This window comes from Theropithecus gelada, chromosome 2 (genome assembly GCF_003255815.1).
Source record: "Theropithecus gelada isolate Dixy chromosome 2, Tgel_1.0, whole genome shotgun sequence".
Taxonomy (NCBI): Eukaryota; Metazoa; Chordata; class Mammalia; order Primates; family Cercopithecidae; genus Theropithecus; species Theropithecus gelada.
This window is the reverse complement of record NC_037669.1, coordinates 182,879,393-183,167,750: the sequence shown is the minus strand read 5'-3', so window position 1 is coordinate 183,167,750 and position 288,358 is coordinate 182,879,393. Positions and strand designations below refer to the sequence as shown.

At 39.3% G+C, this 288,358-nt stretch overlaps 1 protein-coding gene across 2 annotated transcripts; it reads right to left on the bottom strand.

The window, feature by feature from the left end:
• Positions 1 to 75,113: 75,113 nt before the first annotated feature.
• Positions 75,114 to 240,002, bottom strand: STAC (SH3 and cysteine rich domain). 2 transcript variants are annotated; one of them, XM_025376325.1, is made up of 11 exons: positions 239,315 to 240,002; positions 178,018 to 178,294; positions 140,465 to 140,565; positions 138,189 to 138,270; positions 137,014 to 137,129; positions 130,140 to 130,218; positions 119,054 to 119,118; positions 117,685 to 117,773; positions 94,879 to 94,930; positions 94,632 to 94,769; positions 75,114 to 76,926 (listed from the first exon to the last, which is right to left on the bottom strand). In XM_025376325.1, the coding sequence occupies exons 1-11, from the start codon at positions 239,423 to 239,425 to the stop codon at positions 76,828 to 76,830; spliced, it is 1,209 nt and encodes a 402-aa protein (XP_025232110.1). In that variant the 5' UTR covers positions 239,426 to 240,002; the 3' UTR covers positions 75,114 to 76,827. The 2 variants fall into 2 exon arrangements, with proteins under 2 accessions (XP_025232110.1, XP_025232111.1); XM_025376326.1 differs by lacking the exons at positions 138,189 to 138,270; positions 140,465 to 140,565.
• Positions 240,003 to 288,358: the final 48,356 nt, after the last annotated feature.

Below are 288,358 nucleotides of genomic sequence, written 5' to 3'. Positions count from 1 at the left end.
CAGATATTTCTTTATAGCAATGCAAGAATGACCTAATAGAACTCTGCAAAGCCATCTATTGGGGAAATAATTTACATTCTGTAGAGAATCCCCTTCCCTTTCCAGGCCTTTTTCCAAACCTGGAGAAATTTACCTGAATCTGATACCTTTTAAGGTATGATAAGAAGCAGTCACCCATTCACCATATATTCTCTCTGAAGTTAGCTACCTGGAGGCTTCATCTATATAACAGGAACTTTGACTTCCACAACCCCCTTATGTTAACCCCAAGCATTTCTTTCTGCTGACTTCAACTCTTTAGGATGTCCTACCTTTCAAGGCCAAACCAATGTATACCTTATATGCGTTGATTTACGTCTTTGCCTGTAACTTGAGTCTCCCTAAAATGTATAAAGTCAAGATGTAACCCGATCACCTTGGGCACATGTTCTCAGGACTTCTGAGGATGTGTCATGGGTTATTGTCCTCACATTTGTCTCAGAATAAACCACTGTATCTGTATTTTACAGAGTTTGGCTTTTTTTTTTTTTTTTTTTGGTCCACAAAATCTTCTTTTTTTTGCAGAAGTAAGAGGTTGGGAACAATTCCCAAGTCAAGGTGAGAACCCAGTCTCTCACTTCACTGACATCATGGAGGTAATAACATGTGCCCTATGTATGGACTCTATACATCCTTTTATTAGCTGGCTTGTCCACAGTGCTGGAGATTCTTAGCCAGTGAGCATGGATTCAGTAATTAGAGTATGAATTGAAATAACTTTTTAGAATTCACTGCCATTTCTCCTCTGGGGGACCCTAGGGTTTATTCTTGAAGTTCTCTCTCTTTTGTTTGCTGGTGAAAGTCAATATGTTCATGTTAATTGGATTTGTCTGATTGAAACTGTTTTCTGCTATCATAATGAATGTAAAATGACAACCATTATTTACAAGAACTTCAAACAGAAACGCGCTTTTTATAAGTGAATGTAATGTTAATGTGTGGAAACAGCATAATTTTAAAACTAAAGACACAAATGTCTGTCAGCACTTTTGCCATCTGCATGAGTTTGGAGGCATAAGCGATCTAATGCATTGCCCCAAATATGCTAACTTTTCACAGATCTCTGAGCAACTCTCTGGTAAAAAGGCTGTGTCTCTTTACCTTGAGTTTTGCAGAATGAAAGTACTGACAGACCAATTTTTCAGGTCCTATGGGTCAGTGCTATTCAAAGTGTGGTGTAAAGACTGTGCCAGGCTGTCAGCTGTTTGTGAGTGGCCCAGGAGGATATGAGTACAGAAATGGAGAGGACTTTGCTAGCAATTTACCATTCCTGCTGCGTCTAAGCAACGATCGGTGACTTTGTCTTTGAATGGAATAGAGGATCAGTTCTGGCGGTGAACTTGCATGGTGAGTCACATGTGGCATGAGCTGCAAACTAGTAATGACCAGTAGGGCCACGTTACTAATAAAAGTTAATAATGAATATCTCGGATTTGTTGAAATTGCTTTAAACTCTGTTCTTCCATTTCTGTCAACATATCTCTGTGGGACTGATTTATCTACTATTAGTGCTATTAAAACAAAAATATAGAAATAATTTAGATATATAGTATTCCCTGTGAATAGTATCAATCTAATTTAAGTTAGCAAATTGTTTGTTACATCAAAACTGTTCGATGTTGACATACTGGTGTTTACTTAATATGTGCACAAAAGTGCTTAATGTGGAAAATTGCTAACTTGTAATTTTTAGTTTAGTTCTAAGTGTAAAATGACAAAAAGTTATGACTATACTAAAGATTTTCTATGTTTACGTTTGCTATGCACACTTTCAAGGTATACGATGCATGAATTTTATTCTTTTTCTGTGTCATGCTTGCTCTGATTATGTTTGATCATTTGATATATGTATTGATATGTAATCGTGTTTAATTTTAAATTTTTGTGGGTATATAGTAGGTGTATATAATTATGGGGAACATGAGATGTTTTGATACAGGCATGCAATGTGAAATAATCACATCATGAGGTAGGAGGTATCCGTCCCCTCACGCATTTATCACTCCTGTTAGAAACAATCCAATTATACCCTTTCAGTTATTTAAAAATGTACAATCAAGTCATTGGTGACTATAGTCACCCTGTTGTGCTATCAAATAGTAGGTCTTATTCATTCTTTCTATTTGTTTATACCCTTTAGGCGTCTTCACCTCCACCCATACCACCCACACTACCTTTCCCAGCATCTGATAACCATGCTTCTACTCTCTAGGTCCATGAATTCAATTGTTTTGATTTTTAGATCAATGAGAAATGTGATGTTTGTCTTTCTGTGCCTGGTTTATTTCACTTAATGTACTCCAGTTCTATCCATGTTGTTGCAAATAACTGAATCTCATTCTTTTTTATGACTGAATATTACTCCATTGTGTATATGTATCACATTTCTTTTATTTTAAATTATTATTATTTTTATCATACTTTAAGTTCTAGGGTACATATGCACAACATGCAGATTTGTTATATCGGTATACACGTGCCATGTTGGTTTGCTGCATCCATCAACTCGTCATTTGCGTGAGGTATTTCTCCTAATGCTATGCCTCCCCCAGCCCCCCAGCCCCCGACAGGCCCGAGGGTGTGATGTTCCCTGCCCTGTGTTCAAGTGATCGCACTGTTCAATTCCCACCTATAAGTGAGAACATGTGGTGTTTGATTTTCTGTCCTTGTGATTGTTTGCTCAGAATGATGGTTTCCAGCTGCATCCATGTCCCTGCAAAGAACATGAAGTCATTCTTTTTTATGGCTGCATAGTATTCCATGGTGTATATGTGCCACATTTTCTTAATGTAGTCTATCGTTGATGGACATTTGGGTTGATTCCAAGTCTTTGCTATTGTGAATAGTGCCACAATAAACATAAGTGTGCATGTGTGTTTATAGTAGCATGATTTATAATCCTTTGGGTATATGCCCAGTAATGGGATCACTGGGTCAAATGGTATTTCTAGTTCTAGATCCTTGAGGAATCGCCACACTATCTTCCACAATTGTTGAACTAGTTTACACTCCTACCAACAGTGTAAATGCGTTTCTATTCACCACATCCTTTCCAGCATCTATTGTTTCCTGACTTTTTAATGATCATCATTCTAACTGGTGTGAGATACTATCTCATTGTGGTTTTGATTTGCATTTCTCTGATGAAAAGTGATGATGAGTATTTTTTCATGTGTCTGTTGGCTGCATAAATGTCTTCTTTTAAGAACTGTCTGTTGGTATCCTTCCCCCACTTTTTGTTGGGGTTGTTTGATTTTTTCTTGTAAATTTGTTTAAGTTCTTTGTAGATTCTGGATATTAGCCCTTTGTCAGATGGGGAGATTGCAAAAATTTTCTCCCATTCTGTAGGTTGCCTGTTCACTCTGATGGTAGTTTCCTTTGCTGTGCAGAAGCTCTTTAGTTTAATTAGATCCCATTTGTCTATTTTGGCTTTTGTTGCCATTGCTTTTGGTGTTTTAATCATGAAGTCCTTGCTCATGCCTATGTCCTGAATGGTATTGCCTAGTTTTCTTCTAGGGTTTTTAGGTTTCAGTTCTAACATTTAAGTCTTTAATCCATCTTGAGCTAATTTTTGTATAAGGTGTAAGGGAGGGATCCAGTTTCAGCTTTCTACATATGGCTAGCCAGTTTTCCCAGCACCATTTACTAAATAGGGAATCCTTTCCCCATTTCTTGTTTTTGTCAGGTTTGTCAAAGATCAGATGGTTGTAGATGTGTGGTGTTGTTTCGGAGGCCTCTGTTCTGTTCCATTGGCCTATATCTCTGTTTTAGTACCAGTACCATGCTGTTTTGGTTACTATAGCCTTGTAGTATACTTTGAAGTCAGGTAGCATGATGCCTCCACCTTTTTCTTTTTGCTTAGGCTTACCTTGGCAATGTGGGCTCTTTTTTGGTTCCATATGAACTTTAAAGTAGTTTTTTCCAATTCTGTGAAGAAAGTCATTGGGAGCTTGATGGGGATGGCATTGAATCTATAAATTACCTTTGGCAGTATGGCCATTTTTGAATATTTTGATATAGATTGCATTCGATCTATATATTGCTTTAGGTAGCATGAACATTTTAACAATATTGATTAAATCCATGAACATGAAATGTTTTCCCATTTTTTGGTGTCCTTTTTGATTTGTTTCATCAGTATTTTATAGTTTTCATTATAGAGATCCTTCACTTTTTTGGTTAATTCCTAGACATTTAATTTTTTGTTACTCTTGTAGATGGGATTCCTTTTTTATTTCTTTTTCAGATTGTTCACTGTTGGCATGCAGAAATGCTACTGATTGTTGTATGTTGATTTTGTATCCTGCAACTTGACTGAATTTGTTTATTAGTTCTACATAGTTTTGTTGTGGAAACTATAGGTTTTTCTCAAGTGTGAGATCATATCATCTGCAAACAAGGATAATGGGACTTCTTTCTTTACAACTGGGATTCCCTTTATTTCTTTATCTTGTCTGATTGCTCTAGCAAGGACTTCAAGTACTATGTGGAATAGCAGTGGTGAAAATGGCCATCCTTGTTGTGTTCCAGATCTTAGAGGAAAGGGTTTCAGTTTTTACATTCAATGTGGTACTAACTGTGGGTTGGTTGTATATGGCTTTTTTCTGTTGAGGTATGTTCCTTCTACACCCAGTTTTTTGGAGGGTTTTCATCATGAAGGGATGTCAAATTTTATCAAATACCTTTTCAGCATCATATTAGTTCATTCTATTCTCACACTGCTATAAAGAACTAGCTGATACTGGGTTCTTTATGAAGAAAAGAGGTTTAATTCACTCACAGTTCCACAGGTTGCATAGGAAGCATGGTTGTGGAGCCCTCTGGAAACTTATAATCATGGCAGAAGGGCGAAGGAGAAGCAAACACCTTCTTCACATAGCAGAGCAGGAGAGAGGGTGAAGGGAGAAGTGCTACACACTTTTAAAGAACCAGATCTCATGAAAACTCAGTCATTATCACAAGAACAGCAAGGAGAACATCCACCCCGATGATAAAATCATCTCCCACTAGGTCCCTCTCCCAACATTGGGAATCATAATTTGACATGAGATTTGGGTGGGAACATAGAGCCAAACCATATCAAGCATCAGTTGAAATGATCAGATGGTTTTTGTCCTTCCTTCTGTTGATATGATATCTCACATTGATTGATTTGCATATGTTGAAACATCCTTGCATCTCAGGGATAAATCCCTCTTGTTCATGATGAATGAACTTTCTAATGTACTGCTGAATTTGGTTTGCAAGCATTTTGTTAATGATTTTTGCATCAATATTCATCAGAGATATTGGCCTACAGTTTTCTTTCTTTTTTTTTTTTAATGTATCTTTGTCTGGTTTTTGTATCAGGGTAATATTGGCCTTGTAGAATTAGTTTGGAAATATTCCCTCCTTCACTAGTTTTCAGAGTAGTTTTAGTAGGATTATTATTAGTTCTTCTTTAAATGTTGGTAGAATTCAGCAGTAAAGCCAGTGGGTCCCAGGCTTTTGTTCTGGGAGGCTATTTGTTATGGCTTTGATCTTGTTATTGTTATTGGTCTGTTCTGGATTTCTTCCTGGCTCAGTAATGGCAGGTTGTAATGTGTCTAGGTATTTGTCCATTTCTTCTATATTTTCCAATTTATTGGCAGATAGTTGCTCATCGTATCCACTAATTATCCTTTGAATTTCTGCAGTATCACTTGTAATGTCTCGTCTTCATCTCTGATTATATTTATTTGTATCTTCTTTCTTTTTTCTTAGTTTGGCTTAAGGTTTGCCAATTTTGTTTAACTTTTCAAAAAACCAACTTTTAATTTCATTGATCTATATTGTTTTCTTCATTTCAATTTCATTTATTTCAGCTCTGATCTTTATTACTTCTTTTCTTCTACCAATTTTGTGTTTGGGTTGCTCTTGCTTTTCTAGTTCTTTAAGATGCACCATTAGATTGTTTATTTGAAGTTTATTCTCTTCTTTGACATGGGACTTATAGCTGTAAAGTTTTCTCATTGTACTACTTTTGCTGTACTTCATAGGTTTTGGTATGTTGTATTTTCATTGTCATTTGTTTCAAGAACTTTTTGAAATTTTTTCTCAATTTCTTCATTGACCCACTGGTCATTCAGGTGCATATTGCTTGATTTCCATGTATTTGTATATTTTCTAAACTTTCTTTTGTTATGATTTCTAGTTTTATTACAATGTGGTCAGAGAAGATGTTTGGTATTATTTCCAATTTTTTTGAATGTCTTAGGATTTGTTTTGTGACCTAACATATGGTCTAGCCTTAAGAATGATTCATATGCTGAGAAAAAGAATGTGTATTCCACAGATTTTGGCTGAAATGTTCTATAAATATCTACTAGATCCATTTGGTCTATAGTGCAGATTAAGTCTGACATTTTCTTCTTGATTTACTGTCTGGAAGATCTGTCCAATGCTGAAAGTGGGGTGTTGAAATCTCTGACTATTATGGTATTGTGACCTCTCTCTCTCTTTAGCCCTGATAATATTTGTTTTATATATCTGGGTGCTCCAAGGTTGGCTGCATATATATTAAAAAATTTTATATTCTATTGCTGAATTGACCCTTTTTTCATTATATAATGACCTTCTTTGTTTCTTCTTAAAGGTTTTGTCTTGAAATTTATTTTTGTCTGATGTAAGTATAGCTAATCTTGCTCTTTTTTGGTTCTAATTTGCATGGAATATGTTTTTCCATTGCTTTGTTTTCAGTTTTTGTGTGTCTTTATAGGTGAAGTGTGTTTATTGTAGGCAGCAGATAAATGGTTCTTGTTCTTTCATTCATTCAGCCGCACTGTATCTTTTGGTTGGAGAGTTTAGTTCATTGACATTCAATGTTATCATTGATTAGTAAGGACTTAGTCTTACCATTTTGATATTTGTTTTCTGGTTGTTTTCTGGTCTTCTTTATTTCTTTTCTTCTTGTCTTCTTTTAGTGAAGGTGATTTTCTCTAGTGATATGAGTTAGTTTCTTGGTTTTTATTTTTTGTGTATCCACTGTATGTGTTTTGGCTTGATGTTATCATGCAGCATGCAAATGCTATCTTATGACACATTATTTTAATCTGATAACAACTTAACACTGTTTCCATAAATGAACAAAGAAACAAAAACAAAAACCAAAAACAAATTAATAAAAACTCTATGCCTTAGCTTCATTACCCTGCTTTGTAACTTTTTGTTGTTTCTATTTATATCTTATTACACTATCTGTTGAAAAATTACTGTAGTTGTTATTTTTGATTGGTTCATCATTTACTTTTTCTACTTAGTATAAGAGAGTTTACACACTACAGTCACAGTGTTATAATAGTCTGTATTTTTCTGTAAACTTACTATTACCAGTGAGTTTTGTGCCTTCACATTACTTCTTACTGCTCATTAATGTCTTTTTTTTTCTGATTGAAATACTCCCTTTAGCATTTCATATAGGACAGTTCTGATGTTGATGAAATATGTTAGCTTTTGTTTGTCTGGGAAAGTCTTTACTTCTCCTTCATGTTGGAAGGATACCTTCCCTGAATATACTATTCTAGGGTAAAAGTTTTTTTTTTTTTCTTCAACACTTTAAATATGTCATGCCGCTCTCTCTCCTGTTCTGTAGTGTTTCCACTGAGAAGTCTGCTGCCAGATGTATTGCAGCTCCATTGTATGTTATTTGTTTCTTTTCTCTTATTGCTTTTAGGGTGCTTTTTTAAATCCTTGGGCCTTTGGGAGTTTGATTATTAAATGCCTTGAGGTAGCCTTCTTTGGGTTAAATCTGCTTGGTGTTGTTCTTATACTTGGATACTGATATCTTTATCTAGGTCTGGGAAGTTCTATGTTATTATATCTTTGAATAAACTTTCTATCCCTATGTCTAACACAAAGGATAAATGCTTGAGGGTATGAAAATAAACGTCGTTGCATGCCTGTATCAAAACATCTTATATACCCCATAAATATATACAATTACTATGTACCCAAAATAATTAAAAATAACAAATTTAAAATTAAAATTTATTTTAGATTCAGGGTGTACATGTGTAGTCTTTTTTTTTTTTTTAAACAAAGGTTTATTGCATGATGCTAAGTTTTGGCTTCCATTGATCTCATCACCCATGTAGTGAACTGTGAATACAGTACCCAACAGGAAGTTCTTTAGCCCTTGCCCCGTCTCTCTGCCTCTCCACTTTGGGAAACCCCAGTGTCTATTGTTATTATTTTTATGTCCATGTGTACCCAATAGCCCCCATTTATAAGTAAGAACATATAATATTTGGTTGTCTGTTTTTTGTGTTAATTCATTTTTGTGTTAATTCATTTAGGATAGTAGCCTCTAGCTGCATCCATGTTGCTGCAAAGGACATGATTTCATTCTTTTTTTATGGCTGTTTAGTACTCCATGATATATAGTACCCCAATTTCTTTATCCAGTCCATTGTTGATGGGCACCTAGGTTGTTCCATGTGTTTGCTATTGTGAATAGTGCTGTGATAAGTGCAGGTGTCTTTTTGGTAGAAGGTTTTATTGTTCTTTGGGTATGTACCCAGTAAAGGAATTGCTGGGTGGAATAGTGTTCTATCTTTAGTTCTTTGAGAAATCTCCAAACTGCTTTCCACAGGGGCTAAACTAATTTACATCTCCACTGACAATGTGAAAGCATTCCCTTTTCTCTGCAATCTTACCACCATCTCTTATTTTTTGACTATCTAACAATAATTATCTGACTGATATGAGATGGTTTCTCATTGTGGATTTGATTTGCATTTTTCTGATGATTAGTGATGTGGAGCATCTTTTCATGTTTTTTGGCCACTTGTACGTCTTTTTTTGAGAAGTGTCTGTTCATGTCATTTGCCCACTTTCTAATGGGGTCATTTGTTTTCTTCTTGTTGGTTTCTTTAAGTTCCTTATAGATTCTGGATATTAGACTTTTGTTGTATGCATAGTTTGCACGTATTTTCTCTCATTCTGTAGGTTGTCAGTTTTCTCTGTTGAATGTTTCTTTTTTTTTTAAAATTTATTTATTATTATCATACTTTAAGTTGTAGGGTACATGTGCATAACGTGCAGGTTTGTTACATATGTATACTTGTGCCATGTTGGTCTGCTGCACCCATCAACTCATCATTTACATCAGGTATAACTCCCAGTGCAATCCCTCCCCCCTCCCCCCTCCCCATGATAGGCCCCGGTGTGTGATGTTCCCCTTCCTGAGTCCAAGTGATCTCATTGTTCAGTTCCCACCTATGAGTGAGAACATGCGGTGTTTGGTTTTCTGTTCTTGTGATAGTTTGCTAAGAATGATGGTTTCCAGCTGCATCCATGTCCCTACAAAGGACGCAAACTCATCCTTTTTTATGGCTGCATAGTATTCCATGGTGTATATGTGCCACATTTTCTTAATCCAATCTGTCACTGATGGACATTTGGGTTGATTCCAAGTCTTTGCTATTGTGAATAGTGCTGCAATAAACATACGTGTGCATGTGTCTTTATAGCAGCATAATTTATAATCCTTTGGGTATATCCCCAGTAATGGGATGGCTGGGTCATATGGTACATCTAGTTCTAGATCCTTGAGGAATCGCCATACTGTTTTCCATAATGGTTGAACTAGTTTACAATCCCACCAACAGTGTAAAAGTGTTCCTATTTCTGCACATCCTCTCCAGCACCTGTTGTTTCCTGACTTTTTAATGATCGCCATTCTAACTGGTGTGAGATGGTATCTCATTGTGGTTTTGATTTGCATTTCTCTGATGGCCAGTGATGATGAGCATTTTTTCATGTGTCTGTTGGCTGTATGAATGTCTTCTTTTGAGAAATGTCTGTTCATATCCTTTGCCCACTTTTTGATGGGGTTGTTTGTTTTTTTCTTGTAAATTTGTTTGCGTTCTTTGTAGGTTCTGGATATTAGCCCTTTGTCAGATGAGTAGATTGCAAAAATTTTCTCCCATTCTGTAGGTTGCCTGTTCACTCTGATGGTAGTTTCTTTTGCTGTGCAGAAGCTCTTTAGTTTAATGAGATCCCATTTGTCAATTTTAGCTTTTGCTGCCGTTGCTTTTGGTGTTTTAGACATGAAGTCTTTGCCCATGCCTATGTCCTGAATGGTACTACCTAGGTTTTCCTCTAGGATTTTTATGGTATTAGGTCTAACATTTAAGTCTCTAATCCATCTTGAATTAATTTTCGTATAAGGAGTAAGGAAAGGATCCAGTTTCAGCTTTCTACTTATGGCTAGCCAATTTTCCCAGCACCATTTATTAAATAGGGAATCCTTTCCCCATTTCTTGTTTCTCTCAGGTTTGTCAAAGATCAGATGGCTGTAGATGTGTGGTATTATTTCTGAGGACTCTGTTCTGTTCCATTGGTCTATATCTCTGTTTTGGTACCAGTACCATGCTGTTTTGGTTACTGTAGCCTTGTAGTATAGTTTGAAGTCAGGTAGCGTGATGCCTCCAGCTTTGTTCTTTTGACTTAGGATTGTCTTGGAGATGCAGGCTCTTTTTTGGTTCCATATGAACTTTAAAGCAGTTTTTTCCAATTCTGTGAAGAAACTCATTGGTAGCTTGATGGGGATGGCATTGAATCTATAAATTACCTTGGGCAGTATGGCCATTTTCACGATATTGATTCTTCCTATCCATGAGCATGGTATGTTCTTCCATTTGTTTGTGTCCTCTTTTATTTCACTGAGCAGTGGTTTGTAGTTCTCCTTGAAGAGGTCCTTTACATCCCTTGTAAGTTGGATTCCTAGGTATTTTATTCTCTTTGAAGCAATTGTGAATGGAAGTTCATTCATGATTTGGCTCTGTGTTTGTCTGTTATTGGTGTATAAGAATGCTTGTGATTTTTGCACATTAATTTTGTATCCTGAGACTTTGCTGAAGTTGCTTATCAGCTTAAGGAGATTTTGGGCTGAGACAATGGGGTTTTCTAAATATACAATCATGTCATCTGCAAACAGGGACAATTTGACTTCTTCTTTTCCTATCTGAATACCCCTGATTTCTTTCTCTTGCCTAATTGCCCTAGCCAGAACTTCCAACACTATGTTGAATAGGAGTGGTGAGAGAGGGCATCCCTGTCTTGTGCCAGTTTTCAAAGGGAATGCTTCCAGTTTTTGCCCATTCAGTATGATATTGGCTGTGGGTTTGCCATAAATAGCTCTTATGATTTTGAGGTACGTTCCATCAATACCGAATTTATTGAGCGTTTTTAGCATGAAGGGCTGTTGAATTTTGTCAAAAGCCTTTTCTGCATCTATTGAAATAATCATGTGGTTCTTGTCTTTGGTTCTGTTTATATGCTGGATTATGTTTATTGATTTGCGAATGTTGAACCAGCCTTGCATCCCAGGGATGAAGCCCACTTGATCATGGTGGATAAGCTTTTTGATGTGTTGCTGAATCCGGTTTGCCAGTATTTTATTGAGGATTTTTGCATCGATGTTCATCAGGGATATTGGTCTAAAATTCTCTTTTTTTGTTGTGTCTCTGCCAGGCTTTGGTATCAGGATGATGTTGGCCTCATAAAATGAGTTGGGGAGGATTCCCTCTTTTTCTATTGATTGGAATAGTTTCAGAAGGAATGGTACCAACTCCTCCTTATACCTCTGGTAGAATTCAGCTGTGAATCCATCTGGTCCTGGACTTTTTTTGGTTGGTAGGCTATTAATTATTGCCTCAATTTCAGAGCCTACTATTGGTCTATTCAGGGATTCAACTTCTTCCTGGTTTAGTCTTGGAAGAGTGTAAGTGTCCAGGAAATTATCCATTTCTTCTAGGTTTTCCAGTTTATTTGCGTAGAGGTGTTTATAGTATTCTCTGATGGTAGTTTGTATTTCTGTGGGGTCGGTGGTGATATCCCCTTTATCATTTTTAATTGCGTCGATTTGATTCTTCTCTCTTTTCTTCTTTATTAGTCTTGCTAGTGGTCTGTCAATTTTGTTGATCTTTTCAAAAAACCAACTCCTGGATTCATTGATTTTTTGGAGGGTTTTTTGTGTCTCTATCTCCTTCAGTTCTGCTCTGATCTTAGTTATTTCTTGCCTTCTGCTAGCTTTGGAATGTGTTTGCTCTTGCTTCTCTAGTTCTTTTAATTGTGATGTTAGAGTGTCAATTTTAGATCTTTCCTGCTTTCTCTTGTGGGCATTTAGTGCTATAAATTTCCCTCTACACACTGCTTTAAATGTGTCCCAGAGATTCTGGTATGTTGTATCTTTGTTCTCATTGGTTTCAAAGAACATCTTTATTTCTGCCTTCATTTCGTTATGTACCCAGTAGTCATTCAGGAGCAGGTTGTTCAGTTTCCATGTAGTTGAGCGGTTTTGATTGAGTTTCTTAGTCCTGAGTTCTAGTTTGATTGCACTGTGGTCTGAGAGACAATTTGTTATAATTTCTGTTCTTGTACATTTGCTGAGGAGTGCTTTACTTCCAATTATATGGTCAATTTTGGAGTAAGTACGATGTGGTGCTGAGAAGAATGTATATTCTGTTGATTTGGGGTGGAGAGTTCTATAGATGTCTATTAGGTCTGCTTGCTGCAGAGATGAGTTCAATTCCTGGATATCCTTGTTAACTTTCTGTCTTGTTGATCTGTCTAATGTTGACAGTGGAGTGTTGAAGTCTCCCATTATTATTGTATGGGAGTCTAAGTCTCTTTGTAAGTCTCTAAGGACTTGCTTTATGAATCTGGGTGCTCCTGTATTGGGTGCATATATATTTAGGATAGTTAGCTCTTCCTGTTGAATTGATCCCTTTACCATTATGTAATGGCCTTCTTTGTCTCTTTTGATCTTTGATGGTTTAAAGTCTGTTTTATCAGAGACTAGGATTGCAACCCCTGCTTTTTTTTGTTCTCCATTTGCTTGGGAAATCTTCCTCCATCCCTTTATTTTGAGCCTATGTATGTCTCTGTGTGTGAGATGGGTCTCCTGAATACAGCAGACTGATGGGTCTTGACTCTTTATCCAGTTTGCCAGTCTGTGTCTTTTCATTGGAGCATTTAGTCCATTTACATTTAAGGTTAAGATTGTTATGTGTGAACTTGATCCTGCCATTATGATATTAACTGGTTATTTTGCTCGTTAGTTGATGCAGTTTCTTCCTAGCCTCGATGGTCTTTACATTTTGGCATGTTTTTGCAATGGCTGGTACTGGTTGTTCCTTTCCATGTTTAGTGCTTCCTTCAGGGTCTCTTGTAAGGCAGGCCTAGTGGTGACAAAATCTCTAAGCATTTGCTTATCTGTAAAGGATTTTATTTCTCCTTCACTTATGAAACTTAGTTTGGCTGGATATGAAATTCTGGGTTTAAAATTCTTTTCTTTAAGAATGTTGAATATTGGCCCCCACTCTCTTCTGGCTTGGAGAGTTTCTGCCGAGAGATCTGCTGTGAGTCTGATGGGCTTCCCTTTGTGGGTAACCCGACCTTTCTCTCTGGCTGCCCTTAAGATTTTTTCCTTCATTTCAACTTTGGTGAATCTGGCAATTATGTGTCTTGGAGTTGCTCTTCTCGAGGAGTATCTTTGTGGCGTTCTCTGTATTTCCTGGATTTGAATGTTGGCCTGCCCTACTAGGTTGGGGAAGTTCTCCTGGATGATGTCCTGAAGAGTGTTTTCCAACTTGGTTCCATTTTCCCCCTCACTTTCAGGCACCCCAATCAGACGTAGATTTGGTCTTTTTACATAATCCCATACTTCTTGCAGGCTTTGTTCATTTCTTTTTCTTCTTTTTTCTTTTGGTTTCTCTTCTCGCTTCATTTCATTCATTTGATCCTCAATCGCTGATACTCTTTCTTCCAGTTGATCGAGTCGGTTACTGAAGCTTGTGCATTTGTCACGTATTTCTCGTGTCATGGTTTTCATCTCTTTCATTTCGTTTAGGACCTTCTCTGCATTAATTACTCTAGCCGTCAATTCTTCCACTTTTTTTTCAAGATTTTTAGTTTCTTTGCGCTGGGTACGTAATTCCTCCTTTAGCTCTGAGAAATTTGATGGACTGAAGCCTTCTTCTCTCATCTCGTCAAAGTCATTCTCCGTCCAGCTTTGATCCGTTGCTGGCGATGAGCTGCGCTCCTTTGCCGGGGGAGATGTGCTCTTATTTTTTGAATTTCCAGCTTTTCTGCCCTGCTTTTTCCCCATCTTTGTGGTTTTATCTGCCTCTGGTCTTTGATGATGGTGATGTACTGATGGGGTTTTGGTGTAGGTGTCCTTCCTGTTTGATAGTTTTCCTTCTAACAGTCAGGACCCTCAGCTGTAGGTCTGTTGGAGATTGCTTGAGGTCCACTCCAGACCCTGTTTGCCTGGGTATCAGCAGCAGAGGCTGCAGAAGATAGAATATTTCTGAACAGCGAGTGTACCTGTCTGATTCTTGCTTTGGAAGCTTCCTCTCAGGGGTGTACTCCACCCTGTGAGGTGTGGGGTGTCAGACTGCCCCTAGTGGGGGATGTCTCCCAGTTAGGCTACTCAGGGGTCAGGGACCCACTTGAGCAGGTAGTCTGTCCCCTCTCAGATCTCAACCTCCGTGTTGGGAGATCCACTGCTCTCTTCAAAGCTGTCAGACAGAGTCGTTTGCGTCTGCAGAGGTTTCTGCTGCTTTTTTGTTGTTGTTGTTGTTGTTGTGTAGCTGTGCCCTGTCCCCAGAGGTGGAGTCTACAGAGACAGGCAGGTTTCCTTGAGCTGCTGTGAGCTCCACCCAGTTGGAGCTTCCCAGCAGCTTTGTTTACCTACTTAAGCCTCAGCAATGGCGGGCGCCCCTCCCCCAGCCTTGCTGCTGCCTTGCCGGTAGATCACAGACTGCTGTGCTAGCAATGAGGGAGGCTCCGTGGGCGTGGGACCCTCCCGGCCAGGTGTGGGATATGATCTCCTGGTGTGCCTGTTTGCTTAAAGTGCAATATTGGGGTGGGAGTTACCCGATTTTCCAGGTGTTGTGTGTCTCAGTTCCCCTGGCTAGGAAAAGGGATTCCCTTCCCCCTTGCGCTTCCCAGGTGAGGCGATGCCTCGCCCTGCTTCAGCTCTCGCTGGTCGGGCTGCAGCAGCTGACCAGCACCGATCGTCCGGCACTCCCCAGTGAGATGAACCCAGTACCTCAGTTGAAAATGCAGAAATCACCGGTCTTCTGTGTTGCTCGCGCTGGGAGTTGGAGACTGGAGCTGTTCCTATTCGGCCATCTTGCTCCGCTGTTGAATGTTTCTTTTGCTGCGCAGAAGCTCTTTAGTTTAATTAGGTCCCAATTGTTGATGTTTGTTTTCAATGAATTGCTTTTGCAGACTAGGTCATAAACTCTTTGCCTAAGCTGATGTTCAGAAGAGGGTTTTCTTTTAGGATTGTTATAGCTTGACGTCTTACATTTAACTTGTTAATCCATCTCCAGTTAATTTTTGTATATTATAAAGCTCTGGGGTCCAGTTTCATTCTTCTGCATAAGGTTAGCCAATTATAACAGCACCATTTATTGAATAGGAAGTCCTTTCCCCATTGCTGATTTTTGTCAGCTTTTCCAAAGATCAGTTGGTTTTAGGTATGTAGCTTTATTTCTGGGTACTCTATTCTGTTCCATTGGTCTATGTATGTATTTTTGTACCAGTACCATGCTGTTTTGGTTGCTGTAGGCTTGTAGTATAGTTTGAAGTTGAGTAATGTGATGCCTCTAGATTTGTTCTTTTTGCTTAGGACTTTTTTTTTGCAGCAGGGTAGGGGGAGTTTCATATAAATTTTTGAATAGTATTTTCTAATTATGTGAAAACTGATGTTGGCAGTTTGATAGTAGTAGTGTTGGATCTGTAAATATCTTTGGAAAATATGGACATTTTAACAATATTGATTCTTCCAATCCGTGAGAATGGAATGTTTTCCCATTTGTTTGTGTTGTCTTTAATTTCTTTCAGCAGTGTCTTGTAGTTCTTCCATAGTTTTTCAGTCAACTTTTTGGTTTGGTGTATTCCCAGGTATTTTAGTTTTTTGTGACTATTGTAAATATAATTGTGTTCTTGATTTGGCTCTCAGCTTGAATGTTATAAGAATATAATGTGGCGTATAAAGATGCCACTGATTTTGTACATTGATTTTGTATCCTGAAACTTTACTAGAGTTGTTTAAAGTTTACTAAAGTTGTTTATCAGATCTAAGAGCCTTTTGGCAGAGTCTTAAGGTTTTCTAGGTCTAGAGTCATATTATCAGTGAAGAGAGATAATTTGACTTCCTCTTTTCCTATTTGGATGCCTTTTTTTTTTTTTTCTCTTGCCTGATTACTCTGGCTAGGACTCCTAATACTGTGTTGAACAGGAATGATAAAAGTGTGCATCTCTGTCTTGCTCTGTCTTGTTCTAGTTCTTAGGGGAAATGCTTGCAACTTTTACCCATTCAGTATGATGTTGGCTATGGGTGTGTCATAGATGGCTCTTATTATTTTGAGGTATGTTCCTTTGATGCCTAGTTTGTTGTGAGTTATTATCATGAAGGGATGTTGGATTTTATCAAATGCTTTTTCTGTGTCAATTGAGATGATCATATGATTTTTGTTTTTAATTCTGTTTATGTGGTGAATTATTGATTTGTCTATGTTGAACCAAACTTGCATCCCAGGAATAAAGCCTACTTTACTTGATCAAGGTGAATTAACTTTTTGATGTGCAGTGGATTTTGTGTGCTTGTATATCTTTTTTCTATGTAAAAATTAAAATAAGTATGTATACTTCTAAAACTACCTACAGATATTGTTATAAAAATTCTGTTAAATTTACAAATTAATTCAGAGAGATTTGACATCATTATGATGTTGAATCTTCCTATACTGTAAAATGGTATACCTTTCCATTTTTTCAAATTTTCTTTTGAGTTAGTTACTAGAATTTGAAGATTTTCTTATTGTAGTTATTGAATATTGCTTGCTAAGACTACGAGTAGTTATTTTATATTATTTCTCATGTAAATGGGCTAATTTCTTTCATTATATCTTCTTACTGTTGAGTATTTATATACCTGAAAGCCATTGATTTCTATATTTTATATTTGTTCCTTGCTAAGTTAGTAAAATTCATTGTCATAATTTTTCAGTCAGTTTATGGGGGAAGACACTCCAGGTATTAAATAAAATGATTTGTACACAGTGAAAGTGTTACATCTTTCTTTCCAATTTTAATCCTGCAGTATCTTTTGTTGTTTGATCACACTGGGCAGGACCTAGAGTATGATGTAATGCATTAGTGGTTATAGTAAATGTACTCATCTCATTCTGACTTGATGTTTCTCTATAAGCTTAAGACTGGCATGTGGGTTGAAAAGCACATCTTTAATCACATTACAGTAGTATACATTTAGACATTTGTATGGAATGTTTTTGTTATTTATTCATTTATGCACATCAAGAATGGTTGCCAAATTTTGTCAAATGCCATTTCATTGTCTACAGAGAGAATCATATGTTTTTTCTCTTTACTTATACAAGTATGGTAGAATATACTAATAGATCCTAATACTGAACCATCCTTGAACAAACCTACATGGTCAGTATGTATTGTTCCTTATGCTGCTAGATTGTCTTTCCTAATATTTTAATAACAATTTTACACTGATACACATAAGTGAGTCACTTAAGGTTTTCTGTTTTGGGCCATCTTTATGATCTGTATCAAATTTTGCTATTAATATTATAATCATATAATTTTTTTAAAAATGTGAATATTTTATTTCTTTTCCTTTTGTTTTTTATCTTTTTCATATTTTGAAACAATCCCTGTAAATGGCCTGTACTTAGGACTCTTTTCAGAGTTGGTAAATTAATTGTTTTTTTTTTTTTCTAAATTTTCTTTCAAAATCAGTCTATATAGAATTTCTTCATTTCCTGGCATCAGTTTTTATAAATTATACTCTCTTAGGAAAATATATATTTCATTCATGTTTTCATAGAGTTAAGCAATGAAGTCTAGTGTTATCCTTTAAATTTTTTCACTTTCTTTGTTTATTTACTCTTTTCTATTTCATATTTTTTTGGTAAAACTATTTTCATAATAAAAATTTTTACAAATTTTTTATAATTTTTATAAAATGTATTCTCTATCTTCAGAATATAGAGTTAGATCTATCACAGTCATGCCTATCTTGTTAACTCTGTCAGTCAGTCCTCTTTGGCTCCATTCGTATTTGGCCCAGAAGAATTTGGTGGGTGGTTCAGTAGGAGGGCCAGACCAGGGCCTTCCAAAGCCTATGGCCTAGACTAGGTTATTGTTTTGCCTGGGTCTAGGATAATACTGTTATCCACACATCAGAAGAGTTAAAATTAAAGACTGACAATATAAAGTATGGGTGATAAGGCAGGGCTTCTGGAACCCCAAACACTGCTGATAGTAAATTGGTATGTAAATTGATATAAACACTTTGGAAAACTCTTTGGCAGCATCCAATAAAGTCTGTGACAGAAATTCTACTCTAGGTATCTACCCAACAGAACTGTATACATATATGTGCTAAAAGTCAGTACAATAACATTTGTAGTGTTTTTGTTCATAGTAGTTCCAAACTGCAAATACACCAAAAGTCCATCAGCATTAGAATGAATAAATAAATTATGCAATATTCATTCATTCATTCATTCATTAAATGGAATACTATACAGAAATAAAAATGGATGAGATACATGTGACAATATGGAAAAGTCTCACAATGTTGAGCTAGAGAAATGTGACCCAAAATCATATGTTCTGTGTAATTTCATTTATATAAAACTCAAACGTAGACAAACTACTGTCTGGGGACAGAAATCAGGTTTCTTTCGAGGAGGAGGGAGAGGCTGCTAATCGGGGGCACTTGAGGGGGATTTCTGGCATGCTGGTAATGTATTTCTGAATCTGAGTGGTTGATAGATGGGTGTGCTTTTCTGTGATGAGCCATCAACCTATACGTGTTAATTTTGAACTCTTCTATACATATGCTATAGTTCAACAAAAAGATCATTTGAAAAAATCCTGGGCTCCCATATCTGCTGGATTTTCCGTGTCCTGGGAAGATCAGCCTTCTTTTGCAACTCTTTTGACTCTTACTCTCTTGTGTTTTCTTGCTTAAGGAACTGAGAAAGTGGAGGGCTCTGTGTCCACACTCTGAGATGGCTGAGTATGGATGCTGCAGCCCCATACAGATGATCTGTCACATCTTCCCTCCTGGTAGTTCTGGGAGGGCCATGTAGTTTAGGATAAGAGGACCAGACCTTGACTGGGTGGATTCATTGAAAATTAGGCAGATCTATAGAGCAGGTACAAGTTTTTGTGCAGACACAGCAACAAACTCCAAATTGGAGCGGCTGAATCAGGTATAAAGAGTGAGTACTGATCTGAACACGGGAAATGAAGCCAGCAAGGCAGGAGCCAGAACAGATGGAGCTGGGGTTGAGTACCAGGGTAAAGCATGAGGGTGAGGATTGACTGAGGCACTCACTGCTGCCTCCCTGTAGGGGCACAGACTATTTAGGGAGCAGGCTGGGAGAGGATATAGGGGATGAGCACCTGACCCATGACACCTTCCATATTTTAACCTGCAAATGGTCTTGAAACAATATATGTTCTAAGCTCAGATTTCAACATTTATAAAAACAAGTGTATGCTCATGACAGCATGCACAGTATCCATTGAATGGAACACCTGGAGGTTAGCTGTTTTCTCCAGGGAATTAAAATAAACGTTTTCTGGCAAGGTGCTTATATCAATTGCTGCCCATGGTACAGTCAGAGCTTAAAATAGCAGAAGAGCCAGGAGTGGGAGTTGTATTGAACTTTGTTTGTCTTTGAATTTTATTAGGGTTGGAGTAAAACACAAGAGAAAATGTTTTGCAAAAACCAGGAAGTCAGAAAGTATTTTTATTCCAGAACAGTTCAGTTGATGTTAAAATACCAATTAAATCAGCAGATGGTTAGCTATCCTTCTTTCTAAGGTCAATTATGTAATTTCAGAATTAAAAGGCTGACAAATCGAGCACACATCCATTCCATTTCTTCATCTAAATATATGAGACATGTCTTTAAGTTGATTCAATAAATATTTGCCACTTATCTTCCCCCCTCCTCCCCCAAACCCTCCAATATACTTGGTAATGAAATAGTCATGGAGCTAGAGCATGGGAATTACTTTATTTAGTTTGTCTTGGCCTGACTGTATTATTATCTCAGCTTTTCTACCTGATGGATGATGTTTCTTTTTTAAATGGTGTTGCAAAATGGAAGAAATGAAAACAAGAAACTTGTCCAAAGTCACTCAGATAGATATTGGCAGAACTAGAACTAGAATTCAGGCATTCTTGTTATAGCCACTGAGGATTTATTCAATGGATGGGTTTGACATGGGGTCTTGCCCAGATATACCTGTTCACTACTTAAATTGTCAAGTCACAGAAAAGCATTTAACAGTCGCATGGAAAGTCCAATCTGGACAGGACACACTAACAGAAGCCAGCATATCTTATTTATTGGTGTTTAGACCTAATCTGGAGATAGCAAGGAAGCAATAGAGGCTCTTATCTCTGACAGAAGCTGGGCAGGGCAGGTCAACAAATTGTGAGAGAGATAGAAAACAACAAGGGCTACTGGCCTCATCTGGTTCTCTTTTTATTTATTCTTGACAAATGTGATTTATGAATCCCAGATCTCTTGTCCCATTATAGGATGGAGCTATCTGCTTTGTGCCCTGACACTATAATTTTGTTCTAAGCCATTCTGTCTACTCTTGTGCATTTCCTGGCCACATTTGTACACCCACTTATCAGTTCCATAAATCATTACAGATAAGCAAATCCTTCTCTTAACCTTTGGAAAGATAACATGACCAATATTTTCTGAACACATTCTTGCCAGACTTGCTTTGGGGAGATAAATGTGGCCTGTCTTGATGGTGCATCACTACACAATGCAGTGATTTATGAAGGGGGAGTGGGGCTTATTCATTGTGGCTTACCCGGAGACTTTTCAAATGTCTTTTTTTTTTTTTTTTTGAAGAACGCTGGTGAGTTGTACGAAGACATAGTAAAGATATTCAACAAAGACCTTGTGATTGGGGTTTTTGCAGTTCTTTTTATGTATCAAAGTGGTGGTCGAATGTGAAAGTTTTATTACAGTCACTTGAATTATCCAGATGTTCTTTTTGAGGAATATGAATGTTAGTTGTATATTTTTTCTGTGTGTTTACACAGACACCACCAAAAGTAGCCTCTTTCCAGCTTCAAAAGCCACATATTTGCCATCTGCCTCTAGAATGAAGAAAACTCAACTAAGATTCAGAGGAAAAAATGAAATGTATGTGGCCCATGGGAAGAGCGCTTTACTACAACATAACCGTAATATTGCACATCAATAGAAAACCACATCCAGCATAAACTTCAGAAAAGAAAATTGTGTTATGGTGGAGACACAGGCTGTGGAACCAATAGGGGTGGGGTTTCATCCCTATTTGTCAGTGGAGTGAACTTACACAAGTACCTATCTTGAGTTCACCTTTTTCGCTCCCTAATAAAATGAGGATAATGTATATCTCGGTCTTGTGAGGATTAAAAGAGATAATATCCTGGCTTTCAATGAAGAATATTTTTTCCACCTAGGTATGGAGTATTGGAATGATCATCCCCATTCCTCAGTTTGTAGTACATTATTATCCTTATTTCCTGCAGTCCCTTCATCTCCCATACCCAATCTTGTTTCCTGTTCCCAATGGACACTCACTCTTGTGTGTCATTCCAGAGGCTCACCCAGCTTCTGATGTAAGCTCTTATAAGCAAGGGTAAATCAGAGGCACCTGCATCATGGTCTTCAAATCATCCCACCTACTGCCCTGTGCTCAAGAGCTGGGAAGCTGAGCTTCAGCTCCAGGGCTGTCTTTAATTCAGTTCAATCCAGAGAATCTATGGAATGCCAGGTGATACACTTCAGTGTTGGCAGAATGAGGTGAGGGCTTTATTAGCTTCAAGATATAAATACACACACACATACGCACTCACACACAGAGGATAGACATATATATGTACACACATAAACATATATTATAAATGTATATTCTGAAACAAATAAAGTATACATATATAAACACATACAAGTATACACACATGCATATACATATATATGCTTGTTTTCTTTTCCTTTTAAAAGGATATCATGTTTTTTTTTTTTTTCATAGCATTCATTTAGTCTTCTCATGTAGATCTGCAGGTTTTCTTTTTGTAGTGCCCCTCCCCTCCTTTTTTCCTTTTTGCTGCTGGAATAAGGAAAGCCCTTTCTGGATATGGTCTTTACCACTTGTTGGGGTGGGAACTGATTCCCTTGGTCCTGTTCTAACTCCATGCAGGTTCTGCTGGAATTTTCTCTGGAGGTGGATGAATGCGATTAAATCCCAGCCTGGTTCATTCTGGGTCCCTTGGTAGGGGAAACATGGAATCAGGGAATATTTTTTTTTTAACTTCCACTGTCTTTTTTTTTCCTTAAACAAATGGGGTTCATAACAATCTTTAGTCTGTATTATCTACTGCTATTAGAGCATACAGGGCCTCCTTTTTTGGGGACCTTTTCTCTGCAGACTGTCAGCTTCCCCTTCTCTTCCTCTAGGGTTGTTTTCTTGGAGTTGCAGGTGCAATTAGGTGTAGGAATAAAGATTCGGAGGGAGGTGGGAGTTGTGAGTGGGTGGGTACAGCACCCTGATGGCCACAAAACCAGCTACAGCAATAACAGAAGTTTTGTTTTGTAAACTTTGAGGCTATTAACAGATAAAGTTTCCCAATTTGGTTTAATTTTAATTATAATTATAGAGCCTGCTTTATAAAATGACCCTTTCATGCCTTTAATTCTGTTTAATTAGATGTTTATATTACCAACAGTTTTCTTTATTATTATTGTTTTGTCAATAGTTTAACTTTTAATCTCTTTGTGCCATTTTATTTCAGGTGTCCTTCCTTATATGTAGGATATAGTTGGGTTTACTTTTTAAAAGAATCTGAGAATTTTCCCCCTTTGATAGGGGAATTTAATACTTGCAATTTATTTTTCAAAATTATTATTTATTTTTGTAGGTACTTAGTAGGTGTATATATTTATGTGGAACATAAAATATTTTGATACAGGCATACAATGACAATAATCCCATCAGGGTAAATGGGTTGTCATCACCTCAAGTATTTATTCTTTGTGTTACAAACATTCCACTTACACTCTCTTAGTTACTTTAAAATGTACAATAAATTATTGTCGACTACAGTCACCCTGTTGTACTATCAAATTCTAGATCTTACTCATTCTATCTAACTGTATTTTTGTACCCATTAACCATTTCTACTCCCCCCACCTCAACTACCCTTCCCAGTCTCTGGTTACCATACTTCTACTCTCTATTTCCATGAGTTCAATTGTTTTAATTTCTAGCTCCCACAAGTAAGTGAGAACATGAGAAATTTATATTTCTGTGCCTGGATTATTTCTCTAGTTCCATCTATGTTGTTGCAAATGTCAGGATCTCAGTCTTTTTTATGGCTGAATAGTATTCCATTGTGTATATGTACCAAATTTTCTTTATCCATTCGTCTATTGACAGACACTTAGGTTGCTTCCAAATCTTAGCTATTGTAAACAGTGCGGCAATAAACATGAGAGTAAAGATAGCTCTTTGAATTACTGATTTCCTTTCTTTTGGGTGTATACTCAGTAGTGAGATTGCTGGGTCATATGGTAGTTCCATTTTTAGTATTTTGAGCAACCTCCAAACTGTTCTTCATAGTGGGCGTACTAATTTACACTCCCACCAACGGTGTATGAAGAATCTCTTTTCTCTACATCCTTGACAGCATTTGTTATTGCTGGATGAAAGTCATTTTGGATAAAAGTCATTTTAATTGGGATAAGATAATATCTCATTGTAGTTTTAGTCTGCACTTCACTGATGATCAATGATGTTGCATACCTTTATATGCTTGTTTGCAATTTGTATGTGTTCTTTTGAGAAATGTCTATTCAAATTGTGTACTCATTTTAAAATCAGATGATTCTTCTTTTCCCATTGAGTTGTTTGAGCTCCTTATATATTCTGATTATTAATCACTTATCAGATGGGTAGTTTGCAAATATTTTCTCCCATTCTGTGGGTTGTCTCTTCCGTTTGTTGATTTTGCTGAACAGACACTGTTTAACTTGATATGATCCCACATATACATTTTGCTTTGGTTGCCTATGCTTGTGGGGTATTACTCAAGAAATCTTTGCCTAGACCAATGTCCTGAAGAGTTTCGCCAATGTTTTCTTTTTGTAGATTCATAGTTTGAGGTCTTAGATTTAAGTCTTTAATCAAATTTTCTTTCATTTTTGTATATGGCAAGAGATAGGGGTCTAGTTTCATTCTTCTGCATATGGATATACAGCTTTCCCAGCACCACTGATTGAAGAGACTGTCCATGCCCCAGTGCATGTTCTTGGAACTTTTGTTGAAGAAGATAGCTCAGGCCATTTTTGTTCTAATTGAAGTATTTAGTCTTTTAACAGCTTTCTTATCTGCTTGTTCGTCTACATACTTTCTTTACTTTTAATTTCCCCCATCACTTGTTATGTCAGCTTTCAGTTTTGCTTTTGTAGTTCAACTTTTCTAAGACACATTAATCTCCATTTGTTCTTTAAAATTTAAGATCAATTAAATGATTATGTCTTTCCTAAGTTATTCTTAGAATTAAAATTGCGTATATTTATCTCATTTATCATACCATTTCCTGATTTTTGACACTGTAATTTGGGATTATAAATCAGACTATTAGTATTGTTTAATCACATTTTAATATTACACTGTCTATAGATTTGATCCTGTTCTTTATGAACATCAAAACAGAAATCAACTCTGACTTTGTGTTTTTGGTTCCTTGGCCTATTTTCTCACATGAAACAATGGCTTCTTCATTTTTCCAGTAAGCTTTTAATTCCAGCCCATATTTTAGCCTATTAATTTTCAAGTTGATTTTGCACTTTTAAAACAAAGTTGATACATTCTTATATTTTAAAGAAAGCACAAATCAGACTTATACAAATAGTTTTTTTTTAATGTTTTTTTATCAGCTTCTTCCATATGTTTGCTATGCTTCTGAATCATGCAGGTAATAGAGGAAAAGATGAATGAAAGATAGCTCCTAGGTATTTGGTGGGGGGAATCTGGTGGACTCTTTTGCCATTAGAACATTCCATTTTGGACATGTTAAATTCCTGGTATCTCCTAGATAATCCTCTGGTGCCATCTAACGTTTAAAGCTCATAAGAGAGTTCAAAGCTGGAGATGTAAATGTAGTTGTCACCTATATGTAGGTCCTATTAGAAACAACAATACTTGAGTTTATCGGGGAGGGTATACAGAGAGAAGTAAGGATCTGGTCCTGGGGAAGGCCAATATTTAGATTTAGGGTAGAAGGGGAAGGGTGTACAAAGAAGCAGAGAAGGAGCCAATAATGTACGAAGAAAATGAGGAGATGATATATTACAGAATCCAAGAAAGTATTCACCAAAGATTCAAGGAATCTGAAAAAAGATTCTATAATAGGTTTCTGTTAAAGGTTACTTTTATTCATTTAGGTGTACCATTAAATTAGCCATTTAGACAATATAGATTTGCCAGAGTAAGTCAAATTCACTGAGCCACATATAAAATTGAACATAAGCTTGCTGGAATAAAGTGAATAGCCGTCTAGTTAATGTTGGAATATCAGGAAAAAAATTAACCTGTCTTATCTCCAGAATTCGTTGTTCGTTCTGTGAGAACAGGCAGCATCATGTTTTTGGACTGAAGGGTAGAGCAGTTGCAATAAGGATTTAAAAGATTTTATATTGTGTCTAAACATCTTCTACTTCTTGAACAATGTATGGCTCACCCTTTTAAGCGAGTTTAGAGAAAAGAAAGTTATTGAACACGCAGAGAATCAGGCTTGGGGGATTAATAGGAAGAAAAACCAAAATGGTATTTTCTAGGACTTCTTCAGGCACATTTCTGTGATGATGGGCACATGCCCCACAGTTTTCACAGAGGACAGTGACCTACATGGCTTCGAAATCCCCCAACATTCCAGATGCTGAAAGCTTATTTTTTCTCTTCCAAGCTCCCTCTCCCTTTCCAATAAGATGGATTCAGTGCTGCATCTTTTCTTGTCTTGTTTTCTTCCTTGAAATCTGTGTCTGTTTTGCCTCCTTGTGCCCTGATTGTAAGGGAAGAGGGGGAAGCAAGTTCTCTGGTTTCTATCTTGCACAAGTGGGTCTCACAGTCTGAAGAATTACCAAAATACAGGATGGGTATTCAAAAGATTCTGGAAATCCACAAATATGACAAATACAGAAAGTAGAGTGAACCCTAATAAGGTCACCTAAAGTTTCAGCTGTGGGAAAACTGAAGATTGCTTAAGAAAATAGGTCCTGATGCAGTTTTGTAATCGTTTAGTGGTGTTTCCCATCATGAGATTTTGAAACTAGCTTCTATCTTGCTAAAAAGAAGGAAAAACATTAATTTCTAAAGTTTGATTTTTCTAGAACATGAGAATAATAAATAAGCACGAGTCTTGTTTTTTCTAACTTGCTTTATGTGTATTTGCTTCTTTTTATTTAGTTTTTTAAAATGTCACTGTCTGGAATGGACTCTGAGATGATAATTTGAATGCCAGAGGTTTTCTGGTGGTTCTCTTGGAAAGAAGAACTTTGCCACAACTTTGGGAATGGTCATTCCCTGTGGCTGAGGGCAATTCCTCTCAAGGGACGTAAATGAGCTGTCAACAGCCAACACTCCTAACAGTTGGGTTGGGAGTGGAGAATGTACCTCGGTTCTACAGGGAAGATCTTGACATGTACCACAGAATCCTCTACAGTCTATCAAAATAAATCTGCTTATACAGATTATATAAGCAATTTATAGTGCATAGTTGAAAGTATTCCATTAAGACAGGAAGGAACGTCAAAGTTCTTGTTTAATCAGAACTAAAACAATGGAGGACTTATCTGCAGTGGTGTAATCAGCAAGTTTCTCTTCTTTTTTTCTTGCTTGCTGTCACAGCAATGAGAATTGAGTAGGTCAATGTGGTAGGTAAATTTTAGCACCACCCAACAATTTAATATGTCTTACTGCTCTGTATTCAGGTGTTCGATTCATATTCTAGACTGACCAGTGGGTGGCATGATGCTTAGAGAAACTTTTTGGGACTCTTCTTTCTTTTTATAGAATTGAGGTCATGTGATCTCCACTCACATGTCACTTTCCTACTCCATTAATAACATCATCATTAGCTCAAAAACATTCCTGATTGTTGTTGTAATGTTTGGGAAGTTTTGAAATTTTAAACTTTAGGCTGAGAAGTTAGCTTTTACTTGGACCAGAATGGCTTATGTTTTTGGAAGTCCCTGTTGTTAGTTGCAGCCAAAAGGTACTTTCAAAAACTTATTATGCTTAAAAATTTTAAATTTTTTTTAGCAGCTCCACTAGAAAACAAACTCTGAAATTAGCGTTCTTCTAACAGCAGCAGTCAGAGGTATTTGTCTCATTTCCTGTGTCCAATTAGCAGCTAGTCTTCTAGGATAGTACAATTTTAGAGAAAGAAAATAACAAAATTTATTGAGCACCAATTATGTGGTAAACACAATTAGCTTGATTCTCATAAGGAGCCTGTTTTGTGTTCACCTTGCAGAATCAGAATAAATTCTCACCTGGAATTTGGTTTGAATATTGAGGCTGATGACACTGAATACCGAGAAAACTTGAGAGAAAGCTTATTGTTCAAACAGAGGACTCCTAGAGGAAACTTCAAAGGCACAAGCAGGTCTGGGCAGGCTTAGGAAAAGTAGGAGTGGATTGGACCATTATAGTGGCTAGCAGGTGGGACTGGGGAAAATGTTCTGCCAATGCTATAGGACGAGTTGCATGCAGGTGCTTTCTTACCCGCTTGACCATATGTGGGGCCAAAGGAGGAGTGAGTGAAACTTAACAGGAAGTCAGTAGTCAAACACCAAAAATGGACTCAGACTCTATTACAGAGCTTGAAATACAATTAGTGGGAGCTCCCTTTTAAAAAGGAGGTTGCTTAAGGGTCACACAGTCAGTGAATACTGGAGCAAGAAAGATTCGAAATCTGTGATATTTCCAAATCCCATCATATATATATATACACACACACACACACACATGCTCTATAAGGATTATATATATATTTATATAAAAAAGACCTATGATTATATATATTAATTATATAATATATAATTTATAGATCTATAATTATATATCTGTAATTATATAGAGCATTATATATAATGTTCTATGAGAGTTTATATATATATAATACATTGCTCTGTAAGAGTTGTATGCTTGATAGAGGAATGAGTGATGAATCGAACTATCATTTCCAAAATGTGTTAGCATTTCTTGAACTGTAAATAAGTATTCATTTATTCTTTGTAAGTATAAATAAAGGAGCTTCATTTAAATAAGATTGGAAAATGCTGGGTTAAACCCATTAAACTGTTTTTTCTTTTTAAACAGAATTCATGCATTGCAAATCTTCAAGAGGAGCCTGCAGAATGTCCCAATTTATTTGACTATCAAATGCGCTTTTTCCTAGCAATACACTTTTGGGAAATGCTGGGTTACACTAATTCCACTTGCTTTTATGTACATGGAATTAAGAGCCCTCCAGAAGCAGGATCTCAATGTGTAGATAATCCTCCATCTACTTTATTATTTACAAAATAATATAGCTTTGCTTTCATGGAAAAGCAATTCATTTTTATTTTCCAATTTGCATAAATGAAAGGGTAGTCAAAAGAACCTATAACCTTACATTTGTAGACCACCATTAACACTTTGATGCATATTCTTTCAGAAATTTAAAAAACATATATATTTATAATTACCAAAATATGAGATTATACTTTATTTTGTGCCCTGGTTTTTCACTGAATAATATATGATAGACAGATTTTTATTTCAAAATCATACACCCAGTAGATTATTTTTAATTGTTGTTTAGATGTAATTTATTTAATTCATTTCATATTGTTGAATATTTATCTGCATTCTGACTATTAAAATCTTACCAGTGTTAAAAATGGTGCTGTAATAAATGTTCCTGTTGCTAGATCTTTACATACATACTTAACAACATCTTTAGGATAAATCTTCGGGAAATTAGTTAAACTTTCTCATTCTTCAGTTTTCTCAACTGTAAAACGGGACTTTTAATAGCATCTGTCTCGGAGAGCTGATATGAAGATTAAAATAAGTATTCTGTGTGTGTGTTTAGATCCCTGCCTAGCACGTATTTATCACTCAGGAGGTGTTGGTGATTATTATTTTATTGCCACACTTAGTAACTTGTAATCCTACCTGGCTGTGCTCATTATTCTCTTGATTCACCTGGTTCTTCAGCAGCAGGTCAGCTGCAGCGGCCCTCTCTCCCACAAGGCCATCTTCTGTGCCATATTTAGCCTTGTCCTGTGTAAGTCCAAGTAAGTCCAACATCTTCAGAGGCCTGAAGAGGGAGATCTGGGGAAGTTGTGACTGTTATGGGACATACCTCAGCCTCACAAGAGTCAACAGGGACTGAGCCAACAGAACTCCCCAGTGAGTTCCCTGTCATGATTTTTCCAGTTCCCCACCCAACAACCCACAGGTTTCTGAACTGATACCCTGGGAGGATAAGTATCAGGTGGGTGCCTTGCTTGCATTAGCCTCTCTTTCTTTGTAAAAGGAGAAGTACGGTGTGTTTGTGAATACTTTTTGTCACTGCTGCAGAGTTCTCTTTTTCACCACAACTGAAAAAACATAATTGGGGTGTGGAGTGAAAGGCCATTTTACCTTTAAAGCCCAGAACACTCCTGTGTTTGTTCTGGAATCTCTTCTTGTGAAACCCCAATATCAGAGTTGGGGGGTCTGGGGTTGGGGCTCAGCAATTCTAATTGTGATCAGGCTTGCTACACTGGAAACAAATGGAGGGCTGACCCCGGGCTGGCTTTAACAAGGTGCTGTTTGGGTTGAAAAGGTCTCTTACTCACCCTCCTGGGATGACTTGCCAGAACACTGATGACGTAATCCCTCCTGTAGCGCCTCAGGTCCGCCCGGTGATCTTCTTCCCAGTGCCATCGTTTGATCAGCTTTGCTACAGCCCTTTATTTATTCTTCCTTTAGATAAAACGTCACACATGGAGGAATTTGGATAGTGCCTCAAGTTTTTGATCCAGACCATGTCTGAACTTACCTTAAACCACTTTAACACTGACCTGTTCGGCCTGGATTTGTCCCTTCAAGCTGCTGCCCTCCAGCCACAATATGACTTGTAGGAAGACCCTCCTGTCTGAACAGAGGACCTCTTGCCTTTCTGTCCACTTGTGGTCATCCTGGCCCTTCCCCTCTTAGCTGGGAACTCTGACCTAGGCATAAATGTTCAGCTATAGAAATAGAACAATCTTAACCAGGGGCTCCAGTTCCCTTGGGTCCTTCCTTTCATGCCTGCTACTTTGTGTATGATCACTTCATGCTTTTTTTCCCATGGCAGACTGGGTTAGATATCCACCTATGAGCAAATAGTTGGTGGTCAGGGAAGCTGACAGTTTCAAATATGGCAATACCTGTTGGAATCACATACGTGAGAGACGGAGGAGAAGGGGAAGTTCTGTGAAGAAGGGGGATGGTCCTTGGCAGATCATCCCTTATTGATCATTATAGTGATAAACTTTTAGATGGGCAGGAAAACAGGTGCTAGGTATTAGTTATCTTTTGCTGCAGTAACAAACAACTTAATTCTCAACAGAATAAAACCAAACACTTGTTTCTTTCTGACATTACATGAAGTCCACAAATTGGCTGTGATTGTGGAGAGCTTTCCTGGCTTCCAGGCATCTTCTCATCCCAGCACTCAGGCTAAAGGAGTAGCCTCTGTTTTTTGTACTGCTCTTGTAGAAAAAGGCAAAAATGCAATAGGCTAATCTGACTGAAAAAGCACATTTAAAGTTTCTGCTCACATGTGGCAAATCTCATGTTTGTCCACATTCCATTGTCCCACTGCAGTCATGTGGCTAACATGAGCGGAGGGGTAAGTAGTAAGTAGTACTCTACTTTACTACTGCAAGTAGAGTAAAGAAGGGTATCCTGCCAACTTGGGAGCACTCAACATCACGTGGCAAAGGTTGTTGATGAGTGATCCTCATTATTCATTATAGGAGAGGGAGCAGGAGGTGTGAGTTAATGGGAGTAAGGGCAGGATAACACATGAAGACTTTAAAATAACTTGGCACTTAAGGAAATGGAATTGTGGTAAATTGTAAGGGTGGTAGATCAAAGTGGCATATCTTTCCCCCAGTGGAGAATTTTCTGCACAGAAATGCAAGAGAAGCTACGAGAGAGAATATAATAACTTAATACTTTTAGCCTACATTCATTGAGAGATTACTCTGTGTGGCTACTTTAGATTTGTCAACAGTCTTCAAGAACTTCATGAGGCATGTCCTGTCATTATTTCTATGTTAGCAATGAGGATAATGAGGCTGATAATATATAACTTGCTTAGTCTTAGAGCGAGTGAGTGACAAAATTGGTATTTAAGTCTAGTTGATGGACTGTAAAGTCTTGATTTGTTTGTTATTTACTAGATAAAGGTGATAGAAACATCCCTTTCCCCCACTCCCACTACCCTCTGTACCTCCGATAAATCCAATAGGCATGTAGGTGGTATCTTGCATGCACTGGAGCAGAGAGTAAATGTTTGATGTCATTGATCAGTCAGCTCACAGAAACATTTGCCTCCAACCTGTGCTTTGGGTGTGCTACAAATGTTGCAATGAATACCCTGGACCTTTGGTAGGATTTTCTGCATCTTGGCTAGATGTGGCCAAAACAGCCAGAACTCCTGGCGATTGCATCCAGACGTTGCTTTTAGCTAGAAAACAAACAAAATTTACCTCGGTCTCTCTCTGGATCCAATAGAAGAAGTTTTGGGTTTCCTGTACTCCTTGGTAGATTTGCTGACACATTTCTTTTTATTTAGGGCTAAATGTTCTGAAAGCAGAGCTTGCATTGTATTTGCCAAACATGCATAAGAACACAAACAAAACTCATGTTTGCAAGCCCCAAATAAGTGACTCTTGTGCCTTAAATGCCTTTTGAAAACCATCCAGCGCCACAGTGTGTAAGCTTTTTGAACAATTCTCCATAATTGTATATGCAGAGGATGTATATTCACAATTGCATGAATGTCTTTGATTGCCCTTGATTACATGGCGCATTCTGTCCTGCCCTCTTAAAATAAGTGTTCTTTACACACCAGTGACTTCCTAAATTTGAACTAGATTCCCGTGGAGTGGAATTTTGTACAACAAAATTTCTAATTGGAGCTGGGGTGAAAGGAGAAGGAGAAAGGGAAGGGGACACCACATTCTAAACAAACAAAGAAAAATTCAAGTATAAATTGTTACATCCCACTGCTCGTCTCCTAAACAACTCTGTGGGTAGAGTAGAGTGGGCACATTGGCTAAGTTCCCTCTGGGTGGTGGACTTGTGCAGTCCTAAACAGCATCTAGTGTTTCTTGGAGTCTTGTTGTGTAAATGTAGTATTCAAATGGGCTGATCATAGGCAAGACAGAAGAACATGTGGGGGGAGTCTATTTCATACCTTCCACTCATGTCGCCATGGCCCCCATATTCATCCCTATCATCCATGATGGAGACAGGGGTGAAAAAGACTTATAAGGAACCCAGGCTATCAGATTGTGGTAGTCCACATAGAATTGTTCGGATGGGGGCTGGAGAGAATTTCCAAGATCTGACAAGTATTACTCCACACAGATGATGAAGAGTAGTGGATTGGCTGTCGGTAATTCGTGGTCCTTATCAGAAGACAATGGGAAGGATAACAACTTAGCACCATCTTGGTTTACTCAAAGCTCTTCTTTGCTGGTCATGCAAGCAATAGCTTGCTGTGGTTTGCAAATTCTCCATTTTATCCTCTCTATTCCAAAAGTTTTCTTCCTCTTCCTTTCCCCAATGCTGTGTGTCTTTTAAAACTGTCTTTTAGGCAGAGAATGTTGCCCTCTATAAGAATACAACCCCACTTTTCTGACGTGTGCTCTGATTCATGCATTTTTTGGCTAACATGTGAGTATTTATAGTTTTTTTGGGGGGGTTCTGTAGTGCATAGGCCCAATGCAGTCGTTTGGACTTGGGGGATGAAGTTCAGTGGCTGCAAGTAGGGAGCATAGATTAATTCTTAGAAATATATGCCACTGCAATAGCATGCTATTTTTTGAGCTGTGCACACAATGAGCCAAACACTGCATTAAGGGACTCTTCAAACATTTTCTCCTCCAAAAAATACGCAAGATGCATATTATTACCCCATTTTAACCAATGAGAAGATCGTGGATCTGAATGTACCAGTAAATTCCCAGGCCTGGGAATGCGATTGGATACGTCTGACTCTGGAACATGTGATCTTTCTGATAACATCAGAAGGCTAGCCTGCCTCATTATGAAATTTCCAATGTTTTTTTTTTTTCATGTCCTATTTTTCTTTTAGTTCATTTTCCCTTGTCCCCATTCAGTGATAGGCCCTATGTGATTCTCCATTATGTCAAACCCAGATCTGACCACATTTGTTTATAATGTGACATTGCTGCTGTTGTTTCTTTTTTAGACTGCATTTCTGAAATTGGGTTTTGGAGGTTAGTTCCATGTAGAGGAGCTATTCCCAAAGAGCCTCTCAAGGGTCTGGGGGTGCTGGAATAAGATTTTTCTAGCATTGGCTCTTACACAATTTTGCTAGACAAAAATGAGGCCAAGTAAGACAATACTCTGTGAAGAGACTGTGTAGTAGACACTGCAGAATCTCCCACAGTTCCCCTGTGTTGTGCACCCATCTTCTCAGCTTCTGTGAATGTCAGCTGCTCATGTTTCACAGACACCCATCTTTTCTGGAAAATTATCCTGGAATGAGGGAAACTATCTGACTTGCAAAGTTATGGCGTATCAGCTTATTTTCCTTCAGAAGGATGCCTCTGAGGTGTGGATTTCTCTCCAGACCCCTCTATTTATCAGGGCTAGACCAGACTAAGCTTGAGACCACATTCTTGCTCAGCATCTTCCTCTTGCTCTTCCTACCATCCTTCCTTCACAGGTTTCTCATGAGAGTGCTTTCCCAGAAAACCACATGTACTTGATTCTCATCTCAGGCTCTGCTTCTAGAGATGTTGACCTAAAATAGGCTGCTGATATCAGTCTGGTCTACTCTCAGCACAGAATCTTGAATTTGATAGCTGAGCAAGATCTATTTTATTTCCAACAGCTATCCCTAACTATATTCAAAGGAGTTATTTGAGAACAACCGAACTCACTTATAAAATAAAAACTATATAGACTTTTCAAGAAAGTTGTCTCAAACATAAGTAATCCAACAACTATGGATACTATGTAATGGATCCATGTACTAATTTCTGATATTTTCCCCCTTGACCAGATAGATTTTCCCCAAGGACTTATTCTCTCTTGTCATCCAGTTTGCACTTTCTTTTCTTCCATTTGTCTGTGTTCTGCTGTGAATAAATTGCTACTCTTGTTTCACACTATTTTTATTTTTTGCTGGCATGCAAGGAAAGCAGGGTTTTCATTTCAGAATGCTGGGTCTCAGTCTCTCCTTACATACTTGTTTGAGGCTTATTTTAAATATTGTTAAGTACTAAGTGCTAAATTTTTAATGTTGTGGAAATGCTTCTTTGTTTTGAGGTCTTTTGCAGTCTGCCTAGGGCCTGCATCCGTGTGCTGCAGCTCTGTTATTTTGCTCTTCATTGTACCCTGCCTTTTTCCTGAAATGATTCTGATCAGTGTCTGAGCTGAAAACAAAGCCCTTTTGGGGATGAATCAGAGCACCACGACAATTCCTCTGTAACCTCACCAAACATCCACTCTTGTTGCCGATTAGAGGCTCTAACTGTTGAGTGACTTCATGTCCAATATACTGTGAGTGAATGATTTAGTCTGACATATATTCTTTGAAGTTTATAGGTTTCGATAATGTTGCCTATAAAAGTTTTAAAGTCAGTTTTCCTTCTGAATGTATTGTTCTGAGTTTTACAAAGTGGGCCTTAAAATGCTTCAAGGAGGGGAAAAAGAGTAGATTCAGAAACTACTATTTGTTGTATCTTTTGTTTTGATATAGGAAAGCAATTACTGAGTTAGGCAATAGGTTGGGAAACTTCTTATTTGCAAGGTCTCTTCACCATGCCAAACCCACTGAACCAGTACTCACTGACATGTCTTTGCTCACACCATTCCCTCTGCTTGAATGCTTTCAGCTCTCCTTTCTACTAAGCTACATTTCATTTGTGTTTCAAGATCATGTCCCACTGTCCTTAAAAAGTCTTTTTTAACTGTACTGTCCCATTCTTACATGACCTTACTGTCTTTTGAACTCCTACAGCGTTACTTGTCATGAATGGCAAATAGATGTCATTGCATATGCATAATCTGACTCCTGGTGGCTACCAACTATATTGTGTTGAGAAGATATTAAACTCAGGCTCTATCCATGCTCACTGGGAAAAGGAAGTGCTATAAACTAAATGCTTGTGACTACCTCAAATTCGTATGTTGAAGCCTAATCCCCAGTGTGATGATGTTAGGAAGCGGGCTTTTGGGGGAGGTAATTAGACCATAAGGGATTAGAGCCCTTATAAAAAAAGAGAGGGGAGAGATGATCTCTTTCTCTCTCTTTCTTGGCCTTGTGAGGATACAGTGAGAAGGTGGATGTTTACAAGCCAGGAAGTGACCCTTCCGAGACACTAGATCTGCTGGCACTTTGATCTTGGACCTCCCAGACTCCAGAACTACAAGAAATAAATGTCTGTTGTTTAAGCTGCCCAGTCTATGGTATTTCTGATACAGCAGTCTGAACTAAGACAGAAAATATGATTCACTGGGAATGTCTCCCATAGATATCAATGGTTGGAATGGCCCTATGTTTGACATACTTGCTTTATACCATTCATATAACAATTTTTAAAGTTATTGTTTAGAAACGTAATCTATCTCTCTAGCTGGATTGCATACTCACTGATCAAGTGGACCATCTACTTCTCTACAGCCGCAGAGCTTAGCTTCTGACACAGAAGGTATTTATCATAATGAACCGTTAATGACTTGTACCACACAAATAATATCTATAGGCTCCTACAACTTCCTTGTTCTTTAGATAGATAAGAACTCCTCTCGGAGCTTCTCTTGAGTGCTTAACTTACAACCAGGCAGAAATGTACAATTCAAAGAATCACAGGCATGAAACATGGTTTCATAATTAAAATGGAAAGAAAGAAGGTGAAACTCCATTTGACTTAGAAACACTAAAAGCAAACATTCATTTGCCTGTGGGAATTTCTGTTTTTAAAAATTTCCATTGCAAACAATGATTTTCAAAAGAAAACCGCTAATTAAAGTGGACTTAAAACTTAAGTTGGATCCTTTCATGGAAAACTGATTATGAATTATATTTTTATTAAATATATATACACAAACACGCAAAACTTTCCAGATTGGGAACATATTTCCCCACTAAAACTAAATCCTAGAAGAATTTGTATCATTAAGGAAAGAAAACGAGCATATATTCAAAGTTCAAACTCATTGAACAACTTACAACAAGGGTCAATATATGAACAATCTATTTGTTTAACTTTCAAAACATTTCTGAAGTTTCTGATGTGCCATATGGATGTCAGTTTCTTTGGAGGTGAATAAATGGAATAGTTATTACCAAGTTCTGGACCTCAACACTTGGTTTATTTATAATAAAAAAAGTCAGAAAATTGTGTGACAGCAATAAGCATGTGATCACTAGTAGAAAGTACAGAAATTACCTGAGGGTAATTTTCAGACTCATTCAGCAGATTGAGAAGCCCAAGAAACCATAAAGACAAGTTTTTAGAATGACACCTTCCGGTGAAGGAGTTAACAATACAATTTTTATTGTAATCAAAAGCCAAAAAGTACACATATTAAGTGTCCAATAGGTGTCAGGCATTGTGTCACACATTGCATACTTACAAAAATGAATAGTTCCAAAGTAATTAGAAAGAGTATGGGTCTGAAACTTCATAATTACGGATTCACATCTGGCAGTATAACTAATTGTTGAAGCCTGGGGAGGTTACTGACCTTTTCTGAGCCTCAGCTTCATTATCTATAATCTAATGATGTTGACTTCAAATGCTGTTATATGAAATAGGTGAGATGAAATAGATCTAAAGACAATTAGGAGAGAAACAGAAGCTGCTTGTGTAAGACTTAGGTGGGAATCTGCCCATTGTTGGGAGATAAAAGACTACACGATGTGGGATAGAAGCCTTTCTTGATAGAGGGAGAATATATTAGTCAGAGGTTCTCCAGAGAAACCAAACCAACAGGATCTCTCTCTCTCCCTCTCTCTCTGTCTAACCAAATATATGATAGTGGTCTCATAAGATTATAATGAAGCTGAAAAATTTTCACTGCATAGCCACCTCGTAGCCCTTGTAACATCATAGAGCAACACATTACTTACATGTTTGTGGTGATGCTGGTGTAAACATACCTACCATGCTAGCAGTCATATAAACGTATGGCACACACAATTATATACAGTACATAATAACCGATAATTATAATAAATGACTATGTTACTGGTTTCTATATTTACTATACTATATATTTTATTATTATTATTGAGTGCTTTTTCTACTTACCAAAAAAAAAAAAAACAACAACAACAAAAAACAAAACAAAACTATAAAACAGCCTCAGGTAGGTCCTTCAGAAGTATTCCAGAAGAAGGCATTGTTATCCAAGGGAATGATGGCTCCATGCACGTTATTGCCGCAGAAGACCATATTTCAGGGTGAAATAAGAATGGGGGTAGAAGACAATGATATTGATAATCCTGACGCTGTGTAGGCCTAGGCTAATGTATGTGTTTATGTGTAACTTTAAAAAATATATTGTTATTTTTAAATTTTTATTTTTATGGTTACACAGTAAGTGTATGTATTTATGGGGTGCATGAGATGTTTTGATACAGGCATGTAATGTATAATAATCGCATCGTGGAAAATAGGATATCCATCCCTTTAAGCATTTATCCTTATGTCACAAACAATCCAATTGTATTCTCAGTTATTTTAAAATGTACAATTACGTTATAATGACTATTGTTATGCTGCTGTTCTATCAGATACTGGACCTTACTCATCAATTCTCTTTGTTGTACCCTTTAACCATCCCCATCTGTCCACCAACACCCCCACTACCCTTCCCCGTATCTGATAATTCCCCTTCTACTCTCTAGCTCCATGAGTTCAATTGTTTTGATTTTTAGGTCCCACAAATAAATAAGACCATGTGATGTTTGTCTTTCTGTGTCTGACCTATTTCACGTAACATAATGACCCCCAGTTCCACCCATGTTGTTGCAAATGACTGAATCTCATTCTTTTTAATGGCTGAATAGTAGTCCATTGTGTATATGTACCACATTTTCTTTATCCATTCATCTATTGATGGACACTCAGGTTGCTTCCAAAACTTAGTTATTGTGGACAGAGCTGCAACAAACATGGGAGTGCAGATATATCTTCGATACACTGATTTCCTTTCTTTTGGGTATATACCTAGAAGGGGAATTTCTGGGTCATCATATGGTAGCTCTATTTTTAGTTTTTTGAGAAACCTCCAAACTGTTCTCCCTAGTGGTTATAATTAAATTTAGATTTCCAGCAGTGTACTAGGGTTCTCTTTCCTTCACGTCCTCGTCAGCATTTGTAATCGCCTGTCTTTTGGATATAAGCCATTTTAACTGGGGCGAAATGATATCTCATTGTAGTTTTGATTTGCATTTCCGTGATGATCAATGATGTTGAGCACCTTTTCATATGTCTCTTTGCCATTGGTATGTATTCTTTTGAGAAATATCTGTTCAAATCTTTTGTCCATTGTTTAAATTGGATTATCAGATATTTTCATATAGAGTTGTTTGAGCTCATTATAGTAGTCTCGTTATTAATCCCTTGTCAGATATGCAGTTTGCGAATATTTTCTCCCTGAATGGGAGAAATGTTTTGTCTCCTTATTCTATTGATTGTTTCCTTTGCTGTGCAGGAACTTTTTAACTTGGTGTGATCACATGTGTCCATTTTTCTTTGATTGCTTGTGTTTATGGGGTATTACTCAAGAAATCTTTGCCCAGACCAATGTCCTGGTGATTTTCCCCAATGTTTTCCTGAAGTAACTTCATAGTTTGAGGTTTTATATTTAAGTCCTCAATCCATAAGGTTTGATTTTTTGTATATGGTGAGACATAGGGGTCTAGTTTCTTTCTTCTGCATATGGATATCCAGTTTTCCAAGCAACATTTATTAAAGAGACTGTCTTTTTCCCAGTGTATGTTCTTGGCACCTTTGTCAAAAATGAGTTCATTTTAGGTGTGTGGATTTGTTTCTGGGTTCCCTATTCTGTTGCATTGGTCCATGTGTCTGTTTTTATGCCAGTATCATGCTGTTTTGTTTACCATATCTTTGTAGTATAATTTGAAGTCAGGTAAAGTGATTCATCCAGTTTTATTCTTTTTGCTTGGGATAGTTTTGTCTATCCTGAGCCTTTATGGTTCTATATAAATTTCAGAATTGTATTTTTCTATTTCTGTGAAGAATGTCATTAGTATTTTGATAGGGATTTCATTGAATTTGTAGATCGCTTTGGGTAGTATGGAGATTTTAACAATATTGATTTTTCTATTCCATGATCATGGAATATTTTTCCATTTTTTGGTGTCCTCTTCATTTTTTTGTCAGTGTTTTATAGTTTTCATTATAGAGATCTTTCACTCTTTTGGTTAATTCCTAGTTTGTGGCTATTGCTTATGGTATTACTTCTTGGATTTGTTTTTCAGATTGTTCACTATCAGCATATAGAAATGCTGCTAATTTTGGTATGTTGATTTTGTATCCTGCAACTTGACTGAATTTATCAGTTCTAACAGTTTTTTTGTGTGGAGTCTTTAGGTTTTCCCAAATATAGGATTATATCATCTGCAAACAAGGATAATTTGACTTCCTCTTTCCCAATTTGGATGCTCTATCTTTATGTTTTCTGATTGCTCTAGCTAGGACTTCAAGTACTATATTGAATAACAATGGTGAAAATGGGCATCCTTGTCGTGCTCCAGATCTTAGAGGAAAGGCTTTCAGCTTTTCTCCCATTTAGTATGATACTAGCTGTGAGTAGGTCATATATAGCTTTTATTGTGTTGAGGTATATTCCTTCTGTACTCAGATTTTGAGGGTTTTATCATGAAGGGATGTTGAATATTATCAAATGTTTTCTCAGCATCAATTGAGATAATCATTTCTTTTGGTCTTTCATTCTGTTGATATAATGTATCACATTGATTGATTTGTGTATGTTGAACCATCCTTGCACCCCAGGGATAAATTTTCACTTGGTCATGATGAATGATTTTTTAAATGTATTGTTGAATTTGGTTTGTGAGTATTTTGTTGCGGATTTTTGCACCAACATTCATCAGGGGTATTGGAATGTGGTTTTCTTTTTTCAGTGGGTCTTTGTCTGGTTCTGGTAGCAGGGTAATACTGGTCTTGAAGGATAAATTTGGAAGTATTCCCTCCTCATGCTATTTTTCTGAATAGTTTGAGTAGGATTGGTTTTAGTACTTCTTTAAATGTTTTGTAGACTTCAGCAGTGAAGCCATCAGGTCCCAGGCTTTTGTTTACTGAAGGACTTTTTATTGCAGCTTTAATCTCATTATTTGTTATTGATCTGTTCGGATTTTTTATTTCTTCCTGGTTCAATCTTGTTAGGTTGTATGTTTCTAGGAGTTTGTCCATTTCCTCTAGATTTTCCAATTTATTGGCATATAGTTGCTCATTGTAGCCACTAATGATCCTTTGAATTTTTGCAGTATCAGTTGTAATGTCTCCTTTGTCATCTCTAATTTTCCTTATTTGTATCTTCTCCCTTTTTTTCTTAGTCTGGCTAAAAGTTTGTCAATTTTGTTTAACTTTTCAAAATACCAACTTTTTGTTTCATTGATCTTTTGTATTGTTTTCTTCATTTCAATTTCATTTATTTCTGCTCTGATCTTTATTATTTGTTTTCTTCAATTTTGTGTTTGGCTTGCTCTTGCTTTTCTAATTTTTTAAGATGCATTGTTAGGTTGTTTATTTGAAGTTTTCCTTCTTTTCTGATGTGGATATTTATGGCTATAAATTTGCCTCTTAGTACTGGCAAAGGAGTGTCTATCCTTGGGATAAATTTATCCCTGGGATGCAAGGATGGTTCAACATACACAAACACAGCATACCATAGGTGTTGATATGTTGTGTTTCCATTATCATTTGTTTCAAGAAATTTTTCCATTTTCTCCTTAATTTCTTTATTGAACTACTGGTCATTCAGGAGCATATTGTTAAATTTTGATTACTTGTATAGTTTCCAAAATGCATATTGTTATTTGTTTCTAGGTTTATTTCTTTGTGGTTGGAGAAGATGTTTGGTATATATTTTTTTAATACTTTAAAACTTGTTTTGCGACCTAATACATAGTCTGTCCTTGAGAATGATCCACGTGCTGAGAAAAAGAATATGTATTCTGAAGCAGCTGAATAAGATGTTCTGTAGATAGCTATTAGATCCATTTGGTCTATAGTGCAGATTAAGTTTGAGGTTTCTTTTTTGATTTACTGTCTGGAAGATCTGTTTAATGCTGAAAGTAGGGTGTTGAAGTCTCCAGTTATTACTGTATTGGGATATCTCTCTCTCTTTAGCTCTGATAATATTGCTTTACATATCTGAGTGCCATAGTATTAAGGGCATATATATTTAAAATTGTTATATCCCCTTGCTGGATTGACTCCTTTATCATTATATAGCAACCTTCTTTGTCTCTTCTTATAGTTCTTATCTTGAAATGTATTTTGTCTGATATAAATATAGCTATTCCTGCTTTTTTTTTGGTTTCAATTCCATCCCTTTATTTTCAGTCTGTGTGTATCTTTATAAATGAAGTGTGTTTTTAATAATCATTGGGTTTTTTTTATTATTTTATCCATTCAGCCACTCTATATCTTTTGATTGGTTGGAGAGTTTAGTCCATTTGACATTTAATGATACTATTGATAAGAAAGGACGTCTACCATTTTGTTATTTGTTTTCTGGTTGGTTTGTGGTCTTCTCTTCCTTATTTCTTCCCTTCCTATCTTTTTTTTTTGTGCCCAGGCTGGAGTTCAGTGGCGCGATCTTGGCTTACTGCAACCTCCATCTCCCAGGTTCAAGTGATTCTCCTGCCTCAGTCTCCCCAATAGCTGAGATTACAGATGCCCACCACCATGCCCAGCTAATTTTTGTATTTTTAGTAAAGACGGGGTTTCACCATATTGACCAGGCTGGTCTTGAACTCCTGACCTCAGGTAATCTCACCCGCCTTGGCCTCCCAAAGTGCTGAGATTACAGGCATGAGCCACTGTTCCTGGCCCCTGTCTTCTTTTTAGTGAAAGTGACTTTCTCTGGTGTTATGATTTAATTTTTTGTTACCATTTTTATGTATCCATTGTATGTTTTAAAATTTGAGGTTACCATGAGGCTTGCAAATACTATCATATAACCCATTTTTTTAAATCAATGAAGACTTAATACTCATTGTATAAATAAACAAGCAAAAAGATAACTGATAAAAATTCTACACTTTATCCCCCTTATTTTTAAATTTTATTTTTAAATTTATATCTCATTGTACTCTTTGTTTACTGATTTTTAAAGTTTTACTTTAAAATGTTAATCTATTTATATATTTATTTATTTGGAGATTGTGTTATGAGACTGGCTGATTTTTGTATTTTTGGTAGACAGGGAATTTAAAAAATTTTACTTTAAAATTTTAATGTATTTATTTTTATTTATTTGGAGATCGTGTTATGAGACTGGCTAATTTTTGTATTTTTGGTATAGACAGGGTTTCTCCATGTTGCCCAGGTTAGTCTTGAACTTCTAGGCTCACATGATCCACCTGACTCAGCCTACCAAAGTGCCAGGATTACAGGTGTGAGCCACCATGCCTAGCCACTCATTGTACTCTCTTTGTCTTAAAAAGTTGTTGTAGTCATTATTTTTCATTGGTTCATCATTTAGTCTTTCTACTTAAAATAAGAGTGGCTTATACACCACAGTCACAGTGTTATAATATTCTGTGTTTTCTGTGTACTTGCTATTACCAGTGAGTTTTGTGCCTTCACGTTATTTCTTACTACTCATTAACGTCTTTTTCTTTCCGGTTGAAGAACTCCTTCAACACTTCTTGTGTAGGATAGTTCTGGTGTTAATGAAATCCCTCAGCTTTTATTTGTCTGGGAAAGTTTTTATTTCTTCTTCATGCTTGAAGAATATTTTTGCTGGATATAGTATTCCAGTGTAAAATTTTTTTCCTTCAGCACTTTAAATATGTCATGCCACTCTCTTGGCCTGTAATGTTTCCACTGAAAGTCTGCTTCCAGATGTATTAGAGTTCCATTTTACGTTATTTGTTTTATTTCTCTTGGTGCTTTTAAGATCCCTTCTTTATCTTTAACCTTTGGGAGTTTGATCATTAAAAACCTTGAGGTAGTCTTCTTTGGGTTAAATCTGCTTGGTATTCTGTAACCTTCTTGAACTCAAATACTGATATCTGTCTCTAGGTTTAGGAAGTTCTCTTTTATTATCCCTTCGAATAAGCTTTCTACCCCTATCTCTTTCTCTGCCTCCACTTTAAGGCCAATAACTCTTAGATTTGCCCTTTTGAGGCTATTTCCCTTCAGGGGAGAACTTCCTAAACCTAGAGAAAGGCCCTATTTTTAAAGAGAAGAATTGGCATTCACATGTCCATAGGTTATGGGTTTTCCTTCTAGTTGTTGAAGTAGCAGAATAGTTGTGGGCTCCAGCGACTGAATGAGGTTGTTAGTCATCAGTGGTCCTACAGTAATAGCAGAACTTACTTAATTAGAAAATCATGGACACTTATGTAGTTTGTATTTTCTTATTGAAGAAGTTTCTTCAACAGAAATAACTTACTAAAAATTGTCCAGAACAAAGCGAGGTTCCTGGTATCCCCAATTCAATCTCACTTCCTTCAGTGAAGGACAACTTGGGAGCTAAAGTGGAACAGAAATATGACACAGATTTTTAATATGGTATCACAGGAAACCCTACCATTCCTTTAATTCTAGAAAACTACCAAACTTCAATAATGACTTGATTGTTTTACAACGTGAGATGAACTCACATATGAAACACAAAGTAAACATTCAGGACAATGCTTTTGGTGTTATGGTACATCATGAATAGGAATGAAATAGAATTTACCCATAATAAAAGGCTCTTGGTGTAGAGGGACTAAATGACAGGCATTATGCCTTTCAGACTAGGGTTCCCAGTATTGTAAACTCTCAAATGAAAGTAGAAATTTCTAGAAAACTGACTTACACTAAAAATGCAGTTTATGGGAAAATCACAACTTTTTTTCTTTTGTGGTCTTGATTGTTCTAAAGCATGCTGTGGCAAGGGTCTCAGTTTTGTATGAACCTCCTCAAGAAATAATTTAGAATCATAGACCATTAGAATGAGTTAAAAGCAACCCTAGTAAACCTTATTTATGTACAGATGCTCCTTGACTCACGATGGGATTATGTCCTTATAAACCCAATAAGTTTATAAGTTGAAAATATCATAAGCCAAAAATGTATTTAGTATACCTAACATACTGAATAGCATAGCTCAGTGCAGCCTACCTTAAATGTGCTCAGAACATTACATCCTTAGCATGGTTAACTAGGGTCAGTGGTGCTGCCTCACATTACCAGAGAATATTATACTACAGCCTGGGAAAATAGCAAACTTCCAAATTCAATGTTCAGGTTCTGCTGAATGTGTATCACTTTCATGTCATTGTAAAGTTGCATAGTTGAGTCATCATAAGTTGGGGACAGTCTGTATGGGTAAATGAGAGTCCATTTGTTAATGGTGGAACTGGAAAGAGAATTCCACCTTTTTGCCTTTTCTCCTCAGTCACCTCCTTCTTTTTCACAGCCCAGAGTGTTTTCTCTTCTAGCATGGATGTTTTATCACTTTAGTTCAAAGTTGAAGCAAAGTTAAACATGATACTAAATTTCTGTTTATAGAAATATAGAAATAGAAGTAACTTCTATTTCAAGAAGTCAGTTTGAAGGCAAATAGATACAAATGGGAACATAAGAGTGATTTCACATCTATAGAAACAGCCTTTTTGAAAGGCAAGAAGACAGAAATCATCAGTTATGACATATGAAATGTTCTTAAATTGTGTATTACAACTTTTAGGAAAGAAAACAGAAATGTGATCTGTTTACTGGGTCTCAATTTCCATATAGCTTGAAACTGTTCTGGAAAAATAAACTTCTAAAAACCAATGTTAAGTTGAAAATGTCATAAATCAAAAATGTGTTGAGAAGGCAGACCTTTCTCTGCATTTGCTACTCAGGTTATCATATAATTATGCTTTTTTTTTTTTTTTTTTGAGACGGAGTCTTGCTCTGTCGCCCAGGCTGGAGTGCCGTGGCCGGATCTCAGCTCACTGCAAGCTCCGCCTCCCAGGTTCACGCCATTCTCCCGCCTCAGCCTCCCGAGTGGCTGGGACTACAGGCGCCGCCACTTCGCCCAGCTAGTTTTTTGTATTTTTTTAGTGGAGACGGGGTTTCACCGTGTTAGCCAGGATGGTCTCGATCTCCTGACCTCGTGATCCACCCGTCTCGGCCTCCAAAAGTGCTGGGATTACAGGCTTGAGCCACCGCGCCCGGCCATAATTATGCATTTTGGAACAAATATATTGTACTATAAGTGTGGGTGAACTCTATCTGAATTGCTGAAAATTGTCATAAAGTTTTATTTGAAAAATATCCTGTAAAGATAAAGACTTAAAAGTTTACTTATTCTGAATATTTGCAATTTTGTGTATTAATTCCTGTTAAAATGCTTATAGAAGACTCATTTTTAAAGAGTAGTAATTGTAATAGTTTATAATTATTGAGCTTGTGCTATATCTTTCATGTTTTAGAGGCTTTCTTGGGAGATTCCAAATAGTTAGGTTTTATTGTAAATGTTCTTTCTCATTTTACAAATTCACTTTTCTTTCACTAGCTACATTAGTTATGAAATAAAGGAAATCATCCTGGTTTTCTAAGCATCTAGTTTATATTATTACTCATCAAAGGAGTAGGTAATCAGTTGTTTCCAAGAATAGTTAAGAATATTTCAGAAATGTAGAGAGGAAAGAAAAGAATAATTCCAAGCCTCTTGAATTTTCATCTTCATTACTGAGCAAGCAAACCTTCATACTTCCATTATGCTATAAAATCATTCATGGTACAAATGTAAACTGATGTATTCCTTTAGACCAGAGGATGAGTTATAAAACCCCTGTTTTTATTATACATTAATTTTTCAGGAAGATGATTAATTTTTAATGAAATTGTGGGTTGATCAGACAGAGAAGTGAGGACACGGCTATGGACAAAAATAACCCCTAAACTGTGGTGACTCAGTATTGGGAGATCAGTGAGGAGTCTTCACGACCCTTGAATACTAGGATGCTCTGATGGATTAGAGTAAATCTAAAGGGCATGAATGAAATGAACTCTCTATAAAAATCAGCTTAAACATTGGCCTGTCTTCTAGTATTAACACATCTAAAGAGGCAATCAGAAATCTAGAAAGCATCTGCAAGGTCTGAAAAGGGGGTTCTGAGAGGAAGCTTTGTCTAAGCACAAGTGTTCTAGTCTGCTTGGCTGCCCTGCTGCTCTTAGAGATGTGAGCATCAGGCATTGGGATTGGTTCCAAATTTCTATTTTCCCTGCTTTTTTTTGTATTATACAATCTTATTGGTTTAAATTTATATTGCCATGCAAATTTGCCTGTGTGGTAAGATGTATCTACCTGTGAATATACATAATATTAATTTTAGCAGTCACCATTTATAGGAAGCCTGCCATTGTACTAGTATTATGTCAAGCACTTAATACATGTTATACTAGTTGTTCTAGTACATTTGTGCTGCTATGATAAAATACCATAGATTGGAGACTGAGTAATTTATAAAGAACAGAAATTTATTTTCTTACAGTTTAGGAGCTGGGAAGTCCAAGATTATGGCACCAGAAGATTCAGTGTTCGGTAAGGGCCTGATCTCTTTGCCTCCAAGGTGGTGCCTTGTTGTTACATCCTTTGGAGGGAACAAATGCTGTGTCCTTACATGGCAGAAGGCAGAAGGCAAGAGGACCAATACTAATTCCCTTCAGCCATTTTATAAGGTCATTAATCCCATTAATGGGGGCTCTATCCTCATGGCTTATTCAGCTCTCAAAGGCCTATTCGTTAATATTATCACATTGACACTTAAGTTTCAACATATAAATCTTGGGGGACACATTCATATCATAGCCCTAATTTATCCCATATCAACCTTATAAGAAAGGTATTTTTGATGTCCCCATTTCACCTTGGAGTCATTAAATGTGTGAATGAGAACAAAGAGCTTCTTCCCGTTGCATCAATATTCCCTTCTTGGTTCTGATCTGATTTTTTATATTTAAGAACGCAGCATCCAAAAGGCTTATTTCTGGGGTTTTCATTGCCAGGATCAGAAATGGTGCTGGCAGAGCCCTAGCCTCCTGGCAGTCCTCCCTTCTGGAAAAAGCTGTATGAGGCTAATGGTGTTGGGTGGTGGGTAAGGACTTCTGCCAACACTTGTAAGCGTTGCCTAGTCCTCCTGAGCAACATCCAGCGGGCCTGCCCTGGAGCTTTTTCTCTCATTAGCCATAGCCCCTTCACAGTCATTCCTTCATGCTGACATCATTCTTCAGAGGATGTCTAACACGGCATAAAAGAGATGAGTTCCTCAGCCCGACCTTCAGCCTTGTAATTACCGAGCTATCTGTGCCTATGAATAGATTGGAAACTCAAGGCTACGGTCTGAATGTTTGTATCTTCTCCGAATTCATATGTTGATACCTAATCCACAATGCACTAGTATTAACAGGTGAGGCCTTTAGGAGGCAATTAGGTCATGAGGGATCTTCCTTATGAATGGAATTAGTGCCCTTATAAAAGAGACTTGAGGGAGACTGTTTACCCTTTCCACCATATAAGGACACAGCAAAAAGGTGCTATCTGTGAGGAATGGGCCCATTACCAGACACTGAGTCTAGTGGTGCTTTGGTTTTAGGCTGCACAGCCTCTAGAACTATGAGCAACAAATTCCATTGTTTATAAATTATCCAGTCTAAGGCATTTTGTTATAGCAGCCTGAACACTCTAATACAGAAATTGATGCTGAGGAGTTACGTGCTCCTGTAACAAATACCTAAAAATGTGGAAGCAGATTTGGAAATAGTTAATGGATAGATGCTGGAAGAGTTCTGATATGCATGCTAGAAAAAGCCTGTATTCCTGTGAATGGATCATGAAGAACCATTCTGGTGAGGGCTCAGAAGAGAGGAGAGCTGCGGAGAAAGCCTTAAGCTTCTTAGAGGTTACCTAAGATGTTGTGAACAGAGTGTTCATAGAAATATGGACACAGAGTCCATTTCAATGAAGTCTCAGATAAAAATGGGGAATGTGTTACTGGATAATGAAGGAAAGGTGAGCTTTGTCATAAAGTGGCAAAAAACTTGGCTGAACTGTACTCATGTCCTAGTGTTTTGTGGAAGGTAGTACTTTAGAGCAATAAAATAAGATATTTGGTGGAAGAAATGGCTAAACTAAGTGTGGAGGGTGTGGCATGGATTTTCTTGACTGCTTAGAGTAAAATGCAAGAAGAGAGAAACAAGTTAAAGACAGAACTTAAAATTAAGGGAAGTAGAACTTAAAGATTTAGAAATTTTTTAGCTTGGCCATGTTTTAAAGAATAAAAAACATGCTTGGGAGAGAACACCAAGGATGTGGCCAAGCCACCGTTTGCTAAAATTAGTATGAATAGAAGGAAGTCAGATATTATTCATCTATTCAATGGAATTATGGTCATGAAGACATTTCAAAGATCATCAGGCCTGTTACTCCCATCACAGGCCCAGATTACCAAAACCTGGGGGATAGAATGATGCTAAAAGAGGTATCTCAGGTGTCCAAGGCACCTCATAGCTTGTTGCCCTATGCAGCCTCAAGTCTCTGTTCCCCACATTTTGGTACAGCACTCTGACCACCCCAGATGTGGCTCAAGCAGGTCCAGATATGGCTCAGATTACCCCTCTGGAGGGCATAGGTGGCAAACCTAAGTCTACCATAGATATCTAAGCAGTGCCATCTCCATAAGTGTGCAGAGTGCATGAGCTCTGGGGTCATGGCTTCCTCCACCTAGATTTCGAAGAGTGCTCTGGACCAGGCAGAGAACTGCGGCTGGGATGGGGCCACCACACCGTTGCACCCCTGGAGCAATACCTATTGGAACATGAGGGTGGGGCAACTGAAGAAAACTCCCACTAGGGCAATGCCTTGTGGAGCTCTCAGGGTAGGGCAGCTTTCAATATCTCAGACTGTTAGAACAAGTGAAGTGTGATTCCAGCCTGGGAGAATCATGGGTACTTGATACGGTTTGGCTGTGTCCCTACCCAAATCTCACCTTGAATTCTAGTAATCCCCACATGTCAAGGGTGCGGCCAGGTGGAGATAATTAAATAATGGAGGCAGGTTATCCCATACTGTTCTTGTGGTAGAGAATAAGTCTTGTGAAATCTGATGGTTTTATAAATGGGAGTTCCCCTGCACAAGCTCTCTTGCCTGCCACCATGTAAAATGTGACTTTGCTCCTCATTCACCTTCTGTCATGTTTGTGAGGCCTCCCCAGCCATGTGAAACTGTGAGTCAATTAAACTTCATTCCTTTATAAATTACCCAGTCTTTATTAGCAGCATGAGAACAGATAAATACAGTACTTGACTTCAACCTGTGATAGGTGTAGTGTGGATGTCACCTGGCAAAACCATGGTAGTGGGATCATGTATAGTTCACAGGAGCCCACTCCTTTCTTTATTGTGTCCTGAAGGAAGAATATGGAATTAAAGAAGATTATTGTCAAATGTTAAGATTAAATGTTTTCCCTAGTGGGTTTTAGATTTGGTCAGGTAGTGGGTAGAGTCCAAGTTCTGGCACAAGTTAACTGACACAGTTGTTGGAGCGGTAGGCCTCATTACAGGTTGAAGGGAACGCAAGTCCTACCTCCATACTTGGTATTCCACTCTTCTTTCCTGTTTCTCCATTTTGGAATGAGAATGTCTAACCTATGCCTGCCCCACCATTGTATTTTGGAAGGACATAACTTGTTTGATTTCACAGGCTCATAGCTGGAGTGGAATTTGCTTCAGGGTGAATCACACCCTTGAGTCTCACTCATATCAGATTTAGATAATATTTAAATGAGACTCGACTTTAAACTTTTGAGTTGGTGCTGGAGTGAGTTAAGACTTTTGGAACTATTAGGATGGAATAGATGTATTTTGCATGTGAAAAATACATAAATTTATGGTCTGAATGTTTGTGCCCCCCTAACAAATTTATACTTTGATACCTGATTCACAGTTCAATAGTATTAAGAGGTAGAACTGTTAAAAGGAGGAAATTAGGTCATGAGGGTGGAGTCCTCATAAATGGAATTACTGATTTCATAAAAGAGACTTGAGAGAGCCTATTTGCTTTCTCCACCATGTGAAGACACAACAAGAAACAGGCCTTCACTAGATACTGAACCTACTTGTGCGTCAATCTTGGATTTCTCAGCCTTCAGAACTGTGAGCAACAAATCCTGTTGCTTTTAAATTACGTAGTCTAAAGTATTTTGTTATGGCAGCCCAAATGGACTAAGACACTAAAAAAAATTCAAAAACAGATTGAGATGAAGTAGGGGATCAGATACTCTCAAAGTGAAAAATGTTTTTATTGGTCTTTAAAAAAAATTGATATTATGGTAATAATACCATGAAAATCCCTCGATTTATGCTTCTAGGAAGATGAAGTAGACATACTTCTCTCTATTCCTCTCATCAAGTACAAATAAAACACTGCACATTTATATAAAATAAACATAAGGAGGTACTGGAAAATGGACAGGAGAAGGTAGAATAGCTAGAGACCTCATCACCTGAGAAACAACATTGTAGTAAGTTCTTTGGGTCTCATTTTTGCCTCACCTATCTATAACTTGGAGATGAAGAAGCTGGCAACCTGGAAGCACCAATGGGTTCATATTTACCCAGATGAATGTCTTCTCTCTATATCCAAAAGATAAGAGGCATCCCAGCAAGACAGAGCACTTTTTAGATAATAACTGTTATACTCCAGACAAATTTCACAGAAAAAACTGTGGCTCAACCTCCATTTTCACCAGCAAAGGCGGAGTGGGTAGCCTATACTTTTCCACACATGAGGCTGTAATAAAGCACTCCAGTACCCCTGTCTGGGTAGTGTCAGAGAAGACCAAGTATGGAGGTGGAACTTTCATTCCTTCCAGCCTGTAATGAGGCCCACTCCTTCAATCACAATATCAGTTAAGATTAATTGAGGATCCTGGACTTCCACCCTAACCTGACCATGATGATTTGTCTTTTCCTTTCCCTGCTGGGATGGTGTTAGAGGAAGCCTAGTGAAGAGTCAGGACTTTAACTGTCACCCATAAATAGAGACAACAAGCACTGTGGTGTCAGTGGATCAAGTGGGGAGTTGGAAATCTTAGCCTTGCCAGGAAATAACAAGGAGCCAATGGAAGCTGAGTAGGGAACCTAGCTTTCTACTTTTACTTGTCAGCAATGAGGTGATACTCTATTTTCCCCTGTCAGTGTCAGAAAAAACCGGCTAAAACAGAGGTTTAAATAAAATCTAGAGTCTCATAACACAATACGAAAATGTCCAGGTTTCAACTGAAAATCATTTGTCATACCAAGAATCAGGAATATCTCAAACTGAATAAAAAAGACAATGAATAGATGCCAACACAAAGAAAACAGATGTTAGAATTATCTGAGAAATATTTTAAAACAGCCATGATAAAATTCTTCAATGAGCAATTATGATTGGAACAAGTCAACAAATTAGACTCAGCAAAGAAGTGAAAAAACCTCAAAAATAGAAGATATCACCCAACTATATGTTGTCTACAAGAAACTCACTTCAAATATAATGATACAGGGAAGTTGAAAGTAAAAGAATGGAAAAAGATATATCATGCAAACATTATTCAAAGGAAAGTTGGATTATATTAGTACAGGACAAAGTAGACTGTAGAACAAAGAAAATTACCAGAAATAGAGAAGGACATTATACAATGATAAAATGATCAATCCATCAAGAAGATACAGCAATCCCAAATGCATATTAACTAAATGTATAAATTATATGCATATCTCTCTTTCTACCTCTATCCATCTATCTCTATCAAATATATATAATTATAGTTGTGGACTTCAAATTTCTCTCTCAACAATTGATAGGACAAACATACAGAAACTCACCAAGAATAGAGAATAACTCAACATCATTATCAACCAAGAGAATCAAATGGGTATTTATAGAGTACTCCATCCAACGATACCAGAGTAAACATTCTTTTCAAGTGCCCATACAACATATACCAAGATAGGCCATACCTAGACTATAAAACAAACCTCAACAGATTAAAAATAATTAAAATCATGTGTTCTCTAGCTATAATGGAATCAAACTAGAAATTAATCACTGTAAGATTACAGGAAAATTTTCTATTACTTGAAAACTAAACAGCACATTTCTAAATCATCCATGGGCCAAAGAAGTCTCAAGAAAACAAAAAAAGATACATTGAACTTAATGAAAATGAAAATACAATGCAGCAACAAATGTGGGACACAGCTAAAGCAATGTCAGATGGAAATTTATGGCACTAAATACATAATTTATTTTTTAAAAAAGTGAGGGGCCAGGTGCAGTGGTTCATACCTATAATCTCAGCACTTTGAGAGGCTGAGGTGGGGGTGGATCACGAGGTCAAGAGATTGAGACCATCCTGGCCAACATGGTGAAACCCTGTCTCTACTAAAAATACAAAAATTAGTTGGGCGTGGTGGTGCTCACCTGTGGTCCCACCTACTTGCGAGGCTGAGGCAGGAGAATTGCTTGAACCTGGGAGGCAGAGGTTGCAGTGAGCAGAGATCGTGCCACTTTACTTCAGCCTGGTGACGGAGTGAGACTCCGTCCCAAAGAAAAAAAAAAAAAAGGAAATCTCAAGTCAATAATCCAGTTCTCATCTCAAGAATCTAAAGAATGAAGAGAAAAATAAACCCAAATAAAAGGAAAGAAATAATAAAGATAACAGCAGAAACTCATGAAACTGAAAATAGAAACACATTAAGGAAAATCATTTCCATTCTTTTGTATTTGCTGAGGAGTGTTTTACCTCCAATTATGTGATTAATTTTTGAATAGGTGTGATGTGGTACTGAGAAGAGTGTATATTCTGTTGACTTGGGGTGGAGAGTTCTGCAGATGTCTAATAGGTCTGCTTGGTCCAGAGCTGAGTTCAAGTCGTGAATATCCTTGTTAAATTTCTGTCTTGTTGATCTGTCTAATATTGACAGATTGACAGTGGGGTGTTAAAGTCTCCCAGTATTATTGTGTGAGAGTCTAAGTCTCTTTGTAGGTCTCTAAGAACTTGCTTTATCAATCTGGGTGCTCCTGTATTGGGTGCATATATATTTAGGATAGTTAGCCCTTCTCATTGCATTGATCTGTTTACCATTATGTAATGCCATTCTTTGTCTCTTTTGATCATTGTTGGTGTAAAGTCTGTTTTATCGGAGACTAGGGTTGCAGCCCCTGCTTTTTTTTTTTTTTTGCTTTCCATTTGCTTGGAAATAAAGATCTTCCTCCACAAAAATAAAGATCTTCCTCCATCCCTTTATTTTGAGCCTATGTGTGTCTTTGCATGTGAGATGGGTCTTCTGAATACAGCACGCTGATGGGTCTTGACTCTTTATCCAACTTTCCAGTCTGTGTCTTTTAATTAGGGCATTTAGCCCATTTACGTTTAAGGTTAATATTGTTATGTGTGAATTTGATCCTGTCATTATGATGCTAGCTGGTTATTTTGCCCGTTAGTTGATGCAGTTTCTTCATAGCATCGATGTTCTTTACAATTTGGTGCGTTTTTGCAGTGACTGGTACTGGTTGTTCCTTTCCATGTTTAGTGCTTCTTTCAGGAGCTCTTGTAAGGCAGGCCTGGTGGTGACAAAATCTCTCAGCATTTGCTTGTCTGTAAAGGATTTTATTTCTCCTTCACTTATGAAGCTTAGTTTGGCTGGATATGAAATTCTGGGTTGAAAATTCTTTTCTTTAAGAATGTTGAATATTGGCCCCCATTCTCTTCTGGCTTGTAGGGTTTCTGCAGAGAGAACTGCTATTAGTCTGATGGGCTTCCCTTCGTGGTTAACCCAACCTTTCTCTCTGGATACTCTCAACATTTTTTCCTTCATTTCAACCTTGGTGAATCTGATGATTATGTGTCTTGGGGTTGCTCTTCTCGAAGAGTATCTTTGTAGTGTTCTCTGCATTTCCTGAATTTTAATATTGGCCTGCCTTGCTAGGTTGGGGAAGTTGTCCTTGATAATATCCTGAAGAGTGTTTTCCAACTTGGTTCCATTCTCCTCATCACTTTCAGGATCGCTTCCTTACACCTTATACAAAAATTAACTCAAGATGGATTAAAAACTTATACATAAGACCTAAAACTGTAAAAACCCTAGAAGAAAACCTAGGCAATACCATTCAGGACATAGGTATGGGCAAAGACTTCAGGACTAAAACACCAAAAGCAATGGTAATGAAAACCAAAATTAACAAATGGAATCTAATTAAACTAAAGAGCTTCTGCACAGCAAAAGAAACTATCATCAGAGTGAACAGGCAACCTACAGAATGGGAGAAAAGTTTTGCAATCTCCCCATCTGACAAAGGGCTAATATCCAGAATCTACAAAGAACTTAAACAAATTTACAAGAAAAAAACCAAACAAGCTCATCAAAAAGTGGGTGAACAGACAGTTCTCAAAAGAAGACATTTATGCAGCTAACAGACATATGAAAAAATGCTCATCATCACTGGTCATCAGAGAAATGCAAATCAAAACTGCAATGAGATACCATCTCATGCCAGTCAGAATGGCAATCATTAAAAAGTCAGGAAACAACAGATGCTGGAGAGGATGTGGAGAAATAGGAATGCTTTTATACTGTTGGTGGGAGTGTAAATTAGGTCAATCACTGTGGAAGACAGTGTGGCAATTCCTCAAGGATCTAGAACTAGAAATACCATTTGACCCAGCGATCCCATTACTGGGTATATACCCAAAGGATTATAAATCATGCTACTATAAACACACATGCACACTTATGTTTATTGTGGCATTGTTCACAATATCAAAGACTTGGAAGTAACCCAAATGCCCATCAATGATAGACTGGATAAAGAAAATGTGGCACATATACACCATGGAACACTATGCAGCCATAAAAAAGGATGAGTTCATGTCCTTTTCAGGGACATGGATGAAGCTGGAAACCATCATTCTGAGCAAACTAACACAAGAACAGAAAACCAAACATTGCATGTTCTTACTCATAAGTGGGAGTTGAACAATGAGAACACATGCATACAGGGAGGGGAACATCACACACTGGGGCCTGTCAGGGGCTGGCGGGCTGGGGGAGGGATAGCATTACGAGAAATACCTAATGTAGATGATGGGTTGATGGGTGTAGCAAACCACCATGGCAGATGTATACCTATGTAACAAACCTGCACGTTCTGCACATGTACCCCAGAACTTAAAGTATAATAATAATAAAGAAAATAAATAAAATAAAGAGTTGATTTTTTGAAAAGATCAATAAAATTGACGAACTTCTGGAAAGACTGATAGAGAAAAGTTGAGTGGCAGAGTGAGATCCCATGTCTAAAATAAAGAAAATAAAATAACAAATGCAGTTTTATGAAGCCAGTCTTATCCTGATACCAAAACTAAATGAGGTAGTACAAAGAAAGAAGACTATGGACCAATACACCTTGTGAATATAGATGCAAAAATCTTTACAAAAATCTTTAGATAAATCAATAGGATTCAGCAATATGTGAAATAATTATACACTATGTCCAAGTAGTGTTATCCAAAGGATACAAGGATGGTTCAATATTTAAAATACATTAAAACCAATCAATATAATCCACCATATTTACATGCTAATATCAACTGATGCAGAAAAAGCACTTGAAAAAATTCAACATCCATTCATGACAAAAACTCTCAGAATAGTAGAAATAGAGGGGAACTTGCTACATGATAAAGAAATATTCACAAAAAACACCTAACTTTATACTTAATGGTGAAAAACTGAATGCTTTCTATCTAGGCAATGATATCTACTCTCAGTACTCTTATTCAATGCAGAGCTGGAAGTTCTCGCCAGTAAAATATGGTAACAAATGAAAACCAAGGCATATAGATCATAAAGGAAAAAATAAAACTGTCCATATTTGTAAATGACATGATTTTCTACATAGAAAACCCCATGGATTCTAATATTAAACAAGTTCAACAAGGTCACAGGATTTGAGATAAACATATAAAAACCATTTGTATTTCTACATACTAGCAATAAACACAAAGACACCAAAATTTAAAAATATAATACTATTTAAAACCTCTTCAAATAAAATATTTAGTGGAAATCTCACAAAACATGTAAATTTTTTGGATCAGATACAACATTGATTAAAGAAATCAAATAAGATCTAATAAATGGAAAGCCAGACTGTGTTTATGGTTTGGAAAACTCAACATGGTAAAGGTGTCAATTCTCCCCAAATTGATATAAAGGCTGAATGCTACTCTTATCAGAACATCAGAAAGATTTTTACAAATATATATAGACAAGATTATTCTAAAATTTATATGAGATAAAGCTAAAGTATCCAAAATGATTTTGAAAAAGCCGAATAAAATGAGAGAGCTTGGTCTGCTCAATTGTAAGACTTATTATATAGTTGTAGTAATCAAGGCACTGCAGTATTGGTAGAAGTGTAGGCACATAGATCAATTAACAAAATAAAGAACCCACAAAAATAATCTAAAATTATGCCCAAGTGTTTTTTTCACAAAGATATAAAAGGCACAAAATTTAATGGAAGAAAGAGAGCCTTTTCAACAAATGGTGCTGGAGCATTTAGACATCCATAAGTTAAAAAAAAGAACCTTAAAATGTAAATCTCACATCTTATACAAAAATTGACTGAAAAAGGAGCATGAACTTAAATGTAAAATGTTAAACTATAAGATGTTTAGAAAAACACAAGAGAAAATCTTTGAGATCTGAGGCTGGGCAAAGAGTTCTTGATTTGATATGATCCGGAAAAGGAAAAGTTGACAAATTGGACATTACTACAATTTAAAATCTTCTGCTCTGAGAAAGACCCTGTTAAGCGGATAAAAAGACAAGCAAATCACAGAATATTTGCAAATCACAAATCCAACAAAGGACTAGTATCTAAAATATTTAAAGAACTCTCAAAACCAAACAAACAATGAAAAAACAAACAATCCAATGAGAACATGTGCAAAACACATGAAGAGACATTTCATCAGAGTATACACAGATGGCAAACATGGGAAACATATTCAGTATCATTAGCTATTGGGGAAACGCCAATAAAAGCCACAATGAAATGTCACATTGAGTATATAACATTTTACATTCTGTGCATGCAATGAAATTTCACATGTACTCCAAAAATATGTACAAATATAATATATCAAAAAAGGCAGATATAAAAGAAAATCACTAGACATTTATAAAAATGGGTAAAATGGAAAGCAATGCTCACACCAAACACTGACAAAAATGCAGAGAAATCCCATCACTTATTCATTACTAGTGGGAATGTAACATGGTACCATCAGTGTGAAAAACAATTTATCAGTTGCTTAAAAAACTAAAAATACAACTACCATATGATTCAGTAATCATGCTCTTAGGCATCTATCCAAGAGAAATAAAACCTTATGGTTGCATGAAAGCTTTTACATGAATGTTTATAGAGGTGTTATTCGCAATAATAAAAAACTGGAAACAAACCAAACGTCTTTCAATGGATGAATGGTGAAACAAACTGTGGTACATCCAGACCATAAAATATCACTCAGTAATAAAAAGGAACCAACTGTTGATCCATGCCACAACCTGTATGAATCTCCAAAGGATCATGCTGAGTGAAAGAACACCAACCCTAAAAGGCTACATACTATATTACTTCTTTTATACAACATTTCCTAGATGACAAATTCTAGAAATGGATTAGTGATTGCTAGGAGTTAAGGTGGGGATTTGGGCTGAAGGGAATTGGGTGTGGCTACAAAGGGGAACAAGAGAGATGCTTGTTGTGATGGAAATGCTTTTTATTTTGACTCCATATCAACATTCTGTTGTGATATTGTGCTGCGGTTTTGCAAGACGTTACCACTGGGGGAAACTGGGTAAAGAGTATGTGTGATTTCTTTCTACGATTCCTTACAGCTGCATGTAAATCTATAATTTTCTCAAAATAAATATAGTTTTAAAAATCCCTTAAGAAAAAGCAATAATGTAATTTTCACTAGGTTAACCTAAAGTGAAAGGATACAGACCTAAATGTAATGTCTTAAAGACATCAAGGTTAATTTCTTGTTAATGTAACTATCCCAGGTAAGCGTTCAAGGGAAGCAGTGGGTTCTTCCCCATGTGATAATTCAGAGACAAAGGTGTGATTCCAACATCCACTAGCATCTTAATGATTGAGGCTCCAATGTCATATCCACGGTCCCACTGGTAGAAGGAGAAAGTACAAGAGTGAATTGGCCCTCTGTGTGTGCAAAACCTTGACCTGCACATTCTGTTGCAAATGTGGCCACATCTAGCTCCAAGGCAAACTGGGGAATGTAGTCCCTGTCAAAAAAGCAGCTTCTGAGATACAACCATGAACAGGGAGAACAGATTTTAATGGACAGGTTTCTGCTTGAAATCCAAAAAAAATTCAAGCAATTTGAAAGAATAAAAAAGAAGAAAACAAATGCCCTGGCTTTCCTGTTCCATTCTCCCTACTCCCAGAGGTCGCCACTGCTAGGGTTTGCAGTATTTCTTTTCAGACTTTTCCTAGGCATCTACACATGTAATCACAGATAAAGAACCCCCACAGGGAGACTCACCAAAATGAGTGCATGCTCTACATAACATTGAACAACTTTCTCTTTTCACTTATCAATATTTCTATTGTTCTCTGTCACTGCCTCTCTGTCTCTACACACACAGACACACACGCTTCATTTTAAAGAAATGCTTCTATTATATCCATAGTAGAGATGTATTGCACAGATTATTTATGTTACTATAGAACCATTCCCTTTTGCCCCATATATAGACTGTTTCTAATTTTATGCTATTATAAGTAGCACTTAGTTAAACTTTAGGTAAAAAGCTGTTTCTCAGTTTAGCATTTTTCTAATTATGAGATTCAGAAATATAATTAATTCCTGGGCCCAAGACCACCAGGTAAAAGGCCTTCAAGTCTCATTTTTAAAACTCTTGTCTCTTTTTTTGGATTCCTTCATGTGTTTGTCAGCTAAGTTTTCCTCTGCAAAGGTTTACCAAATTTACTGAGTTCAAAATGCCAAATTTTATTTCTGGATCTGGTTTGAGTTTTATTTTACTTCTTGGTGTTCCTGATTCTCATGTTAGTATGTATGTGGAAAAATAGGGACAACACACTGTCTCATTCTTGGAAAATTGTAGTTTCTCATTCTCAGGAGATTCTCTAATAAAAGGCAGATCCTTGGGTCAGTCATCCTGGACTGTGCTCTGCGAGGGGAGAAGTCAGGAGTGTAAGGTCATTCATACACACAATTCTTGCTTCTTAATTTAGAAACATTTCAAAAAACATAACAGTTCCTTCTTGGCTGGCCAATTCTCTTGAGTTTGCAGATCCTGACACTAGGTCTATCTCTTGGGCTTCTGGCTGCCCTCAGCCTCAGATCCTGGTTTCAGGAAGTATAAGGACTTCTCTCTTGGTCCTATGTCTGCTGATTAGCTTTGCATTGGAACAGTTTTTTCTGCTCAGTTGACTCCACGAATAATTCAGCTCTGGTCCTCTGGTTCCTCTTCTCTAGAAAATCCATATTTTTTTCCTCTCTTATCTCTCTATTTTATGACCAGGCCCTTTCTCTTCTCTCTGTATAAAAGTCACAAAAGCATTTTTCCCCCTGTGGGAGTTTATTTCTGCCTTATAAGCTTTCACTGGGTTCTGCCTTGCTCCTCAGTTAACCGTACTTTGGCTTGTTTCCTCAGCTTCCCTCCCTTGTCCTATTTCTTTCCCATCTGGCCTGTGTTCTTCTGTGTGCTTTACACTTGATCAGTTTGATCACTTTTATTGTACTATTAAAGGGTAGCAGGCATAGAGCCCTGGCAGCCCCCAGTGGGAGATGGCAGAGATCTGGGTTAGCAAAGGAGACTGATGATGAATCACTGTCGGGCAGACAGTGTGGTCTAAAGAATAAGCATGCAATTTGGAGCTAGAATGGCATGGTCAAACCTGTGTGTGCATGTGTGTATGTATGTGTGTACATGTATGCATGTATGTGTGCATGTGTGCATGGCAGACAATGGAAAGCAGAAAAGCTGGGAAATAAAACAGAAAAGAAACTTCAGCACAGCTAAAGGAAAGGAATAAGGAAACATATCAGGGGGTTTAGGGAGGTCTAGAAGAAGAATGGAAGAAAGTTTTCTGAGAATAATTTTTTAAAGTATTAAGAGCATTCTTTTCTTAACAAAACTGGTGAGAACAGAAGCTAGACTTCATGGAATTAAGGAAGAAATCAGCAAAAAGCCAAAACTCAGGCTCTGGAATCTGACTGCCTGGGTGTAAATCCCAGCATCACCACATACCAGCTAATTGATATAGAATAATCTTCTTGTTTCTCAAGTTCTTCACCTGTAAAACGAGGATAATGATAGTGCCTGCCTTCTAGGACTGTTGTGAGGATTAAATAAGACAGTACATGTGTATCACTTGGAGTTCCATCAGAAAAGTAAGACTACTCTAAGTAATAAAGAAAACAAAATTTATTATAAGGATGTGATTTTGTAGCGACCTGGGGGAGGAGCCTATGCCAGACTGTGTATCTCTTCATCTAGTGTTGGGCCTAAAGTAGCATGAGGGTACCCAGGCCGGCAGCTAGATAAGAAAGGTGGATGTGAGCAAAAGCAAAGACAAGCTGGACCCCATGAGGAAGAATTGGAACTCAAGTCTGTCTCTTCCCACCAGCAAACTCGATGCCATGACTAACATGCAGGAGCAGCTGCACCCCTCAGTAAGGTGCTGTGTACGTGTGTGAAGAAGCTGAAGGAGAAGATAAAGCAGGAATTGGAAGAACAGCCAGTGACAATGTGAGTGAACTGCCAAAGTGCCTCGTGCCTCCTATTGACCTTCAGAGCATCAAAAACATGGCTGTGGCTTCATTTCTGCTTTTTAAATCTCATGCAGTATTTATCTTGTGACCTTCACTGACATGGAATCATTCGGGGATGGGAATTCTGGGAAAAGTGTTTTGAGCTTCGCTGTGTTGTCAAGGTGTAAAGGAGGGTGATGGTCCCCAAGACCCACTGTGTTTGTGGTGGAGGTGGTTGCCATGAGTTGGAAGTCTTTCTGCTTCTTCCTGTCACGGTTACTGCCAGTGTTTCAAGCTGGCAGGTTGGAGCTCTGTCCTCTCACAGCTGCTGATCAGAGCACTCCAGTCCTCTCCATGCACAAAGGCCCTTCTTCTTAGGCCCTGCTGGAGCTGTTCTTTCCTCCTGAGAAGAGGTTTACTGTAGCCATGGAAACTTGGTCCAAAACGGGAACTTTTTGTTTCCTATGAGAGGTATCACACTGCACGCCTTTGGAGTTCCAGCTTACCTGCTTTTCCTAACCTCACTGACTCAGACTGTTTACCCAGTTCAGACAGACCCTGCCTCAGCACCCCTTGACCCCAGTACCGTAATCCTCTCAACCACATTAGAATGGTGGGCTGTCTTCTCCAAGAAACCACAGCCATGATCTCTGGGGATTCCTGCTGGCTTTCTGTGCACCCCCGTGAAACACTGGTCTTCGTAGATAAACTACAAGTGTACACATAAGGAATGAAGAATCCATAACAAGTCCTCTGATTTATCTTCTCCATGCCTCAGTTTGTTTGTATGGAAGATAAGGTTGTCAGCCACCTTCCTCAAAAGGACATTCTGAGGCTTCACACTGAAGACTTGACATTTATTAACCAGGTCGTATGAAAGCCCCAGTTTAACCTCTGGAAAAATGCTTTGAGTGTTTCAGACATAGGGACCATATAAGCATAAAGAATTTTGCCCATAGCTCTTGAAGGACATGGCAGTCAGTCAGCAGAGGCATGGCTCAATCATTGGTTGACCCTGCTTTGCACTGTGCTCAGGCAAGTTAAGTGGGGGAATCGGAGTGACCAGCATGTACTATGCTGGTTTATTAACTATCAACTATTCACATACTGAACAAAAGATACTCTGAAAATATTTACCACATGAGACTAAGTCACTATTAAAAAACTACTTATTTGTGCAGTAAGAATTTTTATATTAAAAAAATTACTACAGTGCAACTGCCTCTTACTAGGATAGTACCACTCTTGGGGGACAAAAATAGTAAAACAAGAAAAGTGACCCTTCTCTGTGCCACTGCAATATACCCTTTCACATAAATATTTCCTTTAATTCGCTCAACATCTTTTCGGGTGGATATGATTATCTCTGAGGATCAGAAAAGTTAAATAATTTGTCCAAGGCCACCAGCCAGTAAGGAACTAAATTAGGTTGCTTGTATTAAAAAAAAAAACAAAAAACTATGCTCATCTCACAATCTTATCAAACGCTAATAGTTGCTTTCTAGCTTAACAGCTCTATTATTTAAGGTTTACTATTTATGTCCTTTCTTGTGATGCAGTGGTAATATAAATAAAATAAATATAAAATAAACTTGTAAAGACTATAGCCATTATATTTTAGAGCACATAATTACATTTATAATATATCTAAACTTATACAAGAGCAAGTAATGTTGTTACTGTTCTTGTGCACTTAGGAAACAGATTAGGCTCCTTCAAAGAACGGTTGTGTAAGCGGGAAACAAATAACAACTCTATTCATGTGACGGGAAGGCCAAATGCATTCAGTGCTGGGAAGCTCTAGGTAACTGAAGAAGGCGAATATTTAAGAGAAAGCAGAAGTATTATTAGAAAACTACTGCAGTAAAGTCATGGCATTTTGGGTCATTCTGTTTCTGCTGTTTGGTGTGGGCTATGATTTCTATTTTTCCAAGAGTGAACCATCACTAAGAATCCTTCATTGTTTCTTGTATGTGGTATGTTGGAAAAGTGACTTTCCAAAAGAAATATGTTTGCTTTAATTATCCAAATCTCAAACCATAAGCCCAATAAAAATCATTTTGTGTTCAGCATGAAGGAAAGGCATAAATAAATAAGCACACGTTGTATTCACATGAGCAGAGAGTCAGCTCAGTTGAAATAGTGAAACTTTCAGAAGTAGGTGTCAGAAACATGACATGAATACAGAGAAAGACAATCCCAGTTGCCTTGCCATGTCGCACAGATTGATAGTGTATAAAGAAGTTTAGTGAGATGCTTGGCGTGGAGATGTGTCCTCTCGGGCAGGAACCAGGGAAAGGGTCTGGAGGGGAGAAACCCTTGGAGCTCCTCTAGGTCACTGTTTTAAGTGGAGGCTTTCCTTGGTAATTAAACATGGTATTTGTATAATTTTAACTGTAATCTAAGTTCTTCTGCAGATAGTAAGTCTTGTTAAAAGGGAGATTTCTAGTCCTGTTGAGCACTTTAGTGTGTTTGGTTGTGCAAAGGGAAGGAAGGAGCTGGAGAGAAACACACTGTTTAAAAGAGTGAGAGGAATTTGGAGCTCCTGGGAGCAAGGTGGGAGGAATCAAAAGGGATCAGGAAAGAAGGGCAGGGAGATAGTGAAATACCAAGTGCCAGGACTCCTTCTGAGACTCTTTGTTGATATCATCAGGTTGAGTCTACTAAACTCAACACATGATTTATGGGAGTGGATTTCTCATAAACAATGGTGAGGAGACTGAATTTTGCTTCCAGCTTGAGCTAGTGCAGCTCAGAAACAGTTTGCAGTTCTTCCTTCTGGGTGCTCACAAGTCCTACAGTTAATCTAAGAGACAGTTTTACTCAGTGCTCTTTACTTTTAAGATTACTTGTAATTTGAGACTTAAAAATCATAACATGCAAATAATTCCTATCCTTTTCCCCCAATCCCCACCTGAGCTGAGCTGTCTCTAAGAGCACTAGAGATTGGAGGGGTGGATGCACAAGGGGACCTTGTGGAGCAGCCTGTCAGCGAGTGTTCTTTAAGTTGCTTTTGTGGAGGTGGCCGTGGATTTGCAACATCACACCCACACCTTGTGACTGGGGCTGAAGCTGGAGTTTCTTGCCAAGGAATAGAATATAATCAAATCTCTAGTTCAGATCTTGGATTTAATCTCTATCTTAGTGGGCTTTGTTGACTGATCTAACCTCCTATAGACAAAAGTCATGGTCATCTAGTACCGTGACCTGGATACGTAAGAGGCGAGAGAGTGTGCTGGTAACAGTGATTTTTCTGATGATGTCAATACTCCATGGCATTCTGAAATGATCACAGAGATAGTTTCCCTTGACTACCATCTGCAAGGCAATCAAGCCTAGCATTCTGCCTTCAAAAAGTCCATTCACTGAAATCAATTTTTAAAATGATCACTAGTCAAACAGGAAGTGATAGACGCCGCTTGAGAAATTCAGGGCAGGGCTATGCAGTTTCAGAAGAGCTGAGTTTGGTCTGAGGCCTCTGAAGAAACCTCCACTGTAGAGGCTGAACTTGCTTCTGTATCCCTGGGGAAGCCCTTGGAGGGTTTTTAACAGGGTGGCAACAGGATCAAAACGATACTTTAGGAGGATGATTCTGGCTTTAAGGTTGGCTCTGGGGAAGAACCACCACCAAAAAAGGCATTGCAATGGTGGAGGAGCTGTGAGCACACGGTGCCAGCAGGTTGCTGCCAAACAGGCTGCCTGACCTTGCTGTCCTGCCATGGGTCTCTTGTTGTTGCCCTATATGGCTGCAGACTGCCACTCAGTCACGGCCTCCCTCGTTGCTAGCCTGCTCTTCTTTTGCTCTTAACGTGTCTTCCCTTCTGTTTCAGCTCTCCCAATACCAAGTCTGTCTTCACCCCAACACCAGTTAGAACCCTTACTGAATGTCATTTTCACCTATACTTCATGATGCCCCATAAACCTCTTCTTGGGTTCCTTCACCTGCCTGTATCACCCCAAGCATGTTATATTCTTGTTTCCCAGAATCTTCTCTTGCTTACATACCTCTTTCTCTCATGCTTTATCAGTTACTCATTGCTGGTAATGATTGATCTGTGTTGAGACATACATATAGAATGTATTTGAGAAATAAATTGCAGGCTAAGGTGGAAATGCTCATATCTCATTATCTCCTTATCATCAGACCAGAGCTTATCTTTGATTCTGTTTTGTTTCCCAGGTCACACAAAGCCAGAGGTCACTGCGACCAAAATGCACCCTTCCCTGCTGAGAAAAATAAAAACTGGAAGGAGGAAAACAGATTTTTAACATTCTTCTCTGGAGGCTACGAAATTTACAAGATATAAGAAAGGTACCATTTCCTCAAGGAGATGGAATATTTCTGAGTGTGGTAGTCTCTGGATGGTGGTGGTGGTGGGGACAGTGGAGGAGGAAAGGGTTAAAGAGAGATGCAAGAAAAGAGAGGCCTAAGCACTGAGACTGCTTCTTGTGTAAAAAACAGGGAGAGACTGGCTTGGAAATCAATCAACTGGCTCAAAGAAGAAATAACTGCTTAAATCTTTACCGGAGTGCAGTATAAATTCCATCTGAGTGTGTGTGTGTGTGTATGTGTGTGTGTGTGCATGTATGCATGTGTGCATGTATGTGTGTATACACACATTCTGGAATTCCTTGCCTTCTAATTAGAACATGCACTGCAGTAGCATCCTCAATGTAGGCCCCAAGGTGGCAGGGACAGTGTGCCCTTGGATATAATCCTAGTGGCCAAACTGAGGAATCTTTCCCCACTTTTCTCATCCTCAGAGGCTAGCTTGGCAAAGGATATAATAACTTTCCTATACTGGTTACACATTAGCACCATGCTATTGGATTTTTCCCATTCTCCTTAGTTGGCTTTTTCTGAGTTTTGGGAACTCAGTATTCTTTAGGCATACCAATGGGGTTCAGTTAAATTTCTCTTGTTATCTCTCCACCTTTCCAAGTGGCAGTGCAATGCTGCATGTTTCCTATTGGTGCTGTAACAAATGACTATAAACTTAGTGGCTTAAACAATCCAAGTGTATTATCTTAGAACTATGGAGATCAGAGGTCCTTAATGAGTCTCATTGGACTAGGGGTATGGGGGCTTTCTTCAAGGGTTCAAGAAAGTTCAGCTGTGGTCCAGCTTGCAGGCTCCTCAGCAAAACCAAAGCCCTGCAGGTAACAGCAACTACCCTTTCTAGAAGTCACGTTAGCATCAATCTTCTGTTATTTCAGCTGGTGTGTTGAGGGTCTCACACTTCAAACCAAGGGCTCTTTAAGTATTTCTTCCTTCAGTAGACACAGAGCTGAGTACAACCTGCTCAGTCTTGCTACACTGTTGGTCATTCTTCATTGCCTGGTGCTGCCCCATCCCCATCCGACAGCTTGCTGTATCTGGAACCTCATCTGAGTCCTGCTACTGCCCTCTTGGCTGAGTCCATAGACCCTCATTGTCCCATTCTTTTTATTTTACTTTAGAGGCAAAGTCTCATTATGTTGTCTAGGCTGGAATGCAGTGGACCAATCGTAACTCATTGCAGCCTCAAACTCCTGGGCTCAAGTGACCCTCCTGCCTCAGCCTCCGAAGTGGCTAGGACTATAGGTGCATGCCATCATGCCCGGCCTAACCTCCTTGTTCCACTCTTTTTCTGCAGAGTATGTGATACTTCTCAGATGGCTGATTCTCTTGTGAGTGCAGTAGATGTTTCTTGGTCCTGAAAGCTCACAGATTTATTCCCAGCACTAGATCAATATGATTTGCCCTGCACTGCTTCATTGCATTGAATTTTATGTTTTTAATATCACATCTGCAAAAGATGTAAACTAATTTCTTAGTATTTAATGTTTCGACTCTCCCCCCCACCCCCCAGCTGCCTGTGATTGAAAGGGAGAAAAGCAACTTTGGCAGCATTAGGGGTGAGCAGTTTCATGTTTGGGATCTCTCTATACTACGAAGGCTCTTGTGAGATCCATCATGAATGACAGGAATTTGGCCCAAATCACAAGATGCTTGTGATTTAAAAAAAAATCTGGTTCCTTTAGTTGTGAAGAAGCCTATATATTTGTTTCCATTTTGATGATGCTTTAACCCTTATTATTCTGTAAATAATTTTCTTCTGGGGTCCTAAACATCGGGACAGATGTGGGAAGGATGGGGACTTACCTGGATGGATTATTCTTTTTAGGACATTTCTCTAGAGATGAGATATGAACCTAAACCCTCTTTGGAATGATATGTTGCATAAGTCAGCAGCCTGTTTCTCCTATGGCCACCATCATGCCTCCACCTAACCCCATCCCCTCTTCCTCACCAGCCTCTCTATCCCTCACCCAATCTTCTACTAATACTGCTAATATTGCTCAAATAGTCAACACTCCAACATGAAGGGCCCACACAATTGGAAACATTTGTGCTAAAAAGTTAAAAAAAAAACCCACAAAAAAACCTTTAGTCCACAAAATCTAACTCTGCCCAATCTCCACAAAATACCCTCCCTCATCATCCGTAAGTTCTAGTGAAACTAAAGTGCTTCAGGTATTGGGAAATTATATGAGAAAGAGCGGAAAGAAGGCTGCCTTACCATACTTCCAATATAAAATTGCCTTTTTGGAAAGTGAGAACATTTTTAGCATGAGAGCTTTGAGCTTTGTAGGTCCTACGCCTAATGAAACCAGTAAAGTCCCAGCATGCTCTTATGGTTCACTGTACTTTCTCTATTGTAGCACTAATCACACATTTTTAGTATTACTTGTTTGATTACCATCTTTCCCAGTAAACTATAACAAATACCTGTTGATATACCGCAAAAAGAACAACCATTGTGTCTTAGTTCATTTTGTGTTGCTATAACAGAATATCACAGACTGGATAATTTATAATAAACAGAAATTTATTGGCTCACAATCCTGGAGGCTGGAAAGTCCAAATATTGAGGTGTTAGCATCTTGTGAAGACCTTGCTGCATCATCCCATGGTGAAAGGCAGAAGGGCAAAGAGAGGGCACAAGAGAGAATGAATCCACTTCCAAGATAAAGACATTAACCCATTCATGAAGGCAGTGACCCCATGACCCAAACACTTCCTATTAGGCCCCACCTCCCAACACTACTGCATTGGGGATCAAGTTTCCAACATTTGAACTTTGGAAGACACATTCAAACCATAATACATTGTCATGACCAAAGAAAACTCCGTGTCTTGAAACCAGCAGCTTGTGATTCACCATACCCAAATTTAGATACTCTTAGGTATGAATATATTTAATCAGTTCATTATGTGATTGTCACCCTTATCAGTCTTGTAGGTGGCATGCCTTGGAGCTGTGATACGAACCCCATCCAAAGACTCAGTCTTTGAGAACTTGGAAATAAGGGCATACTTGCTTTTTGAAAGTTGAAATTTCAGAAAGTTAAGCACACTCTAGATAAAATTGGAGAGATTAAAACTCTTTTTGAAAACAGGCACTCCCTGGTTAGGGCAAGACTTACCTGAAAGTAAGAAATGTGCCTCTGAGAAGGGGACATATTTCTATACTATGAAAACATAGACAAAGTGAGATCACTAATGCAAAAGTGAGCACTGGCCATTTGAAGCACTGGATGAAGAGAGGAAATCTTATCCAACAACTATCCAATATGGTGGGTACCACTGTCAAGATCAATCTTATTGTGCATGTGGCTCTTTCAGGTTATGTGAGTTGGATGCTACCAAACACATCTCTAACCTCCATAGTCATTTGGTGCCCTTCCAAGTACAGGAGAGATTTAATGCAGTTGCCCTCAGGGAGACCAAGTAGGATAGATATGCCAGTAAAGTTTGTCCCTCAACATAATGACTATATTATTTTCAATGTGAGCTCATAAATTATTATTTTTGGGCTTATGTGACTTTTTGAGGTTGGTAAATGGAAGTCCTACTCTGAGAAGTGAAGTTCTCCTCCATGCACCAACACGTCAGATTCCTCAGTCTGCAAGGCTGAGGGTGTGGCTCATGGATCCTTGGAAAGTCATAAGTTCTTCTGGCACCACCTCTATATCATTGTATGCTTTTTGCTATAATCACCTATAAATCCTTAACTTGAAACTATTATTATCATCAAAGAAATAATTACAATAAACTATATAGTAAGGCATGACACCAATAATAATTATTGCCTGTGTGTTATTCTGCAACTCCAACATTTAATTTTGCAACCAAATGCTCTCACTAGCCAGCCACTTAGGAGCACTAGGTATGCTGTTTTAGGTGCAAAACCTCATTCCAACTTTTACCAGTTGTGTTACCTTGGGCAAGTGATCTAACATTTATGAGTCTCAGTTTCTCCATCTGAAAAATGGAGACAATAAGACTCAGCTGTCAGGATTATTGTCAGGAATAAATGAATTCTTACCATGCAGCAAGTATTTATATCAGGATAAGATTGATTATCCCAAACCCATGTTATGCACTTTTTATGTGCTTCTAGGAATACCACTCCAGTAGAAGATATATTTCAGTATTTCATTTCTTATACGCCTAACATGAAGGAAAGAAAAGGACTCCACTGCCTTAAAATTAGGAACTTGTAAGTTTCTTTGAGTTTATCAGAAAAACCCTTAACAGTTTTTCAACAGTGACTGTGGGTTTCATTGTAATTTATCTTTCTGTCAAGATTCCATGACCCAAATACTCTGCATTTGAAATTGAAGTTTTCTAATAATATCTTTGGAACATCTTCATTTAGAAGTGGTTCCTTTACAGTTTGCTCCGGGCACTTAAAGAGAATGTTTACTTAGGAAATGACCTGAGTGATTCATCCTACGTTTATTATAGAAAGGGAGACTGCGGCAGAAAGAACTGGCTGCTATTTCCTCCCTCCACGGCTGGCTCTAAGGAAGTGATTGGAGGTCCTTGTAGAATATCTTTTATTTCAACCACACTGTTGCTTGTCCTTGTCTTTGATGGAGCACATGAGTAAAAATAAATAAGAATATAGATATTTAGGCAGGGTGCAGTGGCTCACACCTGTAATCCCAGCACTTTGGGAGGCTGAGGCGGGTGGATCACTTGAGGTCAGGTGTTCAAGACCAGCCTGACTAACAGGGTGAAACCCTGTCTCTACTAAAAAAAGTTAGCCAGGTGTGGTGGCAGGCGTCTGTAATTCCAATTACTCAGGAGGCTGAGGCGGAGAATTGCTTGAACCCGGGAGGCAGAGGTTGCAGTGAGATGAGATCACACCATTGCACTCCAGCCTAGGTGACAGAGTGAAACTCTGTTTCAAAAGAGAGAAAAAAAAAAAAAAAAAAAAAAAGATGTGGATGCTTAAAGGATTTGTTTGTAACAGATACATGTTGAACTCTGTATACTAAAGACATGACTTTTCCCCCAGCATCCACTGAACATTTATAAAGATGAATAATAGAGCACAAAACAACATGCCAATTAAGTCTTCAAAGCAGAAATCATATGTACCATATTTTCTAACTATAGTGTACAATGGTTTAATTAACACACACTAAAAATCAAATAAAAAATAAAAACTGTAACTAAAGATAATTTATAAGTGAATGAAAATAGAATCAGCTACTAATGTGGTCAAAGCTGAACTCAGAGGAAAATTTATAACCTTGGATGATTTTTATTACCCAAATAAAGAGTAAAAGTAAATAAACTAAGCACATAATTTTCAAACAGCTGATAAAAACAAAGATAGACAAAGAAAAATTTTACCATGTATAGAAAAAGATGGATTCAGGCAATAACTTGAAAACCTGAGTAAATAATGCCAGGGGAGGAATTCGAAAGATGATCCACGATCTTGGAAACAGGTCTTGTATTTTTCCTGGGGGTGTTTCCAGGACTTTAGTATGTCCTGACTTCCATGAAGACACGGAGGATGTTCAATATTTGTGTAAGCTTGACAATGAGCTGATAAAAAACCCTGCCATCTTTTCATTTGCAAAAGGGGACTGTTAAAATAAATGGCTATTATCTTGTTAAAATTTCAAAGTATTGATAAATTTGTATTATCCACAGGAAGATTAAAGACTATTTAAAACTTCTCATTGGAATCTAACAAAAAACATGTTCTAAGGGTCAAAATACCAGGTGTGGTATGAAACACACAACAGAGTGGCAACTTAGTAAAACCTAGGAGATAGTTACAAGATGTCATTAAACTAGTTTTAATTTTCTGTCCGAGTTTTTTATTTTTTTTGAGACGTAGTCTCGGCTCAGTCGCCCAGGCTGGAGTGCAGTGGCGTGATCTCGGCTCACTGCAAGCTCCGCCTCCCGGGTTCACGCCATTCTCCTGCTTCAGCCTCCCGAGTAGCTGGGACTACAGGCGCCCGCCGCCTTGCCCGGCTAGTTTTTTGCATTTTTAGTAGAGACGGGGTTTCACCGTGTTAGCCAGGATGGTCCCAATCTCCTGACCTCGTGATCCGCCCATCTCGGCCTCCCAAAGTGCTGGAATTACAAGCCTGAGCCACCGTGCCTGGCTCTATCCGAGTTATTTTTAAGAGTTTCTGTTTTGTGATAAATCTGTGGAGCACACCTGCTCACTCAGTTTCCTGGGGATGCTATTTTGGGCAATGATGAATTTTCTTTTATTCCCAGATTTATACAGCCTACTCCCTGCTGATATTTGCTACAGCTATCAGTGTGATAAAGCTACTTTCTCTGGAGTTTTTCACTCTTGGAGTATACAGGTTCCCACTTTAGTTTATTCTCCTACCAACTCAGATCCCAGAGTAGATCGTCTCCATTCTTATCATTATGATTGTGTGCTTTTGCTCTTTGTAAGTATTTCAGTGAGATGTAGGAAGACAGGGGATAGTAGAAGCATAGGGGCTTTTGGGTGATCTGATATGAGAATTCTTTACTGCAGAATTTCCCAAACTATGTTCCTTGGAATGTTATTTTAGGAGAGGCTAATAGGTGATCCACAGTTTTAAATTTCCTTTTTGGAGATTTACCGTGAGAATTAGCAAATTAAAAGTTCTGAGAAGTCCTGAGTAAAGAAGTCAGGTTCACTTTATTTAAATCTCAGCTTTTTTCTCCCACACACCACTTTTTCACAGCTGCATCTCTGACTGGACCTGGCTGTAGGCTGAGGCTGGCCAGTAGACTTCCTTCTTGGCTCTCTCCTCCTTGGAGTAGCCAGTTTCCTGGACAACTGGCTCTTTTGCCTTTTAACAGTACTTGACACCAAGGTGTTGTGATCTTCCCACTGGTTTTATTTTTCTCTCTTTAGCAGCAAAGAAGACTAACTCTAATAGATCCTACCATGTTCTACTCCACTACCTACTCTAAATATGCAACCCAAATGCTGGACTCTTCCTCTTAATGGGAGTGAATGAGAATGTGTGTATGGGTGGTCATGGTGGTGGTGGTGTGTGTTGTGTAGTTAGGAAGGAAAAGTGGTCTGTGAAATCAACCATCTGTGAAATCTAGCCATCTGGACTTCTAACTGTCTGTGAAATCTAGCCATCTGGATATCTACACATGGACTCTCTTTGTAGCCCTGCTGCCCACGTGAAAGGTGCTGTAGATGTCTCCTAGTGATGGGAGGTAAAGGGAGTTCTATTCTCCACTTTCTGGAGCCCTGAGGAAGTCTCACTCAGTTCTTCATTTCAAATTTACTATAATAGAAGTAAAATCTTACAGCACTGGTGATGAAGTATAGGGCATATCTTCCCTGGTGCAGCTAGGTATGTACCATCCCTTGGCTGTAGGCAAGGGCAGGAGGTAAGGGGGTACAAGGCTGTTTTCGTACACTACAAAGCATATCCCTCAGTTTCCCTTTTTATTCTTCATATGGACACTTCCCCTCCTTCCCTGTCTCCTCACCAGAGTATCTCCTGAGGTCTTCATCTCTTCTTCACTCAAAAACTGTGGTTCTTCTTTTAGCCATTTTCTGAGTCTTGCAAACCTTTAAGACTTTGGCAGGCCATAGCTATCCTTGTGCTTGTAATTTCTGCAGACAGGCAGGAGAAGAAAAGTTGTGGCTCCTAAAATCTGTGTTTATGTAAGCATTCATGAAAATCTATATTATGAGAAACATCTTGCTTTTTCCCTTATGTCTGGATGACTCCAGATCTTTAGGGAATACTAGATATCTTGTATTTGGAGGGGTAATTGCCTGCTAGCACTTGATGTTTGCAACACTTCTGGGCCTCATTGTGCAGAGAGAGCATTTTTCTCTTCTAACAAACTCAAATTTTGTAATTTGACTCAAATTACAAAACCCCTGCTTCTGTTATCTGTTTCTGTATAACAAATCACTCCAAAACTTAGTGACTTAAAAAGTCCCCACGTAGTTATCTTGCTTATAAATCTGTAACTTGGGCAGGGCTCAGCAGGGATGACTCATCTCTGCTCTGTGATGTCTGCCACCTCCGGTGATAAAATATGTAGTCTTTCCACTGGGTCTTTCCTGCATGGTGGCCTCAGGGTAGTTGAAATTCTTATGGTATCTGAAGGTTCCAACAGAGAATGTTCCAAGAGATCAAGGCTAAAGTTGCTTTTAAAAGTTAACCTCAGATGCAATCATAGTAATGGGGTCATTACTATGTTTTGAATATGGTTTGTCCCCTCCGAAACTCATGTTGAAATTTGATTGCCATTGTGGCTATATTGGGAGGTGGGGCTGAATGGGAGGTGTTTGGGTCATGGGGAGAATCCGTCATGAATAGATAATGCTATCCCACGGGTGTGAGTGAGTTCTTGCTCTCTTGGGACTGGGTTTGTTATTTCAAGAGTGAGTTGTTAAAAATCAAAGCTGCTCCTTGTGTTTGGTCTCTCTCTATATGCCTGCTTTCTATTCTGCTTCTCTGCCATACTATGATACAGCATATGGCCATCGTCAGAAGCCAAGTAAATGCCAGCACTATGCTTCTTGGACTTCCTAGCCTCTAGAATTGTCAGCTAAATAAATCTCTTTTCTTGATAAATTAACCAATCTTAGATATTCTGTTACAGAAACAGAAAATAGAGTAAGGCAGCTTTGTAGTACTACTTCTGCTGTATTCTATTGGCCACATAAGATCAGACCTGATTCAGTGTGGGAAGGGACTACACAAAGGAAAGAATATGAGGAGGTAGGATCTTTGGGAGACTACCTTGGAGGCTAGATACCACATCTTCTTTCTTTCTTTCTTTTTTTTTTTTTTTTTTTGAGATGGAGTCTCGCTCTGTCGCCCAGGCTGGAGTGCAGTGGCCGGATCTCAGCTCACTGCAAGCTCCGCCTCCCAGGTTTACGCCATTCTCCTGCCTCACCCTCCCGAGTAGCTGGGACTACAGGTGCCCGCCACCTCGCCCGGCTAATTTTTTGTATTTTTTAGTAGAGACGGGGTTTCACCATGTCAGCCAGCATGGTCTCGATCTCCTGACCTCGTGATCCGCCCATCTCGGCCTCCCAAAGTGCTGGGATTACAGGCTTGAGCCACCGCGCCCGGCCCACATCTTCTTTCTATTCAACTGTAAAAGGCAAACTGATTTTTAAGATTCATCTTAATTAAACATGGATATGATATGACATCATTTTGCCAAAAAGTCAGTGGGTATCACAACAGAAAGAAGAGATCAAGACACATGTTTCTGATGCTCCTTTCCACTGTATTGTTTTTATTAAATGGAATACTGAATTAGAGGCAAAGAGCATTTGTACTAGGCATCCAATTTTACAGAAAGGCAGTCATATGATCTACCCTGGCTCTCAAAGAATCCATCTTGCCATTGTATACCTGGTTTTGCATGTGGCATCAGAGAGGGAGGAAATTCTGGATGCTGGCTTTAAGATAAGAGTAAGGCATCCAAACTTCTGTGAAACCAGCAGCCATCCCCTCTCAGTTCCCAACTTCACACTGAGTAGGAACAAAATAAATAAATGGAGACTAATGACGCTTTGGTTTGGGAAATAATGCTTACATGCATAGGATGCATCCACTTAAATCTTTTAAAAACCATTGTTCTAATGATTTTATTGCTCTGTAACAAAATAAATCAAACTGACATTGATTCCAAGGTGATTTGTGAATTGAAGTTTAACCATATTAATGACTAATAGGATGCAAGTTTGAGTGCTAGCAGGCTTGAGTAGGAAGGCATCACAGTATATTGCATTCTTGTAAACATTAGTACAAGTACAGAGTAATAGAGATTCCCCTAGATGATGCTACTTGGGCCCCTAGTTCCTCTACTTTCAGAAGGATGAAGCATTAGGATTATTTTCCATTTTACATCTGCTAGGGTATAACATACTGCCCTAAAGAAGAATGGATTCCAATTTGGCTACATTTTTTCTAAGATGCTGTTGTTGATTCCCCTTCATGTTCCTAGTTCCCGCAAAGTAGGTTCAGCCTCCAAAGTGGAGTCCTATAGGACAGCATAAAGGAAAAATGCTGCCTCCAATAGAGAGGATGTAAAATGAAAGTGTAGACTTTTTGTTATAGTCTCTTCCCTAGGTCCATCGCCCTCAAGCTGGGATTTCATAACTCAAAGGGCTTTATAATCTTCAATAAGTAAGAACTCTCTGCCCCACCTTTCCCCACTTCTCCTCCCCACTGTATCTATGTCTTGTGTCCTGCTCTGTTATCCAGGCCAGTACCTAGAACAACAGGAAGGATGGCTTGTCATCAGTCTTTAGGCAGGTCAGGTCTTTGGAGGTGATGCCATGTCAACATAGCCCTCACATCTAATGCATACCACTAGATGTACTCAGAGGACTGAAGAGAAAGAAAGAACAAGCTGGACACTCTGGACAGCACAATCACAAAGAGAGGGAGCCTGGGGAGCACTGGAATGCTGGGGGCTGGGAAGCAGGCCTTTCTGATGCTTTGCACAGAGATTGCTTGGGGCCTGAAATGTGATGACACTGACTGACCAGTACTGGTGACATAGGTCTGGAACCAGAATAATACTTGGCTACATGGATCTGAATCTTGCACTGGGCTACCCTGCGAACTGGAGCACACCCCAGTGTGTTAACTTACACCACACAGACAGGAAAGGAGTGGGATCCTGGGGGACAGCTATGGTTTATAGTCCTACTGCTGCTGCCAAGCATGGCATCTGGCTCTGCCTGCTGACTCTCTCAGCCTCGTCCCCATCTGGGGAGGCCTGGATATGCTGTGCAGTGGGCCCTCTGTTTTGTGGCTGTTACTCCACAGTCTCAGATACTTGATTCTTGTCTCACTGTTTCCTGGGGGGCTGGGTCAGTGCGGCAGCTCCTCCGGGTTGATGCAGTGTGAGATGAGGCAGAGGCATCACAGCAGAGCTTGCCTACTGCAAACGGAGGAGGAGCCAGCAATCAGATGTTTTCTAGGACATCAAGGGGGATGAGGCCTTTCTTTTTTCCACTGAGGACTCTGATAAAGCCATCTTGCTCTTCTTCAGAACTCACGCAGATCTGAATGCCAAGGAAGAAAAAAAAAAGACTTTACTGTCAGCAAGAAAGAAGTTAGAACCTGCAGCTTGAATCCCTGCTGACTGAGGTTGCAGGAGCAACAAACTGGAAAAGGGAGAGTAGTTTCAGGGTGGGAAATGAGCACAGTGAGAATTTGATAAAAAATTCGGCAAAAACCTAGCTTTGGAATGAGGCCCAGGCATTCAATGTTTTCTGAAATTTAGCTTTATGAATGAGGATCAATAAAATGAGGATTAATAGTACTGTGACCCTCTGAAGAGTCACTGTGAGGACAGAATGCGATAAGAATGTTTGTCACGGAGCCTAGCATATGGCATGCAATGAGTTCTCAAGACATTATTTAAAGGACCAAAATAATAGCTATCATGCAGCAGACTCCCGTCATGTGCTCAGAATTTTATATGCGTCTCATATAACATCAGGAAGTCAAAGGGAACTGTTTCACTCCTGGCCTCAAGCAAATAGATGCTAACAATTCCCATATTCCAAAGTAAGGCCACCTATGCTAGACTTTTAAAAAGGAGTTGATAAACATTCATTTGGATACTCTTGCCGCTCACCACCTATTGGCCACTGAAGGGCATAGAAGGGTGGATGTGCCAGATGAAAATTAGAAGAGGTTTATGAACAGAACTATTGTTGTGTTGTGAGTTTCTCCTGCCTCACCTTGTCTTAGGTTGGATTCCCTAGAAACAGTGCCTGACACAGGGATCCTTGTGCAAGTGGCTTATTGAGAGGGTGCTCTTGGCGGGTGGGAAGTGAAGGATGCAGGATGGGGGCAGGGGAAGGAGCCCAGCAACGAGAGGTTTTCAGCTGGAAAGCAGTCTAGCTTGGTTCCCCTGGGAGCTCTGGAGCATGAATTGCATCACAGAATTGTGTCACTTTGAAGCTAGGGTTTCAGACTTTTGGACCCTATGTCAGTCAGTCATTGGCCATTGGCTGGCCTGTAGCCTGAGGGGCATAACCTTCCAGGAGAGAGGGTCCTGCTGTCTCAAAAGGCCCTCCCTGAGAAGGCAGCTGTGAGTTGTTGGTGGCCAACATAGCAACTGGGAGATGAGTGCACCCACCTGGTGAAAGGGATGTGAGCAAGGCTCCAACAGAAGCCACCACAGTGGGCTCTTCCATCATGTAGAAGAAGGGACTTGAATAGGACACTCAAAGAGCTTGATTTGTGACTCCTGGAGCTTGGGACATACAATGGACAGGTATCTGACTCATACTTCAGAAATCTACTGTGTGAGAAACTTGACTAGAAAGAGGCTCAGACAGTGAAGTGAAGAGGAGATAATCTGTAAGAGTAGAGGATGTGTTGACTGTTTCATGAAGACCAGATGTGGGCCACTGTGAGAGAAGTAGCTGATGGGTCATGTTAGGTCCCTTGACATGACTTCAAAAGGGATGGACTACTTGATTTTCAAAAGCTGAGATGTGCAGGGTTTTTTGTCATATGTTTGGTAACAAATCTGCGCTTTCTGCACATGTATCCCAGAACTTAGAGTATAAAATAAATAAATAAATACATGCTCAACATAGTACCAGGTGCCCTAGGTGATACAAAAGGAGCACAAAACATAGTTTTTGCCCTCAGAATAATAGGGTCTAATCAGAATGGAAAATTGTACCTCCATAAAAAATAAATAAATAAATAAATAAATAAATAAATAAATAAATAAATGCTGACACCTGGCTGGGCACAGTGGCTCATGTCTCTAATCCCAGCACTTTGGGAGGCTGAGATGGGCGGATCACTTGAAGTCAGGAGTTCATGACCAGCCTGGCCAATGTCATGAAACCCTGTCTCTACTGAAAATACAAAAATTAGCTGGGCGTGGTGGTGCATGCCTGTAATCCCAGCTACTCAGGAGGCCAAGGCAGGAGAATCGCTTGAACCTTGGAGGCAGAGTTGCAGTGAGCCGGGATCACGCCACTGTACTCCAGCCTGGGTGGCAAAGCTGAGACCTGCCATTGCCCATGCCAGTAATACTGAAGGGGGGAGGCTCCAGTGATGAGCAGGCAGTATGTCTTGAAAGAACACACAAAAATGCCTTGAGAGGAGGATTTACCTTTACAATTTGCCAAAGAGTGTGTTTTCTCACCTATTTCTATGTGTCAAAACTCAACAACCCTTAATATAAGTCCTACCAGTCAGCATCGATAAAAATATAAACACCTGCCCTTTGAGTAGGCTGGTTCTAGGTGAAACATGAACCATGAAAACATGTTGAATTTAAATACTGAAATTAAAAAATCAAACTTGAAAACAATTTATTGACATATACACACAAGGATGCTGTATTGTGGTGATGTGGAAGAGTGAGAACACTGGGCAAGGAGTTAGAACATTGAAATTCTGGCCAGAGCTAAGAGCCTTACACCATTACTCCATGCCTTGGAACAAACAAAAACCGACTGACCCAAAAAATGTCTTTTGGGTCATTTTCAGAGAATTTCATCATCTCTGTGAAGAGTAAATTTCAGTTCTTGGAGCAAAAAAACCACTGAGATTCAAATGTGTGCCTGTATATAAGATAGACTTTTGCTTTTTTCTCTTCTCTTTCAAGGTTTTTATGTAGAAGGGAAACATTGCTTGATAGAGGCTGTGGAAGAGTTGTTCGGAAGTGTCTCTGAAATAGGAAGCCAAGAAGCACAACGGTTCATGCTTTGTTGAATGCACTGGCTTATTTTCAACCTTTCAGTTTGGCATCCCTAAAGTGCTTTGATTTTGGGAGACCTTTGTAAGGATGAGAAATTTTGAAGATGATGAGTAGAAACGACCGAACACAGGCTTCAGTAGCTTTGACTCTATCCAGAAATGAGGGATCCAGAGTTTAAAATTCTGATGGTAAAATACATAACCTCTCAGCCTTGAGGATCTACCATTTTAGGAAACAATGGCAGAGCCTGAAACGTTTCCATTCATTTAGAGGCAGAATGGAAATATCTTCCCAGAAGATTAGTTATGGGTGGAAGAGTGGAAAGTGAGGACAGAGGAACTCTTTTAGTTTGCAGGGCCATAAATAGAGGGTGACCAACTAGTCTTGGTTTCCTCTGGACTTTCTTAATTTTAGCACTGAAAGTCCCAAGTCCTCCAAAACCCTTCAATTCCAAACTGTAATTGAACAGTTGATCTCCCCAGCAGAAATGTTTTACTCACCAGGTCCAGTTAGAGATATTTTTGTTGCCTAAGGATCCTTAGTTCCCTACTTTTCTTATTTATTCACTCATTCAACAACTCTTTATTAAGTACCTACTACGTGTTAGATACCATTATAAATGCTGGGAACTAGTGCAATACAAGACAGACAGATCCCTGACAGAGCTTTCTGGGTACAGCTGTCCCAGCTGAAATTTATTGAGACATCAAAAACGTGGTAAGTGCAAGGGCTGTGGCTGTTTTGATGGCTGATTGTCCTGTGGGCAACATTTCGTAATCTGACTGACAACATAAAACATAATTTTTTTTTTTGCACAACCTAATGAATGAAGAAAAAAGTACTAATGGAAATACTTATGGAAACCTGATCTAGCCAATGGGGTAAGAAATACCTTCTTGAAAAAGTGACATTTAAAGAAAAAAGAAAAAGGTGTGGGAAGGAGGAAAACAAGACTAGAATAAGAACAAATTCCAGCATCAAGAGATTGTGACACTTTGAAGTAATGGAAAAAATTCAGTGGACCAGAACAGAGAGATGGAGGGAATAACGGGTGTAAGATGAAGCCACAAAATCTGTCAGAGCCTAAAGTGTGCAGGAAATGGAAGCCATGCTAAACTCTGCTAAGGCCTTTGGCTGACCTTCTGACCTATCTCATGGACTAGAATTGGGCCACAAGTAAACCAGAAATCATCACCAACAAGGAGAATGGGATCAATTCAGTCAGCATTGCCTGAGTCATTTAAGATATAGGTGGTCAACAGAACAAAACGCAGGGCTCTGCAGCATGGGAAAAGGGCAAACATGACTGTTGGTATTAACCACAAGGGTGTTAAAAAGTTTTAATTGGAGGAATGAGGTGGTCAGATTTATTTAAAACAATTATTTCTGTTTTCCTTTCCCCTCCTCTCTCTTCCCTTCCCTTTCCCTCTTCTCCTCTCCCCTCCCCTTGACTTTCCTCCTTTCCCTTCCTATCTTCATCTGTCCTCTTTCTTTTTTTTTTCTCTTGCCACCCATTCTCTCTCCATCCTTCCTCCCTCTCTCTAACCTAAAGAGACTTCCTGAAAGCTGGACAAATTTTCTTCCCATAGTGATAAATCCTGACCTGACCAGTCAGCTTGCTGACATGAGCATCATGTATGCAGCAGTGGTAAGCTTGATGTCCCAACACCAAGGCAGGCACAGCATATACAGAGCAGAGGCACCCCACATACACAGCAATCCATCTCCAGCCAGCCTAGCACTAATACCTAACCATGTAGGCCAGGCTATGGCCAGCTCCTCAGCATCTCTCAGAAACGTTGCTTTCCTAGTATGGGACACAGGCAATTTATGGTCTTCTGGATTTGAATGACTTACTCAATTTCTTCCCAATCTCATTCTCCAGAGCCTAGATGCTTTAATGGCTTGCAGGTCCTTGATTTGGAGTTAAATGTTAACATTCAGTGTTCAATATTTGACATGTTAGACTTCTGATCACGTATCCATGTTCTCTACTTTGGTTTTTGCATGGTGGAAACTGAGCTGGACTCAGACTAATTCACTCATCGTTTCAGCTGGGCAGCCTTAGTTCTGCATCAATCACTCACTGTTCTAGGATAACTAAAACCTTGAGGCAAGCACTGATGATTGGTACTTATGGTCATTTCTGTCGTTTTTCTACGAGGCAGAGTCCTGCCTTTCATTCTATTGCCCATCCCTATCCTATGTAACTTAGGTAAATTTAATTGATCCAAGTCCTGTTGTTATCCTCCTTGTTAGTGATTCTTAGTGGTTTACGTAGAACTTAGTTGTAGCCAATGAAGCAAGACAAAATATCTGCTAGGGAAGTTCTGGGAAAGGTCCCCCCACTCCCACCTATTAAAAGAGACGCCTTAGGAAGAAAATTTTTGTCTGGAAGGATTCCTGGAGTGGCTGCAGCCATCTGTGACCACTAGGGGACGTAGTCACCATTTCAAGGATGGCTTAGCAGAAATGTGGAAGAATTTGGTTCTCTGATCAGGGGATCAAGCCACTGAATTATCAACCCAAGAACTGACCTCTATCAGACTCTTTATTATAGGAGTAAAATAGACCCTTCGAGGTTGAGTTTGAGTTTTGTAACTTGAGATGTTTATTCATTTGCTATTACTGTTGTAACAAATCACCACAAACTTAGAGAAGCCTAAACAACATCATTTATTGTATCACAGTTCTGTAGGTCTAGTGGACTTGGATAGTTTTCTCTGGTTTGGGTTTTATAAGGCCAAAATCAAGGAGTCAAAAGGGCTCTATTCCATTCTTTCTTTGCTTTTTCTCTAGGGGAGTATTTAATTTTAGGCTTATTTAGGTTGATGCTGAGTTCAGCTCCCTGTGGCTGGAGGACTGAGATGCCTGTTTCCAGCTTCTAGAGGCCACCCTCATCCTCTGGCTTGTCGTCCCCTTTCTCCATCTTCATATCCGATAATAGTAGGCTGAGTCTTTCTCGTACTTTATCTCTCTTTGACTTACACTTTTACTTCATTTCTCATCTGTCCTCTTCTGTTGCATCTCCCTGATGCTAGCCAGATACATTTCTCTGTTCTTAAGGGCTCAAGTGATTAGATTAGGCCAACCTAGACAATCTAGGATATCTCCCCATCTCAGGGCCCATAACCTTCATCACATCTGCAAAGCCCCTTTGTGTAAAAGCTGGATTTGTTTCCTATTGCTGCTACAATAAATTACCCCAAATTTTGTGGCTTATAACAACACACATTTATTATCTTACAATTCTAGAGTTCAGAACTCCTAAGAACAAGGTGCTGGCAGGGCTGCATTCTTTCTAGAAGCTCCAAGAGAGAATCTGTTTCCTTGTCTTTTCCAGCTCTAGAAGTCATCACCTATATTCCTTGGCTCATGGCTCCTTCCTTCACCTTCAAGGCCAGGAACATAGCATCTTCAAATCTCTCTCTCTCTGACCTCAGCTTCCATCATCACATCTCCTTCTCTGACTCTGGCCCTCTTGTCTCCCTCTTCTAAGGATCTCTGTGATTATAGCGGGCTCACCCTGTTAATCCAGATAATCTACTGGTCACAAAATCTTTGACTTAATCACATCTACAAAGTTCCTTTTGTCATGTAAAGTAACATATTCAAAGTTTTGGAGATTAGGACCTGGGCATCTTTGGGTTATCCTGCCTACCACAGGATAAAAGGACCAAGACTATTACAATAAAACATTTTAAAAATTGCAGAAAATATGCACATATGTCTCAAACTTATCCTTTCAGACATACTGAATGCAGTATGTTGAAGGAAGACTTGGCCTCAGTGTTATAAGGAGAAAATATCTTGACGTAAAGAGATGATGCAATGAGATGCAAAGAAAACATGCTGTATAGCAAAGACATAGATTCATCCTAAATGCCCATCAATGGTAGACTGGATAAACAAAATATATGTACCCCAAACTTGGGGTACATATACACCATGGAATACTAAGCAGCCATAAAACAACAAGATCATATTCTTTGCAGGGACGTGGATGGAGCTGGAGGCCATTATCCTTAGCAAACTAACACAGGAACAGAAAACCAAATACCGCATGTTCTCACTTGTAAGTTGGAGCTAAATGATAAGGACACATGGACACACATAGGGGAATAACACACACTGGGACCTTTTGGGGGGTGAAGGGTGGGAGGATGGAGGGGATCAGAAAAAATAACTGATGGGTGCTAGGCTTAATATCTAGGTGAGGAAATAATCTGTACAACAAATCCCCAGGACACAAGTTTACCTGTATTACAAACCTGCACTGTACCCCTGAACTTAAAAGTTAAAGAAAAGAAAAGAAAATATGCTGTAGAAGAAAGGGGCTGACTGAGAAGAAAAGTCTACAAAGAAATAAATACTAAATTAACATGTATTAGAAACGATGAAAGACTGAATTGAAACTTCAGAAAATCAAAGTGAAGTGAGAACTATCTTGAAACAGTCTCAGGAGGAATTAGAGAGAGATAAAGAAGTGTAAAATAATAAAGACATTCAAACTATAAAGGAAGTATGGTAAACTAGAAATGATCCAACCAAGGAATGATTAAGCTCCTGGAGAAAGAGGCATTGAGAGCAAAGGACAGATGATAAACTAGAGAAAATATTGGTCACATGTGGTACACCAGATATAAATATTCTTCAAAGGTAGAAAACTTTTTAAATAATGTAAGAAAATGGGCAAAGTACATAAACAGATTATTAGAAAATATAAATGCCCTATATATATGAGATAAAATGTAAGCCTCTTTAACCATCCAGAAAATGCAGATTAGCATGAAATATTGTTAATCTATCAAACCGACATAACAAAAAATAGTAATGTTCAATTCTTGCAAGCATGTGATGATCTGGATGTGCTCATGAACAGCTGGCGTGAGCGTAAGTTGGCAAGACCTTTCTGAATGCAATTTGGCAGTATGCATCAAGAATTGTACAAGTCTTTTTTTTTTTTTTTTTTTTTTTTGAGAGAGAGTCTCGCTCTGTAGCCCGGGCTGGAGTGCAGTGGCCGGATCTCAGCTCACTGCAAGCTCCGCCTCCTGGGTTCACGCCATTCTCCTGCCTCAGCCTCCCGAGTAGCTGGGACTACAGGCGCCCGCCACCTCGCCCGGCTAGTTTTTTTTTTTTGTATTTTTTTAAGTAGAGATGGGGTTTCACGGTGTTCGCCAGGATGGTCTCGATCTCCTGACCTCGTGATCCGCCCATCTCGGCCTCCCAAAGTGCTGGGATTACAGGCTTGAGCCACCGCGCCCGGCCAAGAATTGTACAAGTCTTGATCTGTTTTCCTCTAACTTCTAAAGTATACCCTAAGAAAACAATCAGAGTTAGAGACAAATATTTAGCTTCAAAGATGTTCATTGCAGTTATCAATAACAATTTAAAAAATAAAAACTCTGAATATCCAATAATAGGAGAAACTTAAACACATTCCTGTACATCTAGACTAAGGATTGGCAAACTTTTTCTAGAAAGGGCCAAATACTAAATATTGTAGGCTTTGCAGGCCATCTGGTCTCTATTGCAATGACTCAACTCAGCTGTTCAGTTGTAGCATGAAAGCAGCCGCAGACCATATATATAGGAATAAATTTAGCTATGTTCCAATAAAACTTTCTTAAAACCTGTGTTTTGGTAAACATTTAATGACTACATTTTTTAAACGTTAGGAAACTAAAGAGGATATGATATCAAAATGTGAATTAAAAGTTTGTCAAGAAATATGCCAAAGTGTTTATGTTGGTAATAATTTATTTGTTGAATTGCTTATGGTCTCTATTTTATCTTTTATATCTCTTAAAAATATTTTCCCTCAAAATTTCTCCAAAATAAATGCCTTTTGGTTTTGTAATATAAAATATTTTTTTTCTGTTTTTTTTAAAGCTTTGATAGAACACAATACATGAAAACGGTTCTATAGGTGCAATAAAACTATGCATGAATTTAAAGATTTTTTTTCAGGAGGATATTTAATGTTCAATCAACTAAAGTAAAATAGACTAAATTCCACATAAATGTTCAATTTATGGACTTAATTAATTTTCCTAAGTATTTTAAAGTCCACTTTTTAGCTCAGTATTTTTTGCTTTCTTTTTAAAAAATTTTATTTTATTTTATGTTCCAGGATATATGTGCAGGATGTGCAGGTTTGTTAGATAGGTAAACGTGTGCCATGGTGCTTTGCTGCACCTATCAACCCATCACCTAGGTATTAAGCCCATGTGCATTATTATTTTATCCTGATACTCTCCCTCTCACTACTCCATCACACCCCTGCCCCGATAGGCCCTAGTGTGTGTTGTTCCCTCCCTTTTTTCCATGTGTTCTCATTGTTCAGCTCCCATTTAGGACTGAGAATATGCAGTGTTTGGTTTTCTGTTCCTGCATTAGTTTGCTGAGGATAATGGCTTCCAGCTCCATCCGTGTCCCTGCAAAGGACATGATCTTGTTCCTTTTATGGCTGCATAGTATTCTGTGGTATATGTGTACCATATTTTCTTTATTCAGTCTTTCATTGATAGGCATTTGGGTTGATTCCATGTCTTTGTTATTGTGAATAGTGCTGCAATGAACATATGCATGCATTTATCTTTATAATAAAGTGATTTATATTCCTTTGTGTATATATCCAGTAATAGGATTGCTGGGTCAAATGGTATTTCTGGTTCTAGGTTTCTGAGAAACTGCCACACTATCTTCCACAATGGTTGAACTAATTTACATTCCCACCAACAGTGTAAAAGCATTTCTATTTCTCCACAGCCTCACCAGCATCTGTTGTCTTGACTTTTTAATAATCACCATTCTGACTGGAGTGAGATGGTATCTCTTTGTGGTTTTGATTTGCATTTCTCTAATGATCAGTGATGTTGAGCTTTTCTTCATATATTTGCTGGCCACATAAATATCTTCTTTTGAGAAGTGTCTGTTCATGTCCTTTGCCCACTTTTTACTGGGGTTGTTTGGGTTTTTCTTTTTTTTTTGTAAATTTGTTTAAGTTCCTTGTAGATTTTGGATATTAGACCTTTGTCAGATGGGCAGATTGCAATAATTTTCTCCTATTCTGTAGGCTGTCTGTTCACTCTGATAGTTTCTTTTGCTTTGCAGAAGCTCTTCAGTTTAATTAGATTCCATTTGTCAATTTTTGCTTTTGTTGCGATTGCTTTTGATGTTTTAATCAGGAAATCTTTGCTTGTGCCTATGTCCTGAATGGTTGAGTTAATTTTTGTATAAGGTATAAGAAAGGGGTCCAGCTTCAATCTTCTGCATATGTCTAGCCCATTTCCACAGTACCACTTATTAAATAGGGACTCCTTTCCCCATTGCTTGTTTTTGTCAGGTTTGTCAAAGATTAGATGGTTGTAGATGTGTGATCTTATTTCTGAGATCTCTATACTGTTCCATTGGCCTATGTGTCTGTTTTTGTACCAGTACCATGCTGTTTTGGTTATTTTAGCCTTGTAGTATAGTTTGAAGCCAGGTAGCAGGATGCCTCCAACTTTGTTCTTTTTGCTTAGGGTTGCCTTGTCTATACAGGCTCCTTTTTGGTTTCATACGAATTTTAAAGTAGTTTTTTTTCTCATCCTGTGAAGAATGTCAATGGCCATACACCCTCCCAAGACTGAACTGGGAAGAAGTTGAATCCCTGAATAGACCAATCACAGGTTCTGAAATTGAGGCAGTAACAAATAGCCTACCAACCAAAAAAAGCCCAGGACCAGATGGATTTACAGCTGAATTCTACCAGAGGTACAAAGAGGAGCTGGTACCATTTCTTCTGAAACTATTCCAAACAATTGAAAAGGAGGGACCCCACCCTAATTCATTTTATGAGGCCAGCATCATCCTGATACTAAAACCTGGCAGAGAGACAACCAAAAAAGAAAATTTCAGGCCAAAATCCCCGATGAACATTGATGCAAAAATCCTTGCAAATACCGGCAAACTGAATCCAGCAGCACATCAAAAAGCTTATTCACCATGATCAAGTTGGCTTCATTCTCGGGATGCAAGGCTGGTTCAATACATGTAATTCACACATAAACAGAACTAAAGACAAAATCACATGATTATCTCAATAGATGCAGAAAAGGCCTCCAATAAAATTCAATGTCCATTCATTTTAGAAACTCTCAATAAACTAGGTATTGAAGGAACATACCTCAGAAGAATAAGAGCCATTTATGGCAAACCCACAGCCAATATTATACTGAATGGGCAAAAGCTGGAAGCATTCTCCTTGAAAACTGGCACAACAAGTATGCCCCCTCTCACCACTCCTATTCAACATAGTATTGGAAATTCTGGCCAGGGCAATCAGGCAAGAGAAAGAAATAACAGGTGTTCAGATAGGAAGAGAGGAAGTCAAACTGTCTTGTTTGCAGATATCATCATCCTATATTGAGTAGACTCCATCATCTCAGCCCAAGCTTCTTAAGCTGATTCACAGCTTTGGCAAAATCTCAGGATACAAAATCAATGTGCAATAATCACAAGCATTACTATACACCAACAACAGACAAGCAAAGAGGCAAATCATGAGTGAACTCCCATTCGCAATTAGTACAAAGAGACTAAAATACCTAGAATACAGCTAACAAGGGGAGTGAAGGACCTTTTCAAGGAGAACTGCAGAACACTGCTCAAGGAAATAAGAGAGGACACAAACAAATGGAAAAGCATTCCATGCTCATCGATAGAAAAAAAGTATCATGAAAATGGCCATCCTGCCCAAAGCAATTTATAGATTCAATGTCATTCCCATTAAAGAAATGTTTTTATGGTATTTTAAAGTTGATTTAATAAGGATACATTTTAAAATTTAAAAATGAAGAGGCCAGGTGCAGTGGCTTATGCCTGTAATCCTAGTACTTTGGGAGGCTGGGGATCACTTGAGTCTAGGACTTCGCGATCAGCCTTAGCAACATGTCAAAATCCCATCACTACATTAAATACAAAAATTATCTAGGCATGGTGGTGCACACCTGTGGTTGCAGCTGACTGGGAGGCTGAGATGAGAGGATTACCTGAGCCTAGGGAGTGAGACACTGCCTCACAAAAAGACGAAGAAGGAGGAGGATGTGGAAGAGGAGGAGGAGGAGGAAACAGAAAATATACTTGTGTCAATGCATACTCTCACTGTGTTCATAACAAATGAGTAACTTAACTGTATTTGGAAACAAGAGCTCTGCAAAAAAAAAATGCAATAATTATGAAACAGATTAACCACAGAGGTAGAAAATGTGATTTAATCAAAGATGTGCATTGCATTTATCTTTAGAATCAAATTTCTTTTATTTTTTTGTTAATGATCATGTGTCTCTTTATATTTGTAGGGTTATAAATACCATGTTGGCTATTTTCTGGTGCTTACTGGGTAAGTGTACGTGGCATTAACCACTGCAGATGAATTCCTCATTTAGGCTTTACTCGTTAGGGATCATGGTAGCCAGGAAAATGACTTCTGCTATGCATCTGTGGTGGCCAGGCACTGTGCTAAGGCTTTACCTAGGTGGGCACATTTAACCCTCACATCAAGTTCAAGAGGGAGATACTACTATGCTGATGAGAAGGTTGACATTCAAAGGCTACTTTGTCAAAATCACACAGGATATAGATCCATTTCTTTATGACACTAGTATCTGTGCTCTTTCTATTACATACTCCCTGCAATTAACAAGCATATTTTGAAATCTTCTACCTAAAATAACTTAGGACACTAAAGTGAAGACAAATTTTGAAGTTTGTTTCTAAACTGGATTTTTAAAAGACATTTTTTTCTTTGAAATGACTGATGTATTTAAAAAATTGGTACTATGTTTATTACCTGAGTGGTGAAATAATCTGTATACCAAACCCCTGTGACATGCAATTTACCTATATAAGAAACCTGCACATGTTGTACCCCTGAACCTAAAATAAAAGAAGACAATAATTATGAGCAGATCCATTTGGTTCCAGGTTCAGGCTGAAATGCTCTGTTGCATCTTGAACATGTCTAGCTGAAGAGGCTGAATTGTTTGCCTTACCTCCTCCACACCCCAACCCCTAACAGATTCAGTTTAACCATGAGGGCAGAGAACGCAGGTATGAGGCCCATTTCCAGAAAAAAAATTGTGAGGAATATGCCAAGGAATTGGTGGGAGTCACTGAACAGATGTTCTGCTTGTAGCAATTGATCAACTTGAGCAAATTTTAATTTGCCTTCTGGTTTCACTGATTGTATTTTAATAGCATAAAAACAATGTTTGACCTCAAATGGGAAAGCATAAGATTATTCTGAAAAAAAAAATGCTAGCAAGATTATTGAACAACACTTTGCCAATAAAGATGAACATTCTTCCCAAATTTATTTTATTCAAAAGACTTCCCAAATTTTTGAATCAGGAAGGATACAGTTGGGTAAACTCGGGGAAGGTTGAAGTGTTGGCATGGAATCAAGCTGGGAAAAGTGCCCATTTGCTTTGTGAGTTGTGTATCGCATCAGAGATGGGGTGTCAGTCGGATGAGGATGCCTTTGCCTGGAATGAAGAATGACTCAATAGGGAGCCCACATGAGCAAGAACTTGTTTTCAAGGAGTCCTTTGGTCCCAAGACAGCTGCCTTTATGGCACTCTCCATCCTTAGGAACGAAGCTGCTCTTTACTGTTCAGAGTTCTTTCCACGTTGTTCAGGGCACATGGCTAGTGGAAAGCCTTGACTTGGAGTTTGCAGACCTGTGTTTATGTTCCAGCCTGGACACTCACTGGGTTTTTGCCCCTTAAGCAAGGCACATAACCTCTCTGAGTGTTTGTTTTCTCATTTATAAAATAGAAATAATGAATCCATAAAATTCACACGTATGTGTATAAACTTTATTTATACAATGTGTCTGTATGACATTAAATAATGACTAATAATTACGATTCTTATAAGAATTATTATTGTGGCAATGTTTAAGACAGTATTAATTTGTTCTTTCCTTTTCTGTGAGCCAGGGACTAGAGATAAAAGGTTCTCTTTCAAAAAGCAGACCCCAAAACAGGTCATCACATCCAAAAAGGAATAGTCATGTGGGGTTTGCATATACTTTTATGGGAGACAGAGTGGTCAGTGCAGTCTTCCAGGGGTAGGGGTAGTGGGTTTCCAGGGGTATTGTCATTATGGGGAATCTTCGGATGCCACTGCTCTTCATAGGCAGATGCTGGCTTCTGCTGTTACCTCTTTGGGGAGTGTGCAGGCAAGTGATAGGTTGGCAAATAACAGCCCCAGGGGGAACAGACAACTTTCGGCAGAAAATGAAGGATCAAGTGCTCTTAAGTGAGGTATATTTCATGTCAGCACATTGATGACTTTTGATCTGTTTAAACACATATTCTGTCTACAAGCAACCGGGTAAAAGAGAGCTTATGCAATTTACAAAATGCAATGTGTCCTAAAGTGTCATATAAGCAATTTTTATAAAAGGGAAGGATGTCAATTTCAAGTAAAACTGTAAAACCAGGGTGAAACCATAGAGTCCAGTGACCCAATTTCCTAAGGATATTAGAGATTTTAACAACCAAAAATCGTTAGATGGCATTACACCTCTTGGGGTTATTGCATCTATACAAGCAGCAGCAGATAATGCAATTCGATATAGCAATTGTTGGATATGGTGATGTGTGTGTTGTGTGTGTGCATTTGTGTACACATGTGCAAAGTTGAGGCCCAGGAAAATCACAGCAACACTGTGCACCTTTATGTTATTAGATTCAAAAGACAAGATTGAGTATTTTAAATTGTGCTACTGTTTAAATTTTATTTTTGTAAATATATACCATGAAAGTAATTTAAATGGAAGAGAAAAAAGCCGTAAAATTTTATAGTACCATTGTATCATTAATATTTATTTGTTCATGGTTTAGGAAGCCATCATTTAAGATGGTGACACAATATCTGAAGATATTTGCCCTCTCTCCTAGGTCCCTCCTCACTTCTCCAAAGACAGAAGATCTGATTGTATCACAGGTGCTGGGGGTTTCTCACTGTCTCTTAAAGCTTCCTTCTCTCTTGGTCCTTCTGGGAAGGAATTGGGCCATCTTACGCCAGTTTTGCCACAGTCCTTTCTGCTCCTTTTCTCCCATGGGGCATCTGGTACCATTAGATCCTCAGATTCAGACCAGCCCATGGCGGTGGTGGTAAGGTGGGTGGGCTGTGGTGAGACCTCTTAGGTCTCTAGATCACATCTGGTACTCTGTCTGGTTTACTATGGTTCCGTGAATGAAAACAGGGCTTCAGGCCCCATCTGCATCTCTCCCTTTGTGTTTACCTTGGGAGAACAGTGACTGGGATCTGGGTTCGGATTCCACTATTCCAATTCCATCATATTATCATAACACCATCACAATTGCTTAGGTTCCTAACATTGTCCATTAATGAAAATATTATCATTGAATTAATCATGTCCGTTGTCTGTGCAATTGTTCCTAATTCTCACCATCATGAACATCACGCTGATGACTGTCTTTTTGCATAAAGTCTCTCCCTGTTTACTTTAGGTTATTTTCTTGGATACATTATAGAAAATGGAATTACTGTATTCATGAAGTTGAGCAATTTCATGGCTCTAAGCACATGGTACCAAATCAGTATCCAAATGAGTGGACTAATGTCTCCTAGCATTTATGAAAGTGCCAGTTTCAATGACTCCATCCCCACCTTTGTTAAAATATATAGGGAAAGTAATACTCAGAATTATCGCTCTCTTATTTTCAATGATTTTCATTTACTTGAGTATAAAAGGAGGGTGAGTTACATTTTTTAAAAAGGCTGTCCTCCATATTATCATTTTTCTTTAGATTTTTCTTTTAAAGATCCTTTTGAAAATCAGTATCCAAATGAGTGGACTAATGTCTCCTAGCATTTATGAAAGTGCCAGTTTCAATGACTCCATCCCCACCTTTGTTAAAATATATAGGAAAAGTAATACTCAGAATTATCGGTCTCTTGTTTTCAATGATTTTCACTTACTTGAATATAAAGGGAGGGTGAGTTACATTTTTTTTAAAAAAGCTGTACTCCATAGTATCATTTTTCTTTAGACTTTTCTTTTAAAGGTTCTTTTGAATAGCCATAAAGAAAAGGTAAATCAGCTGGGCGTGAGTGGCTCAAACCTGTAATTCCAGCACTTTGGGAGGCCAAGTAGGGTGGATCACCTAAGGTCTGGAATTCAAGACCAGCCTGACCAACATGGAGAAACCCCCGTCTCTACTAAAAATAGAAAAAACATTAGCAGGGTGTGGTAGCTCATGCCTGTAATCCCAGCTACTCTGGAGGCTGAGGCAGGAGAATGCCTTGAACCCGGGAGGTGGAGGTCACTGTGAGCCGAGATGGCGCCATTGCACTCCAGCCTGGGCAACAAGAGTGAAACTCCATCTCAAAAAAAAAAAAAAGAAAAAAAAAAGAAAAAAAAACAAAAAGAAAAGGTAAATTATTATTCTTTGAGGATATATTTGTTAGTTTGAAAATGGTAAAGTCAGTTAAAGCTCCATGTGGAATATACAATGGCTGATTAAGTGGGGCAAAACAATTTTTAAAATGACAAATCAGCTATAATTTCAAGGTAATGACTGATTTTCTTGTGTGACTGAGAAACTGTCTTCGAGGCAATCCTAAAAAAGACATTCAAGATGTGTTTTCCGCAACTCTATTGAACAGAGATGTATGAAAATTATCAATGCCTGTTTCATTTTGAACTACCTTGGAGGGCGAGCCTTATCAATTTCAACTTCAGGCATTTATTACCTTGGGAAATAACAAAATTCTTATACCAAGAATGCAGAAACAGAGGAAAGATTTTGACTTCCGAAGTTGAAAAGTAAAGTCCCCTGTGAGACTTTATTGGGAGAGAAAATAAATTTTTAATTCTCCAAATCCTCCACTAATATATCAAGAACAAACCAGGCTGGAGTGCAGTGGTGTAATCTCAGATCACTGCAGCCTCCGCCTCCCTGGTTCAAGCGATTCTCCTGCCTGAGCCTCCTAAGTAGCTGGGATGACAGACGTGTGCTACCACGCCCAGTTAACTTTTGTATTTTTAGTAGAGACGGGTTTTCACCATGTTGGCCAGGATGGTCTCCATCTCTTGACCTCATGATGCACCTTCCTCGGCCTCGCAAAGTGCTGGGATTACAGGCGTGAGCCACCGAGCCCGGCCATAAGTCCGAGCATTTTATTTCACTCTGTAGTGAGGACACAGGATATGACCTGAGGGGAGCTGCAGTCAGAGAAGAAGGGAGGGCAGGAAGGCCTCTCTCTGCTGGAAGACAAAGAGAGGGAGAGTAGGCCAGAGAGTTAAGGTGTGAGAATGCTGTTTGTCTCTATCAACTTTCCAGCCGTGAGATGGTGGAGCTTAAAGACATAAAAATGTGGGGGTTCACATTTTACTTCTCAGGAAAATGGACAGCATCAAAGAGAACTCTACATTCAACTTGGCTCTGGAGCAAGACGGTGACAGGCACCCCTAGATTATACATACAGAGACGTTCATTTATGAGCCTGAGATAGTATCTGGTTATCTAAGTTTAGTCTATTGTCTTTTGCAGTGATATGAAGCTGTTATGGGCTTCAGTGAACAGGTAGAGGCTTGGAGTCCAGATAAGAAAACCCAAGAGGTTCCTAACAGCAACAACTAATTGCAAAGTATTCATTAGAGAGCATTGAAGAATTAACCACACCATTGGTGGACACTAACTCAGCCTGAATGAGAGAAGCTGCCCACATCAGAGACCAGTGGTCCTCAGAGAAGAGCATGGGGGACAAGATGCCCTCACCTGCTGCTATGACGTTTCCTTTATGAACAGGTATCACCAAGTGAGATTCCTAAAATTTTAGTTTGCATGTTTTGCTCCTACAACACTGACATCATTGGAGTAAGTATATCTTTTCTCAAAGTGCATACTTTGAATGTGACCCTACTCATTCAGATTTATACATATTATTATGTTTATTAAAATGACACCCTATTTGGCTCATATCTGGAATGTGTTTCTGTGATTTACTCACCTGATTCTCTTTCAGTGTTATCTGCCCCTGTTCCTTACACCCAATGAAGGTTCTAACACATCTAAAAATCTTCTCATTTTGTTGTAGTCTCTGAACAAAGTTGGCAGGAAAGAAGCCAATTCTGTCTTGAATTTTCCCCTGAAAGGAAAAAGGAGGCATGCATCCACAATTGTAGCATGTATTGTAATTATAATTATCAAATGATTTTCTCTCTTTTTTTTTTTTTTAAAGAAAGAGGAACACTTACTTTCCACCAGTCTTCATTGGAATCCTCTAAAAGAGTAATTATGTCTCCTGGCCTAAAATGAAGAATGAATGAGTTGGGTAAAGGTAAAAAAAGAAAAGTAAGATACTTTAAAGTCAGGAGTAATCATTTCTCATTTACACAAATAGTCTTAAAGAAATAGAAATAAAGTAAATATAACTTTTATCAGTTCTTCCTACCCAAGAAAATAGCTTTATTACACATTGAAGGCAAACATGATTTTATGCTGTATTTTAAAAATAACTTTTTTTTTTGGATAGAGTCTTGCTCTGTCGCCAGGCTGGAGTGCAGTGGTGCGATCTCGGCTCACAGCAACCTCTGACTCGCTGGTTCAAGCCATTCTCCTGCTTCAGCCTCCCGAGTAGCTGGGATTACAGGCACCCGCTACCATGCCCAGCTAGTTTTTGTATAGACGTGGTTTCACTATGTTGGCCAGGATGGTCTCAATCTCCTGACCTTGTAATCCGTCTGCCTCGGCTTCCCAAAGGGTTGGGATTACAGGCATGAGTCATCGTGCCTGGCCAAAAATAACTGTTACCTGTTGTTTGATACATAAATGATCATGAAGCTCCAAAATTTAGAAGTTGATACATTTCAAGATACAAATCTCCCTTCTTCTCAGCCCCATGATCTACCTCCCATTCCCTGTGTGTCTTTCTAGACTCCTTCCCACGCACTTACATTTATACATAGATATGTACATGTAGAATTGGTCATTATCTTTATCATTATCTACACCTTCCCAATACCTTCTCAAAACCTAGCACACTTTTGCTTAGCTCCATTTTTCCCGCCTGCCACCTTTTATGCTGGTGTAATTGGAGTTTTGTACTAGACTTGTGTATGTGTGCATGTTTGTGTGTGTGTCTACATCATTCATCAATAATTACTTGGGTTTGGCTGAAGACTAACGTGTTTTTGTTGTTGTTTCTATTCAACACAGCTGTAACAATCGGAAGACTGTTATTTTTCACACTGGGAAAATTTTCTCTACTATTTCTTTCATGTTTTTCTCCCGTCTATGATGTTCTCTCTTCTTTCCTTCGGGAACTTCTAGTCAACACATGCTGGACCTTCTGAATCCATCCCCACATTTTTTGTCTTTCTTACACACCTACAGTCTTATTTTCCTCTATGTTCTTAAATTTTTTTCTCAATTATATTTTCCTGATCGTTTATTTTGTATTTGGGCTTTTCTATTATTTATCATAATACTGAGAATTGTTTCAGAAAAAGCTTTCGGAAAACATTTTTAGAAAAAAATAGTTTCTAAGGGTTCTTTATTATTTCTGAAAGTTTTCTTTCTAATTTCTCATTATTTCCTTATTCTTTTCTGAAAGAGTTCTGAAAGTGGCTTTCTATCATGGATGCAATGTTATAATGGATTGTACAGAGATTATTATATTTTCAAAACAATATTTCTTTTTTTTTTGAGATGCAGTCTCGCTCTGTTGCCCAGGCTGGAGTGCAGTGGCGCAATTTCGGCTCACTGCAAACTCTGCCTGCTGGGTTCACGCCATTCTCCTGCCTCAGCCTCCCGAGTAGCTGGGACTACAGGCGCCTGCCATCACGCCTGGCTAATTTTTGTATTTTTAGTAGAGACAGGGTTTCACCTTGCTAGCCAGAATGGTCTTGATCTCCTGACCTTGTGATCCACCCACCTCGGCCTCCCAAAGTGCTGGGATTACAGGCGTGAGCCACCATGCTCGGCCTCTTTCTTTTACTGAACATTTGTTTCCTCTGAATTTAGTTGGCCTATCCTTTATCTTACTACTTCTTTTTCATATCAAGTATTTTTTCTAAAATCTAATGTTTCTTGGTTGTCTCCTTTTATGAAAGACTGAACATGGAGGTAGATGGATGTGGACAGGCTTTTCCACTATTCGATATCTGTGGTCTGCCATGGGTCTCTCTCTCAAGTGCAAGGGCTATTTACAGGCTCTGTTTAAGGGAGCAGGGTGTGCCAATTGGTGCATCTCCCTTTTGCATACTTGAATATATAGCAGGTAAGCAGTATGGTGCCGCCTCCTCCTCCTATCCTAATAGCTATAGCAAGGAGGATTTTCTTACCCTTGGGGAGAGAATAGGTCAGTTTATTTTTCTCCTAAGTAGAGCTGCCTTTTCCTTTGTCCCATGCCCTCTAGAAGGTCTGAAGGTCTAGACTTATCTCAACACAGTTCTTCTTTCCCAGGCTTCTGTGCTCACATTAGAGCCCCCTTAGGCATGGGTTCTTTTTCTTTAGAGTACAGGTGTTGGCTTAATTCTGGAGTCCAACATCATTGCTGCCAATTGTTCATTATAAGTAGTAATGTGGTGCTATGAATACAGTTGAGACTGTATCAATTATGTATTGTCACAGTAACGCTGTGTGATAAACAGCCACAAAATCCCCATGGTTCCCTCACAGGCCTGGGTGTTGGCTTTTGCTGAGGTGACTGGGGTGATTTTGCCCTAGTCCACATTTCTCATTCCTTGGAAGGTCAGTTTCATAGCAATGATCAAGGTTCAGGAGCAGCGCATGGAAACACGCAAAGCACATGAAGTCTCTAAGGCTTAGATCCAGAACTGACACATTGTCACTTTGCTTCATTTCATTGGCCAAAGCAAGTCTCAAGGCCAGTTCAGACTCAAGGGACAGGGTAACAGGCTCCACCTCTGTTTTGAGAGGAACTGCAAAGTCCCATGACACGGGCATGAATATAGGGAGGGATGAATAATTAGGGCCATTAATGCAATCAATCCACTGCAGACTCTTCACACTCTTCAGTGAAGTCTGGAGCATTCTGTGTCTCTTTAAATGTGCTCCCCCTTCTATAGCTGTTTTGTCCCGAGTATTCTTTGGTCTCTGGTCATCTTCATTGTTCACAACTCAATTGCATTTGCTGTAGTCTGCGAGGAAATTCCCAAGATTTCTGGTTCTCTCTTAGCATGCATTCTTGTTTTCCAGTACTGTTACAGATGTGTTAAAAAAAAAAAAAAGTATTTTCTGACATGTTTAGGAATTGGAGCAAAAGTAGATTTGCGTATTCATTTTGCTATTCTGATTCAATCTCCTTCGCTGTCATTTTCAATTCTCAGTTAATATCTATCTTCATCAGGGATTCCAAATATAACAGGCTTGTCACCCCTGGAGCATTAAGCACAACTGGCATTTTGGTATTTCAACAGTCACAGTTTCATGCTGATGCCACAGAAAGCGAGGTGGCTGAAAATCACTCTTTCTCAGGTCAGGGATTTAATTAAGTGGCAAAGATGAAAGTCAATGTAGAAAAATCTTCTAAGCCCCAGCAGATTTTATTTAAACTAGTAACCTAAGAAACCATGAGTTAGTATCAAATACAATGACTTTGCTGCTGCTCTGGCAGAAGCTGTAAATAGGGAATAAAGTTCGGGGAGGTACCTTTCCCTAAGAGTGAAAGAGGGAGACTGGGAGGTACCTTTCCCTAAGAGTGAAAGAGGGAGACTGGGAGGTACCTTTCCCTAAGGGTGAAAGAGGATGCTGCCTGAATCCGACCTCTATTTTATAGTCCACTCAGAGACTCACTCTTGACTGTGCTTACAGGTGGACAGTCCCCAGCACTTGACCCTCGTTAACGAAATTACATATTAGAATAAGGCACTCACTGGGATAACAGGCTATAATCTTCTGAGAAATACCAGACATACTTCTTGAAGTGTGATGAGGGTTCTGTCTTTTCCTAAAAAAGAGCTCCACCAGGATCAGAAAATTGCTTGGTGAGTGATTTATTTATCCATTCATTATTTCCTTTGTTTTTGTTTACCCACTCATTCAACAAATATTTACAGAATGTGGGCTCTGAAAGAGTGTCATCTTACTAGGCACTGGGTTTACTTTGGTGAATAAAATCCTCACTAGAACTAATAGCCTAGTGAGAAAGATAGATAATAAACAAGTAAATAGATAATAAAACATTTAATAAATAGATAAATAATAAATATATCATATATGTATAATTAATAAGTATATAGTTGTAAATTGGCTTAAGGACTACGAGGGAAATTAGAAGGTGTAGCCAAAAAGGACCAGTAAACTCCTCTTGAGATTAGTCAAATACTCTAAGCACCTGGCAGAGATAGCTAATGCCTCTTTTTCAATATAGAGAGGATCTTGCTCTAGGGGAGCCCTTGAACCCAAGATAGTAACTCTGTAACATCTAGGCCAGCAAATCTGTGGCTTGTGGGATTTTTTACTGCCTCCTTACCCTTCCAGGCATTACCCGACAATCTCAGCACTCTTTCCCACACAGCCTGCACTCTGATTTAGAATCCTTTTCAACACTGGGCTCTAGGTGGTGGATCTAGTGGGATGCAAGATACCACTCTGTGTTACATAGCTTCTTCTTATTATTATTATTTTATTTTATTTTTTTTGAGACAGAGCTTTACTCTGTCACCCAGGCTGGCGTACAGTGGTGCTATCTGTACTCACTGCAACATCTGCCTCCCAGGTTCAAGCAATTCTCTTGCCTCAGCCTCCTGAGTAGCTGGGATTACAGGTGCCCGCCATCAGGCCTGGCTGATTTTTTGTATTTTTGGTAGAGACAGGGTTTCACCATATTGGCCAGACTGGTCTCGAACTCCTGACCTCATGATCTGCCTGCCTCAGCCTCCCAAAGTGCTGGGATTTCAGGCATGAGCCACTGCGCCTGGCCCATTTATTATTACTTTTTAAAAATGAGTGTTGATGCAGTTTTGAGGCTCTAGCTAGAGGCTGGTCAGTTCCCCTTCTTAAGCAGCTGATTAAGTCCCCACCACAACAACTCCCTGATGAGGGCTCTTATACTCTGGGCCACTCTGTACCACCCCTAATGTCCCACTCTAGAGCCAGGTACTAGATAATGAGGGGCATCCTCTATGTCCTAGAACCTGTGAAAATTATTCAAATTAATCAATATACAGGGAGCCCCTGGAAACCTAGACTACCCCGCTGCCTGCCATACATACATAATCCGCCTACCGTAGCTCCAGCTTGCTGTTACCCTGACTTCCAGGGCAACCTTCTGTGTTGCCCTTAGTGGCAGCCCTTCACTCTCAACTGTGAGTTTTCTTCTGAACCCTTTCTTAGTTCAGTTCTCTTCTCTTGCCATGGGGTTGGTGTGTTGTGCGATGCCATCAAAGAAACAAATGAAAACATTCCGCCAACTGGCTCAATTTAGGGAGAGCCTTGCCATTGGTCCCAGAGGAATGGTGGCCTAATGCTTAAATTTCTCCTTTCCCCAGGTTAGACATTGGCTAATCCATGACTCTGCCCTCAGTTGTTTCATGTTTCTGTGGCTGTCAGGTCCTTTTCATGGAATAATTTCTTTCTTCATTCGGGTTATCACACTACAGGCACATTTGAGAAAAGTCCTTCTCTGGCCTAATAGTTATTCTCTTGCTTTCAGGAGACTTTATGTTCTTGATCCATTACATCTAGATTTTACAATTTAACTCTTTATTTCCAAATTCTTGGGACCGATTTGATGGGCCCCCAATTACTTAAAAGGTTCCTTTGCTTAATTCAGTCAGAGCATTGTACATTCAGGTACAGGTTTTGCTTACATTGTAATCCACAATTGTATACCACGATGTAAAGTATAATGCAATTCATAAACAATTGAAGCATCAGTTTCCTTTAGTGAAAAGAGGTCAGAACACCACAGCTGGCCTTTTGCTTTTGTTTGCTCAGTAAAATTTGCCATAGGCCCAGAGGAAGATTTTCAAGTTGGTTATATAATGATTTATAGGAACTCTTGAAATGGTGAGAGGGCTGCAGGCTTGCAAGAATTAGAATAAAATAACAAAAGTAACTACAGAATTGCAGCGAGCAGGACAGGGTTTAATTTCAAGTGTGTGTGTACTTGCACGCATGTGTGTGAGAACTAATGGTTGCTTTCTGGGTTCATTCTCAGCAGTCCTTCTGTCTCTCTTATTTCTCGATTTTTCATGTGGGCGTTGGAACCATCTTTTCCACCACCAGGTAAACTGTCTGCAGGGACTCAGTGTACACAGAGGGTATGAATGATAAAAACTGAGCTTGGCCGGCTACGTGGAACTAATTCTGCAAGATCGTCCAGGGCGGGCTCTTGGAAGGAGGAGTGTGAGGTGTCCTGAGGCAGCCCCTGCCCAGCCCAGCCTCTCTCCAATCCCCAAGTAGAGCACAAATTCCTGCGAGAGGAGACATAACACCCTCAAGATGCGGACGCTGCTTCCGAGAGAAACACTTTCTCCACTGTCTGAGACAACCTGAGAGCTCAGATTGGTCTTACTGTGGGAAGCACATGGTCAAAGCAGAACGGCCTAGGGCCTTTGTTTTCTGAATGTTTTAAAATTCAAAGAAAATGAGTCTTGTCTCACTCCTCCATTTCTGCGCATTTATCCTAGGAAAACGATATGACTTTCAAGTATTTTCTAAATGTTTATAAAATTTCAGTTACTGGGTGTGCATAGGGGGATACAAAAATGAAAAAAAATTATCTAAGCCGGGGTTTTCTTATCTGTAAGGTTAGGATAATAGCACTTACTCCATCAATATTTTTTGAGGACTAAATGACATAATGCTTGTAATGCATATTTAGATAAGCCCCCATTAGATGGTGGCTATCATTGTAAAATAGTTACTGCCCTCAAGATGTCGGTCATTTCAAAGGATAAAGACAGTAAACTGTTTAAGGTAAGGGTCGTTCCTGAGGGAGAAGCAGATGCTAGGGTGGTGGGGAGATGACAAATAAGCATAGAATTGATCCCAAACAAAAATCCCAAACACATGTCTCTTTGAGGATTGGCTATCTCAATTATATTTATTTACTTATATATTATGCATGATAAATTATTGTGAGCTATATTTACTTTGCAAAGTTAAATCTTTTTTTTCTTTTTTTGAGACAGTCTCACTCTGTTGTCCAGGTTGGAGTGCAATGGTGCAATCATGGGTCACTGCAGCTCTACCTCCTGGGCTTGAGCAATCCTCCTGCCTCAGCCTCCCAAGTCTCTGGGACTACAGGTACATGACACCACTCCCAGCTAACTTTTAAAATTTTTTATAGGGTCTTACGATGTTGCCCAGGCTGGTGTCTAACTCTCGGCCTCAAATGATCCTCCTGCCTCAGCATCCCAAAATGTTGGGCTTACAGACATGAGCCACCATGCCTGGCCTCAAAGTTAAGTCTTTATCACTGTGGTTGATATACAGTAAGGCTTAAAATTGCTAATTTTCATGTAAACCTGTATTTTTTCACTTGTAAATTAGAAGATTTATTCTAATCATTGCGTTTTACGTTTATATCTCATTAGGTTTTTGGTAGAGGTGGTTGGTTAATGAAATAGCCTTTGACTTCAGTAGCTTCAGACACTAACATTTGGTGTGATTCGGAGCTATGGAAAACCTTCTCCCTCTTTTCATACTGTCCCTCTTCCCCTTCCTTGTCTACTCCACGAAGTGACCACAAAGGTGTATCAGGGCCCAGGGGCTGGATCTAGTATTCTATTACCCAGGTGGCTGATTGTAATGGAGATGTTGGCAGGGTTGAGCCTAGAGGGCGATGGCAATGTTCACTAACTGTTGTCATGAACAGTTGCATTTTCATACAAGTAGGCAGGCTAAGAGAGATTTCACCATTTACAGGCAGGGTTTGAATCTATGACTAACTCCACTAAATCAAGCAGTCTCTTGCACCACCCATGCCATGTCAAAACTCATCAGAACTGCTCACTTTACTATATAGTTATTTTGAGCCTCTTTAATATTTCCTACCCTTTCTCATTCATTAGGGAAAAAGAATCTTAAATCAAGTTTATAGCAACCAGTCACTCAGCAAAACTAGATACCCTTGAAAAACCAAGCTGAAGGGTGCAGAAAAAGGAGCCAGCCAAATGGCTCCATTAATCTGAGATCTATGACTTAATTTTTCACCAGACTTATTTCCCAATTTACATTATCTTGGTCCAGAATCTTTTACAGTCTTGGCACATGGGTATGTAATAAGTAACTCCTGAATTTGCATTTTGATTTTGTCTTAAGCCTGATATTCACAAGACTGCCTGTACTTTCCCAAGTCCATAGACCAGCTCAGAGAAAAGCATTCAACTAAAGGGCAATTTGGAAGGAATTTGGTAAATGTTCTTGAACTGTCATGGATCACACTCTCCAGAACCTAATTGAGAGAGGCATTTGAGTGAGAGGGAGGCTGCTAAACACATTAGTGACATTTGGGAATATCTGGGTTTCTTGACATAGTGCAGCATCAGAGCATAATATGCATCAGAGACTTTCCTCAAATAGCTTTAATTGCATTTTGATGTCCTGGTGACTGTGAAGATTATTTTTAAATCAAATTGGTGCATTAGAATTATATTTAGTTTTAATTAAGTTGATGCATTTGCCAAGCAGTAATGTACTTAGAGAATAGAAACGAGACACCAAGGGAGTCTTATTCTGTCTTACTCGGTCTTGAAACCTTGCAGGGTGAAGGACATTAGAACGTACACAAGTCACAGGTCAGAAAGCCAATGCAGATCTGTGTACGGAGCATTGACAGAATCGGGAAACCTCTGTTCTGGTTTTTGAGTCTGCTACTGGCCCACTGCATATCTTTGGATAAGTCACAGTTGTTCTCAGATACTGCAGATAATCAGAATCCAGGAGGACATTTACCCATAGAGATTTCCAAGTAGGATTTGACTCTCTAGGCTAAGGTGAAGCCCAGGAATCTCTATTTTAATACTACTTTTTAGGAGATTCTTATGGCTTATAATAAATGACTTAACCATTCTAACTCAAGTTTTCTCCTTTTGTGAAATACTACTTGCTTGGGTAACCTCTGAGATTTATTAAAAGAACTCAAGAGGATGCTAGGAAAAATTATGAAAGACTTTGAAATGGGCAAAAAACATGACTGATCTGGGAGTCCTGTCTGGCACATCCTTTCAGATTACCTCCCCTTTGTCGATGCCTTTGAGCTATTTTACATCTCAAGCAAGTTGTAGAAAACTGACATTCATACAAGTTATTTTTGTCCACAGAAATGCAAGTGAATTTTGCCTGGTGGAATATAGTCAGTTATTACCCTTTATCCTGTGAATACTGAATGGTTTTGCACCTATTTATAAATTCCCGTCAGCATTCCTCATTGCCTATGTACATGTGATGTATTGAGTTCTCCTTTCAATCAGGTGGAACATCTTACTGGTTCTCTCATTAATTAATGAGCCATGTAAAAATTCTGACATGTGTTCAATTTATATTGCATGAGAGTCATGTTTTTATCTCAAATGAAAAAAAAATCTTTTAACAGAAGTGACTTCTCAGTAACATGCTCTATGGATCACAAACTTCCTGGTCTTAGCAACCATACTTAACAAACCTAATGCACTAGAAAGAATTGATGTGAGTGGCCAAAAAGGGATAAAGTAAAATGTTGTCTACCCTTGCTGATTAAAATAGAATTGTCAGCTTTATCAGAGAGAAAACTTAGAACAATGAACCTAGGATGGAAAGTGTGGTGGAGGAGAAAGATCAGTGGACTGGGAGTCAACCTCCAAGGGTTCTAACCCTAAGCTCCCATTTTCTACTTGTGAATTATTGTGCTTGGTTCTCCTACCTCACCTCCAGAAAGAGAAAAAAGAACCATACATTGTCTCACTGGAGTATGAACTAAACAGCCAAGTGTCCATTCACTAAGCATTACCAAGTTTTAAGGCAGTCTTTCAGAATCAAGACTGGAATTAATGTAGTTATCTAAATATGCTCCTGCCTCTGCCATGAATTTCCACCACCTCTTTTTGCAATGGGGCTTGCCTGTGCCCCTGATTTGGCACCTCTTAAAATAATTACCTGGTTCTGAAGTTTAACCCCATTATTCCCTTATGCTTTCCTCACTGGAGAGAGAGTGACTGCTCACTAACCAGGCTTCCCAGCCACCCATGACCCCTCTTCCTTCTGGAAGCCCAGCTTCTTTCATATCCTTTTGAGGCTGCTGTAAGTCACCTGGACTACCTCACACCCACAGCCCTGCACACTGGATTGTAACTGATGGTCTACTCTTCTGTTGGCCCCCTGGCCCATGACTGTCTGAGCTCTTTGAGAACGGGGTCTGTGAATAGTTCTCCCAGAAAAGAGCAGATGCTTGCTTACCGTGTGATGAGACGTGAATAGATGAAGTAAATCCTGGAAATAGCATGCAAGAGTTAAAATCACTTTTAACTCTTTTTAAAGTAGTGCTTTGAAAATACTCCAAAGAGATGAATTCAGGCCATCCCATCTCCAGAGATCCTGGCAAATACTAACTAATGAGAGAAATGGTTGCTTGCTTTCATTTAGACTTGCCCATGGAGAATCTGAGACTTGCTGCTTCCAGGAGTGGCCATTCATGAATCTAAATTTGCACTTGGAGTTACAAAAGGAGATAGGTTTTTCTTTGAAGCCCCTCAAATTTAGGTGTTCTAACATACATTGAAGTAGTAATTAATTTGCATTTCTTTTAGGATTTAACAATATTGAAAGAGCAGTTCCCTCTTTTCCTCTCTTGGCTTGTAGTCTTTTATTTTTTTTTCCTTCTTTTTCCCACTCTCATCAAAAATGGCCATTATCATATAAATCTGTTTGAGGAGAACTAATAAAAATGAAAATGACATAGATGTGGGAAGTCAAAACGAATTCTTTGGAACAGGCATTGTATGATTGCCAAAATATGCATTTAAACCTTTAAATCTTTTATTTACTCTCAATCCTGTGTTTATGTGTCCCTACGATGTTTTAGGAGTTTATGTTTACTTGAAGTCATTTATATCTGCTGATTATTTACATAAAATATCAACTCAGCAAAGTCATGAAAGTCATTGTTGACTGAAAAGTTTTTATGAGCTTAAAAAAGGTGCCTTGGTGTGAATACTAAGTGATGACTCCAAGACTCTTGCAGATTGCTGAGCCCAATAGCAGTGAGGATGATGGGACTGGTTACATTGTAAGTGTTGATGGTAGGATTTAATTTCATCAAAACTAAGTGTGGGTTATCAAGCTTTGGCTAACAATGTGTGCATGCTTGCGTGTGTGTGAATGAATGTGTACTTGAATGTGTATAAGTGTGTGTGTATGTGCATATGTGTGTGTGTGTGACTGTGAGTGTGTGTGGGAGGTTATTTGCATGTATAAGTGTATCACACACACATGCATAGCCACTTGGCCAGAAGGACGATGTGACACATGGTCTATGTTAATTCACAGAGCAGTATACGATAATTATGACAACAGTGCTGATTATAATAGGGTTCTCCAGTTTACATTCTATTTTCATTAATTAATTTAGATAGATAGAAAGGGTCTAGCTCTGTCATTCAGGCTGGAGCGCAGTGGTGTGTTTATAGCTCACTACAGCTTCAACCTCTTGGGCTCAAGTGATTCTTCTGTTTCAGCTTCCTGAAGAGCTAGGGCTACAGGTGTGCACCACCATGCTTGGTTAATTTTTTATTTCTATTTTTGTAGAGATGGTGTCTTGCTTTGTTGCCCAGGCTGGTTTTGAACTCCTGGACTCAAGCAATCGTCCTGCCTTGGCCTCCCAAAATGCCGAGATTACAGGCATAAGCCACTGCACTTGGTCATGTATTTTTAGCAGCGTTTAAGAGCTTTGTTCATGAATTAAAGTGGCAGTCCATAAAGTGTAATTTTCAGGACTCTTCAAAAAACTTGATAATAAGGGTAATTGGTGGAATCTGTCCAAGACTCTTAATTTCAGGAGATTATCTACTGTACCACCCTGCTATACCCTGATAGAAGAACCTGGGTAGCTCTTTAATGTTATCAGGCCTCAAATTGTCAGCAATGTTTGAGACCCCATGCATGATGGCATCACATCTTGGGTATCAATGATAAAATTTCATATTATAGCTCATCATGTCAGCAACTGAAAAACCTGCTCCCAAGATAAGTATTGGATATCACAGCTCCTTTTTGCTGGACCAGTTGGACAAGGTCTTACTGGGTCCGCTCAAAGGGAGAGCCTTTAACTGTGTTTTCTCTACTGTATATCCTTAGGGTGGTGTTAATGAGGTTGTTCTGAAGACTAGGAGAGAAAATACACTGTGAAAAGATGTAATTACGAAGAGAAGGTATCTAAAATCTGCTGTGACCTCACTTTGTACTGGGCATGAAATTCCACATTTTATTTATATTACTTTGTTTAATATTCAGTCTTCCTAGGAAGGAGAAAACTGAGTCTCTAAAAAATTAAACTGTTTGCTAAAATTGACACAGATAGTGTCAGAGTTGGAAACCAGACCTAGGCCTCTCTGACTGCCAGAAATTTCTCTTTTCTGCCTTGCCAGCTTGCTGTCCTGCTCTCTGCCCTTGATGGTGGAAAGGTAGAGAATTATCATGGTCTACATTACCTCCAGAGGTTTAGGTGGGAAACAGCAAATTAATTTATAAAGGAAGTTTATTTCTACTTTTTCATGGCAGTGTGAAAAAAATAAATAAAGGAAGTTTATTTTGCACTGGAACTGTAGCAAAGCAGACTGTATAAAGTCTCTGCCTTTATATGGGATTTGGAGATTAATGATGGGACCATTGCACTTCTAAGAAAAGTGTTCACTTACCTAAGAACAAGAGGGCAGCAACCAGCTCTTCCTCTTGTGAAAGGAAAATAAAATCTCAGGACTCTAAACTCACTATGTCAAAGGGAAAAAATGTTAAGCTTGGGATCTGAGTCACACAACAACTGCCTTCCTTTTTGTTCCTAAACAGATAGTTGCAAAGATGGAAGGCCACAGATCTCCCCAGGTGGGCTCCCTGAAACTGCTCACAAGGAAATTCCTTGTGGACCCCAAACTCTTTACCCTAAAACAGAGTTCTGTTGAATCTCACCCAGTCAGTATAAATTACCAGCTTTTCTTCACAGGAACAGGGCAAAGACAAGACTAGAAAGCATCCCTCCACCTACCTGAGACAAATGTGACCGCGTCCTCTACTCTGTGTTTATTGATATCTTACGTAAAATGCAGATTTACTGAACATCAGACAAATGCATAATTGACTGTTCCTCTACATCCCTTTCACTTGTAACATGCGGATTCAGTGAGCATTAATCAAAGCCTCACAAGAATGATCACGTATCTCACTACCTACCCTCCCTGCTTTTTTTCTTTCCTCCTTACCTTCCTGATGCCCTTTCCCCTTCAAATATTGAAGTCCTCAAAAACCCTTTTTGGAAATAGCACAAACCACTTATCCTACTATAGCTTGCATCTCTTTTTCCCAGGCACATTCTCAACCTTGGCAAAATAAACCTTTAAATTGACTGAGAACTGTCTCAAACAGTTTATGGTTTATAGTCTCTGAGGTCCCCACCTCCTCTCAGCTGTGAGTGCTTCAGTAAAGGCTTAGCAGGGCTTCTTCCAAGTTGTCTTAAGCCTGTCGTTATTTGTGAATGGAACCACAGGCTACTTTTGGTCTCCCCCTTTACAATTTCTTCTTGATGAATAACATTTATCCTGGGCTCAGGCTCATCTGTTCCAGGAAACAGGTCCCTGACTAACCACTCTCAGCTTGGTTTGCTTCCTTATTTATAGTTTCCATTGGATTATTATTATTATTACTATTATTATTGAGACAGAGTCTTGTTCTGTTGCCCAGGCTGGAGGGCAGTGGTGTGATCTTGGCTCACTGCAGTCTCCACTTCCCTGGTTCAAGCAATTCCCCTGCCTCAGCCTCCCGAGTAGCTGGAATTACAGGCACACACCACCATGCCCGGCTAATTTTTTTCTGTTCTTAATAGAGACGAGGTGTCACCATGTGGGCCAGACTGGTCTTGAACTCCCGACTTCAGGCAATACGCCCGCCTCAGCCTCTCAAAGTGCTGGGATTACAGGCGTGAGCCACCATGCCTGGCCTGTAGTTTCCATTGTATTATCGTAGACTTGATTTGCCCACTAAGTGTATATGCCAGGCATAGCATTAGTTCAGTTAATTTCCATAATACTCATTCATTCGTCAAATAATTATTATCTACTATACATCTACTATGTTTCAAGAATGAACTCATGCTCTAGGGATATGAGGGTTAGTAATTACAGACTTGTTCTCATGGAGTTTACAGGAGAGATAGAGATTAACCAAATAATTCCAGAAATATATAAATACAAGTAGAGATAAGTATTTGAGAGAACTATGGCGTCATGAAAGAATATAATAGAAGAATGTAATCCAAAGTGGGGTAACAGGAAAGGCTGCAACAAGGAAATGAAATTTGACCTGAGATCTAGTGGATGAATCATAGTCAAATGGAAGAGTTTGCCTGTGTGTGTGTGAATGTGTGTGTTCGATGGTGGTGGGTAGGAGGATGGAGGGAGAAGCAGACTCTGCAGGGAGAAAAATCCTTTGGCAAGTGGGTGGTGTGGTCTCCCTCCTTAATTCTGGAAAGGAAGCACCTACTTTTGAAATATAAAAAAGAACTGACTGGAATTAATATTATTAAGGTCCTACCATATACCAGATATTGCTATCTTATTTAATCACATCGATCCTAGATCTAAGGGCAGTAAGGGCAGGCCTTATTATTCCTGTTTTCAAGATGAGAAAACAGGTTCAGAAAGTTAGTTAGTAAGCCCTATTGTTAGAAAGTAGAGAATGGATGTGAATCATTCTGTATTACTTCAAAGATGAGATGAAGCCCAGAACACTGTACTGTTACCTTAGTGCACTATCACCCATAATGGATAGGAAGGGAGAGGAAGACTGAAAACACAGAGAGCAGGAAGCTCTTTTACAACAGTCCAGGTGAGAGATGAAGGTGGGGGAGAGATACAGTTGATTTTAGGCAAAGAGAAGAGTAGGAATTGAGCGTCAAATACATTTTGGGCAAAAGTAGAGCGAGGCCTCTCCCTGGCTGACTTGAGGCCTGGGCAGAGGTTGACATCTTTCACCCTAAGAGGCAGGTTTGTGGAAGAGAGGGCAGAGCTGCCATGCTCTGTACATTGCTGGGGTAGGCAGGTGGGTAAGTGAATCTGGAGGTTCGGGGGGAGGTCTGGAGCATTGGCCTTTGGCAGAAGCTTTTCTTACTATTGAGTAGATATATAATGAATATTTCCTGATGTGATAATTCATCTGCTCTGATTGACAACTGCTGGCTTTGCCAGTTGGGTCATCTTTGTCCTCAAGCTCACACTCCTAACATTTCCTGTACCCTCACTCCCTTGTTCTCTTTCCCGAGGTCAGTACCCAGCATACTGCCCTGGATCAGAAGGTGGGTGGATAAGAATGCTATTTTGTTAAAAGGAATTTTTTTCTACCTTATGATCTGAGGAGAAAAAGATAATTCACAAAGCTCCAGTTCATTCAAGGTGTTATGCTGAATCCCCAAAGCATTCCTAAAGCATTGCCTTAAACATTCTGAATCAAGTGCCTGGCTTTTAAAATGGGAACCTATAATCTCTTGGCAAAAAAAAAAAAAAAAAAAGTAAGTGTGATTTATCACTCCAATCTTGCAGTCTCTGTAATGCAGACATTTCACTCCTGGGAATGGATAGTCCTGATTGCCTCGAAGCAGACTGTAAACGTGTCATTCGTGACCAGACAACTTGACTTCTAATGGCCCGCAACCAAGTAAAATAAGCACGCAGGGTGACGACCACCACCAGGCAGCTGGACATCATTCCTCATTATCCCAGTGACATTCTGTATTCTTCTGAAATGACTTTAAAAAAAAATGTTATGACTTCAGAATAATCTTCTAATATAAAACCATAGGATCTCCATAATAGAAAGCTGTTAAATCTTAAATGTTACACACCCAAATGACAATCTCAAAAGGACCCAATATGGTGTACTTATTGTAAAGTAAATATATGCCACCTTTGTCTTCGTCAGCAGATAGTTAACTGTGGATCGTCTGCTGAAGGCGTGGCTTCATCCCAGCAATGAATTCTAGGCGGGCTCTGCTCTGGCTCGCAGGGCTTGTCATATCTCTAACGGAACAGGGCTTCACTTGATAAAGGCCATCTCCTCCTCTCCCACCCATTATGCCGGACTGTTCAGGTAATATTTACAATTTCAGCCAGTGAGTTCGGCATGACGATTTTACTCAGCAATAGAGAAAACTCAGATGGACAAAAGCTTAATTGTCTCTACAAATCTAAGGAGCCGGGACTCAGGCCCCAAACTTTGCTCTGGAGAGACCGGAGAGCCACCTGGCAGCAGATCTCAAACTGATTCTGAAACAAAGCTGACCTCAGGGTGTGAGCCAGGGAGAGCTGTGAGACTCCAGCAGGGTAAATAAATCTGCTGTGATGTCTTGCTGGATATTATATCCACCATGAAATTTGGCGGAGCTGCTGGAACTGATCCTGATAGCATATAAAACCTGGGAAACAGGGTCTAACTGAAGCACTTCAGTGGCTCTCACCGTTTATAGGAGTTTGGGTAGGTGAAACCGAAGGGTAATTTCACTGAGGTGGTGGACCATGGGTGGGAAATGACCCAAACCTGAAGATTTGGGAAAGCCCAGGTAGCTCCAGCGTGGAGAGGCAGGCTCTCTAGAAGCCATGTGAAGAGAGTAACTGGTGATTGGTAATTTGGCTGGCACGGCATTCAGACAAGCGGTGTCTACCTTCAGATGGTGGCTATTTTCCCAATGCTCTGGCAATTAAATAGTTTTTTTTTTTGTTTTTTTTGTTTTTTATTTTTATTTTTTTTGAGACGGAGTCTCGCTCTGTCGCCCGGGCTGGAGTGCAGTGGCCGGATCTCAGCTCACTGCAAGCTCCGCCTCCCGGGTTCACGCCATTCTCCTGTCTCAGCCTCCCGAGCAGCTGGGACTACAGGCGCCCACCACCTCGCCCGGCTAGTTTTTTGTAGTTTTTAGTAGAGACGGGGTTTCACCGTGTTAGCCAGGATGGTCTCGATCTCCTGACCTCGTGATCCGCCCGTCTCGGCCTCCCAAAGTGCTGGGATTACAGGCTTGAGCCACCGCGCCCGGCCAATTAAATAGTTTTGAGTGCTAACTTATCTCTGCAATTTTTTTAGAAGAAGAAAGAACGAATCTCCAAGGGACCATTTGACTGGAAAAGTAGCCTTTTCTATTCTGCTCTAGGATGGGAAAACACAGAGAGCCCTATCATGAGATTACTCATGTTTTGGGGTCATGAATGCACGGAAGCAGAAGTCTTTTCCTTGAGATAGGCCAGTGAACACCACATTATAAAAACTGTGATAAGCACTCGTTACTGAGTGTTTATGATTATAGGCACCGATATGTTTAATTTCCTTTCTATCATTTTAGTCTCACCAAATACCTTAAGGGGGAAGAGATCATTATTATTCTTTATACATAAGGAAATCAGAGTAATGAGATGTTTATAAATTGCTTAAGGTCACACAACAAGTAGGATGTAAACCCAGAATTGACTCTAGCTTAACAACCCCTGAAACATGAGGAACCTCAAGTAAGAGAATGGTTTAGATTTTGAGAAGGCCACAAGACTTACCTATTCTATCTAGTATTTCAGTTACCATGAAGTGGATAGCTCCTAGTTGACTCTGACAGTTTTAGTTTGATTTTTCTATCAATATTAATTTGGAGATTAAATATATATACATATATATAGTGTATATATATACACACACATATATATAGTGTGTGTATTATATATACTATATATATTAATTATACTTTAAGCTCTGGGATACATGTGCAGAACGTGCAGGTTTGTTACATAGGTATACATGTGCCATGGTGGTTTGCTGCATCCATCAACCCATCATCTACATTAGGTATTTCTCCTAATGCTACACCTTCCTTAGCCCCGCACCCTCCAACAGGCCCCATTGTATGATGTTCCCCTCCCTGTGTCCATGTGTTCTCATTGTTCAACTCCCATTTATGAGTGAGAGCATGCGGTGTTTGATTTTCTGTTCCTGTATTGGTTTGCTGAGAATGATGGTTTCTAGCTTCATCCATGTCCCTGCAAAGGGCATGAACTCATCATTTTTTATAGCTGCATAGTATTCCATGGTGTATATGTGCCACATTTTCTTTATCTAATCTATCATTGATGGGCATTTGGGTTGGTTCCAAGTCTTTGCTATTGTGAAGAGTGCCACAATAAACATATGTGCACATGTGTCTTTATAGTAGAATGATTTATAATCCTTTGGGTATATACCCAGTAATGGGATGGCTGGGTCAAATGGTATTTCTAGTTCTAGATCCTTGAGGAATCACCACACTATTTCCCACAATGGTTGAACTAATTTACACCCCCATAAACAGTGTAAAAGTATTCCTATTTCTCCACATCCTCTCCAGCATCTGCTGTTTCTTGACTTTTTAATAATCACCATTCTAACTGGCATGCGATGGTATCTCATTGTGGTTTTGATTTGCTTTTCTTTAATGACCAGTGATGAAGATCTGTTTTTCATATGCTTGTTGGTTGCATAAATGTCTTCTTTTGAGAAGTGTCTGTTCATATCATTTGCCCACTTTTTGATGGGGTTGTTTTTTTCTTGTAAATTTGTTTAAGTTCCTTGAAGATTCTGTATATTAGCCCTTTGACAGATGGATAGATTGCAAAAATTTTCTTCCATTCTGTAGGTTGCCTGTTCACTCTGATGATAGTTTATTTTGCTGTACAGAAGCTCTTTAGTTTAATTAGATCCCACTGGTCAATTTTGACTTTTGTCACCATTACTATTGGTGTTTTAGTCATGAAGACTTTGCCCATGCCTATGTCCTGAATGGTATTGCCTAGGTTTTCTTCTAGGATTTTTACAGTTTTGAGTCTTATGTTTAAGTCTTTAATCCATCTTGAGTTAATTTTTGTATAAGGTGTAAGGCAGGGATACAGTTTCAGTTTTCTGCATATGGCTAGCAAGTTTTCCCAATGCAATTTATTAAATAGGAAATCCTTTCCCCATTGCTTGTTTTTGTCAGTCAAGCAGAAGAAAGAATATCAGAGATTGAAGATCAACTTAATGAAATAAAGCATGAAGACAAGATTAGAGAAAAAAGAATGAAAAGGAATAAACAAAGCGTCCAAGAAATATGGGACTATGTGAAAAGACCAAACCTACATTTGATTGGTGTGCCTGAAAGTGATGGGGAGAATGGAACCAAGTTGGAAAACACTCTTCAGGATATTATCCAGGAGAACTTCCCCAAACTAGCAAGACAAGCCAAAATTCAAATTCAGGAAATGCAGAGAACACCACAAAGATACTCCTCGAGAAGAGCAACCCCAAGACACATAATTGTCAGATTCACCAAGGTTGAAATGAAGGAAAAAATGTTAAGGGCAGCTAGAGAGAAAGGTTGGATTACCTACAGAGGGAAGCACATCAGACTAACAGCAGATGTCTCTGCAGAAACCCTACAAGCCAGAAGAGAGTGGGGGACAATATTCAACATACTTAAAGAAAAGATTTTTCAACCCAGAATTTTATATCCAGCCAAACTAAGCTTCATAAGTGAAGGAGAAATAAAATCCTTTACAGACAAGCAAATACTGAGAGATTTTGTCACCACCAGGCCTGCCTTATAAGAGCTCCTGAAGGAAGCACTAAATATGGAAAGGAACAACTGGTACTAGCCACTGCAGAAACATACCAAATTGTAAAGACCATTGACACTATGAAGAAACTCATTAACTAACAGACAAAATAGCCAGCTAGCATCGTAATGACAGGATCAAATTCACACATAAGAATATTAACCTTAAATGTAAATGGGCTAAATGCCCCAGTTAAAAGACACAGAATGGCAAATTGGATAAAGAGTCAAGACCCATCAGTATGCTTTATTCAGGAGACCCATCTCATGTGCAAAGACACACAGAGGCTCAAAATAAAAGGATGGAGGAACATTTACCAAGAAAATGGAAAGTAAAAAAAAGCAGGGTTGCAATCCTAGTTTCTGATAAAACAGACCTTAAATCAACAAAGATCAAAAAAGACAAGGAAGACCATCACATAACAGTAAAGGGGTTAATGCCACCAGAAGAGCTATCCTAAATATATATGCACCCAATACATAAAGCACCCAGATTCATAAAGCAAGTTCTTAGAGACCTAAGGAGAGACTTAGACTCCCATACAATAATAGTGGGAGACTTTAACACCCCACTGTCAATATTAGACAGATCAATGAGACAGAAAATTAACAAGGATATTCAGGACTTGAACTCAGCTCTGGACCAAGCAGACCGAATAAACATCTACAGAATTCTCCACCCCCAATCAACAGAATACACATTCTTCTCAGCATCACATCACACTTATTCTAAAATTGACCACGCAATTGGAAGTAAAACACTCCCTAGCAAATGCAAAAGAATAGAAATCATAACAATCTAAGACCACAGTGCAATCAAATTAGAACTTAGGATTACGAAACTCACTCAAAACCACACAACTACATGGAAACTGAACAACCTGCTCCTGAATGACTACTGGGTAAATAATGACATTAAGGCAGGAATAAATAAGTTCTTTGAAAGCAGTGAGAACAAAGACACAATGTACCAGAATCTCTGGCACAGAGTTAAAGCAGTGTTTAGAGGGAAAATTATAGCACTAAATGCCCACAGGAGAAAGTGGGAAAGATCCAAAATCAACACCCTAACACCACAATTAAAATAACTAGAGAAGCAAGAGCAAACAAACTCAAAAGCTAGCAGAAGACCAGAAATAACTAAGATCAGAGCAGAACTGAAGGAGATAGAGACATGGAAAACCCTTCAAAAAACCAATGAATCCAGGAGGTGTTTTTTTGAAAAGATTAACAAAATAGATAGACCACTAGCCAGACTAACAAAGAAGAAAAGAGAGAAGAATCAAATAGACACAATAAAAAATGATAAAGGGGATATCACCACTGATCCCACAGAAATATAAACTACCATCAGAGAATACTATACATACCTCTATGCAAATAAACTAGAAAATCTAGAAGAAATGGATAAATTCTTCTAGAAAATCTAGAAGAAATGGACACATACACTCTCCTAAGACTAAACCAGAAAGAAGTCGAATCCCTGAAGAGACCAATAACAAGTTCTGAAATTGAGGCAGTAATTAATAGCCTATGAATCAAAAAAAGCCCAGGACCAGATGGAATCACAGCTGAATTCTACCAGAGGTAAAAAGAGTAGCTGGTACTATTCCTTTTGAAACTATTCCAAACAGGGACTCCTCCCTAACTCATTTTATGAGGCCAGCATCATCCTGATACCAAAACCTGGCAGAGATGCAACAAAAACGAAAATTTCAGGCCAATATCCCTGATGAACATTGAGGTGAAAATCCCTAATAAAATACTGGCAAACCGAATCCAGCAGCAGAACAAAAAGCCTAACCAACACGATCAAGTGGGCTTCATCTGGGGATGCAAGGCTGTTTCAATATATGCAAATCAATAAACATAATCCATCACATAAACAGAACCAATGACAACAACCATATGATTATCTCAATAGATGCAGAAAATCCTTCGGTAAAATTCAACACTCCTTCATGCTAAAAACTCTCAATAAACTAAGTATCGATGGAAGGTATCTCAAAATAATAAGAGCTATTTATGACAAACCCACAGCCAATATCATACCGAATGGGCAAAAACTGGAAGCATTCCCTTTGAAAACCAGCACAAGACAAGGATGCCCTCTCTCACCACTCCTATTCAACATAGTATTGGAAGTTCTGGCCAGGGTCAGGCAAGAGAAAGAAATAAAGGGTATTCAATTAGGAAGAGAGGAAGTCAAGTTGTCTCTGTTTGCAGATGACATGATTGTATATTCAGAAAACCCCATCATCTCAGCCCCAAATCTCCTTAAGCCAATATTCTACTTCAGCAAAGTCTCAAGATACAAAATCAATGTGCAAAAATCACAAGCATTCCTATATACCAATAGACAAACAGAGAGCCAAATCATGAATAAACTCCCATTCACAATTGCTACAAAGAGAATAAAATATCTAGGAATATAACTTACAAGAGATGTGAAGGACCTCTTCAAGGAGAACTACAAACCACTGCTCAAGGAAACAAGAGAGGACACAAACAAATGGAAGAACATTCCATGCTCATGGATAGGAAGAATCAGTATCGTGAAAATGGCCATACTGCCCAAAGTAATTTGTAGATTCAATGCTATCCCCATCAAGCTATCACTGACTTTCTTTACAGAATTAGAAAAAACTACTTTAAAGTTCATATGGAACCAAAAAGAGCCTGCATAGCCAAGACAATCCTAAGCCAAAAGAACAAAGCTGGAGGCATCACACTACCTGACTTCAAACTATACTACAAGGCTACAGTAACCAAAACAGCATGGTACTGGTATCAAAACATATAGACCAATGGTACAGAACAGAAGCCTCAGAAATAATACCACACATCAGCAACCATCTGATCTTTGATTAAATATATTTTTGATTCCCTATTAGACCCCACCTGAAGCCAAGTGCATTTAATGTTCAACCTTCATGAAAACTCCAATTAGCAGTTCTGTTGAGCATGTACTAAAGTGGTGGTTCCCAAAGTGTAGACCTTGGCCAGCATCATCAGTGTCACCTGGGGACTCCTTAGGAATGCAGCTTCTTGGGCCCTGCCTCAGATCTGATGAATCCAAAACTCTGGGGACAGGGCCTGTGTGTTAACCAGCTTTGCTAGTCATTAGATACATGCTAAAGTTTGAGAATCACTGCTATAAAGCATTAGGAGGGGCATAGATGGAACTACTTTTTCACATGGAGAAACAATGACTTTAAAATTTACTCTTTTTTTTTTCTTTACAGAAGGTTTTTACCTCATTTCCAAATCTTCATTCTCCTGTGGTACAAATTTGTACAAGGCAACATAGGTGTTCATCTGTAATGGGTCTTTGGAAAGAGATCCCTGAAAGAGAAAATAAAAGAAAAATGAGATAAGAAAGGTGAAAGAAATTGAGAGAGGAAAGAAACAAGAAATGGAGAAATTATTGCAATGTAATATCAGTGTATGGATCATAAGTGTTAAAATATCTAACCATTATTAAAGATTTTCTTTCAACTTTGCATTAATTTTTAATTTCTTAACCGAGGTTGGTTTCACTATAAACAATTTGAAAACAATTATTTGGAACTCTTTGTCAGAAATATTGCAATTTTCTTCAAATACATTTTCTTTGATAATATAGTTGTTCATGAAAAATGATACAAGTTAGACTTCAGAAATGGGAATATTCTCTCTAAAGAAAGAGGGACACATGAATAGTAGTGCATAACTCTCACTTCCTAAAATTAACTGTTTATCAGTTAGCTGTAAAGTTGGTATCTAGTGCATCAAAGGGAACCAGGTATATTCATCTGGCAATTAGTTCATTTATGTTGAGAAAAAAGCATAGGTTTTGGCATCAGACTGATTCAGTTTACTACCATCTATTCGCAACGAAACCTTGCAATAATGACAATATAAGCTGCTGTTTTCATAGTTTGTTGTGTGCCAGGCGTTATGTTACATGCATTAGCATACTTCAACTTACCAACAACTCTGTTAGGGAGATTCTATTGTTGTCCCCAATTTACAGATGATAAAAGACTCTTGTAAGTGTCATATAAATATTAGCTATTATTACTAACCAAATAAATGTTAATGCTGTAAAAACACTTATGCTTTATAATAAACAAGTTAAAATTATATATTATGTCATATATAGTTGCATCATATATCTAACTATATACTAATATAATAAATACATGCTATAAATTTATAGAAAACATACACAAAAGCTGTACACAACTATATATCTTTTTATCTATAATTCACTCTGCTCTTCAAAGCTCAGGTACGTTATATAATATTATTGTAGTCTGTCTTAATTTTACATATGTAAATGAACATATAAAATATGACATATGTGCTAGAAAATAAAGTGATAATATACTATATAATTCTATAATCTACATATTATATAACAGAAATGAAAGGTGCACAGTGCAATGCTTACTCTTTTTACCTTTTATGCAATGAGATAGTTCTGTTTATTCCATGCTATGGTACATTGTGTTATATTATTCTATTCTCGAAAGATGCTGGTCTGGACCCACTAAATTGATTTCATGAGCCACTTGAATGGCAACCTGCAGGTCTATCTAAGCACTCCTGTCTGACTTGTCTTCTGTGACATCCATAAATACCTGGTGGCTTATGTTCTTCGCCGGATCTCTGAAATCATCAGTGCCATTTTCTGGATATGTAAACACTGAAGGAGACAAGAGAAAGCAGGTGCTTTATGAATCTAGTAACCATTTAAAAAAATATGCCTGAAAGATGGCTTTATTTATTCTAAGTACCATAGCTTCTACTTTACTACTTATTGCATTTTTCTCATTCTCTGTGACCCAGTGTTCAGGTCGTCTTCCACGTGACTCTTCTCCTGCCTCCCCATGCAGTATTCTGTACCACCTTCTCTGTGCTCCCACAACTTTTGTACATGCCTGACTAGTACTTGCCTCATATAATGATTGGCAATAGTGTGTTCATATTTGATCTCATTGGATAGTGTACCTCTCAGGAGCATTTGTCCTCGTTGAATGCATCAAACTGCTTGTTAATGGGGTGGTGGGTGAGGTATATCCACTTTAGTTGTATTTGAGCTGCCTCTTCTAAGTATGATTCTTTAATCTATATTCAATATCTCGATTCTAGTTTCTTGAAGATATCTACATTGTATTTTGAAGATTAAAGCTTTAGTTTTAAACTTCAAAATATTTCCTTGATTTCTTATTGTCAACACATTGGGGCTACTATTTATTTTTTCTTTTAGTTTATTATTGGGAAGTATAATTTTCTTCCTTTTGTATTTAAGTATCCATTCTGTAGCCTTTGATAGTGGACAACCTTAACAAAATGGGCAGGAAGCCTGGGCATGGTGGCTCACACTTGTAATCCCAGCACTTTGGGAGGCCGAGGCGGGTGGATCACTTCAGGTCAGGAGTTCAAGACCAGCTTGGCCAACTTGGTGAAACCCCATCCCTACTAAAATACAAAAATTAGCTGAGCATGGTGGCACATGCCTGTACTCCCAGCTACTTGGGAGGCTGAGGCAGGAGAATCACTTAAGCCTGGTGGGAGGTGGAGATTGCAGTAAGCCCAGATCACACCACTGCACTCCAGCCTGGGTGACAGAGTGAGACTCCATCAAAAAAACAAAAACAAAAACAAAAAACAAAAAACAAAAAACAAAATGAGCAGGAGTTTTCATTGTTCACATACCCAGCTGTGGGATGTCCCTGATGGATAATGGGACTTCTGCCTTATCTAGTTTGGTCAGCCTCACCTACATCCATGACTAATGTCATAACTTTATCATTCTCATCATAGGTATTTTCCTTAAACAAAAATGTGGTAAATATTTCCAAGTTTATATAATAAAGCTCTGTTGTTTAAATTACTCTACCATTTTGATGACTTGAAATTTTAAGATTATACATTGCTGCTTTATTCTTCTCTTTGATTTCCCTTCAGATTATCAAGGAAATGTCCGTAGAGGGAGGGGAACACCACAGAAAGCTCTATAACCTATTACATTAGTGCACTGACATTCTTCACTGTTCTTAAAATAGCCTCAACAACAGTGATACAGAAAAAGTGCTTCAGAACAAGAGCCTCTGTAAATGTACTGATGCTTATCAAATATCTATTCTTCTTGGCTTATAGTTCCAGAGTTTATGGAGGCAATTCCATTATCCCTAGGAAGCCAATATGCAGTCACTGGTGGGGCTTTGGTTTGTAAGTAACTAGAAAACGAAGGTCCGATTCTATGAATCTTGTCTGCCTCAATATTTGGCCACTTAACTTGATGTTTACCAGTCTAAAAAGAGTAGAGATTAGCAAAACCTTTTTCTGGTATTGTGTGACTGTCTGAAATCCTGCTGTAAACACTTGATTCCCTAAGTATAAAACCAGACACCTCTAAAAGAATATTAAATATTTGAATGGAAATGTAAAGAGAATCTTCCTAGAAAATTCTTGATTTGAACCAAAAGGGCGTCTACAATGTTCAGTGTTGATTGATTTTACAATTTTATAATTTCACATTGTTTTAATTTTTGCATTGAATCTCCCTCTGACCCTCTGGCTCAAAATGTATATCATCTTTGTAAACTTTGCTGAAAAATATTTGAAGTGACCTTATATATGTTTTCATGTATGGCTGCAAACAGAAATCGAAGGTTGCAAAAATAATTTTTAAAACCTATTCCAACCATTTCTAAGACTTTGATTTAATGGAAGGGGAGAAAAGAAAGGTAACTACCAAAAACATATCATATGCCTTTTATTTTTGGTGCTTTAAATTATTTCATGAAAAATAATTTGGTTGTTTATTTCACCCATAACAAGTATTCAAAGAATATGTCTATTATGTAGGCATAGTTTCTAATGTTACAGAAGCAAAATGAACCTTTAGTTCTTTAGTTCTTATCACATCCCCAAAGAACTTTCTTCTTCTCCTATCCTATATACTGTCTTTTGCTTTTTACCTTGCAGACCTGTGAGGCCCAAGACCACCGTGTTTTTTAGTTAGATTATTAACTTTTTAACCTGGTAAAGCTGCAAGTTACATTACTGGATTATCTGACGTGAACCAAAATTTGCATCCCTGGAATAAGTTCAGCTGGGTAATTATACAATGTCTTTTAAAAATACTTTATGGGTTCAGTTTACTGAGATTTTGCTTGAGATTTCTGCATCTGTATTCAAGAGAAAGACTGGCCAGTGATTTTCCTTTTTCGTGTCATCCTTGTTTGGGTTTAAAGTCAGTATAATTGTAGCCTCATAAACTGAGTTGGAGAATGCTGCTGTCCTTCCTCGTTGCTACTTCTTGTTTCTCTGAAAGAGCTTATGTAATCTGAAAATTTTCTCTTCCTTAAATGTTTCATAGAATTTACTCATAAAGTTGTTCAGGCCTAGTATTGTCATTGTGTAAAATTTAAAACATTGATTCAGCTTCTATAAATATTATAAGAAAATTCATATTTGCTATTTCTATTTCTTCTTGAGTCAGGCTTTAATCATTGATATCTATCTTTATATCTGCCCATTTAAAAATGTTTTAAAATACATTGGCATGAAATTGGTTATAAAATTCTTCAGTTTTCTTTACAATCTCTGTTATGTTGCTCTTTTTTGTATTGATTTTTGTTTCATCTCTTTTATCTTAAAAATCATTAGAGATTGCAATTTTGTTTAAAAAACACTCAAGATTTATTGATTCATCTTTGTAATTTAATAATTTCTGTCTTTATTATTGCCTTCTGCTTTTTTGAGTTTATTCTATTTTATTTTCTGACTTCTTAAGTATAGTGCTTAGATTATTACTTTTCAGATTTTCTTATTTTTTAACACTCATTTTAAAGCTAAATACTCAAATCTCAACTTTAGCAGTTTGGATATGTATTGTTTTGATATGTTTTCATTCTCATTTAGCTTTAAATATATTCCAGTCTTTATTATGAATCCCTTTATGTGTTTTTGTTTTTGTGTTTTTGTTTTTTGTTTTTTGCTTTGTTTTTGAGATAAGGGCTTGCTCTGTCGCCCAGGCTGGAGAGCAGTGGCACAATTACAGCTCACTGCAGCCTCGACCTTCTGGGCTCAAGTGATCCTTCCCCCTAAGCTTCCAGAGTAGCTAGACTATAGACATGTGCCACCCTGCCCAGCTAATTTTTTAAAATTCTGTGTAGAGACAGAGTCTCCCTAAGCTGCCTAGGCTGGTCTTGAACTCCAGGCATCAAATGATCCTCCAACCTTGGCCTCCCTAAGTGTTAGGATTACAGGTATGAGCCACCATGCGCAGCCAAGTTATAAAAATTTTAGAAGTGTTTTCATTTCACAAATTATTGGTTTTCCTAGTTATCTTTTGACTATTGATTTCTATCTTATTTGCGGTCAGAAAGATGTATTCTATATAATAATAATTGTTTGAAATTCATGAAATTTGCTTTTGGCCTAGTGGGTGATCAGTATTTTAAATCATTCTATGTGTTCTTTTTAAAATTAATTTTAATTTTAATTCTGGGGTACATGTGCAGGTTTGTTACACATGTAAACACGTGCCATGTGGTTTGCTGTATCTATCTATCCATCAATCCATCACCTAGGCATTAAGCCCAGCACGCATTAGTTATTTTTCCTAATACTCTCCCTCCCCTTACCCCATTCCCCTGACAAGCCCCAGTGTGTGTTGTTCCCCTCCCTGGGTCCATGTGTTCTCATTGTTCAGCTCCTACTTATAAGTGAGAACATGCAGTGTTTGGTTTTCTCTTTTCTGCGTTGGTTTGTTGAGGATAATGGCTTCTAGCTCCATCCATGTTCCTTCAAAGGACACAATCTCATTTACTTTTATGGCTGCATAGTATTCCATGGTGTATATGTACCACATGTGTTCTTAAAAGGAATTTGAATCTTCTACTTGTTACAGGGAGTGTCCTTTTTAGGTAAATTAGATTAGGATTGTCAAATGTGTCATCAAATCCTCTATATCTGTGCAGAATCTTTTTGTCTATCTGATTTGCCAATAACAGAGAGGCATCTTAAAATCACTCAATAGTTTGGAATAATTTTGTCAATTTCTCCTTGAGTTTCTATCATTTTTCAGGCTATCTATATAGCCTGTATTAGGTATATGCAAGTTTAGAATTTATATCTTCAGATGAAGTGGATATGACCATGTAGATAACACTTTTAAATTCTAGTAATGTTTTCTTGGTCTTAAAGTCAATTTTTCACACACTGATACAGCTATATAATTTTTTTTGCTTAATATTTGCCTGTGGTTGCCCCTTGGTTTCTGTATCTGATAAATTATTTATTTTGCCTATGTTTTTCCTTCTTCTCCCTGCAGAAAGTAAAAAAAAAAAACAAAGAAACAAAAAACAAGACCAAAAAAACCTTTGTCTTTTAACTTTCTACATCCTTATGTTTTAGGTATTTATAAGCAGTATATAGGTCATTTAAAAAACCTAGTCTGAAAAACTTTATCTTTTATCTAGAGTGCTTAAATCGGTTTACATTTATTTTGATTACTGATAAATTGGGATTTCTTCCTAACATTTTATTTTGTATTTATCCCAAATTTTCTATGCTTTTTCTTCTATTCTGCCACTTTCCATCCCTTCTTTCTTTTGAATTGATTGATTTTTTTCTCCTTCTCATCATTCAGTTTGGTTCCCTTTCTGGTTTGGAAGGTTGAATCTATTTTTTATTCCTTTAGCAGTCATCTTAGAAATTCTATGAGATATGTTTTAACAAAATAGAAAGTGAAGTAGTATATTTAATCTCCTCCAAAGCAATACATGAATCTCTGAATGCCCATTTCCCACATAAAGTCAGTATTTCAGCTAATGTTTTATTAAAAATTTTAAAAATCATTATTTAAAAAAATGTATCCAGTGTTTGTTTAGATTTAACCACATGTTTACCACTTTCTTTGCTTTTTATTTCTTCTTACTTTTCAGTCTTTCCATTGAGGTCATATTTTCCTCTTTGAAGTACATCTTTTTGAAATGTTTTGAATATAGGTCTTTCTTAATTGAACTGTAAATACAGTTTTTGTCTGAAAAATATGTTATTGAAAGATAGTTTTGCTTCATTTACAATTCTAGGTTAAGGATCACTTTTCTTTCAGTAAACTGAAGATAGCATTCTATTGTTATTTCACTTACACTGTAATTTGTAAGAATTAACAGTCTAATTTTCATTTCTTTGTAGGTAATCTGTTCTTTGTACTGCATTTTATGTTTTCTTTTATCTTTGAAATTCTGCAGTTTCAGTAACCTATGTCTAGGTATAGATTTCTAAATTTGAGTAATGGCGTCTTTAATCAATTCTGGAAAATTCTCCACAAGTGTGTTCTTAAATATTGTCTCTTTCACATTCTCTCTTTCTCTCCCTCTCTTTTTGAGACAAGGTCTGGTGCGCTCTCTCCCAGGCTGGAGTATAGTGGCAAAATCATGGCTCACTGCAGCCTCAACCTCCCAGGTTCAAACATTTCTCCTACCTCAGCCTCCCAGTTAGCTGGGATTACAGACAGGCACCACTAGGCCTGGCTAATTTTGTATTTTTTGTAAAGCTGGGGTTTCACCATGTTTCCCAAGCTGGTCTTAAACTCCTGGGCTCAAGCAATTCTCCTACCTCGGCCTCCCAAAGTGGTGAGATTACAGGCGTGAGCCACTGTGGCTGGGGCCCCATTCTCTCTTTATGTACTCCTAAATTGTCAGTTACATGCATGTTGGACTTACTCATCTTCCATGTCACTTTTACTCTCACAAATTCCACTGCTTTGTCTTCCTAACTGTACCCTAACATTTAGTTGGTTCTATATTTTAGGGAATGAATTCTCTCTTTATGCCTAATATGTTGTTAAATCTATCAATCAAATTTCTACTTTAAAAATAATTCTTGAAGTTCTTTTTGACTTTCCTCAAGTTTGCTTCTTTACTTTTGATAGTCTCTTTTTCCTTTGTTATGTTTTATGGTCCATTTTAACATTTTAAATGTATACAACTATATAGTTATATATTTCTTCATTTGATAATTCTAACATGTACAGTCTTGAAAATCTGACCATAAAATTGGTTGTTTCTGCTCATACTTACTCATCACGGCTCATTTTCTCATGTGTTTGGTGAATTTTGATTGTTAGCTTGTGTTCTTTGAATGTTCATTTGTGGGAAGTTTTTGAGGTCTAGTTTAAAATTTTCTTCCTCTAGAGAGGGTTTACATTTGTTTCTGCCAAATGCCTGGTGATCTTACTGTACCTGGGCCACTTAAAAATAAATTAAACTAAAATATCATATTATTATATTATTTGCCCATACAGGTAGTATGAATTCAGGCCCTAAAATCCAAGTAAGCAGACTGGTTCTTTCGTTCCTCCTTTCTTTCCTTTCTTCCCTCCCTCCCTTCTTTTTCTCTGCCTGTCTTTCTTTCTTTCTCTCTCCTCCCCACTTTTTTGTTTCCTTTCTTTTCCACTTGAGTTAAGGCTGATATAGCATATTCCTCTGCAGGGAATTCTCTTTGTCCAGTGATCCTAAGGGTACCTTTTGGGGTATTAATATTTTTCTAAAGGGCCTCTCATCCAACCTAATACTCTGGCCACTACCCATTTTATTGTCTATTGTTCATAAATGGGGCCTATTATTTCCCAAGCTAAGGCTCTAGGATGTGCACAGTAAACATTGGCCTTTACCTGCTTATATCTCTGAATTCATGTTTTACTGTCATTCCTAGATGCTAAGGAATTGCCTTATTTTGCTGCCAGCTCAGCCATGCATTAACTAGGTTTTTTTTTTAAAACAATTCTTTCTCTTAACAGTTTTAGGAGTGCTAAACTGGGAAAAATTCCTCTGAATGGCCAGTTCTCCACATTGCTGGAAAGGGAATCTTCTGTTGAAGTTTAAAAATATCTTTACCTGAACTTGAAACAAAGCATGTGTTGCAGAAACATACCACAGATATTTGCATCTGTAATTTAGAAATTATACACTGGAGTGGTACCAAACCCAGGGGCATCTGCCAATTTAACCTTGAAAATATCTGCTCTTTTTTTTTTTTGACACCTTAAAATTTGAGATATTGAATTAGTACATGCTGAAGGCTAGGATTCATTTTCCAGATCTGAGCTTGCCTTTTTTTTTTTCAGGATAAAATTTCTTTGCTTTAGTGTAAAGTGAGGTAGTATTCGATTTTGTAATATCCTTAAGTGGCTGTGATTAACCCAGCCCTTTTTGAAGAAAATTCTAGGAATTTGTATTGCTTATGTCCTCTACTGTCTGTTTCTCTTCCAGGAAAATTATGATCACATACAGTCATTCTGAAATGCAATTACTGAGGGCAGCCAATAACGTTATTATTTGGCATTTGGAGCTGAAATAGGCAGGCCAGATTTTACTTCAGGCGAGATTTTACTTCTCTCTTTGCTTGTTACTTTGTTATGAGTGAAGTTTCTAGCAGTTAAGCCAAAGGTGAAGACCAACAATTTCCTCCATGTATATTTATGATGCATCCAGGAATAGCGTTCAAAACAACAACCAGAAACACTCAGACGTGCCAAGGATTGTTTATAAGAGAGAAAGCAGAGACTGTACTCTTAGCACTAAAGAAATTAGCACGAAGTGCACTTCCTTCCCAGGTGGCTTTGGAGATACTCCTCAAGGAATTGACATAATAGCTGGTTGGAAGAAATGACACCTGTATGCGCTGCATATTTTTTAAGACATAAATGAAACGTGTAATGCAGAACTGGTTGTGACTGTAATCCCAGACACTGCTTCTGAGCAGCAACACCCTCCTTGCATGACTGAGAAGATCTGTGGGAACGTGGACCACATATGTAGGGTGTTTTCTCCATGTTTGAGAACAAACTGCATGGACAGGACATTAAAGTCAATCAAAGGAAAGTGTTTTGAAGCAAACTGCTGCATAATTAATCCTCCTAGCTTCTCAGGGTGCATTGTAGAGAAAGCTATTGCTGATCAAAAGAATTGTTAATACATCTCCAACACTTTTTTGGAGTTTATTGCTTGCTAAGCTCTTTCACCAGATCTCTTTGAAAAAGGCTGTGAAAATGCCCCTTAACATAGAAGAGATGGAAAATTGTCAACTTGGTGTCTTTGTGTGTACTACTCTGTGACTTAGTTTCCTTATCTATACTGGGGTACTGTGGTGTGCATGTGTGCATATTGGAGGGGAGGGAATTGGACTAAGTGACCTCTAGTCCTACCTCTTAAACTTGAATGAGACTACGAACCACAGATTCATATGCAGATCCTGATTCAGCAGGTGTGGAATGGCCTGAAACTTGGTATTTCTAACAGGCTTTCAACTGATGCTCACGTGAGTTGTCCATGGGCCACATTTAGAGTAGTGAGGCTCTACCTGCATCTCTGACACTTTATGACTGTATGATGGCTTTGTTAATAGCAGCGATGCTACAAATCAATGATTGCTAAATATAGCTCTTCCTATTGTAAAATCCTATTAAGACTACCTTTTAAGAGAAGAAACCCTCAGTGTAAATTGTGTTCTAACTCCTCAAGGAATTGGTGAGCAACAGCATAGACAGAGCCAGACCAGGATGGCTGAGGCAGAGAGTTAAGCAGTGAGCACATGCTGGGCATAATTTTGAGAAGCAGCAAATAGAGTTTGCTGATGGATTACATCTGAGGTGTGAGAGGAAGAGGTAGTCAGAGCTGATTTCAAAGACTTTGGCCTAATCAACTGGTTGAATAGAGTTCCTATTTACTGAGCAGAGAAAATTGTGGGAAGAGCCAGTCTGAGTGTGTGGCTGGGTGAGGGGATCAAGAGTAAAGTTTGGGTACGTTAACTTTAAGATGACAATTCTGCATTCAGATGGCAATGTCCAATAGGTGATAGGCATCTGGAGGCAGCAAAGAATCCTAATACTGAAGATGAAGTTTGAGTCAACAATGAATGGATAGTATTTACATTCATTATCTCATCCGAAGATCATAAGAACCCTATGGATTTGGTGTTATTATCTTCATTTTAGAGATGAGGTGATGGAAGCAGAGAGAGGCTAGGTCACTGCTTCGGGATCACATGATCATTAAGTGACGTCTAGCATTCTGCCTCCAGAGCAAAGATGGGCCAAGGACCAAATGTTTCCAGCGCCGTTAGTGAGGAGGAGGCCAGCAGTGACGTTGGTGAGAAGAGCGTCAGGGGAAGGGGGAAGGCAGTAGTCAGACTCAGGACTGAGCAGCTGATCACACTTAAAGCATTAACATGCAAGTCTCTGGTGAGTCAGATCCTTAGATACTGAGAAACTCTAGGGTTGCTGTTTAAGTTCAATTGCTGGTCCTGCAATGCCAGACAGTTGGGCTGGGATGGCCCTGCTGTGATGCTGACCCACTATGAGGTTCCCCTTGAAGCCAACACCCTCTAATTTGTCTCTCTAATGGCACTGCTAAGTGCTCAGTGATTGTTTGCATTATCTAAAAGTACAGTTTTCCTGATGCGATGCCAAAGAGTCCTTACCCCAGCGGTGAGCTTTAGCAGATGTGTGTGGGCCTGGCAAGGGGGGGCATGGTGAACACTGGCACTTATTTAGGAAGGAAAATCATAGGGCAGCTGAGCACGTGGTGCCTTGTGGGAATTACAGACACAGTCCTAACTAGAGAAGAGACATAAATGAATTCCCAGAGTGAAGAGAGTAAAAGTGATACCTCATCAGACAGCTGTTGACAAAACAGCTCTGTGGTATTGAATGAGGAATTTCTGCATACAGGCTGGAAAAGGCAGGGCTGGGATTGGAGTTTGGAAGGATAACTTCTGCCATGAGAATACATTCAGCTCAAGTTAACAATGCAACTCAGGTCCTGCAGGACTTTGACTGACACACTTTTGCTAATCACAGTAAATGCTTCATAAATATTTTTTGATAAATGAGTGGAGGTTAAGTAGTTATTGATGTCAAAAAGGCCCAGCAAGAATGCATCCATAAGGGTCTGGTCACATGTCTTTAAGCTCTGGATTACGAGGCAGCTCTTTCTTAATGGCAGCAAGTGGAAGTATGAAGTTAGCATTTAATAAAGATTTTAGAAATTATTATAACAAAGGCTTAAATTATTAGATTAAATAATTTTAATATAGAATGTTTGGTTGGATTGTACATATCAATTTTTTGAGCTTCTTAGTTGTCTCTGCTGGGGAAGGAGCCAAATGTGAGGCCCACACTTCCCTCCTCGGCCCCACCACCACTCGGTTTCAGGTACCTAAGGTGTAGCACAAATTAACTTCTCTGTGTATGGTTTGCTAATGGGATCTAGCTCAGTGGAGGAAATGACATATTCACAAAAAGTTCTGGAAGCGACTCTTCAACCCCAATACAGCTCATTATATACATATATATCATATATATGATGTTATATATATACTATATAGTATATCATATATATGCTATAGCATATATATGATATACATATATATGCTATAGCATATATATGATATACATATATGATATATATGAGTATATATACTCTCATAAAGCATGAGAACTCAGGATATAGAACTCAGGAAGATATTAGAGCAAATCACTGAAATCCACCAGAAACAATGCTCACATTCTCTCCAGAACATTGAACACTTGCCCTGATTAAATTCCAAAGCGAGAAGAGAAAGCAAGGGGACTGGAAATCAACTTGACCTGCCCACTGACCGTGACTCATGTGATCACATTTGTGCTGTGCCAGCTCCCTCACTCACCGCTGTTGCTGCGTTTCCTTAGGTCATACCCGCCTCCTGGCCCATTGGCTTCCTCAGGAACCTCCACGAGATCTGAAGTCTTGCAGGAAAGAGGAAAGAGCATGGGATGAGCAATGTTATATCTGTGGGTCAATTGAACAGAGATTTTGGTGTAAGAGAACTTAGGTAGAACTTGTATGTGTACACATAAGGACCCAATGATTGCTGTCTTGGCTGTTTGGCTAACTTCGGAGAAGCTCTGTCCACTAGGGGGCACTGTACCTCCCTTCAGGTGTCTATGGCAGGCTCAGGCTTGGTGATGGTAGGTACCCAGTGAGTGTTGAATGAATGTCTAGAAGCACAGGCCACAGCCAGGCTTCTTCCCAGGAATAGGCAACAGAGAGAAATCAGAATTCCTGTCCATATCCTGTCACTTAAAATTTTCAATAAAACGCTAGCTCTTTCTACAAGTGTTTTAAATATTAGTTTTAGAGAATGGGATGCACTATGGAGAGATGCACTACTTAGGTACAAGTTAAATACTGTTTCCACTGCTGCAAAATTAATTGTTGTTATAATATGTATCCTGACTCTCTTTTTAAAGTAAGTCACAATCGTTCTTCCATTTAGGTTACAGAAATAACAAGAACAAAAACAACAATAATAACAATAACAGCTCTCTAAATAGCTAATGGTTCCTGATCATTTACCACGTACTGTTTTTAAGGACTTTATAGATACCATCTCATTTATTCCCCAAGTTAATCCTATGGTGGACCAATTTTTCAGAGAGGACTCTGAAGCCCAGAGAGAATTGGTAGCTCTATTTGAGGCCCCACAGTTAATACATGGTGGAGCTGGGGCTGTGGCTCACAGGTGTTGCCTCCAGAGCTCGTGCTCTTAAGCATTGTGCTTTATCCATTGGTGTGCTAAAGCATCTCCGTGGGCTGGTGAGAGTCTCATGGTTATCACACTGGTGGCATGAAATGGATCACCACAGGAGTTTTACTCCATGGAATTGGCAAACGCTACAAATCAGGGTCCAGCTCTGACCTGGTGGTTAAACGTTTATTAGCATACCACTGAGTGCCTCTTTCAAAGGGCCACGTGACCCAGTTTCTGTCTAACTGGCTCTATCCTCTTCAAAACAGGAATTTAGGGGGCCTCTGTGGACAGTCATATATATTTTTTTTTTTTTTTTTTTTTTTGAGATGGAGTCTTGCTCTGTCACCCAGGCTGGCGTGCAGTGGTGTGATCTCGGCTCCATTTCCTGGGTTCAAGAGATTCTTGTGCCTCAGCCTCTCAAGTAGCTGGGATTACAGGTATGCACCCCCATGCCTGGCTAATTTTGGTATTTTTGGTAGAGATGCGATTTCACCGTGTTGGCCAGGCTCATCTCGAACTCCTGACCTCAGGTGATCTGCCTGCCTCAGCCTCCCAAAGTGCTGGGATTATAGGCATGAGCCACCGTGCCTGGCCTGATTGACAGTCATATTTTTAAAAATTATTTATTTATATCTTATCGGAGAGGAAAAAGTTATCTTCTTAGCTCTCCTAGCCAGCTCTAGAGCCCTTTAGCACCACCCTCCAGAGACTGATTTTTGTTACAATTTAGCTTTAAGATTTTTTTTTCAAACACTGTTACTTTCATGACACAGCAGAAAGAAGAAAAAAAAAGTCACAGAGTCTCTAAGTCACTCATGCCCTGCTCCCTTTGAAGCTCACAATTTCTATACAGAAGTTGGTTTGTAGAGAATTTCACTTAGGTTAATTTAATCTTATGAAACTGAAGATTATTCATAAACTAGCCAACTAACTCCCAGAATGTTGTTTGAATTTGGTTTCTTCTAGCCTTCCCAAAGCCATCAAGCCTTTTATATTTTAGAACATTTGAAAGTACATTGAGAAAAACATAACAATTTGGAAACAGCCAAGCAGTGACTTCTCAACAATGTAAGACAAATGCCTCTGCAACCCTGGAAGAAAATAAACCTGTGGAACAAAGCTTTGCTGTGCAGGAATATGTTAACTTTAGGACATAAAAGTACTAAAAATAAAATAAAAAAAATAAAAAATGCAGGATGCTGAAGTTCATTACCACTGACCTGCAGGCAGGAAACAAAATCACTTTAAAGTACCAACCAATCTATGTCTCTGTTTTCTTCCTTTGAGGATAGTTGGACTTTGGGGAAAGAGTGAAGTGACAGATCTTTAAGTACAATTTGGTTTGTCTTTGTCTCCCTGCAGCTGTCAGAACAACGCCTTCACAGAGCTAAACTCCAACAAATATCTACTGGTGGAACCAGTGCCAGTATAAGTGGATGGAAATAAATGGACATCCCTTTGACATTCAGAAAACTATGCTTTTTGCTCCTAAAACCAGTCTGTAGGGTTCAGATGTTGCTAAAGACAAAGCTATATTAGAGATGAAAGCAAACTGGACATCCCCAGTTGTCCTTCTGGTGGTCTTACTACTTCTCAGCATCAGCCCCAAATGAGGAGGCTGACATGTTCATTTCCTACTATGGAATGTTTCCAAGGAGGTCTGTTTGTCATAGTCCAGCAAAGCTCAGAACCACAGGAGCAGCCATCTACTGCTCATGCAGATAGATCAGAGCCATCTCTGGGGAGCCGTCTCTCCGCAATTGCCTCTATGTGCTGACTTTTCAGTTGCCCTTCCATCAATGCCAGCCTCACACAACCATGGAGAGGCTTGCACTGAAGTGAGATGACCTCCCGGCTCTCACCAAAGATTTGAGAAAGGCTTGTTCAGAATGCTGGTCAAAGGGGACAGAGATCTCTCTACTCTGACCAGTTGTTTGTGCTTTTCCTTTGACTGCTGGATGGCATCTACAAACAGTCTTGCCTTGTAAGGGGAGATGGTTACAGGCTGAGAGTGAGCTCTGTGTGGTTTTGGGGAAGCAACTCGTTGACAGCAATGGCCCTCCTCACTCCCCTGAGAAAGGAGATGCGATGTGGTAGGTGGGATTAGGGAGATGAGTAGCGTTCTTGGATCTCTGTTTCAAACTTCAGATCCAGGCTTGTGGCCACTGTAAGTGTGTCACTCAAATGCTGTTCACACAGAGAGGGAGTAAGAGCAAGGGTGAAGAGGAGAGAGACAGAGGGCTGGTTTATTTGGAAGCAAACTTTAGTCTTTAATTTAACTCTGCAATTCTCCAACTTCAATGTGCATCAGAATCACCTGGAGGGTTTTTAAAAATGGAAATTGTTGGGCTCCCCAAATCAGATTTTCCGATTTTGCAGCTCCTAGAGAGAAACCCAAATTTGCATTTCTAACAAGTTTCAGGTGATGCTGATGCTGTAGATCCAGAGACCACACACTGAGAACCACTGATTTAGCTCATTGCCAGCCTTCTATTATAGAAGTTTAGGCAGTTTTGACTGAGGCGGGTGCTCATTCATTCATTGATTCGTGCACTCATCACATATGTATTGACTCTATGAAGGGCCAGCAGAACCTGGGCCTTTGTATTGTTACAAAGTTCTCCAGTGGATTCTGATATGCCCCAGCATTTGAGAATCACTGGTATAAAGTAATGAAAACACAAAGCTGTGAATAAAAGAGTCCTTGCATTTAAGCAGGTTAGTCTAATTGAGGAGAGGACTGGGAAATTGAGAGAAAAATCAAACAGGAAAGTGAAAATTACCAAGCAATCGATAACCAATGGATTAATGAACTGGATGCTCCGGGGGACCAGGGAAGAGGCAGGTGCCCAACCAGACCCAGAAGCTTGGAGAGATGTTGTCTGAGAGAGGTGGAGATAGTTTGAATGTCTGAACAGAGCATGACTATGCAGGAAATGGAAAACTGTGCCTGGAGCTTAGGGTGTGAGAAATGAAGTGTTGTGTGGATCCCGGAGGATTCTGAGATCAGTCTTCAAAAGTTCCTTGTTAATTCTTCTTCATTCTTCACACATTTCTTGAGTATTCACTATGTGCCAGGCACTCTGTCAGTCCCTGGTGTAATGAGATGAATAAGGAATGGGATCTAGATACTCACCAGATACTCAGCATTTATTTAGGGAATCGATACAATAGCAGATGAGTACAATGCAATCATGTATATTCCTTAAGAAAGGAATTCTTGAAGGCTTGTGGGAGGAGCAACTCACCATGCTTGGGGCAGTCTGGGAACTGTTCATTGTTGGTGTAAAAATAGAGTGGGTCTTAAAAAATTTCAGCTCAGTGGAGCAACATGTTCTGAGTCATAGATATGTTATAGGGCTTGGGGCGTGCAGGGGAAAGTGGGTTTTTAGGGTAATGACAGGACTCATATGCCATGCCTAAGAGTTTGGGCATTATTGTTCTGACATAAGCAACTTAATAGAGGATTTTAATTAGGGAAGTTGTGCAAAGCCTTTCTTTAAGGGTTGATAAATCAGGGGGCACTGTTAAGGGTAGGCTCAAAAGGGTAGCACAGTTATTTCTTTATAATAATCTGAGTGAGAGATTATGAGGTTCAAACCTCCAGTACTGGTGATAAATACTAAGGGTATCTTTGATATTATTTCTGAGGTGTGAATTATAGGACCTAATCCCTAATGGAATATGAGTTTAGTCTGAATCTGCTGATTTTGCAATATCTGTAGGACTGGTTCGGTGCTTGGGCAAGAGGAAATATCTAAGGGAGTCATCAGTGTAGAGGTGGTGCTTGAACTAAAGGAATGTGACAGAGGTCAACCAAAAAGAAAGTAGAATAAGAAGACCAAGAAAAGCAGACCCCTGGGAACACTCCAACTTATGGAGTTACAGGAGGACACGTTGGAGAAGGAGATGGGCTGAGCAGAACAGGGAAGTTACCCTTGAGTAAGTCAGGGGTTTCTAACACTGTCCAAGCATGAGTGGCTCTGGGAAATGCCCTTCTCAGGTAACATACTTGCCTTGTTAATAGACTACATCCTGTTTAGCTTCACAATAACTCAGGTTGAAAGAAAACACTGTTAAGGCCTGGATGAATAATGAAAATGAAACAGCTGGGTTCAGTGGCATGCACCTGTAATCCCAGCTACTCAGTACGCTCAGGCAGGAGGATCGTTTGACTCCAGGAGTTTGAGGCCAGCCTGGGCAACACAGCAAGACTTCATCTCTAAAAAAATTTTTTGAGTGAATTAAAATAAAGAACAGTAACAATTTCATTCATTGAGCATCAATTATGTCAGGCCCTGTGCTAAACACTTTATGTATATTACTGTTACCCAACCTAAGCAGCCTTTATTTACATATAAATCCTACCCACGGATGCTTTGTATACTTTCATCACATTAGCACTATTTTTATTCTTCTTTCAGTAAAAGAATTTGCGTTATCTTTTGGATGCCAAATGACAATGATCTCCTCCCTAAGGAGGTAATCAGGTATCTTAAAATGTCACACATTATCCCCTCACTGCTTTGAGGCAATGTCTACTGAAGCAAAAACATTTTTCATCTTTACTATGAAATGCTTCAATACTCATATGACACAGTCACTATAATATCCTTAACACATGTATGTTACATTCTCAATCTTAATAAAATGAGGTAAGACATATAAAAGTGTATTTTTAAAAAAATGGTAAACAAGGCCACCATTGTCAAATTTCTTGGCTGTTGAAATTTCTTCTTCAGAAATAAGTTGTGAATTCTAAGGGTACAAAGCTATGTCTTCCTCTTCTTTTGTGTCCCCTACAGTGCTAGTAAACTGTAGGTCATTCATGTCTGCTAGCTGAGTAGAAGAAAGAACTATCTGACGTCAATTTTACGTACAGTAAGGAAAAAGAGTAAAAATTATTTTCAGTTCTTTCCTCTCAGAAATCAGTGAATGCATGAAGAACAGGGCTTTAAACATGAGTTTAAAGATGGCTTCAAGGATAGCCACATGGCATTAGGCAGAGGACCTATAAACCTACCTACTTGCCTACCGACCTACATTCCTATTCACCTATCTACAATCTTGTGGCTTCACCTGCACCCAATGAGGAAGCTGCTTCAACTCGGTCTCTGAGAACCCCTCCCAGGCGTGTGCCCTGCCCCTCTTCCCATAATCCACCTAATCAGTTGATGTTGAGAGGACTCAGTGGGGCAGACCATTTTGAAGTCTCATCTGTGTCTTGCCTGGAAGCTTCCAGTCCAGCAGAGGCTGCAACAAGGGAACTGGTAACTAGGTGCTGGCTATCCTAAGTGGCCATGTGAACTGGAAGGTCCTTGCCTCTTTGCTGGAGGAATGGTGGCTTCCAGCATGGGCTGAAGAGTTATATGGCATCTTGGAGTATTTGTAGAAATTCTGGTTGAAGCAACCAGAGACAAGATGATGATAACAGGTCACAGAGATGCATGCGACAGTCAGTGTAAGTCAGATAAAACTTAGGAGAGGTGCGTGGAAGGGTGAGCGTCCCACAGAGTCATAGTTCAGGTACCGTTAAGAGGGCAGTTTTTGTGTGCAATCAAGAGGCGTGCCCTCTCTTACAGAGAAAAGACAAAAGATGTGAGAAATAGCTGTGTCTTTGAACTGGAATGTAGCTAAAAGGAAAACTGGAAATAGCCAGGACTTCCAAGTTCCTGACCATTGTTTGAGCCAAACATTTATGTGTGTTGACTCATATGTTATCTAATATTGGTGGGAAGGTAAAGGAGAGGGGGTCCATGGGAAGGGTCAAGAAGCATGAGGCCAAGGGGATGGTCTTTGGGCAGGAAAGTAAAATAATCCCTGGGTGTTGACAACAGAAAGTTAATCCTTAGTGGCTCAAAACACTTTGGGTTTCTCTTTGGCAGGTGCCTGACTCCCTGCAGACCTGCCCTCATGAGGCAGTTAGGTGGAATCCCCCATACTGGAGTGCCTGAGGCCCGCTCTGCCCAGGACCGCCATAGACAAACTGAGGAAGGAAGAGGATAATTACAGAGGTTCTGTGAGGTGAGTCAGAGCCACTGCCGGAGCTGCCCTTCTTTGTCCTCTGGGCCAGGGAGGTGCCGAAGCGGAGGGTCTCGTAGACAGGGTCCACCTTATTGCCACAGGCTGCAACAGAAGAGAAAGTTCATCTGAGGAAGCTCATCTGAGAGGACCCAGCCAACTGCTTACCACATCTCCTGGGTGAACAGCACCTGAGAAGCAGGCTCTGTGCAGAGGACCTCAGCCTCTGGGTAGACAGGGCTTTCATGGCCAAGTGTTCCTCACAGATGCGCCCCCATGCAGCATGCTCCCGTTTGCAGGTCCTGCCATGTACCAGCTAGTACTCTGCTCCCAAATTCTTCCTGATTGGATTTCCTCTTTCATTACTCCTCTAATTTCCAGGTTCTTACAGAGACCAGCTTTATTTCCTCTACTGGGAGGCTGTGCTCACCAAGGTACAAAGCCTTGAGATACAAAGTTTGCAGTAGGAGGCAACCATTTTAGAAATAACTTGTCACTACTGAGCCTCATTAATTTCTAATTGAAAGCTTTCTAATTTACAAATTTCTAGTTTAAAACTTGCCCCCCTAAAAAAGCAAAAATAGATGTCGAGATTTTCAGAGAGAGAAAAAAAACAATAGAAGTAAACTGAAAAATATTGTTAGAGAAGAAATCCAAGCCAAAGCTATCAATAAATATAGGGTATCTTTTGATCTTCATCAGAGAATAATATATTCACTCAGCTCCTACTAAGCATTGGTGTATAACCTATATTTATTTTTTATAGCAATTATGAAATGCAGCAATTGCTGTTCTCATTTTGTGGGGGTTGACAGGTCAAGTCACTTGTTAAAGACACGCAGTTGTCAATAGGGAGCTGGGCTTTGAGTCTGGTCTGGGGGATGCCATGCTCTGTGTTCTTTCCACTTCACCATGCTGCTGACGGGATTACTAAGCCTTTGGGACTTAGGTGTTTTCTGAGCTTCATCAGGGAAAGGATGAAAATTCCTGGACAATTTGGTCCACTTTATGTTTCCCTTCCAGCAAAACACACAGTCATATCCCAAACAGCCACCAAACAAGTACACAGAGATACCCCATGGGTTTTGCAGCCCTGGGAGGACAGTAGCCATTACTAACTCTGCTGCTTCAAACTCAACTCAACCCATCAATGTCCCGACTCACCAATGGGCATAACTTCTTTAATGCAGCCAAACTGTTCATGAATGAGCAAGGGGGAGCTGTAGTAACGCCGAAACCCCTTTGGCTGGAGAGAGAATGAGGAAGGCAAGGGGTTAATGTCAAGGGAGATGGAGAAAATCATACAAGAGCTCCCTAAATAAAACCAATTGGTTTCTCCAGGAGCACCCTCCTGTCTCCCATTAACATGCTGATTTATCCTATAATTCCACAATTTAACCCCAGCAGGGACACAGAGGCAGGGAGGAATAGTGGCAACAAGCAAGTTACACTCTATCCAGAAAACAAGGTCCTGGCCCTGACCTCCCCAGTCCTGCCTGTCCTCCTTCTGCAGGGCACTGCAGCCTCCTTTGTATCCCAGATCCTCATTGCCTCCTGGATTACACGTGGACCGCCACATATTATTTCACCACAGTTTGTTATTGTGGTTTGTTAAAATAATATAAATAAAAGAAAGGCCTGGGCATGGGTAAGTAGACCTCAGAGGGAGGCCTAAAAGCTCTTGTATATCTGAAGAGCTTTACCCAGAATCATTTGCTCTGTGTTCTGGATTCTGTTCTCTCTTTTTCCGACCTCTCCTTCATGCTCTGTCTTGGCTTATGGGAATCACCACTGGAGAAGGAGAAGGGGAAGCAGGGGAGGCAGAAGTTTGAGAAAAGAGACATTGCAAATCAGAGTAAATAGATAAACTAAGAACCTGGACTCACTATACGCCACCACTGGGTGGGAACTTGGTGGCCCAGTCCCTACGAGAATTCCAGAATCCTCTGTAATGTTCCTGGAAAGTGGTGTCCCTTGTCGGTACACTGTCAGTGATGGTAGGGGGTGAAGGAGCATTCACTAACCCTAGAGGCAAGACATTATCTTTTATCGCTAAGACTTAGTATCCACTGATGTTAGGCCTTTCCCCAGGAGCCTCAAAGGACAATAGAGTTACTCTTCTAAACTTTAGGCCTAAAATTTTTTGAAGACAGCTGTTGATGTCCTGTCTAATTATTCTCTAGGGTAGACATTCTTGGTACTTTTTACAATCCTTTGGCCATCCTAGTTTCAAATACCCTCAAATTTGTGCTCTGGATTGCTTTTTGAAAAAAAATTTTTGAGATAGGTTCTAGCTCTGTCACTCAAGCTAGAGTGCAGTTGTGCAATCTGGCTTACTGAAACCTCTGCCTTCTGGGCTCAAGCGATCCTCTAATCTCAGCCTCCTGAGTAGCTGAAACTACAGGCACACACCAACACACCCAGCTAATTTTTAAATTTTTTTTTTTTTTGAGACAGAGTTTCGCTCTGTCGCCCAAGCTAGAGTGCAGTGGTGCGACCTTGGCTCACTGCAACTTCCACCTCCCGGGTTCATGCCATTCTCCTGCCTCAGCCTCCTGAGTAGCTGGGACTACAGGTGCCTGCCACCATGCCCTGCTAATTTTTTTTTCTTTTTTTGTATTTTTAGTAGCAACAGGGTTTCACCATGTTAGCCAGGATGGTCTTGATCTCCTGACCTTGTGATCCACCCGCCTCGGCCTCCCAAAGCGCTGAGATTACAGGCGTGAGCCACCGCACCCGGCCTAATTTTTAAATTTTTGTAGAGATGGGGTCTCACCATGTTGCCCAGGCTGGTCTCGAACTCCTGGGTTTAAGCGATCGACTCACCTTAGTGTCCCAAGTGCTGGGATTATAGGTGTGAGCCATTGTGCCAGGCTTGAATTGCTTCTTAATCAATATGTGGCACCAGGACTGAAGCCCATCCTCCTGAGATGGTATGATCAGCCATCTCAAGGGCCATTCAATCTCCCTTGGTTTGGCCAACATGATTCTGTTAAATTGGTGCTGATATTTATTACTCTCTCCTCTTTTGTGTGGGCTTAGCTCTTATCCTCTCTTGCTACCCACTGAGCTGACAACCAGGGAAGCACTAGGGTGACCAACCATTAGTTAGCCTGGGGCTTAGGGGGTTCCTGAGATGCATGACTTTCACTTTTAAAACCTGAACAGTCCCAGGATGTGGGACTTTCAGTATTAAAACTGAGAAAGTGCCAACCTGGGAGAAGTTGGTCACTCTATTAATGACCGTGACTCCCTTTCAAGGTGGGGCATTGTTGATTAGGTTGACAAAGCTCCTTGTCCTTGTTTTCTGATGATGCCAATTAGGAAACCAAGCTGGCAGCCAGTTCTGGGGTGCTTTGCTCAGGGTTTCAGGGAAGGACTGCAGCAGGCAAGTGCCCTAGCAGGGAGGTGTGGGCCTCACTCCTGGCACAAGCCCTTACCAGCTTGCCCATGCACCGCTGGGATGCCAGGCCATCTGTGCACTTGTGGTGGATGCTCATCTTACAGGCTTTGCAGCGCAGTCCATGCTTAGCATTTGTTCCTGTCAGGCACATGGCAAACTTTGGTTAGGATACAACCTGCCCTTTCCTGCTGATTAGTCTAAAATCACAGAAAACAAGGTTCCCTCTATAACCAGGTAATTCTTTCCTACAACTTTTTCATGAAGCTTTCAAAATGGAAAAAAATATATATATGGTAGACTCTTTTGCTTTCTCCTACATCTGGTTTCTCCCCATCTTTCCTATTCACTACTCCAGCAACTCTAAGCCTCCTCCATGTCCTTTGTTCCCTCAATTCAAGCTAGTAAATTCCATTTTCTTTGCTTTTCATGTAGATTACTCAGTTCTACTTTTCTGTGTCTTACTGAGTAGTGCAAGTCCTGAACTTTCATGTATTTTCTTCTTTCTGTCACCGGATCTGAGCTGTTGGACAAACTCTCAGGGAAATGATTGATTCGGGGGAAGGGCAGGTCTGTGTGAGAGTGGGGCTGAGAGTCTTCTAAAAAGGGGAGAGAGGACTCAATCAGATGCCAACCCCAGCCTGGGGAAAGAGGAAGAGGATGTGAATGATAATGAAATTGTGGCTGAGGTGAGTCACTTAGCTTTTTGGGACAGGGTGCTATCATGGAGTGAGAAGAAAGAAGGCAGAGAAGAAAAGGCAGAGAGCCATCCTGGTAGCTGCATACACAAAGGCCCAAGGCAGGAGCACTGGAGAGGAACTGGGAGGCCCAGGAAGAGGGCAGGGTGTGGGAGCTTCAGGAAGATGGCAGGTGCTGCATACCGGTGTTCATTATTTCAGAAAGTGGCTGGATAAAGGTTAAGACAGGATGTTAAAATGGGTGTGTTCTCCCTTCATCTAGTCCAAGACAAGAGAATGCAAGACAAGAGGTGCCATCTGCTCTGATATCCCAAAGTAAGAGGGTAGGTTCCCAGGCAGGTCTCAAAGAGGTGCCAAAATGAATTTTTGCCACTCTTAGATGACCAAGCACCTCATGTATTAGAAAAGAGGAAGAAAGGTGAGGTAGTGGAGAGAGGATTTCTTTGCAGAGTTGTTGAGACACTATCAGTCTTATCCCTCCTCCTTTACCATGATGAGAAGGATGGGGGGTGCTCTGTTTTCTCCTCGGTCCTGAGAGGGTCTCAAGGGACTATTTTAACAGTTTGACCTGTGTGAGTCTGTGGGACATACGGCTGTGGCCACACCCATTCTTGGAAAAACCTAAAAATAAGAGACATAGGTGGCCAGGGGTCCTGTCAGTCTACTGAGGAGACAGTTGTATGAACAGGGCCTGCACTCCAAAAGCTTGTTAGGAGAAGGGTTGGTGAGTCCAACAAATATGTCATTCTCATGGATCAGATATGGATTATGTTGAATGCTATCCAAGATGACAACCTGGAGAGACAACAGGATTTCAACAAAGTAAATCTCTTTAGAGGGGAGATACAGGAATGAATACATCCATGTAGTGCAAGACATGAAGTCAAGATACCCTTCTGTACAACACAGCTGACCACAGACCCAAAGTGAGATCTGTGTGAGGGTCCCAAAGTGAAGATGTCCTAAGATTACAAAATCCACCCTCTTCTCCACAATTGCCTCACCATCTAGCCACTCTCACTGCTTCATCTGTTTTTGTCCTCCTCCAACCCAATGTGTGTGCAGTGCTGAGGTAATGTTTTAAAATGTAATCAAAACATCTCTATTTCTTGCTTAAACATCTTTCAGCAGGTTCTGTCTGCCTTTCTGATGTATTATAAGGTGCTCACCCTACTGGCAAGGCTCTGCATGCTTTGGGAGCCCACCTTTAACTTGATCTCAGGCCAATCCCTCTTGCTCACCATGCTTTAGCCATGTGGTCTTCTTATAGTTCCTTGAATACTCGAGTTCTTTAATTCCTCAGCTCTCTACACATGCTGCTTCATATGCTTGGCATGCGGTTTCCATCACTCTTCAGTTGGCTAGCAACCCCTCAGTCTGTGGATCTCTTGGCATTTCAGTGAAGCTTTCTTGAAAACATTTCCCACCCCTGTCTAAATTATCCTTTTCCTCTTACTTTTTCTCCCAACACTCTGTGGTTATCTTTCACATCGTTTATCATGATTATTATTTATTTGAAAGTTTGTTTTAGTCTGCCTTTCCCTCTGGACCATGAACTCAATGAGGCTAAGGACTGTCTGTTACTTTGCCTCGATATTCCCAGCTCTTGAGCATGACGCCTGATAAATATACATTAAATAAATTAATGAACCTATTTTTTCATGGTCACTCGTGAACTGAAGCAATGGTGGCTGGTTTGAGATAATTCGTGGAAGTTGATTAATCAACGATGCATAGTGTTCAAGAGCTGAGAGGGGGAACTTGAAGATCTATTTGTATTATTTCATTTCAAAGATGAGATGCCTAAGGGTCCAAGTGGTATAAGATTTGCCCCAAGTTGGAGAAGGTCCTGCCTAGTTTCACTCTTTCATTGCTTGTCCTAAATATTTCCTCCTTTTATTTGGGTTGTTTAACCTACATGAAGATGAGGTTTGGGCTAACTGGATGATAGTGTAAGCGTGGGTAAGAACCTGGCATGTAACCTGGAAAAGCAACAGGCAAACCCCTGAATGAGAAAAGAGTTAGAAATCCTTCAGGAGGTATATTACCTGAAAACTTTCTTCAGGATGGCATCATTTCACATGATGTGTGTCTGCTGTCATAGTCACTTCACAGAAAGCTGAAGTGACACATGAACACACTCTAAATTATTGGGCATGTACGCTTGTTTATAAACACTCACTGAAAAGTCCCTTTTCCTTTTGGAGAATAACTACTTAGCTGAAAGACTGCTGTGCTTTCAAAAGACTGGACTTTGAAAGCAATTACTTACTTCTCGTTTTCAAATTAGAGAAGGCTATTTGTGCTCTATGTGGGAATTTAAGTAAAAGCTTCAGAGAGGAAGTTATTTCATTGTGTGCTGGACTCTGCAATAGTATCATTATATGTTAAAATATACGTATTTTATTCAGGCTCAAACACCATGATTTCAGTTTTCCATGTCTGTTCTTATACAGTACACTGTTTTGTATGAACCAGACCACCAGCAATTATTTGGTTTCTGATGTTCCAATGTCCATTCTGGGATAACAGGAATGATTGAAGAGGAAAGCTTTCATTCTGCAGCTCAGAGAATAGTTCAAAGGAATAATTCACATCACAGCAGCAGCATTAGTTTATTGTAGCAAGATATGGAGAAGCCATGGTCTGCCCTGTTTTATCACTAGTGACCACCATCACAAAGTCATTGCTGCAAGGGACCCTTATGCGTGAATAGAGTAGGAAAAACATAGTTTTAAATTTGAATCTGTCTCAGTCTGGCTCTTTAAATTTAAGAAAACTACTAGTATTTCTGGAACCTCAGCTACATCATTAAATGGGACTAGTACTATCTACTCTGAGAGTTTTTAATAGAATAGTATCACAATGGATGCAAAAGGATTGCATGGGTTTAAATACCTGGAAGCAAAGATGCCACTGAACTTTGGATAAACAATGGTGGACCAATCATATAAATTTCCCACTTAGTCCTACCAACACCCTACTAAAATTACAGTCCAGGAATTTAAAAACAAAGCATATACTACACAGAACAAGGTTATTGGAAGAAATAGCAAGAATAGATGAGAGTTTAACATATTTGGAAGATAAAAGGCAAGTGGAGATATGGTAAGCAACTTAGTAGATGATAGGGAGACTGAATGTCTCAGTAACAACTTGGAAACTAGAAGAAGATGAAATTTCAAAAGCTGTTAAAATTTTCTGAGAAAAAAAAGATTTGCAACACAGAATTTTATGCCCAGCCAAATTATTAACATGTATGAAGGTAGAATAAAGATATCTTCAGGGATTCAGAATATTTACTTTACACATACGTTTTCTTAGAAAACTGCTAGAGAATATGACTCAGAAAAACGAGGGACTAAATCAAGAAAGAGGAAAATATCAGATTCAGTACATAACAGAAGAACTGACAACCGACACCGAGGAGAGGTAAGCGGTATCCCACTATGATAACTCTGCAGTACCCGTACACTGGAGGGTCAAGAAGAAGTAAGCCAGCAGACTTGGAAAAAAAATAGCACTTTAAAGTTTATTGATAGCCAGATGCAGTGGTGCATGCATATAATCCCAGTACTTTGGGAGGCCAAGGTGGGTGGAGGCCAGGAGTTTGAGGCCAAGAGTTCGAGACCAGCCTGGGCAACATGGTGAAACTCCATCTCTAAAACAAATTCAAAAACTAGCCGGGTGTGGTGGTTCATGCCTGTAATCCCAGCACTTTGGGAAGCTGAGGTGGGCAGATCATTTGAGGTCAGAAGTTTGAAACCAGTCTGGCCAACATGGTAAAAACCCATCTCTACTAAAAATTCAAAAATTAGCCAGGCATGTTTACGCTTGCCTGTAGTCCCAGTCATTCAGGAGACTGAGGCATGAGAATTGCTTGAACCCAGGAGACAGAGGCTGGAGTGAGCCGAGACTGCACCACTGCACTTCTGCCTAGGTGACAGAGTGAGATTCCGTCTCAATAAAAAAATAAAATAAAATAAAAAGTTTATTGATACCTTTGAGGTTTTGATACTGTAATAGATATGGCATTTGATAAATCTGTGAAGGCATTTGAAAAAAAATAATTATAGATACACGAAACGTTCAGGAAGTAAAAAAGGCAATTTTTAATTTGAGGAAAAATAAAATCTGTGTAAGATTGTAAGAAATGTACAGTACTTGAATCAGAAGTGAACAATAGCCACAATAGGGCATAAATTGGCCATGTATCACAAAATTGTGATAAAACTACTTGGGAAGATGGAAGTAAGGGAGCAAAGACTGTGATATGACTCTTTGTAGAAGGTGACAGCAAGGGAGAAAGAAACAAGGGGTGTTGCTGGAGATGTGAGAGCTGAACCCTCATCTTCTGCAGCAGGAAGTCAACAAAGTCAATAAACAGCAGCAGAAGCACAGCATTTAGAAGTGCTGAAATAAATGACAGAAGAAATAATGAAAGAGGACAAAAGTGATTGCCTTTCAGATGCGAATCGGGGATGAGACAGCTTCTGTTGTAGAACTTTCAGTACCATCTGCCTTTAAACTATTCTCATGAACTACTGTAACAAAAAGCAGGTAAAAAAAATGAAGTCTCTGGAAACAGGGTCAAGTCATCTCTCAGAATGATGTGGCTCTTGGGATACGGAGATGTTGGGAAAACATGGGGCTAGCTCATCACCTAAGTCATCAGTTCTTCCCTGGGCATGTGAAGTTCTGGGCTAAATTAAGACAGTTTTATAAGTTACAGCTGAAAATTATTAAAAATGTTAGTTATGATGTTCAAATGGAGTTTGGAATGGATCAATGCAAGCCCATACAACATTGATTAGGAGATAGGCAGTGCGCTGTTTTATGAGCGTGGTATCATTTACCACTATGCTTAAGTGAGCTGTCCACAGAGAGCCAAATATTGGAGTGCAAAGACATCTGGACGTAAATGTTGGAAGAAAATATTGAAAAGCTTTTCTCAATGCTGGTGCTGAACCTACTACACTAAATGGCATGCATCTACTTTTTTAAAAAAATGAAATTAATTACATATATCTGTAAAATAATTGACTGGACTCATTTTGGTAAGATTTTGCCATTGAGGCATTGCTTAATCCTCAATCCAATTTCATATAATGTCAGAGTTAAAGATAAAACAGGATAAAATGGTGATTTACAACTGAGATTACTTAACTACAAAAATAATTTGGAGAATGAGTACACATAAACTTGTATAAGAAAAGAAATGTAATCAGTACAGTACTTAAATCATCAATGAACAACAGTTATAATTCTTGTTAATAATTAGTCTGCTTCCAGATTGTACAAGTATAGAACTACTCCTGTAATTTATTTGATGAAATTAGTATAAATTAGACAAAAAAGACTCTTTACCATGATTTAAGAAAAATAATTTAAAAAATCTGTAACTACACATATAGAAATGTCCATAAATATTGCTTAGATTATATAAAATATCCGTAAGTGATTCTAAGGTAAATACAGGTAAGATAGTCCAAAGACTTTCTAGGCCTCTGCTTTTCCAGGTTTAGCTATTGGACTCCTCTCAACGTCCACCAGTACAGGGGCATGGCTGGGAGAGGAGCCTGTGAGGGATACCTGCATCAAGAGTTGTGCAGAGCCCAGAGAAGGTCAAATGATCATGTCACAGAAGGGTCTTAAAGCTGGAGAGAGGAGAGCAAAAGCAATGGGTAATTTTCAGTGCCAAGGCAGACAAGAGGAATTTAAGGGCTAAGGATGATGCAAACAGTAATAATGACGACAGAGTCAGTACTTTTAAACTAAAGGCTGTAACAAAACTGGTGCTAGACAGTAAAAACAGGCCTAATAATGCAAGCTCTATTCATCAGCAGTTTGCCCTTGAATATACACTAACACAAGGAAAAAACAGAATCACATGGAGATCACTAAAGCAGCTCTCCACCATGCAACCCCTCCCTACTTTCCTTGCTTCATTTTCAACATGACACTTTGGGTTCCTCCTTTGATTTATCAGATCATTTATGGTTCCTGGTAAGGGTGGCTGTGTCATGACTCTTGAAGGCTGCTCATGCTGCCTTCCCTGCCTTTCTTGTTTGACTGGTAAACAGTCTTACTTTCTATGAACCACCTCTAAGTACTTTCCAAAGCCTCCTGCACACACATCCTCCCTCCCTCCACAACTGCAGAACCCGCCACTCTCCTCTGTCCCCTCATGGGTCTCAGAGCACCTGTTACAACAGGACATCTCCTCTTCTGTTATGTGGGACGTGACATGAAATGGTGGATTCTTTACCTCTGGGTCCCTGTGGTCAGTGAAGTGCTTGGTACAAAGTATATCACTGTCCATCAGGAAAGATTAGTCTACCCAGGCCTGGGCAGGACAAATGTCCAGACTAAGAGAATACTGGGGCTTCATCCCTTTAATTCTATTGAAAGAGCTGGACTTTTTTACATGGCCCCTGACTCCTGGAGGTCTGCATGACCACCAGGTTCAAGTCTGCCTACAGATCTTTATGTATGGGCTCCCAGCTGGCTAGCCTTGCTTTTTATTCCAATGTTCTAATATGACTGCCTCCAGAACTCTCCAACCTCCCAGGTCACCTTGCAATGCAGGCCAGATACTGTTCCATCAGACTCCTACCTGACCTAGGAGGCTGGCTGAAAGCTGATTCTGGGAATCACTCTCTCTGTCTCTGCTATTGGCTCTTCCTATCCTCCTACTCTCCTCAAAGTAGATGTTGAAAACCATCTGGACAAGAACTAAGTTAGCTGTGCCTCTTGACCTTTCTAATTTTGCTTGTGGACTTCTCCCTGTTAATAGCTTGCGTTGGCCTCTGCCTCCTCCTTATAGAATGAGTTTTCGCCTCCCTGGGTGACCCACGACAGCCTCTGTGAACACTTAGTTATCCTGACAGATGCTTCAGACTTCTATTACTGCTTTTACCTCACATGTGTGACCCAGAAGTGCCTGCCATCATATACCTAGACACATGTAATAATAGGAGTGTGGAAGCATAACAATTTAGCCATAGTTTTATGTAGTGATTCAATGCAAAGGCAACTGACTAAACACATAAATAATGGCCTGAATGATCACATGTTTGGAATATTGAGTTCCACAATCAAAGGAATGCATAAATTGTACATCCTTAGTGCCATTATTGAAACCTGTGGCTTCAAAATCTAAGAAATCACGATGATTTGAAGAAATCAATGCTCCATAGCCGAAATAAAAAAAAAATAACGTGACGTATTTTCATTACTTTCACATGCTACTTCTCTTTGATGTGAAGTAATGATGTGGGGACAATTTCTAAGATTCTGAAGTCACGTAAAGCTAGCTAAACCAAATGGAGCCACTGAGCATGATTTTTCCCCTTCTCATATAGACAAAGGGTAATTTGAAAGAAAAAAATGAATTGAGGAAAAAATCAAACTAAGTTTCAAAGAGTTTGTCAGTGAATATACAAACACACATACATACACACACACAGACACACATGAGAAAAGCCATTGTATGAGAAGTCAGAAACTTGAGTTTTTATCCTGATTCTACTTTTTTACTTCTGTATTCTTACCTTTGAATAGGAAGGAGAAAAGGTAAGAAGGAATTAAAAATGATTGAACTCTTATGCACCATTAGGCAATTTCCTGGATGCTTCCTCACTTTATTAATAAAAGAACATTACTTTTTATATAAAAATATTATAACAGGGGAAGTAGGGATAATAGGTAACTTCATTGGAAAGAATGAATAAATGTTGAGTTGGGATGGGTATATAATTCACTGACTGTGCAGCTCAATATTGAAACTTTTCTCTCCTCTTATGATCTCAGCAGTCTGTGTGGCATTTCCATTGATTTAGTTTTGCAGGTTGCGTATGAAGGCCCGACAATATGCAGCTAGTGAGGACAGGAATAGGACTAGGGTCCGGGTCTACACAACTCTGAAGCCCGGCTCACTTCCCTTCTCCTCGCTGCCTCTGCCAGCCATCTGCATGCTGACAGTTCTCTACTCTGATCTGGTCTAGATTTCTTCCACTGAAAGTGAAAGGGCATCTGTGGCTCTCTCAACACTGTCTGTGACAATGATAACATTAAAATATGTATATGTAACCATGGTCAATGAGGAAGAGGTTGAAAGAGAAGTAGCAAGAGTTTGCAGGTGCCAAAAGTTTTCCTTGGAAGATTCTGGGGCTGCAACTATCCTGGCCCAAAACCCTCTTTGGAAGAGACATTTGCTTCTTTGGAAGAGAAATGTGATTCTCATCACATTTGTGGTGGGTTATATATGGGCTCTCATAGTTGACAAATGTGAACAGGAATTTTCAGAGTGGCCAGCTGCTGTAGGTGTGGGTACCCATAATAGATTCCTATAAGGGTCTACAGCTCAGTATATATGCTACAGCCCAGTATAGGCCTTTGAAAATATGTAGCATGAAAGTGTGGAAATAGAGCTCCTCCCACTGCACACACTATTGCCAAGCCCTCCAAGCTGGTGATTACATACTCTATCACTAACACATTAGAAGTTAAGGGTGCAGATGCAGTAGCTCATGTAAGTGTATGCTGCTGTTTCTAGTTTTGTCACACACCTACCTATTCAGGGGCTTATTTTTGTTTTTTAAAATGATATTGATGAATAGTCCTTATTTTATAAAAGCAATGTTCTCAGCTTGTTTGATTCTTTTAAAAGCTTCAAAGAGTGAAACCAGGGTGGCGAAGTTCAAATGTAGGAATACAGAAGTAAAAAAAGTAGGATAGCAGTTTTACAAATTTTTAAAACCTCTATGTATAAATTACATTATATTTGGGTGTTCATATATGAATATGTATGTGTATGTACATACATATATAGCTTATAAAGACACCATGGCAGAGTGGGAGAAGTCATGCCTAAGGCATCAAAAAACTTAGGTAATAGTATTCAGCTCTGAGACTTTGAAGCAGGCACTTGATCTCTGAGTCTCAGTCTGCAGATCTGAAAAAGGCTGTCATGAGCACAAAATGGGAAAATGAAGGGGCCCTCTCTTTGGAAAACATACATCTCCCTGCAAAAGTAAGTGGTGTGATGACTAGAGGGTGTATCATCTGCAATTCCCCATAGTGATTTTCCTGAGGTCATGATTTCCAGATTCTTTAGGCTGAACTGCACATAGCTAATGCAGGTATGTCACCTGTGATCAGGCGTGACCTCAGATAAACAGGTTATATGGTTTGGCTGTGCCCCCACTCAAATCTCAACTTGAATTGTATCTCCCAGAATTCCCATGTGTCGTGGGAGGGACCCAGGGGGAGGTAACTGAATCACGCGGCCGGTCTTTTCTGTGATATTCTTGTGATAGTGAATAAGTCTCACGAGAACTGATGGGTTTATCAGGGGTTTCTGCTTTTGTTTCCTCCTCATGCTCTCTTGTTGCTGCCATGTAAGAAGTGCCTTTTGCCTCCTGCCATGATTCGGAGGCCTCCCCAGCCGTGTGGAACTGTAAGTCCAATCAAACCTCTTTTTGTTCCCAGTTTCTGGTATGTCTTTATCAGCAGCGTGAAAATGGACGAATACAACAGGTCTATATACAGCACTCTACTCTCCATTATAAACAGCTTCCAAATTCCTTCCTTATATCTTAATTTATAAGCAATTAAGTTGATCCTTGCTTTATAAAAGTTCACTTTGAACATAAAAGTAGGTAACGTGAAAATTTTTGCACCAAATCAAGAATTCTGGCCATACTTCATGAACTTCAAAATCTGGCAAGATCAGGCTCTTGGGAGAAATCATTTGCAGTCATTTTTGATAGCATTTTAAATAGGAGATTTTGAAGATGGCAGACAGGAGGCAGGACTAGCTTGCAGATCCCACTTGGGGAGACAGCAGCTTGTGGAGACTCATATCATGAACTTTTCCTCCAAGAACTACCACAGGCACATACCAGGAAGGCCGAGAGAATCCATAGACCTTTTGAAGAAACTGGATCACCGGTACAGACTCCCTGAGACATAAAAAACTGATGACAGCTGATGTGCTCTCGAAAGTGCCACCTCCTGGCTGGAGGCCAACCAACACAAAACCAGGGCAGTAAACAGAAACATAACCAAGGAATCACAGAGTCCACTTCACTCCCCAGCTACCTCCACTGGAGCAGGTGCTGGAATTCATAGCTGAAAGACCTGAAGATGTATCACATCACAGGACTCTTTGCAGATATTCTCCAGTACCAGCTTGGAGCCCGGTAGGTCTGCTGGGAGACTAGACCCAGAAAAGCAAAAATGATTACTACTGTTTGGCTTTCAGGAAGCCCCATTCTTAGGGGAAACAGGAGAACACCACGTCAAGGGAGCACCCCATGGGGCAAAAGAATCTCACAGCAGCCCTTGAATCCCAAATCTCTCCTTTGACATAGCCTACTCAAATGAGAAAGAACCAGAAAAACTATTCTGGTAATATGACAAAACAAGGTTCTTTAACACCTCCAAAACATCATACCAGCTCACCAGTAATAAATCCAAACCAAGATAAAATCTCTGAATTGCCAGAAAAAAATATTCAGGTTAATTATTAAGCTAATCAAGGATGCACCAGAGAAAGGTAAACTCCGACTTAAAGAAATAAAAAACATGATAGAAGATATGAATTGAAAATTGTTCAGTGAAATAGATAGCATAAATGAAAAACAATCACAACTGAAAAATCAAGGACATACTTAGAGAAATGCAAAATCCACTGGAAAGTCTCAGTAATAGAATCAAACAAGCACAAGAAAGAATTTCAGAGCTTGAGGACAAGGCTTTTGAATCAACCCAATCCATCAAAGGAAAAGAAAAAAATAATTAAAAAAATGAACAAAGCTTCCAAGAAGTTTGGAACTATGTTAAACATCCAAACCTGAAAGTAATTGCGGTTCCTGGGGAAGAAGAGAAATCTAAAAGTTTGGAAAACATATTTGAGGGAATAATCGAGGAAAACTTCCCTAGCCTTGCTAGATATCTAGACATCCATTTACAAGAAGCTCAAAGAACACCTGGGAAATTCATCACAAAAAGATCATTGCCTAGGCACATAGTCGTTAGGTTATCTAGAGTCAAGACAAAGCAAAGAATCCTAAGAGCTGTGAGGCAAAAGCATCAAATAACCTATAAATGGAAACCTATCAGATTAACAGCAGATTTCTCAGCCAAACCCTTTTTTTTTTTAAAAAAAAAAACACTGATTTACTTTTTATTCAGAGCTTATGAGATGTTAGATGACGAGTCAGTTATCTCCTGAATGAGTTCAACCTTCACAAAGGACAATTATTTTGGTATAAATTATTGTTTCTTAAAATCTTCCAATAGAACATTTTCAAAATAAACTTCACTAATTTACATTAAGTAAAGCAAAAGTAACATAGACAGTCAATTATCTACCTGTGTATACACCACTACTCACACATATTAATATTAATACAAACATTTGCATTGTGCCTCTTCAGAATCACACATAAAGAAAAACAAAAGCAAAGACAAAGAGTTTAAAATATAAGGGCAGATAAGCAGATAATTACATTAAAAAGACAATATTATTAGCAAATTCGTAATATCAGGTTTGAAAAGGATCTATGTTTCTTTTTCTATAGTAGCGTATTAGTTTGTTCTCACACTGCTATGAGGAAATACCCGACTGGATAATTTTTAAAGGAAAGTGATTTAGTTGACTCACGGTTCTGCAGGGCTGAGGAGACCTCAGGAAACTTACAATCATGGCAGAAAGCAAACGAGAAGCAGGCACCTTCTTTACAGGGTGGCAGGACAAAGTGAGTACAAGCAGGGGAAATACACATGCTTATAAAACCATCAGATCTCATGAGACTCACTCACTATCATGAGAACAGCATGGGTGAAACTATTCCCATGATCAAATTACATCCACCTGGTACCGCCCTTGACACATGGGGATTATGGAGGCTACAATTTGAGGCGGGATTTGGGTGGGGAAACAAAGCCAAACCATACCAAGTAGTGTTTTAATTTGTGTTGTCCGACTTAAACAGCTGCCAGTAATGTGTCCTGCTTTAATCAATCACTCATGACCTTATAAAAATGACCTACACTTTTGTCAAGTCACTAAGCCTGTACCAAACCTACGTATTCACAGACTCTACCAATACTTTTACCAATTGACACCTATAATCAAAGTAAAGTTTTGAAACTGCTATCTAGGATAGTTTTATCTTTTCTATGTTTTTGAAATTAAATTATTAATCTCAGCCAAACTCTTATAAGCTAGAAGGGATTAAGGTCCAATTTGTAGCCTCCTTAAACAAAGCAATTATCAGTCAAAAATTTTGTATCCAGCAAAACTAAGCTTCATAAATGAAGGAAAGATACAGTCTTCCCCAGGCAAACGAATGCTGAGAATTTGCCACTACCAAGGCAGCACTACAAGAACTGCTAAAAGGAGCTCTAAATCCTGAAACAAACCCTTGAAATACACCAAAAATAGAACCTACTTACATTATAAACCTCACAGGACCTATATAACAATAACACAATGAATAAAGCATTCAGGCAACAAATAGCACAATGAATAGAATAGCACCTCACATCTCAATACCAACATTGAATGTAAATGACCTAAATGCTCCACTTAAAATATACAGGGAGAAAGGATTAGAATTTACCAAGCAAGTTTCTGCTGTCTTCAGGAAACTCAACTAACACATAAGGACTCACATAAACTTAAGGTAAAGGGGTGGAAAAAGATTTTACATCCAACTGGACACTAAAAGTGAGCAGGAGTAGCTATTCTTATATCAGACAAAACAAACTTTAAAGCAAATGCAGTTAAAAAAGAAGAAGAGGAACATTATCTAATGATAAAAGAACTAGTCCAACAGGAAAATATCAATTCTAACTATATATATAATCTATAACATATGTATTCTAACTATATATATTATATATAACATATATATTCTAACTATATATATATAAAATACATATGTAGATACAATGATAAAAGGACTCTAGTCCAACAGGAAAGTATCACAATCCTAAATATATATGCACCTAACACTGGAGCCCCCAAATTTATAAAACACCTAACACTGGAGCTCCCAAATTTCTAAAACAATTGCTACTAGACCTAATAAATGAGATAGACAGCAACACAATAATAATGGGAGACTTTAATACTCCACTGACAACACTAGATAGGTCATTAAGACAGAAAAAAACAAAGAAACAATGGAGTTAAACTCTATCCTATGACAAATGGACCTAACAGATATTTACAGAACATTCTACCCAACAACTACAGAATATACATTTTGTTCATCAGTACATGGAACATCCTCTAAGACAGATCATATTATAGGCCACAAAACAAGTCTCAGTAAATTTAAGAAAACTGAAAATTATATCAAGTACTCGCTCAGATCACCATGCATCACAGTTGAATTTGGAAATCAACTCCAAAAGGAACCCTTGAAACCATACAAATACAGGGAAAGTAAATAACCTGCTCCCGAATGACTGTTGGGTCAACAATGAAATCAAGATGGAAATTTAAAAATTCTTTGACTGAATGACAATAGTGACACAACCTAGCAAAACCTCTGGGATACAGCAAAAGTGGTGCTAAGAGGAAAGTTCATAGCATTTAAATGCTTACATCAAAAAGTCTGATAGATCTCAAATAGGCAATCTAAGGTAACAACTCAAGGAACTGGAGAAATGAGAATAATCTGAACCCAAACCCAGCAGAAGAAAAGAAATAACAAAGATCAGAGCAGAACTAAATGAAATTGAAACAACAACAATAATAAAACAATACAAAAACTAAATGAAACAAAAAGCTGGTTATTTGACAAAATAAATAAAATGGATAGATCATTAGCGAGATTAGCCAAGAAAAGAGAAAAGATCCAAATAAACTCAATTGCAAATGAAACAGGAGACATTACATTGGATACCACAGAAATACAAAAGATTATTCAAGGTTACTATGGACACTTTTACGTGGATAATCTAGAAAACCTAGAGGAGATGGATAAATTTCTGGAAATATACAACCCTCTTAGATTAAACCAGGAAAATATAAAACCTCTGAACAGACAAATAACAAGCAGTGAGACTGAAATGGTTAAAAAAAAATTGCCAACAAAAAAGTCCAGAACCACATGGATTCATAGCTGAATTCTATCAGACATTCAAAGAAGAGTTAGTACCAATCCTATTGACACTATTCCAAAAGATGGAGACACAGTAAATTCTCCCTAAATCATTCTATGAATTCAGTATCACCCCACCCAACACCAAAACCAGGGAAGAACGTAGCAAATGAATAAAACTACAGACCAATATCCCTGACGACATAGATGCAAAAATCCTCAACAAAATACTAGTGAACCAGATCCAACAGCATATCAAAAAGATAATTTACCATGATGAAGTAGGCTTCATACCAGGGATGCAGGGATTGTTTAACATATGTAAGTCAATAAATGTGATAAACCACATAAACAGAATTAAAAATGAAAATTACATGATCATCTCAATAGACACAGAAAAAGCATTTGATAAAATCCAGCATCACTTTATGATTAAAACCCTCAGAAAAATCAGCATAGAAGGGACGTACCTGAAGGTAATAAAAGCCATCTATGACACATAGCCAACATTATACTGAACAAGGAAAAGTTGAAAGCATTCTCCCTGAGAACTGGAACAAGACAAGGATGCCCACTTTCACCACTTCTATTCAACATAGTAGTGGAAGACCTAGCCAGAGCAATCAGACAAGAGAAAGAAATAAAGTGCATCCCAATTGGTAAAAAGGAAGTCAAACTGTGCCTATTTGCTGATGATACAATCCTATACCTAGAAAACCCTACAGACTCATCCAAAAAGCTCCTAGAATTGATAAATAAATCCAGCAAGGTTTTAGGATACAAACCTAATGTACACAAATCAGTAGCTCTGCTATATACCAACAGTGACCAAGCTGAGAATCAAATAAAGAACTCAACCCATTTCAGAATAGCTGCAAAGAAAACTACAAAGCACTGTTGAAAGAAATCATAGATGATACAAACAAATGGAAACACATCTCATGTTCATAAATGGGTATAATCAAATTGGAAAAATGACTATATTGCCAAATGCATTCTACAAATTCAATGCAATTCCTATTAAAATACCAATACCATTCTTCACAGAACTAGAGAAAACAATCCTAGAATTCATATGAAACCAAAAAAGAGCCCATGTAGCCAAAGCAAGACTAAGCAAAAAGAACAAATCTGGAGGCATCACATTACCCAACTTCAAACTATACTATAAAGCCATGGTCACCAAAATAGCATGGTGCTGGTATAAAAATAGGCACATAGACCAATGAAACAGAATATAGAACCCAGAAATAAAGCCAAATACTTACAGCCAGTTGATCTCTGTGACAAAGCAAAACAAACAAACAAACAGAAAAAAAAACAAAAACAAAAAACCATACAGTGGAGAAAGGACATCCTATTCAACAAATGGTACTGGGATAATCGGTAAGCCACATGTAGAAGAATGAAATTGGATCCTCATCTCTCATCTTATAGAAAAATCAACTTAACGTGGATCAAATATTTAAATCTAAGACCTGAAACCATAAATATTTGTGATGGTTAATACTGAGGGTGAGTGTCAACTTGATTGGCTGGAGGGATACAAAGTATTAATCCTGGGTGTGTCTGTGTGGGTGTTGCCAAAAGAGATTAACATTTGAATCACTGGGTTGGGGAAGGCAGATCCACCCTTAATCTGGTGGGTACAATCTAGTCAGCTTCCAGTGAATATAAACCAGGCAGAAAAATGTGAAAAGGAGAGATGGGCCTAGCCTCCCAGCCTACATCTTTCTCCCATGCTGGATGCTTCCTGCCCTCAAACATAGCACTCCACGTTCTTCAGTTTTGGGACTCAAACTGGCTCTCCTTGCTCCTCAGCTTACAGACAAGGACCTTGTGATCATGTAAGTTAATACTTAATAAACTTCCCTTTAGTACTATTAGTTCTGTCCCTCTAAAAGAACCCAGACTAATACAATAACCTAGAAGATAACATTGGAAAAACCCTTCTAGATTTTGGCTTAAGCAAAGACTTCTTGACCAAGAAGTCAAAAGTAAATGCAGCAAAAACAAGGATACATAGATAGGACTTAATTAAACTAAAAAGCTTCTTCACAGCAAAAAAAATAATCAGCAGAATGGAAGAAAATCTTCACAATGTATACCTCTGACAAAGAACTAATATCCAGAATCTACAAGGAATTAAAACAAATCAGCAAGAAAAAAAAAAATCTCATCAAAAAGTGGGTTAAGGACATGAATAGACAACTCTCTAAAGAAGATAGAGAAATGGCCGACAAGCATATGAAAAAATGCTCAACATCACTAATTATCAGGGAAATGCAAATCAAAACCACAATGTGATATCAACTCACTCCTGCAAGAATGGCCATAATAAAAAAATAATAAAAATAAATAGATGTTGGTATGGATGTGGTGAAAAGGGAACACTTTTACACTGTTGGTGGGAATGTAAATGAGTACAACCACTATGGAAAACAGTGTGGAGACTCTATAAAGAACTAAAAGTAGATGTACTGTTTGATTCAGCATCCTACTACTGGCTATTTACCCAGAGGAAAAGTCATGATATGAAAAAGATACGTGCACATGAATATTTACAGCAGCACAATTCACAACTGCAAAAATATAGAACCAGCCCAAATGCCCATCAATCAAGAAGTGGATAAAGAAAATGTGTGTGTGTGTATATATATACGCACACATATATATACACACCATGGAATACTGCTCAACTATTAAAAGGAACAAATAACGCCATTCGTAGCAACCTGGATGGAATTGGAGACTGTTGTTCTAAGTGAAATAACTCAGGATTGGAAAACCAAACATCATGTGTTCTCACTAACATGTGAGAGCTAAGCTTTGAAAAGGCAAAGAAATAAGAAAGATACATTGAACTTTGGGGACTTGGGGGAAAAGGGTTGCGGGGGTGAGGGATAAAGGATGGTACACTGGTACAGTGTACACTGCTCGAGTGATAGGTACACCAAAATCTCAGTAGAGAATTTATTATGTAACCAAAGTCACCTGTTCCCCAAAAATCTATTGAAATAAAAAATAAATTAAAAAATAAAATAAAATAAAATGAGATATTTTGATATAGACACAGATGTATGCTTCTTGTGTTTCAAGATTTTAGATTGATTTTAGAGCCACACATTCCTGGATTCAAAGCCTGGCTCCAATATATTCCATCAAAAGTGTAAGGAAGACAGAGAGAAGACTTTAATAGCCTAATGACCGAGGATGAAATTGAAAGAAAAATTATTTCAGGAACCCCTGCCAAAAGATGCCTTGTCTACACAATTGTAGGAATAGCTTTTTATCAAATCATTGAGAGAATTCCCTTCTATTAAGTTGTACAATATAACAAAAAAGCTTCTCAATTAAATTTATAAGTTGCACTAAAAACGAAACCAAAATTTCTCAAAGCAAAGAAGGGAAACTACAGATCAATCTTACTTATAAGTATAAAAATTTTAAATCAAATGTTAGCAAAACAAAGTCCACCTTGTACAGAAAGAAGAGTCACAAGATCTTGTCAGGTTTTTTTTTTCCCAGGAATGCAAAGATCGCTTATTATGAGAAATAGTTGTCAATCTATCAATCACATAAATAGACTTCTCATTCTGACTTAAGCTATGACTAAATATGGGACAGAAGGGCACTTCCCTAATATAATAAAGAATACACATGTGAAATAAATTTCTATGATATGTAATGCAGAAACGTTAGAAGCTCTTCCTCACCATCCACAAAAATTGCTCTCATCAAGGTTACCAGACACCATGATCCATTTGGCTAAGTGTCACAGTCAAAGTCCTTCCCATAATTGAGCCATCAAAAGCATTTGACAAGGCTGATCATTCTCTCCTCAACCTATTTTCCTTTTTGGCTTCGAAGACAACACACTTTCTTGGCTTACACCTACTACACTGGTCACTCCTTCCCAGTCCCTTTGCTAGTTCCTCCTCTTCTATCCAACTTTTTCACATGAGAGGGCTCCAGGGCTCAGTCACTGGTCCTCTTCTCTGTCTATACTTACTCTGTGGCTCATATCAAAAGGTCTCATGCCTTTAAATACTATGTATATGATGATGATTTCAAAATTAAAACTCTAATCTAGACAAGACTCTCAAACTCCAGACCTACTGATACACCTGACTACTTGACATTTTTTTCTTTTGGCTTGGGTGTCAAATAAACATTTCCATTTTAACCTGACTAACACTGAATTTTCCCCCAACGCATACTCCAGAATCTATACAACCTCACATACTCCAAAACTTATAGTAGACAGTTTCCCTGTCTAAGTTGATGGCAACTTCATTTTTCAAGTTGCTTAGGCCAGAAACCTTGGAAGCATCCCCATCTCCTATTTTTCCCATACAGCCAACATGTAGAATATCAATCCAGTTAGGGTCATTCAGAATATATGAACAATCTGACACCATCTCTATTCTTCCTGCTGTACCTTGATCTCTTATCTGAATTACTGTAATAGCCTCCTAACCATTCTGCTTGTGTCAATCCTCGCCCCCATGCCATCAAAGTCTATTTTTCTCATAGCAGAAACACCAATACTTTGCAAGTATAGTTAGATCCATGTCCTGTAATTACTCTACAGAATAAAAGCCAACGTCCTTGCAATGGCTTACAGAGTTGCACAAGATCTCTCTGCTCCTTTACTCTGTGCTCCTTATTCGCTCTGTTTTAGCCCCACACTGGCCTCTGGCTGTTACTTAAAGACACCAAGTATGCTCTGCTTTGAAGTTTGCTCTAGCTGTTTCATTCACTTGGAATGCTTCTTCCCAGGAGTTCCTTCATTTTCTGCAAAATTTACTCATATTATCTTCTTGATGACTCTCATTCTGACCACCTCATGTGATACTGCAACCTGCCCCTGCCTCTGCACTTTTGATCTTTCTCTTCCTGTTTGTTTTACATTTTCCTTCTTTCCATATCCTTTATCACCTTAGAAAATTATCTATCTACCTATTGTCAATCACCTTCTTACCTATCTTTTCATCTTTATCCATCCATTCATCCGTCATCCATCCATCGTCTCCCCAATTAAAATGTCAACAATTTGAGAGCAAAGATCTTTGTCTGGTTTGTTCATTGATGCATCCCAAGTGCTTAGAGCAGGGCTTAGCACAAGAGGAGATACTCCATAAGTATTTGCTGAATGAATTCTTAGTTAAGTTTGAAAAAATGCAAAGATGTCAGATATTAATAATACTCAGCATGCTTATTAAATAAGAAAAACATTTCTTGAAGGGATGCCAATTTTCTTCAAGTGGTTCTGCAGATTTACCAGAATTCCAGTTGAAATATCAATGGGATTTGGGTGGGGGATTTTGTAAAATGATTCTAAAATTTATATTGAAAATTACATGCATGAGAATATCAAAACATTTTTGAAAAAGAATTTGTTGTAAACCACAATAGTACTTAAACTAGAGAGCTACTGGAACTAATAAAATAACCAATAAAGCGAATTGAGAGCCTAAGTATCTTTAAGAATTTAGTTTTTGATAAAAGTGACTTTTCAAATCAGCAGTGGAAGGAGGAATTATTCAGCAAAGATTGGTGAGTTAACCTGGCTAATTTTTTTGGGAAAACACCAGATACTTAATTCTAAAATAAAATTTGGATGGGTTGAAAAATTTAAACAAAAGTTTAAACTACTAAATTAGTTGGAGAAAACATAAGTCCTAGGTTATTCATTTTTGGGTAGAGAAATCCTTTCTAAGCATCATTTTATGAGAGAAAGCAATATACCAAAAGATTGGTACATTTTGCCACATAAAAATGAAATCATTAGTACAAAACTGAAAGGCGGATAAATTAGGAAAGTTACTGCTTTACATAATTAAGGATATTATACAGCATTCTATAGGATTTATAAGCAGTTCTTACAAATTAACAGAAAAGGATAAATAAGCCAAAAATATATTGTTCGAGGACATAAACTGACAACTTAAAAAAGAAATAAAATGGAAAGTTAAGCATCTAATAAATCATATACTTAATTAGTAATCAAATAACTAGAAATGAGAATAGCAAGCTATCTGTTTTTTTCCCCATCAAATTTGCAAGATTGAAAAAAACCCTAAAAGTTAGCATCATTGATGGGATGCAGGCTAATGGTCACTCTCACACGCTGTGCTGGAAGAGGAAAATGGTACCACAGTTGTCAGATTAATTTGGGGACATGCATCAAAAGCTTTAAACATGGGCATTATTTTTTGATGCAGCAATTTTAATATTAGAACCGGGTCTTACACATTAATTAAGCATATCTGCAAATATCTTACTACAAAGATGCTTACTTCAGCTTGGCATATACTAAAAAATGAAAAACAACAAAATATCACAAAATAGGTTATTAGTTAATGAAAATGTGGTACATCCATAAACAAAATATTTTGGCCACTGAGATAATTTTTAACTAATGTTTTAATTAACGTTCACAATATAATGTTAAAGTGTCAAAATTAGGGTAAAAACAAAAATATTTAGAAAACTCATTCAAAATATGCATATACATACATGTGAAAAAGTGTAGCAGGGCACACACCAAGATGTTAATAATATGGCTATCTGAATTGTGGAATTATAATTCCTTTTGTTTTTGTTTTTGCTTACTTGTATTTCCTCATTTTCCATAATGAGCATATTTTCTTATATTAAGAAATAAAACACTACACATTTTCAAAAGGAAATATTATTTTTGAAGAATTGGCTATTCAGGTTTTTTTGTGGTTTCACACGAATTTTAGAATTGTGTTTTATACATCTATGAGAAAGACATTTGAAAATTTTGATAGGATTGCATTGAATCTGTAAATCGCTTTGGGTAGTATGGACTTTTAACCATATTAGTTGGCTTTCATTATAGACTTCAAAGCATGTTTTTTAATCCACATTTTCTGGCCAAGGTTTTCCAGCCTCTGCGCTACTGACATTGAGGCCTGACAATTCTTTGTTCTGTGTATATGTGCAGGCCTGCCCTGTGCATACTTAGCAGCATCCCTGGCCTCTACCCACTAATGCCAGCAGCATCCCTTCTCCCACAGTTGTAACAACCATCTCCAGACATTGCCAAATGTCCCTTGGGGGTAGGGTTGCCAGATAAAAAACAGAAAGCTTGATTAGATTTTAATTTCATATAATAAATTTTTTTTGTGTTAGTGTTTCCCAAATATTGCATGGGACATGTATATCCCAAATATTGCCAGTGACCTATTAAAAAAATTTGTTGTTTATCTGAATTTCAAATTTAACTGGGTGTTGTATCTTTTTATTTGCTAAAGTGTGAGGCAAATTGCTCCAGTTGAAAACCACCAATGTAGAGCAATAGTTATTTTCAGCTATTTTATTTTATTTTTAAATAGCTGAGGAACCTGGCTTGGGGAGGCAAGCGCTTGGTCTAAGGCTATAGGGCAAGAATGGTGCAGAGATGAGATCTGAACCCAGGTATCCTGATTACACATTCCCTCTTCCTTCCTTTGCCTAGAAGAACTATTCATCTTTATTCCTGAAGGGTTGAAACTGAGAGATAATCAATACCAAGGCCACTTGACATAGGACTGTGCCCAGGGTTGCCAAGAAGTGGAGATGGCATACACTTTCTCTAACATGGTTCTTTGAAGGTAACTATTATTCCTCACTTAACAGATGGAAAATTGAGGATCAGAGAGTTTAAACAATGTTACTAGATTAACTAGTTAGTAAGTGATAGAGCTAGAATCCTAAAGCAGGTCTGACTTAATGCATACCTGACATTGCATTTCTGGCTGGTGTCCTTTACTTATTTATTCTCCCCCTCTTTCATCAACTAGGATTACCTGAAACCTTCTAGCTAGAATTTTCTGGTTGTATCAAGATACCAGTTCTTTGATCTATTTTAATTTGGAAATAGGAATAAAAGAATAAACTGGTCCAGAACTCTTTTAAAATACCATTTCTGACCGAAACCACATCATGAAACCATTTGATTTTCCTTTTGGATATGGTGCCTCCTAAATGAGGAGTTCATCAAAAGAGAGACAATGGTTAAGCTACAGCAATCTGTAGACTATGTATTAGCTTCTGGAAAATTAAAAATTGATTCTGTTATGCTTTTATTTTAAAGAAAATATAAGATGTTTTGGTTCTTTGTACACAACAGGATATTGCTGCTAAGAACTGTAGATAGTTTGGTAGAGAGTCATTAACTCCTATTCATCCTTCGATACCCAACTCAAATACTACGTTCTTTATGGAACTTTCATTGACCTCTTCCTCCTGAGGTAGAACTATTGTTTCTACATGTGGCTTTCCCTAGTACTTTGTATATGCTTTGGTTCAGGTTTTTTTATGTGTATCCCCAATTATTTACCAGGATAATCTGTATATATTAAGCATCTGTGGGGAAAGAAAGAATAAGATGAATATATATGCAAGAAACAAAGTAAAGATATTATTAAAAAATAAAATTAGCTCTTTTCTCAACTATTTTTGTACTTCCTTTTTCTCTCCCCAGTACCTAACGCCTTTCACATAACTCTTCAGTTACTTCCTGAGTTTTAGTTTCAGAGAATTTTGCCAGGAAGATATGTTAAAGCCTTGCAACTAAAAGTGTAGTTCCTGGACTAGCATCACCAGCATTACCTGAGACCCTGTTAGGAATGCAGATGCTCAAGGCCCAACCGGGTCCACTAAATCAGAATGTGTATTCTAATAAGACTTCTGGGTGACTTAGATACTCACTAAATTTCGGAGATGTCTTGTCTTATAGATCAGCAGCCTAGGAAAAGCGAATACACATGTATTGAAGTCCTTCATTTGGGGTACGTGGCAAACATCACTAATCCATCACCATTTTTTTCTCTAAATTGAGGTGCAGCTTTAGAAGCTTCTTTGGTGAGGCACTTTCAATCAATTAGTCTGGAAGTCGGTTTGCCCTCCCAGATCTAGCCAACCCTCTCATTTTACCGATAAAGAAACTAAGGCTCAGAAAAGCAAAGTGATTTGGTAGATACCATACTGTTCCTTCACGCAGAGCTGGAATTAAAATACTAATCTCCAGCCTCATGGTCTTATAGTCTTCTTGTCACACCACGCTGGGAAGTTAAGCAGACATGGCTCGAACCAGGGCTTACAAATGACCTCTTTCTCATCATCCCAATGGGAGACCTAGATTACTTGTCACTGTCTTCTCAGTGTGTGTTTTAGAAAGAGCTTGATATTTGGAGTTAGAGCATTACAACTTAAACTGCCCCTAAACTTTAGATATCTCTCAATAGTTACAAAATTTTCTATTTAAGGGGAAGAAAGGGAGCACATTCTCTAGTACAGCTGAACTCTAGTATGGGGCCTCAGTGAAAAATAACCCATTCCATCTCTCCCCTACTCCAAGTTCAGTTGAACAAAATAGTTTCCAAGTTTTCCAGGAAATTCAATAATATAGTAATTCACTATATTATAGTGACTTCTGAAATGCCATCAAGCAAGCAGAAAGGATCCTTTAAAAATGCGAAGACCCCAAGGCCATCTTTCCCTGCCTATGTTCCCCACTCCTTGCTCTAATACATCTTTTCCAACCCTGTCTTAGCTTTAAAAAAACTACTGGCATTCATTGTTTATAAATGCCTCTGTTGATCTTTCCTATTTTGGTTCCTGACTACTAGTGGAAAAACTCTCTCTACTTCCCCCTCCCCTCACCCGCACTTGGCTTTAAAAATAGCAATTAGAGTTAGGTTGGCTGAGGGCCTTGTGGTTGGAGTCCACAGCCTTTGCCCTCTGGGTCACTGGTTCACATCCTAATACCATGGCTGGTAGACTTTTCTTCTCTTTCGTGTGTTTTGCTTAAAGTTTTGGGAGGAGGTATCCTCCTGGATGACCATTTTCTCACGACCATCTGGGAAACATCTGAACTTGATATCCCTGACCCCAGTATTAATAATATCTGCTACGCTGTCTTCTTCTCCTCTTTTCTGAAGTCTGCAGTGTTCACAATTTCATGTGCTTCCTTCAGAATTGCTCTTCTAGCTCAAGGCTGAATAATTTGTATTGATCTTCAGGTCTCTAAAGAATGGACTGGCCAATTCATGCTCAACCCCCTTTCCCTATTTCCAGACTGCTTTCCTAGGAATTTGATATATGGTTAATATCAACCTGCTTTTCACACATAAAGATAGCTTTAATAATAGTGAACAGGTTTTAAGTCTTCTAGTCCACAAAGTGCTTTCACATGTATCAATTTAGTTGTCAGTAAATTCTATGATGTAGGTATTGTTATTTCTAACTCATTTTAAAGACACTTACATTGAGAGAAGGTAAATCAGTTGTCCAAGATCACTCGATCCACCAACCCTCTGACTCCTTGGCACGATCCTGCCTCTCTCCTGTCTCTTGCTGGTCTATATTTTGAATTTGTTTGTTTGTGATGATCCACTTGCTGATGATCACCTGTGGCACTGTTGATGACCGTTAGGGGTACTGAACAAAGTTTTACTTTCTATGAATCCAGTGAGACAAAGTTCTTACTTCACCTTTGTTAGTTACTGGAGGTTTGAGCAAGTCAAACTAGGCAGCATGACCATGATTCTTCGGGCAATGAGGTAGTGCAAGCATTCTTGAGAAAAGCAGTAATGTGATGCCGGTTTGCTTCCAGAAGAGATATGGCGGCAGTGTGTTAAGTGGATGAGGAGATGGAGAGAGAGGGAAATGACATAATTTAGGAAGTTCTTGAAAGAATTCATATGAAATGCACTAAAGCCTGAACCAGGGTGGGAGCTGTGGGGAAAAGAAGTGGGTGCCGATGAGAGAGAAGCCACAAAAGTAGCACTGACACTGTGGTCATGGAAGGGATTTCTCGATAAAGGGGCCAGGTAGCTGAGGATGAGGTGCCATCTGCCCTCAGAGGAGAGAGAACACCAGCGAAGTGGCAAGTTTTATTGAGGGAGGAGACGCTTTGTCTCACTGTAGATGTATTTAAGCATTTTGGCATCAAGAAGGCATGTGGGCAGCAAACTTTTGGCAGTCGATGTAATAGACTAGACCTCCGGAGAGCAGGGAGGCCTGCAGCAGCTTCGCAAGGTCCCTATACAGCAGGAAGCAAGGCAGTAAGACAGGGAAGAAGGAAAGTGCCTTGAAAGTTACTAATAACTGAGCATGACTGCATTTGAGTACTGGCTCATTTAAACTTGACAACACACCTATTAGATAGGTGTCTTTTTTCTGTCTTTTAAAATAAGAAAATAGATACTCAGAAGGTATTCCTTGAAATATCCTTACAAACATAAATATTAGGATAATCTCAGGCACAGTGATATAGTTCTTTCAGGTCAACAGAGTCAGGTTCGTTCATCGTCCTTCATCAGTTTTAATTATATGTGATTCTTGGCACTTCTCTTTATGACACTGGAAATGGGGGGATGGTGTCTGGATCTTAGATTGCAAAGGATCTGGTACAGGCTGAAGTGGATACGAGCCCTTTAAACCACAATCTTGCTATGACAACAGAACCATCCCTGACTGGAGGCAGGAGTGTTATGCTCATGCGTGTACATTGTATGTATGGGCCTTCCTATGTTTATTTATCGTAACGTTGTTGAGGCAGGGACTGCAGGGTTGCCATACGCTTCTGCATTTTCTTCCCAAGGTATGCGTAACATGTGATAGAATGATACCTGCTTTGTTTCTGTGATTGAACAATCAGACAGCGTTTGATAAGCTACGGAGAAAACACTTTAACAGGATTTAGCCATATATTTCTCTTCACTCTATCCTTAATAATTGGGTCACAGTGTAGACACACACACACACACACACACACACACACCCCTGCCTGTTTCCCAGACATATACAAAGGACTGCCCTATTTTATACTACCGGCCCAGTTCTGTCATTTTACGATGTGGTATCCACTGTGGCTGCACAACCAAGAGGACCATTCTAAAGTAGGTCAGTGGAGCATTCCCTGTTACGGCAGCTGAATGATAGTGCAGGATGCACATTTTCCAACTGGCCTCCCTCTTCTTTGTGTTTATAGCTGCAGATGTCCTATTCCTGTGGATTCCTAGCCTTTACACACAGAAGTAAGAATGAGTCAAAAGGCAGGCAGCCTCTCAACTTTGTCATGGCTTGGTCTGAACTTTAGGCAGGAAGGCAGGAAGGCCGGAATCAGCAATATCACAGGCGGGAAAAGGCTTTGCAGCTTCAAGTAAAGAAAACTCTTAAGTGCATCCAGGATTCATTGCTGTGTCTACTTTCTCTCCACCCCAAGCTTCACTCAAACTCCACCTCAGATAATTTCTCCTCCTTTCCTTCTGACCTGGGCAATACTTTTATTTCTTCCTGGATGGAGCAGAGATAAAATACGTGAAACACAACTGGTCTCAGAAGAACATGAAAATATATATTCAGAATATATGTGCTGTGATATTACTGAATAGTATCAATTTGGTGACCTCTAGGGAATGACTAAAAATATAACAAAAGACCACCTTAAATGATCAGACATTCTCCCTTTTCTGGTCTATTATTTAGACACTGAAAATATGTTCCTGTGTACCATTTCTTTCTGCTAAGGTATGATCTGAAAAGGCTCCTAAAACACAAGTCTCTTGTTAGGGGCAGGAAAAACATTACTGTCCTGAAAGATCATCTCTACACAGTGGTTCGAGAAATCACCAAAGCACTTGCAAACATTGTGGGCTGTAATTTGAGAGAGACGGCCTCTTTCCTTTGGCTGACTTAAAAAATATTCCCCCCTCCCTGAATTTGATCATTTAAGACTTCAGTTAGTTACTATTAATAGTAAAATAAACAGTTTACAGGAAGGAAGGTCTGTATTTTTTTTCTTACACTGATAAGATAGAGGCAGTGTCTGACAACTTGGCAAATTTTTATTTTCTGGAAAGTTGTATGCATATGAAGACGTTCTCTTGCCACTTAGTCCCTTTCTCATTCTTAATAGTCATGAGATGTTTAAGGATGGGGTGGAGAGGGGAGATAGTGTCCATGTCTTTCTAAGATTAGCGTATATAGAAAAACAGACTTAGAGAAATATGTAGCAGTATTATGACCAAAGTCATTGAAATGAACTAGAATCTAACAGTTCCTTTGGCTTCCCAACTTCCACAAACTGGTACCCAAAACAGAGTTCAGACATCCTCCCATTAGCAATTTGGCTTTAGGACATTCCAGTTTGACCACCTGGATAGAGGTCTGGGTGGGATGGCCTTGGAAGGCCAGGGAGAGCACCAGGAGGCTTGTTGAGCCCACCTTGTCCACCTATAACTGAAGAGTCAGTCATGGAAGGAGGCCCCACAGGCCTTTGGCTTATAGTGGCAGGGGCTCCTCCTTTCTGCCACTTTCTAGGTAATGTCTATCCCCTTTCCTTTGTTACCTCTCAGTCTCTCACTTGAATTTATGAATTGGTGTTCCCAGATATCAGTATAGGGCCCCTCACACAGTTGGTGCTTAGTCCATGTGTGATGGATAAATGATTATTGGAGTTAACTGCAATTCTACCTTCTTAATTCTCAGCATTTTGCTTTATGTATCATAAAAATGATCATAACTGTATTTCTGATGATAATATTTCTTGCTGGTTGAACACTCATTCACTCACTCAACAAATTCATGTTGGCCAACTATTAGATGCTGGGCTTAGTACTAAGGACACTCCAGAGAACACAGCACATCATGGTGTCTGCCCTCTGGAATTTATGTTGTCACATTTGCCATGTGCCAGTTTATGTGACTGTATTACACAATCTGTCTCCTTTACCCCTTTAGACAATGCCATAAGGAAAGATATGCCTTGAAAAGTTATACTGTGTTAAACAAAAGGCAATTATAAACAGCATCTGCTTTTGGTTGGCAATAAAATACAAGAGAATCGGATAGTATGATAAAGGAATCTAAAGAAGAAATTTTAAAAATATGCTGAAATGATGTGTGGGTATAGGGAAGCAAAAAAAAAATTTCACAATCCAAATCCTTCGTAGAGGCAGTGAAGGACAGACCTGATACTGCAGCTGATTTAATTGCTAACATAAAGCAGCAGTGCCCGAGTCTTTAGGTTTTATAGACTAATATAAAAGGCAAGAATGTGCTAGTAACTTCAGTGAGAGCAAAGCAGACAGGGGAACAATGCTAAAGAGCAGATCTGCGTAAAGCCACCAGAAAGCCCTGAGTTGACCTCTGCTCACCAATCTGCCCCCACCTGCAAGAGACTCATTAGCTAAACTAGGGGAATCCATGGCAACTTACTCCCTTATGTATTTGCTACTCACATTTTCTTCTTGAAAAAATATTACTGAAAATAAACTTTGAGCAACTGAGAAACAAAACAAAAATAAGAGCTTAAGAGAAGGGAAGTTAAGTATAGCTAGAAGAGAAGATTTGAAATGTTCCCAACACAAAGAAATGATGAATGTTTGAAGTGATGGATAACTTAAATATCCTGATTTGATCATTAAACACCGCATGCATGCATCAAAATAACACACATAACTCCTAAATAGGTATAATGATTACGTACCAATGAAAAGGAAAGAAAAGAAGAAAAAGAACTGGGAAGTTATGTAGTAATAGAATAGAATGGTGGTGAGTATTGAAACCGGTTAAAGCTAGAAATATCTAACAAGATGTATAAATCTTGTTATAAAATTTGTATATATCTTAAGATTTATTCTCAATCAAAAGTATGAATTATAAAACACTGAAATAATAAAAACCTGGATTGATTTTTAAAATCTGGATTAATTTGCAAAAACAGGAAGTAGAAATACTGTTGCTAGGGAGGTGGGAGTTGAGATGAAAAGTTTGGTAAATTTGTCTGGAATCACAGAGGAACAAAATACTATATTTATTTTTACTTTTTAATAATTTGAGAAATGTAGAATAAATAATGTGTTTGAAAATCCCAGAGGTAATTATTAGTAGAACATATTATATATCTGCCAACAGATGAGTAGCTATTAAAAAGAAAGAACATAGAAACCACATGTGAAATACTGTACACATACACAAAATGGAAGGAAACACAAGCTAGAAAGCATGTAAATCATAAGACAGAGGGAAAGCCAAATATTTCACTCATGACGAGAAATGCAAATCTTCTTCTGTTTGTGAATAAAAATTCAGGTTGGGCAAAAAAGAAATCTAAAAACAAATTATGTTTATTTTCAAAAGAAGCACTTAGAGAACACGACAAAAGAGGTTGAGTGTAAATGTAGATAAAGATCAAGCAAACATAAAAAAAAACTAAGGTGGAAATATTATTATTAAAGTGGAATTAATGACAGAAGCTTTAAATGGGATGGGATGCCACTGACCGGGTGCAGTGGTTCACACCTGTAATCCCAGAACTTTGGGAGGCCAAGGTAGGTGGATCACCTGAGTTCAGGAGCTCAAAACCAGCCTGGTCAACATAGTGAAACCCCATCTCTACTAAAAATACAAAAGTTAGCCAGCCATGGTGCAGGCACCTGTAATCCCAGCTGCTCAGGAGGCTGAGGCAGGAAGGAAGGAAACACAAGCCAGAATCGCTTGAACCTGGGAGGCGGAGGTTGCAGTGAGCCAAGATTGCACCGAGGCACTCCAGCCTGAGCGACAGAGCGAGACTCTGGATAGGATACCATTTTATTTGGGTATGGATATAATTCACAGTGAAGATATCCCTGTTATGACCTTCATGCACCAAGTATCTTTGCATTAAAATATGCAACACAAAGGAGAAATGAAGAGAAAGATGACAGATGAGGGAAGAGGGTCTCTGTGTCAGGCTGCCTTTTGGGCAGGCTGGAGCCTTGATATACTTGGGAGTGACTTTTAGAAAAATCAGAAAATTTTTCCATGTTGTTCTATTTTTGTTTAAATTTGCTTCCATTGCTGTTGTTTTTATTTGAAGGCAAACTGTTTTTTCCCCATTTACTAACAACTGTTTTAAAAATACTCACTGTGCGCCAGGTGTATGCTGTATAGCTGCAATGGGAATAGGCACATAAATTACAGCTGGCTGTATCTTCGAGGCGCTTACCAAAGTCTACACTGTCAATAACATGGAAATTCAGAGAAAGTAAGTGATCACCATGGAATTGGATAAAGCATTTTAATTGGGTCTTGATAGATGTAGGACTGGATTGATGGAGAGAGAGAGTAGGAAGAAAGGACATTCAGGTGTTTCAGTAGGAAGAGCCAAATGCTGGGGAACTAAAAATGGGCCCAGAGAATAGTATTAGGACCTTCCATGGATACGTGAATATTTGTGGGAGAGCAGTGGGAAATACGATCACAAGAGCAGACCTCCTCACTTCCTCTTGTCCTGTCTTCTCTTTCGATGGCAGCTCAAGGATTTTTTAAGATGACATGCAATGCTCCAGAGCACAACAGTATCCCCTAACGAGTATCACTTCCATTTCTGTGTGAGACTCTAGGATATGTCCTCCTTGAAGTCTACCAGCATCAATTTTTGCTCAATCTTTGCTGGAAGGATTGTGGTTTAGTGTTTCATTTAAGTAATTTTCAATGAGCGATTTCTTAAAATACACAGTACTTGGCAGCAGGCATAAAATTTCAGAAAAATAATAGCAGACGCTAACTTAAAAGTATGTTGTGCTTTTTTTTAGCTGAAAGGTGCTGTGTACAAGCCATATATCCATGTGTGCCATTTATACTTAATAATCTCTGTGAGAACACTGGATGGACCCTATATTGAAGTCTTAACAACTCTTTAATGAATCTGCCCTTGCGAGAGTTAGAAATTCTCTCTGAATTATGTATATTAAAGAGATACATGCCAAACTGTGTTCAATAGCAGCCAAATGGAATTACAGAAAAGTAGCTGTTGCTAGAGAACTCCTTAGTTACAATCCATTTGCCCCACTGCCTCCGTTCTCCACTGAGAACACCTGGATTGTTTTCAGGATGGCAGGATTTCAAAATGCTAATGTGTGCTGTGAATATCCAAAGGGGGTACACCAGACAGCATTTGCCAAGCACATAGTTTATCCTCTCCTTAAATCCAAAATCCACAGAGCCTGCATCAATATCCTTTCTTTCTTTCTTTTTCTTTTTTTTTTTTTTTTGAGACGGAGTCTCGCTCTGTCGCCCAGGCTGGAGTGCAGTGGCGCAATCTCGGCTCACTGCAAGCTCCGCCTCCCGGGTTCACGCCATTCTCCTGCCCCAGCCTCCCGAGTAACTGGGACTACAGGCGCCGCCACCTCGCCCGGCTAGTTTTTTGTATTTTTTAGTAGAGACGGGGTTTCACCGTGTTAGCCAGGAAGGTCTTGATTTCCTGACCTCGTGATCCGTCCGTCTCGGCCTCCCAAAGTGCTGGGATTACAGGCTTGAGCCACCGCGCCGGGCCTTTCTTTCTTTCTTTTTTTTAAGAGATGAAGTCTCACTCTGTTACTCAGGCTGGATGGAGTACAGTGGTGTGATCATAGCTCATCGTAGCCTCAAACTCCTGGGCTCAAGTGATCCTTCTTCCTTAGCCTCCTGAGTAGCTGAGACTACAGGTGTGTGCTACTATGACTGGCTAACTTTATTCTATTTAATTTTATTCATTTTAATTTTATTTTTTTAGAGACTGGGTCGGAAGTGGGGGAGTTCACTGTTTTGCCCAGGCTAGTCTTAAGCCCCTAGCCTCAAGCTATCCTCTTATTTTACCTTTCCCAGTAGCTGAGATTACAGGTGCAAGCCACTGTGCCCAGTGGAGGCTACTTCTGAAACTGCTTTAAGAAACTGCTCTTTTTAGTGTCTTGAACTCTGCCTCACAGTATCATCTGTCATTTTGCACTTGGGGCTCCAAGTGAGTTTAAACGTTCTTCCAGATGAGATCTTTTCAACTATTTTAAGATAATAGTTTTCAAAGTCTTTTCCAGGCCAAACATTGCCACCTCTTGCAAACATTCCTTATCTGCTGGGTCACCATCTCCTTAGCATGACTATGTTCCAGCTTTACTTATTTTCACTTAAAATTCCGTGACCAGGCTGGGTGCAGTGGCTCATGCCTGTAATTCAAGCACTTTGGGAGGCCGAGGTGGGCAGATCACTTGAGGTCAGGAGTTCAAGACCAGCCTGGCCAACATGCGAAACCCCATCTCTACTACAAATACAAAAATTAGCTGGGGACAGTGGCACCTGCCTGTAATCCCAGTTACTTGGGAGGCTGAGGCAGGAGAATTGCTTGAACCTAGGAGATGGAGGTTGCGGTGAGCTGAGATCGTGCCATTGCACTCCAGCCTGGGTGACAGAGCAAGAATCCATCTCAAAAAAAAAAAAAAAAAAAAAAATCTCTGACCACAATCAGTAGAATTCTCTCAAGTGGGCCGAACGTGCAAAGAGAGAAATGAACTATTTGCATCTGTTGGACCAGACATTACACCGCAGTTTTTGTCCTCTAGTAGTAAAGAAGCAGCTAAGTTCTGGACACCCAAGATTAATAATTGCATTGGACAAACCACTGAGTTCTGGGTGCTGCATTTTAATATGGAAACATACTATGGCTCAAAGGAGAGTATCTATGTGAAACATTAAAAATAAAAGTTTTAGAGATAATTTGTATTTTATTATTTACAAACTGTACAGCTCCTAAAACAACTTCAATTAAGTGATGGACAGAACCTTAGAGATGCAATTCCATTCTAAGAATTCACAGAGTTGACATTTATTTTTTAATATTTCCCTTGATCTTTGTTTGGCCTTTCTTGCCAAGAGACAACTTCATTGATGAGCAAACATTGATTTGTCTTTTTAGTTCAATGTCTGTATGTATATGTGTGTGTGTATGTGTGTGTGTGTGTGGGTGTGGTGTGTATACATATATATTTTTTCCATTCAAGGTTTGGTTAATGGCTTGTGGCTTTGTCGAGCAATGGGATGAGGTCAGAATAGGTCAGAAAACAACTTAATTGTCAAATAACAGCACAGCAGGAAGGCCTGGGACTCAGTGTAACGTAGTATTTTCTCATGTTATATTATTCATTATAATGGCAATATAATGTTTTAGGTACAGCAATTGCAAGGTTCATCTGCATTTTAAATTTGTTCCTAGTGGATTATGCTTCATCTTGTAGCATCAAAGTATGTTTATAGATATAGTGGAGCCTTGTCCTGATCTTATTTCCCATTCTAGTGCTGTGAGTGTTGGCAGCCAATGACTCACAGATGCCCCCCTTTTTCTTTCCAGGGGGCTGTCCTTGGCCAAGTGGGATGCTCCTTGCCTGGAATGCCGCACTCTCACTACTTCCTGGGGGCAGGCATGGCTAGTGACTGAGGGACAGAAATGTACAAAGCCTAGTCCTTTGTCTGAAGGTGGGACCACTCGGTGGAATTAGTCTGAAGCAGATTCCAGGTGAGACCACACCCTTGCTTAGCTACTCCCCCCGCCTCTCCTGCTTCTTTGACTCTCCTTCTGCTGAGCGCACTCCCCACAACAAATCTCTTTCGTAAGAGGCCCCATCTCAGGCCCTGCTTCTAGGGATGCTTTCCTAAGCCATTACCATTATTATTTCCCTCAATGGATGCTAGTTATGAAAGTGAATGATTCTTTGTGCAGCAACTGTATAAAGAAACTTGAAATTTTAGGCAATGAAATACATTTTTCGAAATATCTGTTTAGAAAATATGACTCCGTTTAATATGCTATGTCTTCTAAGTGAATTTGAATTAAAAACATTTAGTTAATTTAAAAATAGTTTTCAAAACAAGATATCTGGCAATAAACAGAATGGAGTCCCTCAGAAACATCTCCTTATTTGATGAAGTAGACCCATGCATTGAGTTAGTTATATTAATAGTACATGTTGACTTGTCGAAGTCTTTGAAATTTCAATGAGATGCAGATTATCACACAGATTTAATGCTTTCCTGAAATGAGTCATTGTAGACAGTTAATTCAATGTAAGATAGAATGCCATAAATGGAATACATTTAGGTGATACACAGTGAAGCTGAGTTCTCCCACCCCTAACCATCATTGTCAAGGCCTAAGAGTGGATCTGCTTGGTAGAAGTGTGTTCCTCTAGCCAAGTACAAGAGACAGCTCAGAATTCTCTTAGACTAAGACTCAGTATTGAGTCCCAGTGACTCAAAGGCACGGGCATTCAGCGTTGAGGCTGACAGACACACCTAACTGCCTATTTCATGTCTTCGTGAAAAGCTGGGTTGATCATCTTTGGCTTGCTTATGTGACCAAAGTTTCAGGGAAAGGATAGCTAAAGAGGTGATCATAAAGGGTATCAATGTGTTGAAGGCAAGGTTAGGTTAGCTGGAGGGCATGCCACGGTGCCTGCTAAACACAACAAGTCTGAGAACCTGGTAAATAGCAATTTCAGGTGTCAAGTTCAAGGGCAAAGGCCTAGCTGGCAATAAGAAGCTAAGGAAATTAGAAATGGATGGGCAGTGAATGAGGCTGGGGTCTTGGTCTACTTTTATTGATTAGGGATCTTATGGCAAAGGTGAGGACTTTCCATCTTCAAGGCACAGCTGTCAGGAAGGCACAAATGTGAGTCCTTGTAAACTGAACTGTGAGTGTACATGAAGGATGTCAGGTTCATTTTATTTTTAAAGAAGTATCTGTCAGTTGGAAAAAGCGCAGATGAGGTTTGATTCTTCTTGGCTATCATTATACAACCTTTGGTTCCCAGTTGAAAGGAAAAAACAAACAACTTTAATATCTTTTCTGAGATGTCATTCTAAGGTGATAACAGCAGGTGGTCTTTCCCTAAAATCTAGAATATGAGGATAACCTGTGGCTTGAAGGAAACAAATCTTTAGGTAATCCATGTGGAGACAGAAAGCTATATCTGAAGGGTCAAGAAAGAGAGAGAGGCAGATCAATTGTGCTCCATTATCAGATAATTAAAACACTCTATGTATTGTTTTAGGAAGTTACAGCATATACCAGCCCCTGCTTATCTTCATTTCTCTTCCTCTTCTCACCTCCTTCCTTCTGCCTTTTCCTTCTCCCCCTTTTCCTTCTGCTCCATATCCCCTTGCTAAGCCCCTTTGTTCTTTCCTGAAGGGAGCCTAATATTGGTTTATTTTGTTTCTGTCCATGAAAAGAGCAGTGAGACTTGTTGATTCTTTTTTCTTTCCTTATAAAGATAAAATGACAGCTGCAATGTAAATTTATTTCTGACGAGAGAAAAGTGCAGTGCCATTCTCTTCAGCATAGGACTTTTTTTTAGTGATGTTCAAAATAGGGGCTTTCAAAATTGTTGTTGTACTTGAGGTGTACCTAGAATCCTCTTTAGGGTAACGACTATGACATTCCTCAGAGGTGAACTCATTTCCGTTACTCGTTTTTAAAAACACATCCTCTGTCTTTTCACACTCATCACAGTGAGATCTAAAATAGAGGCTCATCGTCACCTATTTAAGGGTTATTTATGAATAACACTGCCTTGAAAAGGCCCACTGGAAATTTGTGTGGAAATTGAAAGTGACACAGATTCAGAAGCCAGGCAGGCACAGAAACTAAGTTAGAGGCCGAAGTGTCTAAGTACTGTAAGCGTGAGACATGATGAGACCCTCCCACCACCCCCGGCCCAGCAGCCCCAAGCTGACAGTCAGATGCTAGGCATTAAGTCCATATGGAGATGTGAAGTGGAAGGGTGGGAGCTCCAAGACTTAGCAGACTCTACCAAACAAAACAAGATCAGTAATCCAGAGAGCATCCTAAATGGTAGATGAGATACTGAGCCCATTCTCCACCCCTCCCTGTATCCAAGCCCTTTGCCAGGTGGCTTGCAGTACTTGCTACTAGAGACAGCAGGTGGGGGCTAGGGGGTTGCCTCTGCCTTGACTATGGGTTTGGCCACATAACTTAATTCAGCTAATGAAATGCCAGTAGAAGTCACAGTGTGCCACCTCCGGCCCACGGCCTTAAGAGGCTTTGCATGCTCCCAATTGTCCTCGCCGTGAGAAGTGCATGATGTGGCTAGCCCACTAGTTCAAGGAGAGGGCAGGAGATAAAGAGAAGAGAGAAGATGCAATAACAAAGCTGAGTCTGGATCAGCCAAACCTCAGCTGATTTGAAGATGCCTGAGTGAGGGTAAAACATGGCCATTTTTAAAGAACTTCTAAACTTTTCAGCACTTTAAAACTACTTTCTAGGGTGGCTTTTAGGCAACTTTCTGGTGGAAATCTTTGACTGATACAAGCACTGTTCCTAAGTGTCGCCATTTAAAAGGAGAAAATGAGTCAGAGTGACTAGAAAATAAGAACATGAGTACATAAAGGTTTTCTGAAAATGAGAACAAGCCTTGTGTGCGATTGTAAGAAGGATTAATATTACCTACCATTTTGAATATCCTACCCCTTAACTGAGCCTTGGTAAAGGGTGAGGAGAACTGCAGAACCCTGACTTCCAGGCCATATTGGATGTCACTGATATGACCATACACATATGACAGATATTGGCGTTTTCTTGGGAAGCAACAAGGATTCCAAGTCTCACTCGTTGCCTATATGCAGTGACGGGCTGATGCAGGTGTTCAAAGACCCAGACCTCTGGCTTCAATGCAAGAACATGCTAAAGGGCTTTAGGGATCTCCAGGGGATCAGCTGAAGTCCTGATTACAACTGTATCATAACCCAACTTCTCCCACTACCCAGTGCTGCTTCCCTTACCTTCTCACAAACACTGTTCCCCAAAGCACTCCTGAACGATCTTCCCGCATGTAAATCTCTGAGGCCTAGCATCTGTCCGTAGGTACCTGGCCCCGTGGCACACCACTCTCACTCAGCTTTCTGGGCTGCTGGGATCTGGAGAAAGGGGTGGGAGAAGGCCTTACCCACTATCATGTGGTTGCAGACATCACAGAAAGTGGGCTTCTTGAAGATGTAATCCTGAAAGGCATGAGCCTTGCCACCTGGATGCAGGCCAGCCCTGGCGGGTGTGGACGTCAGGCTTCCTGGAGCAGGGAGTGGGCTGGAGCTGGGGCTGATCTCAGCCACCATGTGTGCTTGCAGTTTCGTGTCTTCACTGTTGGTTCGCTGGAAGAAGTTGTCAGCACTTTTGCTCCGTAAACTCTTGGTCTTGAAAGAAAGTGATCGTTTTAGTTTCTGGAGCTGCAATGCAATGACAGAACAGTCTCTCTTACGATCAATGGATCAAGCAGACCGAGGCTCTGGGGGTAAGGTCTGCTGTGTGTGCTGCACAGTCCCCACGGACACCCTCAGCCTTGAGCAGGCTCATAAATGTCCCTGTGTGGGTGGGGTGATGGCAGTGCCTAGTAAAGAGGGAATTTCCCCTGCCCCTGCCACTAAGCCAGATGAGCAGAAAGAGGTCCCATTTTGCCCTTGCTTCTGCCCCTGCTCCTCCCCGCCTGTCTCCTTAAAGTCCTACCAGTGTGCTGTCAAAGTGTCCCACCACATTGAGTTTTGACATAATTTGCCTTTTGAATTTGAATCATTGGAAATATTAAGTATACATACTCATGGACTCAAAGGCTACATGTGTAAAGCTGGCCTTTCTCTCTTATGATCACTTAGCAGCCACCTGTCTGCACACAGCAAAGCAGCAGAGTCTATTGTCTGACTCAAAATCGATCTCGCTAAACTATCCACAGAGCACAAACCAGGAACTCTCAAGTCTGCTTGGTTCTGAAGCATATGGATAAGTAACCTGTGTGTGTGTGTAGGACATAGGATATATTGTATTATCCCTTTGACTTTCTCTGCTCTTCCTGCTGCCCTCCCTCTTGCTTTGGCCATGACAAACTAGACTATTTCTCCTTTGCCTCTGGGGCTTATGAAAAGGCACCAAAACAGGTTTGGAAAAGCACAAGATTCTGGCAGCTCTGGGTTTGAGTTTAATCTACCCCTCTATTCTGGATCCAGGAACTGGAGGATGCTGCACCCTGATGACAGCTTGTACCATGGTGCACCTTGCTCTGTCCATCCCCACAGTGGCCTTCTAAAAGTCTCTCCTGTTTACTCTGCTTTCTCATCACTAGTCCTTAGTACATAGTTTTTCTTTTCACCCAGCAACAGGTCACTTCACCTTTAAGGTGGTTTCTTTTTGTAATTGAATATCCATGGGAGTTCTTTCTGTTGCCTGGAATAAACATGTATGGCCCAAAGCTTCAGAAAAAAGATGCTCAGATATCAAACCAAAAAGCTTCTACACAGCAAAGGAAACTGGAAGAAGCTGTCAGCACTTTTGCTCCATAAACTCTTGGTCTTGAAAGAAAGTGATTGTTTTAGTTTCTGGAGCTGCAATGCAATGATGGACCAGTCTCTCTTACGATCAATGGATCATGCAGACCCAGGCTGCGGGGGTGAGATGTGCTGTGTGCACGGCACAATCCCCACTGACACAGAGTGAAGAGACAACCTATAGAATGGGAAAAAGCATTTGCACAATATGCATCAGACAGGAGATTAATATCTAGAATATACAAGAAACTTAAGCCTCTCAATGGCAAAAAAAAAAAAAAAACCCTCCAAACAATCCAATTTTAAAATGAGAAAATGATCTGAACAGACGTTTCTCAAAAGAAGACATACAAATGGCTGACAAATATATTTAAAAAGTTCAACATCACTAATCATCAGGGAAATGCAAATCAACACCACAGTGAAGCATCACCTCACCCCAGTTACAATGGCTATTATCAAAAAGACAAAAATGACAAATGCAGAGAAAAGGGAACTCATAGACACTGTTTGTGGGAATGCAAACTAGTGCAACCTCTATGAAGAACAGTATGGGGGTTCCTCAAAAAGCTACAAATGGAACTACCATGTGATTCAGCAATCCCACTGCTGGGAATTTGTCTAAATGAAAGGGAATCATTACACTGAGGAGACATCTGCCCCCCACCATGTTAATTGTAGCACTATTCACAAGAGCCAAGATATGGAGTCAATCTATTGGTCCAACAACACAATGAATGGATAAAGGAAATATGGTACATGTACATGATGAAATACTATTCAGCCATAAAAAAGAATGAAACTCTGTCATTTGTGGATGACATAGATGGAACAGGAGGACATTATGTTAAATAAAATAAGCCAGGAAAAGAAAGTTAAATGCTACCTGTTCTCACTCACATGTGGAAGCTAAAAAAAGTTGATCTCATAGAAGTTAAAAGTAGAACAGAGGATACTAGAGACTGGGAAGGGCAGGGCGAAAGGAGGATAGGGAAAGATTTTTTATATAAAAAAATGACAGCTAGATAGGAGGAATAAGTTCTAGTGCTCTACAGCACTGTAGGATAACTATAGTTAACAATAATATATTATATAGTTTCAAATAGTTAGAAGGAGGATACTTCTGAATGTTCCCAACATAAAAAAATGATAAATATTTGATGTTATGGATATGCTAATTACCCTGATGTGATCACTATACTTTATATGCATTGCAAAATCACTATGTACTCCATAAATAGGTACAATTATTTTATGTCATTAAAAATAAAATCATAAAAGTAATTTAAAAAGAGAAAAATAAATGGTGCTCAGTACTCTTGTCTAATGAGGGTCTCCATAAGTTGGTCAGACTCCCCCGACACAATATATCAGACAAGTTTACATGGCCTTGCCAAGCCCAACCACCTCTGTCTTAACCCCCTAAGTTCCACTTCAGAAGTCCAGGAAGATATGGTGGTCATTAGTGTTTGGGGTAGACTACAAAAAGCCTGCAGTTCTCTCCCCTTTCTCTTATCCATGCACTTTGCAATGTGAATTTGCATCTCAATCTATCAAAAGTGGAGTCTAGTTTCCCACTCCTTGAATCTTGTTGGTTTCTGAAATTTGACCAATAGAAGGTAGCAGAAGCAATTTTAAGGCAGTTCCAAGCCCAGGCCTTAAGAGGCCTTGCATACTTCTGTCCACCCTCTAGATACCTACCAAACTGCCCAATGAAGCCTGAAGGATTATGAGACACATGGTCCAGTCAATTCCCTGCCACTTTAGGATAGAGTCCAGAAGCAGAGCCACCCTGCTGTCCTGCAGGAATAAGGGAGTCTAGATGAGACCAGAAGCACTATCCAGCTGAGTCCTTGTCAAATTGTCAACGCACACACTCTTCAACTAAAAAGATGACTGGTGTTCTAGGTCATTAAATTGGGTATCTATAGTGTGTACACAACAATAGATAACCGGTACAATGCTGTTCTCTCCACCCTCATGCATGTAGTGGGATTGTATTTCTTTGCCCTCCTGAGGTCAGGTGTGGTTGTGTGAAGCCAGCTCTCCACTTCAGGGAGCCATACAAAAGAGAGGCCCTGCAAAGCCCTCTGAAAAGCCCCACTAGGGCTGCTAATAGGGCATGATCAGCTAGAAGAGGCTAGCCAGAGAAGCTGTAACAACCTGCAGAAAGGTCAGAAACACTGGACCAGCTAAGACTTTTTTCCCTTTCCCTCTGCCCTACAGCTCAGACTAACAGAGGAGTCAGAGCTACCAAAGAAGGAGGAAGAGGGAGGTGTCCCTGAGTTATTGTGGAGTTGCTTATTGTTGAGGCATAAGCTAGTGTATCCTGATGGATACAGGGCAGTGAGTCCTGAGTCCTTGGAAGCATAGCATTGATTTTGAAGAGGACACTCCATCTCTGAAAAAAGCTAAGTGAGGAGGCCTATGAGAGAATCATTCATTGAGATTGAGCCACATTGATGTGAGGACCTGGATGCTGCAAAGGAGCAGTGCAGACCCTCTTCACTTCAAGTCCTTCAGGCTGATGCTGGACTGATGCTGGAGGAAGGGAGGCTTACACAGGAGGTAAGACTGAAGTTTTATTTTAGAAGAGCATTTAATACATTAAACTGAACAGGAAGGTAAGGAATCTGCCAAGGTTTTGTCATGGGATATGCAACCCAGGGAGAGGTTTATCAAAGTAGACAACATCACATAGAAAAATAAAAATCATTTTCTGTTTGCTCCCTACTGAGTTCAGATGATTCAATAAATTGACTACTCATGTCTCAAAATCAGAATAACACCCACCCTGACATGAGAGTCACAGAGGATAATGTGTGGGAGAGCCCTCTGAGAACGCCACAGGATATAAGTGGATGGTGGATGATGGGGGGCAAAAGGGGGAAGCAAGGAGCTGGGAATACGGAGCTGAGCTAAGTGCTTTGCCAGGCAACCTATCTTAATCCTTCCAACCATTTGGTGATGATGCGATTTTACCCCTGGAGAAATGGAAGCTGAGGGTGGTTAAGCAACTTGCCTAAGGTCACACAGCTTCTGTGAATCAAGACCAGGGTTCAGATTGAATCTGCCTTCCTCTAGTCCCCATCCCCATGCTCTTTCCACTGCTGCTGAATCTTTAGAGGAGGGATGGAGCAGTGGAGGAGAGTCACCCCCCACCTCCAGGGAGATGATACTACTTCTGGCCATCAGTGAGGATGTGGAGCAGGAAAGCAAATCTGCTTTTTGGGGAACTATTTCTTTCATTTTATATATTTCAAATTTCTAAAAAAATGATAAAAGAGCATGCCCTGTTTATCAAAGGAAAGCATCAAATGTCACTGCATGGCCTCTGCTGGCAGGACAAGGAAAGTGACAGGGAGGATGCTTACACATATCCAGTCTTGTCTCCCTCCTGTGCTCACGTGCTTTACTTCTCCTTTCAAACGCTTTGTCATACGCAGTGTGGTGTTCTGTGTTCCCTGGAAGTTGATGTATGATGTTCAAGTATGATGCCAGGAGACCTGCCACATTTTTCTTGCTCTGGGGGATGTGGCGTGGAAATTGTATCAAACCATTGGACCTTGCCTGCCTCTAGAGCTGGAGAATCTGTTTTGGAAGTCAATGTGACTTATTCAAGTGGGAATCTTAAAAGAAAATCTACAAGTTAAATTAAGCCCTAGACATGAGCTTAAAGGAACGTGCTTTCTCTAATTATCCCAAAAGAGCAGAGGCCGGAAGAGAACATATGAAATGCAGAAATAGAAGCAAACCCTGATCATCACAGATGTCACACAGTGATCAGCTTCCATGTACCACTGCCATGGCCCAGCTCCATTTTATTTATAATAATAATGATAAAAGAAACAGATATTCTTCAGAACCTTACCATGTGCTTGAAACTACTCTATATCATTTACTTCATGTAATCATTCTAGCAACCTTATGGGTAGGAGATCATTCATTCAATAATTCATTCAGGCCGGGTGTGGTGGTTCACACCTGCAATCCCAGCACTTTGGGAGGCTGAAGCGGGCGCATCACCTGAGGTCAGGAGTTCGAGACCAGTCTGACCAACATGGAGAAACCCTGTCTCTACTAAAAATACAAAATTAGCCAGGCGTGGTAGTGCATGCCTGTAATCCCAGCTATTCGGGAGGCCGAGGCAGGAGAACTGCTTGAACCCGGGAGGCGGAGGTTGTGGTGAGCCAAGATTGTGCCATTGCACTCCAGCCTAGGCAACAAGAGTGAAACTCCATCTATATAATAGTAATAATAATATTAATAATAATAATTTTATGAATGTGTATCATGGGTACTGCTCCGAGCTAGGCATAGACCTTGATTTGGGGGCTACGGCAGTAAAAAAACAGGATTAAAACCTTCATTTTAAGGTTTTAAGATCTAGTGGGTGGAGATAGACTATAAGTAGATAATCAAAGTGGTAAATAATATAAATTTGAACAGGGAGAGGAGGTTCGAAGGGAAATAAGGCCAGAGCTGGGCATTAGAAGGTGACAAGGAAGGCTTCTCTGACCGGTGACAGTGGAACAGAGACATGAAGTGAGTGTTTGAGCGATGCTGGAGAAGAGCATTGTGGGCAGTGGAAAAACCTAGAGCTGAGGCCCCAACAAGAGAGCAAGGGCATGGTATTTGAAAAGCACTGGGAGCTCGGTGCGTCTGGATAAGAACGATGGGGGAGAGAAAGAGCAGATGCCAAGGCTAGCTTCTAGCTTCTTGCTGGATCTTGTAGGTCATGGCAAGGGCTTTGGAATTTATCCTAAGGGTGATGGTTTTGAACAGGGGAGTGACAGGCTCTGACTTTTATTTAAAAGGGTCACTCTAGCAGCTGTGTGGAATACCGGCTGTAGGAGGGCAAGATGGAAACAGGGAGACAAGTTGGAAGAGGAGACTCTTGCGATAATCCTGATGAGAAGTAATTTTAGCTTGGCCTTGCATTGTTATGGTAAGATATGGCTGAATTTGGAGTTGAGTTTCGAATAAGTTTGAAATGCTTATTTGGAATTCAAGTGGGGCTGCCAGTTAGGCAGCTGGATATATGATTCTGGGATTCCAGGGAAAGGTCCAAGCTGGAGTAATACCTTGGGAGTAATTAGCATATTGATGGTATTTAAAACCATGAGACTAGATGAGATCACTACATAGGCAGTGAGTGCAGACACGGAGGAGAAGTGATCTGAGGACAGAGCTCTGGGACATTCCAGTATTTAGAGGACAAGAAGATTGGTAAGGACAAACAAAGGAACTTGAGAAGGAGAGGCTGGTAAGGAAGGAGAAGACCCAAAGAGAGGAGTGTGTTAGAAGCTGAGGGAGGAAAATGATTCAAAGAAGAGAGAATAGCCAAAAGCATGAAATGAATCTTAAATAATAATGTCAAGTAAGGAGAGGTTTAGGAATTGGTTATTGTATTTGGTAAAGGGAATGTCTTTGGAAGACCTTAATAGTAGCAGATTCAGTGAAGTGGTGAGTGTGAAAACCTAACTGAGGAGGTTTCAGGAGAGGATGGGTGGAAGAAAAGTGAGCAGAGGGAAAAGTGAGCAGAGGTAGTGAACATGGACAGTTGGTTTGAGAAGCTTTGCTATAAAGAAGATTAGTGAAAAGGGGCAATATCTGAAGGGAAATGTAGCATCCAGGGAGTTTTTCTGTCATAGTTTGTTCAAATACAGGAGCTTACTCCAGCATGTGTTAAATCTGATGATGCATAAGAGAGAAAGGGGCATGCTGGAGCCATGTCCCTGTGTAGCTGAGAAGAAGGATTGCCTTTAGATTGGAGTGAGGCAGGCTGCTGTAAGGAGAAAGATGAAGAAGAGCTGGTGGAATTGGTATTGGCTGGATGTGGCTTTTCTTTTGATTGCTTCTATATTCTCAGTGAATAAAGAAAAAAAGTCTGTCTCCTGAGTCAGAGACAATGGGAGATGGAGGGAGGAGATGTCAGAAGCTGAAAGAGGGAGATGTGGAATAACCATTTCAGAGACAGGGGAGGGTGAATGGACTAGAGCAATGCACAGTGGTAGGATGGGAAGGTAGTTCAGAGGGTCCATTTTAGGTTATTTCCTGATTTTACAGATGACAAAACAGAAAAATGCAACTTGCCCAAAGTTAAATGGCTAGGAAGTTGCAGAATGAAGACCCTCATACAGACCCGTCTGTCTACAAAGCTTCTAAAGCCAAATGGACTTTCATAAGGTATCCCACCCTTGATGTGCTCTTAGCAAAATTTCTCTGCTTCGTGTGTTTTATTTTCTGGTGCCTGCTGGAATTTCAGCAATAATCCATGTGGTTGCCAGGTTGAGCAACACTACTTCTATGGCAATTAGTCAGGGAATGCAAAAATTGGGAGTCATGAGAGCACTGGAACACAGAGAATTGCAGCCTGAAGGTGAATGCAGTAGCAGGTGTATTGATTTACCAGCCTGTTCTGCAGTGGCACATCAAGTTAATTAACCAGTGTGCACTTGATTGTTTCTGCCAGGATCTAAAGTCCACGCTATATGGGAAAGGGGTGGTTCTGATGCAAAGAGTCTGCCCACACAGGCAGTAAATTAGGAGGCACAGTCACCATATCAACTGTTTCCTGCCCACTGACATTTAACCATAAAGTCGGTTGCCACTATACAGTCATTTCCTTGGCTATTTAACACTGTACCATTAATGCACTGACTTTTACTTCTGGGTTGAAATGAAGTCATCAGGGAACCTTTGACAAGCAAATGCTTCCTCCTTGAAGCTCACATATGGTCTATATCTTTGATTTTTAAATGGACATTTTTTTTTTAACCTGTTAACTTTTCTAAAATAGTTGTGTCTTGTTCAATGAATAAAGAGCATTGAAATGCTCATTATTTCCATTTTTCTGAGAAAATATCAAACCATTAAATGATGACATCTAAGAATTGAGCACATAACTGTCATATTGTGACCCAATAGCCCTCACGCATTGACTCGTGAAGCCAGCTCCCTTCACACTCCAGCCGCCATGCAGATTCACCTCATCTATCCCAAGTTTGGCTAATGGTGTAGTTTGTCAAAGCACTTTCCACATTCACCGCTAGCATTTTACATGTGAACTCAATGGACAGACAGTGAGCATTGGGGGTCTTTAGACATGTAGTGTTTAGTATGAGGATTAAATTTCTCACCAACAGTTTTTCCCCACTCACAGCTTGATTTCTTTTACAGCAAGTACAATGCATTCCAGGTACTGATTTGCTTTAGTTTGGATGGTGACTTCAAAGTTGAAATATTCTTCTTACATCTACCTGGCTCTGTCATAGCCAGCTCCAAAAACCAGTTATTAGTGACTGTATTGGTAAAGCAACAGTTACTAGATATGATTGACTGCATGCTCTGCCGCTGATGAAATGTGTGGTCGTGGGCAAGTCTCTCAAGCTCCTTGGCTTAGGTTCTACCAGTAAATATAGAGGATGTGCTCAGTGGCTGCAAAGTTCCCTTCCAGCTCTGAGAATTCAGCATGGTGAGAAAATACAAAAGACTTTAAATGGTCTCCACTTTTAGGAAGTCTAAGATCTAATTCTGGAGAAAAATAGCAACACATAAAACTTTCTGAGGGTGACACAGCCCTATATTTACATTAATAAGTGAAGCTGAGTGTTTTGATCACTGCCTACTCTAATATGTCAGAAACAGGAGCTATCAATGGAGGCTGAAATAGTCAGAGGCATTCTTTCAAACTTTGAAGTATGAATCAACGTTAAAACATGTAATTCAACTGTTTAAGTGCTCTGAAGTCCTCCCTCAGTTCTAGGTTATACCAGGTTCCTTACTGTGGGATATGGGACCCTTCCTGCTGGATTGCAGCCATCACCTGTCCAGTATTATTTCCAAGCATCCCCTCCTGCACCCCATGCACCTAGATACACTAAGAGCACGCCCCAGTTTTCCAGTGATACATAAACCTTAAGTGCTTTGATTTGTTCTTCCTAGGAGGTCTGTGTCTCATTCAGTGTATCTGAAGCATGCCTGGTTCACCTAACTTTCACTTCTCTGTGGAGTCTAGCCTGGCCCTCCTTGCAGGTGGTTCTGGACGCTCCCTCCTACATGACCCCAGTGCGCCGCATGTGCGATGTGTTACCACCCTTCCTACCTCCTGCTCTGGGGCTCTCCTGCAGACCATGAAACCACTTCCAACAGGAAGCACAGTGACTGGTACATAGTAATGATATACATTTACTACCAAGTAGTTATTGTACTCTTATTACACACCAGGCTCTAGCCTAAGGACTTTAGACGGGTTGTCTTTGGATTGTCAAGCTAACCCTATGAGGCAGGTACTATTACTGTCCCTATTTTATGGATAAGGAGAGGGTGGTAGAAAGAAGTTAAATAATGTGCCCAAATCTTATAGATTGAGAAAATGGGACCGAAAGATGCTAAGTGGCACGTCTGAGGTCCATAGAAGATGAGATGCTTTGAGATGCTTAGTAAAGCGACAGTTTTTTTTCTTTGTTTGTTTGTTTGGAAATGGAGTCTCACTCTGTCACCCAGGCTGGAGTGCAGTGACACAATCTTGGCTCACTGCAACCTCTGCCTTCTGGGTTCAAGCAATTATCCCTGCCTCAGCCTCCTGAGTAGCTGAGATTACAGGCACCCACTACCATACCCAGCTAATTTTTGTAGTTTTAGTAGAGGCGTGGTTTCACCATGTTGGCCAGGCTGGTCTTGAACTCCTCACCTCAGGAGATCCACCTGCCTCGGCCTCCCGAAGTGCTGAGATTACAGATGTGAGCCATCACGCTGGACCTAAAGCAAAAGTTTTAAGGCTCCCCTTGTGTGCAGAGATAGAGGAGCCTTTCATACCTGAGGAAGAGACGCAGTGAAGGTTTTGGGGTCAGAATGGCTTTGTTGCTCTTCCAGCTTTGCTGGTCTCCAGCAGTGTGAGTGTAGAAAGTTATTTAACTTCTCTGAGTCCCAAATTCCCCATCCATAAAATAAGAGTAATAATAGGTTCTCTGCAGATTTGTTGTGAGGATTAAATAAAATGAAGCATCTAAAGTATCTGGCAAGGTGTCTGGCACTCGAGGGCTACTTCATAACTCTGACTTCTCAAAATCCCCACCGCACCTCTGCCATATCTGGTAAGGCATGTGGATGCCAGTGTAAAAATACAGGGCGATTGTATCACCTTCAGAGCTGATTCAGAGATTCCTCTTAGGAAACAGAACTGTATATATTCAGAAGAAATACTTTGAGAAGCTACCTAGCTGGGGAAGACGGTTCCAAGGACCAATCTCAATTTAAAAACAATAGCCCTTTGTTCTACTGAATACTGTGAAGAAGTGAAGTTTGCAGATTTAAGGTGTGAGTTATGAGATGACAAGCAGTAATAGAAAAGGAGTTGGGGGTGAAGGGAGGCTGCCATGAGGGAGTTGTGCCAGAAAGAGCAGGGAGAAAACAAATTCTGGGTTGGTATGGAGGCAGAGATTTTGAGTAAGAGAACTACTGATGGAAGTGTACTTTATAAACCTCTCTCCCTTTTTTTTTTCTCCTCAAATTCTTCAGTAAATTCAGTACATTGCTCATTGATGTTTTGGGCAAGAAGCTTCCTTTACAGGGAGAATGAAGAGGTGAGTTCAGAGAGATAGGACCTGCGTTATAATGGATTGTATGGCAAGTTTCAGAGCACGCTCCTCAGACCTGGAATCCTGTCAGAGAGAGCCCCTGCCTGCCCAGTGGCATTGAGGTTGCAACTGAGAATATGGGTTCTGAGCCATCCAGCTCCTCAGGTAGGAGTCACACCAAGCTGTCTGATGCCATGGCCATCAAACCCAACACGGGTGGCAGTGGCCACTCCCCACTCTGCATTCCGAGTTGCTGCTCCTGTTGTGATGTGACAGTGGGGAGAAAGTGTACAACCCCAGGGACCATACTGGTGTTTCCCCCCAAGAAAAAGAGAGTGCTGAGCCCTAGGAAGGTCAATGAAAGACAGAGATGGAAATATGATGGCTGGTTGGCTGTCTAAAAGGTAGAAAAACTGTGTTGAGAGCAGTGAGGATTTTACAGTATGGACCTTTCTAGATTCCAATTTACACATCAAGTAGTTCTAGAGATTAAGTGATGGACAGCAGAACAAAAGGATTTACATTCAGTACTATGCTAGGTTTCATTTATCAATGCCTTGCAAATAGTGGGTATCTGCTACCGGCTGAATTGTATCCCTCCTCAAATTCTTATGTTGATGCCTTAATCCCCAGTACCTCAGAATATGACTTTATTTGGAGATAGGGCTTTTGCAGAGATAGTTTAAAATGAGGTCATTAGGGTGTACCCTAGTCCGATCTGATTGGTGTCCTTGTAAGAAGAGGAAATTTAGACACACAGAGGAAAAATCATGTGAGGACACAGTGAGAAGGTGACCATCTACAAAGCAAGGAGAAAGGCCCCAAAAGAAACCAATACCTTGATCTTGGACTTCTAGCCTCCAGAGCTGCGAGAAAATAAATTTCTGCTATTTATGCCACTCAGTCTGTTGTACTCTCTTATGGCAGGTCTAGCAAATTAATATAGTACTCCATAAAAGCTCGCTGAAGCAAATACTGTGCTCCTAAAACATCAATTGCAATAAGAAAGAGCTGCACTGAGGATATTTCTATAGTATTTCTACTGTTGCACAGGCAAATATATCTAGCATGTGCTCCACTGGTTAATAAAGATGGAAACCTGGGTAGATTATCTTGTCCATGCTGTATTGTCTGGGACATCTTCTCTCACATATGTTCCTGGAGACCTGCTACTCATTATCTAAGTCTCAGCTCCAATATTGCTTCTAATGCTCTGCCTCAGGCTCTCCCTGACTCCTCCACATAGAGCTCAATATTCTATGCATGCAGGTGCCCTATCATTCTACCAGAACCTGCAGCAGTATGTCACCACAACTGACATTCTGCATACTCTTATTCTATACACTGAGGTCAAGGAATATTCTTTTCATCTTTGGATCTCCAACATGCAGGTACAGGTTTCAGCATAGGATAGGCATTCTATGTTTAGTGAGTAATTGAATGAATGGATTGCCTGCCTTACATGTTTGAATTTCCCACATTTAGTGGGAAGAAAATGACAGATGAAGCATCTCTTCGACCTTCTGGCCTAGAACAATGCTCTGGCCTAGAAGACTCCTTGAGTCCTCCTTTGTCTCATCTTGAACCCCATTTTCTACCAGTAACCAAGGCTAATCTCCCTTTCCTTAAAAATATCTCCTGTATTCATCTCTCCTCTCCAAGACATACCAACTCCAACCCTTTTCACCTGAATTATGACTTCCAGCTTCCCTTTATAATATATTCTTACAGTCTTATCTTCCAGCAGCCTGGGTCAGGCAGGGGCCAGATTCAAGAAACCAGGTGAGTACATGAGGGTATCAAGCCAGTATAGTGTAAGGAGTTGGAGCAGAGTGAAACAGATAACAATCTTCCTATGGACCCTGTGGCCTGAAACCAAAGGCAGAGTTATACAACTCAATTCCAAGGAGGCAAGGAGAAGTGGGGGCACATACTGAAGATTGAAGAGCTACGATGGTGGCCAGGCAATATCGAAGAGTGTGTTCAACCCAGAAAACAAGTGTATAGCCTTGAGATGGCCCAAGGACATGCAAGGGGAGGATGTATCTTCCATGCCACATATGTCACCCCTTATGGACACAGAGAGAGAGAACTGTGCAGGCTCTGAGCAGGTTCCAACCAGTTCCCCACCACTCCCAGGCCTCCTCCTGCAATGGACAAGGCCTAGAGGGGCGCAGGAATCTTGGCAGTCATAAGGAATACTCTTTGTGCTCTCGCACCTCTCATGTGTTCTCTGGGGCAGCACAAGGACCAGAGGTTCATAGTGGGACCTGGGAAGGTCAAATGAAACAGCTGGATTATTCTAGAGAAAGGCTCCTGAATTCCTGACTAGTGTGTCCTTGAAGACCTCTAGGAAGCAGTCCTCCAGCTTACTTCCTCATTTCACAGACTCTAAGTTAGTAAAGGGCATAGCATTTTATCTGGTTAATAGACCTCAAACCTTGGAATCATCCTTGACTCCAATTTCTCCCTTCCTCTTCATATTCAGTTGATTGGCCAATACATTAGTCAATGGGACTTTCAAAATATATGCAGAATCCACCCACTTCACACTACCTCTACTATCATCATCCCAATCTGACAACTGGTCTCACCTGTACAACGCCATCCTCAAGGTCTCCCTGACTGAATATATTAACTATATTCTATTTCTGGCTCCATGCTCCATACTTCCTTCAAAGTGGCCAAGAGTGATTACTTAAGATGGAAGTCAGACCATTTTACTACTCTACTCAAAACCTTAGCATAGTTTCTCTGTAGTTACAATAAAATCTAACGTCCTTTCCGTGATCTGGCCTCTGATCATTCTTACCATTCTCCTTCATCACTCACTCTGCACCAGTCCCTCTGGCCTCCTTGCTGATCACAGACACACCAGAAAAACTGCTATGTCAGGGCCTTCACCCCTGTCGTTCTGTCTTCCTGTAATCCTCTTCCCTTCCCAGGGTCTTCTTACTTCTCATTTCCTTCAGGTCTCTACTCGAAGGTCATTCACAAGAGACTACCCCTGATCCCTGTGCTCTATCCCCATTTCCTCTTCAGAGCACTTATTACTATTTGATTTTGTTTCTTAACTTTTTATTTTGAAGACTTGTAAGCTTATAGAAAATCTGCAATAATAGTTCCATGAATGCTGGTATACCCTTCACCCAGATTCAACAACTAAGAACATTTTGGACTATTTGATTTTTATTGTTCTTTCTGACATCCAGATATTACTGTGATTTGTTGTTGCCATTGCTATTGTTATCATCACTGATCTGTTTGGGAATAAACTGCAAGCATCAGGATCTTTTATTCCCAAAAACTTCATTCATTCTATCTCTCTCAAGAATAACCACATTTTAATGTAAATACAACATAGTAAATTAACATTAATGTAATACATTAATGCAACTCATACCCAAATTTTACAAAGAAGAGCTCTAAGGGGCCTCAATCCCAGCCCACTCTGGACAAGCGATGAGCAGAGCAGAACTTGAGCAGAACTAATAACACCTTTCATAGCATTAAAAACTCTGCTTCAGCATCTAATCTAGGATTATGCATTCTTTTAGTTTTCAGGTATTTTTATTCTCATTTGTTTTGAAATAGTGTCAGCTTTTCGTTGTTTTTTGTGACATTTTTAAAGAGTACAGAACAATTGTCTTGTAGAATGTTCCCCAGTGTGGGCTTGCTGATGTTTCTTCACAATTCTGTCAGGTTACACATATGTTTGGTAGAAATATCACAGAAGTGATACTGTGTCCCTCTGGGTACATCATTATCAGGAGGTATATGATTTCTTGATATGTTCATTTTTTTGTTTCTTTGTTGAATAATTGCTTCACAAGCTAGAAAGTAGTTTCCACAAGGGTAGAGAATTTTCACTGCTCTACTAACCCCTGTCTCTCAGAATCTCCAACTGAGCCTGGCACATGTTAGATGCTCAGTAAATATTAGCTGAAAGACTGAATCTAGAATCTAGTGAATCTAGAAGTGAATCAGGTGAATCTAGAAGTGATTGACTCTAAAGCCCAGGTATCCTTAACTACTAGATGAACTGCTTACCACAGCATCTCCCAGAGAATTCCAGAAAAATGTCCCTATCCTACATATTGTTGAGCAGTAATAGCATGCCAGGCAGCCAGTAGACACCTTGGGGAGACAGAACAAAGCACATAAATGGCTCATGCCAGGCAGCCTGTAGACACCTTGGGGAGACAGAACAAGGCACATAAATGGCTCAGAGCTCTCTGGCACTTACTTCCAAGGCTGGCCCAGAAGGGACACTGCATTAGGGGCCTGTGGCCATCCTGGTTGAAGGAGAACTGGCAAAGATTTCACATACAAGAATTCATATATGATGCATATCGGGGTGCGAACGAAGGTCGAGGTGTTTCAGAGGCTCACAGTGTTCTTCATGGAGTCACATTAGCCCCACATTAGCATGGAGGAGGTTCTGCTCTGCTCATCATTTATCCAGAGTGGGACATGATTGAGACCCCCTAGAGCTCTTGTTTGCAAAATCTCCTGTGGACTTGGAAGTGAGAAAGGTGGAGAGGAAAAGCAAGGTGGAGGCTAACTGAAAGAACAGACCACAGCTCATTTTCCCAGCACAGGTTCTCAACCCAAGGCTTAGGCCTTAGCTGGGGCGATCGTGGATGGGTCAGGAAGGAGGCTGTTGGTGGGGATGAGTGGAAGGGCAATGAATTAGCTGTCACACTTACATTTTGCTTTAGATGGATTAGATTTTTAATACCTAAAAATGAGACCCTTATGACCAACAATGAAAGCTGAGACCTTCCCAAAATGTTGTCGAGAGGCGATGAACAGAATTCCAACCAAGCAACCATGTTAGAAGAGTGTGATGAGAGAAAAATAAAGCTAATAGCTGAGGGTAACCTTCTGAGTTCAGCCCACTTAATAAACTAGTGACCCTATCCTTATTTAAAAACTTGTTTTTGGCCGGGCGCGGTGGCTCACGCCTGTAATCCCAGCACTTTGGGAGGCCGAGGCGGGCGGATCACAAGGTCAGGAGATCGAGACCACGGTGAAACCTCGTCTCTACTAAAAATACAAAAAATTAGCCGGGCGCGGTTGTGGGCGCCTGTAGTCCCAGCTACTCGGGAGGCTGAGGCAGGAGAATGGCGGGAACCCGGGAGGCGGAGCTTGCGGTGAGCTGAGATCCGGCCACTGCACTCCAGCCTGGGCGGCAGAGCGAGACTCCGTCTCAAAAAAAAAACAAACAAACAAACAAAAAAACTTGTTTTCGTATACGTTATATAATTTGATCTTAAACTTAGTGGTGGGGTTAGAACTTGAACCCAAGCTTCTAAGTCACATCTGGAGACCTTTCCTCTAGTCTGGTTCTGCTTTTCTATATTGTATTGGCTCAAGAAAAATCTATGGCTTGAAAAAAGTAGCCAACAGATTAAGACAACAATTTATATGCAGAATACTTTGTGTATTTCAAACAATGTGTATAATCCTTGACTTTTTATTTTCAAACCACTGCAGTATGCTGCTAAAGCTACACGTTAGATTTACAGGAACTTAGTAAATGGATTTTTATTAAATAGCTTGAAGCTTTAAAGGCTGCTTGGAGAATTACAGCAGCAAGTACAATCCCAACTCTGTTTAGAGCCTCATCTGATGCTTTCCTTGATTTTTATAATCTATCTAGCAAGAGATAAGATAAGGGCAGTTTCCTTTGCCAAATGAACAAGGGAGACTTTGCTTCCTCCTGATAATTAAGAAAAACCCTAGAGTTAGATTACATCAAGTGAGAAAAAGAAAACTACGGATGTTAAACATTAGCTATTAAGTGTCAGAGAATTATTCTGAATTTTTCAATTCAGGAGGGCTCTGGATTCCTTTTATCTATGAAAGAGCAACCCAGTAATACATTATCTGAAATACTCTTTTTTTGTTTTGTTTTGTTTTTTGTTTTTTTGAGAGAGAGGGTCTTGCTGTCACTCAGGCTGGAGTGCAGTGATACAATCTCAGCTCACTGCAACCTCTGCCCCCCTGGGCTCAAGTGATCCTCCCCCTTCAGTTTCTTGAGTGGCTGGGACCACAGGCACACATCACCATGCCTCACATTTCTTTTTTGTATTTTTGGTAGAGTCAGGGTCTCACCATGTTGCCCAGTCTATCTTCAAACTCCTGAGCTCAAGCTATCCCCCTGCCTTGGCTTCCCAAAGTGCTGGGATTACAGGGATGAGCCACCACTCCCAGCCCAGAGTATTTCTTTTTCTGACATTTTCTTTTAAAATAATATTAGTCATAAAGAAAAGTTGCAGGATAGAGTTCATACACACCTTTCATCCAGCTTCCCCTGCTTAACACCTTATATAACCATAGTAAATTGATTACAACCAGGAAATTAACACTGATATAAAACTATCAACTCATTTACAGATCTTAGTAGAATTTTGCCTTATCAGAATTACTTGTCTCACTATTGTCCTTTCTCTGGTCCAGGATCCAATCCAGGATTCCATATTGCCATGAATTGTTATTTCCTTTTTTTTTTTTTTTTTTTGAGATGGAGTTTCGCTCTGTTGCCCAGGCTGGAGTGCAGTGGCCAGATCTCAGCTCACTACAAGCTCCGCCTCCCGGGTTCACGCCATTCTCCGGCCTCAGCCTCCCAAGTAGCTGGGACCACAGGCGCCCGCCACCTTGCCCGGCTAGTTTTTTTGTACTTTTTTTTTTAGTAGAGACGGGGTTTCACCATATTAACCAGGATGGTCTCAATCTCCTGACCTCGTGATCCGCCCGTCTCGGCCTCCCAAAGTGCTGGGATTACAGGCTTGAGCCACCGCGCCCGGCCGTGAATTATTATTTCTTTAGCGTCCTCCAATCTGTATCAGGTCCTCAGTCAGTCAGTCTTCCTTTGTCTTTCATAACCTTGAGCCTTTTGAAGACTACTGGCCAGTTATTCTGTAGATTGTCTTTCAAGTTGGGTTTGTCTGATGTTTTCTGATTATTATATTAAGGTTATGTATTTTCATAAGACTAGGACAAAAGCAATATGCTCTTCTTAGTTCATCATATTAGGAAACACCTGATGTCAACATCTTCCATTACTGGTGATTAATTTTTGTCGCTGGGTTAAAGTAGTATTTGCCGGGTTGCTCCACTGTAAAGTTACCCCTTTCCCCTTCGTAATAAATATCATGTGACTATAAGACTTTTAAAAAAATCATCCCAGACGTCATTTCAATATGTGACTATAAGACTTTGAGATGGCAAATGTCCTGTTCGTACCATACACTTGCCCTCTAATTTCAACATCCATTAATGAATTTTGCCTGCAAACTTATTACCTGCGGTTGGCCTAATAGTGGTGTTCTATTTCTATTAGTCATTCTAGTAGAAATAGAAAAAAAAGAGGAAAAGAGCTCGATAATGTGTTAATAAGCCTGACAACATCTTGTAGCAACAGATAATTGCTGAATGTGTTAAGCAAGGGAAGACTTTGCTCATACTTACATATTTACATCCTATAATATTAATAATGATACATACATGGTAAACAAAATATAGTACAAAAAAAGAAACTTATAAAAAAGTAAGTCTTCTCACATCAGATCTCTAGTTCAACTGAGGATAAAACCTCTATGAACAGTTTCTCCTTCCAGCACTGTTCTGTCCGTATGCCTATGTATAAGTGTATAGATTGCCTCTTTTAAAAAACGCACATCTAATATACAATGTATATTTTTCTGTATCATGATTTTGCATTTCATAATATATACTGGGGATGTTTTTATTATATATATCTAGTAGCATGGGAGATTTAACTCATTTCTTTTTTTTTCTTTTCTTTTCTTTTTATTTATTTATTTATTATTATTATACTTTAAGTTCTAGGGTACATGTGCATAACGTGCAGGTTTGTTACATATGTATACCTGTGCCATGTTGGTGTGCTGCACCCATCAACTCGTCAGCACCCATCAACTCATCATTTACATCAGGTATAACTCCCAATGCAATCCCTCCCCGCTCCCCCCTCCCCATGATAGGCCCCGGTGTGTGATGTTCCCCTTCCCGAGTCCAAGTGATCTCATTGTTCAGTTCCCACCTATGAGTGAGAACATGCGGTGTTTGGTTTTCTGTTCTTGTGATAGTTTGCTAAGAATGATGGTTTCCAGCTGCATCCATGTCCCTACAAAGGACACAAACTCCTCCTTTTTTATGGCTGCATAGTATTCCATGGTATATATATGCCACATTTTCTTAATCCAGTCTGTCACTGATGGACATTTGGGTTGATTCCAAGTCTTTGCTGTTGTGAATAGTGCTGCAATAAACATACGTGTGCATGTGTCTTTATAGCAGCATGATTTATAATCCTTTGGGTATATACCCAGTAATGGGATGGCTGGGTCATATGGTACATCTAGTTCTAGATCCTTGAGGAATCGCCATACTGTTTTCCATAATGGTTGAACTAGTTTACAATCCCACCAACAGTGTAAAAGCGTTCCTATTTCTCCACATCCTCTCCAGCACCTGTTGTTTCCTGACTTTTTAATGATTGCCATTCTAACTGGTGTGAGATGGTATCTCATTGTGGTTTTGATTTGCATTTCTCTGATGGCCAGATGATGAGCATTTTTTCATGTGTCTGTTGGCTGTATGAATGTCTTCTTTTGAGAAATGTCTGTTCATATCCTTTGCCCACTTTTCGATGGAGGTTAGATTGCAGACTGCTGTGCTAGCAATGAGGGAGACTCTGTGGGCGTGGGACCCTCCCGGCCAGGTGTGGGATATAATCTCCTGGTGTGCCCGTTTGCTTAAAGCGCAGTATTGGGGTGGGAGTTACCCGATTTTCCAGGTGTTGGTGTCTCAGTTCCCCTGGCTAGGAAAAGGGATTCCCTTCCCCCTTGCGCTTCCCAGGTGAGGCGATGCCTCGCCCTGCTTCAGCTCTCGCTGGTCAGGCTGCAGCAGCTGACCAGCACCGATTGTCTGGCACTCCCTAGTGAGATGAACCCAGTACCTCAGTTGAAAATGCAGAAATCACCGGTCTTCTGTGTTGCTCGCACTGGGAGTTGGAGACTGGAGCTGTTCCTATTCGGCCATCTTGCTCCGCCCCAACTCATTTCTTATTGAAGCCTAATATTTCATTGAATGGAGGTACCAGAATAATTAATTATTCCATTTTCTTGAGGCAGAGACCTGTAGTTCTTCACCAAGATCCATTCTAATTTTCTTCCTCGGTATGTGGTTAGATTACATGTTTCTAACCTTCTGGCTGATAAAGGCAGAAACAAGACTGTGTCTTCGCTAATGAAACACAATGAAATGCTGTGTATCACTTCTGAAATTAGGCCTTAAGGCTGTGTGAATGCCTACTTCATTCTCTCTTCCTTTTTCACACTGGCTGCACTATGGATATGGTGGAGACCCCATTTAACCATGGAGATTATGAAGATGTCCCAGGGAACAGATGAATGATATCTTGGAAGGAACTGGGTCTTTAAATAACCAAAAGGAGTACAACTACCTGCTACCTAAACAGTTTGCCTTGAAACCTATGTGAGAGAGGAATAAACATCTATATTTTTTGAGACACTGAATATTCGTTTGGTTGCTTTGTTATAGCAGCCTATCCTTACCCTCACTAGTATATTTTCTATTACAAACAATACTGGAATGAACATTTTGTACCTACATATTTGCATACACAAATACCATTGACTTTTTCGATATACCTTAACTAGTGCTTGTTACAATTAATTTTTAAAATATTTGCTGATTACATAGGTAAAAATGACACAGAAACTTAAAAAAACTTTTAATTTCTTATCAGTGGGGTTAATAGCTTTTTATATGTTTATAAATCAGTTTATGTGGCCTCTATTGGCAGAGACTAGTGCTTAAAACACAATCATTTTTTGTAGTAGGTTATAGATCTTTTTATATATGTAAATGTTTTATATATTTATTAAAAATGGTAATTTTGTGGCATATTTTTCTGTTTGTCATTCATCTCTGACATTATTCATTGAATATGTTTAGTGGATGAGTTTATAACAAAATTTTTATGAAGTTATATTTATTAATGGTGCTGCTAATGCTGATAATGGCCAGCATTTATTGAAGGCTTATAATTTGCTTATTCATTTGATCTCTGAGGTTGTTTCATCACCTAACTGGTGATAAGTACTTACACTGACATCTCTTCTGGCTTAAAAAATGATATAACTCCTTTGAAGTTTATTTTTTAATTTTGATTTAAATTTTTTTTACCTAGACATGGAAAGTAAGATCAAGAATAACATGATTCTTAAAACATCCATGTGAATACTGAAGTCATCATAGGAGACTTTTCTCAATGTATTTAGGAACAAATTGTAGATCTTGGGAAACTCTTTTTTCATTCAGAAATAAATTAACATAAAAAGCAATCAATGCTCTAGTGCCGGTGAAAACTTCTAAAACATAAAATGAAGTAAGGATTATAACACACAGGTAGTAAAAGAGGAACATAACTATGAAAATGCTTACTATTGGAATGAAAAGCAAATTTTATATATTCTCTACTTTTTTTCTCTCAATAAATATGAATAAACATAATCTTCAAAATAAGGTATGAAAGCTGAGATGACCAAACTAGATTAGAAAAGTAGGGGTCTTGAAGAGTTCAGGAAAGAATTTGTAGCAACCAGTAATATAATGCCACAGTAAAATTTAAAACAGTAGGAATGGTGAAAGTGAGACCGTCTGCAGAAAGGTAAGGTGGTTATGTGTGTGTATGTTTGGGAAGCTCTCATGGAATGCAAAATAACAGTACAATAAGTTGAAAATCATTAAAGAAATTCAGGAAGATGTAAATAAGTAATTGGATCCTGAAGAAGACTTCAGAATGACTATGGCATAAGCACTGTTCAAAAACAAGGTAAGAGAGAGCTTCTGGGTTAAATGAAGAAGGAAGACCCAAACCTGCCGGTGCGGGGATCACCATGTGTCAGGTCAGTGTGGTGAAAACAGACATCCCTTTTCCTGCCAGCATGTTAAAGTATCCTGTCAGAAGGTTACGGTACCAACAATATTGAATTCTCACAGTATGACTACAACTATTGTAATTCTTCAAAAGAGACTCTCCTAACCTTAAATAATCATAGACGATTATTTAGGAAATAAGCATATTACATGTCAGTTATTTTAAAAGGTACAATATGTAAGAGTTACAAATATGTACAATTAAGTTCATATACTTCACATGAATGTAAACATATGGAAGCATATCTTGTAAACAGCTGAATGTATCTAAGTTTTCTGTATGTGAAAATAGAGTTAATGTGCTCATTGTGGAGGTAATAAGAAAACTACTTTTTAAAAATAAGTGGAACTGAATTATGATATAATTTCCAGAATCAGAGAGGAAAAAAAGGAAGGAAGGATATCAAAGCATATAGACAGGAAAATGGGTAAACCACAAAGAAAGAAATCTTAGATCACTTCAAATTTTCCTTCCACAATATGAAGCAATGTAAGACAAAGTTATAACCTAAACATTTTTAAAGCAGACAAATAACCATTTATGATCAGAGAAAACAAAAACATTGGGAAATATGGGAAATGTGAGGCACAAAAATACTTGTGCTTGGACTAATTTAAACATGGCTGAGTTAAAATGACCAATATAGATATATTTTACAAAGAAAATTAACTCATCACAAATACTTGATGAAACAGATGACACATTGTTTAGAAAGGTTTTAACAATAATACAAGTACCAAAAATTGTAGTAACAAAACACAAGTGGTATAGGGAAGCAGTCCCCAATCTTTTTGGCACCAGGGACTGGTTTCATGGAAGACAATTTTTCCATGGATTGAGGTAGATGGGGGATGGTTTGAGGATGAAAGTGTTCCACCTCAGATCATCAGGTATTAGATTTTCATAAGGAGGGCACAACTTAGCACCCTCGCATGCACAGTTCACAATAGGGTTTGTGCTCCTTCGAGAATCTAATGCCACTGCTGATCTAACAGGAGGCAGAGTTCAGGGGGTAATGCTCAATAGCCCGCCACTCACCTCTTGCGTGTAGCCCAGTTCCTAACAGGCCACAGACTAGTACTGGTCCATGGCCCAGGGGTTGGGGACCCCTGGTGAAAATGCTTACTATTGGAAAAGCAAGGGACCGAAAAAGGAAGTCAGGTTATGTGAATTTCCTCATTTTATATGGAGAAAAAGTAACAATGACTACAGCAATGGTATCAGTTACACTAGCATTTGAGTCTTTCTGTGTGCCAGATACAGTTCATAGAACTTTACAGTTCTTTTAATCTTCTGATCCACACTCTCTGGTAGGTCCTATCATTATTCTCACTTAGGATAGAAGAGGAAAAGGATGTGTTATTCTATTCTCAGTGCTAACTAATACTATAGACGTACACAGTTACAATAGTGTTAAATAGAATTTTATAAGTAGCCATCAGTATATTTTACAAATTAGATTGTCTTCAGTATATCAAGAAAAAAGTTCATATGGCAAAGAATAATTTAAAAAGAAAACAAAAAAAAAATAGCAAGGAGTATGACAATCCCCAGAAATAGAATATAAAATGACAGAGGCAAAATCAAACATATGGCAGTTGCTGGGGCCTAGAAACCTATACCCCAAATATGGTGCTTTGACAGGCTAAGCTGAAGAAGCAGCCTTATGGTGTCTCGGGCCTTCCCCTGCTCCTGTCTCTCAATCCTCTGTGTTTTCCAAAGCATAGGATGAGGTTGTTTTCTGAAGTCCTCTTATCTGCCTAAAATCTGGACCTGCCAAAGAAGAAAACAGTTACCTCTGGTCCCTTCCCTGACCTGAACAGACTTTTGTCATAAACCATTGTCTGCTCTGAGGGTCCAAAAAACGTTCTGTCAGGCCATTGTATGTTCTTCAAGCCCATTGAATTCCCCTAAAAATCATGTGCTGCCTGCTTAAATCACCTGCACTTCCTCATCTCCCTTTCTCCTAAGAAGAAGGGTATATAACCATCTTTACCCCACTGTGTGGTACAATCACTCTGTGACTCTCCTCCACACACACTAACAAATTTGTATGCCATTTTTTTCTACTAATTTGCCTTTTGTGTGTTGATTTTTCAGTGAACCTTTAGGGGGTGAAGGAGAGGTTTTCCCTTTGCCCCTGCATAGTAAATGTTAATGGGTTATGTTCTAATTAAATAAATTTACAATGTAGTTTAAAAGAGCCACACTAAAGCCAAAATAACTCCTAAAGGTCAAATAAGAGAATTAGAAAAGAGAATGACAAATGTTGACAAAGAGGAGGGCTTTGCAGTATTAATATTAGACAGAATTGAATTTAAGTTAAAAGAAGTTAGTGAGACAGAGTAAACTCAGTGGTGAATGGTACAATCCAAAATGAAGTTTAAACAGTTAGGTTATTGCGCACCAAATAACATGACTTTAGACTATTGAAGATAAGTTTTTTTTTTTTTTTTTTTTTTTGAGACAGAGTTTCGCTCTCGTTGCCCAGGCTGGAGTGCAATGACATGATGTGGGCTCACCACAACCTCCGCCTCTCAGGTTCAAGCGATTCTCCTGCCTCAGCCTCCCAGGTAGCTGGGATTACAGGCATGAGCTACCACGCCTGGCTAATTTTGTATTTTTAGTAGAGATGGGGTTTCTCCATGTTGGTCAGGGTGGCCTCGATCTCCTGACCTCAGGTGATCCACCTACACTGGCCTCCCAAAGTGCTGGGATTACAGGTGTGAGCCATCACACCAGGCCAAAGATAAATATTTTAAACTATAAAAAGAAATAGAAAGAAGTGAATCAGTAGTAAAATACTTTGATATCCTTCAATCCATGATAAATCTCACACTGTAAAAGAAAGTATAAAATATATGAACAATTGAACTTATAATGTTGATTTAATTGAGAGTATTAAGTTTTTTACACTTCAGTAAATAAATTCTGTTTTCAAGTGCCTATGAAACACTCACCAAAAATTACCTTGTAAGAAACCACAAAGGAATTCTCAAAGAGTTCCTCAGAATAGATGGTTAAACAGTCCACATTATATTAGCACAGAACTGTGGAACAATCATTTAACAACTCAAAGGCAAACATTAAAACACCTAACCAACTGGAAATTAACCCCCACGTCTCATTAGCATGTATGCATACACACACACATCCTCTTCTGTTTCAGGGTATTAAAAAATAGTTATGAAAATAATAAGTGTAAAAACTTTAAGAGATACGATCACAGTTGTATTTAAGAGTAACTTCAAAGCCATTAAAGAGTTTATTGTTACAAAGGAAATAATGCATACTGGTGAACCAAGAAACAACTAAAAAATTATAAAAAGAAAATCAAAGGAAGGCCGAAGAAATCAGGAGACATACCAAAAAATCATAAAATAGATAAATCAAAGAACTAGTTTATTCAACAAAATGTTAAAATAGAAAAATTTACTTAGTCTAATCAACAGGAAAAGAAAATATCCCACTAAAACAAAATTTAAAATAAGAAAGGTGATATAACCACAAACGCAAGTGATTTGAGAACCTTCACTAATATATTTGAATATTTTGCGTTAAAAAATAACCTCTCTAGGAAAATGTAAATTGCTAAAATTAATTCAAAAATGAAGGAAAAGCTGATTAGCTCAAACATCAGAGAAAATATGTAAAATGATTTCTAAATAATTATCTGCAAAGGAGTGGCTGGACTGTTTTTTTAGGGGCAAGTTTCTCCAAAACGTTAAGGAACACACAAATTCTATACTATATAATCTGTCCCATAGCATAGATTCACATTCATTTTTTTTCAAACCTGTACTATTCCCTTGCTGGAACCCAGTGAAGAGTATGTGAACAGAAATATAGAAACATCCACATTCCCAGTAATGGGATGGCTGGGTCATATGGTACTTCTAGTTCTAGATCCCTGAGGAATCGCCATACTGTTTTCCATAATGGTCGAACTAGTTTACAATCCCACCAACAGTGTAAAAGTGTTCCTATTTCTCCACATCCTCTCCAGCACCTGTTATTTCCTGACTTTTGAATGATCGCCATTCTAACTGGTGTGAGATGGTATCTCATTGTGGTTTTGATTTGCATTTCTCTGATGGCCAGTGATGATGAGCATTTTTTCATGTGTCTGTTGGCTGTATGCATGTCTTCTTTTGAGAAATGTCTGTTCATATCCTTTGCCCACTTTTTGATGGCGTTGTTTGTTTTTTTCTTGTAAATTTGTTTGAGTTCTTTGTAGGTTCTGGATATTAGCCCTTTGTCCGATGAGTAGATTGCAAAAGTTTTCTCCCATTCTGTAGGTTGCCTGTTCACTCTGATGGTAGTTTCTTTTGCTGTGTAGAAGCTCTTTAGTTTAACGAGATCCCATTTGTCAATTTTTGCTTTTGCTGCCGTTGCTTTTGGTGTTTTAGACATGAAGTCTTTGCCCATGCCTATGTCCTGAATGTACTACCTAGGTTTTCCTCTAGGGTTTTTATGGTATTAGGTCTAACATTTAAGTCTCTAATCCATCTTGAACTAATTTTCATATAAGGAGTAAGGAAAGGATCCAGTTTCAGCTTTCTACTTATGGCTAGCCAATTTTCCCAGCACCATTTATTAAATAGGGAATCCTTTCCCCATTTTTTGTTTCTCTCAGGTTTGTCAAAGATCAGATGGCTGTAGATGTGTGGTATTATTTCTGAGGACTCTGTTCTGTTCCATTGGTCTATATCTCTGTTTTGGTACCAGTACCATGCTGTTTTGGTTACTGTAGCCTTGTAGTATAGTTTGAAGTCAGGTACTGGGTATATACCCAAAGGATTATAAATCATGCTGCTATAAAGACACATGCACATGTATGTTTATTGCGGCACTATTCACAATAGCAAAGACTTGGAATCAACCCAAATGTCCATCAGTGACAGACTGGATTAAGAAAATGTGGCACATATACACCATGGAATACTATGCAGCCATAAAAAAGGATGAGTTTGTGTCCTTTGTAGGGACATGGATGCAGCTGGAAACCATCATTCTTAGCAAACTATCACAAGAACAGAAAACCAAACACTGCATGTTCTCACTCATAGGTGGGAACTGAACAATGAGATCACTTGGACTCGGGAAGGGGAACATCACACACCGGGGCCTATCATGGGGAGGGGGGAGGGGGAAGGGATTGCATTGGGAGTTATACCTGATGTAAATGACGAGTTGATGGGTGCTGACGAGTTGATGGGTGCAGCACAGCAACATGGCACAAGTATACGTATGTAACAAACCTGCACGTTATGCACATGTACCCTAGAACTTAAAGTATAATAATAATAAAAAATAAACAAAAAAAAAAAAGAAAGAAAGAAATATCCACATTCTACAAACCAATTTCCTTTCTAAATACAAAGAGAAACTTCAAGTAAAATACTAAGAAACCAAATAAATCTGTTTTTCAATTCTATTCTGTGGTCAAATAGGGTTTATTCTAGGGACAAAGACTATTACTTACATTGTTCTGAAAACTCCAGCTGTAAACAGTAAAGCAAACAATAGAAAAATGTATATACATATGTGTGTGTTTGTGGGAGTGTTTGTGCGTGTATAAGTACACTGGACTGAAAGAAGAATGAACATAAACTATGCTGATTCCCCTGAACCCATTCCTGGGTATGCCACATAGACGGGAAGAAGGTTGAAGGCTCCAAGGACACAGGAAAAGAGAGAAACTACTAGGCCTTTGGGTTCCATTTATATGAGAAAAACATTTTAAACTTCGAAGAGAGCTGAGCACCATGGCATAGACAGGGTATCATTTCTTTGGGGGGCCTTCCCTCTCCTACATGGCTTTAGGAAGTTTATTGCCTCCCACACGCTTGTCCATGCAGAGCATTTATGCAGCAACGCCAGTTTGGGGCACACTGGAGGCTGTGGGGTCACAGAGAATCTTGGATGCCTGGTGCCATGGGGGGCAGATATATCAGGGGTAGGCCAGAGACCTGCCCCAAAGTTTTCCCTGGCCTCCCCTCTGTATGTGGGCTATATGACAGCTCTTGGCCAAAGAAAAAGTGCGCAACGTGAAGGTGCAGGGAAGTTTCCTGAAAAGCAGCATTACTTGGTTGGGTGATGGGGGTTGTAAACAGGGAGTGGTTGAATCCAGATAACACTATCAGAGGAAGCCTGCTCTTTGGTGGATTACTCACTCCTCAAATGAGAGCAAGGGACATGCTCAATGGTTTGCGCTTTTGCTTCCCCGACCACATACAAATTACCAACCAAGGCAGCAAATACTCCCAGGGGAATATAGCCCTCAGGAAAAAATAACATGGCATAGAGAAGATAATGATTGGGCCAGAATAGAATATAAACTTAATATATGCATAATACATATCCTAAAGAATTAAGGGGCAATATCAGAGGCATGATGCAAGAATAAGCAATCTTTCACAGGGAACCAACTGGAGGTGATGGGCACAAAAAATACAAGACTTGATATAAAGAGCCCAAGAGAAGGAATGAATAGCAGCAAGGACAACTTTGTGCAGATAATTACAATGTTTTATTAAAGTATATATAAAGAGACCTGAATAACAGGAAGTTATACCATGTTTATGAGTGATATGCCAGAGTGCAGTGGCATGCTCATGGCTCATTGGAGCCTCAAACTCATGGGCTCAAGCAATCCTCCCACCTCAGCCTCCATAGCTGGAACTACAGGCATGTGCCACCATGCTTGGCCAATTTTAAGAAAAAATTTGTAGATACCATGTCTCACTATGTTTCCCAGGCTGGTCTTGAACGCCTGGGCTCAAGTGATCCTCCCACACCAGCTTCCAGAGTAGCTAAGATTATAGGCATGAGCCACCATGCTTGGCCTGACTAACATTTTTAGTAAGTCAATTCTTTCCAAGTTACTATAAAAATTAAAAGTAATTCCCAAAGGATACTGAACAAATTAACATCTGCAGTAAAAATTATATTACAAAATAAAGGAACCAGAATAAAGAGCCAAGGTCCTATTTAGAAAGAGGAGCAAAGAAAAAAAATCCCAACTAGATTTTAAGACATACTAAAAAGCCATAAGAATGTTAAAAATACATGATACTTATTTTTTAATAAATATGTATTTATAAAATACCATATACAACCATATGTATATCAGTGGAATTGAATGTAAGCGTAGAACCCTGAAACAGGTGGGTGAGTGCATGTAGAATTTTGTGAATATCAGAATGGTTTAGGACAAATTGGATTCCTTTCTCTCCTTGTGTCACACACAAATTTACAGTTGAATTAAATATCTCAATGTGAAAGAATAAAACTAACAAGTAAAAACGTAGGAGAATATCTTTGGCACCTTGAGTAGGGAGGAATTTCTTTAATAGACTCAGTAATTGCAAGCCATGAGGTAAAACACTAGTGGATTGTACAGCATTAAAATAAGAATTTCTGGCAAATTCCTGACACTGATCAGTGACATGAGCAAGAAATAAACACTTGTGGTGATAAGCCACTGAGATTGGGGGAGGGGTGTGTTTCAGCACTTAAACAACTGATCAATACAACTAGTGTATCAAAAGGGAGGGAGGGTTAGTAGGGCTTATACCTGGTGTTAACTGAAGGGGGTCTGGCAGGAGGTTGGGGATTTCTCTTTGTACAAGAGAACTATAAATGTCTAATAGTGAAATGGTAGATCAATATTTAGGATTTTAATGAAAATGGAGTAGGTTACTCTGCTAGAAATAATAGCAAATAAAGAAAATGCACTTTGCCTCATGGCTTTAATGTCACCATACCGAAAGCCAGGTATAAACCCTGCACTCCAATTAATTAGAAATCCAGAGACAAGTTCACTTATTTTCAAAAATGTAAAGCCCTTGAGATGAGAGTCTTGTCTTTTTTGTTGATAGTCCACACTGTTTCCCAAGTGTGTGGAATATGGAGATATTCTGTATACATTGTGCTGGACAATATGGAGACATCTGCCACATGTGCTGCTGAGCGCTAAGAACATGGCTAGTCTGAACGGAAATATGCTGTCAGGTAAAATACACACTTGATTTGGGAGACAATGCCAAAAAAAAAAAAAGGAATTAAAATACCTGAATAATATTTTACATTGATTTTATTAAAATTATTTTCCTTAGTTTCTTTTTGCTTTTATTAATATGGTAACTAGAATTTTTAAAATTACACATGTAACTGTTATTATATTTTTATTGGACACCAAGTGTTTGTCTAGAGCAATGATTGGCACATTGTCGATCCTGAAAGATGCTGAATGAAAGAATGAATGGGTAAATTAGTTCAAATGAATCTTTTAATCAGCAAGTGGTTAGTTTTTTACATTTATTGTTCAGTCTGATGTCCTTAAATATAACTGAAAATATTTTATCAACTGAGAAAGGGATGGCCTCAGCCGGCAAACTAATTTAGCAGTTTCCAAAGGAAAAGGAACAGTGAACAGAGCACTATTATTTGAAAATGGATTTCAATTATGGAGTAGTAACCGTATGGCACACACTTCATGTGCACTCTCCCATTAAACCCACTCTACAACTTTACAAAGCATTATATTCCAATTTATAGATAATGACACTGAGGATCCGAGTGATACAGGTCACAGTGCAAGTAAATGGTGAAGCCAGGAGTCAGTCCTGGTCACTCTGACCAAGACAGACATTAGCTGCCAGCCTACTCTGATCATGTTCCTCCATCCTCACATTCAGTATTTCAGCTGCAGTTAATTAGTAGTGGCCACTTTCCTGCCTCTGAGTCTTTGTTCATGCTCTTCTTCTGTCTGGGAACACACTCTCACTCAGAAAGCCACCTGTTGTGTTAGATTTTGTCATAATTGGAACTTACTTTACTTATCTGTTTCTTGTCTATGTCTCTCTTAAAATGTGAACTTCATGAGGGTATGCAGGTTTTCTATTTTGTTCACTATAGAGAGATTAGCACTTAGTGTTGAAATGCTTGGTATACAGGCAATGCCTAACAGATAATTGCTGCCTGGATCAATGAGGATGTCTTCATCATTCCAATCAACAAATTGCTCTTTACATCTCCCATAATTTGCACTCCAAGTATAGTTCTTATTTCAATTTGTATCATATTATAATTCATTCTCTTTTTGTGTGCCTCACCACCCCAAATTTGTAAATTCCTTGTAGATTGGATTAGGCCTATTTAGAAAGAGGAGCAAGGATAGTGATATCCCAACCAGATTTTAAGACATACTGCAAAACTATAGGAATTTAAAAAATACATAGTACTTTATGTAAAACCATATATATCAATGGAATTGAATCAGACATAGAGCCCTGAAACAGGTGGGTTTGTGTGCGTAGAATTTTGTGAGTGTAAGAATGGTTTAGGACAAATTGGATTCCTTTGTCTACTCATGCCACACCAAAATTTACAGTTGAATTAAAAATCTAAATGCCAAAGAATAAAACTAACAAATGACAATGTTGAAGAATATCTTTGGCACTTTGTGTTTTTCTCAAAGCAGTTCTCAGTCTTTTTTTCCCCTGAAAGACTTTCTTTCCTCCCACTGCAGACTCTTTTAGTTGTATACCCAATTTCCAATTCCTAGTTCTCTTTCCTTTTTTAAAAAAAACCCTCTATTTTTCTTGGAACAGCAGTATATCCAACTTTCCTTACAGTTAGAAATGGCCATGTGACAGTTTTGGCCAATGAAATGTACATCCAATGTAGATTTCTCCAGAGTTTTGCTTTGCTAATAAAAGAGAGAAGACATGGTTGTCCCTCCCTTTCTTTCCATCTTGTCCAGAACGTAGGCACAATGTCAAAAGCTACAGCAGCCCCTCTGCCATTTCAATGCAATAAACAAGAGTACATAAACCAACCAGACAAGGTGGCCGAGCAAAGGAAGATCTTCATGACTTTGCTGAGTAGTTGAACTAAGCCAGCCACTTCCCACCTGCACACTTCTTTCCATGTAAGAAAAACAGATCCATATTTGCTTAAATTATTGTAAGTTGGGTTTTTCTGTCTGTTACTTTTAGTCAAAATTATCTTTAACTTGTACAGTTAATATATTTAACTGGTATAGCACATATATGCTATACTCCCATGGGCTTATGTAGATTTTTTGATAAATCCAAAATATTATTGTGAGAAGGCAAATCTGCAAAATTTTGAAATATTCAGAAAGGCCAAGTGACTGCCCCCAGTTACATGCTGATAGTAAGTGGTGGAGTCAGGAATTTAGGTCTCCTAAGACCTCAAAAGCCATGCTCATGACCCACCCATATTGCCTCATGACAGGGCATCTGTGCTGCCTTCACAGCCTACAACCGTTGGCCTAATCTCCATTAGGGGACCTACAACCTGGGGGCCTCTTGTCATTGTCTCTTGAAGACATCATCATGGAAGAACAGTCTCTCCTGGGCGTAGATGTTATGGTCTTACTTCCTATGGTGCAATTTGTTGGCAAAATACTCCCTGCCTCTCCTGGGCACTTCTTTTAAGAGTCACTTTGGAACTTCTCCCACTAGCACTCTTTGATCCTGGTCATTTTCTCAAACTGAGATGCAAATATATTCTGTGTGTTTGAGGAACATCAAGGAGTTGAGCTTCAATAACTGGAGCAGACTAGGAGAGGGAGAGGAGGAGGCAGAAGATACAGATAAAGTTACATATGCAGATTCTTGATAAGGACTCTAAATTTATTCTCAGTGTTATAGACCATCATTACTTGACTCTAAGGGACATGACTATATAAAAGATTGTACTGATTTATGACTTATAGAAAGAACTAGCATTTCTATAGACAGAAGATGGCTTAGGCCAGGGGTATGGCAGTGGACATGGTAAGAAGTGGTATGTTCTGGACATATTTTGAAGTTACAGTCTACAGGATTTCTTAGTGGGTTGATGTGGGGTTTGAGGAAAAGAGAGTAGCCAAGGATGAGTTCAGGTTTTTTGGTTTCTATAGTTGCCATTGGAGGGAGTGGCCATTTGCTTAGATGATAGACAGTGTGAAGAAGCATGTCTGATGCATGAAGGGGATGGATATTGGGCAGTTGCTTTTTATGGGTTAATTTTGTGATGACTATTAGACATCCATGTGAAGATGTGGTATAAAGAGAGTTCAAATCCCCTAAATATATAGTCCTAAACATCACACAAACTGATTATATGAGCCAGAGGCCAGATGGCAAGGCACCAGATTGAACTAAGTGGATTATGAGACATATAATATTTGAAGATAAAGGCAAAGATCAATCAGGAATTAAAAACACCCTCAAATGTTAGTTTTTCAATTTCAATTTGCTGCTGAATACATCAATGTGTTACCAAGAATATGGGTGTGTGTGTTTGGTTAATTGCCTGAGTAAATGTACTGATTTAATATGGACAATAAAAGGAACTGATATCCTTTAAGCTTTTCTCCAAAACAAACAGAAAATATCTGAACACACATATAAACACAGTCACCATGTAGCACAGCAACCTAATCAATGGCAATGGGCCCTGGGGAGCTGTTTGCCCAAAATGGTCAAGCTCCCGGGATCCAAATTTTGGTTCTGATTCTTAATAGTTCTATTAGCCTCTTTGTTGAATGGAAAACGTAGGCTGTTGAAATGATTTAAGGAAAGAATCCCCATAAAGCTCTTAGCACAGAGTCTGGGACACAGTATCAACCCAATAAATATTAGTTAGCTATAATTACTTATATTCACAGAGCATGGGATATAGACACACATACCCACGAAACATAACACCCAGGCACTGATAAAGCATATGAGCAGGTGAACACACACTAGTAAATCGATATGTATGGTAATATGTACACAAATACACAGAAAATGCCTTACATTTTCCTATTCCCTCACTTCCTGTCTCACCTGCCTTTGTACTTGATAATGTTCCTTTTTAATGCTTTTCAAGAATGGAAAGATTTTTCTTGTAAGAGCTGGCTGTTACTACTGATGCCTGCCATGGCTCACAGCAGGATGAAAGACAAATTCAGCAAACCACTTTCTCTAAAAATAGGCCACTCCAGATAATCTTTGGCTTCGATTCTTATTTCCATACACCTTTAAAAGAAAAGAAAAACTCCATTCTTGTAGAGACCTACTGCTAACCTATTCCAAGCAATGTGACTTGATGAACATGAACAAATCTCCTCTCAAGGTCTGCAAAATGCCCTAGCTTTCCCTCATCTGTTTATTGGATTTACATAAAATGGAAATATAAGGCTGATGGATTTCTCTAGACACTGCCAGAAGAATGTTCATTCTGTTTGGCTTTATGGAGCCACTTAACCTGAAATATTTTACCTTGATAATAGAATGCATGACTTGCCTTCTCTATTTTCCCCAAGATGCACGTGGATGGATGCAGTGGATACAAGATACTTTCAAGTCAGTGTCACAGTGCAGAATCATTTGCATTGCTCTCAGCACTACAGGCCAACTAACTTTTGATGGACATGATTCCTCAAGAGTTCATTTGGCCTTCTGGGTCAAGAACCACTCAGTTCACGTCATCCATAGGGCTGGGATGCATATTTATGGCAAAAATAAAACAACAACGAAAACAAGCAAATCTCACTGAGAATGCATTTTTATATTGGGAATATCAACTGCTGACCCAATGCTAATGGAGCCTGAGCATGAATCCTATTTACCTCCTTACAACCTCGTTAAGCATAAATCAACAAAATTCTGATTTGGACTCTCTGCTCCACTGATTTGGATTGGAAAGGGGCATTCAATCAAGCTTTTAATATCAACTCATTAACAGCTTCTCTAAAGTCTGTCACTGCCACATTTACTCTGTGTTTTCAAACTGGATAATGCTAAAGCTGGAAGACTATAGAAAATATGTCAAACCCATGTTTATATACTTCTAGATGCTGTTCAGGAAAATCAGGGGCAATTGATTTTGCAAATTTCATGTTGGTGACCTTGACATCAATTCTTTGCCAGAGGCAGCTTCTGTCTACTTTGTTGCTGATGTTATCATTATCACCATTAATGTTTCCCACTATAGGATGTGAAGTAAGGGTACCACAATATTTTGCATAATTTTGCTGTGCTCGGTGGAGGGTGTCACAATTAAAAATTGATACACCATCCATCCATTTAGGTGTCTACAATTGGAGGTATATGAAACCGAGTTTCAACCTGGTCTAAACAATACTGTTTCACACAACAAGAGGTCTTAATGCATGGAGACTCTAGGGACAGTTAGTTCAGCAGCAGAATGACATCACTGAGGACTCAGGTTCTCTCCATTCTTTTACTTTGCCTTCCTCATTCCAGCCTTAAAGCTGGCTTCTCTCATGGTCAGACAATGGCTGCCCATTAACTATTCAGTAGCAGAAGAATGACGGCATTTTCTCTTGTATATGTTCTAATCAGTCTGGAAAACTTTTTCCAGGAGCCTCACCATTAGATTTCCTTCAGGTCTTATTGGCCAGAATTGTAACAACCATGATTGCTTAAACCAATCAGGATTTGCATCTTTGGTGTTTGGACTGAGAATATGGTAATACGGAGTAGGGTGGATACCAGAGCAATATTAGCATTTTATTAGAACGGAAAAAAGAGGAATAAGTGACTTTGGGGTAGGCAAACAATAGGGTCTCCTAAACATACAGAGACCCCTGGTGGAGAATGACAATAACTGGGCTAGTGGTAGGAGTAGGAGGAGATGAGCAGAAAGAAGGGGATAAGGAGAAGAGGAAGAAGACTACAAAAACTTAAGGGAGCAGGAGTACATAGTCCCCTCCCCTAAAGTGTGGGCAGGGCCTATGGAGAGGATGGGATAGTAACTCCCTTGATTAGCTTACATTGCATGGGAAAAGTGATGGGATAGTCACTATGATAATTGCTACGTTATGTTATTGTTTACAAGAGTCCACCCTAGCAGACTGGAGTGAGACTATCCTGTTGTCCTTGAAGAAGTAAGCTTCTAGGTTGTGAGAGGAGGGGGCCATGTGGCAAGGGCCTACAGTGGCCTCTTGTTACTGAGCATATCCCTGGACCGTGGCTAACATGAAAAGTGGGACCTCAGACATACAGCTGCAAGGAAGTGAATTCTTCCAACAAGTAGTGAACTTGGAAGAGGACCCCAAGTCTCAGATGAGATTGAAATCCTGACACCTCAATTCCCTCCTCATAAGATACTAAGGGAGAATCCAGCTAACCTATACCCAGACTCCTAACCAACAAAAACTGAGATAACAGTTTTGTGTTGCTTTAAGCTGCTAAATTGGTGGTGTTTTTGTTATATGGCAATAGAAAATTAATACACCCACTTTGGACTGTTGGATGAATGAGAAACAAACTTCTTCTTTGTGCTGAACCACTGAACTTTGGAGGTTAATAGCATCTAGTGTTACCTTAACTAAATACAATGTCATTAACAAAGTGGCTCATATAAAAGCATTAAAAGCCCCACCAAATGTGCAGTGACTGGTGCCTCTGGAAATCTTGCTTTGGAGACAATCTTCTGGGAATGGCCCAAAGCATGGCTCCACCTGCTAATGAAATGGAATTCAGAATGGCTACGACAGATTAGTCATCATCCTCAAATTTTGGCACTTCTCATTTATGGGATCTGGCTTCCACCATTTAATTAGGATCTGGGCCAGATATATATAGCATGATACCTCTGAGAACCAGCAGGATTGTCTGTCATATTTATGCAGCAGGAACGGTCTTGTGTTTCTGGCAGGTGCTAAAGGTTTATCTATTTTTTATTTTTTTTGGTTTGTTTGTTTCTTGTTTTGTTTTGATAAGAAAAGCACTACTAACATCTGGCTTACTCATATAGGGAAGAAGGACATAATTCAGCCTTTTTCAGCCTTAAAGTATAGTATAACTTTTTGAATAGACCTAATGGCTCTCACTTAAGTGAACATATAGTATGTGCCAGGTACTGTGCTATTAGTCTACATATACTTTTCCATTTAATGTTTACTACAACCCTAGAAAGGAAGTAATAAGTCTCATTTTGTTGATGAGGAACCTGAATTTAGAGAGGTTAATCAGTGTGCCCAAGATCATACCTTTTGAGTGGCAGAGCCAAGAATCAAATCCAAGTCCATGTGACTCATTCATCCATACATTAATTCATTGGTTATTCCTCTAAAACTTAATTTCCAGGCACTAGTTAGTGAATATTGTATAAGATAATAGAGAAGGAGCTGGTAAACTTTTTCTGTAAAGTGCTAGCTGGTAACTGTTTCAGGCTTTGAGGTCAACATAGTCTATCACTAGTACTCAACTCTGCATTATAATATGAAAATAACCATAAGCAATGTGTGAATGAATGAACATGGTTGTGTTTCAGTGAAAGTTTATTTACAAAACAGGCAGTGGGCTGGATTTCTCCTGCAGGCTGTAGCTTGCTCAGCCCTGGTCTAGAGGCAAGACTGACACATTATAACACATGCTGGTAAGTGCACAGAAGGGTCACCCAGCGGGAGCTGTGGTGCACAGCCCAGATCACCAGCCTTATTCCCCTGCTGTTGGAGCATTGTTGGCTGCAGGTTCGCAGTGAAGGGGGCAGCCTCAATCAAGACCATGTCCTTTCCTTGGAGGCATGACTGGTAGATGTGAGAGTATAGGCCCCATGCTCTTTTGCCAATTTGGAACAACTCTGATGGACCACTCCAGCTTCAGAGCCCCTCATGCAATCGATCAAGGCCTTAGCTGTAATTGCACTGCAGCTCAACATCTCCCTTAGCTTTTTCTCACTTTCCCTGGTGTCTTCCAGGGCCTGTTCCCAAAACTGCCTCTCAGAAACTACCTGCATGTGATTCTCCATCTCAGGGTCTGTGTGCAGCGAAGCAGACCTAAGCAGGCCATTTAACCCAGGCTGCTGGGTGGTGGTGGGGGAAGTGGGGGTGAGGGGGCTGAGGGTTGAAGAGAAAGGCTTCCTGATCAAAGTTGTGTCTTAAAGCACTACTGGGACCACACTAAGAGAGGGGGCAGGCCGGGCGCGGTGGCTCAAGCCTGTAATCCCAGCACTTTGGGAGGCCGAGACGGGCGGATCACGAGGTCAGGAGATCGAGACCATCCTGGCTGACACAGTGAAACCCCGTCTCTACTAAAAAATACGAAAACTTAGCCGGGCGAGGTGGCGGGCGCCTGTAGTCCCAGCTACTCGGGAGGCTGAGGCAGGAGAATGGCGTAAACCCGGGAAGTGGAGCTTGCAGTGAGCTGAGATCCGGCCACTGCACTCCAGCCTGGGTGACAGAGCAAGACTCCGTCTCAAAAAAAAAAAAAAAAAAAAAAAAAAAAAAAAAAAAAAAGAGAGGGGGCAAGAGGTAGGGGAAATAGGAAACAGTCTTCTGGTCAGAAGGAAGAGATCTGCTAGTTGTGGTGGGTCATGTGTATAATCCCAGAAGTTTGGGAGGCTGAGGCATGAGAATTGCTTGAATCCAGGAGTTCAAGACCATCCTGGGCAACAAAGTGAGACCCCATCTCTACAAAATGAAAATTAAAAAACAGTTAATCAGGCATGGTGGCCTGCACCTGTAGTCCCAGTTACTTGGGAGGCTGAAGTGGTGATTGCTTGAGCCCAGGAGTTTCTCCAAACTCAGTGAGCTATAATCATGCTACCGCACTCCAACCTGGATGACAGAGCAAACCTCTTGTCTCTAAAAAAAGAAAGAAGAGATCTGGTTAGAAGGGAAAAGAAATGGAGGCAAGAAACACATGATGGATTGAATAGTTCACAGTTGCTGAACTGTCATGTGTGGCTGGGGATTCATCTATATCACATATGGAGCTGAGGGGGAGGCAAGGGCTAGATCATGCAGGGTCTTGAAGTAGCGATCAGTTGTATATCTGGGGATGGAGTAACTGCCTAGAGACAGCCCTAGATGGTGAAGGAGATCCTTCTCCACCTTCCTACCATAAAATTGGAGGTACAGTGCTGGGAGAAGCTTTCACTGGAGAGGGCTGCAGGAAGCTGTGTGTCTTGGGGAACTCCTGGCCTCAGTGACTCATCAGCTAGAGAAGCTGTGAAGACCCCCAGAATACAAGGGAGCATGGTTATCACACCTCAAGGTTTCAGAGTACATGGTGGAGAGTTGGAACACTTGGGGAGTGTGGCACAGTAAGTCGCGGTAGCAAGCTCAGGTAGGAATGGAGATGAAGCTGAAGAGAGAATTGGTGGCTGACGGGTTTGTACTTGGGTTTAAGCATGGGTGGCCCCGAGGTGAGGCCGGCAGCTTGGTGCAAGCCTCCTTCTTCATTGAGGGTGACCCTGCTGGCACAGGGATCTCCTGAAGCTCAACTACAATCTAAAAACACTGTCCTTTCCTATTTCATAGATTTTAAAGTAAACAAGAATTGTATGATATTTTAAATTTTTCAGATAATATATTAGGATGGCACAAAAGTAATAGTGAAAACCACTATATAATAGTGAAAAACTGCAATTACTTCTGCACCAACCTAACAGATGTATTTATAATAAAGAATATATAACAGAGGTATATTATATAATTTATAATATCATCAATCTTTGTATTCTATACACAAACAATTGGTAACAGTTTGGTATATATAATTCCAGAACCATTTCTGTGAATTTACTAATACATATTTACTTTTATTTAAAAACATCTATCATCTATCTACCAATTTTTATATACTTATTACATGAATATGTACACATGCTGCTTTGTGACTGTCTTTGTTCATGTCAGATTATAGACATATTCATAACAAATTTTAATATTTTTCCATGCTGTGGATATACCATATTGTACTTAATCATTATAATTATGATACCTATAGAAATTTGAGGCCTAATTTTTGCCATTATAAATACTGCTGCCATGAACATTGTCATACATATATGAGTATTTATATACATGAGCATAATATGATATGAACTAAGATTTGTGGGTGCTATCATCAGCTGGTAATTGTGCTAAGTGCTTTGCATGTGTTATCTCATTTAATTCTCACAATTGTCCTTTGAAATAGGTTTCATTATGATCCCAATACTACACAGGAAGAGAATGTGCCTTAGAAAGTTTAAGTAACCTGCCATTAATTTTCTCAGAAGAATAGTGGAATGAATTTGCCAATTTGCATTTTAAAAAAAGACTTGTTGGTATACGATTGAAATCAACTTGAGCTTACATATATATTTAGGGGGACTGACATCTTTACAATATTGAGTCTTCTCATCTAAATGTCATGTCTTTCCATTTGTTTAGATCTCCTTATTTGTCTTTCCATAATGCTTGCATGTTTTTTTCACATAGGACCTACATATTTCTTGTTAGAGAGATTCATAGGTGTGTCATAGGTATTGTTGGTGTAAAGGAATTTAATGAAATTTGTGTTTTGTATTTTGAGCTTATAGCATACAGAGTTGTGTTACAAGATAAAAGATAAGATACCTTTCAAGTCAGAGTCACTGTGCAGAGTTGCTTTGTTAATGCTTTATCCAGGATTTAATTTCTATCTATGCTCTTTCAGGAGACAAGTTGATGGCTTGTTTTTTTCAGAGTCATTCAAATGACTCAGTATTGGATTCCAGATTGAATAGACTTTCTGCTCAGAATCTGAAACCATGGCACCCTTGACTTTTACTCTTAGTTTGATGCCCTTTTGAGTTTTATCATGATAAGGTCACCTGTTTCTTAATTTCTGGAAATATTAAGGATTTTTCTCTATTTTTGTAGTTTATAAATGTCACATGATTTTGCTAATTGTGTATGCAAACCTCTTTCCATTTTATTTTTCATTTTTTCACATATCATTTTTACATTTTTTGCTTTTACTGCTTGGCACTTCTATTTTACTTTCATTGCTCATTCCTTATTGAGGGCTTTCAATTTGAACACATAACTCCTTTTTTCTACTGAATTTTCTTTTATTTTCTTTTTCCTATTAAAAAATTCTCCTTTAAAATGGAGGTGAAGAGATACTTAAATATAAAAATAGAAGAAAATTGAGAATTAAAAAAAAACCAAATGTTTTTTTCCCAGTGGAAATGATTGACTGGTTGACCTGTGTCAACTTTCAATATTTCAAGACGTTCCTTTTATTAATTATCTGTCATTTGTTCTATGTATTGGGAAATTTCCCAACTTTATCTTTTATTTATCTGATACAGTCTTCAGAATTGTTTATTCTATTTTTCAGGCGTTGCACTGATTATTTTTAAAATACTTATTGTAACTGACAACAAATTAGACAGAAATCTGATTTTCCCAAAAAAGTCATTCCTAGGTATTGATTGTACCTTTTTAAAAGAAATAAAAACCAATTCCTTTGAAATGGTCACAATACTTCTTGAATCCCTCTGAAGATAGCAATTAGAAAGTTTTCAAGACTAGCCATAATCCTTGTGTTACATCTTATTTCTCTGGGTTAGCTATTTGGTTTGTGCACAGTGGTCCTTTTGGTTTATGCTTTAGTTATCTGTTCATATTTAAGGCTGAAGAACTAGCTTGATCATATGGGTAGCTGGAATGAGTTTCTTCTGCAGATAAGGCTCTGAGTAGATAATTCCCCTGAATCCATTGAGGTAGGAAGACTGACAGGCAGACTTTGCTTTAGGATACGTGGGTGGGATCAAACAGGCAGGATGGAGACTCCCACAAATGCCAGTGCATGGAGGCTTTTACTCTGGGATTTGAATGTTTTCATTTATACTCCTTCTTATTATTCCTGCATAGAGCTGTCTTCTGTTAATTATTATTATTTTCTTGCAGTTTACAACTTTTGAAGTCTAGAATTATCTTGGATTCTGTTCCCTTGCCTAGCCCTTAAATCCACTTTGGGTGACTTCCTAGGCTAATGTTAGATGTTGTTTAGACAAAAACCTTGAGCCTTTAGCGTTGAACAAGTTAACTAAGTGCCGTAAGCTTCCAGCTCTGCATCTGTAGAGGGGCACAAAACCAAGGCTTCTTTGAGAGGGTTGTTGTGATAATTAAACAGAATAATGCATATAAGATTGTAGGTAGTAACTGTCCAGCACATGCTCACCTTCCTTCTTCCTCACCACCCTCTTTCTCCCCATCTTCTTCCTCACTCTTCCCTTCCCTTTTCCCTTCCTTCCTTCTTCTTCTCCTCCATGTCTTGTGTTTCTACTTTTATTACTTCCATTATACCAGGATTTGGACCATTTTCTAATTATCTTATTCATTACATTCTTTCTTTGTCTTTGAAGGGAATAGAAGTTAAAAACATATGTAAGAGCTTTTCCTACAAGCCAATACTGCTTCAGGAATATGAATGTGGAAAAGTTTAAAACAAAAACAAACAAACAAACAGAGCCTTAGAGTCAGAAATGAATCTCAGTGTAGCCACACATCAGTCATGTGACCATGGGCAAGAGGCTTTACTTTTCTAAGCCTCCACCTCTGTAGTTTGGTGATCTGTGAAATGAGACTAAATAAAATGATGTACCTAAATCATCTTGCACAGCAAGTCCAAGTGAAATATCCATCCCCTTTCCCCTTCCCTTTTTCTTGTTCTGCCAAACTGTGCCATGATGATCATGCTGTAGACCTGCTTCATGGGTGATACCTGTGTGTGGGTGCATGGGGCCCTGCACTTAGATGGACCCTGAATTTGGTTTAGTGCTTTTTGCTATTGCTGTCTTAAAATTATTCAAAATGTTTGAACAAGGAGCTCCGATTTCCCTTTTGTACTGGCCCCCCAAATTGTATATCTGGCTCTGCCTTCTGTGATTCAATTCATTAAACAATCCATATTTCTGTCTTGCTAGTAGACAGGGAGGAAGCAGGTTCCCAGGTGCCCAAGGGCAGCAGCTGGGGAATCCCGTCTATGGCTGCAGCTCTTCCAGTGTCATTTCTACCCAAGTTCCTAAAGCATCCAGTGTAGGCTTCCTTGGGTTCCCTGCAGCTTTCCAACTATAGCTCCAATTTGACACACGGGCTATTTTCTATCCAGGTCCTAAAGGTAGCCTTCTGTAAGGTTTTGGAAATAAAGCAAGTCATTGCCTTTTTGTTAATGACTTTTAAAAGAATGAGCATTTTACTGAGCATAAGAAACCCTCTAAGAATATACTGGAAGGCCGGGCGCGGTGGCTCAAGCCTGTAATCCCAGCACTTTGGGAGGCCGAGGCGGGTGGATCACGAGGTCAGGAGATCGAGACCATCCTGGCTAACATGGTGAAACCCCGTCTCTACTAAAAATACAAAAACTAGCCGGGCGTGGTGGCGGGCGCCTGTACTCCCAGCTACTCGGAGGCTGAGGCGGGAGAATGGCGTGAACCCGGGAGGCGGAGCTTGCAGTGAGCCGAGATCGCGCCACTGCACTCCAGCCTGGGCGACACAGCGAGACTCCGTCTCAAAAAAAAAAAAAAAAAAAAAAAAAAAGAATATACTGGAAAAGGCAGGCTCATGCTGCGGATGAACTAGAGTATGTCCTTCAATGTGAAATCCCTGCCAAGGAAATGCATAGCTGGGAGGTTCCCTTTGCCTCTTTCATGACCCGGCTGACCATCTGTTCCTTTATTTCCAGAAGGAATGTAGACTCTTTTCCACAAAAAAGTAACTCCAAAATGTAGGAGTACATTTTTAGAGGCTTGACTCCTGAGTAGTTACAAAATAAACACAAAACATTATAGGGAGGTTTCAGTGAGCTAGTCTCAGTCATATGAAGCCGACCTCCTTTGCATTCTTTAACCAAGTCCACAGCTGGGGAAGAAGGGATGGGGTATGAAAGGTTGGACTAATCCAGTGTGGTCCTGGCACTTTCCTCCTTGCTGCATGAATTAATTCTGGCCATCCAGGGAGTGACAGAGGCTATAATTGAAGCCCTTTCATATGAAGAGAATATCTACAGACCAGTCTGGATCAAGAGAACGCCTGCATGTAATCATGGTCAAAGCAATAAACAAATAGGATGGATATCACAGGCACTCAGAGTTGGTATTTACCTCTATGGCGGTGGTCCTCAAAGTCTGGTCTCTGTATTACCAGCATGAGCATCAGCAGAAATTTGTCAGAACTGCAAAATCTCAGTCCTCTCCCAGTACCTACCAGATCAGAAACTCTGGGGATGAGCTCCAATAAACTGTGTTTTAGTCGGCCATCTAGGTGATTCTGATGCACTAAAGTTTGCAGCCAACTGCTCTATAGCATTCTCGAAGGTCATTATAAGACATCCCAACCCAGAATACACGTCTAAATGTCAGATGATATGATCTGATGGGTGACTGTTTTCTTCCCTTCCTTCCCTCCCTCCCTCCCTTTCCTTCCTTCCTTCCTTCCTTCCTTCCTTCCTTCCTTCCTTCCTTCCTTCCTTCCTTCCTTCCTTCTTTCCTTCTTCTTTCTTCTTTTTTCCTCTTTCTTTCTTTCTCTTTCTTTTTTTTTTTTTTTAAAAACATACTTTCATAGATAACAGTAAAATAGTCTTAACTACAAAGCTCATAAACTGGCAGGTGACATTTTAGTCTGACCATCGGGGGATGAGGTCAAAGTTGCTGCTCTCCTCATGAGCTTCCTTCTGTTTCACAGCTGCTGCCTAGAGTCTGGGAACCAGATGTATGGGCTCAGAGAGCTAGATTCAGGTTCTTTGTTTAGCTGTCCAACCAGGCTATGGACAAACTTACCAGTGAAGGTCCAACTGAGAGCCAGGAAAGATCTTGCCATGGAGTTAGATGGCTTGGCATTTTGCTCTTGGCTCCTCATACACAAGTTTAAAATATCTCCCATCATCAACACTACAATGTATTACAAATTGAGCTTCAGTTTTTTTTTTTTTTTTTTTTTTTTTTTGCTGCCTGCTGCATGCAAAAGTCATCCTATTGCAATCTATGAAAGAAACTTTGCCAAAATAATCCTAAGCACAAGAACGAACAAAGAAATAACATACGAAACAACGTATATTGCTTTTTCAGACAAGCTCATAAAATCCACGAAATTCTAAGAGCACTTGGGTGATCTGAAGTGGATTGAAGTTATTCCTCCTGGAAGGTAGGTTTTTCACAATGATTAAATATCTGCATGATTAGGAGGCTTCAGTAGTCTGAGTGGTGGTCTGACATGAAGCCTCCTGAATTTACATCATGTTCTTTCTTGTGTTCATGGGAAGAAGCATAAACTGTATGCTTTATTTTTGTAAACTGGATTTTTCTTCTTTTGCTATTTTTTATCCTCATGCAACATATTCATGGAACATTTAGTTTGATCATTTTCACTTATAGGATATATACCTGAAGAGAAGAGATATGCCCAATATAGCAGTTAAAAAAGATCCACTCAGATATTGACAATAATGAAATCTTATATTTGAGAATTTATGTCTTCAATGTTAATTAGAAGGTCAGATCCATCAGAACTAATTACCAGTAAAATGATCAACACATTCCTCACTCAGCAAAAATGTATTAATTAAATAAGTGAGTACCAGCAACTTTAGCTTACTTGATTTGCCTTTTAAACAAGAGTTAAGAAATTTCAAATCTATCAGGAACTCAGTATCTGACAAAATGACTTATAGGAAACATAACCAAGAATCAGAAAATATAAACAAAAGGTCTGAACTACCAGATTAATCACTAAATAAAAAACAAAACAAAACACAAAAAACTAAAAGACAAAACCATGTTTACTTTTCGATAGTCCATTAGGCTCGGTGTCCATTTTGTTTTGAGGAACAAAAAACTCCAACTGGTTTGATGATTTATTTTCCACTACAAATGCAAATTAGCAGAAGCAAATTAGAAGCCTTAGACTAGAGACAGGGATAATCTCTGTGTGGGAGGAGATAGTAAAATGTAAGAATCAGATACAAGAACTAGGAGAGAATAGCAGTATAGAGTCATTAGTGCAAGGAAAAACTACCCTACATATAATAAATTCAATAACTGGCATTCGGAATAGTGATTCTGAGTAATTAGGAAAAGGAAATTATAAAAACAATAAAATTGCTTTGAAATTTACAAAGCATTTGCAACGCTGTTATTACATGGGAATGAAATTACATTTGGTATATTCTGCTTTTAAAAGCAAGGAAATGTGAACCAGAAAGATTTACAAGCAAAATTATCAACAGGAAAAATGCTTGGAACATTTTCATGCCCCCCATTATCAGTATGGCTTGATTCTCCCGGATGACTCCTTTGCTGAGCATTCTAATGAAGTATCCCTGTACTTCTGTGAGATGGAAAGCACTAATTTCCCCTAAAATATGGAACTCTGGAAAAAAGTAGTGACTAACTTTGTATAGCAGTAATAATGTGCTATTAGAAAATTATCCCTAGCATTTTTCAACCATAAATCTGATGTAAAAGATTTATTGCATTTGTATCCTGTGATTTTTATTATTGTTTAATGTTATTTTTCCAAGGAACTTCATCTCAAATTTTTAAATGAAACTACTAGAAAAATATTGTTCAATAAACAGAGATCCAATTTACAATTAATTTTTCATATGTATATCTAAGTCATGTATACTCTGCTTGATAAAACTTTTGTTCAATATCTGCTAAAACAAAATATAAAAAAAGAAATCAATCTGAAAATCTCTAAGCTTGTTGAAATTCAGGGTGGGGCTCCCATTGTGTTTTTAGAATAAGATTAACTGGGGGAGGAGGAAATAAATTTATACAATGAAAACTATGACCAGAGAGTTCTCTCTTTCATAGAGGTAAATATTATTTACCAGAAAGACTCTAGGACTGAAGTAAATTATTCTAATCCAGTGTCTTTCTACTTGACTCTCGTCTTTTTTTTTTTTTTTTTTTCTTTTTAACTTTGTGGCAAGATGCTTATAGAAGCCAAAAATCAATGTATTTTCTTGTTGGATGATTCTGGCCCTTGCTGCTATCTTCTTGCTACATGAGGAGATTTGAATGTAGATTACTGGGACTAACAGCCAATCCTTATGACTGAGCGTTGACTGATAATCTACATGGACCAAGCAACATAGAAGAGAAGAGCTGCCATAAGCAGTGAGACGAATACTTTTAATTCTTGATGACTTTGTTTGCACCTCATTCCATCCTGCTTCTTATCTTCTAACTGCTAACATTAGCCCCTTTTGCTCTGTTGGTTCTCACCCCACCATTGGAATTTTCCTTGTCTCCACATTTCTGGCTCTGATCTTAGAATCTCTGTTCATGTATTCTGGTCATTCACTCTGACCAAGTAGTCTCCAGCCAGATAAGGGCTCTCCTGATCCCAACTTCCACCTCTTGTGCAGGCTCTGTGAAGATGGCTCCCTGAGGAGGAAACAGACACTTGTACCTGTCATCGAAATTCCTCTCATGTCTGCTCTTTTCTCTTTCTTCTCATTTGCTCTCTGTCATCTTTTAAAGACTGGACTACTCACCTCCCTGGCTTTAGGTGCTTCCCATGCCAGTTCATCTTTCACTTCACTACTACAACATTAGTGACTTCTCTCATCCTCACCTTTCAAATCTAAATCCCTGTGCCCAGCTTCCAAGACCTTCATCTGACCTCTTCAACTTTCTTGTCTGCAATTTCGCAGTATGCAATTTCAGTCAAGCCAATTACATTGTTTCTATCTTTGGAAGGTTATCCATAAGATTAAGTTCACATCCCATCTTTTTGAAGGTTACTGTGACTGCTACCAACTTACCTTTGCACAGGGCTTCTTGGACCATAAAATATTTTGATATATATATCTCTCTCTTTGGATTCTCCTATTAACCTTTTAAAAGTCATTACTGAATTATCTCTCTCCTTCACACCTCACAGTATACATTCATAGGAACTCTTGTTGATTTTATTTCTAAAATATAATGCAAATATATTCCTTTTTTTTTTTTTTTTTTTTTTTTACAGAGTTTCACTCTGTTGCCCAGGCCAGAGTGTAGTGGCACGATCTCAGCTCACTGCAACCTCCACCTCTCGGGTTCAAGCAATTCTCCTGCCTCAGCCTTCTGAGTAGCTTGGACTACAGGGGTGCACCACCGCACCTGGCTAATTTTTGTATTTTTAGTAGATACAGAGTTTTGCCATGTTGGCCAGGCTGGTCTCTAACTCCTGACCTCAGGTGATCCACACACCTCAGCCTCCCAAAGTGCTGGGATTACAGGTGTGAGCCACCGTGCTGGGCCTATATCACTTCTTAAATTGTCCACTATGTGCTACCAGATTCTCCCTAATCTGGACTACCATAGCATTCTAACTGGCCTCCTTATTTTTACACTTGCTATGCTGCAGTCCCACTGCATAGAGCAGCCACAATAATCTTTGTAAAATGAGAGTAATGTACTGTCCAGATCCTCCTCCTCCCTGGATTTCTCCAGTGGTTTTCTTTCAAACTTGGATAAAAATCTAAATTCCTTAGCATGGACAATGAAGTCCATAAGACCAAGCCAGCACTGTCCACTGGAGCCTGTGCAATCATGAAAATGTTCTCTAATCTTTGGTGTTTAATACAGTAGCCACTAGCCACATGTGCTTACCAAGGGCTTGAAATATGGCTAGTGTTACTGAGAAACTGATTTTTAAATTTCAATTAATTTAAATATAAACTTAACTAGCCACATGTGGTTAATGGCTACCATACTGGACAAGGAAGATGCAGCCACTGGACTCACCTCTCTGTAGGTGAGTTTAGGTGTCTGCACTCACCTCCTGTTATGTTTCCTGTTGTTGACTCAACAATAAGCACCCAAGATTTCTCGCTGCTCTTCACAAATGCAAGCTTGTTCCACCTCTGGGGCTTTGCTCAGATCTCCCCACCCCCTGGCTTCTCTTCCTTTAGATCTTCACACAACTCATGCCCTTACTCCATTCTCATTTCCGAAACAAAAGTTACTTGTTCACAGAATCCTTTTCTGGTCACTGTCTTAGAGAGTTTGAGCTATTGTAATAAGGATACCACAGACTGGGTGGTTTAAGCAATAAACATTTATTTCTCCCAGCTCTGGAAGCTGGAAGTCTGAGATCAGGGTGCCAGTATGATCAATTTCCTGCTGAGGGCCTTCCTCCTGGTTCACAGATGGCTGCTTTCTTGCTACATGCTCACATGAGGGAGAGCAGAGAGAAGAAGGAAGCTCTCTCTTGTCTGTTTTTATAAGGCCACTAATTACATCATGAAGCTTTCACCATCATAACCTAATTATCTCCCAAAGGCCGACGTCCAAATACTATCATATTGGAGATTAGGGTTTCAGTATAAATTTGGACTGCACACATATTCAGCCCATAGCAGTCAGTCTATGTAAAATAGCTCCCTATGCTACCCTATTCCACAAGTACTCTTCTATTTAGCTTTATCACTGCCTAAAATAATTTTTTTTACCTTGTTTATCATCTGTCTTCTCTACTTTCTCCAGAAGTACAGGTTCAGAGTAGGTGGAAAATGAGCTTTAGGTAGATTGAATTTTCTAGGTGAGGCTGGGGATACAGGAGCAAGGGAGTTGAGGGTGTTTGCAAAGAAGTAATTACAATGAAGGAAAAGTAGAATCTAAGAACCTAAAATGGGCGAGGAATACTGAAAGGAGGGTAAATTCACTGATTTAATGGATGTGATGCTCTGGTGTGGCTGAAATACTATTGGAACAGAAAGGCTAAAGAGAATTAGATGGTGGCCATACAGTGGCAAGCTGGAAAGGGAGATTCTAGAGAGGGCATAACGCTTGTTTGAATGAAGTCTTGGGAATGCTCATGGAAGTGGGTGGCCAATATGGAAGAGGGTAGAAGACAAGATCGTAGGAGGAGAAGAGCTTAAGGACTCAGGAGGTCAGGGTATTTGGAAGAGTCATCTTCAGTGTGTGAAAATCATAAAGGATTATGTACAACAGGAGTAGTGCTGGAGTGAATTAGAGTAGGCCTGGCTCTAGCAGACGAGACCTCCCTGGGGTTGGGAGGTGACTGCTGATGACAGCAGAAAATGGGAGAATCTGACAGCATAGATTTTAAAGCTGTGAGTTTTAAGGGAAAAGAGACAATAAACAGGAAGCAGCAGTAAGGCTGCCTCCCTGGTCACCAGGCGTGATGAAGGAAAAAACAACCATCACCTGAAAGTTCTGCAGGGGCCAGGCATGGGGCTCATGACTGTAATTCCAGCACTTTGGGAGGCTGAGCTGAGAGCATTGCTTGAGCCTAAGAGTTCAAGACTAGGCTGGGCAACATAGGGAGACCTCATCTCTACCAAATAAATAAATAAATACATACATACATACATAAGTAAGTAAATAAATGAAAATTAGCTGGGCATGATTGTATGTGCCTGTAGTCCCAACTACTTGGGAGGCTGAAGTGGGAGGATTGCTTGAGCCTGGGAGGCTGAGGCTGCAGTGAGCCATAACTGTACCACTGCACTCCAGCCTAGGTAGCACAACAAGACCCTGTCTCAAAAAGAGAAAGGAAAGGACTAGATATTAGCATAAGAAGTGAAGGACACATCCGAGAGGAAGTTGAGGATAAAGAGGATTTTGCTAAAAGTGAATTCTAGAGTAGAGTGGAGGGTATTGACCTCTAGGGAGGTTGGACGATGGGCTGGATTAGCAGACGTGCAGATCTGTTCAGAGAGGAAACTGTGAGAGGAAGGCGCCTTGCAGCCTTGTGCTTCTAGTGATTGACATCACTGGGAAAGTGGTGTGATGGGAATCTTTTCCAAGGTCTCCAAGTCACCTTGTTCTGATAAAACAGAGTGTTGGAGGGGAGGGGAGGGAATGTGGGATCTTATCAAGCCATAAAGAACTCTGCTGCTTTTCACTCCCCTGGTATCAGTTTGGAGGGCAAGGGAGCAGTGGCATTCCTGGGAGCCCCAGGGTGTTCTGAGTCTTCCTTCTTTATTCCTTTCTTCAAGTCTGACCTCAATCCTTCATTCTGTGGTCACAGTTGCTTCCCGACCTGAGGAAAACATGCTGACTGAAACTTCAGTTATGAGGACCTTAGAAACAGACAACAGGTGCATGTTTCATTTTCAGACAAATGAAGCACGCTCTGGGAGCTGCAAGACATCTTGTCTTCTCTCTACCTGCTGCCAAACAGCCTCCTCCCTGCTCAGGCCACCCCCGTCAGGCTCATCAAGGGCTTGTGGTTTTCTGGCTTGGTGGACTCCGTGGATGATGCTTCTCTATGGAGGAGCTCATCAGAAGAAGAGCACATAAGAAAAAACAAATTAACAACAAAAAGAGCACATAAGAAGAAAAGGGGTGACAGCTGAGTCAAGAATGATAAATTCCATTGAGGGTAGGTTGAATTTAAGATGTGGGCATCAACAGAGACTGTCCAAAGGGCAGCAGGATGTATTGGTCTGGCACTCACTAGAGTGATGTCTGGGTTGGATGCAGATTTAGGAGTTTTCAGCTGGTGGATGAAATAAGAAGAAGTAAGATTTAGCCCAGAGAGATTATGAAGGATGAGAAGGGCTGGGGGTGAAAAACAGAATGCTGGGGAAGAACAGCATTTTAAAGATGGGCAGAGGACAGATTACCAATGGGATCAAAGAGCAACTTCTATAGCAGTAAGAGGAAAACCAAGAATGAGTGAAAGATTGAAAGAGGGAGCAAGGGATCCTTTCTTTTGGTAAAGTGGAGATGTGAACACTCGTGCTTAACGCTTCTGATTTCAAATCCAGATCTAAGGAATCAGTGTTAGACAGAAACAGAGAAGTATAAAAGATGGTACGAACAAGATGGAATCCATGGGAATCCTGCCAGAGAGAGGGAAGATGGGACAAGACTGAAGGAAGGTACCAGTGCTGTCCTCTATAACCCATCTGGAGATGTTATGAAGATTTAAGTAAAATGGATAATTTTCTCATAAAATACAAGTTAACAAATCTGACTCAAGCCAATCTAGGAAAAAAAGAACGGAATTTAATAATGGAAAATAATATTTCCAAATTTTGTTTTAAGACAGGTAGTAGGTTTAGATATTATTGGCATTTTTAAAAAACATTCAAAGAGAATATTATTTCTGGGTTCTATAAAATGTTACACACATAAAAATACAAAAACAAAACAAAAACATTCATGGACATGTTCCCAATTCATCTTCTGAAACTTGGCATAGCATTAAACATAAAATCTGACCAAGAACACAAAAGTGACAGTTATCGAACAATCTCTCTTATGTATGTGGAGGTAAAAATAATAAAGCATTGGCAATCAAAACTCAGAAGTTTGTTAAAATAAAATCCCCATGGCCAAGTAGGACTTGTTCCAGGATTGTAATAAGAGTTTAATATTAGGATATCTATTAATATAATCCATCAGATAAAGAGGCCAAAGGACAAAAAAAAAAAAAAAGGAAAAGAAAAAGAAAAAGAAAAATCACATGATTACCTCCATACTTGCCAAAAAGTCATCTGAAACAATTCCACATCTACTCCTGATGGAAATTCTTAGTAAGCTAGGAACACTACCTATCTTTAAAATGAGAAAGACTGCTTTAGTTTAATTGTGAATATGAGTGGGATGTTTGGAATTTGTGTAGAAGGGGATCTTAAGGAATGACTTAGTTGGAAATGGATTTGTCTTTAAGTTGAATTTGCAGGGCACCACATGATTTTTCTCAGGCTGTATAAGTACTTTTGGTGGCTTCTAGAGTGGCTAGTGTTTATAGGAGAACTAAGGCCACCTGTCAGCCCAATACTGTACAATATTACATGTATAGTAAAACATTAGTGGCATTTAAAGTTAAGTCATGTGCCAGCCTGGTATCTCTCTAATATTTACCATATTTTTGGAAGTTCTCCAGCAATAAACCCCTGTCCCTACACACTGCACTCCCTTTCCCCCCCTAAATGAAAGAGAATTATAGTTACAGAGGCAAAATTGTTATTTCATATATTATGATAATATGAAAATAATAGCTATCATTTACTTGCTATATGCCGGGCTCTGTGTTAAGCACTTTACATACACTAATTGACTTGAATGGCAATGCTGCAGAGGACATTATTATGCTCACTTTATGGAAAGTACAGTGAATCTCTGGAAAGCGAGGGACAGGAAAGCTTGTTAAGTGGCATCTCAAAGTGGCACAATGGGATTTGAACATGACTGTGTCTGTGCCCATGCTCTGAACCAGTAAGCAACACTGTATTTCTTTATTAACGGATAAGAAATGGAATATAAATGATTTTAGATTATAAAATTAATATAAGAATGAATTTCTTATGTGCCAGCTATCACCAGTCAAAAAATATAAAAATGGTAATTCATAATAGTAAGTCAAGAGTATAAAATACTGTGTGCTATGTTCTTAATGTTTGTGTCCCACTGAAATTCATTTGTTGAAACTTAATCCACCAGTGTGACGGTGTTAAAGGTGAGGCCTTTAGGAGGTTATTAGGACATGAGGGCAGAGCCTACATGAGTCGGATTAGTGTCCTTATAAAGAGGTCTCATCTCAGAGAACTACCTTGCACCTTCCACCATGGGACAACACAGCTACAGGATTCCATCTATAAACCAGGAAACAGGCCCTCTGCCGATGCCTTGATCTTGGATTTTCCAGCTTCTAGAACTGTGACAAATACATTTTTGTTGTTTATAAACCCAGTTTATGACATTTTGTTTTAGCAGCCTGAATGGACCGAGATACTTGGAAAATAGCTAACAAAGAATTTGGGCAAGAAATATTTGAAGGCAATTCCAAGCATTTATGAGAGGCGTAAAAGACAGGTGTTTCAATAACTAGAGATATACTATGATTTTGGATAAGAAATCTCATTATTGTAAAGATTTCACTGAAATAATATCAGGAGTTTCATGAAATAATATCAGGAGTAATTTGAAATTACTTTCAAAATATTGTTTTCATAATTTGGTAGAAAATGAAAAGTTGAGTGCAGATAAATATAGAACTTCCAAGAGGGTACTTGTATTATTAATTATCAAACTCTATTACTAAGCTACAATAATTACAACACGTAATAGTCATGCAAGAGTACAGTATAGTAATAAGTGCAAAAATAAAGTTACAAAACACTAGAATATGACAGATAACTCTAAAAGAGAATCTACTACATATTACCACTTATTACATAATAAACATAAAATTTCAAATCAGTGAAAAAAGAATACATTATTCAACAAATGGTTTTAGAAATATCGATTCATCATTTGGAAAAAATAGATTTATTCATACTACATAATGATATAAATTCCAGATGGATGAAAATGATAAAAGCAAAAAGTACATATTGAGGATCTAGAGAAAGATACAGGTTATTTTATTTTTCTGTTCTCAAGGTTGGAAGTACTTTCTAAATATAATTGAAAAGAATAAAACACAGCTAAGTAAATTTGAGACATTTAAAACCATAAAAAAAGAAACTTCTACATTGAAAATGTAATAAAATTGAAAAACAGATTTCAATCCGGGAAAATGTTAGCAATGTATATGAAATGTTGATTTTAATATTTATAAAAAATTTTTTAAAAACCAATAAGAAATGAATAAACAGTATTAAAATGGACAAGGACATGAACAGATAATTCACATACCAAAAAGACAAGTAAAAAAAAAGCATGAAAAATAACCCTTTCAATGAATAAATGTAAGTAAAACAATAATAAAATTCAATAATTCTGCGTCATTCAAATTTGCTGGTTAAAAACCTTTAATACTACAATCCGACAACAAAAACCAAACAATCTAATTTTAAAATGGACGAAGGCCTTGACTAGATATTTTTCCAAAGAAGATATGCAAATGACCTATAAGCACATAAAAACATGCTCTACATCACTAAACATGAGATACCATCTTGTACCCATCAGGATCAACAAAGCCCAGAGAATAACAAGTGTTGGTGAGGATGTGGAGAAACTGGAATCCTTGTGCATTACTCGTCAGAATCCAAAACTGTGTGACCGCTCTGGAAAATAGGATGGCAATTTCTCAAAAAATTAAACATAGAATCACCAGATGATCCAGCAACTACACTTCTGGTTATATACCCATAAGAAATGAAAGAGGGGACTCCAACAAGTATTTGCACACCCACTTCACAGTAGCATTATTCAGAGTAGCCAAAAGGTAGAAGCAGCCCAAGTATTCACTGATGTATCAGTGGCTAAACAAAATGTAGTATATACATACAATGGGATATTATTCTGCCTTAAAAAAGAAGGGAATTCTGATACATGCCACAACATAGATGAGCTGTGAAGACATTATGTTAAGTGAAATAATCACAAAAGGACAAATATATGATTTCTCTTATATGGTAAACCCAGAATAGTCAAATTCATATAGACAAAAAGCAAAATGGTGGTTGCCAGAGACTGGTGAAAAAGGGGGATGGAGAATTAGTAATTAGTGTTGAATGGGTACAGAGTTACAGTTGGAGATGATAAAGATGCTCTGGAGATGAATAGTGGTTATGGCTGCACAACAATGTGAAGGTACTTAATGCTGTAGAATTGTACACTTAAATATGGTTAAAATGGTAAACTGTATGTTATGCATATTTTACCACAGTCAAGAAAAACCTAGGTTAGTGTTGATGTCTGCATGGAGTGGGATCTAAGAAAGAAGGAAAAAATGAACTAGAAACAAAATTCTTACCAACTCAGGTTGATGAAAAAGAAATCTTAGTTTAGACTTCAGGTGGACAAAAATGAATAAGTACACAAAATATTCATCTTGGAATTCCTAGTCATGGATCTGCCCTCGCATAGATGTGAGGCTTGAATTTAGACAACAAAAGTTGGTTTGGTAAACCCCAAACTGAAAAAGTAACAAAATTTGGTTCCTGCCAATGATGTCCTAGGGGACTTGACAAAAGCAAGTACTTTGGAGTAAGAACATGCCCATTATCTCCACATGGATTTATAGATTCAATGCAGTTCCATTCAGAATCCCAGCAGGCGTTTTTGTGGAAATTGATCAGGTGATTCCAAAGCACACGTGGAAATGCAAGGAGTCAAAAATAACCCAAATCTGTTTTGCAAAAGAAGAGCAAAGTTCCAGGGCTTATGCTACGAGATATCAAGACCTTTTAAATAAAATCATTACATTTAAGACAGTGCTGTACTGGTAGAAAGATAGACAAAGAGGCCAATGGGCAGAATAGAAACTTCCACATATACAGTCAAATTATTTATGGATACCAAAAGTGGTACAGTCAAAATGAATCTTGACCCCTACCTCACACCATACCAAAAAAAGCAATTCCAAATGAATTGTAAATCCACCTGTGAAAGGTAAATAATAATAACAATTCTAGAAAATAATAATAGGAGAATATCTATATGACTTTGGAATAGGCCAAGATTTTATAAACACTACACAAAAAAGCACAACCATATAAGAGAAAATGTAAAAATTAGACTACATTAAATTAGGAATTTCTGTGAAGAAGAAAAAAGGTAAGCCTTTTTTTTTCAGTGTAGAAGAGAATATCTGCAATACATTTTTCTCTCAACTTTCTCATATCCAGAATATGAGAAGAACGCCTACAAATTAGTAAGAAACAAATAACCGAATAGAAAAATGGGCAAAAGACTTGAACAACTACACAAGAAAATATCAAATGCCAATAAACATATAAAAACTGCTAAGCTCATCAGTCATTGGGGAAATACAAGTGAAAACCACACTGCAATATCATTAATTGTGTATTAGATGGCCAAAATGAGAAAGACAATATGAAACGATGGTAGCACAAAGAGTGGATTGAAGTCTTATACACTGCTGGCAGGAATATGAATTGGTACAGCCATTTTGAAAAATATGTTAAAGCTGAACATGTGGATACCCTATAACCCAGAAATGCCACTTCTAGGTATACACCCAATAGAAGAGCTTCATATGTGCCACAAAGAATATATAAGGAATGTTCATAGCAGTATGGCTTATGGCAGCCCGAAACAAGAAACAATCCAAATGTCCATCATCAGTACAGTAGGTAAATAAATTGTGTTCCATTCATACAATGGAATGTTATATGGTAATTATTTAAGAGTATGGGAAGACGTATAACACTAGGTGGAAGAAAAAGCAAAATTTGCATTTATGCATACACTATTCTAATTCTGTTTTCAGTTGGATCTGCATAGAAAATACTGATGCTTGAGATCTCTCTCTGAGATTTCAACTTAGTGGTTCTAGCCTATGGACTGGGTTCCTTTGGTGATTCAATGCAAAGCCAAGGTCTTGTTTTCTTTCATCTTCTTCCCTGAGTAGAAGTTAAATTCCTTATTAATAATAGCTTCACAAATATGTATGAGATATGCTGGGCACAAAGCAGGCACTCAATAAATAATTGCTGATAGATGGACATAGAAACCTTTCTGGGAGATTCAGGCCATGTCTTCATGGTTAGAGATTTCTTTTTCATAGGTTGGATTGTGGTACAGGTTCAGAAAGAACCCTCCAGGAATGAGGGTCACTTTGGTCCATGGCTCCACTAGGGCACTGGGTGGCTTATATCACCATTTCAAAATCTAAGTCACGTGCTGGTGAGTCTATGGCTTATCTTCTTAGGGATGTAAAATAGCTGAAGTGAAGTCTCACTGTAGTCAGTTAGCATAACTAAAAGCCCAAAGAGGTAAACTCAGTTACATTACAGTAATGTCAGCTGTGGTTATTGAAATTATTCCAATGATGACATTTGGGGTGGCTGGTGGTAGCAGTCATCTGATTTGAAATAAATAGAGAAAATAAATAATGGTTTAGGTTTGTGTATGCTTACAATAAACATATTAGGTGTATTACGTTTATCTTAGGCCTTAAAAAAACCACACCAATTAGGTATTAGTAGCCCCATCAGCATCTAATGAGGGGGATGAGGAAGCTGAGGCTTTGAGGTGATAGGCAGGTTCAGAGAGGTGTCAAGCTCAAAGCCTATAATTCCTCAATATCATCAAAATGTTACCTTGTGTCATATAAGTGATGACAAAGAGATTTATACCAAACCTTCACATTAGACACTAGCAAGCTTTCTATGTTGTCAATAAGTCAGTAGGAGAAAAGATGTTCATTGAAATAAGCGATAATGGGACTTGGAAATTTTTGTTTATATTCAATGGTCTGTCAAGCCCTTAGAAAATAATTAGGCTGTGATCTTTCTGAAATAGTTAGTGGGAAGATAGAGGGGTATGATATATCAGTGGCTTTCAAACTTACTCAACTCAACTAATTTCATAAAGAAGAAAACCCACAATTACATTAAACTATATTATGACTTGTGCTTACAGGAATTTGCTCCAAGGAAACTGTACTGGGATACCAATGGGGATGGACTGGGGATCGTACAATGAAATCAGAACCCCAAGATGGGGTTCATAGATAAGGGTATTGCCAGTAACTATCTGTGTGATCTCAAGCAAGTCATTGCCCCTCTTTGGGCCTCAATTTCCTCAAGAAAAAGAGAAAGGACATTAAAATAACCTTTGAAGCTATAGACCCTTCGTGAAGCTATGAAATCTTTCCCTAGATGATGCACATAAGCATGTACACGAACAACTTTGAACGCTGGTTCAGGTTATTCACAGATTTTCCAAAGACTATTTGTGAGCTTCCAAAGAACATAGTGGCCCTGAGTTTAAAACACCTGAAATATGTGCTAATTGGGATTATAGTCATATTTATAAAAATAACCCTCACCTTTGAGAGATGCAACCTGATAGCATATTTACGGGTGACATTATTTCATGTCTGGAATTTGCTTTAAAATGATCCAGTGTGTGTGTGGTGGTGGTGGTGGTAGTGGTGGTAATACATAAAACAATACTGTCCATGAATTGATTGTGAAGCCACATGATTAGGTCCATGACAGTTCTTTATACTGTTTTCTCTACTTTTGTGTATATTAAAATTTTCCATAATAAAATCAATTTTCACAATGAAAATGATCTAACCTTTCTTGGCTTCTACTTCCCTATCCATAAAATAGAAATATTAACAGAATCTTCTATTGTGAAGATTAAGGTTGTACCTGACTTACAGTAAACATTCAGTAGATGCTCACTATTGTTCTCTAAACTATGTAAATATATAAACAGATTTAAAAAGACATAAGATATAGATCAAAATATTATTAGTAGATGCTTCTGTATGGTAAACCAAGAGCTGATTTATTTTTCTTTTCATCATGTATGTCTGGACTGTTCAAATATCTACAAAGAGTATTTGTTACTCTTATAATAAGACAAAAAACCCTAAATCTTTTAAAAAAGTAATTTTCGAAGTCTTCCTTGAGAGAGTTTAATGCCCAAAGGGGCCTGAACCATACTTGTCCCACAAGATATTTTACAAACAAGACGACTTCATGGAAGAGTAAGATGGAATTTCTTATTACCGTCTTGTTCACATTTTCCTCACCAAGCTCTCACGCTCTGGGTCAAAGATCCTCGTAAACGCCAGTAAGCTTTAAGCTAGGTCTTCCTAGGATAGAATGAATTGAGCCTTCCTCTTCTCCAGTTGCATGCCATCTTACTGCCTTACCTTACCACAACCATACTAGCAATTTAGCCTTTTTTTTTTAAGGGGCATGCATCTCTTTGAGAATATTATGAATGCTATGCCAAGAAAAATTCACATTTAGGCATACGATATTGCATTCTATTTCCTAGGGTTCATGGGCCCCCATAGTTCATCTCCACTAATTAAGTTTTCTGAGGCCATGACATCAAATTTAGGAATGTAGAAACACATATCCGGTGTATAGAACACTTTGAGAAAAACTAATTTGTACAAAACTGTAAGCCAGATAAATTGGTGGATAATTATGGGCATTACATACATGGTTTTTGCTCTGCCAAATAATTTCCATTAGGACATCTATAAATAGCAAATCCATATAATGCATTTGAACCATACCACTGTTTGCCCAAATGCTAAGCCCTTTCCAGAACACACCTACTGCAGAGCAACAGGCCAATTCAAAAAGTTCAATACTAGTTTTACTCTTGAGTTTAGCTACATTCATTTACAGAATTCTAGCTTTCCTCTAAAATGGCCACTAACCTATATCACTTTGGGGACTGATGTTCAATGGGAGGCAATGATACCCAGAAACTTTTTGACTAAGGAGAGGTAGTGCATGTGTATGGGTTATCAGATTGCTTTGGAATGGATCATTTGAGATGAGATGGAGTCCATTTCTTTATTTCAGGAAGGAAAAGGATAAACATGATTGAGTCCTTACAGTATACTAGGTGGACATTAGAGCATCTCATGTACTCCTCACAATGACTCTGGAAGGTGGGGGCTTTTTCCCTAGTTTCCAACTGAGTTTTAAAAAAGTTAACACATATACCTCAGGTCTGGCAGCCAGTAATTAACAGAAAAAAAAAATAAATAAATAAGAGGCAAAGCTTTCGGGCTTAGATTACTATCATTGCTGGTTAACTTCAGGGGGCTGGGAAATGTACAGTGCCTAGGATCACACCAAATCCAGACAGCCACTCAGGCTGTGATTTTCATCCTCCTGATTGTATCAATGGCTTCCAGGGATGCGTGTGAAGGGAGACAGGATCGCACTTTTCCTTGCCCCATCTGGCCTGTCCCTATCCTACAAACTGGCAACCCCTTTCCTTTGCTGGTATACACGGACTGCCTCGCATTCCCCAAATGCCTGGGGATCACACAATGAAATCAGAATAAAGAGCCAGGAACTCTACATTTAAAAGAATCCACGTAACTGCAAACTCCATCTTAGGATTTCCACCACCAGCTGAGTTGCCATTTGGCATTGCACTGCCAGCAGCCACATTTTACTCTATCCTCCTCCAAGATTTTCAAACATGTGCCTGGCACCCACGAGAGTTTCAGAGGAAGTGTAACGGTGACAGGAGAAGTGCTGCGGGTTTGGTTTTGTGTATACGTGTTAGTGTAACTTTCATAAAAGCAAGTGTAAGTTCTTAGAGTATTAACTTTCATAAGAGGAACATCAACTTTCAGACAAACGCAGGCAAACCCTTTTTCTTTTTCTTTCTTTTTCTTTTCTAGTGAGTGGTATCTGAAGGTAGGGGTGATCCCTGTTATGCAAAAGGTCTCTGAGACCCTTGGGATACATACATGCTTTTCTAGCCCAGTACTCAAGCTTTTCTGGAAGAGTATCCCTCGGCTGTCTCCATCCCTCAGCCTTCAAAAGCCACCTACTACCCACCTACACGTGCTTTGGACACAAGCAGGTTCAAAGCACAAAGCAACCAAGCCACCACCCCGCAAGAAATCGATCTCCGAACCCGGAGTCACCATGAATTGCGCGTGTGGATGTGTGGGCGAGAAGGCTGGGTCCACAGGGATGTGGTCCAGCATCGTGAGCAGCGGGTCCTACCGGACGTTCAAATCTCAGCGGGTCCTGCCGGACGTTCAAGTCCTCCAGCCCTAGGCGAACTAGCAAGTTTCAGACCCCCACGCCCGTGCTAGATCGGAGGAGAGACAAAGCTGGACCACGAGGAGAGGAGAGTGAGTTTGTGTTCTCTTGGGGCAAGTGTGCTCGGTACCTTGGATTCCTGGCTGCTGGTGGATGCAGGAGAGGGCGGTTGCTCGGCGCCCGCCGCCTCCTTGGGCAGCCCGTCCACGTCGTCCTCGCGGGGGCAGCTCGGAGGGATCATCGTGGCCGCGCGGGAACGGTGTTGGGCTCCCGGAGGAACAGCGAGGCTGCTGTCCTCCTGCCCGCCGCGCGCCAGGCTGCTCAGCTCCGGGTCCCGGGGACTCCCATCCTCGCCGAGGCGCCGACGTGCCCTCCTCCAGCCTCGCCCCCTCTCCCGCCCGGCCCTGCCCACCTCCCCGGCACTTCCGCCGGCGTGGAGGAGAGTGCGCCCTGCCCCACCCCGCCCCGCCGCGCCCGCGGCCACCTCGCCGGCGACCTCGCAGTCGTGACTGCCACTCGGCAGCGGGCGAGCGGGCTTCAGCTCGCCCACAGGAGGAGGAAGGAGGCGGGGAGGCAGCTCCGGGGCGGGGCTGCGCGGTCAACGCCTGGAGTAGTGAGGGCAGGCAGGGGGCAGCGCCCTGGAGAGGGCTGGGGGAAGGCTGGGCGCGCGCCGGCACAGAGTGCGGGTGATTCTGTAGAGAGGATGCTGAAAATTCAGACCCAAACCCCAAAGAATAGAAAATCTTTGATTTTCTATTTTGATTTCTGGAATGATATAGCCAGAAAGGACCGCTTGCAACAACTCCCTCATTCCTCACCCGAACGAATAGTGACTGAGAGAGACAGTGACTTAGCTAAGCTATTTATAGGGTTCAGTGACAGAGAGCAGGGATCGGAGTGGGGGTCCCCTGACTCACGGGCACAGCGCTTCCTCCATTCAGCTTTGATCTAAAGCAGAGAGATAATGCGGTGTGTCTATGGACACCTGTTCCTCGTTTGTTATGCACTTACTGTGCTAAACCCTTTCTTTTTACCTTATTTAATCTTCCCAGCTACTCTATGCGTCTAGGGATGATCACTTCCATTTTATAGATGAGGAAATTGAGGCTGTAGGAAGGCTGAGTAATTTGCTTTAAGTCACTAAACTATAATTGGCGAAACTGGAATTTGAACACGTTTTGGCTTCAAAATCCATGCATTTCCGACTGTGGAGCCTCAAATCTAGGCCAGGTCTTGGCTGAAGAGCAATTGGATGTTGCAGTTTAGCAAGAGTTGAGGACCGTTCACAGAGGGGCAAACCAGCCTGCCTTGCTTAATCTTTTGGAAACATAGGGATAGCCCCATTGAAAAAAGATACAGAGGGTCCAGTTTGTTTTGAAGACAACCTCAGTGTGCGGGGAAAGGAAATACATCTAGATATTTAAAAGCCTCTTTTTCCCCATTAATACAAAATACCCTCAACTTTTTAAAAGAAAATTGCAAACTTCTGTTCAGATTTTTAAAATTAGCTGTAGACGTTTGCAAGAGCAGCTTCATGGATGTGCAACCTGTGCAGTCACACAGGGCCCCGCACGGATGCTGCCATCTTGAAATTCGTTAAAAATATTTAATGAGACCACATTTTCATTTTGTACTTGACCCTACAAATTATGTGTCTGGTCCTGCATGCATTCCCTAGTTCATGTCTTTCAGAATGAACTGACTCTTACTCTTTCCATCCCAGATGCCAATTGAAAGCTACTGTTCTAAGTGTCAACCTCTTACTCAGCATTGAGCTTTCAAAATGCTCTAAATTTTCTGGTGACCCTCAGTACTGGGCCAGATTGGCCAGCTAAAATGGCTTCAGTTTTTTCCGTCTCACAACGCAATTCCTGATTGTTCGATAGAGACAAAATTCTAGTAGCCAAAGTCACAAACACAATGACAGGAGCAGCCATATCAACACATTTTTATCAAGCATCTATTCTGTATCAGAATTGTGCCATAAAACTAATGATACAGCAGAGAGAAAACATAGGTTAAGTCTGTTTTCCTGGAATTTAAGTCTAGCGGGAGAGACAGTGATTAATTAAATGACACACACAGTAAAAACAAAAAAAACAAAAAAAAACAAATAGAAAACTATGATAAGGGAAAGTACAAGACTTTGATGAGTGTGTACAAATGAAGCCTGAGCTAGCATGGGGACAGACGAGGGTTTTCTTAGGAAACAAAACTCCCAGGGTCTACTGGCAATTCCAGTCTTGGTGAGCAAGCATATCATGGCTTATAACAATAAATTTTTCATCTTCGGGTTTTCTTTTTTTAAGAATCGAAGATGTCACCCTTCCTTTTAGTAAGTACTTAGATCAAGTTAGCAACAGTATTAGCCAATAGTATACGTTTAAATGTTGTCCCCTGAAGGAAATTTAGAGAAGCTAGTACTTCCCTCCTTTCCACCCCACCCTGATTCCTGCAACAGAAATCCTTAGTCTGATAAATAATACCTACCATAGGAATTAGCCAAGGTGTCCCAAACTAAATCAAGCCTTTGTTTATGTGTTTGTTTCAAATTATTTTCCATCCCATCTTTTGTTATCTAGCTAACTTATCTTATTCTTCAAGTCACATATCTAAGTATTTACTAGTCTCGACATCTCCTTTCTTGACCCATTTATCTGATTTAGATTCCCAAATCAATGCCATGTTCCCATGACTTCCTTTCCTAAGCAACCAATGACAAGGTTGCCTGCTCTTCTGTTGGGCTATGATCTCCGTTAGGACAGGGGCAATGCCATGTTCATCTTGTTTCTCCAGCTCCTGGTGTAATGCTTGTTAACAAGGTGGTCAAAAGAGGCTACCCTTGTAGCCCCCGAGCTCTAGAAATGGTTTAGGCATTAGTTACTACACATGTCCTCCACACACTGAATGGAGAAAGACTCTGAATTCTTCTGTAAAACAATGGGATTTGTCAGTGATTTCAGTTGGTAGATGGTAGACCGGCAAAGTGATCCTCAGAGGGCCCCTCATGAAGTATTGATATCCCTGAGCAGAAGTGTACATTTTCCTGGCTATGTGTGAGATACTCCCTCTGTCACCCAGAAATGCTTAGGTGAGACCTCACAGAAGACTGGAAATTCTGCATTAGAAGCTTTATGACATTTTAGCTATGGTTGTCAAGATTTCTCATTTCAACTGCAGTCTGGTAAAGCCTGAGGAAAAAAGGTTGTGAATAATTATTCTAAGTCTCAAGTCTGTAGCAGGACTTTGTGATTTTTTTTAGATTCCCTTTATGGTCTATTTCACTTTGGTTTCTGGGTAAATATCAAGCCAGCAGAAGTGTGAGGTGTACAGAAATTCATCTGCACAAACTTGAACTGGAAGCTCCCATTCCTGGTTCATTTACTTGTTCATTAATTTGTAAAGAGGGCAAAGGCCTCCTCCTGATTGCATCCAAGGGCCTTTCACAGTAAACACCGTTAAGCAGAAGACTGTGTAATCCTGCCAACCTTCTGTCATTTCTTTGTTCTGAGTTTGTATAAAGAGACTGGATTTCATCCTATGGACCTTGGCTTCTTCTAGAGCCATTTGGTAAAAAGATCCTAGTAAGACTTCTTAAATAGAACAGGCATATTTATGAAGGGTACAGAAAAGAACGATAAGAAAAAAGAAGAGGGAAGATAAGAGAATCTCAAGGAAGGGATGGCTCTCCATGCCTGATGCATCAGAGTCATGATGGATACACAATATAACACAGTATATGAGAAAGGCATAGGTTGCTGATAACAATAATAGCTAACATGTATTGGGTTTCTAATACATCATAGACATTGTATATTTGTTCTTTAATTTAATCCCTATGAAACCTTAGCAAGATAAAGAAAATCAGCCTAGGTTCTACAGTTTAGGAAGGACTCAGTTATATCCTGCTCCTGGGCCAAGTTTTGGCCACTCTGGTTTGCTGCCACTTAGATAACAGCAGAACCCGGATGTCCTGAAAAGGCAACAGGCCTTAAAGTTTAGGAGCAATGCAAATTGAGAGCCACAGGCATAATAGAAGGCACAGGGCAAGTTCCCAAATAATGAAGAGTTGCCCATTCCATTCTTCTGTGTTAAAAGTCAATAACGAGCAGATCTACACTTTGGAGATGACAGCCAAGAAGTCTAGACAAATGTAAGCATGAGGCATCCACTGTTTTTTTGTTTTTGTTTTTGTTTTGAGACGGAGTCTCACTCTGTCGCCCAGGCTGGGGTGCAGCGGCGTGATCTCGGCTCACTGCAACCTCCACTTCCCAGGTTCAAGCGATTCTCCTACCTCAGCCTCCTGAGTAGCTGGGACTACAGGTGTGTGCCACCATGACTAGCTAATTTTGGTATTTTTAGTAGAGAGAGAACTTCACCATATTGGCCAGGATGGTCTCCATCTCTTGACCTCATGATCCGCCTGCCTCGGTCTCCCAAAGTGCTGGGATTACATGCATGAGCCACCACGCCTGGCCGGCATCCACTATTAGCATCACTTGTCACCCTCTAGATCCAGCTTGATGATCTGCCTTCAAGCTTAGAGAAACAAAATGCTTTGCCCAAAGTCTTACCACTGACACTACCACCACCACCACCACCTCTTACTTTGAACAGCTGCTAATGCTAGGCTTCATTATGGTCTCATAGCAACTCATGATTGGTTTCTTCTCAGAGTCGAAGCTAATAATTTAATTTGGAGACTCATTTTTGTGAGGGCAAATTAGATACAGCTTAAGCGTCCTTAACTTGTTTCTAAGCACCAATTGGTAATAATAACAACAATAATAGTTGATTGCATTGTAAAGCACTGTTTGTCTGCATTAGAGTTATGTCCACTGGAGGTTCCCAGAAAAAGGTAAGGTAACAAGGCCCAGTCCTCATATAGCTGCTTACCTTCTGGCTTAAGACTATCTCTCTTCTTTAAAATGTATGGCTGCTTCTAACTGGTTATAGTCTCTATGAGAAAGAGGATGGCTTGAATCTTTATTCTGTATTTAGTGGAAAGGCCAGGAACCTAGAATCCAAACATCCCAGCTCTTCCACTTAAAAGCAGTGAGATCTTAGACAGTTGATTTAATCTCTCTCAGCTTCGATTTCCTTAAGTCTCAAATGGGATAATGATCCCTACTTTGTAGGGTTTCTGTAAGAATGAATGCCTAATCAAAATAGGATCTGATATTATTATCATCATCATTATCAATATTATCCATATGATTTTGGGCAAATGTATTTGATTTGAGTTGGATTTACTGTTTATTATAGTCAAATACATATACAATATCAAAATTAGATGTATTCTACATTGCTAAAACTGGTAATAGCTTTTGTTTAGAATTTAGAAGCAGCAAATATCTAAAATTTCTTGGAAATGCATATAAAGTACATTCATCCTGTACATTTTGGTTCTTTGACCAGTAATTAACATTTAGCTTTATGTTTTCTTATTCTATGAGTTTAGGGTAATAGCTTAGGAGGTGTATGACCCAGCTACCCTGGTCTTACTGCTCCTCAAAAATGCCTGGTCTCTCACCAAGTTTTATTGCTTGAGTTCCCTGTATCTGAGGGATCCCTACCATTCCCTATGACCAGCTCTCCTCATGTTGTGGACCTCAGTGCCCACCATCTGAAAGCATCGTTTCTTTCTTTTCTTATTTGATGTCATCTAGAATGTAAGCTTTATGAGGTCAAAGGCCTCATCTTTACTCTTCACCATATATCCCTGCTGCCTAGTTGCTCATATAATAAGTGAATATTTGTTAAATTAATGAATTGACAAATGACAAAATGTCAGTGTTGTAGAGGAGCTTGTAGGTCTAATAAAAAACCATTTTGTAGAGGGTAAAATCAAAACATAAATAGATTAAGTACTTGCCCAAAGTCCATTAATATGTGACACAATGAACTCATGTCAGTTTACTGCTCACCAATCCCATTGGTCATTGTTTTATTCGGCTTTGAAATATTTGACCAAACTACTAGTTGCACAACTTTCTTTTCCAAGTTTTCAAATTAATTTTGATATTTTGCATAACATCTCTAAATATTCTTTTGCAAATAGCTTTATCATTAGTCAAGCAGTATTCAAGAATACTGAAGAAATTTAAAATCTTCTAAAATTCCACCACCGATCGGTAATAACTATTAGCATTTTGGTAAACCTCCTTCTAGACGTGCATGCGTATATGGGTACATTTTACATTTATATTTATTTGTATTTACATAAAATGATCTCAGGACATTAAGCATTTTTGTAACATCCTTTCCCTTTAGTAATATATCATAGAGATAGTTCTGTGTCAATAAATATAAGTATACATCATCCTTTTCTAATGACTGTGTGTTTTCCTCTGAATAGATGCACAGTAATTTATTTATGAGGGATCATTTATGCTTTTTTCTAGGAACTGTTAGAGAGCAATTAGAAACTCATTGTCCCTTTCTAAATAGCAACTTGGCAAGGTAAATACTATTAGACCCATTCTGTAGATGAGGTCATCAGAAGCCAGAGAGGGTTTATGACTTCCCTAATGGGATACGGTAAGTGCAGAGTGGCGAGTCTGGCCCACGTCTTCAGACTGTAAACCTCAGGCTTCTCACAGTACCTAAGCAAACAGTAAAACTCAGTGTGATCACTGTTGTGTAAGAAGTCTGCACAACATGATTTGAGAGCATGTGCAGTGGACGGATAAGGTTCACCAAATGGAAAGGATGCTGGAGAAGGTTCCAGTGTGTTGAAGGGTGACTGTGATTTTTCTGGAAGGATAAGGAGAAGCAAAGAATCTTGAGCAAAATGCACTGTATCAGTACAAACATGGAGGTATGCATGTGCAGGCTTTGTTCAGTTTTGGTTCCACAGTTGTTTTTTTTTTTTTTTTCCTTTGGGAGTAACATTTACTGATCATATGGGCAATGCCTGAAAAAAGGGAACGATTAGAGCCAGAAAAAATGCTTTGAATAATAGTTTTAAGTACTTTTACAAATGGCCCTTGAGGAAACTTGGATCTCAGTCAGCCTGGGAAGAATGCTACTGTTTTAACTAGTAATAGAGGGAGGGGAAAAAAAGCATCATAGGGATTGCTGGGGGGTTAAATGGGTCACAGAGAAAAAGGAGCCAAAATTCAGAGCTCTGAGAGACACACATAGAATCTCCATTCCGGGAAACCAGACACAGAGAACTCTGGTTCTTTTTGATACAGAAGCCCGTTCTGTATATGGGGCCCTAAAATTTAAACATACATATAGCTTGCACATTTACAACCTCCAAAGGATTATGAATATCTCATTTAATCATTATGTATCTTAAATGAAGTTCCTAAAAGTGAGCAGTAGAATTGACTTTCAAAACAAAGAACAGAATTCCAGCAAAAATGGATAATAGCTGATGCTGTTTATCCATAATGCTTTGCATTTACTTTGAAATATGTTCCAAAAGTTTGTAGAGCGATGCTGGCAGCAAATGAATCTCAAAAATTCTTTCTACTATATTTTTCAGGATAGGGGTTATATGACTACTTTGTCTTTCTGCCTCCTATAACCCTCTATGTTTCTCCAATTGCTCCCTTGGCAGCCATGAACCATCCATCAGGCACTTGACAATTGGCCTGGAAAAGATGACTCAAGCCTTAAGCCTTAAATGCCAAGTTTCTTTCCTCCATAGCTGAGGCAGACTTACCCATAAAGCCTGGACTTAAGAAACATACCTATGTTTAATCTACCTTTGTTCTTGCAGAACTGGCCAAAAAAATGGAGATTTTTATTTCTTCAAACAATAATAAGAGTTAACAATAGTGTATAATGATCGCTTACCAGTTAGAAGGTACAGTGGGAGATAGTATGAATGCAGATGTTATCCAGGCAGACCTTCCGAGGAGGTTTTACTGCATCTTGGTCCTGTTTATTCCTAAAATGTAAGCTGCCAAAATGCCAAAGTCTACCAAGCAAATGGCTCAGTATTCTAAGGAAGCCCAACCTGGATATAAACTCCGTATTGCACAGAATTACTGAGTTCCCTAGAATGCAATTATAGTGCTAATGGATGAAATGAGATAAATACCCATATTTTAAACAAAAAATATGCCCTATTTTTTCCATTCACTTTTCCTCAACCCACTTATGTAGTGAGTCACCATGTCCTGTTGTTTCTACCTCTTGTGTGGTCATAGGGTCAAGTAGTTAGTATTCAGCTTAAGATATTTGAGATTGTTATTAAATAAGGTGTAGATGTCTAATGAATGAAGTCCTTGTTTTTTTCACCAATTTATTCATCAAAAGTTGCCAAGGGCTGCTGCATACTAGGTGCTTTATTAGTTCTAGGAATATAGACAAATACATGCAGATTCCCTGACCCAAAGGAAAATTCAGCTTCACTAGAAAGGCAGAATTTAGGACAAATAATAACCATAGGTAGGCTGGGCGCAGTGGCTCATGCCTGTAACCCTAGCACTTTGGGAGGCCGAGGCGGGTGGATCATCTGAGGTCAGGAGTTTGAGACCAGCCTGGCCAACATGATGAAACCCTGTCTCTACTAAAAATAAAAAAAAAAAATTAGCTGGGCGTGATGGCATGTGCTTGTAATCCCAGCTACCCAGGAGGCTGAGGCAGGAGAATTGCTGGAATCTGGGAGGTAGAGGCTGCAGTGAGCTGAGACCACACCACTGCAATTCAGCGTGGGTGATAGAGGGAGACTCCATCTCAAAATCATCATCATCATCATCACAGGTATGAAGAGACAGCTGTGGGAATCCAGAAAAGAAAGGGCTAATTGAACTGAGGGGTCCAGGGAGGATTTACCAAAGAAAAAAGTTAATAGTGAAAGTTAATGGCAGTTTTTCATAAGGAGAAGAGGTAGGTCATTCCTGGCATCTTCAGACTGGTATATATCCAGCTTATGTTTTCTTGTGGTATGCTGTGTTGGCTATTTATTTGTATTTATTATTATTATGTTGGAGATATTGAAAGGACACAGAATTGAGTTATTCATTGCACTATCAAAATCAGTCCTTGCAATCCCATTTCTCCTTGTAACTTATTTAATTAGCTGTTCCAAATTTACTCTAATCCTTACTCAAAATCCCTTTCCTTCAAATGATACTCACTATAATGTTTTAAAAACGTATATCGTAGACATGCATGCATATTTTAAAAATATGTGGAGTTAAAAGTGTTTTAAATTGCATTCAACATATTGCACTGTGGCATAGTTCTACTTTCTATTTTTTATTTTTTTTGAGCCTGCTCTGTCACCCAGGCTGGAGTGCAATGGTGTGATTTTGGCTCACTGCAACCTCTGCTTCCCAGATTCAAGTGATTCTCCTGCCTCAGTCTCCTGAGTAACTGAGATTATAAGCACCCGCCATCATGCCTGGCTAATTTTTGTATTTTTAGTAGAGACGAGGTTTCACCATGTTGATCAGTCTGATCTTGAACTCCTGACCTTAGGTGATCTGCCTGCCTTGGCCTCCCAAAGTACTGGGATTACAGGTGTAAGCCACTGAGCCTAGCCCATATTTCCTCTTTCAGAAAACATAGTTTGATTTTTAAAACTACATTAAAAGTAAAATGTGCAAGAGTATCTAAAAATCATTGAGTACCCATGATGTTGAATGTTTTCTCTTTCATTGTTGTATAGAATTCTATTGTTTGGATCTGCCATGATTTCTTACATCCACTGTGTGTTGATGAATGGCTGAATTGTTTCTATTTTCAGCTTATCATGAATAGTGCTGCTATGAACATTCTTGTATATGACTTTTGATGCTAACATGTAAGTGTGAATTAAGGATTCCAGTTGTTTTCTTCGACACTTATACAGTCATTATTTTTAATTTTATCACTGTGACTTTATTTGCATTTTGCTGATGATTAATGAAGTTTAACACTTTGTCATGTGGTTATCAGTCATTCAGTTACTCTCATAAACAGAAAGTTAAAAAAGTCAACAGAGAAGAGCGCATATTGTATTATATAATATATATAATGTTCAAAAATATCCCCACTAATCCCTAGCATTAGATGTGATGACAATGATTATCTTTGGGGAAGAGAGAGAGATAATTTATAACTGGAAAGAAACACTATAGCTTTCTGGGGTGCTAGTACACTACTATCACTTCACTTTTGGTGCTGGTAATTCATTTGTGAGCTTTTCTGCAGATATATCTCAATAAAACCTAAACATTTACCTAAAAATTTGATAAGATGTAGATAATCCAAATAAAAGTGAGTAGAGTAGACCCCTGCTTGTTAGTAGAAGGGGTAGACATATTTTTCCCTAGCTCTTTAGTCGTCTAAGGACAATTAAAATCCCTGGATGTTATGTATAAAACTGACCTAACAAGACTCTAAAAGGCAGACTGAAGAAAGCGGAGAGAAGAATGCACTCACATGTGCTTTCAGGACCCAAGGGATGACACATCGGTGAGTTCCCTGGATTTTCTTTTTGCCTTATATATCCCGGACTTGGAGATGAAGAAGCTTGCAACCCAGAAATGCCAGTGGGAACAGACAAAAAAAGCACTAGCAAAAGCCTGCTCTCTTTAGCCAATGGACCAAAAAAGGGAGCAGCAAGCAAGACAGAAACTTACAGACAACAATTGCTCTAGTCCAGCCAAACATGCAGAAAGCACCGTGGTTCTACACCGACCCATCCCAGTACAGGCTAAATGGGGAACCCAGATTTTCACACTCATTAGGGTATAAAGAGCTGCCTCAAAAAAAGTAGAGAATCAGGACTTTAATCCCCACCAGCTTATCATAAGGCCCACCCATACTGTCAGTGGAGACCAATGAGGAGTGAGACTTTCATCTTTACCCAACAGTAAGAGAGACCATCCTCCCCTAGTGGATCTGGACTTCAGCCTCCACCTGGCTGTAACAAGGTGGTGCCTGCCCCACTTCTCTGCAAGAGCAGTGTCAGAGAAAGCCAGCTAAAAGTAAAGACTCAGAGTCTTGTGACATAATACAAAATAGTCCATGTTTCAATAAAAGTACTCATTATATAAAGAAACTGGAAATAGCAAATGGAATGAAAAAAAAAAAAAAGCACTCAATGGATACCAACAGAAATGACAGAGTTGTTAGAATTACCCGACAAAGCTTTTTAGCCAGATGTGGTGGCTCATGCCTATAATCCGAGCTACTTGGGAGGCTGAGACAGGAGAATCGCTTGTACCTGGGAGGTGGAGGTTGCAGTGAACTAAGATCGAGCCATTGCACTCCAGTCTGGGCAACAAGAGCAAAACTCCATCTCAAAAAAACAAACCAACAAACCAACAAACAGAAAACGAATTACCTGACAAAGCTTTTAAAGCAGCATGATAAAAATGCTTCAGTCACCAATTACAAACATTCTTAAAACAAATGAATAAACAGAAAACCTCAGTATAGAAATAGTAAGTCTCAGAAAACAGATAGAAGACATAAAGAAGAACCAAACAGAAATTTTAGAGCTGCGTTCTGTAGTGGGCAAGTCTGTGCGAAACTACCTTCAAAGGCCAAGGAAGCTGAGAGGTCCAAGAAGTCTGACAAATCCAGTTTCTCAGAAAGAAACTTTCATCAGGAACTTCTGAACAGAAACCATTGTCTCAGGCTGCGGCCAGATGACATGGTGGACCCCTGCACCACTAACCCCCAGACCAAGGCCTTATATACCATAGGAAAGGCATATGTAGGACAATTAAAGTTGACACCCCCAGAGGAAGGCAAGAGTGCTATATCAACCTGCCTAAGGACAACATTTACAATAACAGTAGATAAAGGAGAAATCTTAGAGGCACTCCTGCAACAGGGGTTAATCAGAAGTCAACGTGGCAGATTGGCATCCAAAATGGAGTTTATGTTCCACACTCCATTTCCCTCATTCGGCTCTTACAATATCATGCACCCTCCTCCTCTTCCACAATGGTCCCAGAGCCTTTAGGGAGAATGCTTGATATTGTACAGCATTTAATGTGGTGCATTGGCAATGGAAGACAGATTGGGCCCTGTGGGATTCTAAATGAGGAAGATTCATAGGCTTTGTTGAATCATCTTCTAATCTTTGGAATACCATGATTTTGGTTTTCTCAGAAGAAGAAAAACAAGATAAATAACATTAACATGCACACAAGAATTACCAGAAAAAAAAAAAAAAAAAAAAGAGCATGAAGAAAAATAAAACTTGGTTCTTAATTTAGATAATTGTTGGAGCCAGGAAATAATTCAGGATTCAGTTCAAATTGTGGGCAAATAATAACAAGTCAAAAACAATGATTATGGCTAGAAACAAATGAAGGATTTACTATAGTTTTCTTCTGAATAATTTCTTTCCCCAATTGCTCCATTTCTAGCAAGGATAAATCATACGTTGACCAAAAAAGTCACAAATTTATTGATTTAGAAAGGAAGACTTTCTTTTTAAAAGAGGCCACCACAATGTGCAGGTGGGAAGTGAAGCCTGCAGCTGAAATTGAAAAGCAAGTGCTTCAAGTGGGGGCAGAGGGAATAAGAATTTATGTTGAGCAGGGTGGCCAAGTATAACGTATTCAACAGGTTACAGGAGGTATGAATATTCACGAAGGAGTGACATGGGCATGCATAATAGGCTAACATGTATGCAACATGCATCCCATGTTCACCTTGGGGTGGAGACTCAACATTTAAGTGTATTACAGTTAGGCCCTTTACATCAAAATGTGAAGCAGAGACCGTGAAGGCCCTTTGTGACAGCCTCTGTAGACTAGCCAGGGCCACTTGGTGGTCCTCCGTCTCTTATTGGGAAAGAATGCTGGTCATTTGTTGCACTGAAACCACAAAAAGGGAAGGGCAGCATAAGGCAATTAGTTGATATCAGCAGTGGACCCAACCTTTTAGGGCTGCTTTCTGTTTACCCCTTAGGGGGAAAAATATTAAGGGAGATTAGTGAGGAAAGGGGTGTATGATAAGGTGTGTGTGACCTCCCTTCCCATCATGGCCGGGAACTTAGTTTTCTTTTCTTTTTTTTTTCTTTTTTTTTGAGACGGAGGGTTTTGCTCTGTTGCCTGGGCTGGAGTGCAGTAGTGCAATCTTGGCTCACTGCAATCTCCACCTCCCAGGTTCAAGTGATTCTCCTGTCTCAGATTCCTGAGTAGCTGGGATTACAGACACACATAACCATGCCTGGCTAGTTTTTTTGTATTTTTAGTAGAGATGGGTTTCACAATGTTGGCCAGGCTGGTCTCAAACTCCTGACCTCAAGTAATCCACCCACCTTGGCCTCCCAAAGTGCTGGCATTACAGGTGTGAGCCACTGTGCCCGGCCAGACACTTAGTTTTTTAAGATTTCTTTGTTGTTCCCTTGGCCAAGAAGGGGTTTGTTCAGTTGGTTGGGGGGACTTAACAATTTTGTTTTTATTTCTCACATAGTAGGACCAATTTATTTGAAAAATAAATGTTAGTCTCATTATATTTGGCCTGATCATTTGTATAAAGTGCAGCAAAAATAGTAGCTGGCCATATTGACATTTTTAAAGATGACTTTGCTAGAAATTTTTTATAAGGAATCTCAGATTAGACTTTTACAAGCCTTGATTCTAACCAAGTCAATGATTCTCCATCAGACTGTGCCTGTAATACCTGTATGAATGGTTGAATTCCTTTCCTCTAAAGGTCCCAAAATAACGTGAGGTTCCTGAGACTATCAGAAAGTCACATTCTTTTCTTACCACAGGTCACAAGGTGCAAGACCAGTCTTTCCAAGGGGCTTTTCATTGGCTCTATAAAGTCAACTTCAGTTCCTCAAAGCAGTCTAGTTATATAAAAAAATATGGCACTCCAGTCAAGGCCTTTGTAAAATAACCAGTGTCTCTAATTGTGTCCTTTTATGAAAGAAAACAGCTTCTTACTGAAATTATGTAAATAAATTATATTACTATGACAGAAGAATACTCATGAATAGTTTCCAAATTTTGCAGAACTCAGGTCGAGAGAAAGGTAAATTTTGCTGACAAGAGTATACTTTACTCAGTCATTGTAAACTCTAAATAGCTCAAAAGAAAACAAGGTTTTCTTGACTCTTATTTAATCAGATAGTAGCCTTCCAAAGAGGATGTTGTCTGTTCATCTTGGTACTACTGCTAAGTACTAGACACAAGCAGGGAGAAAAAGAGGCTCCCTGTTTGTGAGTATCTCTTCTTTGCACTTGCCAGGTAGCACTGATATAGGAGTTAAGAAGAAATCACTTAGGCAGATAGTAAGGGTGTGGGAGCACTCGGTAAGGCTTTTCTTTTTAATGAAAAGCAGCCTCAAATAATTTTCTAACAAAGAGAAGCCTGTAATGTCAAGCTGCAGACATAGACAAGCAAGCTAAGAGCTTGCACAGGTCAATGCCAGCAGGAACTAGAGACTAGACACGTTCAAGATGGTGGCTCCATCTTCCCTTCTCTTTGCCAGCCATGTGTACTATAAAGAAGAGACAACATGGCAGCAATCAACCGGAAAGCCCATTTGCGTAATAAGATTAGGGTAGGGCGACCCACCTTCACTGTGCTATGTAAACGTCATACCTGATTGAACCAATCTACAAGCCCTATGTAAATTAGACACCGCCTCCTCAAACTGGGCTATAAAATTCGAGGCATTTGCCACCTGCCGGTCTTTTCCACTTGAAGACCCCTCTCTCTGTGGAGAGAGCTGTTTCTCGTTCTCTTCTCTTCTGCCTATTAAACCTCCACTCCTAAACTCCTCATGTGTGTCTGTGTCCTAAATTTTCCTGGTGCACAACAACGAACCCCAAGTTTATACCCGAGACAACATAGCCTCTTCAGCATGATCCTATATAAATAATTTCCATTTTATTATGAAACTCTTCTGGGTACTGCTATCCCCATTAGAGGTTTCTATGACATCATCTGAGATAACATCGGTATTTCAGGTGTCAAGATCTTTTATATCTTCAGTCACAGGGGTAGCTTTAATTAACATCCCGTAACAAGGCAGTTAATTCCCCTCAAGTGGAAATTCTCCAGTCCAAAGTGCCGGTAGCCATGGTTGAAAAGGGCTTACAAGTTTTTCTCATAACCCCAATAAATACAGAACAAAAGGCTATCAGGTGGAGAATTTGTTCCTACCAGCACTTCAGCTTCTACTCTATGCTTTGTGGGCTTGGGAAATCTTATGGGTTCCCATTTAGCATGTCCAATTAATATTGCTCAAAGGAAGGGTTTACATGCCCTCTGTTCTGCAGTACCAGGTAGGAGAAATATTTCCAAGTTAGACACAATGTTCATTCTCATAAAATATTTAGATAAAAGAGACAAAACTACTATACATAAAGCCTGCTTAAATAGTCCAACTTCCATAAACCTATCGGTTCTTACATTTTTATGTTCTAGTCTTAGGAACTTCACTTCTTCACTACCAGACCATTTACTGGCTCTTGTAAGTCTTTGGGTTCCCAGATGTGGTTCAGCCAGGGAACCTGGGCCCTTTTGTCAGTTTTTGCCTTGATTAGCCCACCTCAACATTGTCCCCAAGGAATTGTTGGTCAGCTTTCTCATTGTGTTCTTTGCCTTCTGATTTCTTTCTTTCTTTCTTTCTTTTTTTTAATTCTCCAGTCTGGGGTAAATACAGAAAACTAGTTTGGGACCCCATAATGTTAGGGGATGGGCAGGGGCTTCCTGTGGTCCACCTAACTTTCCATAATGCTCTATTAAGACCTTTGTTTTAACCACATCAATGTCTATTTTATTTGTTCCATTTTGTAATATCCATCTAAAGATTTTCACCTTGCTGTGATGAGTTATTTGACCTTCCCTTTTGCCTTTCCTCATTCTGTTGTTAATTAACCTAATGTATTTATTAGGATCTGTAACATCCACAAGGGGAAGCCAAGACAAAAAAATTGATAAGGCTTTTCTGATAGTCTTTTGGTTTTGTAGCAACAAGATTATATGAAGTGCCCGTGAAAATAGGGCCCCCTTAACCATAGCATTTACCATCACCTGGGTAACGGGCATATCCAGTAGGCAAATATCCCAGTCATCATGAAGCTAGTCTCACATGAATTGCATAGGAAGTGTTTTAGCTACTTTATCTGGGGTCTTCCGCTTAGCGTTTATAGGTGGAGTCAGGCAGACTGCCTTCTCAGGGTAAACCTTACAGTGGCATTTATCCAGTCCTGCAGGCTGGCTGTTCCCTTGGGAATAGTCTCCTGTGTCTGGACCACATTAAGCCATCTTTGATTGTTCAACAGTAAGCTGCTGGTCCTGCATCAACCCAAACATGCTCTTCCACTCTGAAGGATTTAAAAACAAAGATACTACCCCTAAATTAGTTACTCTCATAATTGATTTTAGTAAAGGTTATTCAGGAAGCTGATGATACCAATCTACAAAGTGGAACAATTCATTTGCTCTAGCATTATACCCTCTGGTTTCAATAGTTACTTGGTTTTGTTCTTCCCCTACATTGGCTGCCTTCTTGGTAACCGCAGGTCCCAGAGGTACTTTCTGTTGTTCCTACATAATTTTGCTCTGAGGGATCAGCTTTGAGGCTAGTAAAGGAAGCTCAAACTCACTGAAATCCGAGCTTGGTTTAGCATCAAGGTTGAACCCAGCACTCTCATTTAATTTCATTTTAGCTATTATAGATAACAATAAAAAGCAGATTGAATATTTCAGTTTTTCTTATTAGTTTGCATTCCTTATGGATCCAAGGAAACAACTCCCTCAGAGTTGGATCCATCTCTAAATTCCACGGGTAACTTTTACCTTTAGCAACTGAGCAAAGCACAGTTGCAGCTCCATACCTTGGGTGACTATGTAGCCACCCAAGAATCAAAGGTCCTCATTCCCCACCTTTTTGTAAACTAGACAAAATTACTTTTCCTTTAGCAAAACCACATCCTCATTTTTTTCATAACCTTCTTCACCTCCCCCCGCAAAAAACTTACTTTCTTTGTAGAGTCTGTATGTAGAATGGTGTCTCTTAGATCTAGTAGTTTTAATCACCTATATTAATTGCAATTTTATTTTACCAATAATTTAAAAACTATCTTTAATTACCAAAGATTACTAAAGGCATGTGAACTAAAAGACATTTGAGTTAGGTTCTATTTTTCTGATAAAATATGTGATTTAAGCATTTACTTTTCCTATAAGCTAATTAATTAGAGCTCTTTCACATATTTTGATAATGATATATCACATACATATAACATATATAAACATGTCAGAACACTTAGATGCCCCTCAATCAAGGAACCCATTTTTACACTGAATCTTGGTTCCCCAAAAGGAAAATGCTTCCTTGGCAATGCAGTGCTTCCATGGCATCCTCACTGCAATGGCATTCACCTGAGACTGGTGAGCAGCCTGACACCAGTGAGCTCACTCTGTGATCAGCCCCAGGGACTCCTATCCCTCAGTGGGACATGTTTCCATAGCCTCTAGATGCTCAAACTATACTTTTCTCATCTAAATGTGCAAATAAATGAGCAGCCCCCCCGTAGTAATAACTATTTACTATAAACAAGTGCCATCAGCCGCCTCTAACACTGCAGTTCTCTCCGGTGACTCATGAGTCATTATGCACACACCAAGGTCAGGTCCTCTCACGGTACAAAGTAATCTCTAATACCTCCAAAAGCCAAAGAGATTAGTAATGCAATACAAAAGAAAGCAGAGTTTTAGACCTGAGAGGAATCTCTTTGCTTATAACTCTTGGGATCCCATGAGGGAAAGCAGAGAATCCTTCCAAAAGAGGATTCTGTGGTATCTTTTCCTTAAAGGATCCCAGGCTATTAGAAATTTTTGTAAGTTCTTTTATGTGGATGGAGGGTGTCAAGAGGAAGGAGGGACAGACGAAAGTAAATAGAGAAACATAATTTGGTCAAGTGAATTGTTTTACTTGACATATATGTTTTGTTTTAAGGCCTCTGTCCTCACTCTCTCATATATATATACACACATACGTATACATATATGGCCTAAATATTAGTTTTAATTAAATCAACTTTGGACTACAGAGCTCTTAAAACATATTTTTCCTAATTGTAATTTCTGCTCAAGCTGTTTCACTTTTGCTTCTGCTGCTAGCTCTGGGTTTTTGTCACCAAATGGGCAGCCTTCAGAAGCAGCCAACTCGCTGTAGCAGCCGCTCTCTGCCCTGGGTCACCACAGTGTGATAAGATGTCTGATAGATGATGATCAGTTAATAATCACTCTAAATCTGCCAGCATTTTCTGGGCATCCTGTACTCGTGCACAAGTGTCTAAAAGGTGAGTCACACCACTCCATATAGAAGTGGCTGGCCACCCTGGGATTTCCCACACAGATACTTCATTTCCTTTCCCCATTTCTTGGTCTCTCAGCTCCTAGCGAGCTCGCCACATGTTATGCAGTGGGCAGGTTTATGGAAACCTACCCCTAAATGCCAAGGAAGCTGAGGGGCCCAAGAGAGAGACTGAGAAATTCAGTTTTTCAGAAAGAAACATTTGATAGGGACTTACGAACAGAAGTCATAGCCTTGGGCAACGGTGAGAAAAGGTGGTGAGTCCACATGCCTTTGTCTCACAGAACTAGGGCTTGTATTTTGTATGGAAGGAATGTGTAGGACAGTTAAAGCTGACTTCCAAGGAAAGGCAACAGTGCTATGTGGATCTGCCCAAGGGCAGGATTTATTGCCAAGATTGTTTTGACGTGAGGGCAGGATTTATGGCAACTAGATAAAGTAGATCTCAGGGGCATTTCCAGAATAGAGATTGATTGGAAGTCAACATGGCAGATTGCATTTAAGATAGAGTTGCTTTATCTTCCACAATCTGAAAAAATACAAAACCTGAAATAAAAAGCTCCATGGATGGTTTAAATAGCAGAAAGAAAATGCCAGGGAAGAATCAGTGAACTGAAAGTTATAATAATAGAAATTACCCAACCTGAACAGTAAAAGAGAAAGTAGATGGAATAAAATGAACAGAGCCTCGGGGACCTGTGGGTTTATAACAAAAGATTAACATTCACATCATCAGAATCCTGCAAGGAGTGGATAAATAGGATAGGGCCAGCAAAGTACTCAAGAAAACTACGGCTGACAACTTACCAAATTCATCAAGAGACGTAAACCTTCAGATTTGAGAAGCTGAGAGAACCCCGAGAAGAAATTCAACAAAATCCATTTCAAGATATATCATAATTAAACTTATGAAAACTAAAGACAAATAAAGTATTGAAAGAAGCCAGACACAAATGAAACCTTTACCTATAGGAAAAAAAAGGAGAAACAATTCAAATGACAGGATTTCTCATCAGACACCATGGAGGCCAGAAGAAAGTGACATATTTTTCTTTTTTATTATTTGTTTATTCATTTTTCCTTTAACTTTTGTTTTAGGTTTAGGGGTGCATATGCAGGTTTGTTATATAGGTAAATTTGTGTCACAGGGGCTTGGTGTACAGATTATTTCGTCACCCAGGTACTAAGCATAGTACCAGAGAGGTATTTTTCCTGGTCCTCTTTCTCCTCCCACCTTCTACCGTCAAGTAGGGCCCAGTGTCTGTTTTTCCCCTCTTTGTATCCATGTGTTTTCGTTATTTAGCTCCCACTTACAAGGGAGAACACACGTTATTTGGTTTTCTGTTTTTGCGTTAGTTTGCTAAAGATAATGGTCTCCAGCTCCAACCATGTTGCTGCAAAGGACAATGATTTCTCCTCTCCTCTCCTCTCCTCTCCTCTCCTCTCCTCTCCTCTCCTCTCCTCTCCTCTCCTCTCCTCTCNCCCTCCCCTCTCCTCTCCTCTCCTCTCCTCTCCTCTCCTCTCCTCTCCTCTCCTCTCGTTTCCTTTCCTTTCCCTTTTCCTCCCCTCCCCTCCCCTGTCCTTTCCCTTTTTTTGAGACAGAGTCTTGCTCTGACACCCGGGCTGGAGTACAGGAGAGTGATCTTGGCTCACTGCAACCTCTGTCTCCCAGGTTCAAACGATTCTCCTGCCTCAGCCTCCTGAGTAGCTGGGATTACAGGTGCCCGCTACCACATCGAGATAAGTTTTGTATTTTCAGTAGAGACAGAGTTTCACCATGTTGGCCAGGCTGGTCTTGAACTCCTGACCTCAGGCAATCTGCCCGCCTCGGCCTCCCAAAGTGCTGGGATTACAGCCATGAGCCACTGCACCTGGTTGCGATCTCATTCTTTTCTATGGCTTCAGAGTATTCCATGGTGTATGTGTACCACATTTTCTTTATCCAGTATACCATTGATGGGCATTTATGTTGATTCCATTTCTTTGCTGCTGTGAAGAGTGCTTCAGTGAACATACATATGTATTTGTCTTTATGGTAGAATGGTTTATATTCCTTTGGGTATATATCTAGTAATGAGATTGCTGGGATTCTGTTTTACATTCTTTGCAGAATTGCCACACTGCTTTCCACAATGACTGAACTAAGTTACACACCCACCAGCAGTGTATAAACATTCCCTTTTCTCTACAACCTCCAGCATCTGTCACTCTTTGATTTTTTTTTTTTTTTTAAATAGCCATACTTATGGGTGTAAGATGGTATCTCATTGTGGTTTTGCCTAATGGTTACTGGTGCCAAACATTTTTTAATGTGCTTGTTGGCTAATGTACGTCTTCTTTTTAAAAGAGTCTGTTCATATTATTTGCCCACTTTTTAATGGGGTTGTTTTGTTTTTGACTCTAAATTTGTTTAAGTTCCTTGTAGATTCTGGATGTCAGACCTTTGTCAGAAGCATAGTTTGCAGAAATTTTCTTCCATTCCATAGGTTGTCTGTTTACTCTTTTGATAGTTTCCTTTGCTGTGCAGAAGCTCTTTAGTTTAATTAGATCCATTTGTTAATTTTTGCTTTTATTGCAACTGCTTTTGGCATCTTCGTCATGAAATCTTTGCCTGTGCATATATCCTGAATGATATTGCCTAGATTTTCTTCCAGTGGGTTTTACATTTAAGTCTTTAATCCATCTTGAGTTGATTTTTGTATACAGTGTAAGAAAGGTGTCTAGTTTTGATGTTCTGCATATGGCTAGCCAGTTAACCAAGCACCATTTATTGAATAAGGAGTCCTTTCTTACTGCTTGTTTTTGTCAGTTTTGCCAAAGATCAACTAGTGATAGGTGTGTGACATTATTTCTGGAGTCCCTATTTGTTCCGTTTGACTATGTGTCTGTTTTTGTATCAGTACCATGCTGTTTTGGTTACTATAGCCCTGTAGTATAGTTTGAAGTTGGGTAACATGATGCCTTCAGCTCTTTGATTAGTATTGCCTTGGCTATTTGGGCTCTTTTTTGGTTCCATATGAACTTTAAATAGTTTTTTTCTAGTTCTGTGGGAATGTTTTTGGTAGTGTGACAAATAGCATTGAACCTGTAAATTGCTTTGGGTAGTATGACCATTTTAATGATATTGATTCTTCCTATCCATGAGCATGGATGTGTTCTTCCATTTGTTTGTGTCATCTCTGATTTCTTTGAGCAGTGTTTTGTAATTCTCATTGTAGCGATCTTTAACATCCCTGGTTAGCTGTATTCCTAGGTATTTTATTCTTTTTGTGGCAATTGTAAATGGAATTGTGTTCCTGATTTTTCTCTTAGCATGCATGTTGTTGATATACAGGAATGCTACTGATTTTTGTACATTATTTTGTATCCTGAGACTTTGCTGAATTTGTTTATTAGCTTAAGGAACTTTTGGGCAAAGACTGTGGAGTTTTGTATATATAGAATCACATTGTCTGCAAACAGGGAGAGCCTGACTTCCTCTCTTTCTATTGGAATGCCTTTTATTGCTTTCTCTTGCCTGATTGCTTTGACCAGGACTTCCAATCTATGTTGAATAGGAGTGGTGAGAGAGGGCATCCTCGTCTTGTGTAAAGTTGCATATTTTTTAAGTGATAAAAGAATAGAACTATCAACACAGAATCTGTATTCAGCAAAATCTACATGTCATCCTTCAACAGTTGAGTGTTTAAATAAACTAGAACATCCATACCATAGCATATGATTCAGGAATAAAAAGGAATGAACTGTTGATGATAATTTCGTTGAGTGAAAAAAGGCAATTTCAAAAGTTTACATACTATATAATTCCACTTATATAGCATTCTTAAAATAATAAAATTATAGAAATGAAAGACTGATTAGTGGCTGCTAGGGATAAGAAGGGGGTAGGAGGAGGGAATAAGTGGGTGTGGCTATAAATGGAAAACATGCAGGATCCTTGCGGTGTTGAAAACATTCTATATCTTGACTGTATCAAGGACAATTTCCCATTTGCCATATTGTACTGTGGTTTTGCAAGATGTTACCTTTGGAGAACTACATGGGATCTCTATATTATTTCTTATAATTGTATGTCAATCTGCAAATATCTCAAAATCAGAATTATAGTAAAAAACACAAAAAGTGAGTAAAATACATGAATAAGAGTATCCAATTTATAAATCAGGATACCTAAAAAGTTAAAGAAAACATTTAGTTATGTTCAATGTTCATTTAGGTTATAAAAATGAAAAGTGAAGCAAATTATGTTTCTACTATCGCCCATTAGCTCTATAAAAGTAAAAGAAAAGAATCATAGGCCAGGTGCAGTGGCTCTTGCCTGTACTCCCAACATTTTGGGAGGCTGAGGAAGGAGGATCATTTTTAGCCAGGAGTTCAAGACCAGCCTGGGCAAAACAGCAAGATCCTGTCTCTACAAAAAATAAAAAAAATTATCCGGGTGTGGTCATGTGTTCCTGTAGTCCTAGCTGCTAGGAAGGCTGAGGCAGGAGGATCGCTTGAACTCAAAAGTTCAAGGCTGCAGTGAGCTATGATTCTGCCACCTCAGTCCAGCCTGGAGAACAGAGCAAAATGCTGTCTCAAAAAATGTATATAAATAAAAGAATAATAACATTTCTCCAGAGGGAGAATGTGAGGAAATCCACACTCTCTTGCTAATCGCCCCAACCTCTTAGAAAATTACACGTTACAATAGCTACTCAAATGAGTAATTCAGTTGTATCTGCAATCTTATTTCTAGAGATTAATCACATAAAAATCAAAGCTCTAGTGTATAAGGAAGTGAGAAGGGCAATGATAAGAGAGACATTTATTTTTTTCTTTATAATCTTTATAGTTACACAACCTGTAATTGACTTGTCTTGATGCTGAACTATGAAAAATAAATATCATGACAGAGGTTTAAAAAACTGATTTCTGGTTTCAACTCTGACATGTAAACAGCTAGGAAGTCATCACCCCTAGTTGGATTGGAATACTTAATATTGTCATGATGTCAGTTCTTCCCAACTTGATCTATAAATTCAATAAAATGTCTTTCAAAATCTCAGCCAATTATTTTGTGGATATTGACAAATTGATTCTAAAATTTATATGGAAAAAGCAAAAGATCCCAAATAGCCAACTCAATACTGAAGGACAACAAAGTTGGAGGACTGACATTACCTGACTTTACAATATACAATAAAGCTACAGTGATCAAAATAGCATGATACTGGCAAAATGATCAAAATAGCATGATACTGGCAAAATGATAGGTGCATACACAATGGAAAAGAATAAAGAGCCCAGAAACAGATCCACACAAATATATTCAACCTAGCTTTGACAATGGAGCAAAGGCAGTTCAATGGAAAACACATTTGTCTTTTCAACAAATAGTACTGAAACAGTTGGACATTCATATGCAAAACATAAATCTAGTCAAGTCCTTACACTTTTTATGAAAATCAACTCAAAATGGGCCATAGACCTAAATGTAAAACACAAAAATAGAAGACTTCCAGAAGAAATTGTAGGAGAAAACCTAGGTGACCTTGAATTTGGTGTTGAGTTTTTAAGATATAACACCAAAAGCGTGATTCATAGAAGAAAATGTGGAAAACTTTGTCTTTATTAAAATTAAAAACTTCTGCTCTGCAAAAGACACTGTTAAAAGGATGAAAAGACAAGTCACAGACTAGAAGATATTTGCAGACAGTTGGTAAAAGACATATGTAAAATATTTAAGAAACTGTTAAAACTGAATAATAAGAAAACAGACCAATTAAAAATCAAAAGACAAATGTGAAAAGACATCTCACAAAAATCATATACACATGGAAAGTAAGCATATGAAAAGATGCTCAATGTCCTTTCTCATTATCGGATTGCAAGTTAAAACAAAAAAGAAATACAACTATACTTTCATTAGAATAACTGAAATCTAAAATTTTGACAATTACAAATGTTGATGAGGAGGATGTGGAGCACCATGAACTCTTGCTCATTGTTTTGTGAACGCAAAAAGGTACAGCCACTGTGGAAGACAACATGGCAGTTTCTTACAAGCTAACCATAGTTTTACAGATGATTCAGAAGTCACACTCAACTGATTTGAAAATATATGGTCACACACAGAGAAACCCTGCATGTGAATATTTAAAACAACTTTGTTCGTAATCACTAAAATCTGTAATCAAGATACTCTTCAATGCGTGAATGGACAAACTGTGGTACACTCATGCAAAAGCCCATTATTCATTTATAAAATAAAATGAGCTATCTGGCCATGAAAACATGTAGAGAAACATTAAATGCATATTATTAAGTGAAAGAAGACACTAAAAGCCCACATACTGTATGACTTCAATTATGTAACATTCTGGAAAATGCAAGACAATATAGAATAGTAAAAAGGTTAGTATTCACCACGGGCTTTGAGGTTGGGAGAGGAATGCATAAGTAAAACACAGAGAATTTTTAGGGTGATGAAACTATTCTGTATGATTCTGTAATAATAGGTATGTGAGGTTATGCATTTGTTAAAACCTATTGAACTTTACAGCACAGAAAGTGAACCTGAAGGTATGTAAAAATTTTAAAATTATTTAGGAGTTTGAGGACCTCAGGAAAGGATGCAGACTGTGATAAGAGACACAAGTACCCAGATCTTGGTTTTTAATACCATTCTCATTAAAAGGAACCAGTGTTTGTTGGAAAAATGGCTGTTTCTAGGACTGGGACAGGAAACACATAAGATGAGCATGGAGTATTGTGTAATGTCAGAAGTTAAGGAAGTGCACAAAAAAACAAATCAGCAGACAAAAACAAACACGAAAATATATTGGTAGGTGTGTGTCGAAGAGACACAGGAGCCAACTGAACGAGCTTTCACTTACCAAAGCTGAAATAATTTGAGCAACAAAGTAAATAAAGAAGTGTTGAATTATAACTGAATGTATAAACAAATATTAATACGTTCAAACTCATGATATAAATAAATAATTGAACAAATAACTAAATTGGGAGAAGAGACAATTTTTCCTTGTAGAACTCCAAAGAATTTCTGTAGATAGGCTGACCTTAAGAAAGTGGAACATAAGTCTCTAGTCACACTGTGAGTTGCACAGAGTGACTTCCTTTCAAATAGTTCAGCATGGAAAGGGGGAAGAAAGTGTAAATTTACAGTGAAGAAACCTGACAAATACTATCTTACTCAGATGATCAAAGTCAACATTAATAGTCATAAATCACATTGAGGGCCTGTGTCCTTGATATAATGCTCTGTAAATGGCACTTGACCTCTGTGATCTTCCTGCCTAAAACGTATAAACAAAGTCTAATGGGAAGAATATCAGACAGATTAAAATGGAGGAAAATCAAAATATACCTGATCAGTATTCCTCAAAACCATCAAGGACATCAAAAACAAAGAAAGACTGAGAAACTGTCACAGCCAAGAGGAGCCTAAGGAGATGTGACAAGTAAATGTAATGTGGTGTCCTAGATGAGATTCTAGGACAGAAAAGGACATGCATTAGTCAGAGTTCTTCAGAAAAACAGAACCAGTAGGATATTATATATATATGTGTGATATGATATATGTATATATACATATGTAGGTATATATGAGAAAGATTTCATATATGGATGTACATATATAAGATTTTATATATAGATATATATGAAATGTTTTATTTTGGGAATTGACTCATTTTCAAAATAATTCCAGTGTGGATAATAGAGCATATAGTCACTTTAGTGTTGGCACCATTATCATATTCAAGGCACTGTGTGTTCCGTCTACAAAAGGAACAGGTAGAACTCAGCCCAAAGGAGCTTTCTTAGTCATTCTCAGGGAAAAACATTATCCCCATATTCTTTTGAAGTGTTCTTAGATAGCTTTATTTCTTCCAGCTGATGTTACTGTGTGTTGCATGACTGAGGTTGCGAAGGCTAGCCTATATTTTTAATATCTGTCCAGGTTGTCATCTAGTTAACCTACTTCTATCTGATGTACAGTATTCTATTGTATGAACCCACTTATATTTATTGTATTCCCTCTTCCCATAGTGGTTTGACACTATCTTAGGTTAGGCTGGGTTCTGCTACTGTAGTAAATAAACTCCCAATTTAGTAAACCTCCACATTAGTTGGATTAGCCCCAAAAGTCTTATACTTCTTTTTCATTTAAATCCAAAGTAGATGGCCGGGCGCGGTGGCTCAAGCCTGTAATCCCAGCACTTTGGGAGGCCGAGATGGGCGGATCACGAGGTCAGGAGATTGGGACCATCTTGGCTAACATGGTGAAACCCCGTCTCTACTAAAAAATACAAAAAACTAGCCAGGCGAGGTAGCGGGCGCCTGTAGTCCCAGCTACTCGGGAGACTGAGGCTGGAGAATGGCGTAAACCCGGGAGGTGGAGCTTGCAGTGAACTGAGATCCGGCCACTGCACTCCAGCCTGGGCAACAGAGCGAGACTCCGTCTCAAAAAAAAAAAAAAAAAAAAAAATCCAAAGTAGACTGATAAAGGCTTTCACCAGGCATTGATTTGGAAATCCAGGAGCACTATGTTTTGTAGCTCTGCAGTTTAAATATGTGGTTCTCACAGTAACTGCTGAAGGGAAAGTGACTCTTAGTTGCCTCAATCCAGAAGTGATAAAAATAATTTCCATTCCTAGTGTATTGGCCGGAACTTGTAGACAGAAATTGGGAAATATGGGGGAAGGTCACATAGATGATCTGGTGTACATTAAGGGTCTTTACCCTGAGAATTAATTTTGGCTTCCTGGGACACAAATGTTTCTGGCCTTAAATATTCTTTTGCATTTAGCAGGAATTGATGATCAAATCATTGTTACATGAATATTTAATTTGATTAAGTACAATCAGATTTCTCTCCAAAGTGATTACACCATTTGTTTTCCCATTAGTAGTTCAAGAGATTTTCTGTTAGCCTGCTTTTCTGCTTTTTTAAAAAAAATTTTAATGAAAAATTTCTTGTCCATATTGGAATTCCAACCTTATTACACATGATAACATTTGCCTTTTGTCATTAAAACACTGATATCTGTTTATTTTATGTTTCAGATTTCTATTTGGAAAAGTACTATTGTAAGCATCTTATATACAAGAACATTTTGTCACCTTTTAAAATAATTTATTACATTCAACTGCTTTTATATTTTAATTTTTCCATATTTTATATCATAAATATGACTGTTTACAAATTGTTTATAAATGTTGTCTTATTTTCCTATTGTAAAACCCCCTTTTTCTCATTGATATTTAGAATTATTTACAATGAGTAAGCACTTTTTGGGGGGTCTCCATCTCATTTTATTTTATTTTATTATTTAGTTTTGCTTCAATAGGTTTTTGGGGAACAGGTGGTGTTTGGTTACATGGATAAGTCCTTTAGTGGTGATTTCTGAGATTTTGGTGCACCCATCACCCAAGCAGTGTACACTCTCTGCAACCTGTAGCCTTTTATTCCTCATCCCCTCCCACTCTTCCCCCGACCCAGCCCCCAAAGTATATTGTATCATTCTCATGTCTTTCCGTCCTCATAGCTTAGCTCCCACTAATGAGTAAGAACATGTGATGCTTGATTTTCCATTTCCATCCAGGCTGCTGCAAATGCCATTATTTCATTCCTTTTTATAGCTGAGATTGGTCATTTTCACGATATTGGTTCTACCCATCGATGAGCATGGGATGTGTTTCCATTTGTTTGTGTCATCTATGATTTCTTTCAGCAATGTTTGTAGTTTTCCTTGTAGAGGTCTTTAACCTCCTTAGTTGGGTATATACTTAAGTATTTTATTTTATTTTATGCAACTATTGTTATGGGGGTTTGAGTTCTTGATTTGATTCTCAGCTTGGTCGTTGTTGGTGTGTAGCAGTGCTAATGATTTGTCTACATTGATTTTGCTTCCTAATACTTTTCTGAATTCATTTACTAGTTCTAGGAGCTTTTTGGATGAATCTTTAGTGTTTTCTAAGTAAATGATCATATTATTAGCAAACAGTGACAGTTTGAGTTCCTCTTTACCAATTTGGATGCCCTTGATTTCTTTCTGTTGTCTGATTGCTCTGGCTAGGACTTCTAGTACTACATTGAATAGAAGTGGTGAAAGTGGGCATCCTTTTCTTGTTGCAATTCTCAAGGGAAATACTTTCAACTTTTCCCTTTTCAGTGTGACGTTGGCTGTGAGTTTGTCATAGATGGCATACATGTTATAGATGGCTTTTATTACCTTAAGGTATGTCCCATCTATGCCAATTTTGCTGAGGGTTTTAATCATAAAGAATGCTGGATTTTGTCAAATCCTTTTTCTGCACCTATTGAGATGTTCATGTGATTTTTGTTTTTAATCCTGTTTAAAACAGAACGCATACACGTGGTGTATTACATTTATTAACTTGTGTAAATTAAACCATCCCTGCATCCCTGGTATGAAACCCACTTGATCATGGTGGATTATGTTTTTGATATGCTGTCAGATTCAGCTAGCTAGTATTTTGGTGAGGATTTTTGCATCTATGTTCATCAGGGATATTGGTCTGTAGTTTTCTTTTCTTGTTATGTCCTTCCCTGGTTTTGGTATTAGGGTGATACTGGCTTCATGGAATGATTTAGAGAAGATCCCTTCTTTCTCTACCTTTTGAAGTAGTGTCAATAGGATTGGTACCAATTCTTTTTTGAATGTCTGATAGAATTCAGCTGTGAATTTATCTGGTCCTGGATTTCTTTTGTTGGCAATTTTTAAAATTACCATTTCAATTTTGCTGCTTTTTATTGGTCTGTTCAGAATTTCAGTTTCTTCCTGGTTTAATCTAGAGGGTTGTATATTTCCAGAAACTTATCCATCTCCTCTAGGCTTTCTAGTTTGTTTGTTTAAAGGTGTTCATAATACCCTTGAACAATCTTTTTTATTTCTGTGGTATCAGTTGTAATATCTCCAGTTTTGTTTGTAATTGAGCTTATTTGGATCTTCTCTCTTCTTTTCTTAGTTAATGTCACTAAGGTCTATCAATTTTATTTATGCTTTCAAAGAAGCACCTTTTTGTTTCATTTATCTTTTGTATTTTTTTGTTACAATTTTATTTAGTTCTGCTCAGATCTTTGTTATTTCTTTTCTTCTGCTGGGTGTGGATTTGGTTTGTTCTTGTTTCTCTGGTTCCTTGAGGTGTGACCTTAGATTGTTTATTTTTGCTCTTTCAGATTTTTTGATGTAGGTATTTAATGCTATGAACTTTCCTCTTAGCACCACTTTTGCTGTATCCCAGAGGTTTTGATAGGTTGTGTTATTGTTATTGTTCAGTTCAAAGAATTTTTACATTTCCATCTTAATTTCGTTATTGACCCAACAATCAATCAGGAGGAGGTTATTTAATTTCCATGTATTGGCATGGTTTGAGAGTCCCTTTTGGAGTTGATTTTCAATTTTATTCCACTGTGGTCTGAGGGAGTACTTGATATAATTTCAACTTTCCAAAATTTATTGAGACTGGTTTTGTGGCCTATCATTCTATCTTGAAGAATGTTCCATGTGTGATTAATAGAGAGAATATTCTGCAGTTGTTGGGTGGAATGTTCTGTAACTGCCTGTTAAGTTCATTTGTTCTAGGGTATAGTTTAAGTCCCTTGTTTCTTTGTTGACTTTGTGTCTTGTTGACTTATCTAGTGCTGCCAATGGAGTATTGAATTCCCCCATTAGTATTGTGCTGCCGTCTCTCTCATTTCTTCGGTCTAGTAGTAATTGTTTTATAAATTTGGGAGTTCCAGTGTTAGGTGCATATACATTTAGGTCTGTGACGTTTTCCTGTTGGGCTAGTCATTTTATCATTTTATTATGTCCCTCTTTGTCTTTCCAAAATGCTGTTGCTTTAAAGTCTGTTTTGTCTGCTATAAGAATAGCTACTCCTGCTTGCTTATGATGTCCATTTGCATGGGGTATCTTTTTCCACCCCTTTAGTTTAAGTTTATGTGAGTTCTTATGTGTTAGGTGAGCATCTTGAAGACAGTAGATTCTTGGTTAATGAATTCTTTTTTTTTCTTTTTTTTTTTTTTTTGAGACAGCATCTCACTCTATCACCCAGGATGGTGGAGTGCAGTGGCACAATCTCAGCTCACTGCAACCACCACCTCCTGGATTCAAGCAATTCTCATGCCTCAGCCTCCCGAGTAGCCGGGATTACAGGCATGTGCCACCACATCCAGTTAATTTTTGTATTTTTAGTAGAGTGGGGGTTCACCATGTTGGCCAGGCTGGTCTTGAACCCCTAACCTCAAGTGATCTGCCCACCTCAGCCTCCCAATACTTGGATTACAAGTGTGAGCCACCTGGTTGGTGGATTCTTATCCCTTCTGCCATTCTGTGTCTTTTAAGTGGAGCATTTAGGCTGGTTACATTCCATGTTAGTATTGAGATGTGCAGTACTGTTCTAGTCATCATGCTAGTTGTTGCCTGAATACCTTTTTTTTTTTCATTGTTTAATTGTTTTATAGGTCCTGTGAGATTTATACTTTAAGGATGTTTCTATTTTGGTGTGTTTCAAGGATTTGTTTCAAGATTTAGAGCTCCTTTTAGTAGTTCTTGAGTGCTGTCTGGGTATTGGCAAATTCTTTCAGCATTTGTTTGTCTGAAGAAGACTGTATCTTTCCTTCATTTATGAAGCTTAGTTTCACTGGATACAAAATTCTTTTTTTTTTTTTTTTTTCCTGAGACAGAGTCTTGCTCAGTTGCCCAGGCTGGAGTAGAGTGCTGCAATCTTGGCTCACTGCAAGCTCTGCCTCCTGGGTTCATGCCATTCTTCTGCCTCAGCCTCCCGAGTAGCTGGGACTACAGGCACCCACCACCACGCCCGGCTATTTTTTTTTTACATTTTTAGTAGAGACGGGGTTTCACCATGTTAGCCAAGATGGTCTCGATCTCCTGACCTCGTGATCCACCTACCTCGGCCTCCAATAGTGCTGGGATTACAGGCGTGAGCCACCGCGCCCAGCCGGATACAAAATTCTTGACTGATAATTGTTTCGTCTAATGATGCTAAAAATAGGACCCCAATCCCTTCTAGTTTGTAGGGTTTCTGCTGAGAAATCTGCGGTTAATCTAATAAGTTTTTCTTTATAGGTTGCCTGATGCTTTTACCTTACAGTTCTTAAGATTCTTTCCTTTGTCTTGACTTTAGATGACCTGATGACTATGTACCTTGGTGATGATTTTTTTGTGATAAATTTCCTGAGTGTTCTTTGAACTGCTTATATTTTGATGTCTAGATCTAGCAAGGCCAGGGAAGTTTTCCTTGATTATTCCCTTAAATATGCTTTCCAAACTTTTATATTTCCCTTCTTCTTTGGGAACACCAATTATTCTTAGGTTTGATTGTTTAACATAATCCCAAACTTCTTGAAGGCTTTGTTCATTTTTGGGATTCTTTTTTCTGAGTCTTTGTCAGATTGGGTTAATTCAAAAGCCTTGAAAGGAAGGCTTGAAGCTGTCGAAGGGGACCTCAAGTTCTTTCTTCTATTTGTTCAATTCTGTTGTTGAGACTTTCCAGTGCAGTTTGCGTTTGTTTAAATGTGTCCTTCATTTCCAGAAGTTGTGACTGTTTTTTATTCATGCTATCTGTTTCTCTGGAGATTTTTCCATTCATGTCCTATATCATTGTTTGTATTCTTTAAGTTGGTATTCACCATTCACCATAAGAATTGACCTTCTGAATTATTTTTCTGGCAATTCAGAGATTACTTCTTGGTTTGGATCCATTGCTGGTGAGCTAGTGTATCTTTTGGGGGTGCTAAAGAACTTTGTTTTGTCATATTATCAGGATTGTTTTTCTGGTTCCTTCTTATTTGGGTAGACAATGTGAGAGGGAATATCTGGGGCTCAAGGGCTGCTGTTTAGATTATTTTGTGCCACAGGGTGCTCCCTTGATGTAGTGTTCTCCACCTTCCCCTAGGAATGGGACTTCCTGAGAGCCAAACTGCAGTGATTGTTATTTCTGTTTGGGGTCTAGTCACCCAGCAGAGCTACTGGCCTCTGTACTGGTATTGGGGAGTGTCTGAAAAGGGTCTCGTGATGTGATCTGCATTCAGGTCTCTCAGCCATGGATACCAGCACCTGCTTCAGTGGCGTTAGCAGGAGAGTGAAGTGGACTCTGTGAAGGTCTTTGGTTGTAGTTTTGTCTATTGTGCTGGTTTTTTGTTGGTTGCCCTCCAGCCAGGAGGTAGCACTTTCAAGAGAACATCAGCTGCAGTAGTATATGGAGGATACACACTTGCCTTAGGGTCACCTGGATAAGCATTCAAGTTTCTCAGGTAACTGGGCCATGGAGCTCCCAAGAGATTATGTCCCTTATCTTTGGAGTTTTTCAGCTGTCTGATGGAGCCTACAGAGGCAAGCTGCTTCCTTCAAAGGGTCTGTGGATTCTCTCCTGTTACCCTACTCTTTATGAACATTTGTTACTTTTTGATTTCCTAATTTATGCTAATCTGATAGGTAGAAAGTAATATCTTTATTGATGATATTCTTTATCCTGATATTTGGTATAGCAAAATATGTTCAATTGTTTATCCCGATGTCTTTTGAATCCTTGCATCTGTCTTAAATTCCTGGAGTGGAACAGCTATTCTGTGTATTTTTAGCAGCTGGTGAACAGGTGAACATTGGCAGATCCCATCCTCCCTGGCCTGGATTGCAGAAGAGTTATACCAGGCAGTGGTGGTGGGTGGGCAGTGGCATCTGGGCAGTGACAGCAATTCATGGCTCCCCTTGTACCCTTTCCCACAGTTTTTGCTCAGTTGGGAAAATATCCAGCCCTCCTCCTCCACGTCAAGCTTCTGTTCCACATCATAGAGCATCTGCCTGGGGGATGGTCAGGACGTCTCAAAACTGACAAAATACTGTCTTTTGCCACAGAGGCTGACTTTATCTGTATTAGACTATTGGGCAATTTATGTCCCAGGATTTTCTAGAGTATGATAGAGCAGTCTAGTAGCAATTAATAGAGATTATCAGATGGGTGTAATACCAATACAGGCAGAAGCCTGAAGGCTTCTGCAGAGATCAGAGAAAGAGATGGTCAAAGAGAATCTACAGTGACTCACACCCACTTGTGTTCATGCCATAAGAGTGACTGGTGAGGGAGCATCTGAGTTTCAAGTCCTTGACTGAAAACTGTGCAAACTCAAACTCCCTGAATTGTGAAAGTAATCCCCAAGCCACACGTAGATCCAAAGGTAAAAGGTGAAAATCTTCCTGGTTCAGAAGAGTTAAGCACAATCCCTAACAATCAGCGGTTAACCACTAAATGGTGTTGACCCCTAAGAAGCCAGGCTTAAAGGTAGAAATAAGGAGGAAAAATGGAACAGTGTTGTCAGAGGCTCAAGTAAGTGGGAAATAGACTTCACTGAACTAGTATAGACAAGTCACTAACAAATAAACAAGCAAATAAACAAACAATAACCACAGCCTTGAAGGAGAGAATCAGTATCAGGAGTTACTATAGTATGTTAACTATAATTTTTGGCTTTCAGATGAGATTGCACATGTTTGGGATGATATGGCCACAGGCAAATTTTGGTGTTCAGCAAAAAGTTATGATACATGCAAAGAGACATGAAAATGTGACCCATACACAGGAAAAAGAAAGCAAACAATAGAAATTGTCTTTGTGGGAAGCCAGATGTTGGAATCAGACTTCAAAGCAGCCATTATAAATGTGCTCAAAGGACTAAAATAAACCATGTTTAAAGAATTAAAATAAGGTATGATGGCCATGTCACATCAAATAGAGAATATCAATAAAAGGAAGTTATAAGAAAGAAACACATGGAAACCTATAACTGAAAAGCACAATAGCCAAAATGAAAAGTTACCAAAAGGGCTTAACAGTAGTTCTCATCTGGAAAAAGAATCAGCAAACTTAAATCAATAGAGATCATGAATCTTAAGAAAGTCTTTTTATTTCCACTGTTTTACTAAATACTCCTAAGATGCATGAGTGAGACACCTCAAGTTTGTTTTCCTGCATCATTATAAGGACAATGAAAAAAGTCACATTCCCTTGCTTGAGAAACTGTTGACTGTCTATTTCTCTCTCTCTCTCTCTCTCTCTCTGTATCCATCTATCTATCTCTGTCATCTGTCTCTACTTTAAGCATCTTTTTTTTTCTTCTTCTATATCTCCATCTACCTAGCTATCTTTCAGTTAGAGCTTCTAGATCTACTTGTCTTCCTACTTCAGGTTGTTTCACAGCTACTAAAAGAAGAAACCTAGATTTTTAGATAATCTGACTGGTAGCTTATCCCTAAGTAAATGCACAATTTTTAATACTTTTACTTTCTTGTAATACTGAAAATAAACCCTCAACTTTTGTATCTACTCCAATAATTCTTAGGAGGCTGATGAAGCCATTCCTCTACTTCTATAATCTTTCTTTGTTTTCTTCTTTTGTTTCTTTTTTCCTCCTGGGGCTTCCTTCTCCCTGATTGTACATTACAGAGTCCCAGACTATTGGATTGAGAAGAGATCTTGGAAAGTTAAAGCAGTGCACTCTCCTTATTTCACCAATAAGAAAGCTGAGCAGGTGGGTAACCTACTCAAGGTCATCCAACCTTGTTCCCCCAGTCATTCCACCAAGTGACATCTCCTGTCTTTTATTAGTTTTTTTAAAGTTTTCTTATCAACACTCAGCCTTTAATTCTTCTGCCTTCCTGGCCTCTATTGTAAAAAATAAAAGAAATAAAAGACAAAAGAATGAAATTTAACACTTGTTGAGGGGGGGGGAAAAATTAAGAAAGACTCTGTTTTGTGTAAATGTTTGGAGAAAACTTTTTATTTAAAAAAAAAAACTGCATAAGCATTTTGCTTCATAAAATACCAACTCAGAGGCAACATGGCTATTTCTCCATGTGTTTTGTATGCACATGGGACATGCTATCAGGAGTGCTCAGCTAGTCACAGTATATTTATGGGGAAATGTAAATGACTTGGTGGATTATTCTTAACTGTTATGACATGTAACAAAATAATTGTGAACCTAAAAGAGGAATTATTGTATAATTAGGAATATATACTGGAGAATTTTAAGGCTCAAGGACCTTAATAATATAAAAACAAAATCTTTTAAAGAAAATTTGTATTGTTTTAAAATTAAAGTTATTTTTTTTTGTTGAGCATCTCTTCACTGTGGACCAATTACAATTCACAAACTTGGGAAATCAGACCTTTTGTAGAAGAATTACTGACAATGGACAACGACAAACCTTGAAATTCAAAGTTATTTTCATCACAATATCTAAGAGAAGGAAATTAAAACTGCCTGTAGTTCCTCAGCAGGCCAAATGCCAGTAAAGTTGTCTGGAGCTGATATGAGATGGTCATGTAACTACTCTTTTTTTCTGGAAAATGAACCCTTGAAAGTAGGATCAATAAATATATCAATGAGAGAATAGCATTATCTCACACAAAAAATTACAATTGTGAAAATGACGCACAAGAAAAGGAGAGAATATCTCGTCATATAGGGAATATTTGACTAATGCCACAAATGTATTTAGTAAAAGAAACAAACCAAGCATTTCAGAAAAGTGGGATAATTTATAAACGTCATTCATTAGAAATTATAATATGACAGTACTGTGAAGCTAGCATGTATTAACTAAGACAAGACTCCATCGCTTAAAAATCCATGTAACAACAACCACAACAACACATTACAGAGTTTTTCCAGAATGCTCTAATGTAATTTCTAAATGCCATTCCTCTTTTATAATAAATCATCTTGGTGATCAATATTTTCCAGTCAATATTCTCCTCCCTAAAAGCAATCTGGACTATTGGGCAGAAACAGAAGTAGTCAGTAATTTGAACGGTCTGTGTTTCCTTGGTTTCTCTAATAATAACCTGACACTGCTTCTGCGCTAGGCACCACCACACTCGAATTTCCATGTCTTCAATGTTCCTTTCATCATCAGTCACCTTTACTTCCATTTTGTTAGTAATCAGGTGTGGGGTTGACCTATGCAAAGGAACCACTTCTGTACGTAGTGTCTTGTACCCTAGATAGAAAACACTTTGCATGTTGCATTTTGCAGGCATGTTCAGACATCTGAATTAGCCACATGTCCCTGGGAATTGTGCTGAAATCCAGGCTGCATTTTACCTCAGCAATTCCTTCTTCTTGGGACTTACATATCCGTGATTCCGTATCACACAGCTCAAGACTGTATATAGTGTCACATAATAGTTGTTTTAGTCTGTTTTCTTTTGTTATAACTGAGTAACTGGTCCTGGGCAATTTATAAAGAAAAGGAACTTATTTTTTATAGTTATGGAGGCTGAGAAGTCCAAGGTGAGGGGCTGCATTTAGTGAAGACCTTCTTGCTGGTGGGGACTCTGCAGAGTTTCTGGGCAGTGCTGAGTATCCTATAGTGATGGGGTTGAGCATACTCGCTCAGGTCTCGCTTTCTCCTTTTGCAAAGCCACTTTCACTCCTGTGATAACCCATTAACACATTAACTTTTAATCCATTAATCTGTACATGAGGGCTAATACCTCATGACACAATCACCTCTTAAAGGTTCTACCTTTCAGTACTGCCACATTGGGGATAAAGTTTCAATATGTGTTTTGGAGGGGAGAAACATTTCAACCACATCCACAGCATTTATCATTGACAACTAGACATGAGATACCTCAGTACTGTCAACTTGTAACAAATGAGGGTCCCACTGCGGTGACTGTCATAGCTGTCCACAAATATGATCTGGACCATTGCATTTTAGTCACCGGAAGCATTCAGCAAGGGTCAAGCTTACTACACAACAGCAGTAAGTATGTAATGAGTGGTGATTATGTACCATTGTGGAGTCTTGATAAGTTAGCAAGGAAGAGGAAGGGACCCCAGGTTGGGGAGGGACCCAGGTGGGGAAGAACAATGAACAATCGTTTTGAGAAATGAGAAATCACAAACGATGACCTTATTTAGCACATAGTCCCCTCCAGTACAACCCTATTAAACTTCCCTCCAGCACCCCCCAACCTTAGCACAACCCTATTAAACTTCCCTGCAGCTGCCCCCTGTCCACCGTGTGGCAGACAGCCCCTTCTCTGCTGTGCTGCCTGTTGCAACCTAACAATGTATTTTCCTACTTTCTCTAATAAATATGCCTTTCTTTACTTACAATTGTCTTGGTAAATTCCTTTGCCATCTGTGACACCGGCCCCAACTAGTCGTACCTGTAACATTTTGGTGGCCTGTACGGGGACTTCTTGGGGACCTCTCCACGACTCTATCCCTTTCCTCTCCTCCAATTCCAGACTCTTGGTGGTCAGTGTTCAAGTCCAGAGACAACTGAAGGACCCTGGCCAGGGCCCCGCCCAGGCAGACCAGAGGTCCTGGTGGAAAGATGTCTGACTGCCATCACCTGATCAGGTGAGAGTTCAGAGTGTTCTTTCCTTTTCAGTCATCAGTGGACAAACTCTATGACCCCTCTGGCAATTGACAGCGCCTCCCTGGTACAGCCTGAAGGCCAGGGGTGAATAGGGTTGGCTGCCTTGCCAGGAGGGTAGGAAGGCTCTCTGCTATCTTTTCTGGTCAAGAGACTCCAATCCTTACGTGTAGTGCAATTGGCAGCAGAAGTTCAACCAGGGTGAGCCTACACCCATTTTGGGGAACTCAGACTCCCTCTTTCTCACTCTAAACTCTCCTGTGAAGACAGTCAGCCATCCTGCTCCAGACATCTTAAGCCAGGTGATCCCAAACAGCACCGGGATGATGAGTCTTCCCTCAACGTTTTTCTGGCATACCTGGATTGAGCACCCAGTGTAATTTGTACCTGGGCTGACCTTGGGTCTCTTACCCGGTGTTCATCCAGTGTAAGGCCCTATCACTGAGAGATCCTTTCCAATAGGTGGAATATCTCTTTGGAAAGTGCATTTTGAAGTCCCTCAGTAAATATGAGTGGATCCCTTTTCCTTTGCAGGATGCTTCAAAAGAAATTGCAGTTCATGTTCCCAGGGGATTTTTTTTTTCCCCGCAGTCCTGTCATGGGACAAAGCCCCATCCATTCCCTCAGACTTAACCCTGCGCTGCATTTTAAAGCATTGGGATAAATTTGACACTCAGACTCTTAAAAAGAAACGTCTAATTTTCTTGTGTAATACAGTATGGCCACTTTATACACTTCCAGATCAGGAATCCTCCTGGTTTCCAGGCAGGACCATAGCTCCCAATACCATTTTACAGCATGACCTTTTCTGTCACAGCTGTTCTAAATAGTCTGAAATTCTTAATGTTCAGGTTTTCATGACTCAGGATCCTAATATCCACCATGACTCAGGATCCTAATATCCACCAAACCTGTCGAATGTGCATAACTGGATTCTCTGGTCCCACTGACCCTTCTCACATTTTGATAATCCTTCTTTTACTCTCTCTCGTTCTCCATACTCAGCTGGATCAGTTGAAGTCACACCTTCTTCCCCTAACAAGCCACCTTCACGTCAATTACACTGACTCCATCTGCTCCTTCTCCCTCACCTTCCCCTTGACACCCAAACCTTGGATGTTATTTTCTGTTGCCTCTTCCTTATCAGGGACATGTCTCCCCTTCACATACAAGTCAGGGGCCACCTAGGATCCCATTTCAGGCCCAGAAAAAGTTCTGTCACTCCAGAAGGTGGCAAATGGGGATCTAGGAACCATCAGAGTCCATGTTCCTTTCCCAACGTCTGATCTTTTCCAAATAGAAACTAAACTCAGCTCTTTCAGTCAAGACCCTTCTCATTTCCTGAAGGAATTTAAGGAACTTACTGTTTCCTTCAACCTCACTTGGTAGGATGTCTGTATTGTTTTCACCACTTGTTACACCCACAAGGAAAAATCCTGCATTTGATCTCTGGCCCAAAGATGGGCAGATGAGGTGCATTCCCCAAATCCCCAGGAGTCTGGCCCTGGGAGAACCGCAGTGCATGACACTGATCTAGGTGGTGATGTCAGAAGGGAGACCACAGCAAGGAACATCATAATCACATGATCACTTGCCTGATGGAGGGGATGAGGAAGGCCACCATAAAACCTATAAATTATGTCACACTAAGGGAAATAACACAGGCATCAAATAAAAATCCAGCCCTATTCCATTTCAGGCTGGCTGAGGCTATGAAAAAATATACTATATGAACCCTGAGAGCCCAGAAGGCCTACCATCTGGGCTGTTCATTTCATCAGGCAGGTGTCCCCAGCTATTAGACATAAACTCCAAAAGCTAGATAAGAAACCACAAACTCCTTTCCTCACATTGCTGGACATGACCTCCAAGGTCTTCAATAATTGAGAGAAGGCCTCAAGAACTGAACAGGATAGGAAGGAATGAGAAAGAGATAAGCAGCAGGCCCATTATATGGGTGCTACTGTTACTAACACCCTGCCTACCTCAAAGGCCCGGACCAGCCATCAGGATACAGCTCAGCAGCCTATAAGGGAGCTCCCATTTACTATCATTGTAACCAGTCAGGGAATATTAGCCAACACTGACAAAACTCTCTCCAGCCATTTTCTGGTCCCTAGCAACTGCCACCTGGCCCCTACCCACTGCCACCTGGCCCCTACCCACACTGCAAACAAGTGCTACCCACACTGCAAACAAGTGGGGCACTGGAAATGGGACTTCCTTTCTCTCTCTCATGCAGGAGGGTCACTTCTTTACTAGCAAGCCCAATTGCAGGCCAACTTGAGAGAAGGCAAAGGGTCCTTGACTCTGTTCCTCAACTATGAGGAAACCAATAGGAACAAAAGCGAAGAAGGGATGAGTCCCAGGAAGGGTCATTCCCTCTCTTTCCCAGATTGACAGGTCCCAAAAGCCATTCAGGCTCCTGTGTTTTCCATCACTATGGCTGAGCCTTTGGTAAGCCTAGACGTGGCAGGAAGAAGAACTGAGTTATTGATTGATACAGGAGAAGATTACTCTGCCCTAACTAATTTTCCTGGACCTACTTTTCTGTCCTCGATCCTCCTCATCAGCAGAGATGGTGAGCAAAGACAGGGATAATTCACTTTTCCTTTAGTATGTACCTTTGCAAAAAATATTTTCACTTATTCTTTCCTTGCTTTGCCAGTTGCCCAATCCTGCTACTTGGGAGGGACATAATGACAAAGATCCAAATGAAACTTCAATTGTCTGAGCTTCCCTGCCTATTATTATCCTTACTAGCCCCTGGCACCAAAAGCCCAAAGATAATAAAGCTTTCTATTCTACAATAAGTTCCTTCAGAGGTATGGGATATTTCTACTTCAGAAAGGATTTTTATAGGATTTGTTCATTTTTCATAGATCCTATAAAAATCCACCTTAAAAGTCCCAAATCCTTCTCTAGGATGCCCCAGTAACCTTTAAAGCCCAAACTCAAATAGGCTTACAGCTGCTATTGTTAGCTTAGCTGAAGTCATAGAATCTGGACCCCTTTCAGGAGACACTACCTCAGCCCAAAAGGCTGAGCTCATTGCTCTTACCTGAGCCTTACCATTAGGGGCAGGCATGAGGCTTAACATTTAAACAGACTTGTCCTGTGTCTTTCATGTAGTGCATGCCCATGCAGCCATTTGGCGGGAAAGAGGACTTTTAATGGCCCCAAATATTTGAATTAAGCTTGCTCTTGAAATAATGGCCCTGTTGGAGGCAATTATGCTTCCCTCACATTAGCTGTGGTTCACTGCAAAGCCCATTAGAGGAACAATGATGAAATCTCTCTTGGGAACAACCAGGCTGACAAACAAGCAAAACTGGCTGCCAGGCTGCCCCTTTAGGCTGTCCTAGTTCCCACCCTAACCTCCTTGTCTGCACACTATACACTGGAGGAAACCCAAAAATCTCTAGAAAGGGGTTTCTCCCACACCTCAGAGGGCTGACTAAAAAGGTCCTGATGGGAAACTCTTGCTTCCAGGAGCCTCACAAGGGCAGCTTCTAAACAGCTTACACCAGTCCATTCATCTAGGGGCTAAGGCCCTCCAGAGAGTAACAAAGCCACTGTTTACCAGCAAGGGGGTAGCCCAAACTATGGACCATCTCACAGGCCTGTCTCACTTGCTGCCAAATAAACCCAGAGGGAGTCCACAAACCTCCCCTACTCCTTCAACCAATTCAGAGATGAGGGACCTTACCTGGAGAAGGCTGACAAATAGAGTTTACATACATTCCACTATGCAAGGGACTCAGGTACTTGTTAGTTTTTGTAGACACCTTCACTGGATGGATAGAGGCCTTTGCCACTAACACCAAGTGGACCTTAGAAGTTACTTCGGCCCTTTTAGACCACATTCCTCTTCATTTTGGACTCCCTTACACCCTATAGTCAGACAACGGCCCCACTTTTATTTCTCAGATAATGCAGGGAATCAGTGCTTTCCAGACCATGCATGTGGCTTGGCATCACAATTCTTCTGGGAACATGGAGAGAGCCACCCAAACCATAAAAAGGTACCTCATGAAGTTAATGCATGAAATCCAACAGTCATGGCCAACTTTATTCCCCATTGCACTCTGAAAAGCCCATATCACCCCAAAATATGAAACTCAGCTTAGCCCCTAAGAGATTCTCTATGGAAGATCTTTCCTCCAAATAGATCTTCTGGTAGAACCGAAGAGTCATTATCTCACGCAATATGTTATGTCCCTGAGACAAACCATCAAGGCCATTAATCGTTATCAGAATCTTCATAGCCCAAAACCTAAACCCTGTTTTTCAGGAGACACTCACCCTAACCTTATGCCTGGAGACTGGGTATGTCTCCTACAGGACAAAAAGCCACTGGAGCCTCTTTGGACTAGATCATACCAAGTTCTCCTTATAACCCTAACAACTGTAAAACTCCAAGGTCTCTCCCTGTGGATTTACCTCTTCAGGGTCAAGGTGGCACCAGCACCCAACAAAGAACACTTAAACCTGTATACTCACAAGTTTTCCTTGGTCAGCTTTGTCTTCTGCTATAAATGCTTTTATGAACAACTCACCCAAAACTGCTATCTTCAGGGGAATTTCCAAGACTTCCACCTGGACTAAATTTCCTTGTATGTATCTTAGCTATGTCATTCACCTCCACCCCACAACACAGGTTTGTGAAAGTTCTAGGACTCTGTCCAGTTGTTTTCTTATATTTGTGGCTCTTCTCTCTTGTCTCCCTGAATTCATTATATATTGTTACTTTTAACATGGCAGGCTTCATCCCAGTTATTTGGGATGTCTCTCCACTTAGTGTTAACACTTACAATGAACCTTACTCTGCCTAGCTTCATGGATTACACCCTACTTGAAGGGGCCCATAAGCTATTAAGGGAAAAACATTCTCTGTATGCAAAGGATTTTTGGCTTTGCTTACCACTAACCCCTGAAAGGTATGCTTCTGCATTCCCTATTTCTATTCAGGATTGGATCTGTTTTTAACACCACCTTGTACCCTAAATTCCTGTTCCCCCAACTCCCATGGGACCTTAAAAAGCATACATGAGGCATGGTATCTGCATTCTCTGCCTATTTAAGCCAATACACAACCAAGCTAAAAACAGCAACCCTCTGGAATGACTGGTCACCAAGCCGAGAGACAATGGTAGACTCTAAACTCTGCAGTAGGCCCCCTTTCTAAACAAGTCCAATCCAAACATCAAGCTCCTATTTGTCTTAAAACAACAGATAATGAATATTGCTCCAATCCTGTGGGTGATATTCCTAACCCCCTTCAAAACTACACTGTAACTATAAGTATCACCAATAGAAAAACATATCAGAGGAAAAACAATTCAGTACCAGTTAGAATATCACGCCCAGGTGCCCTCAATTCCCCAAATCTCCAAAACATAAACTCTCACTTCTGTACAAGGTGCCCCTCTCCATACACTTGTCCTGACCCAGTCCCATGGCAAAATTGCAAAGTTGCAAATTCCCCAAATAATTGCCTACACATTCCCAGGCTCAGCAGCCCCAAATCTCAGATGTTTCTAGACACTCAATGCTTTCATTTATTCTGGGAAAACAAAACCCACCAAACACAAACTCTAATATTCAAGCCTCACAGCCTCTTACTGCACTAGCTATTCAGTACTTCTTCAGGTCAGAAGGCCAAAATAACAGTGTTTCTTCACTTTAAGTCTAACATCTTCCCTCAAATCTAAGGGAGCTTTCTTCCTCTGAGGATCAAATGCATTTATTTGTCTTCCAGCCAACTGGACTGGGACTTGTACACTAGTTTACTTAGCTCCAGACATCCAAATTGCTCCTTCTGACCAATCCCTCCCAATCCCACTTTACAGTTCTAGCATGGAAAAATGGGCAATCCATCTGATTCCCTTACTCATTGGCTTAGAAATTGCCACTGGATTAGGTACAAGAATAACATGTATGAGCCTTGCAGAACCTACTTATCACGCCCACTCAATCAAACTCACCCTTGAGCTCAAACACATCTCTGACACTCTGGAAGTCCTCCAAGATCAGGTAGACTCCCTAGTAGCAGTTGTTTAAAACCACCATGGCCTAAATCTGCTTATGACAGCCCAAGAGGGGTATTTGTTTAGCCCTTAAAGAAGATTGTTGTGTTTATGCTAATCAAGCAGGAATAGTGTGGGACCATATCAAAAAACACTGAAATTGAGGAAAAGTCATTACAAAGATGGTCTTCATGGACATCCACTTGGGGATGGTTCTCCTGGTTGCTCCTTGTGGTTGCTCACTAACAGATATTTTATTATTCCTTCTTTTTGGCCCTTGTATCTTCAACTTACTTGTTAAATTTGTGTCATCTAGAATTCAGTAGTTTCACCTTCAAATAATGCTGCAAATGGAATATCAGTCTCTCCCCAGTGATGCTCGCTAACTGAACAAATCTCCCTTGGATTCAGTTGGACACCAGTTTCACCTTGACATGCTCCTCTTCTCTGATGAGTCCCTTCCTCCAGCAAGATCCAATACCCTAAGTCCCACAGTCCAGGACAATGACCCACAGGGTCTCCTGACAGACCAACAACCATAGTTAGGGTCAACTGCACACCCGAGGCCAACAGGAAATAGTTGGAGTATAAGACGACTGCTCTAGTGCCAAAGACTTGTCATTGTTGTTCTATCGGGGGGGAAAGGGGAGTCTGAGGAAGGGTTCCCAGGTCGGGAAGGGTCCCCTGTGGGGAGAAACGCAATTGTTCTGAAAGATGGCTAATCACAAACAACTCATGGTCACAGCGACCTTGTTCCATGCACAGCCTCCTCCAGCATGACCCTATAAAACTTCCCTCCAGTCCCTCATCTCTTGGCAGACAGCCCCTTCTCTATTGTACTGTCTGTTGTAACCTTGCAGTTTTTTCAGACTTTCTCTAATAAATCTGCCTTACTTTACCTACAACTCTCTTGGCAAATTCCCTTACCACCTGTGACACCAACCCCAGCTAGTCACACCTGTGACAACAGTCACTGCTTTATGTGCTTTTATGTGCATTATCTTGCTTAAGTCTAAGAGGTAATATTATTATATTATTATTTTCACTTTGCAGATGAGAATCCTGTGGCTCGGAGAGGTGATACAACCTGCCTGAAATCACAAAGCTATGAAGCAAAGGCATTCTGATTATAGAGTCATGCTATTGTACATTATATGGCCTCCAAATTGAGCACCCTGCTAGGATTCAAAATACGAGTGGGAGATTCAGACATGTTCTTGTGATTTAAGCACCTTATCTTTCATTTAGAGGCATGCATGATTAGACTCTGTGGTGTAAATTAATTCAAACAAATTGGAGAAACTGATGTTACAAACATAAACAAGGTTCTCATTAAAATCTCCCTCATTAATTGTTTTTATGGTTGGCTGTTTGGTAGCCCTTACACATGTTCTTGCATTTATATTTCAAGTTCAGATGACGTTCACACTGAAGCTGTAATAATGCTCTTGCCTACCAGGAAATAACAGTTGGTAATGCATTCCTGGATGTTCTTTTGATAGTTCTTTCATGAAGGATAAACATGTTACCTAGAGCAAGGGTTTGCATCTCAAGATTTCTACCACCGAGGGGAGCATTGAGGGTCAGATGGCGCTCAGTTCAAAGATAGTTGTAAAATATTAGCATATCACTAATATTAAAAAGGTAAAATTTCTTTATTACACTGTATTTGCTGCTAGCTTAAATTTATGTCCATTTCTGACTGTAACTGGTTATAAACACTCATAGCTATTAGATATTAGTTGAAGTTACTTAAAATAAATTAAAGCTACACTACTGAAGAGAAAGTTCGAATGTTTTTCTAATTGTATTCCATTAGGACAGAAGTTTAATTTTTAGAAAATTAATTCTGTTAGACTTGATGTTCAAGATATACAAGTAGAAAGAATCGAACCACTTAGCATTTAATTTTTTTTACGGAGGCCATTAGCAAACCCACATATTCTTCCTGTGAACTAATTAAATATTTTCCCCATGCTTCCTCTATGGGAGATGAATTGGGAACATGTACGTGCCACTGAAGTAACAGAAAGTAGAAAATTCAGCTGCTAACACTTTGCTGTGTCAAAGCAATGGTTAAAGAAAAAATGTTGAATTTAGGGAAAAAAATCCCCACAAAAACAGAGCACATCACCACATAACATTTTTCAATTTTTTAAAACCTATTAACTAATGTATGAAACACTGAGATAAGCTTAAAAATCAAACAAACAACAAAAATCCCCAATGTTTCCTTTTAAAATCAGTCCCAGGCAATTGTGTGGCTCTAGTAGTTACCCAGCATACAGCATCCTTCAGAGTCACCACTGACCTCTGGCTGAATTAAATTCTGGGTATAAGAACATAATCATACTACTAGCCACTATTTATCTGGCGTTTTCTGTGTACTAAGCACTGTACTAAATAATTCATATGCATTATTTTAGTTAATATTCTCAGCAACCTAGAAGACAATTACTATTATTTTCATGTTATAGATGAGGACACCCAAGTTTAAAGAGGTGAAGCAAATTATCCAAAGTCACTGAGGATACCAATTAACTCTTGTTCTATAACAAAACACCTCAAAATTTACACTAGAACGGCAATCATTTACTCAACTCAGTAGTCTGTGAGTAAGCCATTAGGACAGGCTTAGCTGGACTATTCTATTTCCACTCTCAGTGGGCTCACTCACAGGTTGGAAGTCGTCTGCCAGGCCTGACAGCCTCTTTCCCTTCAGCAGGCTAGCTCGGGCTTGTTTACATGGTGGTCTCAAGGATCCAAGAACCCAAGGAGAGGACAAATCCTAGTGCTCAAGTGCTTGCCAAGCCTCTGCTTCTGTCACAAAGCAAGAGACATGGCAAAAACTATATGTAAGAGGTAAAGAAACAAAATCGACCTTTTGATTAGAGGGGCTGAAAAGTCCTCTAACCAAAAATTTGAGTCTGTTTCTTTATCTCTTTTCCTCCAGTCTTCTTGTAGAGAAGAGTAGAAGAATTTTGGCTCTGTTTTCAAATTCACCATAGACGGCAGGAGACAGAGCCAGAGCCAGGCCTGAACACTGATTCCAAAGCCCATGTCCCTAAACTGATCTTACAGTGTCTCTCAAAAACTGATCCCTTCATAGTTTTCAAGAATTCTGTCCCACTTTTTGGAGGAATGTTTGATTTCTTTTTATTTCACAAGCCGCTACTCTTTTTTTTTTTTTTTTTTTTAACTCCCATCAAACATTAGTTGTCTCTGTGCACCCATGTTCTGTACATTCATCTACTAGGGCATTTATCACATTATAAGGAAGCATCTATCATCATTGAGTGTTTACTCTCTATACTAGGGCAGGGATTATGTCTAATTACTCTCTACAGTGCTGATGCTTGGCCCAGCTTGGGGTATAGGGTTTGTGCTCAAAAATTATTGTTGAAGAAGGTCATGATGATTTTCCAACTGAAAATCTGCTGGGTTTTTGCAGGGTTGGCAATGCTTATTACCATCAACTTCAGTGAAACATCCTCATATCCTTTGAACAAAGCAATAATAGGCATTTTGTTTTTGACCTCCAAATTGTAGAAAAGTTTTCCATTTCTTGTTATTTTAGATATGTCCAATAATATCAGCAACATTAGTTTGAAAAACAAGAAAGAAGACAAAGAAAATTAGATGCACAGAATAAGAAACGATCTTAGAGCTGACTTTACTTTCAGTTTAGTAATGTTGGAGATGGGATGTGGTTGAGGCTCCCCAGTCTGCCTATCTGGGTTTTTTAAGAAGGGTACTTTCTGGACCCTCCTTCTTTCCTGGAAAGTTAGCTGTGCTTTGTGGAATAGTACCTGAGGGGCCCATGGCTGTGTTTAGAGTCATTGCTTTACTCGTATTTCCTTTTTCAGTAACTGATGACAGGTGCCTCCATGGCCATTTCAGTTCTTTTCTCCACCCAAACTTGGTGAACTCCTCCATATCTCTCTAGGCCTTACTCCTCATCTGTAGGCTGAGGGTTGAATTGTCTTTCAGTGCTCTTTTAAGTTCAAGTTCTGTTGTTGAATTTACAGGCAACAGAGCGAGCATGCAGGTAGGCACGAGAAAATGGGAAGTTGGTGCAACTCCTAATAGGGGCAGGAGCAGATGAGACAGAAGTGAAAATGCTCAGATCAGTGACTTAATATTTTTCTTTAATTTTTCCAAAACCACTAAAGAGCTGGAAGAATGCTAATCCACTTGTTTTCCCCAGATTAAATGAGCCAATATTTTCATAGGCCGTTACACACAAAGCACTTTTGTTCTCTACAGTTGCCAACTGGAAACTCTGACTTAGTTGGTGAGTTTTATTTTCTTCATGTGTTCCTGTGTGCTCATAGTGTTGATGTGATGATTAAACAGATCTACGTATGTAAAACACTCAACACCATGCCTAATCCATAGAAAGTGCTCAATAAACTAAACTACTGTTATTATCATTATTACTATATGTAGGTCATCTCTGTACACCCAATGTAAATCTCAATTCTTAGCTTAAGTTTCTGTGGTTTATTATTTTTACATTGAAGCTGTTTTTTATTTAAGGAACAGATTAAAATACATAGACATAAAAATGAATAACCCTCATTTCTACTACCATTAGCAAATCCGATTATTTTCATCTTTTCATGTTTCCATCCTATCTTTGTCCATATACATAAGTAGTTTTTTTCCTAGTTGCTGTCAGTATGAAGGAAAGGATTTTGACGTGTGCTTTAAAATTTCCACTTAGTGTTGTACCCTGGAAAATATTTAAATCATCTGAATGTTAAAGGCTCGGAGAACTATAGCCAGGTAGAATACTGGTGTTGTGATCTACAATAAGCTACAGGGCTCCTTATGTTTACATAATGCTTTGCAACTTATAAGGGTTTTCAGATATGCATTTTTATTCAACACAATAATCTTGGAAGATTATAGTAATAAAATACTCATTCTGGCAAATAATACTTTCAAGTGCTTACTGTGTGTCAACCTATTCTGACCGTTATTATCCCTATTTGAGTCTCAGGGAAGCCAAGTGTCTTACTCAGTCTCACAAATCCGATGAAATATTGAAATGAGTCAAAAATCAGGATCTTCTGGATATTTGCTCAGTCTTCTTTCCACTTTACTCTGACCTTCCAGAGATTCACAATTGGTGGATTTCAGTTCCTTCATGGCGTACATTTCCATTGAGGTGGCCACACATGAGCTGCTGTGTAATTTTCTGATTCATTTTCCTTCACTTGGATGTTTTAAAAGCTTCCTTTGGCAACATGTCTTGGGCACAGCATCTTCTCTTGGCAGGATCAGTTGGAGTCACCTGTTGTAGGTATTTACAGCAGTCTTCGATATAGGCCCAACTCTAGTGACTAAACCAAGGGCTGGAGAAAGAGCATGTCAGTAGAAAGTCAGAGGAGTTCTCTACTCTTCATTTGTAAGATGAATGTTCATTCCATTCGTGTCATTTCCATAAAG

Excerpts from the sequence above, each read along its gene's own strand:
- STAC (XM_025376325.1), bottom strand. The coding sequence starts at position 239,425 with ATGATCCCTCCGAGCTGCCCCCGCGAGGACGACGTGGACGGGCTGCCC. Across the intron at positions 140,566-178,017 it reads CTGCAACCACATGATAGTGG|GAACAAATGCTAAGCATGGA; the intron begins GTAAGGCCTTCT and ends TGTGCCTGACAG. Across the intron at positions 119,119-130,139 it reads AAGGAAACGCAGCAACAGCG|TGTTTACATATCCAGAAAAT; the intron begins GTGAGTGAGGGA and ends TGTCTCCTTCAG.